Source organism: Prionailurus bengalensis, chromosome C1, assembly GCF_016509475.1.
Source record: "Prionailurus bengalensis isolate Pbe53 chromosome C1, Fcat_Pben_1.1_paternal_pri, whole genome shotgun sequence".
Taxonomy (NCBI): domain Eukaryota; kingdom Metazoa; phylum Chordata; class Mammalia; order Carnivora; family Felidae; genus Prionailurus; species Prionailurus bengalensis.
Genome location: NC_057345.1, coordinates 205,425,836 through 205,714,193, shown reverse-complemented (window position 1 = coordinate 205,714,193; position 288,358 = coordinate 205,425,836).

The following is a 288,358-nucleotide window of genomic DNA, read 5'->3' as shown; positions in this document are numbered from 1 at the left end:
GGACAGGGTGATCAGGATTTGAAATCAGAAAGAGAAGAAAAGAGAGGTCTTTTTTCTTTTCCCTGTTCTCATGCATGAAGCTAGGCACCCTAGGAGTGATGTTGGGAGAGGTGCCAAAGAAAGGGTGGAGGTATATAGAAATATCAATCAAACCTTGCCCAAGGCAAGTAGCATCAATTGCTTTCCACATCTCTTTCAATTAACTATGGATTGAAGAAATATAAATCAATCACAGCTTTCCTAGCCACCAACCACCGTGTGATACAAAGACCTCAGTAACTCGTCCCAATCTAAGAAACCTCATCCAACTTGAGGTTTAGAATCCTTTCTATTATTACAGGGATTAGAAATTCTGTGGACTCATTCAAAAGTCATAGCTCTACACTTTTTATTTATCTCAGGCCTTCTTGGGGGATTCATTCCCCAAGAATAGCCTTATACATTTAGTTATTTCACCCTACCTTCAGTCCCCAAAATTTTGCCTGGTACTGATGATACCTTAACCATCTGCCAGCAGAGCAGTCTCAGCACTACAACCTCCTCTCAAGTATCAGCATCAGAATACCCCAGCTTTCACTGATCGAATCACGTAAATTTCTTGCAAGTTTCCAGGCTGATTTTCTTTACCATGGATGGAGAGCTTGGTGAAGACTTTCCTGTAGGATGCCAGCTATTCACGAGCTAAGACCAAAGAATGGTGGTATCATCAAGAATGGTTGCAGTGAGGAAGTTCATTGTTAGTCCAAAAGGCCAGTGTTGCATCTTATTGGTATACTACATACAGCACATTCAAGTCCTGTTAGCAAAGTGGTCTTGGCTAGAAGCTAGAGTACCTTGGAATTGAGAGCAAAATTAAAACCTTCACAGAAGTCAACGCATGCCTGGTAGCTTAGGCTCAATGTACAGTGAAACTACCGAAATCATGATCAATAATCTACATTGCATTTGTTGGAACATTAAGGAGAAAAGACTTCTCAATTTTGACAGATTTCTCCAAAATGGCTTCCAATGCTTCTAGTTTTCCCTCAAATCATCTTCTACCTGCAGGCATCACAGCTCTGTGGCAAACACTTCATTCTTCCCCACTTAGGTTAGGAAATGAGATACCAGGATTCTTATCCAAGTCATCTTATCATCGTGTCTTGTTGTTCACAGCACATAGTTGAGCTAAATACATGGATCATCCTGTCAAGGAACTTACCTGATTTGATACTGCCTGCCCGCCACCCCCACCCCCACATTGGCTCTCTTTTTCACGGTTCTGGACTCCAGGTGTTACCTTAACCAGAGGCATCTCAGTGTAGGTCTTCATGCTCTCTACTATAAGCACCCCCCTCCCAACCCAAGCCTCACAATTTCAAAAGCAAATATGTTCAGGTTGAAAGCAAATGTGTCCACATAATATAACATTAAACGATTCTACAAATTTGTTTTACTTTTGCCATTACACTTATTATTATTATTTGCCATTCTACTACAGTCACTTCCGATTTATTCTCAGAAGGGTTGCCCTTCCATTCATAATTGTTCTTTACAGTTGTGACATTTTTCTATGGCTGCTAAAAGAGGCATTTGAATTAAGGTTGGGAGGTATTTCCTAAAATGTTTTGCCCTTCATGTAGCTTAAAAGCAATGATAGAATGATGGTGACTGCATCTATTGCTGTGCTGTGAAGAATTCAAAGGACATTCTCAAGCTGGGGCAAAGGATTCCAGGATAGATGAGCTACTGTTGGCTCACGAGGGAAAACTTTAGGCAAACATGCCACATTTTGCCATCTTTACCTTAAATATTTCACAAATTATTATTTTCCAATGTTTGATTCAGTGATATAATACAATTACAAGATCAGAGGTAAGCAAACTATAGTCTGCTCAAACTACCTGCTTTACTTCTTCCTCCACAGACCTTAGGGCTAAGGCCACTTAACCCCCTCCAGCTGGCTCAGCCTCATCTAGTCTTTAGTCCAATGAATTTTATTCAAAAGGTTAGATGAGTCAGCAGTCCCTGTCAAAATAACACCAGCATTCTTCACAGAGCTAGAACAAATAATCCTAAAATTTGTAGAGAACCAGAAAAGACCCAGAATAGCCAAAGCAATCTTGAAAAAGAAAACCAAAGCAGGAGGCATCACAGTCTCGGACTTCAAGCTGTATTACAAAGCTGTAATCACCAAGACAGTATAGTACTGGCATAAAAACAGACACTGAGATCAATGGGACAGAATAGAGAACCTAGAAATGGACCCACCAACATACGGCCAACTAATTTTTGACAAAGCAGGAAAGAATATCCAATGGAATAAAGACAGTCTCTTCAGCAAGTGGTGCTGGGAAAACTGGACAGCGACATGCAGAAGAATGAACCTGGACCACTTTCTTACACCATACACAAAAATAAACTCAAAATGGATGAAAGACCTCAATGTAAGACAGGAAGCCATCAAAATCCTAGAGGAGAAAGCAGGTAAAAACCTCTTTGATCTTGGCTGCAGCAAATTCTTACTCAACACGTCTCCATAAGCAAGGGAAACAAAAGCAAAAATGAACTATTGGGACCTCATCAAAATAAAAAGCTTCTGCACAGCGAAGGAACCAATCAGCAAAGCTAAAAGGTAACCGACGGAAAGGGAGAAGATATTTGCAAATGACATATCAGATAAAGGGTTAGTATCCAAAATCTATAAAGAACTTATCAAACTCAACACCCAAAAAACAAATAAACAGTGAAGAAATTGGCAAAAGACATGAATAGACACTTCTTCAAAGAAGACATCCAGATGGCCAACTGACACATGAAAAAAATGCTCAACATCACTCATCGTCCAGGAAATACAAATCAAAACCACAATGAGATGCCACCTCATACCTGTCAGAATGGCTAACATCAACAACTCAGGTAACAACAGATGCTGGTGAGGATGCGGAGAAAGAGGTCTCTTTTGCATTGTTGGTGGGAATGCAAGCTGGTGCAGCCACTCTGGAAAACACTATGGAGGTTCCACAAAAAATTAAAACTAGAACTACCCTATGACCCAGCAATTGCACTACCAGGCATTTATCCAGGGGATACAGGTGTGCTGTTTCGAAGGGACACATGCTGTTTGACGGTGTTTCTATGCATATCTCAAATATCCACTGATGAATGCATGGACAAAGAAGATGTGGTGTGTGTGTGTGTGTGTGTGTATATATATATATATATATATATATATGTATATGTATACATACATATATATGTATACATACATATATATGTATACACATATGTATACATATATATATGTATACACATATGTATATATATGTATATATACATATGTGTGTGTGTATGTGTGTGTGTGTGTGTGTGTGTATATATATATATATATATATATATATATAATGGAGTATTACTCAGAAATCAAAAAGAATGAAATCTTGCCATTTGCAATTACATGGATGGAACTAGTGGGTATTATGCTAAGCAAAATTAGTCAGAGAAAGACAAATATCATATGAATTCACTCATATGAGGACTTTAAGATACAAAACAGATGAACATAAGGGAAGGGAAGCAAAAATAATATAAAAACAGAGGGGGACAAACCATAAGAGACTGTTGAATATGGAGAAAAATAGAGGGTTGCTGGAGGAGTAGTGGGAGGGGGGATGGGCTAAATGGGTAAAAGGCATTAAAGAATCTACTCCTGAAATCATTGTTGCACTAAATGCTAACTAACTTGGATGTAAATTTAAAAAAAATAATTAAAAAAAAGTTTAGATGACTCAGCACCAGGTTAATTCATGACTTCAAACCTCATCCCCTTGACTTTAATAATTGACATATGTCTATTTTCTGTAACCAGGTTTCCACTTTGTATTCTAATTCCTACAAGTCTGGAGTATTACTATCTCCCTCTCTCTACCGCCTGTCCATCCCGTCATCCAGATACCAGCCACCTATCTGAAACCCAAAGATCACTCAACACAATTCTGATGGTTACCAGCTAGTGCTGTATATAAAACCATCTCAAAACCCACAGCTTCAAACAACAACCATTATTAGAATTCATGTACCCATGGAAAGCTGTTTTCACCTGGTCTTACTTAGGGATCTGCAGGTCAGACAGGGACTGTGCTTCAGGCTGGACTTGGCTAGAGCATTTTAACTGGGAAACTCTTCTCCATTTCTCCCACCCTCCTCCTAGGATCAGTGGGCTACTGTGGGCATGGTCTTGTCCTTGTAATGGTCTAAGGGCAAGAGAGCAAGCTGGACCACATAAGTGCTTTCCACATCTCTCCTTGCTTATATCTGCTAATAACCCATTGCTAAAAGCAAGCCACGAGGCCAAACCCAGAGTCAAGGGGTAGGAACGAAGCTCTATTCACAGAGGGAGGTCTACAAAGTCATCCGGCAAAGATCATGGATAAAGACCATTAGTACAATATACTGTAAGAACGCTTTCAGGAGAAGAAACAAAAGGCCCCTGTCCAATATCTCCATCAACCTGATCTAGAGCTGAATAAAACCACCATATACTGCATCATAGAGCACTCCTAGGAAATCAATGCAGGGTGACATTCCAGCTCCTTTTATCCCTAATTCCAAGCCTTGCATGAGAGTTGGAAGGAAATAGAATTCTATCTTAACCCAAATTCTACCATCAGCAATGATGTGCTTGAAATATACAAGCCTTTTGGAAGGTGCTCTTCTATGGGAAGCCCACCCGCCTCTCCATCAGAGCCAGACCCTTTTCTCACAGTGCACGTAACTACCATGATGACACTAAGCCATTAGATTGAGGTGGCAATATTTTACATATCACTAAGTGCAGGTAGCAACTGCTTTTCTCTAACTGTTTATTTTCAGATAGCTGTGAATTGACATGCAGTTACAAAAAAATAATACAGAAATCCTGTATGCTACCCTTCACCTGGTTTCCCCCAGTGATAACACCTTTAATAATCTACAGCATTATATCACAACCAGGATATTGACACTGATACAATCCATCTACTTCATTCAGATTTTACTAATTCGACACACACCCTTGTGTGTGTGTCTAATTTTATGCATTTTTATCACATGTGTAGATTTGTGTAACCATCATCACCGTCAAATGTCAAGCTATAGAACAGTTTTGTCAAGGCTCTATTTTTAACTAGTCTAAGATCAGTGAGTTTTGTAAAGGAGCTCAGAGGTGATCTCAATGTTGGACTTTTTTTTAACGGTCTCAAACATTTGGTTTATGTCATACGGGCATAGCCTCTGTCAGACACAGGATATTTGTCTCTTTTTTAAACAGGTAATTGCCTGTTAAATGAGTCACATAACTACTCTCTTCTCAAGTGACCATGGAGTGCTTATACAATGTGTATCTTCTTACAAATCTAATAAGAGCTGTGTAAAATGAATTAAAAAGTGTTTCACTGAAATGGTATCTCAAGGAAACCCAGCTCTACCCATTAGATTTGAAGCTGTGAGAGAATCTGAGACACACTGACAAGTGAGCCCCATTTAGGTATTTTTCTAAAATGAGATTGCTTCAGTCTTGCTCTTGCTGATCTCATCAGAAATTATTCTCTGGCCACACTTGTTGTCTGGGCTCTGAAATGCCAATTAATGAATTACTATAACAAATGACTTGGGTCTCCAACTCTTACCGACATTCGTAAATGGAACACTTGACAGTCAACTTGAGGGGCATGGAGTTTCATGGTCCTCGTGACCAGAGAGGGCAGTGTTTCTTCCCACACGCTCCACTTGTGACTTTTGTGAGTAAAGAGGCCAGAAAAATGTGATCCTGACAGGCAGAATTTATGGATTTGTTGCTGTGTGCCCATTTAGCATGTTGTGTTAGGATTTGGGGAACGTACAACACCCACAACTCTACACAATACAGAGTTGGTACAAGGTATAATCGGAGAACAGTACACCAGGAGAGCTTTCAACCAGTCAAGAGGTTTATGATATTTTTTTAACACTAGAACTTTTTGTCCAAATGTATCCTTTTAAAATATATTTTAAAGGTGGTACATAGACACAATCTAAAGAGTCAAATAGTCCTACAAGGCTTCATGTAAAAATAGCAGGCTGACTTGGAATGAAGCATTCTGGAGTCTGCTAAACTCCCCAGTGTCTAATTTCTTTTTACGCCTGTGTTGTTTTTCATTCTCTTGGTCTTTATGTTTCTATGCCTTAAAGAAAAATTATTTTTCTTGTCACTTTAGAGTTCTGGTAAGAAGCAGACATGTAAGTATGTTTATTCTGCCATCATTTATCAGAAAGTCAGTGTAATCTTACTCTGAATCCCTAAATCCTAAACAATTCCTCAGTATTAGGCACCCATCTCATCCCTTCAGAATCCCCTTGAGTTATCTCCCCCAAATCCTAAAGCCCCTTGAAATATCAGATAAAAACAAACAAACAAACAAACAAAAAACACTAATCCAACCTCAGCATTTTATAGATGAGTAAACTAAGACTCAAGAAAATAAAAGGAATTGCCTAAGACCCCATATACGGTAGTAGGCAGATTTTGACTTACAACCCATTTCCCCTTCTAGGTAGATGCTCTTTGTTTCTTTCTTTTTTTTGTAATTTACTTATTTTGAGAGAGAGATTACAAGTAAGGGAGGGGCAGAGAGAGAGGGAGAGAGAGAATCCTAAGAAGGCTCTGCACTGTCAGCCCACACAGGGCTCGATCTCATGACGAGAACATGACCTGACCCCATATCAAGAGTCAGATGCTCAACCAACTGAACCACCCAGGCACCCAAGGATAAGGTGCTCTTTCTTTTCTTTTCTTTTAGGATTTTATTTTTAAGTAATTTTTATACCCAATATGGGGCCCAAACTCACAACCCCAAGATCAAGAGTCACATGCTCCACTGGCTGAGACAGCTGGGTGCCCCTGTATACATATCCTTGTACTATACCACATTGTCTTTATTTAATTCAGCAACCAAAAACCTATGCAGACATTATGACAGTGGTCTCTTTGATCTATTGGTTCAGCATTTATTCTTTTATTAAACAAATTAAACCTGCTTTGTACTGGGTATTATGCTTGACATTGAAGATAAAATAATAAATACAACAAGCATAACCTTTTCCTTCCTGGGGTCCACACTCAAGGACATGGTGTCATTATTGGGCAGTTGTTAGGCCAGATTTGGCCAGCAGGTGTGCTTTTTTGAGGCAGCCCATTATTTTATAGATGTATAAATTAATTGTCAATATCCAAAAGTTGAGAGAATTACATTAAAGTAATATGGAAGTCCAGCTTCTCTTGAGGATTACACATGTGAACAGACTGAGCCTTTAGCACCCACCTGACGTCAGTGGACCAGGGAGAGATATAGCGGTCCCTTTGACTAAGCCCTCTGTGCAGCCACTGGTCCATTTTCCTCCATGATTGTACCTTCTTCCCCCTGTAGAAATGGGGGTTTGCAACTTCTTTCCTAGTGGGTTTCCAGTTATGCTCTGGGAATCTTAGGAATTCCGACAAGAGTTTCACTAGGTCAAGTTACAGAGATTCATGTCAGGCCATATGGATTCTAACAGAAAGATTGTTGAACACTTCCCTGTTTTACATTGTAGACATCCATTTAAGGTTTTTCTTAACTAACTGCTGAAAAGAAATGCAGTTGAGTTCCACTCTTTTACAGTAAGTATCTTAGTAGGTAGTGTCATTAAGAAAACCCCACCCACTTTATTTACCATTATCGGCTAGGTACAGAGACACTCAAATAGTTCTTTGAATAACTGCTTGGTTTTATATGTGAATACAATAAAAGACAAGCTCACTTTCTGAGGAGCTTGGTGAAAAGATGTGTGTACCTGGAAAAGGAAGCATGGCTTTATTTCAGTGAAACACAAACTCAGTAAAGACTTGGTCAATAGTTGGTTGATTTTAATTAAAATGAATTTGTGAGTTAAGCCTAGCATATAACCACTCTTGTTAGAAGAAATAAGATATCACCTGTATCTTTATATTTAAAAACATGTTTCTCAGATATTTTAAAGATGAGAGGTCATTTGGTTGACTATAGCCTTAAAATGTAAATATTATTTTTTGGTTTTGCACTTTTAGGATTTAAATTATGAGGTCTCATAGAGACACAATTGCTTATCCCATTATAGACTTGATTTTTAATATTGCAATCTGCCTGCATTGTGGTTTGTCTTTTAAATCCTTATTTTCACTATTTCCTTTTCAGAGAACTATAAAAGATTGTAAATCTCTCTCAACTAAAAAGGCCATCATCACAAGATACCTTCTTTACTTCCCTCCCCAGGTAATGACAGAGAAATATATTGAAGACCTATTTCATGGATTCACATATTTTTATAGTACTATCTGCATTTAACAATCTACCAAGCAGTTCCCATGAAGAGGCTTATTTAATGATGAATGTCAAAACAGACTTCCAAGCTAAAACTAATGTCTTCATTTTAGAAATACAAAATTCATTTTCACAGGGACTAAAAAATTTGTTCAAAGTTCATTTGCTGGCTCTGATTTGGGGTCTTAACTTTCCTCGAGTGTTAAAAGGATATTGAAAGTGTAGCAACTCCACGGGGTTGTTAGAAGCACAAAGCAAAATAATATTAGTAAGGTTTAGTATAAAATTAGTACCTGGTAGGGGCTTAATAAATGCTCATATTAGAAATAGGAAAAGGATTTGAACTTGGTTATTCACGTATTACGTTCAATTATCTCTCCTTCCTATCCTTTGACGTTGCAAATGTGTTATAGAATCTAGGATTATGGTCAGAATGAACATGACCCAAAGTTGCGGTCACTTGGGTCTTGTGGAGTTTTGCAGGGAAGCGATAGCTCAGAAATCAGACCCACAGGACACTTGAGGCATGTAATATGTTTTCCTTCACAAAAGTTCTCCAAATGTCTGCTCATTTGCAAGATGTGAAAAAATGGAAACATAGACTTCCAGCCTGTGAATGATCATCTTACCAAAATCCTTTGCATGTTTTTTTTCTTTTTTAAGTTTATTCATTTTTGAGAGAGGGAGAGATGGAGCATGAGTAGGGGAGGGGCAGAGGGAGAGAGGTAGACACAGAACCCAAAGCAGGCTCCAGGCTCTGAGCTGTCAGCACAGAGCCCGACGCAGGGCTAGAACTCACTAGAACTCACTGACTCACTGACTCACTGGCTAGAGATCATGACCTGAACCTAAGTCAGACGCTCAACTGACTGAGCCACCCAAGCACCCCCCCCCCTTTGCATGTTTGGATTTCTGCAATGCCATTGCTCCCCAGGGGTCACGCACTTTGGGCACGGTCCCCTGTGAGGATGGAATGCTCACTATCACCTGGACCAGTCTATCCTATCTCAGATGGTTCTATGGAGAGATGTTTATTCAATTAGGGGAAGCCTCCATCACCAAGCTTCCACCCATTTGTGCGAGGAGGAATAAATTCCATTCCTCTTTCTAAAGACATTCTTTAAAATTTGAGATCCATTACACTGACTGAGTAGTCACCCCCTCAAGCAAACCGTCACCAAGCCTTTCAATCATTCTTTTTTAGATAAGGGGACATAAGAACCTTCTTTTCCTCTGACTGCCCTCTTGTTCTCCTTATAATTTTTTTTTATATTAAATGCCCCAAACGAAGGGTCGCCCCATAAGTGTGACCTGAACTATGACCTTGCTCATGCCGAGAACAGTTCTGTACTTTAAGACAGCCTAGTAGTGCGTACTGTTGATTCCCATCATACTTACATAAGTCAACTCACAAGTATATGCTCTAACCCTCCTCCCCTTTACAAACACTGACACTTCCATATGAAATCTATTCTGTTACTCAAACACCGAAGAAAGCGTTAGACACGGGCATCATAGATACCAACTAGTCCAGAAGGTACAAAGTAGCACACGGACACAATAGATTCAACATGCACAGATTTGACAAGTCTGATGTGTAACAACAAATGGAAGCCCATCTCCAGGGCTACATACATTGGCGACTACAATAGACCGGAAAGACCACTCATAATGCTGAACAGCTGCAGTCACCTATTTAGACAGCTCGTGTTCGTTCCAGGTCCTCCCCGCTGACTCTCGTCACTGACTTTCACTATCTGCCCGCTCCCTGAATGAGCAGACCAATAATGCTTTCATCTGATTTCCCTACACCTATTCAACTTTCTTCTCTTCATTCCCCATGCAGGTCTTTGTTTCTTGCTTCACTCCTCTAATTTTTTTCCTCCAACATCTCACCCAGTCCTATGGCTGAAACTTTACCCATACACTGATGATTCTACACCTGGCCACTCTCTCCAACCCCAGGAAAGCCCTCCTACTTACTCCTCTTCCCTTGGCCATTTTTATGTCTCTCTTCTCTGTATGTCTGTCCCACCTCGCTCATGTCTTACTCTGTGCACTCAGAACAGTCTTCCATATCATCAGCGTGCCCTGTCATCTGCTCACCCCGAATAGTCCTCCGGGTCTCTCATCCATCCTACCATTTATGGTTTGGACTTCTGCTCGGCATCTCTTCTTGGACGGTCATGTAGAACCACCCTCCTGGTTTCATGCTGCCCTCGGCACTTCTGGGCCTGGGGCGCTGTTCTGCATTTCTTCCTTTCCAGGAGAGAAGTTCAACTTCCTTCTCCTACCTTCTTTCACATCACCCGTCTCGTCATTTGACACCAGCTTCTCTTTTTGTTCTCAAACGCAGTGGTTTTCAAGTTAGGCTCCCAGAGCAGCAGCCTCATCACCTGCTGGAAACATGTTGGCCATGCACATTCTTGGGCCCCACGGCCAACAAACTGAATCAGAAACTCTGAAGGTAAGGCTCAGCCATCTGGATTTAACAGCCTCCCAGGTGGTTCTGATGCACGCTCAAGTTTAAGAACCACAGCTCGATAATTTACCTGTTCTCAGCTTTGGCTGTCATTTGAATCACCTGAGGAGGTTTAAAAAAAAAATCCTTGTCTGGGCATCACCCCAAACCTATTAAATTCAAGTTCTCTGGAGGTGAGGCCCAATTACAGATATACATTTTTTTTTTAAAGTTCCCCAGGTAATTTCTAATACGCAATCCGAGTTGATTTCAATCTGCCAAAACGTTCCTGTTCTTAGGCGTTTACTCGGCCCTTCTGTCTGGGAATATCGTTCCTTGTGCCTTCTCAGTCTTCAGGTCACAGTAAAATTGTCACCTTCTCAGAGAGGCCTTCCCTGGCCATTCTTACTCTAAGGAGACTTTCTTCTTTAATATTTTCATTATCTTACTAATCTCTAGTTGAAACTATCTTGCTTACCCATTTTATGTTTATTGGTTCTACTAGAATATCAACTCCTAAGAGAACTAGTGACTTCTTTTCAAGGATGAATCCCCAGCTTCCTGGAACAGTGCCGGGCACAGAGGAGGGGCTCAGAAAATATCCGTTGCGTGAAGGCACAAACACAACATGCCGTTTGTTCCAAATCTGGGCGTTTTGATAATCTTGTTTCCCTTGCCTAAAATTCTGTTTCTCCTTTCATTGTCTTTTATTTTATGATCAGCGACCTTCTCACAAAGGCCAGAACATCCATCTCAATCCTTTATCCCCAAGGGGCTCTTTCTTTTCTTCAGTCACCCATGACTTTGTAACATTATTTAACTATTCACTCTAGAAAAATGTACCAAGGATACTTGCCTCTAACATGAGTTGCAGAAGTACACAAACCAAGTTCAGGTCTCTTTCGGTCCTGTGGTGTGGATGAGGCATACCGCTGGGTCAACAGGCATAGATGCTTTCTGACGTGAATTGACTGGAGAAAGGAAAAAGCTTTCAGTCAATAGTTTTAAAAGCCAAGAGACCATTGGAAAGAGACAGACAGACAGACGCGGGTTTGGCGGGGGGGGGGGGGGGGGGGGCATATAAGAAAGGAGATCTGGTTCAATTCAGAGATTGAATCTTCAACAACAACAACAACAACAAACCAAAAACAAGGGCTAGGTGTCTGATGCACGTCTGTGTTTTGGGGATATTGTTTCCAGTGTTCCTTCTTTCTACCCCAGCGCTTTTGAAGACCTATGTCTGTACAGAAATCTCCCGCACTCCTCAGTCATCCTTTCCTTTTCTCTCGGTGTGGAACACTGAAGCTGGCATTCACATCAGGGAATGCTGGCTAGCCACAGGCAGCCTTTCACTGCATGTAAGCCGCTACAGAAACTCCCCTTTTATGATGTTACATTATCTCTATGAGAGCAATCAGAGAGATCAGCTGGAAATCCCCCAACACTGAGAAGGAACTGAGGGGCTCACACACTGCTCCTTGAGATGTCTTGCTGGGAGACCAGTGGGGCTCTTCAGCACAAATTATCATCCCCGTCCTAAGAGATTGATCTGTTCTTCCTGGGGATGGAATGCCTGCTGGCTTCAGCCAGACAGAGCCTGAGAGAGGACAAGACCCTCAAATGATGATCTAATACATTGGCATTAGGATGTTTTCATCTTTCGTTGGTCCAGGCAAAGAGTCTTCATTTTCTATACCTTAGACTTCCTGATGAACCAGAGATAGAATTGCTTGGAGACATTTCCACTCAAAGGTGTGCGTTTTTATGCTTGAAGATCCAGGGTGGCCCCAACAGAACTATTGCGGGCGTGATACTGTTTTACCCCTCTTGACTGAAGATTCTTCGCAAAATGTGAAATTGCAGAGGGTTGTGTGATAATCCAGAATAGGAGACACATATTTACTTTCATTTCCCTTCATCTTGTTTCTTACACTAACTTTTCCTTCCCACCTTTAAAATTCATACCCCCATCCGAGGAACCAACCTTCTCCAGTGCTCCCCACTAGATATCGACAACCTTTCCCCACCCCACCTGCCCTCGCCTATAACTTCCTAAACTTCAGAACTTTCCTTTCACTACTTTCTTGGGTCAATTTCCTTAAAGCAAGGATACTCGCTAGAGTTAACTTGATAAACTACTTTGCACTCCACTGATAACTTAACGTGTTGCCTTTCCCCGGTAATAGATTTGCATTTAAAGACATGCTTCAAACTCCATAACTCAAAGACTAAAAGTCGGAATTTCTAGCAGCACTGGAGATCAGACCAGGAAGATTTGGGCCGTGGGGAAGGGCAAGCCATGTGGTGGTGGTGGTCACAGCCACAACCCAGGGAGCCACCTTCTTATGTCCTCTCTGAAAGCCTAATTAGCATAATCCAATTTACCATGCTTTGTGCACAGCACCAATGCACAATTCTTCACGTGCTCCTGGTGCTAGAGTCACTGCTCCAACTAGACATGTAGTGTTTGAAGACTGGCCATAAGGGATCTGGGAAAAGGATAGATCTTTCTAGGCTCACAAAGAGAGAATTCATAAGAAGGGGAGATGGAGAAAACCACCAATTTAAAGATCTAGAAGATAAACTTGGTCTACCTTCTGGATGCATTAAAAACAAAACAAAAAAAAATGCATTGAAATAATTCACAGGAAGTGACTTCTGGCAGAATTCAGCTCAGTTAACATATATTTGTTGATTGTCAATGCAAATTAATAATGATAATAATAAATGACTAATCAGTGGCACTGAATTAGCATTTACTTTGTATCATGCACTTCACTAAGCATTTTACATGGATTATTTAAATTAGAAATGTCATCAACCTTGTTGTTTGTTAGGCAATGGTATGCTAGGTAACCAGGGAGAATAAAAAAAAAAAAATGCCCTTATTTGTAACATTTGCTAGTTGCAATGGTGGAAACACCCCCAACATGGATGGTTCCAAGCTACCAACAGTTCACAAAATTTCTGAATATATAATAACTGCCCCACAGAATTCCTTACTATAAAAATTGGCTGTCATGGAGAGCAGAAACTGGTTCCAGCACCCCAGTGGTGGTGTATACTCTATGTCAGCCTTTGTTAGGGTGACCAATTCTTCCCAGTTTGCCTTGGACACTCCAAGTTTTAGTATTGAAAGATCTATTGGTAGGGAAACTTCTTGTTCCCTAACTGGGGCTGTTGGTCACCCTGTCCTTTATGCATGTGGGGAAACTGAGGTTTAAAGAATTTAGAATATTTGTCCAGGATCACAGATGTAGTAAGCAGTAGAACAACTGCCAGGACCCAGGAGTCCACTAACACAAAGCCCGTGAACTTCACGGCAGCGGAAGCGAGGTCTTCCGTTCTTCAGCAGAGAAGAGTAGCTCTGAGTGCAAAACATGACTATATGTGAAAGCATGCATGTGCACATGCATATAAACTTATATGTCATAGAAAATGGGAAACCTAAAGCGCTCTGTGGCAGAATTAAGGTCTATTTTATGTATGTCAAAGAACTGATTACAGCTAATTCAAAGATTGAGCTCAATCTCCATTTATTGAGATCCCCTAAGAGGAACTGTTCACAGCCTTCTAGAATCTGCACTAACGTAATTTATACAAATCCTCCACATTATTCAGGGGCCATCGATGAAGCCAAGCTCCACTTCTCCGCACATATCCACAGCTGTACGATCAGTGCTCCGTCTTTTAACAACGTAGGAAATTTTATGTGAACAAATTCGCCTTTTCTTCATGATGAATATAAGCTTCATTAACTACAGCACATTCCTTCAATTTAGGAAATCATTTAAGTGATTATTCCTAATGAGCATCAAGATATTTATATGAAAAGTAGAGCTTTTTCCCTCCTGAGTTGAAACTCATGAAACCTAGTAAGCTTTTTTGATGAGAATATCCTTCAAGAATGTCTCATGAATAATAATCTTAACGTTCTATTGCTTGTTAAGTAAAATAAAGTTTTGTTTAGAAACTTCAGATTTTGTTTTTCCATTTCTGATATAGGTTATAATAAATACCATTTCTAAAAGCCAAGATTGTTAAAAAAAAAAAAAAAAAGAAGTCAAGTGGATTTGTTTAAACTACAGTGAACATCACTTTTAACCTAATGGACACCTTTTACTGGGTAAAATGAATTATCTACTACATAGAGGTAAGTTATTCTGATTTTATAAAATGCCATACTATTCTAAAAGCCTTAGTAGAGTGCAAAATGACATTAATTCACAACAAGCGATGTTCCAGGAGATTTGGTTCAATAAGAATACATACATCTGAAAAATAGTGATTCTCAATACCCTTGAGAAATCTTCATTATCTTAAAAGCCTTCAAGAAACTCTTCTCAAATATTCTTTATTAAAAAAAATCCAAAAAAAAATACAAACCCTCCCCTCATTAGCTTTGAAAATAAATATGTGCCAAATAGAGCGTGTGTGTGTGTGTGTGTGTGTGTGTGTGTGTGTGTAGAACAGAAAATGAAGGAAACAGATATATTTAAATTGCGGGGCGGGGTCACAAAATAGTAACCAGAAATAGATTCAAAGTTTCACAGAGGAACGTATGTCCCTGAAGTCTGTTTCATGCTAAAATTGCATGAGTGTAACAGTGCAAAAGGGACCCAGCAAAAATATTATAGAATGTTGGATCTAACCCTTGGGGAAAATGTCAACTAACTCAAGTGGGCAGCCAAAGACTATATGTGTGGGACATGAAGGTGAGGAAGCCTGGAAAGAAAAGAGTGTCTCTCCAGGATAAATCAGCAATTTTGTGGTTTGCACAAAGAAGCCAGTCATCTGCTATTTTTATTTGTTTGGCTCAGAGGCCCAGAATTTAAATTACTATCCCTGAACTTACACATCTGATTTCAGAAAACATGGAAAGATTGGAAGAAGAACAAGATAAGATGACCTTAAAAAGAAACTTGACAGTTCTCTCTGTGATGGTTCAGGGTCAGCTTCACCTGTGTGCTACAAACAATCAGATGTTCTAGCATCAGAAATTATGACCTCAGCTCTGGTTTAGAATTTAGGCTCACAGCACCTCCACATTTTATGCCAATTTTTTCTGGGAAAAGTATTGAGATCTCTTATTAATTTCTTAAAGTGGTAAGAAAAAAAACTGATGGTTACCAGCAGGGAGGGGAATGGGGGGGATGGGTGAAAGAGTGGATGAGGATTAAAGAATACCCTTATCATGCTGAAAAAAATAAAGTAAAATAAAAGAAGGAAAAAGAAATGAGTTAATATTTGTATAGCACTTAGCTCAGTGCCTGACACATAATAAATAAAAATAATATTAAAAAAATGCAAGTGATTATTCCACTCCCATTATTATTATTATTATTAAAAAAAGAATGAAAGGAGTAAGAAACTCTACAGTAGGGGGTGCCTGGCTGGCTCGGTAGGTAGAGGATGCAACTCTGGATCTTGGAGTTATGAGTTCGAGCTCCATATTTGGAGTGGAGATTACTTACAAAATAAAATCTGAAAGAGAGAAAGAGAGAAAGAGAGAGAGAAAGAGAGAAAGAAAGAAAGAAAGAAAGAAAGAAAGAAAGAAAGAAAGAAAGAAAGAAAAGAACATTTGGTAGAATCTCTGGTCTGTGATTGCATCATATAATTCAGTATTTACGTATCCTTGATTACTTAGAAGATGTACAATGAAGTTATAATAAGTTCTAGTCACCTTTTAAGTATCTTTTAAGCTTATACTGAAAAGCTCATAAATTAAAGCAGATGGAAACTAAGTCATATTTCTCAAAATATGAGAAATTCCAAAATAATTATTTAAGTACACTTATTATACATTTTAATATTTTCAAACTGCACCAGTAACATGTTCTCAGAGACCATCTGTATTAAATGTGATTTTTATTGGTAGTAGAACTGGTCTTTGGTCAGGGACAATCATCGGTATAACGCAATGTTAGGGAACTTACTGAAGTAAGCCTGAGCCTCCAAATGCCCTATTACTTTGCTGGGCTGAAAATTCTACCATGAGAGATACATTCTTCCATACTGTCTTCCTCTGTTTCATCTAAGCTGTAAACATCCTGAGGAAAAAAGCATTGCTTTAACCCATCAGTAATTTACTAAAACCATGAACAAAATCATAGAAGCCTGCCGCGATCTCACAAATTTCAAAGGGAAAAGACAAGGGGCTCTTGAACCAAGAAAGGGAAACAATGTTTCAACGGAAAAAAGAAGTGATTATGAAAATGAAAGACAGGAATGCTAAAGACGGTCTCACTCACAAGTCATCATTCACCAGCATATCATTTATAATTAACAGAAAAATGCGTCACAAATAAGAAGTATATAAAAAAAACTTTAAAGATATACTATGTATTTAAATAATTTAAAATCTATCATGTTTTTTCTAGTAATTGTACTTCCTTCAAAAATAGCAAGAAGATCACTTTTAGCTCTTAACTCAAATTAAAAAAAAATTTAATGTTTATTTTTGAGAGAGAGAGAGAGACAGAGTGCACCTGGGGGAGGGACAGAGAGAGAGAGACAGACAGAGAGTCCAAAACAGACTCTCGGCTCTGAGCTGTCAGCACAGAGCCCCATGTGGACCTCGAATTCATGAGCTGTGAGATCATGACCTGAGCCGAAGTCAAATGCTTCACTGACTGAGCCACCCAGGCGCCCCTCAAATTTATAATGAATATAAATTGAGATATTACTATATTTTCCTATTTTTTTAATTCTGTTCTTGATTTTTAATATTGCAGTGCTCTGATTTTAGATTAATGGGGCAGGTTAAATAAAATAGAAACTGCCTCAAATTCTCTTTCCAACACTTGCACTTTTCACTTTTTGCTTCCAAGAATAGAAATATTCTTAAGCCATCACCTTAAAAAAACTAAAGCCATCTTAACCAGAAAGGGAACTGTCCATATGCTAAACACAGGGAAGTAACTAAAATATCAGAGTCACTGGGGCACCTGGGTGGCTCAGTCCCTAAGTGTCTGACCCTTGATCTCTGCTCAGGTCATGATCCCACGGTTTGTGGGATAGAGCCCCGAATTGGGCTCAGCACTGAGCGTGAAGCCTGCTTGGGATTCTTTTTCCCTCCCTCTCCCTCTTTCCTTCCCTACTTCTGCTTCCTCTCTCTCTCTCAGGATAAACGAAGATTTAAAAACTAAATAAATAAAATATCAGTCAGAAACAGAAGCTAAAGCTGAGATGTTTGTGGGGAGAGTGACATCAGCTAGAGGCCTTAATGGTGTGATTGTGAATCTGGTGTTGGAAGGCGAATCCAGGTCCCAGGTCCAAAGCACACAGGAAGAGGAGACTGGGATTCCTGCAAAAATTTGGGAAGCACAGGAAGTAATCAACAAGATAACTGACATATGAGACAGAAGACACAACAGGGAAATTTAAATTTTGATGAATTTAATTGATAGAAGAATATGAGAAAGCTTTAAAAATAATTTGTATTTAAAAGGTTAAAAGCAATAAATGGAGAAATATAAGTATACATAAAGAAATGAACCACATATACAAAGGACAGGAGATTTTTTTTTTAATAACCAAATGAGGATTCTGAAAATCAAAATATATTCATTGAAATAAAAACTCAAGGACTCAAGAGATTGATTAAACTGTACCCTAAACAGAGCTGAAAAAAGCATTTTGAATTGAAACCTAGAAGTGAGAAAATGACTCTGGATACAGCCCAAGATAAAAGGCGGGAGATGTGTAGGCATGGATATAAAGAAAGCACAAAATGCGTCAAGGGAGAAAGATAGACGTTTCCAGCCAACTGAGCCAAAACAAGACTACAACTCAAAATATAATAGTGAAATGATAGAAAAGAAAAAAACAAAAGGAAGAGACTTAAAAGCATCTAACAAAAAAAGACAGAATTAATTATAAAGAGACTAAAATTTGACAGTCTTCTCATAGCATCAGAAAATGCTAAAAACAGTGTCAACCCAGAAATCTATATGCAGGTAAGAGTATCATTCAAGATTAAAGAAGAAAAAAAAAGGTTTTAAGATCCAAAAATATTAGCAAAAGTCACTGGACTGACACTATAAGATAAACTAAAAATACGAATGTCAAGAAAAAACTAAACCCGGGGGGGGGGGGGGGAGGAGGAGGGGAAAAAGAATGAGATGTAAGAAATAAGAGAGCTACTGAGGCTGCCAAATCCTCTTACTCATAGATACTCATTAAAACAACCAAAACTCAGTAAGAAGAAAATTAAGCTAAGAAGAAAGAGGATATAAAAAATAATGGTGAGTAAAAAAACAGATCACCATATAAATCCAATAAACATCGATCATAAAAATCATTGTAATAATAATGACCCCGAAAAATCGGTTGCCATGAGATTTAATAATAAGGTAGAACCAAGATATCAGCTAATCATAAACAAAGGAGGAAAGAGGAATTTGGAGAACAAATTCTCCTAGGGCTCTCGGTTTGTTCGGCAGAAGCATAGAAATGTAAATTACCTTAGAATTTACTAATTATGCAGGTTAAAAATTTTAAGTGTGCTCCTCCTCCTTCTCTTCTTAACCCCTTCCCCTTCCTCTGGTGAACAACAGAAGCATAAAGCCAATATATGGAATAGAGCAAGGTAGGTGTCTACGCTGGAGTCAAGGCAGCCACAGTGACCTAGAGTATGATTTGGAGCCCAAAGAGGATGACGAGGACAGGACATTCAAGGAACATGGTGCCTAGCAAGGCTGTACCTTCTACACCAAGCTATAGAATAATGTGGCCTGGTAGGAGATATCAAAGAACGAGCAGTGCTAGGAGGGTGTCCATATGGGTCAGGGATTGAGCGATGACATCGAAGTGGGTGTGGAAACCTGGGCAAGGTGTCAGACCTCAAGTGTGGTGAGGAGAATGTCAATGCAGGGGGGATATTCAGCCTGAGGAGTGGAGCCCAAGCGGATTGAAAGGGTGTCTGCATATGTGAGCAGCCAAGTGTAGAGGGCTGACCCCCAGCAAGTGAAGAGATCCTCCCCTCCATATAAGAGGGCCATTGTAGGATGGGTCATGAGCCCAAACAAACTAAAGGAGGTACCTATACTAATGGATGGTTTCAAGTGGAGTTTCAGATCCAGGAAAGGATGTCCTTTCCCAATGGGGTGTCCAGAATTGGAGGTCGGAGCCCCATCAGGGTAAAGAGAAGCCACTCACATGACGGTGGCAGGGGTGGCCTGGCACAAGATGTCAGAGCTTGGGAAGAGTGAGGAGGGTTCCTGTTCGGGGGACGGGGCAGCATTGCTGATGTGAGATTGGTCACAAACAAGGGGACTGGTTCAATGAGGAAACACATTAAGAATAATAGGAGGCAGCATTCTCACTGTTGGTGAAGGGAATTGGAAATACAGAAAGGGAGAAAGCTAGGATGAGCCTGTGCCACTGGATTGGAATTAGAGGTATTTGTTTGAAGGTGTGGTTTTCAATTCATAGAATAGATATAAATGTTTACATGTCTAAGTATATATGTATGTATATATGTGTGTGTATACTACGTGTATGTGTATAATATAGTTCTGCCCCAGGGTAGCAACACTCCAACTGTAATGAGCACTACAGACACTCTGATTTTGGCTTTTAAATATCATTTTCCACTAATAAAACCAGGGATCCTTGGAGAAATATTTCATTCCAGGAAGGAAAGCTATGCCCAAGGAAAGATGAAGACATGCCAGAAAGACAGGAGAACCAGCTTGAAAAGGATCTCATTTGCCAAACCTGAAGCAATTTGTGTACCAGAATAATGACAGAAGCAGAGCAATCTATAGCTGTACCACAGAAAAAGAAATAATATGGATGTATAGATAGTACAAATTACAAAAATAATAGTAATAATAATAGGCATTAGGGAAGCCAAAAATGATTCTTAAAAAGCAAAGAAAAATACGCCTTAAGATATAGGCAGAGCTTTATGAAAAATAATGTAAGAAAGAAGAGAGAAGGCACAGAGAAGTAATGTCAATATTATGAAAAGTACCATAATCTCAAATACAGTGAAGTTTTAAACTCTTAAAATAATTCTATGAAAACACCTAATGCCAATAAATTTTCAAACTTAGATAAGGGTACAATCTCCTAGAAAATCATAATTAGCTATAACTTGTTATATAATACGTATTAATTGATTAGAGAAAGAACAACATTAGAAGAATTGAATTTATAGTAAATTGCCACCCCCCCCCCCCACATAGCACATACTCTTTGTACACACGCTCATTAAAAACAAGAATAGTTTCAGCCTGTCTTGTCAGGAAGTCTTCCTGAACTTTCAAGGAACACGTAATTCGTATCTTATTCGAAGTGAGTCAAAGAAGAAAAAAAGATTGTGCAAGGAGATTAAACTAATATTATTGTGGATACAGATACATACATCTAAATACAATGGTAGGAAACCAAATTCGACATTTTGTGTTGAGAATAAGAGCACAATGAAAAGCATAATGTGTCGTGATCAAGTAGGAACATTCAAAAAATACAAAAGTGGCATTACATGGCAGGATACTAATGCAACTCACCACGTTAACAGATTAGGAAGTAGGAAACATACCAACATCTCAACAGTTGAAGGAAAAGCAATCGTTCAATTCAATATTCATCCCTGATAAAGTCCTTAGCCAGTTATTAATAGAAAGACATTTCCTATCCCTCCGAAATTTTATCTACATAAAACACTGCTTACTGGTGTAAGTTCAGAAGTTGTTATAAACTCAGGAATAAGATAAGGATGACAAGTATCACCTCCACTACTCAACATTTTCTGGCAGTCTTTACTGAGCTAATAATAAGGAAAAGGAAATGAGCAAAAGAATTTTCATAGGCAAAGAGATAATTGTCTATAAAGACAATGCAAAAGCAACTAAAACCAAAGATTAAAATTTAATGAGACTTTTCATCAGGGCTGTTGGAATTAACGTGATCATAGAAATACCAATATCATAACAATCATTTAAAACATTTCAAAAACACTATTAGATAATCTCAATTAAATCTAGAAGCTATCCAAGAATAGGTCAAACAAAAGATGAACAAGAACAGAGAAATGTACAAAATATAACTGAAAGTCCCCAAAGAACTCTTGATTAGATAGGGAGGTGGACCACGTTTGTGGATATAGTTAATGTCGTGTCGGTTCTCCCCCCATATTGAGACTAACATGTAATACATACTATGGATTACGTAAAAATATCAAACACGTTTTTTTATAGGCAAACTATTATCAAAACTCACATTAAAGAATAAAAATCTAACAACAGCCAAGACAATTAAAAAGAATAAACAAGGATGTGAGGTTTACTCTACCAGAGAGCAAGAATTATTTAAAAAAAAAAAAAAAGGAATTATTAACACACAACTAGATAAAGGACTCGATGCCACAGAATTGAGAGCCCATAGAAAGACCAAACATGCACGACAATCTGTTGTATGACAAACAGCATCACACGTCAGCAAAGGATGGTATTTACACAACTAGTTCTGCTTGTAGAAAAAATATTAAATTAAATTCCTACTTCATATTATGCCCCTGAATTAACTCGAGGGTATTAAAAACCAAAATCTTTTAAAAAATTCCTGTCATTAGGGGTGCCTGGGTGGCGCAGTCGGTTAAGCGTCCGACTTCAGCCAGGTCACGATCTCGCGGTCCGTGAGTTTGAGCCCCGCGTCAGGCTCTGGGCTGATGGCTCGGAGCCTGGAGCCTGTTTCCAATTCTGTGTCTCCCTCTCTCTCTGCCCCTCCCCCATTCATGCTCTGTCTCTCTCTGTCCCAAAAATAAATAAACGTTGAAATTAAAAAAAAAATAAAATAAAATAAAATAAAAAAATTCCTGTCATGAGTAAAATATTTAACAGAAGGTCTTATAAACTCTGATGGAAGAGCATTTCTACCTAAAACCATAACTCGAAACATAGATACTTAGGACTACATTAAAATGTAAACATCTTTGTCACAAAAGGCACAACGGATAAAGGTGAACAAGCAAAAAACTGAAAGAAAATATTCACGATGAGGAAAACAAAGGAATAATACCAAATTTGAAAGTACTCCTACACACCACAAGAACCACGTACACACGACCATATAGGAAAATAGACAAAGACACTTATATAAGGAATTCACAGAAAAGGCAGTTCATAGGCAAACAATTGGTGAAAAGTAGCGTCATCTTACGAGGTGCTAGGAAATGCTGATTAACTCTTGTTTTGGCTGGGGGCGGGGGGGATTTTCCTTTCATAATTTCCAGGTTGACAAACTATTTTTTAAGCATAGAAATGTTAAAAGTTAGTGAGTATGTGCAGTACCAATGACTGCTTTTTCAAAAGTATATTGTTACTCCTACTTGGGAGAACAATTTGGGAATACCTAGTAAGTTAAAAATGTGTTTGATCTAGGCCCACAACTACATATATATATATATTATATATTATATATTATATATTATATATTATATATTATATATTATATATTATATATTATATATTATATATATACATATTATATATATACTAAATAATATATTATACATACTAAATAATATATATTATATATACTAAATAATATATTATATATATATGTATATATATATAAAATATATATCAGGGAAATCCTTACAAATGTGCCTCAGAAGACTTGTCAAGAATGTCTCTTGAAAACTTGCTTATAACAATTATATGAATGGAAACAACTTAAGAATCCACCAGTAAGAAAATCTATACATACATTGCAGAATATAACACTATACTACATGGTGGTTAAAATAAACAAGTAAGAACAAGTAAGTTTCCACATACAGATCTCAAAGGCATCACATTTCGTGAAATAAAAAAGCAAGATAAAAATTGTTGAATACAGTATGCTGTGATTCATATAAAACAAACACACAATTATGTAGACACGCACACACATATTATTGAACTGGAAACGCACACAAGTATTTGAGAGTGGTAGTTTCTGGGGAAGTTTGGGGAAGAGGCTTAATAATATTATTTTTTTTTCTTTAATGTTATATTTCCTTTAATATATATATCATAAGCAATAATGGCAATAGTTTATAATTTTTAAATGCTGGTGACTGGGCGTGTGAGAATTGTGACACTACTTTAATTTTTGTAGTTTACCATGTTTACTAAATTAAATGTATAAAAGTTGTTTCATCCTTCCATCTCCTTACATTGCTAAGTATTAAAATGATGCATATGGCTGAAGAGTCATGGTTAGCTCACTGGTATATTTCTTATGGAGATTCCTTATTAATTCACAACTAAACTTTCAGTTTTTCAAAACATGGTACGAAATCGATAAATGGCAGTTATCCAGAGACTACATGAAGTAATCCAGAAATTAGCGTCCCAAGAAAATGCCCCTGGTGGAAAGAAATCAATTTGAATCTCCAGCCTAACACTTTCAAATGATCTAAATACTGTCTTTTATAATGAAAGTCCTAAATGAAAGTTACAAATTGCCACTATCAGGAAGGAGTGACAAAGTTTGAGAAATATGTCATTGGAAACCGTCACAAGGTTACATAATAAAGCAGATTTTGCTGATTCATAGCTCATTATTTTATTTAATTATGAGACATTGGAAGTTGTGGAGCAAATGGCAAACATTTGCTCTGGAGAAAATGCCTATTATTTTCTCCTTTCTTTAATCTGATTCTGTAGGTGGTCAGTTCCAATTGCTAAACTTGGCACTGGTAAGTTCGTTCTTTTTAAGCCAAGTGAAACAGGCAGAGGATAGCTAAATGGACACACACACAAATTTTTTTTTTTTTTTTTTTTTTTTTTTTTTACTATGTTACGTTCACAAAATTTCACTTTCCAAGTGTTATAATAGCTACATTGTTCATTGAAAAGATTCATATGGACCCAGGGCAGGGAGAAACAAGGGACTTTTCACTGGAAACAAGGCATTGGGAATACAGTAACATCAAAACCAGGAGCAGAAGATGCTCCAGAAAAAAATAGGTTCGTGCAGCTGGTGGCTGCAATGAGTTTCCACACTGGCATTACCTGATCGCTTCGTAATTCTAAATACTGTCAGGATTACAAATAGTTCAAAGGATTGGAATTCTCAGTCTTGGAAGATTTTGTGATAGAAGAGTTTTTCTTTTCTTCTTTTTTTTTTTTTTTTGTTTGTTTTGTTTTGTTTTAATAAAAAAGGGAAAGGACCATAAGTAATCAGGAACGAGAAACAAAGGGCACCTATGAGCAGTTATTAATTTGCCTTGTGGGGCTGTGGAAGTGTCTGTACGTCTCCATGCCCAAATATATTGTGAAAAGGATGTCTTCTACTTAAATTACTACAGCGCAATTTGCTGCAAAATCATTAGCGGTGGGCCCTCACAAGAACTAATCCAATCTTCAAGGCGCTATCTTAATGTGTTGCTCCCTCACTCAGTCATTGGTAATTTTACAACATTTCAATGGATATTGCCAGAGTCAGGGCCAGTGGAATATTTGCTAGAAGTGCTGGGGAAAAGCACAGTAATTAAGGCAACCTAGCAGTTAACCTCAATTAAAAGGAACCTCCAGGACAAAGTTGGTTTTCTGATTTGCGGCCCCCAATTGCTTCTATCCTTTACGAGAGTTATTAGTCAAATTCGAATCGCCTGTGTCACTGGCGGCACCCCCCCCCCCCATGTACCTCAGGATTTGTTTCTGAGCCTTCCTGTCCCTAATCAGTTATATAAACCTTTCTGGGTGCTTTGTTCCAGGCTATGAAAATCTCCATCTGGAAAGAAAATTTATTTTGGGTTATTTTAGTTTGTTTCATTTCATTTTTTAAAACTATCTTATTATAGTCTCTAGGCTACGTACATGTTTCAACTCTCCAAATTACTTTCTGGAGAATTTCAGTAAAAAGAGAAACAAAGAAACATGTTAACATTTCCATGCCATTACTTACAAAGTTTCCACCAAGAAAGAAAATCATCGCTCCTAAACTGCTATTAAACCCGAATGCCCTGGAAAAGGCAAGAAACTTTTATACTGTTGTCATACAAGACAAGATCAAAGTCCCAACATAGCTGGGCGGGTCCACTAAGTCTTTGAAATTCTAAGTCACGTGCCCTCCGCTTTGGTACCCACCCCTAGGTGTGTTTCCATAGTGGAAGACAATCCCCAGGGAGGTTGATGGTCCTGGGTAGGTGCAACTGAGACTAACAGGTGCTAGCTTGCATTAACAAGTAGATTACCATTTGGTTTTCCCAATTATATCGTGGAGTCAACCCAAAGAACTGGAGGAAACAAAGCCAGGTTAATTTAGTCTCCTAGTGACTTGGGACTGATTTGTGCTGCACAGATTTATTTGCCCCTCAACTGCCATCAAAGGGGTTTAGCAATCTCCATGGAACACCCTCTCCCTTTGCTCACCCAACCCTATCAACAAGTTTTGCTGTTGTTGTTGTTGTTTCGGTTTTTTGGGGTTTTTAAAAACCATTTATCTATAGAGAGGTGGTTTTCTCTCAGATGCTAATGAACAATTCATTCTGGCAAGAAAGACCAACACAAACAACCCTTAGGTAAAGTTCCTGCTTCCTAATGAACAGCGCCCTTGGGCTCCAGGCTGCAGAGCCAAATAAATGATTCCACAAGCCCAAAAGCTCATTATTGGCCTGAAATAGGCCCAGCCTCAGGCATCTGTGACTGTATTCAGATCATTAAGAATCTTCTGGTGGTTATTGCTTTCTCCTTTTCGCGTTTAAGAAGCCAAGGAGGCACCTTTTCCAGCCTCCCCCACACCTGTAAACCTATTTCTTATTCTGGATTTTACCATCTCCCTACTCTCTGCCTTGTGTCCCCTACTTTTTTTGTTTTTAACCTATAGGTACAAAATTAAGACTTTCTCTCCAGTCAATGACCCTACTTTTGAGGTTCACTAGTTGTCATGTGCACAGCTGGGGATTTACCCTTTTTATTGTCTCACAAAGCCCACCACAGAGGGTCACAACCTTCTCTGGAATTTGCTCCTTTCATGTGCCAGCACCTCCAAACCTGAGGGGAGTTTAATAAGAAAATGCAGAGCTGAGTCAAAATGATTTCAGGGAACCTGGGGGGGCGGGGAGGGGGGTGGTGTTCTTTTAAAATACTTCCCATCTCTAACTCACACATATGTTACCGAACAAGTTCCTGGGAAGCAAGCACAGAATCTGGACCTCGGACGTGTCTTGTAAATTACCAAGGAACTTAACTTGTATCTTACTTTTCTGACATAATGGAGATGGAAGATTTCAGAACCCCAAACATTTTCCAAACCCTACCCGCCCCACTGCCCCCCCCCCCACCCCCGGGCTTTTTTTTTTTTATTAGGTGCTAATGAAATAATCTTTTATTTTAAGTAAGATATTCATCCACGAGTTATTCTACTGATCAATAAGTTTTTACACCCACAGACATCATGATAAACAAATCTGCATTTTTCACTTGCCAAAAAATTCTTGTTTCTGGAATTGAGATTATGGAAAAATAGTTCATCCTTAAGCTTTCTCATCAAGATGTTGCTTTCCCTACATTTGCTCTAGAGCTCATGACATTGAACTAAACATCTGTTCAATACCCATGTTTAAGTCATATTTGGGATATTTTGTTTTGGTAAGGAAAGGTGATTCTTTGAGAAAATTATTTCAAAGAAATATTCGGCAATGGAAAGCCAACAGGAGGAGATAATTAGAGGGGAAAGCACAGGTTCAATGTTAGCATTTTGTCATCTAGCCAGGCTCAAAGATATTGACGGTACAGAATGAAGCTGAGACTAGAGAGAAAACAGTTGAGCAATTCTTACAGTACCTGGGTGGCTTAGTCAGTTAAGAATCTGACCTCAGTTCAGGTCACGATCTCAGGGCTCCTGGGTTTGAGCCCCGCATAGGGCTCTGCGCTGACAGTGCAAAGCCACCTGTGATTCTGGGGTTCTCTCTCTCTGCCCCCACCCCGTACACGCTTACTCTCTCTCTCTCTCTCTCTCTCTCTCTCTCTCTCTCTCAAAATAAATAAACATTAAAAAAAGTGGGAGTGTTCTCTTTAGTAAAAACAATCGTAGAGCAGTGAGGAAATGGAAGTCAGATATTATACATAGCTTTCTACCTTTTTTTTATTTTAGCTACACATTTATCAATGCCTGTGATGACCCCGCCAGGGATTTTATTCGTTCATTCATTAAGTAAGGTTTTATTGAACAGTTTGAGGGTAAGTCATACAGTAAATATGAAAAGAATTAAGACATGATTCTCCTATCCTTAATGAGTCCTTTTTTGATCTGTTTAAAGAAGGAACATGATCTTCTTGGGATAAGATAACTGGAAAGACCAATTCAAAACGTATAGGTGAGTTATTTCTAAAATTCAGAGAACCCAACTGTTGAGAAACAGTTCTGACTGTAACTTCCTTCTGACCATCAGGAAGGGGCTTGGGGTACACTGGGGCAGAGATGAGGAATCCTCCTGCTAAAAGCACAGAATTAGACTCTACTTTGCTCTTGAAAAGTTTTTGCCAGCTGTCCTGAAAAACACCTGTTACATGTTTACTTCATCCATTTTTCTAAGTAGTTCTGTTTTCACTTACAATTTTTAAGAAAGAGTAAAATATTCATGATTAAGTGAGGAGCCCCAGCAAGTAGGATTGAATGCCTCACTGCTGATCCCATTTTTGGAACAGTAGTTAGGATGGCAGGGGGCTGGGGGTGTTGAAATTGCAAAACTAAATAATGAAGTCGTAACACATGTCAAGTGGTGCCTAATGATGTGTTACTAGAAGAAATCAATATTTAGGGACAATTCCTCACTGAAAAAGTACTGACATATGCTTTTCTTCTTATCTTGGTTAAAAGCAGTGTTTGCAGATCTGTCTGGGTTTTTGTCCCAGCTGTACCACTTACTGATTTTACGAACTTGGGAAAGTTACTCGATTTCTCTGTGCCTCAATTTCCACATCTGTTATATAAAACAGAAGACTTATTTTGAGAATTAAAACAGAAAATTCCCATGAAGAACTGAGAAAAATACGTGACACATAATAAATGTTTCATAAATGTCAGTGATGATGATGACGATAAAGGTGATGCTATCACTCATTTCTTCAATAAATATTTATTGGGTGCCTGTATATATATATATATCACAGCCCAGATTTTTCAGGATGGATTGTATTACATTTAATGATATTCCTTTAAATAAAAGAGATTTGATGCATATAAAACTAATGATGACATTTTTATTACATTTTCATATAAATTAATTTACAAAAAGAAAAAAAAACATGCCAGAGCATAAGACACAAAAATTCATAGAATAGGGTTATAGACTTTGGAGTCAAAATGGTCATTTAATGCACTTTGGGTCACATTGGTAGATTTACCTGTTTTGTAACCTTAGGCAGGATACATAATATCTCTAACCTCTTACCAGTTTCCTCATCTGGAAAATGGAGCTAATAATGGATACATATTTCAGAATATTATTTGCTGATTAAATGAAGTAATTACTATCATATGCCTGAAAAAAAGACTAACTCACTTAACAACGTTTGCAGTTAATAGGGATTCTGGCCACATAAGTAATAGTGATGACCTTTCTATGACAGATCCTGAATACATAACTCTTCGGTTTAAAGAAATGAATATTGAGGGGCGCCAGGGTCGCTCTGTCGGTTAAGCACCTGACTTGGGCTCAGGTCATGATCTCGTGGTTCATGAGTTTGAGCCCACGTTGGGCTCTGTGCTAACAGCTCAGAGCCTGGAGCCTGCTTCAGATTCTGTGTCTCCCCCTCTCTCTGCCCCTCCCATGCTCGTGCTCTGTCTCTCAATAATAAATAAACGTTAAAAAAATTTTTAATAAAAAAAATAAATGAATATTGAGAAATGGGAGCATTCTAGACCAACGGAATTGGTCAGCATATATGGGTAAAAGCATGAGTTCTACCATTAATCAGCTCTAGGCTCTCAAAGATATCACTTCATTTTATTTAATTTTTCTTCATTTTAAAATAATGGAAACCAACTGTGTGACTTGGAAGGACTCTTCTGATTCTAACATTCTAAGTGTCATAAGCCAATGGGAGGATGAAGACATTGCACACAATCAGATGAGGATATCACAGCACTGATTTTCTCTGTAGCCGTATATTTGTTCCAAGTGCCTAAAACTCTTATTCTGAGATCTTATGCAAAGTTGAATGATTTTTTTTTGTTTGTTTTAATTGGGAAACTTCATCTTAAGAAAACAACAAAGGAAATGGCAGCAAAGCTCAAAAATGAGAATCACAGCATATTATCGTAGAGTTAATTGAAGCCTAATCATATACAGCAAAAGTACAAATGACGTACAGAGGCGTTTCAATGATAATTTCTCCTAAGACCTGGTAAAACCTCTTAACCCCAAAATGGATAATAAAATATAACCATTTAAGTCTGGAATAAAAAAATCCAGGTGTTTTAGTTCCAGCATAGTGGTTCACTTGAATCCATGTATCCCGTTGATTATGGCTAAAAATTCTGGATAGAAAACCAACAAACAAAAAAATTATACAGGCTTGAAAATGAATGAACAACCAGGAGTTATTAGCAGAGAAATAGACAATCTAAAAAAGAACCCAATGGAAATGTTTGAAAAATGTAGTATGTGAAATGGAAAAGTCATTGAATGGTATGATTCAACAGAGACGACAAGAAAGAATCCGTCTACTTGAAGGTAAACTGATACAAGTCATTCAATCTGAAGAACAGAGAAAGAAATAGAATATAATTTTTTTTAAAAAAAAAGAACAAACACCAGATTTAGGAATTTATGATATTATATAAAAGAAATTCTAACATATACATCACTGAGATAAAGGAACGTAAAAGGAAAGCCAGAAGTAAAGAAAAAAGACTTTGGAACGTAATGAAGGTATGAAAAGCGTGGGTAAACACTTTCCAAATTTGGTGAAAGACAACAGTTTGTAAATTCAAAACGTTCACCTAATCCCATGCAAAGTAAACTCATCGAAACCGTGCCTGTATACATTGTGGTCAAAATGTTGTTAAACCGAAGGCAAAGAAATGTATCTGGGACATATGGAGAGAAAAAGACATTACATCCAGAGTAGCAATCATTTGATTGGTGTTGGATTTCTTGTCAGCCAGTGTGGAAGTCAGAAGACATTGGAACAACGTCTTTAAAGTACTGAAAGGAAAGAAAGAAGGAAAAAAAAAAAAAGGACAGATAGGATTTTCTATGTAGTGAAAGTATTCTTCAGAAATGACGTCATTCTCAGATACAAGGGAACTACAATTATTGCACCAGAGACCTGCTGCACAAATATGCTGAGGGAAATTCTTTAAGCTCAAGGGAAATATCAGAGAAAAATGTGTTCCTTTGGGAATAAAGGAATAACAACAAACATGGCAAGTATATGATTAAATTTAACAGGCATATTATCCTTTGAAGTTCTTTAAAGCATGTATGAAATTATAAAATGTGTGTATACAAAAATTCATGTATGTATGTAAAAATTCATAAAGTGTGTATGAAATATAAAATTATTAGGTAGAGGAATATGTGTGTGCATATATATACAATACATATATGCAATATACACATTTTATAAGTATATATAAACAAGCAATACATAAGGACAAATGTACATAAAGGTCCTCATTTATATGAGATAGTACAATATCAACTATAAGTAGACTTATTAGGTTAGGTGTGTATACTTTAATTCCTAGAGCAACCGCACACAAAAAAAGAGATCTAGCCAAAAAGAGAAACTTAAAGTAGAATGCTAAAAAAATATTCAGAGAATCCAAAGAAAGAAAGAAAAGAAGGAACAGAGGAACAGATGAGAGAAACAGAAAACAAACAATAAAATGGTACACCTAAATCAAACAATATCAATAGTTATATTAAATGTAATTATTTAAAAGACTTTGATGAAAAGGCAGCAATTAATAGAGTAGATGACAAAGTAAGATCCTTTTAGAAATTCCCGATCAGAGACGCACTTTAAATATAAAAACAAAAAATAGGTTGAAAATGAACGGGTGGAAAAAGATATACCATGAAAACAGTTAACATTGAAAAGTTAGATTGACAGTTTTCTTTCTAGGAGAACTATTTTAATATGAAATGAATATACTTCAACACAAAGTACTACATCAGATACAGAGGACATTTTTTTTAAATAACGATAAAAGAGAAACAAGAATTATAACTCTTTATGTGCCTGATAACCGAGCCTGGAAATACATGAAGCAGAAATTGAGAAAATTAGAGGGAGAAATAGGCAAATTCACAAAGACTCAGTCCCAGCAACTAACGGGACACTGAACAAATTGCTGATTTTTTATGAGCAAAGGTACAAAAGATTTGAATGACATCAACCACCTTGATCTAATTGATGAATTGATCTGTGTAATTCTACTTATATACAATTGTAGAAAATGTAAAATAATCTAGTAACAGAAGATCAGTGGTTGTCTAGGGACGGGGTGGAGGGAGGAATCTATTTAAAGGGCTTGAAGGATCCTTTGAGTGGTAGTAAATATTTTTATCTTGACTGTGGTGATGGTTTCATGGATGTTTACATAGGTAAGACTAATCATATTGTACATTGTAAACAATGTGTTTACTTCAATTATGTCTCATTCAAGTTGCTTTAAAAATAACACTTTGTTCTAAGTATGTGCTCATTAGTTTCATCAGAGTGCTAGAAGGTTCCCTGGCACAAAAAAACGAGGTTCAGAAATCTTGGATTGGGCAGTACATTTCTTATCACTGGCATCGTCCATGCTCAAGCCTTAGGTAGATTCAATTTATGGCTCTCATCAGGAGCCAAGTTCATTTTCATTCATTCATTCGTTCGCTGACATTTATTGAGCAACTGTTATGTAGCAGGCAATGTGAATAATGTTCACCAGAGTAATGCACATTTCACATCCCTTTCAACGCTCACACTATTTCATTTTTTAACCTACTTTTAGGTGGCAACACATCCTTTGGACATCTCAAATCATGTCACACAGGCAGCTTTATATACTTCAGACACTTCATACATTTGTTCTTAAGGATTATCCTGAATATTTGTCATTTACACCCAGGAACTCATCATTAGGGAAACCTGATATTCTGGGATAGCTCCAGGATGTGACCATCCTGGAACTCATTGGTCTGGAGCTGGCCAGAAGAAACTAGAATGTAATGAAAGACTGTCTCCCCCAACTTGGATGCATGAGCCATGGAGAGGGGCACCCAGAGACCCAAATTGCTCCCCTAAGATGGCATGTTGCTTTGTATCCCATCTTTTGCCAAAGGGTGCCATTCTAACATTTCTCAGACTACCTTTGCTTAGTTGTAAAAATGCAAACATATCTCCACCTGTCAGAGGATCTGGTATTTAGGACTAGGGAATTTTGGTGGAACTCCAAAGAAAGGAGTTCATCTCTGATAACCTCTCTTTCCTTCAGAATTCCCTTACCCACCAGACTTCCTACAGACACGACACGGTTACTAATTTCTGATTTTAGCTCAGTGTTTCCTACCTCCGGAAAAATGCCCCCTAATAATAGCTGCATTGGCATGCACTCCATGATAGGCACTTTAACCCCACAAAAATAATCAGGTCCTGTTATTTTTCATTAGTGATGAAGAAATCAGAGCTCAGAGAGGTTAGGTAGATAGCCAAAGTCCTACAGATGGTAGGTATTGAAGGTGGACTTTGGACTCAGTAATTCAGCTCTGGAGTTCGTGTGTTTAATCACTATACTGTGCTATCTTACCACACACACTGGTGCTTTGTTAGTACCTTTTTCAATAGAGTGAATAAGGCAGAAAGTAAGAAGCACAGAGCAGAGCAATTTGGCGAAGGGATTTCGGAGAGCCTGCCACATTACACCTGGTAGTCAGCCATCTCCATCCATGAGTAAAGCCAGCAAGGGTATGAATAATCACGAATGCATGAGCTCTTTTTTTGTTGTTGGAAACGTTTCAAAATAACAACAGAACTCTCTCAGCCCACTGACTGATAACAAGCCTGATGGTCCCCTTCTTACGATGTGGTTGCAAACGCCAGAGAATGTGCACACCATGACCACCATTCCTTACCTCAGTTTACCGGTTAGCCCAGTGATCAGTGATGTCAACTTCATGGAATCATGACTTCCAAGCAGTTAACTTTAAATAGAAACATGAGGGGCGCCTGGGTGGCTCAGTACGTTAAGCGGCCGACTTCGGCTCAGGTCATGATCTCACGGTCTGCGAGTTCGAGCCCCGCGTCGGGCTCTGTGCTGACTGCTCAGAGCCTGGAGCCTGTTTCAGATTCTGTGTCTCCCTCTCTCTCTGACCCTCCCCCATTCATGCTCTGTCTCTCTCTGTCTCAAAAATAAATAAACGTTGAAAGAAAGAAAGAAAGAAAGAGAAATAGAAACATGAAAATAATATAACAGATGTTGATGTCTACATGTTAAGAGATGGTATATGTGTCTGAATAATATTTACTTCTTTATAAGTTAATTTTGGCAAGTGGTGTATTTTTGCCCTTAAACATAATGAATCTCTTTATGGAAGCATTTCTTTTAAACTTTCTAGAATATTAAGCATGGCCGCTGGGCCATCCAGAGGAAAAGCAGAGATTGAACTGGGGATGGAAACAATGTTAACCCTCTCCCCATTATGTCAAAAGGTGTTTGTCCACAAAAAGACTACCTGCTAAACAAACTGAAACTGAACAAAGATCACCCAATATATTTACCTTGCTTAGCAAAGAAGTCAACTGAGAGCAGACATTTTGAGTTCCAAAACAAAAATCACAGTGCCAAAGCTGTGGATCATTATTTTACTTCCCATGCAATTTTATTTGCATCCAGCTCCCATTTAAATCTTAGTTAAGACTGTATAGAGAACTGCATATCAATTAAATATCCAACTGTGAACAAAATTCTGTTGAGAATCGAAATACACGCACTTGTTTTTTCAATGTTGCATAGTTTTGTTTAATACAAAGGTTTAAAGGGGTAAAACAACAACAACAACAACAACAAAACTGATGTCTTATCTCCTTAAGAACATAACTAGGTATGAGCCGAAGAATGGAGGCAAACATTGAGGAGAAGAGAAAAATCTCAACTCTGATAAGGGATTGAGTTGGAAAGGTGAGCGGTCCAGACAGGACTAGAAGTTTTGAACTTGGTAGGCCAGGTAGGAAGGAAGGAGTTAAATTTCAGATATCGGGAAGCATTGTTTGTGGCAATGAGTGCCCACAGGAAGAGGCACGCTACTCTAGAGATGAGATGGGGTGGTGTAGCAAAGAAGTTGTGTAGCAAGGAAGTTGAAATAACTGGGGTAGGAGTGAATAGGCCCGGGTTATAAACGATTCCGAACCCATCTACCTGTGGGTGCATATAATAAGGTAGTGAAAAAACCAAAAATTTCCTCAGTTACATATATAGTCAGACAGATGAGTTACAGGAACAGACATCCACACATATCCGTTATGCAAATTACTGCATGACATAGGTTTTCATTTATATAATACTTGCTCCATGCTAGGGTATTCCACTGAGGCAAGTTTTATAAATGCCAGAAGTGTCAAATGGCAATCTACTAGAAGCACATCCACCAATCCTCAAAGTAGGCAAAACATAAAGTTGACACCCTCACCGGTTATGTCTATTCTTCTCCGCAGGCTCCCTAGTTACCCTGATAGCTGAGCAACTGAGAACAGAAGTGTTGCTTTCTTTCCGGTTTCTGAGAGATGGAGTAGTGAGGCCAACATTTCAGAAGCAATCTGCCATTTTCTTTTCTTTTCTTTTCTTTTCTTTTCTTTTCTTTCTTTTCTTTTCTTTTCTTTTCTTTTCTTTTCTTTTCTTTCTTTTCTTTTCTTTTCTTTTCTTTCTTTTCTTTACTTCTCTCTTTTCTCTTTTCTTTTCTCTTTGCTTCTTTTCTTTTTTCTTTTCTTTTCTCTTCTCTTCTTTTCTTTTCTTTTCCCTTTAAGTTTATTTATTTGTTTTTGAGGGAAAGAGAGAAAGCACACATGGGAGGGGCAGAGAGAGAGGGAGAGACAGACTCCCAAAGCTGGCTCTGTGCTGTCAGCATAGAGCCCAACACGGAGCTCGAACTCATGAACCATGAGATCATGACCTGAGCCGAAACCAAGAGTTGGACCCTTAACTGACGGAGCCACCCAGGTGCCCTGCCATTTTACTTTCTGTGCCATTTTTATCTCTCTTGCTTCATATTTTCCACTTATGCCCACTCTCTAATTTGTAAACATCAACTGTGTTAGGTTAACATCCCTAAAATGGTTCTATGTTTACACGTGCAGTTGTAAGTAAGTTGCGTTCTAAAAATCTTGGGTAAAAGACCTATCTTTTAAACGCTCAGAATGCCAGTGACACAGCTCTGAGTTGGATGATGTTTTAAAAAACCTGATTTCCTATCAAATACTGGAATTCTATCATAACATGGAATTTGGAAGAGCTAAGTTTGTTTAAAAATTGTACACAATTATTTTTCTCCATATCTTGCTCTAATGTGTGTATCCGTTGTAAGTAGAAGTTGCTGTTTTCCAAAATGTAAGCTATTTTAAGAAAAAAGTATTTTGAGTTTGGCTGCCCTCTTTCTCTACACTCGAAGGAAGCCTAAGCAACACAACCATAGCACCCTCCATTGGCATCATAATCCCCCCGTTGGCAAGCACTTCCTCCCATGAGGGCTTCGTCTATAAGGGATATGTCTATGCCTAAACAATTAATTGCTTAATGAATTTCTATTAAGCATTGTTATTTTTATAATAGAAGTATGATCTAGGAGAAACACACAGGGAACCAAAGCTTGCCAAAATTTGAAAAGGTTTTTGCCTGGCAAGTGGGATCTGCTGTTTAGGGAAGGAGCCATATGGTACATAAGAAAGAGTTTGGACAAGATGTAAAAGGAGGTTTGTACAATTTCCCTGTCATATAATACAGATCCAGTCTCCACTGTCAGGCGTCTCTATCCCCACCTCCTCATCAAAGGAAATAGTTCAACTAGATGTTTTTAAGTGTCGTATTCAACTTTACATTTCTATGATATTGGGCAGGAAAAAAACAAGTTCTGTAATATAACCCTCCTTAGAGGAATTGATATTAGAGGTAAAAAAGCACTTCTGATGTTGTAATGTCTTTAGCACAGACAAGTATTATCCAGGGATGTTATAAAATTTCCTCTATTTCTGAAAAAAAAAAAATGACACAGGATTCTATGTTTTAGAGTTTAAATGAGTCCTTCTTGAATGCAGGGAATGACTTCAACGAATGGCTTCTAGAATTTCAAAAACGAGCATAATTTACAAAAAAAAAAAAAGAAGCAAAGGATGACTTTACATTTTGGTATTTTGGTCAAAGACGCTACAAACAACACCAACAATCAATAAAAATATTATGACTAAACTTCCTTTAAGGGAAGAACATTTCCACAGAAAATTAGGAAACACGCTAATTATATGATAAAGAGCAATAATTTATGTTGAATGCTTTATTAAAGAACTCATTCATTTCCCTAATTGATTTCCTTTGGCCATTAACTGCAAAAGCATTATCTCAGACCAGGATAGATTAGAGGATTGGCTTTTGAAAAACTGGTGGATTAGATGACCTCTCAATTTCTGTCTCTTAATCCCATCATTTCCTTAAACCCATTTAATTATCCTGCAAAAATAGAACCACAGCAGTGGCTTTTGCAATCTCTTCTTCATTTGAACCTTTTCTCTATCCCCTAGCTTAAGTTTGTTCTATGTGACTGAACACTGTCATTGACTCACTATGAAGTTAATCGTTGAGAAATCTTCTGTTAAATACTTCTCAGGACTCATGATCGGCAAGCAGGCAGTAGCTGGCAGTACTATGTTACTGGTGTTTCTTTTTGCTGTACTTATTTGAGTCAATTTTTGTTTTTTTCTTTTCAACCAACCTTGTCCCTGCTGTTACTTGTGCCCCATAAGCTTTCAGCATATTTGGATAACAAGTATAAGCCACTTTTGCCCCTGCTCTGTCCTTGCTCTAAAGCTTAGGAGGAAAAAGGACATAATCTAAAACAAACAAAACAGAACAGAACAAAACAAAATAACCAAAACCACCTCGCAAAAACTGCTTGCTTCATTTGTGAGTTTAAGAATCTCATTAAAATTGCATATTGGTTACCACTAACTGTGAATGACCTTTAGAAAACCACCACTGTACTCAGGATGTTCTTGAAGTTGAATCCTGACTCTGTTGATGAATTGGGAGTCTCAGCACATGACTGCCAAGTTTGTTAGGATGGTCTTGCAAAGGCTATCCAAAGGCTATCAGGGATATCTCTGTAAAGGAATTGGAAGCCAGTCACATACAATTAATTGACTGGAAGCTATTTATAGACCTCTCAGCAGACATAGATGCCATGTGATAGCTCTTTGGATCCATAAGATTTGAACTGAATGCTTGGGAAGAGAAGACCTACACAGTGAAGATTTCCCTCCAATCACCGCAGAACAGAAAAGAAATGGAAGTGGCTTCCATTGAGAACCAAAAGGATATCTGATTATAAGAAAAGACACAAAGTCATATGCAATCTCCAAATGATTTAATTTTTTTTTTTTTCTGAAAGTTCAATTCACAGCTGGAATCAGGAATAGAGGGATCCAGGCTGACCAAACCTCCTTCAACACACGGTTCCAGAGATTTTCCTGGGACACAGCATTCAACTGGCACAGAGAAAGAGTGCAGATGATGGTATGCGTGGTTTTGTTTGGCACAGCCATGCTCACAAGAGGCGATCACCGATTCTGCCTGTATTTCATTGACCAGAATTCAGTCACTTGGCCTTACTTAAATGCAAGGGGTAGGCCTGGGAAATGTAGCCTCTGCTAGGACAGTCATGTCTTGCAGCAACTCTTCATTAGGAAGGAGAGGTCTCCAGGGCAGCTGGCTGTTTTTACCACAGAGGGTTTGCAGAAACACTTGCCAGCTGCAAAAATATCAAACTGGAAAAGAAGAAGAAGAAGAAGAAGAAGAAGAAGTTTTACAAAATATTTGACACATAGAATTGTGTAAATTTTAGAAAAAAAATATCTTAAGACACCTGAAGAATAATATAAATGCTGATATTCATCAACCAAAATTTCCAATTTCTTCAAACATTCATGGCTTACTCACATTCACAAGAAAATAAAGGGAAAATATAAAGTACCGTGTGTCCAATTTTTCTAGACTTACTCTTAAGGGAGTGTTCCTTTTGTACACCAGTGTCCTCTCCTCCGTGTCCTTCTGCGCCTTTTGAGTTTTGACACTTTGCCCTGAATTTGTAAGGCCACAGACATCCCTGTATACAACCCTACATAAGCCCTGCAGATACTTCCCCTACACCTTGCACTGACCTGAGGAAAACTGACTGAGGGCAGGGGTCAGAGCTCTCTGTTACTCACCTTGACCCTTGATAGAAGGGTGCAGCATTGACCTCTGTGGTCTTTCCACAGTCTCGCCTCTCAGTGAAACTTTTCAGTCAGATTCTCTGTTCGCGTTCAGAGTAATTTAACTGTTAATAAGTAGAGGAATTAATACTTTGTCGTGTGAATCTTAACTGTAATTTGGTTAAAAGTCCTTCCACACAAGGGGTGGCTATTAGCTGAGACAGAATTGTAAAATGATTTTTTGTAAGTGGAGTTTAAAGAATGACTCAGAAGTACCATCTGGAGGGCAGGGCTCTAGCCAACTTGACCCTGATAATGCTGGCACATGGAACTTATTTTTTATTTATTATTATTATTTTTTGAGTGAAATAGGTTGTGTTGTCAACACTATATTCTTTTATATAGAGAGGAATAACTACAGGGGCGCCTTGGTGACTTAGTTGGTTAAGTGTCCAAATGTTGGTTTTTGGCTTGGTTCATGATCTCACCGTTTCTGAGATCGAGCCCCGCATCAGGCTCTGCACTGACAGATTCTTGGGATTCTCTCTCTCTTCCTCTCTCTTCCCCTCCCCTGCTCACTCACTTTTTTTCTCTCTCTCAAAATAAATAAACAAAAAAAAAATAGTGAATAAAAGAAAGGAATAACTACATATCTGAGTTTGTCTTTCTATGGCTCTAAAATGGTTATGTCTCCTCTCTACGATGTAAAACTCCTTCCTTGTTCTCCTGCCCCATTTGTGGATTTAATAATCCTGTTAACATTTTGGCACTGCTTTACAATTTACAAGGCACTTTTATTGTCCTAGGTTCCCGTGACACCTTATGTTCATATTATGAGCCATCATTCTCGATGGTACAAGCTTACGAGGAGTGAGGGAGGGACGAATAAGAGAAAATAGAATGATTATTTATGAAATAAGTGCTGATCAATTAGCTATGTTTAGACCCTGGAACCGACACTTCTGTTGCTATATCCAATAAGGCACAAACTTTTCTGCTTTCTTTTTTTTTTATGTGTTTTGCTTTTTAATATAATTTATTGTCAAATTGGTTTCCGTACAACACCCAGTGCTCATCCTAATTTCCTGCTTTCTGTCTGGGGCATTAGCAACTTGCTTTTGGTTGCTGGCCTTAGCCCCTCCCTCCTACAGAACTCCAAGCAGCTTTCAGCAAAACTGGTGCCTCGTGGTGTATTAAATGTGTTGGAATATAAAAGCATGATAACGATTCTAATGTTTAGGAGACAGACTCTGACTCAGAACACCTTCTCTCCTATGAAGCTTCTTCCACGTTGAAAGCGGTGGATGAGTATGTCCACATAAAAATAGAGACAATTAAAACAATGTGATGTAACTACATACCAGTGAGAATGGCCCACATCCAGAACACTGACAACACTAAATGCTGGCAAGGTTGTGAAGCAATTGGAATTCTCATACATTGCTGGTGGGAATACAAAATGGCATAGCCACTTTGGAAGCCAGTGTGGCAGTTTCTTACAAAACAAAACATACTCTTACCATATGATCTAGCAATCACACTCCTTGGTATTTACCCAAAGGAGTTGAAAACTTATGTCCACACAAAAACCTGCACAGGGATGTTTATAAGAAGCTTTATTCATGATTGCCAAAACTTGGAAGCAACCAAGATGTTCCTCAGTAGGTGAATGGATAAATAAACTCTGCTGCATCCAGACAATAAAATATTACTCAGTGCTAAAAAGAAATGAGTGATCAGGATATGAAATGGTGTGGAAGAAACGTCAATGCATACTACTAAGTCAAAGAGGCCAACCTGAAAAGCCTCCAAACTGCACAATCCCAATTATATGGCATTCTGTAAGAGGTAAAACTAAGAAGAAAATAAAAAGATCAGTGGTTTCCAGGGAGACATGAAGAGGGAGAGCACATAGGATTTTTAGGGCAGTAAAAATACTCCGCATGATACAATGATGGATATATATCAGATGTATGTTTCCAAAGCCATAGAATGTAAAACACCAAGAGTGACACCTAAGGTAAACTACAGACATTGGGTGATTATAATGTGTAGACTAGGTTCATCCTTGGTAAATAAAACAAAACAAAGAGTGCAAAAAGGCTAGGAGACCAGGGAGGAGATTCTGAAGGGAAGAAAGGGTAGTGCTCCCAATTTCCATCTCTATTTTACCCCACCCCCGCCTTGATAGTTAAGATAGAGATCTCGGAAGAAAACCTTCATAAAAGGCTTAAAGGGGCGAGGAGGTAGCCTTTGTGGACAGGGGGAGGCAAACCTTCTGCTTCAACTTCAGACGCAAAGGGCACGTGCTTGGATGGAGTTCTTGAGTGGGGGCAGGGGGTGAGGAACTTGGGGTAAGATTTATTACAAAAATAAGTGAATAAGGAGAAGTTTTACACTCTGCCCACTTGTCTCTTTGTTATGGAAACTAGGAAAGACTTAAAAAAGTTAAAGCTTCTTTAAAAAAGTTTAAAGCTGGGATTGTATTTTATCATTTAATCTTTTTGGTAACAATGCATGGTGTCAAAGTTTGTTTGTTTGTAAACTCAGTAAATGTTTGTTTAATGAAAAACTAAATCCAACCTTGTACCTCTCTCCCCTCCTCCAACACAAATTATGTTGAAGTGGTGCGTGCGTATTAAATATTTCAATGACTTTCTCGTCAACCTTTTACGTATCTCGCCCCTTCAGTACTCCCCAGCCCCTTAACTTCTTTGGGTATGTATATTCTCTACCATAAACGTTTTTTTTTTTTTTCTAATTTATTTGTGCAGCCAACTCTGCAAAATAAGTGACCTAATATATTACCAGGTGATTTAATAAAATCAAGACTCAAGACTCTCTTTTCCTGAAAAGAGAGCAGCTCTGGATCTCAGATTATTCGGATTTAGGAGTTCTGAAACTAGTTGGACTTCATCTGTATCAGGTGTATGCATCACTCAATAGCTTCTATCTTGACCCCATCTCAGTATCCAGCTATCTTCTCAAAGTCCTAATTTCTTCTGATCTCCCCCAGTGTAAAGGGAAAAGTTCTCCCTTCTTGTTTGCTAGCTTTATGTTTATCTGTATCCACAAGTGAAATAGACTGCAGCGTATTTTTGGTCTTTTGGGGTCAAGGTGAAGAGTAGAGTTAACGCAAAATGTTAATTAAATGACCTTTCAGAAAGCCTGATGGAGTGTACAATAAATTCTAGATTATTTTCACTTTGGCTGAAGATCAGTCAGTCCTTTGTTTATTAACCTGAACAGACATAAAACTTCATTTTTGCCACCTCATGATTTTTTTTTTTAGCCATTAGCTGTGGTCTGATTATTGGACTTACTTGACATTATGCCTTGTCTTGATATTCTCATTGATTTTTTTTCAAAAAAACCAGAAGCTCTTTCCATATTTTCATTACAGAAGGCCTGAAGAATGAGCACATACTTTTGAGAAATATCAATATTCATATAATGTTCTGATAGAGCATTGTTATCTCATTTTTTATTTCTATAGATAAAAAAAGGGAAGTCAAAGTAATAGAGTAATATTGAATTCAGGGAGATTTGTGGTATTTTAAAAAAACCAACCTCATAATCAATTAAGAAATAGTTTCAACCTGAGAAATAAAATTCACCAGTGAGTAATCTTGAGATAAATTATTTTTAAAACACATGTCAGCATTATCCGTCACATAAATATATGACACAATAAAATATGATGAAGCTCCTGTTATTACACTGATGGCATAGGATAGGACAGTTACCATACTTTTGGAAAGTGTTATGAGACAAGGAAACAAATCACAATTTATATACATTATAGGTTGGCCTCTGAAGAAAAAAATAGATCATAAAATGCATGTATACAAGGGAGAGAACAGAGCTCAGTTCTTGGTCTTGGCAAATGTTGGGTGCTCAGGGATAGACTATAAATTTAAGACCCAAAGAAACATCTGGAAGGAGCTGTTCTGTACCCATCTGGCTGAATCCTTGGGTCCCTTTCAAAGATTTTGGCGCCTATAGCAGCTGGATGGAGAGAACAGGGCCTCTGGGAAATCTGACCTGCTAGATTCTAGGGCTAGCTGCCCTTGCTATTGACTTTTCCTGCATGATTCTGCCTGGATTTGTCGATTGATGAGCTAGTCCATGGAATTTTGGAATAGGAAAAAGGTAAAATTTGTTTCCTTGTACCTTGTCTCCCCACTTTTTCAATATTAATTATTATGTAAAAGACTTCCAAAACACACTCTTTTCCAAGAACTTTTCAGCAGTGCCATTATTTCTATTTGCAAATGTATAACATTTTTCTCTAAACCTTCATCTTTTCTTGTCTCCTACCCTGTTGTCCTCTTCCTCTTGGGATCTCTAACAGGACCTTGCCCACAATGTCACATATAGATCAATGGCAGCTACCCAGAAAAAATGGTGGCTGATGATTCTTAACAATGTTTTGGCAGAAGGCCACCTGGATGGTTCAGTCGGTTTAGCGTCCGACTCTAGATTTCGGCTCAAGTCATGATCTCACAGTTTGTGAGATCGAGCCCCGCGTAGGACTCTGTGCTGACAGCGTAGCATTTGCTTGGGACTCTCCTTCTCCCTTCCTCTCTGCCCCTTGCCTGCTCACACTCTCTCTCATGAAAACAAACAAACAAACAACAACAAAAATGAAGTATTGGCAGAAAAGCTCACAGATACACAAGTTGTAGTACTTCCTCATATGCCTCCAACATATGTATTAGAATAAGTAGTGCCCTTTTTTTTTTTTTTAGCACAAAGGGAGACAGCGGAGAAAGAAACAAAGGGAAAACAAATACCTTGAAGAAAAGAGTGACTTTTCAAATGTGTAAGTTACCTAACAGGATGCTGTCTTTGTATCCTTTCTTTAAAGATCACAGATGTGTGTATGTCTGCTTCGAAGGACATAGGGGATTCATTTAGTGAAATCATTGGTTCTCCCTTTTTAAAAGTCTATAGTAATTCCATATTTCATCTGAAAGCCTAGCTGCCTATTGATTTCAAGACTAGCTTCTAGGGGAGCCCTCTGTGCGATTTGAGGGCTGATGAAGAATCCATATGTTATGACAGTTCAGACACCAGAGGGAAAAAAAGAAAAGGAAAGAGACGGACTGTAATTCATTCTCTACTATAATTATCGGTGAGTTTACAGTTAGCACCCTAGACCAAGTGATATAATTTGTAAACGCGGTGAGTTATGGTTCTGAACCCATGCCCTGGGGCCAACCCAGTTTGTACTACAAGCTGACATTTCCAAATCCTTTAGAATTTAGCCTTTGATTGCCCCATAGAAGTCACAAAATTGTAAACCTTTTGGAATCCATCGATTGGTCACACTGAGATAACTTTACGAAACAGAGGAAACTGTTTATTCAAAGGCACTTGATTATTTCCATTTAAAAAAATGGAGACCATTTCAAACTTCGGAGCATTTAAAAAGAGCACATGGTGTGAGCGTTGCAGTGATTTGTTGGGCCTGCATCAGATTCCTAGCTTTCAGACTCTTCTCTCACCAAAAGTGAGGTATCCTGTTAGGGCTTCAAAGGGGACACAGCCCCGTGATTCTGTCCAGGAGGGGAACACGTCCTTATCTACACTACAATTCCATGCTCTAACTACATAGTGAAATGGAGCCCAAGCCCAGGCAAGGAAATCTTGTCCTCAAAGGGCCCTGGCTAGAACAAATATGGGGAATAGGGTTTTGCTAAATCTGGAAGGTAGATTGCAAAAATCAACAGCTTGACTACTTTAATATGCATAAGGACCACCTAAAGAGCTTGCTAAAATGTGGATTCTAAACCCAACTCCTGAGATTCTGGTGCAGCAGGATTTGGATGGAGCCCATGGATACCCATTTGTTACAAGCTTTGTTAGTGATTCTGATGCTGGTGATTCATGAATCACACTTTGAAAAATACTCGAAAAGACCATTCTGTTAGGCACTGTTCAAAAACAGGCATATATGGAAGTTTCTATATGAAGATTTAATTTAATCATTTATTTATTTCTCACCTACTATGAGCCTACTCATATGCAAATTAGACAAAAAGCCTTGCTCAAATGATAGAGAATTCGTTCTTTTCTTAAAATAAACTTAAAATATTTTATAATGTTCAGAAAGTATTGAGCTAACTAAGCAAACAGAACCTAGTACAATTAAGAGAAATGTCACTATTACTTTAAAAAAGTTTTCCTGCCTGATTTTTTTTAATTTTTATTTCTTTTCAGCCTGGTTTTTTAAATTTTTTTTTTCGTTTTTTTTTTTTTTTTTTTTTTAGAGAGAGAGAGAGAGCAGGGGAGGTGCAGAGAGAGAGGGAGAGAGAGAATCCCAAGCAGGCTTCATGATGTCAATGAAGAGCCCACTGTGGGGCTTGATCTCACAAAGCATGAGATCATGACCTGAGTCAAAATCAAGAGTTGGACACTTAACCAAATGAGCCACTCAGGCACCCCTAGCCTGATATATATATATATATATATATATATATATATATATATATATTAAATAAAATAGTAAATGATATTTGCTTAAATGTAGATTCTTTACAGGCTCAAATCAAGTTTTTTAAAACTGTTTTGCACATGAGAACATTTCACATGCTAAATTGCAGGTGAATAGGTCTATTTGACTATTAGCTTGTTTCTGTATATTGGGTATCAGTGCCTATGTGTCCTTAGGTTTGTGGATAACATATGACTGATAATGATTGCAATGTCTGCATTTCTTAATGAAAAAGGAGGAAGAAGAGGGGGAATAGAAAATGTGTGCCAAACTAATCTCCAGACGTTGAATTTATCCTTCAGTTTTGTGGTGCCCAGCCTTCAAGATGATACCCCACGATCCCTGCCTCCGGATATTCATATTCTTGTTTCTTCTCATGTCTTGTTGGCCTTGGTGACCAACAATATGGCAGAGGTGATGAGGTGGTACTTCTAGACTATGGCCTCTGTCCTGCTCTCTCTGTAAGACAGCTCGGAAAAGCCAGCTGCAATGTCTTGAGAACACTCCAGCTGCCTTACGGAGGAGCCTGTGTGACAAAAATAGAGGCCTCCAGACAGCTGCCACGTGAGTTAATCTTCTTGATAGTGGGTGCCCCAGACCTAGTCAACTGTTCCAATGACTACAGGCTAACTTTATGGCAACCCTACGAGAAATCTCCAGCCAGACCAACCAACTAAGCTGTACTCAGTTTCTTGAACCTTAACTGCTGTGTGATGTAATAAATGTTTCTTGTTTTAACCTGAGTTTGGGAGGTAATTTTTTATGCAGCAATAGAAAACTAATACAATTTCATCCACAGTTGTTATATATGTCTGTGATGGAACTCTCAAACCATCTGCCACTTGACCTTGTGATGCTCTCCGCCTAGAAAAGAGAATTGGGAAGGTAATTTATCTTCATATAGTTGACCATATTCATTCGTCACTAGTGGTTAGTAGCCTTTGAAGTGTTAAGAACAGAGATAATTAATAAACAAATTCTCTTTTGTACCATAGTACATAGAAAAGGTCAACATTTTCCTATTAAATGAGTATACTTATGTTATTTGAAATTGGAGGCAAAACCATAGTCTTTGATGCTATTTTGTCTTATTAATCACAAATTTAACTGTATGGAGTCTAAAAATCAAATGAACATATATTGGTTCCAATTTCAGTCCTGGACTTAATCATATAATATTAAATGAGGAGAAAAGAAAGCAAAAAAAAGTTATCCCATCACAATTCAGTCTTAGAATTATACTCAAATTGATCACCAATAAGATCACTTTAAGAAACATTATATATATATATATATATATATATATATATACACATAATTTGGGGAGAGAGAGAGAGAGACAGTGCACACACAGATGGAGAGATTCTTAAGCAGGCTTCATGCCCAGCAGGGCTTGATCTCATCAACCATGAGATCATGGCCTGAGAGGAAATCAAGAGTCAGACGCTCAACCAACTGAGCCATCCAGGTGTCCCAAGAAATAGCTAACATTTTTTATATTGCTTTAGAATCTAACTTGAAAATAAAGAAGAGGTGACATCCCCAAACAGAAAAGATTATAAACTTTTGTTTTAATCTAATAACTTTTGGTTTCCAAGCCCAAATACTTAGTCATATCTCTAAATGAACTTAACTATTCTTACTATTATGTCTACAAACATTTTTGATTTACAAAACATACGGGAAAGTTTGCTACGATCTTGATTATTTTCACTGAATCTTCAAAATTAGTTTGAGGTGTCACCAACTGTAACTCATGAAAAAATATGGTTTTAATTTTGAAAGAAGTAGTATGTTGCTGATGGATAGCCACGCCATGTATATGAAGATGTTTTGCAATATTGAAAATGCTGTTAGGAAATAATTGCACTTCATCAAGGCACTTGAATCCACAAAGGTACCTGGTAGCTAAAAAATTAAATGACCCCTAAATATTATAAACGGTTAGCCTAGATTTGGCAAAGCTTGGGGTAGGCAGAATCACTACATGCCTTCTCTCCTCTCTTAACCACATACCTTGCAATCTTATTTTCCAAAGTCTCTCTCTTTAAAACATAAATTTCCTATTATCGCAGGGTCTTTTGCTCGACTAGAAGAAGATCTCTCAATAACTTAAGTAACCAGTGCTGTATTCTCACAAATGAACTTTAAGGTGCATGTTACCTCTAATTGGTCCAAATTAAGGTTATTCTGGGGAGTGAGATGTCTTTGTGGCTTCACCATTCATAACATATAAGAAGTTGCTTATTCCATCGGAATAAGTATAGGAATTTTCAAATGTGTTTGCCCAACTATATTTTCCAAGCTTGTGACATAAAATGAATATCTATTGTTCATATTGATATTATAGTCCAAATCTGGGAGGAATATTTCCATAAGAATGTTCTGAGGTTATCAGTAGACTTTTGATGATGGAGGTATTAACACCAATTTCTAAAATACGAGTATACAACTGGCTTGTTAAATGTTTAAGGAGAACATCTAATGAAATTAAAAAAAAAACCAAAAAGCTGGTGCATGTGTGTGCATGTATACTTTCAATAATTTCAATAGGTAGTAACAAACAACTTGTTTTAAAATTGCTTGTTATTTAATAGGTTCAACTCAATAAATAAGTAAATGAAGTAACTCATTGGTATTACTGAATTCTGTATAGCATAGATAATTTTATATAGCCTTGTATAATTTTAAGGGCAGCAGTCAAACTATTGAACTGTTATGAAATTGTTTTATTAAAAAGTTTGGCCAAGGGGCACCTGGGTGGCTCAGTGGGTTGAGCCACCGACTTTGGCCTAGGTCATGATCTTGCAATTTGTGAGTTCGAGCCTTGCGTCTGGCTCTGGGATGACCGTTTGGAGCCTGGAGTCTGCTTCAGATTCTGTGTTTCCCTCTCTCTGCCCCTTCCCTGCTCATGCTCTGTTTCTCTCTGTCTCTCAAAAGTAAATAAATGTTAAAAAAAAAATTAAAAAAAAAATTGGCCAAGACATAAGGACGTATTCATGGGTCACAAATGATAGCACTGCCATTCTTAAAAGTCCGCAAAGACTTACCATCTTACTTGAGATAAAATTTAAACACTTTTCCATGGCTTACAATTTTCTGCCCTATTTCCCTCGGCAACCTCCTCTGATACCATTCTCTTCCCCTTTCATTATGATCGAGCCACATTGTTCTTTATTTCTGCTTCTATAACAAACCAGACACATTCTCCCCTGAGGGTATTTTGTATTTGCTGTTTTTAACAAGGTGTTACTGCTGCCTTTATTTACTGGATTTGCAGTATCTGACAGGACTTTGCTCAGAATCCCAGGCACCAGTCAAGTGGAGACTACTTTAAAAAACGTTTAAAGAAAGAACAAAGCTAGTGGGTTCTCAATATCTATTGGCAGAAAAGCAAATTTTCAGCACACTTTTGAATTCAAGTGATCGTGTACTCTACTAGTGAATTGCATTACATATACACATGCACACATACACACACAGGCACACGCACACACACATATTCCGTTCCCAGCAGTAACCTGATATAAAGCCAACAAAGACATTAACACTACAGTATACACTAACATCCCTCAAAAACAGAGATGCAAAAAGTATAAGATGTTACAAGGGAGTTTGAAAATTTGAAAGCAGTTTATGTTTCCAAAAGAGTCAAATGAAATAAATCTGAAAACTTAGGGGCTGAAAACTAAGCAAAATTGCTATTCTCATAAAGCTCAATGTCTAAAATACAGTTTCGATGAAGTTTGCACTACCTAAGTTTATTTCATGGATGTTACCTTAATTTAATTATACATATTTCAGAATTTAAATAAAGACTATCTAAAGACAGCACAATACCTGTATTCAAGGGGACTTTACATATATTATCCCTAAATCTCAAAGAAGATAATACTCCCCTATTTCAGAGAAGAAATGTAGGTTCAAAGATACTGAAGCATTTGCTTAAGGGCATTTAATTAGTAGGTTTCAAATTTGGGTCCATCTGACTCAAAACACATTTTTTTTTTTTTTTTCTGTAATGAGTAAGTGGAAATTTCAGGAGCTATGAAAGCCAAGTTGTGGAGGGATGTTTGGGAGTGGACGGGGTCCCTTCAAATATACCAATAAGCAACTGTATTATAGAAGGTGAAGGGGCGCCTGGGTGGCTCTTAAGCGGCCGACTTCGGCTCAGGTCATGACCTTGCGGTCTGTGAGTTCGAGCCCCGCGTCGGGCTCTCTGCTGACAACTCAGAGCCTGGAGCCTGTTTCAGATTCTGTGTCTCCCTCTCTCTCTGACCCTCCCCTGTTCATGTTCTGTCTCTCCCTGTCTCAAAAATAAATAAATGTTTAAAAAAAACTTAAAAAAAAAAAAAAGAAAGTGCAGAGTAGTAAGAATGACTTTCGAAGAATGAGGCTAAAGTTAGGTCATAGAAAAATGTTAGTATCGTTGGATAATAGAATTAAGTTCCCAGATGAAGGGACTAAGGTCCTTTTTTAGGCTTAGCTGCCCTATTTGATGAAACTGATGATTCCCCCTTAATATCCAGTCTTCCCTTCTTCCTTTTAGGAAAAGAACCTCCTACTCCCAGCTGTGTTTTCTTCACTCATTTGACTTACCAGAAACTATGTCAGTCAATAAAAATAGTTTATCCAATCATGTCCGTTGAAAAATGTCTGTTAAGTTCTGAAATACCCTATGTCATTTTTCCTAGGACTTTAAACACTTGTCACGGCATCTGATGAAATGATGAAAAAAAAAAAAACAACTCACCAAAACTATAACAATTTTTAATTTAAACAAAAGTTATGAAATATTCTGCACAGAGACTGGGGATAAGAAAGAGGTAACAAAGGGGTTTGGAATGGGTTTGTTGGACCCAAATTCATGCTGTAGTCAGAATACTAGTCACAGCTGCACTTATAGGATAATTTACTTGGTATAGACTGGGAACCTGCTTCAACAAAAGCTTTTTATGTATTTTTTTAATTTAATTTTTTTTGTTTTGTTTTGTTTTTCTGGTGTCCTGCTAAATCTGATCAGAGCAGTTTATTTAACTTCCACGGTCTCTCTGCTTATCCCAGTCTGGAGACCAACGGTTTACCTTTAATTCAACTGGTCCCAGATGGGACACGACTGAGGTTCAATAGTGAATATGTCCCCCTTTTCCCGACGTGGTTAATAACATGCAAATTTATGTGAAGTTTTGATAAATACTTATAATTCTTTTGAATCATGTACCAGATAGGTTACCAGATTATAATTAAATTTTCCTCACATTAATTAATGTCTTTTTGAGTTATTTGCAGTGTATTCTTATGTGTTCAGGTTAATATTAGATATTTCAATTACATAGGAGAGATTTTCATGTCGTATTCATGTAACCACTGAATTTGGTTTCTTCAAGGTGAAACAGGTCAGCCAAAAAGATACCTGAAGCTCCTCTATTTTAGTCTCCTGCTAGTCTGTGAAAGGTTTTAAATGTCTGAGCAGTCTGGACTCAAAGTCAGTTAAAATATTTCATCTTGGATATACCCTCTCATCTTCTCTATACCTACCCATCTAACTTTTTCTCTATCTAAGATCCCTAGACCTGACTCCCTGAGAAGTTTTGTTTGTTTTGTTTTGCCTTTCTCAATCCAACCAAATTATTTTCATTTGGTTCCCTCCTTAACTGCGTTTCACAAGGATTAGATCTGCTCTTTCTGACCCTCAGTTTCTACTACACTAAAATTACTGTAGTGTTTTGATGTGGGGTCATATTGCAAAAACACCATTAAAGTAACTACATTAAAGTAACTACATTTATACACTTTTAAATTAGAGACATACCAATATGTTTGTGAGAGGCGTTACGGTATAGAGGAAACTGACACTGGTATTCTGAGCCTCTCTGTGCCTTAGGTTTTGTTTTTAAAAAATATTGAGAAGGGGTGCCTGGGTAGCCCAGTCGGTTAAGTGTAGGACTTTGGCTCAGGTCATGATCTCAAGGTTCATGAGTTCCAGCGCTGCGTCGGGCTCGATGCTGACAGCTCAGAGCCTGGAGCCTGCTTTGGATTCTATCTCTCTCTCTCTCTGTCTCTCCTCTGCTCACACTCTCTGTGTCTGTCTCAAAATAAGTGAATAAACTTAAAAAAAAAAAGTAAAATAAAAAATATTGGGTAGATAAAAAATAATATTTATAAATAATCAAAAGGCATGAGAATGATAAGACATCCATACATGAACCTTCTTCTGATCTAGCGCAAGAAACAAAAGAACATGATCTGTGAAGCCCCTTGTGTCCTTGCACCAATTCTTTCTTCTCCCTCTTCCAGGAAACTACTTCATTCTTAATTTTATGGCCATTATTACCTTAGTATCTCAATTTGGTGCTTTTTTTTTAAATGTGTGAAATGAATATAATAGCAGTGATCAACCTAATAGGGTTGTTAATACTAATGAATTAGTGGATACAGACAAAACATCTAGAATCCTGTTTGGCAGGCAAATCAATAAGCATAACCATTGTGATAATGATGATGATGGCAATGATGGATACACTTAACATTGTCATGCATATCATGGCTTTCATTTTGTTTAGAAAAACATTAGACTATTTCTTTGTGTCCTTTGAAGCAATATGAAAACACAGTACTTACTCATTTTTTCTTAAAGTAAAGAACTTCTATATTCTAGATGAAAGATTCCCATAAGTATGGACATATTCCTTGGGAAGTAGTCTTAAGAACCATAGAATTTGGGGAGATAATTTCCAGTGACTATCAGAATATTGGAAAAACAACAGTTGGATCCTAAAGACAGTTTTCATTCATCACAAATTTGTTGCAAACATTTCAGAACTCATGAACCAAAGTTTCTACCTAAGGCGCTATTTTATTTTGTTTTTTTATGTATTTATTGATTTATTTTTAATATAATTTATTATCCAGTTGGCTAACATACAGTGTGTAAAGTATGCTTTTGGTTTTTTGGGTAGATTCCCATGGTTCATCGCTTATATACAACACTCAGTGCTCATCCCGACAAGTGCCCTCTTCAATGCCCATCACCCATTTTCCCCTCCTCCCACCCCCCCATCAACCCTCAGTTTGTTCTCTGTATTTAAGAGTCTCTTATGGTTTGCCTCCCTCTCTCTCTTTCTAACTCTTTTTTCCCCCTTTCCTTCTCCTGTGGTCTTCTTTTTTTTTCTTTTTTAAATTTTTTTTTTCAACGTTTATTTATTTTTGGGACAGAGAGAGACAGAGCATGAACGGGGGAGGGGCAGAGAGAGAGGGAGATACAGAATCGGAAACAGGCTCCAGGCTCTGAGCCATCAGCCCAGAGCCCGATGCAGGGCTTGAACTCACGGACCGCGAGATCGTGACCTGGCTGAAGTCGGACGCTTAACCGACTGCGCCACCCAGGCGCCCCTCCTGTGGTCTTCTGTTAAGTTTTTCAAGATCCCCATAGGAGTGAAAACATAGGATATCTGTCTTTCTCTGACTTACTTCACTCAGCATAATATCTTCCAGTTCCATCCATGTTGCTGGAAATGGCATGATTTCATTCTTTCTCATTGCCATGTAATATTCCATTGTATATATAAGCCACATCTTCTTTATGCATTCATCAGTTGATGGACAATTAGGTTCTTTCCATAATTTGGCTATTGTTGAAAGCGCCACTATAAACATTGGGGTACATGTGCCCCCTAAGGTGTTATTTTAAATTTGTGGAAAATGTTAGTGTATTTGTGGTTGGGGATTTCCTTGTATTTACCTCTCCTCTGTGCTTAACCAGAAAACAATCCTTTTTAAGAATGAGGCCAAGTCTCATGAACTAAACCATAATCCAAATATTCAGAATTACCACCTTGTGTATTAATGTGACAAAACTGGGTCACCTGGCTGTCTCAGTCAGTTAAGCGTCCAAATTTTGGTTTTTGGCTCAGGTCGTGATCTCATTGTTTGTGAGACCGAGCTCTGTGTCCGGTTCTGTGTTGACAGCATGGAGTCTGCTTGGAATTCTCTCTCTCCTTCTCTCTCTGCCCCTCCCCGCTTGTTCATTCTTTCTCTCTCTCTCTCAATAAATAAATAAACTTTAAAAAATATTTTTAATGTGACAAAGCTGAAGAAAATCATTTCAAGGGGCAATGTAGAGGAATGTATGAGAACACAATTTTATTCAGTCACAAATCTTTGGGCTTGAAAAAGTCTATGCTTTGGGTACGAGTCAGAAAAGTTATGATAGAAGAGGCATCAAAATGTCTTTGCGATCAATTTTATCGCCTCTGAATAAAAATCACATAGACACATCTGAGAGGATACTGACTTAGAACAAACTTGTTAAAAATCTCGGTATTTTTACTGCACGTAATCACACTCATAAAAACTGCACATATCAGAAGTATGAAGTACAGGGGCGCCCGAGTGGCTCAGTCAGTTGGGCGTCCGACTTTGACTCAGGTCATGATCTCGCGGTTGGTGAGTTCGAGCCTGCGTGGGGCTCCGTGCTGACAGCTCAGAGCTTGGAGCCTGTTTCAGCCTCTGTGTCTCCCTCTCTGTCTGACCCTCTCCCATTCATGCTCTGTCTCTCTCTGTCTCAAAAATAAGTAAACGTTAAAAAGGAGTATGAAATGCAATGAATTTTCAGAAGGTGAATACACTCAAGTTACCATCCACCCAGATCAAGAAACAGACATCTTCAGCATTACGCTGACTGCCTTTCAATGTTTCTGATCATGCTTCCCTCACTGAGCAAGAAGGTGAAAATGAAAACTGACGTCTATAAAGCTGGGGCAAAGAAAGAAGATGTAATCAACCAACATCTTAGCCTACCACTTGATCAATTTTGTCAACAGAATACATTTCACTATGGGACCTTCTGCTGGGCCACCTCACATGGACACATCAACTTGGATCTCATTGTACACCGTGGTGACCAATTTTTTATTTTCGTTGATTTATGTCCACATGGGGCCGGCCAGCAAGTGTCTTAGCACATCATCCTCACCAATGGCTTTTCCCTCTGTCTTTCTGTCTCAAACGAAAAGACTAGTTTTAATGAGCAAAGGTATTTGAAGAGTCATCTCTTTCTCTTTTTCATCAAATTTAGGTACTAAAAAATAAAAAAAAAAAAATGCTAATGTCAACCCAACCAAGAATTTGCGTATTCTCGATGTGTTTAATCTTAAAGAAAAGTTTAAAAAAATCATTTGAAATAGTTGTTGCCACTGTCGTTTTAGTGTGGCTTATGTTTTGTGTGGTACGTGAAATCTTTGGAAAATCAACTTTGGGACATTCTTTCACTAAGCCATCGTGAGTATATAAAGTATTTGGATGTTATGTGGTAGGCATTGCCAGCAGAAAAGGAACTAGTTGAGAAGAGACTAGTTGAGAAGAGGCCCAAATGAAAGGTGTATTTAAATTTCTATATATTCTAACTCCAATTTCAGAAAGCATAGACAGTTCATCTACCTCTGTTCAAGAGAAGAATAATGATTAGTCCATTTTGACTGAGAAGGGATTTCACATTCAGTAGTATCCATGGAAATATAGCTTTTTCTGTGCCTGTTGAATTCTAAAAAGACAGTAAAGGTAAGATCAGAAAACAACAAGGAAGCCTTTAAAAAAATTATTTAGACTATTGTATTGGGTGGGCAGGGATAGCAGTAGAGATAGAGAAATTTAAGACGAGCTAAAATAAATGTATTTCTTTGTAATCGATCTCCAGTCCTATTAAACAGCAGGCCATTTGTCCATTATTAAACATGTAACATGTGTTAATAAACTTTCCTTCCCATGACAGACATTAAAAACTCAACCATTAGTACAGAATTCAGATTCGTTGTGTGGTAATTTAATGAAAACCTTTAAAAAAAGATTATTTATTTTAAATATTAAAATACTGATATATGCATACATTTATGCAATGTGACATATAAGCATGAGCATTATATAATATATACACATTAGTATATGGAGATCATTCTCAATTTTTTTTATTTAGCACTAACACATGTACTTGGTTTGACTAAATTGAACACTACAAAAATCCTGCCAATAAACAGTGAGTCCTACCCCATCCTAGATCTTATGCCACTTCTCAGAGATAATTATTATCAAAAGTTTCAGACATGTTTTATAGAAACTTCACATCAAATTATACAGCACATACACATGCAATCAACACGGTGGGTATAGGTCTCAGTCCACAACAGACGTATGTAAGAGATATTGCGTTTATTTTCCTAGAACCAACGAAATTTCAACTTGCTGCTAGGCTGCTATAAAATTCAGATTCATTCTCAACTAGTAAGAACTGCCCTCCCCCCCCCCCAACACCCACACACAAACCATTTTGCCTTTCAGTGGTACAATGATCTTCCCTAAAATCCCAGGCACTCGAGAACATCCTCTGTCAGTAAGTCGTCAATCTCTTCGGGCTACCACCAAGATAGCCATTCTTGCAGTTGATAAGGCTGTCAGTCCAACTTCTCTCTATACTTTGTGATGCATGTATATTTGATAAGGCTAATCACCTTTCTGAGAATTTTCCATCTCCCGACCTTCACTGTTTGGGTCACAGTATGGATTACCCATACTTAAGGACCAGAAAGCCTCTCCTCTTTCATAGGGGTCTTTAAAAAAATTTTTTTAATGTGTATTTTATTTTTGAGAGAGAGAGACAGAGACAGAGCGTGAGTGGGGGAGGGTCAGAGAGAGAGGGAGACACAGACTCTGAAGCAGGTTCCAGGCTCCAAGCTGTCAGCACAGAGCTTGACTCGGGGCTCAAACCCACAAACCGTGAGGTCGTGACCTGAGCTGGAGTCTGCCACTTCACCAACTGAGCCACCCAGGCACCCCCATAGGAGTCTTTTTTTAAAATGTATGCTGATTTTATTACTGTTCTTACATTTTATTAATCATTTTCAAGATCAGCTATAGCACTGAGAAAATATTCTGTAGCCTTAGAATTTACTCCTTCTGCTGCTAATTGTCAACCTACTTCCTGGATACATTTCTGGAGTGCCACTTTTTTTCTCTTTTTGAGAAACAATAACACACAGCACAAATTCAGTGTAAATGCAGCCGTTAGAGGGAAAAGGTATTTACTCATTTTTTTTTTTGTTCTTAGAGCTTTCACATATACGTGAAATAACTCATGTTGTTTTTTTTTTTTTTCTTGGTCTTGAAAATATATGAGGACTCTTACCGATCAGTGCTATTTGTGGTGATGCTGTGGCTATTTACCCCCATCCAGATAGAGTCGTCTTCATGTCCTGATTCCCTCTGGGGACAGCTAATGAACACTTTTTGGCATGTGTCCAGAAGCCTGAGCACCATTATAATTTATTTCTATCTAAATTACCCCAATTTGGGCAAGGATGCTGAATTCTGCTGATTTCCCATAAACTAGCTCATTTTGATGAATACTGGTTTATCTCTTGATGCAGGATATGAGAGTAACAGAAAATAAACACATATACACACAGATAAATTTCTCCAACCTTGTATTTTGAATCTAACAATTGCTTTTTCTTCTTCTCATTGATTCAGTTAGTAATTAACACTGTGCTCTACAATGAATGTCACTTGCATAATTTGAACATTCAACAATATTAATATTCCCTTTTTTAGACACAAAAATGAACCAATGAACCATTTAGCCGTTGTTTGAAGCATATTTTGTAATCAGATTGGGCATTCGTGATTGTAAACAATGAAATGGTGAATTAGTCTTTAAATCTGCAGCTCTGTCAGGATTTTACAATCTGATCACTTATATTAGAAGAAAGGAGGCTGCATAATAAACTGATTTCCTGAAAAACTTACCTTAATCTAGAACTCCACCAAATATTTCTTTTCTCAAAGTCTTCCCCTGTTAATTATTATTGTATCTGAAATCTATAATTTAAAATAGCTGTAAATAAAACTGACAGAAGCCATTTGGAAAAATAGTAGCCTTACAAGCAAAATGGCCACCTAGGCTTATTATTTGCCAGCTATGAATGTAAATAAAAATATTAAGTTGAATTTATTTAGCACAGGAAAGTGGAGGCAATGTTGAAACATTACTTACACATTGAAAAACGATTTGGCGGGTATCTACTGAAAGGGGGTGAGGTGTGGAGGAAACGCTGAGAGGCACAATACAAAAATCTCCTCTCACATACTTTACACTCTAGCTGGAAAAATAAAACCTATAAATATCAAAGAGCTACAAAATCATTTTTAAAGTGCAAGAAGAATGAGATAAATACGGAAACGCTTCTCAAAGATGTTGTTAAATGTCAAATGAATGGCTCAGATAATAAATTCAAAAAAGTTAGAGAAGGGTCAAGGTGCTGTGACTCAGAATTAATTCATGAGGGTCTCACTAAGCATCTATTTTCAAGGATCATAACAGGGCAGCTATAGCTTGATGTGCTGGGGCCACCCTGTACTGGCTCAAGACAGCCCATAACCAGCCGCTCTTTCCTACTCTGCGTTCAGTGATGTTGCATAAACAGCATGAAATTGTCCACGTTGAGAGTATTTACACCACAGAAAGTGGCGGCCTCTACAAATTAGGGCTTTTTTTTTTTTTTCAGACAAACATTGATAAACATGTACCAGCATAAGGGACCTTATCAAAATCTAATTCAAGTATTTATTTGATTTCTATCGAAACACTTTTTTTGTTTTGCAGATGAGGAACTTGAGGCCAAGGACTTGAAATGACGTGAGCTTGAAGTCACATTGTGAGCAAATGGCAGAGTCTGATCTTCAGGTTGGTATTCCTTCCACTTTGTAGGGCTGTTCGGGTGTTGACAAAATTCACTTTTACTGCTAATGAATCCCCTGAACTCCCAAGAGCTGATGGAACCTTGAACGGCCAAGGTATTGGAATCCCCAGAGTCCAATAAAAATCCCTAATGATGGAAAAAGCCCAGTGAAATATGCTTCTGTTATCTATTCCTCCATAACAAATACCTCAAGATTTAGTGACTTAACTGTTTATTTTGTTCACAGTTTTGTGGGTCAGGAGTTTGGGAGGGTGAAGCTGGGTGGTGCTCAGTTGTGGTCCGTCATGTGAGTGCAGTCAGACTTTAGCTTGGACGGCAGCCATCGGAACTCTCAACTTTCTGGTTTTGCCCAGGATGTTTCGCTCGCCTGGCAGTTGAGGCTGGCTGGTTGTCGAGAGCCTGCTGACACTGACCATGGAAGCTTCTGTGCATGGAGTCTTTAGTGTAGTCATTTTAAGTTAGTCAGACTTCCTCCATGGCAGCTGAGTACTCCAAGGACAAGTGTTGGGTGAACAAGGCAGAAGCTATGTGGCCTTTCCTGACCTAGGCTTGTAAGTTACATAAGGCCACTTCCACCATACTCTCTAGTGGTTGAAACAGTTGTAAGCCCAGGAAGGTTCTGGGGAAAGGAACACTGATATCACCTCTTGACTGGAGACATCTCAAGGAACTATGTGGCGTTTTTTTTTTGGAAACCTGACTCAGAAGCCAGATTGATTTCCTCCCAATACTCTAATAAATAAACTTTTGTTTTCTACAGAGTATTATTCTATTTTACTGATAGAAAGGAGAACAAATATTAAAAAAAATTTTTTTTTAATCTTTATTTATTTTTGAGAGAGAGACAGAGTGTGAGCAGGGGAGGAGCATATATATGACGTCATTATCAGCAACCCTAATTTTAAGACATGTTGTCATTTACTGTCTTTGCTTCTTTTTTTTTTTAACGTTTTATTTATTTTTGAGACAGGGAGAGACAGAGCATGAACAGGGGAGGGTCCGAGAGAGGGAGACACAGAATGCAAAGCAGGCTCCAGGCTCTGGGCTGTCAGCACAGAGCCTGACGCGAGATTCACACTCAAGAACTGTGAGATCATGACCTGAGCCGAAGTCGGACGCTCAACTGACTGAGCCCCCCGGGCGCCCCGGGAGAACAACGATTTTTAAATCTTAGTACAACCTAATAAAAACGCTGAGTGTGATTCTGTTTTCCTCATTCTCTCATGCTCTGTAAGAGCCATTTTGGTAATATTAAGTAATATTTAAGGAAAGCATTCAATGAAATGTCACATTACCATTCTTGATCTTAAGAAACTTAAAATATAGTTGGGGAGATATAATATTCATTCATGAATTCATTCTGTCATTCAGGAATCAATTATTGAGCACCTCCCCTGAGCCACACTCAGACCAGGCACTTGAAAAACAAAGAAAACCAGATACTGCCACTGGCTTTAATGAGTTCACAATCTATTGGGAACACAAAGCACACAGGTGCATGATGCAATGGGATAATCAATCGAATTATGAAGAAATCTCTGTAGAGGCCGAGAGAAGAGAGCCATGAGTTCTTCGTGATAACAGTGTGTAGAGTTTCTAAGTTATTGGAAATTAAAAGTATGAATAATTAAGTAATATATTTCAAGGCGTCTTTCCCTAGGTTTTCATATTTGTATTTAATACACACATACCTGAAACAGAGGCAATAACAACACAGAGAATAATCAAGTTTCATTTGCCTGATTTAAGAGATGTAACTCTATAGCCTCTGAATTATATCCACTCAATAAACTTCTCTTTGATTTTATGACTTTTTCGAGACTGTGGGAAGGTCTAGAAATGCTTTTAGAACCAAGAAAGAATATAAATATATAGTTTGAAAGCAATTCTTCCAAAGGTTGAAGCCAAATTTAAGAACAAAAATATTAAAAAGTAATTTAAGACAAAGTGGATGTCGGGGGGGGTGGGGGGGTGCGGGGAGAGAGAGAGGGGGGAAAACATTGCTATGTAGGAATGACTGATACTTCTAGTATGATAACTGGGATCTGAATAAAATGGATCTGATGCTTCCTAAGCACATGCCAGATCACCTCAATTAGTATTAATATAAGGTATAAAACCAAAGAATATAGGTAATTTAATGACTAAAAGAGTCTAACAGTAGAGCAGAGCTTTAACGCGAAGATGTCATTTCAGTGGGGTTCATCCATACTTGAGGCTACTAGGGTTAGGCTGACTAGTATCTGGGAACTTTAACAGAAGTGACTTTGTGAAGAATCCACATAACATGACCTTATAATTATACAGTCTGTCCAGGTGTGGTTCCTTTGTTCATGAAATTGGATTCTTTGCTGCTCTTCAGTTTTACTTTATAATAGATTCTCAAAGTGCAGAAATACAAACTTACTGAATTTTCAAACCTCAGAACTGATTTAGAAATCTGTACAATTCACTTTATAAAACTATTTGCTTCCTTCTAACATGTATTCCAGTAAACCTGACCCCTCCTTCCATTTAGTCTCTCACATTGAATGACTGGGTTTGATTGTCTTCCCCCACGGACCCCAGATCAATCTGTTCAGTGCTAAGACTTGGGAGGGTCCACAAAGTGCTAGGAAAGAGTTACCATCACTAGGGAGATTTGCGCTTGCCTGATCGTAAAGTACTGAGAAGAGGTTAAGTGATTTTCAATCCAATATTCTCCCTGGCTAAGTTGCCGCTATTGGTTTCTCATCATACAATTCTGCCACTGCCCAAATATCTGTCAGAATGGGCTATGAGACGCTGCAGTAACGACAGTTCCTGAATCTGAGTAACTCACAAACAGCAAAAATGTATTTCTCAGTCTTGCTATATCCGTCTCTTGGACTGGCAGTGGCTCTGTCCCATGTCACTCTTACTCAGGGACTCAGGGTGACAAAATCTGCACGTTTATCATGTCCCTGTGGCAGGAAGGAAAGAACATGGCTGAGTGCACCCTCTTTCAACAGGGCTTCTTTCTGGAAGGGGACAGCTTACTCCCACTCACTTTCTGTTTCACATTCCAGTGGCCAAAACAAATCACTCTACAGAAGGAATGTACAATCCCATCAGGAGAATTGAAATGCTGGTAACAGCCCCCAAAATTGCCATGGTGCCTGGGTGGCTCAGTCAGTTGAGCATCCGACTTCGGCTCAGGTCATGATCTCATGATTTGTGGGTTTGAGCCCATGTCGTCGGGCTCTGTGCTGACAGCTCAGAGCCTGGAACCTGCTTCAGGTTCTGGGTCTCCCTCTATCTCTGCCTCTCTGCCGCTCACACTCTGTCTCTCAAAAATAAATAAAACTGTTAAAAAGGTTTTTTTTTAATTGCCATATCTTACATTCCTATTATTAATAATTAGACTTCTAACCCTAAGACAAAAAAAATTAGCTAAAATTTGCATCATAAAAATGATCCATAAGTGATGTAATTGTCATGTGTCTCATATGTCTCTCTCTCAGTGAAATAGCATCGATATCTACTATAAAATTAGTACGAAAATATACATTCTTTTAACATCAGGAATATGATCATTTCAGAAGTGAAATGTATCGAAACTGTATCTCCAGGAGAAAGCTTATCCATTTTACATAGTTTAAATTATCTTTGAGGCTCACTTGATTGTTACTGAACCTGGGGTGATACCCAGCCCATCACAAACAGAGCAGGCTAGGAGCTTTCTAAAGCTAATTTCTGCCTGGGGGCTTTGCGGTTTAATCATCTCACTTTCTCTCTTTTTGAGTTTCTATTAGTGCTGGATTCCTGGGGTATTGTTCAGTAGTGACTCTGAGGTGGCCTACCCCGAGTTATTTTAATTTTTTTTCTCCCCGTCTAAGAAACTGCTGGGGAAGGTCAACCTAATCTCCACCTTTCCTCAACATGACAGATTCTCTACAAATTGAGATTTGTAGACTTAAATGGCTCATGTTCTCCATTTCCTTCCAACTGAAATGCATTCCCTTTAGTGCTGATCAAGTCAGAGCAGAGAAGGACCTAACTGGGGTGAGGGGAAACTAGAACCATAATTCTAAGAAAAATGTCCATATTTCCTGGCTCCCAATACTCAGAGGTTTTCCTTCCACTGACCCTATTCAGTCACAATTTTTTTTTTTTCAGTTTTGTTTGTTTGCTGTTTTGTATGCTTTTCGTTTGTTTGTCTAAGCTAGATGCTGTTTGGGTGACTAAGTCACATTCACAAACAAGTTACATGATGGCACTGCGTCCATCAAAAATCTCGTATTTTACTACTGATAGAAATATGGATTATGCATATCCATTCTACTTAATGCTGTTTGTAAGTGTAGACAACTTGAAAATACCATTTTCCTTATTATTTATATAGGAAATAGTTTTAGAGACATTTCTTTTGGGGAATGTCTTAATTGGCGGTGTCTTTTCTGACTTAAGTGCTAATTTTCTGTTACTATTTAGATATGTTTTCTTAGTTAACGCTTTTGGACTCAAAGGAGAGGCCCACGTGTTTTTAAAACTGAGAAACTTAATTCAGTTCATTCTTTCAATTTGCCACCAGGAACATTAAGGTTCTGAAAGGTTTTGTTTTGTTTTGTTTTGTTTTGTTTTTGTTTTGTTTTTGGTTTTTTGGGTTTTTTTGTTTTTGCTAAGGGAAGAAGAGTTTCTGAGAAATCTTTGTAAAACAAAAAACATGCTTTCGATAGACATAAAAAAAGGAAAATCAAACCACGAATAATATGTAATATTAATAAGCTTTTAGTTTATGTTTGGAATTTCATGAGTCTGTTATTTTCAAGACACATAAAATAACTAAAGTATAGATTAGCTGAATATGTTTTACATTCATATGCATGATTGCTAGTTAGTGGCTACCTAGAGTCTGTGTTAAAGATTCTCATTGGGGCACCTGGGTGGCTCAGTCAGTTAAATGCCCAATTTCGGCTCACGTCATGATCTCACGGTTCATGGGTTCAAGACCCACGTCGGGCTCTGTGCTGACAGCTCAGAGCCTGAAGCCTCATTTGGATTCTCTGTCTCCCTCTCTGTCTGCTCCTCCCCCCTCACCCTGTCTCTATCTCTCAAAAATAAAAAAAAAAATTATTATTTTTTTTAATTCTCAGTCGTCACAGTGGGGTTCTATGATTGATTTTTTAATGTCTTTCCTGGTTCAGAAAATGGAAGAAATGGCACCCATGCCATTCTTTGTGGAGACTTACGTGACACAAAATAAAAGCAAACAAAAGTGACTGGTAATGAACACTGTAGTTTATTTTTTTTTTTTTAATTTTTTTTTTCAACGTTTATTTATTTTTGGGACAGAGAGAGACAGAGCATGAACGGGGGAGGGGCAGAGAGAGAGGGAGACACAGAATTGGAAACAGGCTCCAGGCTCCGAGCCATTAGTCCAGAGCCTGACGTGGGGCTCGAACTCACGGACCGCGAGATCGTGACCTGGCTGAAGTCGGACGCTTAACCGACTGCGCCACCCAGGCGCCCCGAACACTGTAGTTTAATTTTGATCACGACCCTCTACAAAGAGTATAACACACTTTGGTTAGCTTTGTGCACTCCATTTTTCCTGTCAAAAGAGTGGATGGTTTGTTTTCAGGAAGGTTTAAAGCTAATTTTGAAAGTCATGGATAAAGAACTTGTGGTTTATATACACAATGGAGTACTACGTGGCAATGAGAAAGAATGAAATATGGCCTTTTGTAGCAACATGGATGGAACTGGAGAGTGTGATGCTAAGTGAAATAAGCCATACAGAGAAAGACAGATACCATATGGTTTCACTCTTATGTGGATCCTGAGAAACTTAACAGAAACCCATGGGGGAGGGGAAGGAAAAAAAAAAAAGAGATTAGAGTGGAAGAGAGCCAAAGCATAAGAGACTCTTAAAAACTGAGAACAAACTGAGGGTTGAGGGGGGGTGGGAGGGAGGGGAGTGGAGGTGATGGGTATTGAGGAGGGCACCTTTTGGGATGAGCACTGGGTGTTGTATGGAAACCAATTTGACAATAAACTTCATATATTGAAAAAAAAAGAAAGTCAGGATAACAGAAAATGTATGTGGCCATCTTGCTTAGATAAGGGGAGTGTAACGGAAGTGGCTGTTATCTGATGATTTCCTGCAATCTTTGGGGACTACCAAAGAAATGTATTGCTCAGAAACAGTTCTAAGGATGTTTCTGAGAGGAGCTAGTCAGAGAATACACCCTTGTGATTTATTCTTGGAAGGTCTGCATTTCAACTTATATACCCAATAAAAAGAACATTGGAATTTACAGTGGAGGAAGACTCAAGGGAAGGTCTTTGACGATGGCTGTGAAGTGTGGCTATTTTTCCCCTACTCGGTAAGCAATGAGGACACTGAAAATTACTGTAGAAAACAAATAAAAAAAGAATTTACAAAGTATGTGTTGTAAAATTGCCCTGAACATAGAAACAGTGAAAAGATAGTGAATTCTTGATAATTAAGGACACAGAAATTAACAAAGAACTCGGCCAAAATTTGCATAGAATGTATTGTAGGCAATTGCTACCAGAAAAATTTTCTTATACTCTGAAAAAGTGAAAGAAATTTGAGTATACCATGTATTTTTTAAGCATCATTTATCGATAAATGTTCAAGCAACTATTTGTCTCAAATCCTACATTTTCATGGCATGAGAATCAACAAGGTAGTTTAGACTTGGAATATAAGTCAGGAATTCCAAATCTAACTTCTAGATTTGTCGCTGCCTAGATAGGTGATTTGGAGCAAGTCATGTAATATGTCTAGACTTTATCTCTTAAAATGTTTTTTTTGGATTAAATTCTCTCTAAAATATAGTTTGATTCTAAAGTGCATTATGACACGATGTAAGGCAGGTGAACACCACCTCAGTACTGACACGACTGGTCACGGACAGCAGCTGGTGGGACAAGTTGAAGACAAGACTTGAAGACAAGACTAAGACAGATGTAAGCTTGCTGCTCTTCACTTCCATGGATTGGAAGTTTAGAGAAGACAGGGAAATTGCTCAGTCATTGTCCTAAACCAGCCTGACAGTTCTCAGGCACGCTCTTGGTTGGCATTGTGGAGAGGAGAGAATTGGATCAGGAAGGTCATGAGGAGCCAAGGAAGTGGACCCACAGGTCCTTTTTAAGTTCTTCCTGCATGCAGCCAATTTTCTAGAAGGTGCACCAATATGGTTGTCTAGACTTGGAATGTAAGTCCAGAATCTCTGAGTAGATATGAAGTTGTGCTGTCCTAAGTAGATCTGAGGTGCCACTCTTCAAAGTGAGGGAGCCACTAAAGTATTACTGTTCCTGAGAATCTTAGAATCACCTGTGGGACTTTGGGCTCTGACCTTCATCTTCAGATCTTATTTCTCAATCACTGGTGAACGTGCTAAAATTCCAAGGGGCGGGGGATGAATTGCATCCACCCAGACAATTAGGGCAGAAAATAATTAAAAAGTCACTTCATATTGTTGTGAGAATCTTAACCTATGTGGCAAACTGATAAGTTACTATGGATTCCTCTCTATGTGGGTGTCTCTACAGGGTGGTTTGTGCATCCTCATAGTATGCTCTGTGGGTTCCAAAAGCCAAGTGTTCCAAGGGAAAACAAAACAAGTGAAACCAGAATAGCCTGTGTGTCCCAGCCTTGGAGATCACATGGTGTCACTACCACCACAGTCGTAAGTCTTTCCAGAGTCAAGGGCAGGGGATAGTTACCCCACGTCTCTGAGGTACATCAAAGTCACCTTCCAAGAGCTTGTGGAAGGAGAGACATTGTTTTACATATTTTTTTTGTAAAATACTGTCTACCATATCAACCTAAAATCCCATACCCAAAGAAACCATTACTTAAGTACAAGAGTTGAACAAGATTTTTGCAGACATGTTAGATGTCAAACAACTTAACCTCCTGTGTACTAATTCCTAGGAAGCCATAGAAGAATGTGCTTTACCAAGACATAAATGAAATCCAACAAAGACACTGATGGAAATGTAGGAAGGGAGGGACCTGACACTTTAGAGAGATGAAGGACTCCAGGATGGTGAAGAGTGATTTCAGAGTGGCATCTGTGTACCACCCACAAAGACCAACCAGCCTAGATTAGAGCAGGTCAGAAGGCTCTGCAAGTGACGTCTTCAAGAAAATGAAACTTTACAATGCAATATGTTGGATATATTTAGAGGGAGACTCAATTAGAAGAGAATTTGAAACTAAAGTAGATGAACACACAGAAAACTAAGTAAACAAAAAACACGATAGTCGACTTTGAGGAAAACAGAGTTTTACAAGAAAGGAAAAGTTGTTATCATGTGCTACATGATTGATTTTAGAATAATGTTTCTTATAAGGTCATGAAAACGTCAATGTTAAATAATTATATAACTCAAATTGTGCTGTAATTCTATTGGGAGAATGAGGTATGTAGTTAGAACATGTAGTTACATCTGAGTGGACAGGGGGTGGGGGTGCAGATTAAAGAGAACTAAATCTTTAACCTCTACAGTAGGAAATTAATCGGTATGTCTAAAATTTAAAAAAAAAATCAAGGGGTTGGGTGATGGGCATTGAAGAGGGCACCTGTTGCGATGAGCACTGGGTGTTGTATGGAAACAAATTTGACAGTAAATTATATTTAATAAAAAAATTGAAAAAATCAAGGGGTTGTATGGATGCTTTTTAAAGATATTGATACAGGGGTGTCTTGGGTGGCTCAGTCGGTTGAGCATCTGACTCTTGATTTCGGCTCAGGATATGATCTCACGGCTTATGAGACTGAGCCCCACATTGGATTCCACATTGACAGCATGGAGCCTGCTTGGGATTCTCGCTCTCCCTCTCTCTCCATCCTTCCCCTTCTCATGCTCTTTCTCACTCTCAAAATAAATCAACTGAAAAAATATAAATATATTGCTTCATAAATTTATAAAAAGAGCTTCACGTGGTTGTGGGAAATGGGAATAGGCATGGAGGGGGGTTGCAGGGGAACAAGGACATTTTTTTTTCACAAATCTTATAAAACTATGTAATTCATGAGAACAAAGAATAGGGAAACCCACTTTTTGGTTCGGACAGCACAGTGTGATCTTTATTTCCTGCGACCATGCCCATCTATGTTTCTAAGGTCCTCTGCAAGGGAAAGGTGGAGGGATAGTGGCACCCCTCTCTGTCTCCCATACAGCAGCCAGGGCCTCTCCTTGACATTGCAGGTGCTCTGTCCACCTTCCTTGTGCACCCAGGGTTCGTAGAGGGAGGCGGGGCCTGCATCAAAGTATCCTCCTTGGCTTCCTCCTGGCTCCGTGGCCTTGGAGGAGAGACTTTCTTCTTTAAAAACAGCCTTTGATAAATGGGACAGGAATAACTATCACATCCAGAAAACTAATCAAGCTTCCCAGGAAATATGAATGTAAATAAAATATTGATTAAAAGCTAAAAGGATTTTAATTAGGTTACTTAGTTTAATAGTTTAATTTGGCAGAAACAGACAACTTGGACAAGGTTCTTTGTGTAAGCACATTTTAAATCACTTATTAAAATTTCAGACGGCAATCTGAGATTAGCAAAAGGATCTTCAAAGGCAAGCAAGATGCCCATTTATTTTATTTTAAAACTCAAAGCAATACTAAGATGTTACTTTGTCCTCAATCTAAAATAACGTGAAATCTTGAATATATTATAACCCACTTTGACCCGTACACCATCGGTAATTAATTTACATTGAACAAAAAAACATAATTTGATAGGCAAACATCACATACATTTTTATTGAAGATCATTCGTGTTTTTAATAGAATAGATATTTCTTTCAGAGATACAACGTTACAATGTAGAAAAAATGGATCCCTGAAAACATAAAACTCATGGCAGAGTAAGGTATTATTTATTCAGTCCAATTCAGCTAGTACATAAACTATTTTGAAGTAAGACACCTAGAGAAGTTCTATTTTGAGTCTTTATTAGTAATTACATATCAATATACTAAATGGCACACTTCAAGGTCAAAGCTAAGTCTGTGCTGACCCTCAAGATGGTAAGGCCTGTGGAGTACATCAGTTGAAAATAGTCGCTATCAGGACAGACTCTGAAGACACATGGCCTGGGGTCAAATTCTGTTTTGTCACTTGTTAGTCACAGGACTTTGAGCAATTTAGATAGCATTCCTATGCCTCAGTTTCCACATTTATAACACAGAAATTGTACTAATCATGCTTACTTTGCAGGGTTGTTGTGAGAATTAAAAAAGAATGAACTTCAAGCACTTAGCACATGAACCTATGGACTGTAGTCCGATAACAGTAAGTGCTGTTTCTATAAGTATAAAAAGCAGATGCATTTAAGGTGGTTAAATTGCAGAAGCTGAAAATCTATGTTTTGAATGGGAGATAAAGAAGGATAAACATCATGGGCTCTGCTTTCAGATAGATTTGGATTCAGATTCTCACTCTCACATTCACTAGCTGTGAATTAAGTTTCTTAACCTCTCTGTGCTTCATTTTCCTCTTGTATAAATGAAGATAACCACAGGTCAGAGTGTTGTTGAAGAGTCAATGATAAAATGATACTAAAACCATTTACAAAGCTTGACCAGTAAGAATTGTTCAAACGTGAAGTCACTATCCCTTCTCTTCTGAAATAAAATATAAAAGTATAAAAGTAGAGGATACAAAGCTGATGAAATGCCGTGTAGAAATGTATTGAAGCGATGACTCACAAGGTGGCTGTGTTCACGAATTTAAATTCTCTAAGAAGGACCTCAGTGCTACATCAGTTTTATAATAGTTACCCAAACACAGGCAGGCCTGAGTATGTCCTGATACAATAGAAGTCCATCAATTACCCCTTGCAGGAAAGAAGGCATTTCCACTCCTATGCAGACTAATCTCGCATATCAAAGATGCTGCTATTTACATAAAAGAAACCATGGCTTTTTGTAGAAGTTATGAAACAGTGAGGGTGACATTCACTCTCCCTTTGACAACTTCACAAAAAGTGCGGAGGGCACCATCCCCACTTCTTGGTTGTTTATGACCTCGGTCCAGACATTTGACTGACCACACATCAAGATATCAGTTTGAAATTTTTATGGTATGCCAACTTCCAGACAATTTCCCCAATGTATTTCACTGATACTACAGGTACATGAGGGTGAGAACATAGTTTCCAGAAGAATATTTAACATATTTTCTACGACTAATGAAAGTAAATGAGGCAAACATACACCACTATCATTACTTTTTTAATAAATACTTATAGATAGGCCAACAATGATGGTGATTAAACACAGTGCAGAGGGGCGCCTGGGTGGCGCAGTCGGTTAAGCGTCCGACTTCAGCCAGGTCACGATCTCACGGTCCGGGAGTTTGAGCCCCGCGTCGGGCTCTGGGCTGATGGCTCAGAGCCTGGAGCCTGTTTCTGATTCTGTGTCTCCCTCTCTCTCTGCCCCTCCCCCGTTCATGCTCTGTCTCTCTCTGTCCAAAAAATAAATAAATGTTGAAAAAAAAATTAAAAAAAAAAAAAAACAGTGCAGAGTGAGGGGGAAATGTGTCTATAAATGTTTCAAAGAACTGAATCTGGTCCTACATTATCTTGACCCATGATATCTTAAGGAGATTGAGTATGGTTCAACGACTGTATCTATTTTGGTATAGCTGAAGATTTCACTCCCTCTTTCAAAACTATCCATTTCTGTCTCGAAGCTCCTGGCTCAGCAGTGTTAGGGCAAGCTACACTCTCAGACTTTTATTTTTCCTTCCATTAAGTCACTTTCTAAGCAAGCCACCGTTTAATCCTTTGAAAGCTCTGTTTCTGTTGGAATCTTGCGATCTTTCTTCCAATCACTTCCTGCATCCACTGTCTTTGCCACTCACTCAATCAACATGTATTTTTTGACATTCGATATGTGCCCAGTTTTCTGTTAGTGTCACCATAGAGGAAGAGAAGTATTAGAAGGACCTAGGATCTCAAAGAATGGATATTATAGTTGTGGAGTCAAGACCAATGTATTATAAATAATGAGAGAAAAATGTTAGGCAGAATATATTAAGGTATATGTTAACATATATTAACATTTCTTTCCATACAACATGGAAAGCTTAATTGTGTAGTTCAGGAGGTAAATGAACAAGATGTCCCATTAAAATACACTTATGTGAATCCAGGTGGGGTTTCAGACTCTCTTTACTAGGATATGATTCAGGGTCACTTCATTCTGCCTCCTCCATGTACAATATATTCTACAGGAATGCAACAGAAATCACTTGTCAGACACACAAACCTTTGCCATTTAGTATAAACATGTGCATACTTCGAATTCCAGCTTCTGTTTTTGAGATTAAAAAAATACATATCTGATTATTATTTTTCCCATGGTTTGGTAAAGCAGATCCTGTGGGGCAAAACAATTGGTGGCCAGGCTTAATGACTCAAGGCAATCATTGACCACAAAGGCTTCTTCTCAGACAAAGCTGTGTCCTATTAGCATTCAGTAAATCCTTGAAAAAGCCACCAGGCAGCTCTTTATCTGTCATTATCGGCTGTTCTTTGATGAAACCACTATCTTGGAAAATGCATCTGTCTTCCTTGGGAGATTGTTAAGCACTGGAGAGTAAGGGAACCTGCAATTTCTGGGCTTTGTGGTTTTGCTCTGAATAGCAACCAATGTTGAAAGGTATGTATACCATCCCTGTGCAGCCTGTTCCAAAAATAAGAAGGTTATATAACCAATATCAAAGCCAGTTTTTGTTCACTGGTAAAAATGTACTAAATCCAATATATTTTCCAATGGACACTACTCATTTTTCAATTTTTCTGTGAAACTGCAAAAGAAAAATAGCAATACGAAGTAAACCCTTAATTTCAGTTAGTCAAGAAGATAATGGAATGTTACCCTCCGCTTCATCGTAGATCAACCAATTGGAATATTCTAATATAAAATGGCGTAGTGGTCCCCGGGGACTAAAGTTATTTTTCAGTGCTCTAATACACATTTTTTAATGTTGTTCTTTCCATCCACTCTAAATGTCTTTTTTGTAGTTTCCTGTTGCTAGTGCCTGGGATCATTGTGCCAAATAACAGTGATGGTGCCTCTGGCTTCCCTGATTTTGTGGATTCATGTTTCCACTATGAGCTTCCAACATGAAATTATCAAATCATATCAAAAAGAGCAAATACCCCTTTCCCATCTCCCCCCAACCATATCTTCGCTTTATTTTAAGCAATCATAGGATCGGACATACAAACATTGTCAGGACTATCGTTTCCAAGCCTGGATGGAAACACAACGGATGTCCCTTACATGATGTGTACTTAGGCGTTAATGTCAGATCAAGAAAACAGGGTTGACTCAAACACTCGGTTGAGAATTGCACAAGAAAGGCATGCGGACAGGCTTTCTCCCGGGAGCCCCAAATTCTAGTAACAATCGCAGACACTCACTGAGGACTTACTATGTGCGAGCGATTCCTCCAAGGACTTTGCTTGTAGTGAATTCAGTTAATCTCTAGACACCCTTATGACATGGGTATCATTGTTACCATCATATCAGAGATGAGAAAATTAAAGCAAAAAAAAAAAAATTAAGTAATTTGCCCAACGTTACACCAACTGTAAATGATGGCAGAAGGATTGGCAGCTGGGGTGTGACCCTGAAGTTAACTTTATTAACCACTACTCTGCTCTCTGAGCCTCAAACTCTGTAGGGCCACCGCAGATCATAGAAACGGGCAAAGTGGACAATCCCAGATTATTGTTGCCATGGAGGAACACGGGCCTGGTGCTGCCATGTTTCTCTTATACTGCAAGAGAAACCTGAAACCTGGATTATTTATGTGAAATCTCTTGCTTTTCAAGTGTTGGGTCTTAATTTTAAAATATTTTTAAACACCATTTTGGAAAAAATACTTCACAAATTTTGCACCCTTTGCTTTGAACACATAGGTGGCCTATTGGAGGACAATACAAATTGCTTGAAAAGCTGTTCATTTATTTTAAGAACAAAATTGCAGAATTGCTGAGCTGAGGCCCACGGAGCTCATTTTGGCCAGTGTCCCATCCCAGGCGAGAATTTCCTATAGTATATCAGAGCTCATAATTGCATAACCACTAAAATTGTCTTTAAAAAAAAAAAAGCTTCCTTCTATTTTATCAAAATAGTGTTTTTTGATATTTTGGTGTTTGATTCCAGTGATCTTAGTTCTGCCCTCTGGAAATACACTGCAAAGACAAATCTTTCTTCTGCAAAATACTCTTCGATTTTTGAGGACAGCTCACATAATTCCTTTATCTTGGGTTTCGATTCCTGCAATCACAGATCCTTCAATAATTCCCATGCCATAGTTTCAGAAACTTTAACCACTCTTTAAACAAAGGGAACCAATAACCTTTGTCAAGCATCCATTATGTGCTATTCTGATGGTGTCCAAAGTCTTGTTTTTATTCACAATAAGCTATCATAGAAGTATTTTGAGTATATAACATATTGTGCCATCATACGTTACCAGGTACACGTATATAACATACCTGTTACTTTATACCTATTACAGATGTAGCTCTATCATTTGATAATATCTTAAACAATACACATTTAATCAGGAATTCTTAACCTTAGGCACTATGGACATTTTGGGCCAGAGAATTCTATGTTGTAGGGGGCTGCCCTATACATTATAAGAGGTTTTAGACCATCATCCCCAGCCTCTACCCATTAGAGGCTGGTGGCATCTCCCATTTTTGACCAACACAAATGTCTCTAGACATTCCAAATATTCCTTCAGGGACAAAGTTGCCCTGAGTTAAGAACTGCCGATTTAGGGCAAGGTTTATCATCTGACGTTGTAGATATCCAATGTTCAGATATTCTTGTTGACAATTGTGAATTTGTTGGCCAGCTTCTTGCGGATTTATTTAGATCGTTATTGCTCTTATCTTTTAATGGAACCAATGAGGAATTTGTGCAAGGAACACAAGCACATGCTCTTCCATTTGGGTTTCCTTGTTCCACCATTATTAATGCTACTTCTTGGGGTTTTAAGTTATTTATTTATTTCCTTACTTATGTATTTATTGTTTAATGTTTATTAAGTTTTGAGAGAGACAAAGACAGCGTGTGAGTGGGTTAGGGGCAGAGAGAGAGGAAGACACAGAATCTAAAGCAGGCGCCAGGTTCTGAGCTGTCGGCACAGAGCCCGATGCGGGGCTCGAACCCACAAATGGTAAGATCGTGACCTGAGCTGAAGTCGGACACTTAACAGAGCCACCGAGGTGCCCCTATTAGTGCTACTTCTGATCTGGTGCTCCTTTGAGAAAACCTTCTCATGTTACTTCCAGAACCCTCCTAACTGGATCCATTTAAACTGAATTATGTCACAGCCCATCAAAAGAACAGGCGAACCATCAGAACAGAATTGGTGCTCTAACCCCACACATGGTGCATGGTGTGTGACATCCGACCCCCTAACCTCTGCTCTCAGGGGGCACACCAGTGGCAGTGCGATCTGTAGAATACATAGAACTTGAGTTTAACGGATGTACTTCTCTATACGAAATGTAAATGAGAGCAGCTCAAATATTTTACCTTCACCCAAAAATGGTACTTTGCTGCTCCCTGGTACGCACGGATCTTGTTTTGGAGATTACTGGACACGGTTACAGAACTTCCAGGAACCCTGTTTTATTTATTCCAGATTGGAAATATCCCACTACAATAAAGATCCAAAAGTAGAACATGAAGGCCTTCTAGTTAAGTGCTGACATCAGATGCAACTTTACCCCTGGACGTGTACTCCTATCTGCTCCCATTGGGGTATTCAGGCAGCTCATGGCACGTTGGTCACACTACGTTTACAGCTAGTTAGAACTTCTTAGCTTTTTTTTTTTCTTTTTCCTTTATAAAGCAAACGTAACCTTGAAGCCAGACTTCTTATCATTAGAACCCTTCCCTAGTTTATTAAGGTCTTTCCAAGACTGTGTTTATGGCCACATTGGATTTCTGTTCCTTTTACCAGCCCAGCGTCTACGCCCCTTCCTTGTCATTACAGCCTCCCTCCCTGCTGTCTGCTCATGTGCTGGATTCCAGGGGGAATACATCACCCAGGCTGGACCAATGACTTGTTCATACTCCTTGGAACAAGAGTCTCGGAGGGGCCTAGAGATGAAAACCGTTGTAGGCTACACATCTCTGAGCTGCAAGCCACTTAGACTATCCATTCTTTCCTGCCACTTGGATCCCCAAAGTTTCCCTGACCCCATCCTTTCCAAGCCCCATCATTCTGGGTCTCCTTTGATCTTGTAAGCTTCCCCAAAGCTACCGTTGGTGTTTTTGTCCTTTAAAGAAACCTAGTGGATAAAAGCTGTAAATATATTGGCTCTCTCCCAGGCTCTATCTCAAAACCTGGTGCCTGCATCTTCTAAACCTTCACTCAAGAGACACCGCTTGGATCAGAATTAGTCGGTCTATATTAGAATCCTTACATTTCTACATAGAGACTGTAAAGAAACAAAGTGTTATAACATTACAATAGCTCACATTTACTAATTCATTTCACGTGAGGCTTGCAAAAGTGATTTTTTTAAAAATACACTTTATTTCAGAATAATGTGAGATTGATTGAAAAGGTACAAAGATAGTACAAAGAGTTTAACACACCCTTCACCCAGATCTCCCTAATGTTAAAACTGACATGACCATGTGCGTTTGTCAAACTCAGAAAATAACATTGAGGCATTGCTATTAACTAAACTACAGACTTTATTTGGAATTCACCAGTTTTTCCACCAATGTCCTTTTTCCTTTCCAGGACCAGGTTCCAGACGAGGTTCTATGCTGCATTTAGAAGTGCCTGACTAGGGCGCCTGCGTGGCTCGGTTAGTTAAGTGTCCAATTCTTTTTTTTTTTTTTTTTTTAATTTTTTTTTCAACGTTTTTTATTTATTTTGGGGACAGAGAGAGACAGAGCATGAACGGGGGAGGGGCAGAGAGAGAGGGAGACACAGAATCGGAAACAGGCTCTATCTAGGCTCTGAGCCATCAGCCCAGAGCCCGACGCGGGGCTCGAACTCACGGACCACGAGATCGTGACCTGGCTGAAGTCGGACGCTTAACCGACTGCGCCACCCAGGCGCCCCAAGTGTCCAATTCTTGATTTCAGCTCTGGTCATGATCTCAAGGTTCATGGGATCAAACCCCGCTTTGAACTCTGCACTGACCTTCTTGGGACTCTTTCTCTCTCTCTCCCTCTTTCTCTCTCTCTCTTTCTCTCTGTCCTTCCCCCACATGTACTCTCTCTCTCTCTTTCTCTCCCTCAAAAATAAATAAAAAGATACTAATAAATTCAGAAGTGCTTGACTTTTACCAGCTTATGTCATTCTCGCTGGTATCTATGAAACACGCACTATCATTTTCCCCAGTTTACAGATGAGGAAACTGAGACACAGAGAAGTTAAGCAATCAGTTAAAGGCACACAGTAAGTGGCAAAGCTAGGATCTGAACCCAGTCTCCTGGCACCAGAGACTTTGGTCTTAACCCTTATGCTGCACTGCTGCTTACAAAAACAAAACAAACAAACAAACAAACACCCAGAAAGTACACATCTCTGTCTGCTATTCCACCCCAAATTTAGCTTTTAAATGGGTTTAGTTAGCCTTCTTTGTTCTTAAGGGATGCCTACAAGTACTAGAGTTTCCTACCTGCATCAACCACCTCTTGAAGAATTCCTTCTCCACTTCTGCTGAGCTTAGTGTCAAAACTCGGAACACTTTAGTTTACAGAATTGACATACGTGGAAAGTCAAATTATGTGCCATCTTCATTTTTCTAGATCAGAGCTTTTCGAACATTAGTCTGTGTGCAGATCACAGGAGATCGGGTTAAAATGCAGATTCCACAGTTTGGAGGTGGAGACTGTGGATCTGTATTCCCATCAAGATCCCAGGTGATGTCCACACTGCACTCCGTAGAGCACACTTTGGAGAGTGAAACCCGAAACCTCGTCTTCTCCACCTGTCCTCACGTTGGCCATGTTTCTGTTCCCATGTAGTTCTCTGCCTGGGCTCAGAGAAGGAAGCAGGTTCCGGCTGGTATATGACACCCTTTTTATCTAGTTCAGACACCAATTTTATTTAAATACAATTCATTAGCTCTTTAACATTTGGATGCCTTTTCACTGACAGGAATTCTTGAGGCAACACATCTGTTTACTAATCCTGTTATTTTGTTCTCTGTCGTTTGCTAATGATCCTTCTTCATGGTCTTCCCCATCCTTCATTATCCAAATTCATTCAAAGGCATTTTAATTGTCCCAAGCATTTCTGCAAGCCCCAGTTTATACGAAAACATTAACTTCCTTGCCACTCTACTTGCTGAGTAGTTTTTTTGTTTGTGTGTTTGTTTGTTTTGGCGCACACTTCCTTCCTGCCATCTTTTATGTGCGGTGTTTCAGATCTGAGTGGATCCGGAGTTTCATGCAGCCACATTACTTTCTTTCTCTGCCACCTTCCACTCCGGGCTCCCCCAGATTTCTTCCTCTTTGGGAACATTTGCAGTTGCTGCAATGTGTCCTTTTCTGTTCCTTTGTTCCCAGTTTGCTTATTTTAAGAATTTTCATTTCCCGTTACTTTAGAATCTCTAGCTAATTGAGATATGTGTATATATATACATATATATATATATATACACATATCTCAAAATATTGAATATATTATCTTGGAAACTTTTGAAATCTGCCTTTGTAGAGCCCGGGTTTGAATCTGATATACTCATTATATTCTGATTCAATAATTAGCAACTCTAAGATGAGGTCATTTCTTTCTTCTAAGTTTCCTGTTATTCGGAGTCCTCGCCACCCCCCACCCGCACACTGTCCTTCCTTGTAGGTTAGAATTAAATCCAGACTAGCAGTTCTTACCACTGTTTCCTTTATGTTCCAGAAGATGAAAGTGACTGCTCTTCCTCTGGGCTAAGCATTTGCATACTTTAGATTTTTTTTTTTTAATGGAAGAAATGAAAAATCTCAGGCCACGTTCGGCAGAGCTGACCCGAGCACGGATGGGGACAAACCAGTGTGCTAGAGAAGCACTGTCTCCCTGGAGGTGGGACTGAAGGGGACGGTGTCAGTGCTCTGGGAGTGTGAGACTCTCAGCAAATACGGCAGCGCCTCTGGGCAGCCATGATGTCGCCTTCCCATGGTTGCAGAGCCTGCCGCTGTGTTATCTGTTCCAGTCACACTGTTCAGTTAGCAGTTGTTCACGTGAATCTGCCACCGGGAGTTTTGGGGCCAAGAATATACTGTTCCTAAATACCCAAGCAACTTCTGAGGATGGAGATTTCTGGAAAGGAGTGGGTTTCAAACCAAGACGATCACGTGAAAAAGAAGTGACAGATGCATGATTTGGGGGGGGGGGCAACTAATATCATTAACTCCTTGCACTCCCGCTGTACGTGCAGACTGCCAATGGATCTAGTGTAGAGGGGCTGTGGATGAGCGAGCAGATGTCTTGGTCCCAGCAGCACCTGTTACCGGGAGGAGGAGTGTCTATCTGGAAAAGTGGCTGGAAGAAAAAGGGCAACTGGGGAAAGGATGATCCATCAGTTGTAGACCCGTGCATCGGTTGCACTGTTCGGTTTTGTCCTGATACTCAAGTGAGGGGGGTGTCTATCGGCATGCTGGTGCGATGGTAGTGAAGAGTGAGGACACAGTGTGTAGAGGGAGATGGAGAAGTTAAGAAAGAAATGTGACAAAAGAAGGGAGGGGAAAGGAAGAAGCAACCCGCAAATGCACTGCTCTGTGTGCTGTGGGCAGATAGCTGGGAGTCTCGAGCGCCCAGAGTCCTGCCTTCTTCCATAGACCCTCTTGCCCATGTCTTCCACCAATACAGATACATCAAGTCTCTTTCCCTTCCCATTTCCATCACCGTTTTCCACCCAACAATTTGGCCATAGGTATGTAAATAATCTAATTTCTTCCCAATGCCAAAACATATCCTAAAGTACCCTCAGACTTCTTCTGTTTGTCATTCCTGTTAATCTATATTGATTATATTAGCACAGTTTAAAAAGGTTTCGCTGCAGGAGCACCTGAGCGGCTCAGTTGGTGGAACATCTCACTCTTGATCTCAGCTCAGTTCATAATTCCAGAGTCGTAGGATTGAGCCCCACGTTTGACTCTGTGCTGAGCCCGGAGCCTTCTTAAGATTCTCTATCTCTCCCTCTGCCTGCTTCCCCTTCTCGTGCTCTGTCTCTAAAATAAAATAAAATAAAATAAAATAAAATAAGATAAGATAAAATAAAATAAGAATAATAAAATAATTGAAAAAGATTTAGCTGCAAGTATACAGACCTAATTCTAATAGCCTCTGTTTTGGTTATCTCACGGTGCAATAAAAATACCCCAAAACATTATGGTTTAAAGAAACAACCATTTATTTTGTCACGATTTTGAGGGTCAGGAACTAAGGTAGGCCGCAGTGAGATTGTACTTCTGCCCCATGTGATTAAGAGCTGTGGTCATCTTTATTCAGCTGAAGGCTAAGCCAGTCTGGAGAGTTTGAAAAGACTTTACTTGCGTATCTGCCTCTTTGTGTTTCTGCACATGACCTCTTTCTGTCTCTGTGTGGCTAGGTTGTGTTTCCTCATTGCATGAAAGTCTCAGAGTAGTTAAACTTGGTTCCAGCTTTTCACTGCTGTGAAACAGGACAATAATTTATTGTTATTTCTCATGGCATCGGGGTCTGTCATGGAATTGCCATCAAATATCAGATTGGGATAGTTATCCTAAAATTTGACGGGGCTGGATGTCCAAAAAACTCAGGCCTGTGACTGGCAGTTGATCTGGCTGTTGCTACAGGCTCAGCTGTGATTGTCTCCTGGGGTGAGTGCTCCATGTGTCCTCACCACGTGACCTTAACTTCTCACCTCATGGCGGCTAGGTTTTCAGAAGGAGCATTCCGAGCGTGGGAGTTTCAAGAGGCCCAGGCAAAACATCACTAGGCTTCTTATGACTGTACCTCAAAGGTATAGAGCAGTATTTTGGCCACTTTCCAGTGGTCAAGAGCAAATCACTGGGCCTTCCCAGATTCCAGCAAAGGGCACTCCATGAGTGCATGTGCGCTGAAAGTCAAGGCCCATGGTATAAAGGGCCATCTTCGGTGACCACACCACAGACGTCTTACACGGTGGTTCACATTCAAGAAGCAACATTCTGAGAAGAGCAGAAGCAGACGCTGCGGATGCCACAAGGTCAAGTTCCAAGGTTAGAGTGTCACTTCTGCTGTGTCTCACTGGACAGCCACTTTGATAGCTCATATTTGAGAGAGGGGACATAGACCTCCCCACACCCTGGGAGGAGCAGCAAGCCTTCAATCCCCCCCCACACTCCGCTAAACACCACTAGATACAGGGTTGGGCGAAGTCATAGAATTATTTCAGGCAATCTTATATTAATTTTTTAACTGAAATAAAAATGGATATATTATGAAAAGTATGTAATTTTTTTCTTATATCCAAAAACACGAATATTGACCAGAGCCCCTGGACTTTCTTTGTCAAAGATTCAAGGTTACTAGAAATTTTCTGAACTTGGGGATTTGATGACAGTGTTGCACCTTATGATAAGCATAATTTTGTTGCTTATTTGACATTAAGTGAATTTTCCAAGTTTTGATTTTGAAGCATTTAGGGCCTAAATAAACAGAAACTCATTTTTAAGTCTTTGCTAATGGGATCATTTTATTGACCAAATGCGCCAAATCCTCAGGTAAAAATATAACCCTAAGAAACTTCGAGCACCAAAAGGCAAATCAAGGATATCATTTCCACAAAAATGGAAATGAGGAGGGATTGGGGGGAGGGGGTGGCCATCAGGCCAATTATGAAAATCATTGAAAGAATTAAGGGGTGTCAGATGAAAAGTCTCTCTAAGAACGTGGTATTCGTTAAATCCATTAAGTTGAGGAAAATGGCTCCAAAAAGGACACAAAGTCTGTGGTTCTTCTACCGAAGCTTGATGGGCTCAAGGCAGCTACAATTAAATGAGGAAAGGCATGGGGATAAGCAAGTCAAGGCATATTAGCACAGGAGAAAATTTTGTCTCAAAAGACCTGTAGGTATGGCTCTTAGAAAATAGAACTCACACAGAAGTGGATCAAAAACCAGCTAATGTTTCAAGGAAGTGGTACTCTCCAAAGGACCACCAACCTGGATTGAAAGGGACAGGCTGTTTACAACTGTCAATGGCCCGTGGACCTTCTGGTCGTGTGGGGAAGGACATGAGCTGAGGAAGGCTGCCGAGTCATCAGGGAGAGCATCTTCTTTGGATGCCTCCTTCACACGTGAAGGATGATGGAAGAGGAAGAATCTTCCGGAGGGCTGAACCAGAGGCCACAGAGAATAAAAGACAAGCAGCTGCTCCCAGGAAGTGAAACCAGTGCCTAATAAAAGTGAGTCCTCAAAATAGTTGAGTCGTAGGATTCTAGAACTGCTGCCACCAGCCAGAGCCATGTCTGCTGGGTGCTCTTCTCTGTTAGATGCAGGTTTCCTACATCCAGGCACATACCTCCCCACTTCTTTGAGATCAGGCTTGTTCTTGGCTCTTAGGACGTGAACAAAAGCGATTGTCCCTTTTCGGCAGGAGCCTTTAAGAACCAGTGTGTTCCCCTTTGTCACCACTGTCTGTAGTATGTCAGTGTGTCCGGTCTTGGGCAGGGTGAGTCCCTAAGTGAGGACAATGCAGAGCAGAGTCTCCTCAGGATGGAAATGTAGGGTGAATGAGAAATAAACTTTTGTCGTCTTGAGCCCCTGTGATTTGGGAGCAGTTAGTTACTACATTTTAATAACAATCCATCCTAAGACACACACTAGCACGCACTTCATCAGGTGTAGGCACTAGGCCTTCAAAGTCTCGTTAATAGACGGGAGCAAATAACAAAAAAGAGAATATTGAATTTATAGATATAATTATCCATAATCATTCCTAGGGTGGGGTCTACCTTTGAGCTATTCAGATAATGTAAATAGATCTTATCAGAATAATGACATATGTACATGGTAATAACTTTCCGAAGTCTCCAATATCTGTCAACTTGGACATTTTATGATATTTGAGATTCTTTAAAATTCCTCCCTCATAAAAGAATATCATTAAGGTAACAGGAATATTCTAATTGCTTCCAATAAAAATTAGTAAAGTTTAAAAGCCTTAGATCTAGTTAACCTGTTTAAACATAGTGAAATATATGCACAAGAAGAATGTGCCAACTTTATCTGCAATATTGTACGGTTATGTTAACTCTTCAGAGATCTTTAGTAAACCGCTTGCTGATAGTGATCTCAAACATAATGTGGGTTCCGAGGACAAACCAAAACACTACTTTGGCAAGATCACGTGTTACAGACTTGATGTCCTGTCGCTCAGGAAATCCTCTGAATTTCTGAAAACAGGCTGTTGTGTCTAAGATTCGGCACTTATCTGCGAAAAAGGAAAACGATTGTTGAGTTTGGGGAGGATGTCTCCTGATCAGAGCCCGGAGCGTGGCTGTTTAAATTGAGTGCTTTTTTATGAAGTCATGGGTATTTAGCAGAGTATATTATTTACAGATAGCTTTTTATGTTCGTTTTTATTATACAGAAATTCCTTCTCTATGGGAGAATTGAAAATGGGATATTGACGAATTGTGGAAATAGTGTGAAGAATCCCTTACAGCATTTTTTGGGGGGTGAGAGCTAAGGACTAATCTCTGGTTTGTTATCTTGAAAAGTGGGTCAAAGCACAGGTTGAATCTATGATTCTTTTCACATTCTTTAGATCCCATGCCTTCTAGGAGGTTTGAGAAATTTTTTCTTTACATTCCAACTTTGCTATTTTAAGAGAGAAATGCTGAAGAAAAATGCTTATTTATATAACATTGCTCAAAAGCTTCATTCTCTGCTTCATAAGCTCTCATGTGCCTTTGTGTTTTATTGTGAATACACTTTTTAAACTCTCAATTTACCTGGAATATGCAGAGAACTGGCCTCTAACTTCCTCTGTGGTGTTGTGGTATTTGTGTTCAGAGATAAAATTGTATTTATTTTGAGAGAGAGAGAGAGCAGGGGAGGAGTAGAGAAAGAGGGAGACAGAGGGTCCCATGTAGGTTCTGTGCTATCAGCTCAGAGCCCAAAGAGGGGCTCAATCTCAGGAACTGTTAAGATCATTACTTAAGCCAAAACCAACAGTTGGAAGCTTAACTGACTGAGCTCCCTGGGTGCCCCCCACCCAGAGCTAAAAATATAAAATGTAAAACTCATATATGTGGTTGACACACAGGAAGTGTCTAATAAATATTATCTATTTATAATAATTACTATTCTAGCACATGGTTCATGTATATTAATACTCAAAGTGATGATAATGGGGCTTTGAAACATGGCTACTAACGCCTCCCATCCCCAAATCCTGATCACTCACATACACTTCAAGGAAATTAATGGATGGAATAATCAGGACCAAATGCTTGATTAGTTAGTGAGTTCAGTCCTTAATGCTCTGCACATGCAAGGAAAACAGGGGACAGTTTTCAAGCTCTGCACATGCAAGGAAAACAGGGGACAGTTTTCAAATATGAAGCAGCAGTTTACCAGGTAGAAACAGAGAATACACGGGGCTTTGGTCTAGGAGAAGAGGAGGACTCTGTCTTAAGCAATTAGAAGCATGATACTGCATGGATGAGTCCAAGGTGAGAAGAGGTCATCACTAAGGTCAGGGTCAAGCTACTTTTGGGCTAATGATGGGTGTCAGACACACAAGCATCACATAATAAAAGATTCCAGGGACTGGGCAGATCTGTTTGGAACCCTGGATTGCTCTAGGACGTTAGAGAAGGAGACAGCTGAAAAATCGCTCTAAATTCAAGGAGACAAATTATTGGGTTCCTATAAGAAAGGTGTTTCCATTCCAGGAGGATTCTCTCAGTCTTGGAAGAAGAATTAACTCAAATCTAACAGCAGGTACCCCATGGACACCGATAACTTAGCCCCAAATGTTCTTTGTTTCGGTTTTAATTTTGGTTTTCCCCTTCAATTTCCATGACTTTTGGTGAGGCAGGCTTCTAAAGTTTTGGAATAATAATACAATAGTTACGTCAGGAGAAACCAAAGCCTTTCCACACCCCTCGCTAGTTCTTGTCCTGCCTCCATCTGGCTTTCCACTCTGCTTTTATTTTGGCCAGGGTGGAGGAGACAATACTTCATGTTCCAGTTTCCTCACCATTTCCTTCGAATCGAGATGTCATTGAACACGTGGTGTCCTTCAGGAAGCCAGGACTATTGACTTGGGATAACTTGTACTTACTCTACCCATGTATAGGACCATGGCCAGATATGCCTCGTGGCTTTTTAAAGTTCCGAAATCGATCCTCCAGCCTTGCTCTGGACACTGATCTCTTTGGGGACCTAATAGCCAGGGCTTAGTGTGGATCTCTTGGATGTTACCACTCAGAGTAACCTCGTGAATTTGCATTATAGTCTTGTGCTCAGACTGTTCTCCACAACTGTAGTATTCTGGTGTTAAAACAGTTCTTAGGTATGTAGGTGATGTAAGTGAAGCCAACCAAAATGTTGATTTTAACGGACAGGTGGAAAAACAGGAACCACTGTTACAGGTCTAAATTAGTATTTTAATACCATGTAACATTTCATTTTATTGGGATAAAATCCAAATGCTTTGGCGTAGCCTATAAAAAGCTCATTCAAGTACTGCCCACCTATTTCCCCCTGCATCATTCACAGCTGGCCTTTCTGGTGCAGGTGTTCTCGACTTTGCACCATTTCTTAGACACGAATGTCTCTTCACAAGCCACTCAGTGCATTAGTCGTGCTATTCTCTATGCCTAAAGTAGACTTTTCTCTCTTATTTTCTGGAAAATTTCTATTTCTTCTCTAGACTCAAGGCTAATATCTCCGTCCCTTTACAGACTTTTCTTCCTCTATTGTGAGGTGCCTCATTACCTGAGTTTTCACTGGTTTTCTTCATAACCCGATTACATTATTTATAAAAATGTAACACAGGTATCTACCTTCATGAATGCCTATCCCACCACACCATATTGTCCTGGAGGGGAGGGTTTCATTCAGTTCTGTATCCTTAGCACCTAACACAGGGTTGCCTGCCCTAGAAAAGAAATACGGTAAGTGTTTGTGGAATGAATGACTAGAGAAAAATCATAAAAAAAAAAATAAAGGAGTCTTGATGATAGGAAACATTTGTCTTGACGTGTGGCATAAGGTACAACACAGGGGATGAGAAGGAAAAGAATGATTCTGCCATAAAATATCCTTGTTAAAAAAGTTACAGGGTATTACACATTAGTAACATTAAACAGGGTATGAAACATTACTAACATTCCATTTGAAAAACCACCTTTGCTACAAATTACTGCTTGCCTCTTGAATAAGAGACACAATCTCTAAAAGATGATTATCAGTTATTGAGCAATCAGAATTTTCAAATTACACTCAGCCCACAAGCTGGGAGGTGCCTGAGTAGGTGGAGTCTGTTGAGTTCTGAATAAAATTGGCATTTCCTTATTTTCTGACATTAAGGTGCTGAAATATGCTGTCAGGCATTAACATGTTTGCTGATGGTAACTTGGCTCGGCAGGACAGAAACTCTAGTGTGAGTTACACTTTTACGATTACATTTTCATTACTAAACACAGATCTCTATCTAAGGCAGTTTATTGCTTGGAGTTATTAGTCATACGCTAGTATGATGCATGAGTGCTGTTATCCTTGTTCAGTTCTAACGGTGGAGCCTTGCTTGAAAATCCACTGGGTGAACAGTCTTGTCTAAGTCCGCAATCCCAAAATGAGGAGTGAGCATGCGTAACAGAGTTAGTTAAACTAGATGGTGGGTATTGTGGAATTAAAAAGCCCTTTGAATACAGTATAATTTTTGAAAGTATTTTAAGAGTATACATATATATGTATATATATACATATACATATATACATACACACACACACACACACACACACACACACACACATATATACCTTCTAACTACCACATACAATATAGTTCACATCCAAGTAAAAAGTATGATTTTGCTATTCTTTATATGTTCAATTTACTAATCTTGCTCTTGTCAATGTGTTATGAAGCTTTTTAAAAATCAATTATAATAAAAACTTAGGTCAATCCTGCAGATTTTGTGTAATAATTTTGGCTAAACGAGTATTTCAGTCACCTTGAATGTAATGAAAATACTTTGATCAATAATGAAAAGGTTGGAAAGCGGGATAAGTTCTCCCCTTACCCGGACCCCCTGAACATTTTTAAAAACCAGAGTGACTCTTTGCAAATTTGCAAATTATGGCAATGAATTTTTTTAAATTGGAGTAGAGGGGCTCCTGGGTGGCTCAGTCGGCTGAGCATCTGACTCTTGATTTTGGCTCACGTCATGATCTCAAGGTTTGTGAGTTCCAGCCCTGTATCATGTTCTGCATTGCCAGAGTGGAGCCTGCGTGGGATTCTCTGTCTTCCTCTCTCTCTCTGCCCTTACCCTGCTCGTGCTGTCTCTCTCTCTCTCTCTCTCTCTCTCAAAAATAAACATTAAAAAAATTAAAAACATAAGAATTGTAGTAGATTTATAAGAACAGCATAAAGATTTCTTAAAACCTTTAGTGTCACTAACAAATGCCTACAAATAGTCCCACAAATTGGCTTTTGAAGTGGTTTACTAGGAATACCACTTCTCCATTTCTTGAAATGCATTTTAATAAAAGGATACGTTCATCTTTCTCTGGTGGGATCACCGCACTATTTTCTGTTTGATGTCCAACTAGATCATGAAGCCCATTGGATTTTTACATCAAGATATTGACATCAGAATGGCTCAGAACATTGGAATGAACAATTTTCAATCCAGATGATTTTCCTGCAAACAGCAAAAATGTACTTCAGTGAAGAAAGACAGGTTCAATCAAACAATTTCTAATATAGAATTTCTCCTTAGTGTCTCGCTCTTCAATATGAACAGAACCGCCGCATAGACGATAGTTATCTGTTTATAGAAAGGAGAGGGAGAAAAAGAGAAAATAGAAATCCCTTCTCTTAAGCCAAAATTGAGTCGTAACCACCAATTAGGGGCCAAGTACATGGAGCAGTCCTCTGGGTCTGTTAGTGCCTCTCGACCACTGTTTGTTGCAATAGATTGTAATAATTAGTGCCGTAAGCATAAATAGGAAAATGAGGGGGTTGCACTAAATGATCTCTAAGGTCCCTTCCAGCATTAGAATTCTAGAAGTTGGTGAGCCTGAAATTGCTAATGTGTTTCTGAATGCACTAAATTTGTGCCCAGGGACAATTTATTCATCTGAAAGATTGGTGCTTTTTTTGTTACTTTGGATCAGAAATATAAGCTTAAATGAAAAGTAAGCACTAATTAAATGCTAATAATAATATGTGATTCCACAGCATTTTACTTTTTACAAAAAGCTGGTGCATCTACGTTATCACATGGAATATGCAATAACCTTGTGAAAAAGTTTTGTGACCAAGATTGTTTCACGCCTTTGGCAAATTTGTAGAAAATTTAGTATTACTGCATCATCCTTGGTTTTCTCGGTTTGTCAAAGATGCCAAGAACTCTACTGGGAGAACTAAATTCACGGAGTCCAGCAGCCCCCGAGGGCAAGGACCATGTCTACGTTATTTACCATTGTATCCTTAACACCTGACTCAGTGCCTTATTAAGGTTATGCTCCAGGGAAGGAAAATAAACCATACACAGGTAACTAATATGTCGGGCAGGGGTAAGCAGTCTGAAGAAAAATAAAGAAGATGAAGAGAGAAACAGTGGCAGGATATTTCAGATAAAGGAGGAATCCTTGAGGAGGTACCACTTGGGACAGCAAAGTGGGGAGGGATATTTAAGGGAGAGTTTTCTAGATGCAGGGAAAAAATGGGTCAAGGACCCTGAGGTGAGTGTGTTGTCTATGTTGGAAGGACAGAAAAGACTCTGGTAGCTGGAGTGGAGAGAGAGGCAAAGGGCCTTGAGTGGTAATAGCACAGCAGGAATGTTCGCAAGGGTAGATATAGCATTTAGGGCACTGGTTACGCAACAAAAAAGTAGTTAAATCCACCTTCACATATACCTGTGAAGAAGTGAAAATGGAGAAAACAGGTATGATTGGATATCTTGCCACTGGGTCAGCTTGGGAACTCTGCTCTAAATCTTTATGTATCGTTGTTGTTGTTGTTGTTGTTGTTTTCCTTGCTATGAACTTGAGCTCAACCCATTTCCTAGTTCTCTAAGAAAACCCATACTACTTACTCGGAAGATAAGATTACAAAATCTTACAACCCACGTTTCTGTTTTCTTCCTTTTTCCTCATAAATGACTAACTTATCTTTAAATGTGCACCAAAGACCCCTGGGTGTAAGTTAGCATTTTCCAAAACATGTGTCGTTGAATGTCTTTTTCAGAAGGGATACTAGGTGTTCCATAATCGACTAATGTACCTAGTCAAATGATATACATTCTATTCTTTCCCAAAAATTTCACGATGCACATAGACAAAGTACAGGCTCTGAGTCCTTCAGTTGATAAAAAAAAAACAAAAAAACAAAAAAACAAAAACACAAAATTCCCTAAACACGGTTTGCTCTGGGGCTATTTATTTACTTATTCACTGAAATCTATTAACAATCTATGCTACAGGTACCTCTGGGTCCAAGTCAATACTGCCTTTAACCTCTTCTCCATGCACTTAGTTCCCCTTCTCCATCCACTCATCTACCCAACTCCATTCATTCATTCCTTTTGTTTAAGTGTATTTATTCATTTTGAGACAGACATAGACAACGGGGAAGGGCAAAAAGAGAAGAGGACAGAAGGGTTCTGCTGTCATCACAGAACCCAATGTGGGGCTTGAACTCATGAAATCATAAGATCATGACCTGAGCTGAAACCAAGAGTCTGATGCTAAACCAACACCGCCATCCAGGTGCCCCTATTTATTCATTTTTATAGTTGGACTAGATATTGGGAATAAAAATAATATAGTCATATTAGTCCTTCGTTCATGGTTCTACATTCTAATGGGGGAGATAGTCACATAAAGAGATGATTCAAATTCAACGTGATAAATGCAATGACAGATAGATGCATGATTATAGAAATTCAAATAAGAGGGTACTTAATAATGCGCATGATTCTCTAAATGGCCCTTTATTTTGGAATTACATAACCAGACAAGGACTAAAAGGGTGTTCTAAAACAAAATACAGCAACAGGTTTTTCTATAATCATATTGGATCTTTACTTAAAAAAAAATTAACCCTAGAAGAACTGAGTTTTAGTACTTTCTGGGAATTCCCTCTCATTGATAATCCTACTCACAGTCAAAAGGAAAAATATGGTGTCAGTGTGCCCTTATAGAAATTCCAAAGTGACATTTAAAAGTATCTTTAAATACAACTTAAGAAAAGGAATTCTAGGGGCGCCTGGGTGGCTCAGTCGGTTAAGCGACCGACTTCGGCTCAGGTCGTGATCTCGCGGTCCTTGGTTTCGAGCCCCGCGTCAGGCTCTGTGCTGACAGCTCAGAGCCTGGAGCCTGTTTCAGATTCTGTGTCTCCCTCTTTCTCTGACCCCCCCCTGTTCATGCTCTGTCTCTCTGTCTCAAAAATAAATGTAAAAAGAACAATTAAAAAAAAAAGAAAAGGAATTCTGGGGGTGCCTAGGTGGCTCCGTCGGTTAAGTGTCCGACTTCAGTTCAGGTCATGATCTCATGGTTTGTGAGTTCGAGACTTGCGTCGGGCTCTGTGCTGACAGCTCAGAGCCTGTAGTCTGCTTCGAGTTCTGTGTCTCCCTCTCTCTCTCTGCCCCTTCCCAAATCTCTCTCTCTCTCTCTGTCTCTCTCTCAAAAAAAAAAAAAGAACACTTTGAAAAAAGAAAAAAGTAAAAGACGTTCTGGTCAACATCCCGATTGCAACACAGCATACATCTGCAGGCTGCCTATGTGACTGGTCTCCGTGCTAATTCCAAGAAGTTGGTTTATTTCAGTGTAGAATGCCTAACTCAGAGAATCACCCCCTCACCCCCGCACCACCTTTTTTAAACCATTTTCTTCTATTATGGAGTTCATAAATATGCTTAAATATCTGACTTGTTGACATATGTTTTTGTCAATGATAAATGCAGTGTTTTGTTTGAATTTTGTTTTTGAACATCATAAATAATAACTGGAAAAAAGGAAAGTCAGAATGAGGCAAAAATTAAGTGGAGCTTTGCTAAGAAGACAGATCATCTTTCTAATATAAATAGTGCATTTTTAGTTCATTGTGAGATGTGTGAATTGTCTCCTGCCTTATAAAGGCATAGATCTGTTGCCTTCTGCCAGAATTTGTTCTTTCCTGAAAATATCTTAGAGGAGAGGGTTGTAACACACAATCTTTTCCTCAGCAAATAAAAGGGAGTGAAGACAATATTTTGGGGAGAAGCTGTTGGATAAGGGCTATTTCTTAAGATAGTCAGTGTCTTATACTTGTTGCCTAAATCTCAGTGGACAAAGATAAAAGTTGGGACATTTGCTTTGGGGATTCTATTCCAGCAGAAAGTACCCTTTGTTATTCAGCAGAGCTTGAGTATATAGGCAAAAAGTTCACAGGGCACTTGAAAATATTTTTTGTTCAAAATCTGATAAGATAACCTACCTGCACATTTTCATTTTTGTTTTATCTATTCGTGGCCCAAGATGCAACTACAGTGATTTTAGCTCACATAGGCATGGTTTGAACCGTTAAAAAAAAAAAAATAGGGTAATCCTTAATAATTGAGTAAAAATTCTTTTAGAATTTTGAATAAACAATTGGTCCAATTTTCCATCTCACTTTATAGTAGGTGCATATATGGCTGGAAATAAATAACCTGAAAAGTACATTTTTATAATAGGTAGTGGGAAAAAGCAACAACAGCCTTCTTCTTAAGAAAAGAATACCCCAGGGGCGCCTGGGTGGCGCAGTCGGTTAAGCGTCCGACTTCAGCCAGGTCACGATCTCGCGGTCCGTGAGTTCGAGCCCCGCGTCGGGCTCTGGGCTGATGGCTCAGAGCCTGGAGCCTGTTACGATTCTGTGTCTCCCTCTCTCTCTGCCCCTCCCCCGTTCATGCTCTGTCTCTCTCTGTCCCAAAAATGAAAATAAACGTTGAAAAAAAAAATTTAAAAAAAAAGAAAAAGAAAAGAATACCCCAGTCCTGTAAGCAGAATTGCCCCATTCCCATACTTCTAACTTTTGGAGACAGATAATTCTTTCTTTTTTTGGGGGGGGGTGAGGGTCTGTCCCGTGCATTGTAGGCTATTTAACAGCATGCCTGTCCTCTACTCACAAATACCCATAGCAAACCAGCCCCTTCTTCCTAGTTGTGCTGGCCAAAATGTCCCCAGACACTGTCAAATGTCCCCTAGGTGAAGGAAGCTGCCCTTGGTTGAGAACCCGCGCCTTAGGTACAGGTCATCTGTTTGAAACTGTGATGAGAGGAGGAAGGGGAGCTCAGCATCTTACTTCTACGTGAGGGATGGGGAGAAGAGAGAAGCTGTCTCTGCAGTCTACATGCTGTGTGCTGCGGGACTCCAGGTGACGCCAGTCGCGGGGCTCAGACATAAACACACCCCTGGAGCTGAGTAAGACTGTGGCCCTGAAACCACAATCCTTTTTCCCAACTAGAGATGTGGCCACGGGCAAGCGGAAAATAGAAACATTGTCCTGTTGAAGGTCAAGGATGATCACACAAAGTCGCCACAGTGTGTAGCCACCTTCTGCGCTAACTCAGACAAGCGGTCGGTTGCTCATGCTGGCGACTATTTTAGGAACGCCGGGGTCTGCCGAAAAGGAACATTCTATCAAAGACAGATAACAACATCACTGAATGCGGTCATGGGTTTGGTGCCCACTTCGCATGCCCTCTTGAAGGTGCTCATTCTCGCTGGCTAGGATTTCACCAGCTTCTTGACTGATCTCCTCTCATAGGCTGGCTCTCATCCAATCTTTCTCTACACAGCTGTCAGAATGTTCTTTCTAAAACACAACCCTGAAATTATCTCTGTCCTGCCTAAAGTGCTTTGATGTTGCCTTTGAGATAAAGTTCAAGCTCCTTCGCCTGCCCTGGATGCTGACTGCATCTTTTGACACCTTCTTTCACACACATCAAGTCCCAAATCCAAATATGATTGTGTTCCTTGTAGCCTCCCTCTCCTTGCTCACGCAGCCCTTTTCTGTCATCGTCACTCCAACATGTGCACCCAGCCTGCATTCTTCAGCGGAAAAAGTCAATAAAGAAGAAAGTCCATTTTTGCTGTTTCCTCTATCTCTCTCTGCCTTTTCTTTCTTGCTTTCCACATAAGGTTTCTCCTGTGTCGTTACAACTCCGATTTAATAATTTTAGAGCTTCCAAATGCTCTTCTGAATCTTTTACAATTCCCCTCCCTTTCCCCAACTTAGTTCTCCTTCCATATCGTGGACTATTCCTTCTCCCTCTCTTCTGGTGATAATACTTCTGCCCCCTTAAATGTCTGCATTCGCCACTGTTCCAACATTGGCCCTCTTCCCTTATCGCCCTCCAAATGCTTGCTGGGTAACCACTCTCACGCAATAACTTGACTCTTTGGTGCTGGTAATGTTCACGTTTGTGTCTCTGGTCTCAGCCTGTCCCCTGAGCACCAGATCCCGGTAATCGAATACCTATAAAACAATTTCCTGGGATAGCTCACTCATATCCCTAATTCAACATGCCCTCAGCTTAGCTCACGCTTTCCCACAGAATCGATTCTCCTGTTGTGTTCCCTGTCTGACTGAAACGCCAACCATCCTCATAAGAAACGTGGACTTTCCCCTGGACTTCTTCCTCATCCTCCACATTCACTTGGTGACTGAATCCAGTTAATTTTATTTATATGATATCTCACATAGCTTTCTTGTTACTGACTATATTCAGCCTGTGTTGGGCAGGATGTTTTAGGCATTTAAAATCGATGTTCTGTGCCCTCAGTCTCGCTCTATCCAATCTATTATCCACCTTGCTGCTGATAAAGAAATTTGGGTCACCTTCATTCTCTGTCTAAAGTCCTACAGGGGATTCCCACGCATCACCCATGAGAAGCTCAAGCTCTTTGCCAAGGTAGACCAGGAAAACAAGAACGTCATTGTATCTTACCGACAAACACCAGAAATACCCACCAGAACAACCATCATCAAATGGACATATCTAGGGTTGAGCAACGACCATAAATAAATCCAGAGCAAACAACAGCCATGAATCACATATGGTCCCTAACTTCTTTCCAGCTACATCGGTCGTCATAAGCTTTTTCTGCGAGCCTCCTATTCCAAGTGTGTGAATTCCTTGAAGATCCCTGAGTGTGCAATACTGTCTCATGCTGCTGTGCCTTTTCCATCCCTTTGCCCCCCACCATCCTTCCAAACCCTTTTGCCGTGAATGTTTTTTCCCTCTCTGTTTCCCTGGCATGCACATACCCTTCCTTTAATACTTTGCTTAAATGTAACTTCCTTCATAAAGCCTTGCCTGACTTGTTTCATCAAGTACACTAGATTCCCCTCTCTCTTTTTCATCTGCACTGCATCCTGTAAAGACAGTCCCATTGCATTATAATTCTTCACTGCCATTGCATTATTTAATTTACTTCCTTACTCCCTAGATTGTTAGGAATCAATAAGATCTAGTTCTTCCTAAAAGTGATTTACCCTAACACCTACTATAACACCCAGAGCATGTAGACCTTCAAAAATATTTCTTAACAGAAGGAAAACACATGAATAAATGAATGATAAGAATATACCAGGCATTTTTAAGATCTGTTATAGTCTTCATTTGCTGATTCTAAATCAATGTTCAAAGCGTCTCTCCTAGTATTTATAGAGAAGGAACAAAATTCAAGTCTCTCTCGAGAGAGGTGACACATTAACTTTGATTTAAAATAAATTGTGTGATGGGGCGCCTGGGTGGCGCAGTCGGTTAAGCGTCTGACTTCAGCCAGGTCAAGATCTCGTGGTCCGTGAGTTCGAGCCCCGCGTCGGGCTCTGGGCTGATGGCTCAGAGCCTGGAGCCTGTTTCCGATTCTGTGTCTCCCTCTCTCTCTGCCCCTCCCCTGTTCATGCTCTATCTCTCTCTGTCCCAAAAATAAATAAACGTTGAAAAAAAAATTTTTAAATAAATTGTGTGAAAAATGTATAGCTCAGTTTGATACGGACAACGTGTTTTTTTTTAATTTTTTTTAACGTTTATTTATTTTTAGGACAGAGAGAAACAGAGCATGAACGGGGGAGGGGCAGAGAGAGAGGGAGACACAGAATCGGAAACAGGCTCCAGGCTCTGAGCCATCAGCCCAGAGCCCGACGCAGGGCTCAAACTCACGGACCGCGAGATCGTGACCTGGCTGAAGTCGGACGCTTAACCGACTGCGCTACCCAGGAGCCCCCGGACAACGTTTTAAGAACAAACTTCCATAGGGATAAAATACATAATGAATATGGCATTACTGAGCAGCAAAGGGGAACAAATGTAAAAGAAAAGGGACACAATGAGGAAAAACACTGGGTTCGACTACTACATAATTTTGCCAAGGGAGGGCTAAGAGTGGTTGTTGTTCACGTCTCCATCACTCCATAATTATAGTCAGTGGAATAAGGAACCTGTACATCTTACTCAGACCGGCTGTCCAAATTGACAGAATTAAGTGGAAAATGTCAAACTACCGCTTTTCCTTAAGTTATACGCTTTGAGTTTTTGAAAAGGAGCAAAAGCATGAAATTAACAAAAGGCAAAACACGGGCTAATTCTCGCTGCCAGGACAGTGCCACTAAAACATTATAAATTAAAGTTTCTATTCATACTTCTCTTGCAAGGATCACCGTAAAGTCTGCTTCCATGAAATGCTGTGCCCTGATTATAGGTATGAAGTTATCAACAACTGTAATTAAGACCGAGACTTTGGGGCGCCTGGGTGGCACAGTCGGTTAAGCGTCCGACTTCAGCCAGGTCACGATCTCGCGGTCCGTGAGTTCGAGCCCCGCGTCGGGCTCTGGGCTGATGGCTCGGAGCCTGGAGCCTGTTTCCGATTCTGTGTCTCCCTCTCTCTCTGCCCCTCCCCCGTTCATGCTCTGTCTCTCTCTGTCCCAAAAATAAATAAACGTTGAAAAAAAAATTTAAAAAAAAAAAAAAAAGACCGAGACTTTATTGGAAGCAAATCAATGTTTAGAGCTGATAACAGAAGTTTTATCATGCCCTTAAAATTTCATCTCTTAGAATGATTGGCACTATAGGAGTCAACCACTCAGATGAATCAATGAATTTTTATGCAATTTAATAATTACCTATCACGTAGACACAAAAGAAAACTCTGAGATCACCAATTGGCAAAAATGATCAGTGAGTAGAATTGTAGAATTCCATCCTCGAAAAAACATCTTCAAGCCATAAGACTGAGGTGCTGTCAGCGACTTCTGCTCCGACTTGCAGAGAAAGAGTGCCAGGGTGGTTCAGCCCATGCCTGGATTCTATGATTTGGGCCATGCACACATGCCTGCGTTGGCAGAGTGTAACAGCACGGTGACTGAGACAGACGTGGTTTCCACGCAGAAGGTGGGAAAAAGATGGAGAAACAGAAGGACAGGGTCCAACTTTATTTGGGGCCAAATACTGCAAGGCTTTGGCAGAGTAATGTCTGCTTCATTCTGCTTTTTGAGAACATGGGAGGCGAGGTCTCCCACCCTTCTGTACCACCACCTGCCTCCACTCTGCTATGGGAGCCATACGTGACAGTAATCTCTAAAATACTGCAGTATTTTGACTTCTGATATCTGCTATGTAATGGTATGGGGAAGATGTTGCCAAAAATGTAACTGTTTGTACATGATTTTTTTAAAGCCAGCTGGGGAATGAGCTTATGATGGGAATGTCATTAGTATAAATTGCAAGATTAAAAACGAAACACCACAATAACCCATCCATTAACTGGAAAGAGTTGAAATGTGGGGAGTTAGGCAGGGATGAGCAGTATCTACAAGACAAACCATATTCCTGTATTGCTTCAGAGAAAACAATACGCCCCAACTAATAGTTGCTGATTGCTTCTCTTTATAATAAGCCATGTTCAGGAGCTGATTAAGTGGTTGGTTTTTAACCACGGCTGCCAACAAAAATGTTCACAGAATTCTTAAACATTAAAAAAAAATTAAAAAATAAAAGTGGGGGGCGCCTGGGTGGCTCAGTCGGTTGAGCGTCTGACTTCGGCTCAGGTCACGATCTCACGGTCCATGAGTTCGAGCCCCGTGTCAGGCTCTGTGCTAACAGCGCAGAGCCTGGAGCCTGCTTTGGATTCTGTGTCTCCCTTTCTCTGACCCTCCCCCGTTCATGCTCTGTCTCTGTCTCAAAAATAAATAAACATTAAAAAAAATTTTTTTTAAATGTTCACAGAATTCAGATGGCCTTTTAGGCATTAACTGCTGTTGTATCCTTATGTATACGTTGTGTCATCCTACGGCAATTGACTTAACCCTCAGGCCTTTGAAGGTGACCATGGTGTCTGTTGTTCAGAAAAAAAAAAAAAAAAAAAATATGGCTCATATTAGTTCTCAGGACCAGGAAATCCTGACTCTAGGGTTTGGAATAATAAGAACACTGCTATTACAAGGTTAGCATTTATAAGTGCTGAATATTCTAACCAAATGTTTGTAACCTTCACATTCTGGTTGTCGGAAGAACGCACTTGTATTTCATTACCTGCCCCCAGAAGCCCCACAGTAAGGTTTGGAAATCAGGCACGTGAGGAAGACAGAAAGTCTTTCGTTTTTTGTTTTTGTTTTTGTTTTTGTTTTCTATAGGAATCTTGTCTCTGATGGAGAGTACAAAGCATAAGGAATCCTTGCTCAGTCCCGCAAGTCTCCAAAAATGATTGCTTCTGGGCACATACACTCAGTGGTGGTAAATTCAGATGTGAAGACCCAGCCATCTAAAGGTCAGGAACATGGTAGAGCTCTTCCTGCTTCTTCCTCAGGTGCCTCAGCAGCACCAATTCTTAGGTTTAGAAGAAAAGAAATTCTCCCTCCCTCTTTCTGGAAAAGCTGGATAGATACAAAAGCCCCAGTTTTTAAACTTTGGAATTTAACTTAACGTGGGTTCAGGTTCTATCCCTTTCACTTACTTAGAGGTTTTATGCGCTCCACTTGTCAGAATCTTTCAATCCTGATCTCAAATGAAAGTAGTGACATGCCCCACTTCGGTCCTGTGAGAATAGGTATGATGACATAAGTTAAAAATATTTAACTGTGGGTAAAAATATCTATCATCTATCTATCTATCTATCTATCGATCATCTATTTATCCGGTTTAAACACTAGTGTTCATCAGTCTCCACTCTACAGCCAAGATGAAGTCCAGACACCAGTAGTGTTCATAATGATTCATAAAATATCTTCGTCTACAGTGCCAGTAAGCATAACTGATTTACACCATCAAGATAACTGAGTCATCTGTTGGGGAAGGGGTAGAATCAGGGTGCACCCGACCCAAACGGAGCCCTCTGTTTTTTTGGCGGTCCACACTTCTCGGGCAAAATCAGATGATCACGCTTCAACCAACATACTCCGAGCCCCTGCCCCCGGGGAAAGGAGCTTCCACATCCCTGATGCCACACCGTAAGGACTCTGTTGTAGTCTCTGAACTTGTCTTCTCCCGGTGAAGGGAGGAAGCGCATGGAGGGCGAGAGACAGGAGAGGGAGAGAAGGCACTAACAGAGCTTATTTTAGTCACCAACCCTCCTTGTAAGACTTAGGCATGAGATGAGCTTTTGAATGGCTTCATTTAAACACTATTCACAATGTTGGCAGACACAGGAACAACAGTTCCGACCTCAGTTCCTCTCCTGGAGGCCGGATACCTTTCCCAGACATTGAACCGCTAATGGGAAATTAAAGGCAATAAAACAACAGCTGGAATCCCATAACTGACAAGGTTTATATTGTACTCAGAGCAATTCACACTTAAAGAATTTCCTTTCCAATCATCAGGCATGTTTCTTTCTCTTCAGCGTTCAAGTTGATGGACCTTCTCCCGGTGACCTAGTTTTCTCTTTGTGTAACTGCACAAAGCTGATTTCATCGTAGCCTCCATACATAGTTCTGCCTCAGGAAATCTGAAGAGCTCTGCCCTCTCCATGACCCCTGGCTGGCAGGTTTGGCCAGGGGAAGTCAGGGAGCATTTGAGTGCCTACTGTATGAAGGATATGTATTTGATGCTCCAAGTAATGCCATTTTTCTGTATTGCCTGATGTCACGGGCATTATTTTTTCCTATTTCATGAGTAACGAAAGTTCAGAGAAGTCTCAGGGATAATTATTTTTGTCGATTCACAAAAGCACTCATGTGAAGTCAGAGTCTGAACTAGGAAAACAAGAGTCACTATCATCTGCTGGAGGAGTAATCGATCAACTCGTATCAAATGGTAATAAGAAGAAGAAGAAGAGCTAAGATTTACTGGGAACACTTCGTGTACCCACTACCGTACATGAATTAGTTCATTTAACTTGTCTTTTTTTTTTTTATCTATGCAAGTCATTTATGCTGTTATAATTATTGCTTCACACAGAAAGAAACTGGGGCTTGTCAAGGTTAAAGAATTCATTTTGGATTTGGGGCAGTAAGCGAAGAAACCAGGATTTCAATCTGGGCAGTCTGACTCCAGAGCGAGAGCTCTAAATGACTTTGAAAATATAACTAAATTCATATGTATGTGTGCGCGGACAGATCCAAGGTCATTATCGTCTGTTACTCTCACTCTTATTATAATATGCTTTCCTGACTGGGAGGGAAAAAAAAAAAAAAAAGAGGGAGTTATAGCCACCTCATGGGGACACCGGTGAAAATGTGTCGTGCTATTGAATGTCATCTGTGAAATGTGTCACATCTGAAAAAAAAAAAAAACGGTAAGATATCTGCCTAATGGGAAAAACGGGTGGGTAAACAGATGGTCACAATGCCGTCTGTCTGGTAAATGCTATGATAGGAGCATGTGCACAAGATCATGAGACAGCCAAGATAAGAGTTACCCACAGGAAAGTTTTCTTGGAAGAGGAAGTGCTTGAGTTGAATTTCAGAGGAAGACAGAGAATTCCCCAGGCAGTGAATGGGTGGAAAAAGCAATATGGCAGAAAGAGAAATACAAGGCAAGAAATGTGCTGTCGCAATGATCTGGGAGGGGCGAGAGGTAGTAACGCGTGGAGTAAGATGGGCTGGAGGGAAATTAGAGATGCATGGCTGTTGTTTGTGTTTGCCCAGCTGAGCGGCTTGGAATTTAACCTACAGAGGGATCAAGAACCATTTAAACCTTTAGACCTGCTAGTGATGTGATTCCAATGGCATTTCTGCAAAAACGCTGCGGACAAAATGTGAAGGAATGGAGACAGGGGAAGACAGAAGACAGGAAAATCGTGAAGGAGGCGTGAGTCTGGGTGAGCTGCCGAAATTAGCGCAGGTGAGAGAAAACAGAGTTCTGAGCTAAAACCCTGATAGGAGATAAAGAAGAGATCTTTTTACGAAGAAAGCCTTAGAATGTGGAGTTGATAGAACTTGGTGACCACTTTGGTATGGTGGGTGGAAGGGAATGAAGAATCAAAGATGAACGCAAGTTGGCTTGTAGGCTGCTATGTAGAGTAGAGAGCTATTTCTGCTGGGAAATGAATACGAAAGAGAAGACTTTGGCTTGAGAAAACGTTTTCACTTTAAGAAGACAATGAAGTGCCCAGGTAGAGAATCTGAGAGGGGAGCAGAAGAATGGGACAGAATAGAGCAGAGGAAGGGTAGGGGTAAAAGAGTTCACTGTGTCACTGCTCTGTGACCCATGACTCACACCTAGGAAGGGCTAAATTCTCAGACAGCCTGTAGGGTGAGGGTGGAAGAGAGCTGATAATGGGTCCAGGATGCATGAAAACAAGGGCTGGTGTGAGGGAAAGAAGCCAATAAGAGACTAGAAATGAGTAGTTTGGGAAAACCAGCCAAGAAAACCAAAGAATGAAGAGAACAATGAGGAATGATCTCTGCTCAGGCAAGAGAAGAGAGATTTTCAAGTTGAAATGGTCAGTGTGTCAGAGGCCGGAGAGGCCAACTGATAGAGTAGAAGAGACATATTGGGATTGAGCCGAGAGGAGGCCCATATGCCTCTGAGGAAAATGACTTCCCCAGGGTCCACGGAGGTAAAGGAAAAATGGCGGCGACTCAGCAGTGGAGGGAAGGGAAGGAATGGGGGTGGTAAATACACGGAGGGTACTTTTTCCACTCAGAAAACTGCAAGTAGTCTCACACGCCTCCATTCCCACAGGCTTTGCATTTAAAATATTTCTCACGTGTCTGTCATAGGTAAGTGGACTACATTATTTATGTTGCCTTTCAGTAATTTCGTCTCGTTAATATATTTTCACTGCAATCGATTAACTTATATTCAACTTTCAGCGCATACGCTTTGAAATTTCCGACCTCCAAAACTAAATATACAGATAATTTAGGCAATACTTAAATTTATTCCTTAAATTCTCTCATGGTCATCAATATCTGGATATTTACCTGACCTTAGTAGCCACTATTCTGCATTTAGGACGCTAAAAACTTTTATGGTTCTAACTGGTTTGTGAAATGTCACTGTTGCCATTGTCCAATCTTGCTTGATGCCCTTGCCCCCTGGGCTGGTTCTGGGCCCCAGTTTTAACACAATCCACATAACAATCCATTCCAGCCTTTGGATTACTTCTGCTCAGGACTTCTTGCTTCTGAACTTTTTTTTTTTTTTTTTTTAAGGACACTATAATATTCTAGTACATTATATATAATCAGCTTATTTAGGTAGTTAGGAAAAATAATATATCTTCAAAATAAAAAAAACACGTGTTGACATGTAGAAACAGACAGTATTTTATTATTGTAAGTTTTCATTTTTAACCATGCACGGTAATAGGCTTGAAATGGCCTTTGTTGGGACTAGTCAGTTTCCCTTAGCCGATCAGGTTACCAGCAGAGCAAGACAATATTATTTGCACCTATCTGCTTCAGACTCCAGTCTCATAATAACTTTGGAGTTCATTAACTTGAAATCTCATCAGAACAATAAAAGTATTACTGGAAAAGAATAGCTTCATACTATGGAATAAGCTGTGCACATACAGCTAAGTCAACCCAAACATAAATGGTTTTAGTAGCTTACGAAGAACATTCACAAGTGAGCATGTCCTGACAGCACGGTTTACCATAGTGATTTGAAGGTAAAAACCCAGAGGCAGGAGGGCTTGGGGCTCCGGAGCTGCCCCTAGACTTTGCTTTTTTGATGTATCTGATCTTCAGTGTCCCAGTCAAGTCCAAGCCATACTAATTGCATTTGGAATTTAATGTGATATTCTCATGGTAGAGAGATCTCAGACCCTCCATATGCAAGCCTCAGAGTTTAAGCCTTGGTATATCAGCTACACGGAAGCCATCATACATACAATTAAAGAATTTGCTGTTTCTGATTCTTTTCCAAATTGCTAGTTCATTAATCCACACAGAATATCCGCTACTGCCTGACATCCTTTAAATCCCTCCAAGTGTCTTCTGTTCTGCACTTCAGCTATGGAAAAGGTTTTTATAGCTCTACGATTTCAAGTTAGAAAGAAAATGTTCTGAGCTTATCAGTGCGGAGATTGTTTTCCATTACTCAAAAGTCCTTTTCTCTGGGGCTATTTCCTGCCTCGTACTCTAAACGCACCCTATGACAAGTTAAACAATTTGCTCATTCATTCTTTCAACAAACATTTACTAAGCATGATTTTGGGGCATGAAGTCAAGTAAAATAACTTTCCTTTCCTTTAAGGAGCTACCTTCTAGCTGGGGAGAAACGCAAGGAGATCAATAATTACAGGACGAGTGTAAATGTTACTAATCAGGGTTGTGCAGGTTGAAATGCAAGCCCGCAGAAGCACACTTATTTTAGAGAGGGGTGTCTCAGAGCAGCCAGTGTTCTATTTGAGTATGGGAGGATGAGATGGAGTCTTCACGAAGATGTGGTCAACCTTGGATAGATATGGTCATCAATCAATCAAATAGGTATCAACCTTGGATAGAAAGAAGAGAGTGTGTATAGATGCAGAGGCAGTGTGGGAAGGCGGTGGAGTAAAAGGTGTAAGATTTTGCATATTGTGCTTTCTACAGTTTAGGATGCTTCGATCTTGTATGATGAGAATGCACTCATATATATAAGTTGTGTAAGTCTTAAAAGGAAACATGAAACACGATCACACAAACATCAATTGCATGACACATTTGAGGAAGTTTATTATTACTGGAGTGACAAACATTTACCAGGGAGGCGTGGGGCTGAGTCTGGAGCACCAGGCCAGGGCCACCTCATGCAAGGAGATCTTACATGCCAGCAAAGGAGTCTGAATTGTCCCTGAAAGGGTCAAAAAGACTGTGAAAGATTGTAAAGAGGAATTGGCATTGCTTGATGTGATTGTTACTAAAATCACTTTGAAGAACACATGGGAAGAGCAGGAGGGGTTGATGTTGGAAGTGGAGAAACCAAAAGACAATAATCCGGGAGAATACTGCTAAGGACCTGAGATATTATGGTGGAAGGGGAGCCAGAGACAAAGGAGCAGACAAGAAGGGTAAAGATGTTAGGACCATGGAACTGATTGATGGATTCAATATGTCCCCCAGAGGTACAGTTGGGTGGGCGTAAGAGAGAAGACTTTCAAGTTTGTATATCCGACTGTTGTCGGCCACCAGGTAGAGGAAAACGGGGATGGAACAAGTTTAGAAAAAAAGAGCTTATTTTAGATGGGTTGAGTTTTTATGTCCTGTGGAATATCCAAAGGGGAGATGCCCAGTCTGGAGAGGAGTCTGGTGCTGAGGACAGAATGCTGAATGCCCCTCTCACCATTCATTAGCCTCACAATTCATTAGATTATATTTCTTAGAAGTCAGATTAGAGCCCCAAATTAAGAGATATAGGAAAGAGTATCCAAATGCAACAAAGTCGTCTTCTTGTCCTAAATATTCTTTTTTTTTAGCTAACACAGTGTATAAAAATCAGTTGCCTTCAGACTGAATTCCCTCCTACAACAAACAAAGAACTGTCAATATTTCTACAGAAGCCAAACCAATTGCCTTGGTATAATATAGCCAAAACCACCGGCTGATTGAAGTGTTTACTCAGTCAATAGTTGTTTTGGCACTGAGTGCGTAACCAATAACAGAGTCCCTACCCAGAAGCTTCTAAGTGAAAATAACAGTAACAGTGGATTTCTGAAGGACATGATCATAAACTGGCTAACATTAAACCAATCTGTATGTTAGGTAAATATTACTAGTATTTACAGTGTGTAAGAAGAGCTAAGTGCATTTGGTCCAGCGGAGATTAAACTGGTCCTTAAAGGCAAAGACACAGAGAAGTAACATCTGCTCTCAATCATGAGTCAGCGGTGAGCCATGCTCCACAGGGCACAAAGCCTGTCATCAGTTCCTCTATTTGCAGAATGTCATGTTAAAGAAACACTGACCAAGAAAACAGTAAAAATCGGGCAATGGCCACATGGCAGATTTCAGCTAAAATAAATGTAGAAGCCTCTGAAACCGGTTTGGGTATTATGAATATTTTAATCACTTACCCAAGAGTCTTACAATGGCTTGCTATATGACGAAAAAGTCTACTAGAAAGGCTTTTTCTTTAGATAGGGAAGATTAAAGGTGAAATTGCCAGCTATTATTAACTGTCATTTACTTATTCAGTAATTGGGGAGGGGGGCATGCGAGCCTCGGCAGCCACAGGAGTGAGTGACTCAGATTCACCTCCTGATATCTGATGCACACATCCATCCCACTTACTAGGTCTGGCCCAGCTTGGTTTTTAAAATCAAGTGAATTCAGAGAGTGACTCCAATTTTACAGAAAATAAAATTGAGACAGAGTTGTGAAGTGAATTTCCAACGTTATAAAGCTAATAACTGTCAGAGTCAGGGCTGGACTCCAAGCCCAAGTCTTTTTGCAATGTAACTGCCTGCTATAGCCAGAGTAGGTCTCATGGAACAATTTAAGGTATTAAAATAATGAAACCTCATTCAGAGTAGCTCCAAACTGGAAACAACCCAAATTTCCATCAACAGGATAGATTAAAATTTTTTGATGTCTTCACAAAATGGAATAGTACGCACCAACGAAAATAAACAAACTATAATCATATGCAAATAGAGGACAGACAACAAAGGAATAAATACTGTACGTTTCCATTCACATAAAGAACAAGCAAAAGTGATAGTGATAAAAGTCAGAATAGCAACTACCTTTGGGGAGTGATATTGACTAGGAGGGGGCTTGAGGAGTCCTCTGATGTGCTAGAAATGTACTCTGTCATGATCAGTGTGATAGTTACAGCTGTGCCAATATATAAAATCCATTGAATTGTGTATTTAAGATCGATGTGCTTTATGTATGTAGTGGCCCAATTTAAAATAATAAACGATCGGTGGGAAAGAATTTGGTGAAACAGCGAAGTATACGTCAGGCAGTGTCTTTAAAGCAGATTCAGATAAGAATGGTCAAAAGTTCTTGATGATCTAACCTCCAGTGGTTCCTCATGCTCCCTGCCCTGTGTCAGCTTAGAGCCGAACAAATTCACACCAGGGCAACTGCGTTAAGCATCAGACAGCTGGTCTGTCTGTTGCCTGGTCTACCCAGGCAATGCTGACCTCCCCCATTCACTTCTTTAAACAGCTTTAGTGGTTCTCCATTTCCTATAAAGCCGAGTTCATGATCATTCGCGTGTATATGGGGTCTTTTGTAATATTTTCCCAGCCAACCTTGCTGGTATCATCTCCTGCCTATCACCCATGCTCCTTCCTTCTTTCCTCCCATCCTTCCTTTCTTCCAGAAATATTTGTTAAATGCCTATTTAGGTAAGACACTGTGCCAGGTGGCGGAGAAATAAAAATGAATAAGAAAGAATCTCATCATTATGTTGCAGACCAGAGAAGAAGCAAAGATATCCACACAATTACAAAGGTGGTGAGGGGCATAGGGACAAAAGGAGGAGGAGAAAAAACATCACATAATCCACAGGAGGAGTGTTAGACTCATCCCGAGAGGTTCCTTGCAGAGCTGATGGAAGATGTCAGCCTTGAAAGAGAAAGAGAAAGAGACCTAGTTGATAGTGTTAGATGTGTGGTGATTATGGCTTTCCAGACTGAAGAAACTGCCTGAGCAAAGGCATGTGGGCATGAAAGAGCATGGGATATCTAGGAAATAAAAGTTTTTTAGAAAGTTCAGAAAGATTGAATCTTATGGCTCAAGGGTGGAGATGAGGCGTGCCGAGAAATGAAGGTAGGCAACCAGCTCATCAAGGACCTTGTTTGTCGTGTTAAGGAATTTGGCCACCATCCAATAGACAGCAGAGCTCCTGACACACCCTATGCCGCAGTCAAGCCAAGCTCTGCCTGGCTCCACGGCCACCTCATGTCCTTTCACAACTGTGCGCTATTGTTCGTCTTGTTTCTTCAGTTCCAAATGCCAGCCCCACCTGGCAAAATTGCATTCATTGTTCCCCATTGTATGCATGGCAACACAGAACTGCTTTTACTGGACTTGGCATGTCCATTATGCCTTCAGCCCCCATTAAGGGCCGTAATGACAATAAACCTGAGAACCTTGCTGTTCTGTGGACGGTAGTGACGTTGTCCAAAAGTATCGTTGGCCACGTTTTACCAGGGTTCTCCTTACGAGGGCAGCGAGGAAATGTCTCTTAGAACCAAGACTAGCTGAGGTCTGCTGAGAGCTGGTTTGTGTTTATCCTAAGCTCACTCTTAATTCATTTTGGATGTTTCTTTCCTTCGCTTTAGCTCAGATCTGTGATCCACTCCATTCCTCCTGTTGACCAATCTCACCTTGCATTTTATTTTCTTCTTCCAATTTTCTCAGTACCCTGATTTTCTCACTTACTTTTATATGAATTGTCTGTAATTTTGAGATCCATTCTGAAATCATTTTTGGAACCACTTGGAGTACATATGACTGGATGAATGAATGAACAATTATTCTTTAAAATTCTATGATGCTGCCCAGGGGCTTCCAGTCAGAGTTACTCGGTGCCTGCTTGGAGTTCCCAGAACTCTTTGTTCATACCCTTATTCTAATGATTTTACAAGTAAGCTCCTACATGGTTGCACACCACCCTTTCACCCACTCATTTAAGTCAAGGACAAAAAAAATGTTAATTTCTTTGTTATTTTCCCAGAGTCTAGCCCTGTACACATGTGTAAGGACACACTTAACGCTTGGTGTATGGACAAATAAATGAATAATGATAAAATGAAAGAAACTCAGGTTAACTTTGCTGTTAAGAGATCAGGGGATGGGGTGAAAAATTACTAAGAGAATAGTGGTCAGGAACCCTCAAGAAGAATGGCTCTGTGGAAGCATCTGGACATCTAGATTGTCTCCAAATCAAAGAGTGGACACTGCACAGGATCAAAGTATCATTTCAGGACATGGAGTTGAGAAATCACAAGAAGAAGGGAGAGAAGGCGGTCAAACTTGTTTGGGCAGGAGATAAGCAGGCATAGACAAGGAGCACGTCTTCGAGACGTCTACGAGATTCGAGTCTACGAGAATTGTTTATTGAGCTGCCACTGAACTACTGCACTGGACATTGTGCTTACATTTGTAAAAACACAGAAGAACAACCTTGAAGGGACATGAACGTCTAATACTCTGGCTAAGGGCTGCTGTGTGAGGTTTTTTTTGTTTTTTTTTTTTTTTAAGCAGGATTTGTAAACTCACTTATTAAAAAAAAACGAAAGTATTTATTGACTGCTTTTATTCCTCAGTCGAGATGACTTATATTAATAAGTGTTTCCTGCATTATTCAGTGTTTTATTTATCGAGGGCTTTCATGGGTGTGGTCCCCCTTGGGGCACACAATGGCCCTGTGGGGGCAAAAAGGCAGATGGTTTTCTCACTCTCCGGTAAGGTAGAGAGTTTCGGGCAAGCCAGGGCACTTGCACAAGCTGACACACGTAGTCAGTGGTTAGGGGAACCAGAGAGAAGGTCTTCTGAGTCACAGACCATAGCACAATATCCAACTTAGTTTGCTGTGTCAGCAAGCTTTAAACAATGCCGGTTATCAACTTACAAAGAAGAGTGAAACCATTCGGCGAGTTTCACTGCATTGATTCACTATTGGTGACTTCCTGGAGCCTCTGGGATCAAGTCCAGATTCATCTGCGTAGCATTCAAGGCCCTTCCCAGGCCTACTCCACCTGCCCAAACAACACCATTCCCCACAAGCTTCTCCAGAATCATAGACTGTCATTCAGCTTCCTTCTTGACTCTTGAACATTTTGAAATCTTGCACAAATTTTGTCTCCATTCCATAAAATATCTATATTTGTTTTACCCACACAAATGTTTCAATAAACTATAAATTAATCTTCCCAAGAGCTTAGCCTTAGAGTGAATTTGAAGCCCCAGAAAGATGCTGTGTTTATTCTCTGGCTTTGGGAACTGCCCTATCTGAACCCATGGGAGTGAACCCTAAATTGAGAGACAGAGCATTTTATTACTCTATGAAATCACTCAGGGCAGGAAACATCTCATTCTTTGTGACCCTAGCACAGGCCTCAGATACATTATATATCAGCCAAATGAGTGGAAGGATGGACTGATGGCTGGAGGGATGGATGCATGAATTATATAAAAACTATGGAGCAACAGATACAGAACAAATAAAAAAATCTGTATTTGTCAATCATTTTTTATTTCTAAAAATACATCTGATAATTCACCTTATGGTCCCTTTATCTTTTGTACAATGCTGCAGTCTTTGTTGACATAGATAGGAAAATATCACATATAATGTGAAAATAAAGAATGCATCCATATGACCCCTTTTGGCAAAGACCCAATAAAAAACTTCTAAAACTAAGTTACCTCATTAATCTCTTTCTGAGTATTAAAAGGAGACTTTATTTTTTCTTTTAGCATGCATGATGTAGAAAATATTTTTGTTCTCAAAATCTCTGGGGGCTATATTTACTGCTTATCGATTGTACTTATATTAAACTATGCCTTTGCTAAAATTCAAATTTCTTCCATTATCCAGTAGACAATAGATGGGTTCCAGCAAAGGTAGGTATAAAATAGATTACCATTGACTTCTGGTTTGGAGAAAAGGACAAAGGAGAAGAAATTGAAAACCATTTCTGAAAAGTGGAGAACACTCGGTGAGCAAGGAGTTAATGTGTGTCAAGGGAGGGTAAAAAAGGAGGGAGACTAAGAAGCTGGGGAGTTGGGGGGTGGGGGGTCCTTGGGTGGCAAAGCAGAGCTATTATGTTACAGATCCCTAAGGAATCTTCCAGAAAATTTCAAGTGATAGTCTCTTTTCCTTTCTACAAAAATTATATGGAGAATTACCTAGATGAGCTAATCCTTGGTTATTGAAGTTTTCCTTATTAAAATGTATATATATTATGTTAAATGTGTATAATATTTAAAGGAGAGAAAGTAGGGAAGAAGGCAATGGTTGTATTTGTCTGGTATCACTCTGCAAATTGCCATTAATAGCTTACAACCTCAGTGAAATGAGCAAGCTCTTCCTCTGCCCTAGCTTTTGGTCTAAAGGACAGCAGAACATTTGAAACTGAAAGTAGATGGGGAGAATGAAGATAAGATTAGAATTTATGGACATTTTAAAATCTAGATTTTTGTTTTCTTTTTAGTGCGAATGTTAGTGAAATCAAGGACACCTACAGTAATTACAAATCAAGTCATTTGGTTAGCCTGAGACAATGAGAGCTTATATATAATCTTATATATAATATAGATTACCCATGAAGAGGAATATTTAGTGCATATATATTTTTTTAAACAAATTGTTTGCTCATAAAGTGGAATATATAGTGCATATAAATTATTTTAAAATAAATTGTTTTTAATTTATTTATGTGTGTTTTTATTTGAACTCAACTTGTATTTAAAATGGTGAAAAAGTGGGGCGCCTGGGTGGCGCAGTCGGTTAAGCGTCCGACTTCAGCCAGGTCACGATCTCGCGGTCTGGGAGTTCGAGCCCCGCGTCAGGCTCTAGGCTGATGGCTCAGAGCCTGGAGCCTGTTTCCGATTCTGTGTCTCCCTCTCTCTGCCCCTCCCCCGTTCATGCTCTGTCTCTCTCTGTCCCAAAAATAAATAAACGTTGAAAAAAAAATTAAAAAAAAAAATAAAAATAAAATGGTGAAAAAGAAAACAAACATTTTCAGGGACTGTGAAATGTTTTACCTCTCTTTTTTTTCTCTCTTCCCTTTCCCTCCTCTCTTCCTTCTCCCCGCCGCGAACTCTTCTCTCCCTTTCTCTCCTTCTTTCATTTCCCCTGAACAATGCTTGACTAGAAGTCAAGATAGAGTCCTATGTTTTTAATAAACTTGCTGTGTAAACTTAGATGAATTACTGACTCCTTCTATAAGTTAGAAGGCTGGCATTTGTCCAGATCTCTCATTATATGATATTTCTCTGTATGTGATCATTCTTTTCTTTTCAGATGCCCCTTTGTGTGAGTGTCCCCTGGTGGATGTGATAGATCTGTGTGGTAGACACAGATCTATATGAGAAAAGGAACTAAGGAATGTTGTCCAGAGGATATCAGATCTGATCTACTCAGCCATAAATATGTGTAGCAGTTTCTGAGCAAACAAAAGGATGAGGAGTCCCAGCCCTGGAAGCCAGTGGAGACCATGTCCCATGTTGTTTCTTCGAAAAGAGATGGTTGTCTCTCACTCTTTCTATCTCCTCTTTTCAGTATTTTCCCCTCCCTAACTTCAACCATCATAGTCCGTTTTCTCTCCTTTACCACCCACCGAAATCCTCTCCTGTTTTGTCTAAACCTGGTGGACTTTCAAGTCTTCTTCCTTCAACTCAACCTTAGGTCTGCCCCCAGTCAACCTTTCTGATGCTTCCATGATTGTTTTCCACCTCCAGTCATCCTCTGCCCCCGGGCAGTAGGAGTGAGTCTACTCTTTTTTGCCACACAGGTCGCACGTTATAATCATTTCACGCTGAGCCCTGCCCTGCCCCATGGTATCGATTCCTGAATTACTTAAGTAGGAAGCATCCTCAAATTAAATCATCTCTCATTCCATGTATATGGCAGACTGAAAACGGCTCTGTATAATTTATCTTTGTTTCCAATTCAAGAATTCTTGTACAGTGGATTATTCTTGTGTCTCCCATTTGACGCTCCTTGCTTCGCTTCTTTATCACACCCTAACATTGCTTGTACTTTATTCAACTATCTTCTACCAATTACAGTTATGTCATTACACACTGAAGAGCAACATCATAATTTGCGGAGAGGAGTGAGTGTCTTGATTTCTTTGTTGCATATTTAATGGTCCTCATTTTAGCAAACCAGTGGTCTAATGAAAGGATAACTTTTATCTCACTCTAAGCTCAAGTCCTCTTATCTATGCTATTTGGTTTCAATAGTATATATGAACAAAATTGTCCTGCATCTGTCTGGTGGTATAAAAACAAAATCCACCAGCAATTCTCATATTTTAAGCATGACTTGGTACCAAGTTAATACCAATGTGTTGCCGAGTCCAAAGAGTGTCACATAAATCTGATGGCGAACAATTCTCTCTTGCTACCGAGAGGGGAAAAAAAGGCATATTGATTTAAATTCCAGCAGGAACTAGAACAGTGGTCTATAAAATGACCCTGTGTGGTGTCTCAAAACTTATTTTTCTTCATATCTTTGTTCCTGGAAAATAATTTCCTCTACCTCTATTCGCCTCTGCAAAATTGCCCTTTCAAAGTTGGTCGGGAGAAATGCATCCATTTTCTTCATCAAAACCATTATAGCAGGCTGAAGTATTTAGGGAACGGTACTGCAATTCACTTTGAAATGCATCACAAAAATAAGACGGGTTGATGTACAGACAGAAGAATGGTTAGAGGGATAGACATGTGGAAAAGAAAATGTAGTAAAATGTTAATGGTAAAATCTGGGTGGAGGGTATTTGGGTGTTCACTGAAAAATTCAAACTTTGCCGTGTGCTTGAAGATTTTCATAATAAAATGGGGAAAACGTTAAAAGGGAAAGAGCCATTTCCCCAGTCTCTTAGTTCATTGGACAGCACCAACCCTCCAGTGCGCTGCAGTATTTGCTCTCCACTGATGTACAAATGGACAAGCCTTCGTGTTGCAAGGGTGTAATTAGGGCGCCAGTTTAGAAATTTGGCAGGCGGTGTGAAAAGGGAACATTTTCTACTTTGTGCTGTGCTCATCAAAAGACAAGATGAAACACACTCTTTTGTCATGATATTTTTGCATTGTAACCTGATGAAGTTGAAATTCAGCTAGCTCCAGCATGCTTTTGCAGGCTGAATCCTGCTCTCAGAACCAGCAAAGCTCACCTTTGCAATAAGGAGAAACCAAAAACGAGACAAATGCCTAGTATCTTTTTATATGTCTCTATCTATCTATCTATCTATCTATCTATATCTATCTATATCTATAGAGAGAGGCCTTATATATCACACCCTAATATTATATATATATATATATATATATATATATATATGGCATATAAATCCTTGATAATAAAAGTGTAGCTAGAAACAAATAAATGACAGAGATCCCTCAAGAAATCATAACAAACAAGAATGAAAGATGGATGTTAAGGAATAAGAGATCAAACTGAGTGAATACTGTCTAGTCCATATAGATTCATATAATGGATTAAATGAGGTCATTATCAAAATGCACATAGTATCTAATATAATAATGAATATGCAACATAGTCATATGATCTGTACCAATGCATCACCTTCATTAAAACCAGAATTATTCTCCTTTCCCTGAATTTCATTTATTACAGAGAAGCTGCTATCTAGTTTGATGCATAAGCCAGTTAGGGGAGGGGGAAAATGTCTGCTTTTAATTCTGGGTCAATTATTGGTAATATAAGAACACATTACCTATCTCATTACCTTTCTGAAAGGGATATGCTTTCCCTGGCTCTCTGAAAATGCTTATTGTTATCAAAGACAGTGTCTAGACAAGAAACTGACCTTCTTATCATGACCTAGACTTGTCATTGCCATTTCTTTAACTTTACCGTGGGCAGAAATGTATATATAAAAAGCATGTCACATTAAAAAACATTTTTTGAGGACGATGTAGGCCATTATTCCTTCTTTTCTCTAACTCCTCAAAACTATTTGAGATTGATTCATTTGTATTCTTTTAACATAGAATAATTTCTATTTTCATTTTCTCCAAATAAATACCACTAAAAAAAAAACACACTTGGACAAAGATTCCAGAAACATCCTGCAAAACAAGAAGAAAAATATGAAAAAGAAAATTCAAACTTGGCCAGCTTCATGGTCATATGTTAAAATGTCAAAGACATTGTGTTTGATGGACAAAATTTTGGCCTAATTTTATTTCTCTGATAAACTTTAATGATTTGTCAGCCACAAGTGCCAGAATTGTTTTAGGATTTGGACTACATAGTTTTAAAAAAGAATCTAAATTTCTCTGTGTTGTAGGATTTTTCTGTTTTAAATGCTAATTTTAACACATCTTGAAGGTGATTTTAACAAATGCATCTTTTTCTTAGAATTTTATTCTACGTATTACAGTCATTTGTTATCATTTTTAGATATTTATTCGATTATCTGTACTAAGTGATTTTTTAAAAACTTAACTTCCAATTTATTACATCTTACATGGAATATTTCACATCTTCATCCAAAATATTTTAACCTCAGTTAGCTCTGTTCTCCTTCTTACGAAATCCCTTTGTGTTTTTTTCCCCTATGTGAGGTTCCAAAGACAGACTAAATTCTAGATGGTGAATGAGTTTCCTAGATCTTCATTTGCCATGAGCAAAGCTTTCATAAGGAGTATATATCTGATAGTAATATTAATAAAACACTCTCAAATCCTTATGGTTCCTTTGGTGGTTTCTCAAAGGAGAACCAAAAATGGCAACACATTTTTGTTTTAATTGTTCTTTATAACATGTTCCTGAGTCTCTCTCTCTCTCTCTCTCTCTCTCTCTCTCTCTCTCTCTCTCTTTCTTCCTTTCTCTCTCTCTCCCCCACCCCGTTCTCTCCTTCTTTCTCCCTCTTTCTCTCTGCTTTTTTCCTCTTTTCTCTCTCTCCCTGTCTTATTCTTACTCTCTCACTTTCTCTGAATAATTTTAGAACCATCTAATAGAATTCATAGTTGAAATATAAGCCAGGATTGTTTTCTCAGGAGGAAATGATGCATGAAAGCATCCATTATTATCCAGTAATTATGCTATATTCTATATATGTATTTTCTCCAATTATCCAGAAAAATCAGACAGAGGCTTGAATCATTTGGACAATCGTATAAAATGTCTGCTGTGGTGCTAGTGAAGACACGCAAAGGGTATGACCTACAATTTGACAGAGACAGAGATTTTGGTTATACTTAACATCTAACAGTCAAATACTTATTTTCTCTTCTCTAAAATGTCAAAAAAAAATTGGGGGGCGGGGAAGTAGGTTGCAAAGGATAGTATTGTTTGGCTTCCCCATGATTCTTCCAAAATACGCTCCTATTTTCTCAAGAAGAAAGAGGAAGAGGATGAAGAAGAAGGGGAGGTGGAGAAGGAGAACAACCATGATCATTAAGATAAAGAATATTTGAATAACTCTTGATTATACTTAAAGGGCTTTCAAACAGTATGCCCCATGGACGTTCCAAGAAATTTTTGAGATTCACATGTGATGTAAAGGGGTAGAAGAAAAGTAATAGAAGATCTGATAACTCATTCATAGGACATACAGGTATAACATCAGCCTAGAAACATTACAGCCACTTTTATACATTTTAATTGAATTCAGCTTTGACATCATCTTAACAGCTTTTTCTATAGTATTAAGCTAGGCTAGACATCAATGATTGCAGCCTTGAATATTTGATAAACAGGTATTTGCTGTGATAATTTCAGTACTTTAATTTTTTGCCACATATACAGGATAGTTCCACTATTCGTATAGCCTGAGTCATAATTTGGAAATGGGGTTGGCATAATCAGGAGTTGCCCACGCCCTTGCACCATTGTATCCATGGCAATATAACATTGGCTGCTAAATGTGAGTGAACTGTGAACAGAAAGTCTCCATGGTTCCCTCTTCTCTTCTAAATGAGCTATTAGGAGATCATGACCAAGGCCACTGGCAGAGTAAACAAGGACTGAGGAACCGGCTGTAGGTGGCACCATCTGTGACAATTCAAAACCACCCTTTAACAATCTGCTAGGCAATTATGGAGCTGGATGGGGTACACTCGTAACAGTTCAAGTCATGAAAAATAGGATAGAGAAAAGTAATATCTGTTATTTAATCTGCTTGGCAGTGGCTTAAAGTAAATCTTTATTCCAAATAATTTTGGTACCATCGTAAGTTTGGATTGTCCTTTCAGAGCCCGAGACAAAGTACAATTTAAGCTGTTATAAATTGAAGGAGGTACAGAGCATATCAGCCCCATTAATGTTTGAATTTTCTTGCATTGGCAATGTAAAGAGATGCCAAAATGTTGTTAATTTCTTGGGGTCCAGAGAGCTCTAGAGAGCCAAGATTTCTCTAGCTCCATTCACTCTTTCCTCTGGTACCCAATTGTGACTTCCCTTTTATGGAGAGGAGAGGCTTTCATCTTAGAACTTCTGAAGAATTTGTAACTCTGAGGGTGGATAAAAAATGTATGCTTTTTTTCCAAGCCCAAGGAGAGGAAATTTTTCACATACATCTTGGGCATATCTGTATGAACAGGAAGAATTTGTCATGAGTTGATGTGTCTTTTTACACAGTGGTACTGATATAATTTTTAAATATTATGTTTTAATAAAGTTGGACTGGTGATATGAGATCATAATAGGAAGCAACAGAAATTCTCCCAGGTCCATTGGAACAATGACTAACTATAGCTTAATCAGGCACATTTACAGATCTAAAAAAAAAAAAAAAAAAAAAAAAAAATTAGGTACCATCAATGAGACAAGAAGAAAGCAGGGCTGGAACAGGAGATTCAAAACTATGTTGGGGAGTGATGGGCTGCTTCTGCTGAACACATCTTCCATGAAGTGCTGTAGGGCAGACGAGCACCAGGAGATTCATGCTACTGCAGAAATACTCTCCCTGGTGTCCTTACCGCTATGAAGTAACAGCGTATATTTTCTCTGTCAACTTTGAGATCTTAACCAAGAGAGTAGAAAGTCTTTGAGTTCCTGAGCAGTTCTGGGGAGAGGCATCTACCAACAGGAGATGTGAGAGTGGCCCCAAGTCCTGGTCTGGTTAATGTAAGCAAGGTAGGAGGTCGGGAGCAAGAGTTGGCCAGGAGCTCAAATCTTGGCTTTTCCTTTCCACTGAAGTGTAAACTCCTGGAGGACAAGACTGAATCTGGTTTCCTCAACACTTCATTCATTCATTCATTCATTCATTCTACAAACATAATTGTTGGTATGTCATAGGTACTTAAAAACACATGATGAATGAACAAATTAAATAGTGAATTAATTGCCCCAACATTGAATGTGTGATCTGTAGCAACTCAACGGTCCTTGGTCCCCTCACCTGATGAATCACGGATTGGGCTCCTTGGATCTCTGAGGACCCTAAAGATCGCATATTCTGCGATTCTGTTTCTCTTGTAGACACTTGTAGGCCAAAAAGGATGGTGGAGTGCACAGGGGTGAAGGGCACTGAAAGAAAGAGAAAGGGAAGGAGAAAGATGAGCAGGTGTTTCCCATATGGACCACACACCCCCAAGTACAAGACAGGGTAATTATATTTATACAGAAATTGTTACATTCTCTTCTGTATTGTCACTGCGGGGATGTGGCTTCTCCAATGCTATACTATTTACTGCAAAGTTGGTTCCCAGGCCTTCATTTCAACAACCCCACTATACAAGAGAAAAAAAGCTGTGTCTCTTTCTTTAAGACATGAGCTAAGTCCTCTCTCCTCTATGAATTTTTCTGGGATTGACCCAGTTCTTTCTTGTCACCTTCCTTAAACATGAAGAAGTATCTACATGTCTGTCCCATTTAGAATCTGCTACCTGTACCATTACCCAGTTTTTTTCAGCCTCTGATGCCCATTTGGAGCCCCTCCCAGCACCAATTCGACAGTGCTCCACCTGCCTTATTTTGGTTGATGACAAAGCTATAAAAATAAAATGCAATTAAGTGGGAGTGTTGCTTAAAGAATCCCAATATTGTTAGTATCAATTAAATGTTTACTGGATTTTTTTTTTCTGATGAGAAAACGGAAAGGATGACTGATTGCCAACGTGGAAGAGGTTGTGTTGTGGCTGAAACCAACAGGAGGCAGAGCCAGTTAAAACCTGGTTTCAAATTCAGGACCTTCTATTTATCAGCCATGTAACCTAGGCAAGGTTTTCAATCCTTGTGAGCTTTAGTTTGCTCCCTTGCAATGCAGGAGTAATAACAGCTTCTCCATCATTGCTCTGCAGAATTCTGTGCCTAGCATTAGTATGCATACTATGTGTACTAGACCCTACCATCACTTCTTCCCTACTAAAAAGAAAGAACAACTGTTCTTGAACTCTTTTCTTATGCTGTGGCCATACAGGGGTGAGCATAAAGCAGGGATGTTGAGAAGTAATGTAATGGAAAAGTCAGCCATGATAGCTATGGAACGAATACAGTGTTCAACAGGTGGAAAGATATATGAAACTAGATTATTTAACCCCTAAAAGCTCAAGATAATTTCTCATAGTCTTTAAGTATCTCCCTCAAAGCCAAGTCTCAACAGAGTCCATCCAGAGTGCACTAAACACTTTTACACAATCGCATACATTCCACTAATGTTTTGCTCGTGTAGATGTTAGATATGATGTTTGGCACTTACCGGAGCCATTTCTTTTGAAGATAACTAAAAAATTATAATCCTTGCTCTAAAGAGTTCAAATGAAGAAACCTAGGATGACACATATGCAATAAATCATGGTACCACGTATTAATGGCTATAATAAAAGTAGGAAAAAAGTGTCACAGAAGGTTGAATTAATTTAACCTTTCAAATTCTCAGTTAAAATGACAGCTGGAAGCATAGACGCATTATGACAAAAATAACTCATACCACCAATTTGCAGAAATGTATTTGGAAATGATAAAACCTGAGCCAGCCGATTAATGGCCATCAAGCTGGTCAATAATGTAGGGTCAATGCCAAATAAAAAGGATGCTAAAGATCAATGAGAAACATGGCTTGTGATTATGCTTAAGTCATTCTTCTTCAACATCCCCTTAACAACATCCACTAATTACTCTTTATGATATTGTGAGTGATAAGTATCATTATGCAAAAGCAAGATTTTGAAATACCAGGGTTTTTAGGGCCTTTCACAAGAGATGTTCAGTGTGAGACCTGAGTACTTCCTCAGAGACAGGATTGCTAATAAATTCTTGATATTATATCTTAGGAGACTCCTCTAGCTAAGAGCATAAATAGCAGAATCAGTAATGCATGACCTGGAGTCCCAGTTCCATTCTTTAGTAGCCAGGTGACCTTGGAAGAGTTACTGAACTTCTCTGAGATCCAATTTCCTCATTGAGTCAAAGGTGTTGATGCATTTTCCTAGAAGTATTATTTTAATGTTGGAATGAGTTAATGCTTATAAGCCCTTGGAAAACTATAAGGGTTCAATAAACAGCAACGATTGTTGTAGCTGTTACACTTATTTTTGGATATAATGGCCATGATCTGGTTAACTACCAAAGGATGGGACCAGCTGGAAAAGGCTCAGAGCAGAATTGGGAGCTGCCCCTTAAGACAGAAGGAAACTAACGTGAGTCCTTAGTATGTGTGGCATTTTGCAAAATACTCCATGTTTTGAATTTTAAATTGTTTTTCCATGTATTCCTCACAATAACTTTGCAAGGGAGCAACCAGACCTAATGCCCAAGCCCAGGCTCTTTCCTCTAAAACATGGCAGCTTCCAGGCACTGCGACGGGCACTGCCGAGAGGGTGGTCCCTACTGCAGTGGTTTAATGTGTAGAAAAACCAGAGCAGTGGTTCTCAGGAACCCAACCCGGCAGCAGGAGGTCTACCTCCTGGAAGTCCTTCAGTGACGGTGAGATGTCAGATGTTGAGCTGAAGCTCAGGGGAGGCTCCAGGAGAGGACTGCAAAAACACAACAGAACAGGACCTTCCTCCCCCGACTAGAGGACTAGGAAGAAAGTTAAAACAGGCTCTCAGACCTAGGGAATGATATAGAAATCCACGAAAAACAGCAAGATACAGGGCAGGGGGCAATTCATCTTCTGATAAGCACAGATATTGGAATTGAGAGCCCAGAATATTAGCAAGGGACATTAGCAAGCTAACTGGATACCACCAAGTAGGGTTTTTATTTTATTTTACTTTCAGCCACTGGAACTCCGCGTTATCACTTTATTGCCTCTCAACTCCAAATGCACCCTTTTACATGTGAGATAAACAGTGAAATTCCTTTAAATAGGTCTTCTTTAAAGTGAACATGATGTTAATCTTGCTCAGTAAATGGTGCTGGGCACGGGAGAGGAAAAGGCTTTACGGTGCTGGCTGGAAGGCATGGCGTGTAGGTGGAAAAACGCCCAGTAGAGCCTGGTGCAGCAACAGATCCTCCGTGATCTTATGGTTATTCTTGGATCATAGTTAATAATATAACACCCAGACTCTGCATTATAATTTACAAAGCCCATGTGACCCTTCTGACATACACTTACCTTCCTCTGGTTCCTGAATACGCTAAGTTTCCTTTCTGGCTAGCCCTCTACAGTGGTCAGATGGTAGTGGTCTACTATCTACCTAGAAAATTCTCTTCTTGATCATTCTAGCAGAGTCACTGCCCCTCCCCAGTGTAGCACTATAACTAAGGCAGTTTTCCAAGTCACTGTTTATAAATGTTTTATTAATATTTTCCCATAATTACCACTTACTAAAATTATCTTGCTAATTATTTTCCCCACCCTCACCCTCAACCTGCACTCCCCAGTCCTTATCCAAAAGGACAGAGACCATGCCTGTCATCTCCAACATCTCCAGCATTTAGCACAGTCCTGGCATCTGGAGGGGCTCAGTAAACATTTGTCAGAGGAATGATAAATGTAGAGCTCTGATGGAAGCTTCCATACCTAGGTCTCAGCCCTAGGTCTCAGCACCCCCACACCACCCTTCTGTGGCCACTAAGGCATCTTAGTGGAATCCCAGGATTCTCAGAAACTGTCCTAGGTAGGGCCTACGAAGCGAGCTCCTTAATCTCACTCTCCTCTTGAAATCATGACCGTTCCAGGTGCCTGGACAGGCAGCTGAGTCGGTTAAACATCTGACTCTTGACTTCAGCTCAGGTCATGGTCTCCTGATTCATGAGTTCAAGCCCCTCATCGGGCTCCGTGCTGATAGTGTAGAACCTGCTTGGGATTCTCTCCCTCTCTCTCTCTGCCCTTTCCTTGCTTGTGTGCGCATGCTCTCTTTCTCTCAAAATGAATAAGTAAACTTAAAAGAAAAAGGAAAAGAAAACATGAGACAAGTCTCCAACCTAACAGCCAGCTCTGGGGAACCAAAGATGCAGAACCTGGGGACTGGGCTGCACGAGAAAGTTTGCCAGAGGCCATGTTGAAGGACTAGAGTCTAACTCTTGCTTCTCACTGCGGTAGACAACCTGCTCACTGCTATAAACAAGAGATAGAGTATAGGTGCCATTTATCTTAATTTTAGTACTATTATTATTTTTTGTCAATGGGAGATTTTAGAGAAAAATACCTCTACACCCAGAATCATAAGTTCCTAGAGCAGAAGAACGTTGGCATTCCCTAGTGCTGCCTCCTACTCGACTTGCCTTTTGACCATCCACTTCTGGGAACAATAATAATGACCTATTTCAAACAATAGTGGAACAGAGACCTTCTCCTGCCCTCTGGCCTAGCGAGGAGAAGGTGCTGATGGCTGTTCTGGGGGTGGGGGTAAAAGGGTCACTTCAATAGCAGAGGTAAGTCTGACCACAAAGAAAGTGAAAACCAGAGCTGTCACGTTGTCAGAAAGAGAGAGAAGGAATGGAATGAAACCATGCAGCCCTTTGGGCAAGCCCTGGAGGGAGGGCTTAAAGAACTTGTAAAATCAGGATCATCTCTTGGCCACCCTCTCAACCCTCCAGGCGGGCTCTGAGGTCTGAACCCAGAGGCAAAGTAAAAATCACAGAAAAGGAGAGCCAAGGTTTGAAAGGCAGAGCGTGGAACCAGAGTTTTCTGAACTACAGCTATGATTGTACCTTTTACCTCTCAGGAGATGCTCTCTGTGAAACTCACCTTTTCAGAAACTGTCCTTCTCTGCAAAAGAAGGTCCAAGACAGTGAGCTCACAAGTGTACGATGTACAGGGGTGCCCGGGTGGCTCAGTCAATTATGCATCCTGCTCTTGATTTCAGCTCAGGTCATGATCTCATGGATTGTGAGTTCAAGCCCCGCATCTGGCTCTGCACTGAGAACACGGAGCCTGCATGGGATTCTCTCTCTCCCTCTCGCTCTGCCTCCCCATCCCCCGCTCATACTGTCTCTCTCTCTCTCTCAAAATAAATAAACTTAAAAATAATTAAAAAAAAAGAAATCTATGAGATATTAATCAAATATGTAATATCTAGCAGTTGATATTTTCTTGGTGACTGTAATTTCTCAGCCCTATCCATGGACATCCACAGAAGATGAACTATGGTATTTATAATCACACAGATTTGACTTCCAAATTAGATGATTATTTAAGGCAGAGTAGAGAAAAAGCATAGCTTTTTTTTTTTTTTTTTTTTGCCATAGCTATCAAGTATAGCTTTAGGCGGTTCATATGAGATGCAACATGATGTCCTTAATAGCTTTGTTTCCTTTGATCATAATGACATAATTATTCCTAATTATTAGCAATGGTAATAGCTAGCATTCATTGATCACCATGGGCCAGACACCATACTTCACAGTTTATGCACATAAATCTCACAAGAATCCAAGGAGGCAGACCGTATTACTCTTACCATTTATCAGATGAGAAAACTGAGACTTGAGGAAACGGAGTAATGTGGCCAAGGTCCCACAGCTAACAGGTGGGAGCACTGCAATGCAGACCCTATGTTGCTGCCTGTACTCGGGAAACCCATTAATCTTCCTAACATACCTCGTCCGCCATGCAGTCAGGAAATGGGAATTCTAGGCTCAGTACACGCCTGAGTTCAGAAGTGCATGAAAGCCCCGTGCAATAAGAAGAAATTCCATATGGCTAACCAGTAGTATCTGAGGAGGAGTCAGTGGGAAGCAGGGGCTGAAGAGGCGATCGGGAGCCAGATTTTGCAGATGTGTAAGCATGAAAGGTGTTTAATTTTTACCTTACAGGCAATCGGGATATTTTGCATTTTGCATTTTGAGCAAGGCAATGTGATATTTAAACTTTACATTCGGAAAAGCTGCTGTATTGGAAAGGAGGAAAATTGAATGCCGGAAGTAGAGTAATAAGGGTGTTGAAATGGTCCGGCTAAGACATGGTGGGAGCCTGAATTGAGGCGATGGCTATGGGAATGGAGAAGCAATAGACCAAACACATCTGAAAAGGGTAGACTCAAGCAAACTTTGTGATTGATCTGATACAGGAGAGCGGAAAAGAAAAGAATCAAGGGTAACTGCCAGGTTTTCAACTTGGACAGAAAGGGAAGCAGGAGAGGGATTTGAAGCGACGCCGTATTTTGCAGCAAAGTGGGAAGCTGATAGGTTCTATTTAGGGCATAGGAGTTTGGGATGTTTATTTCCTCCAGGTCAGCGAAGACAGAAAAATGAGATCTAATATTGGTACAGCGAAAGCAGGGAGCCATTTATGTTCACATGAACAATTGTGATCTCAATAGGTATCATTTGCATTCTGTTTTCAAAAAATGCCTATGTCTCTAAAACCACATGTCGTTTTTAAAGACTGGCTGAGAAAGTAAACTTATGAAGAGCAAAATACCCTCGTAACAGAGTAAACAACTTGTTCTGACTTAAATGAAAACAAGTAAAAGGTTAAAAATAATCACGCTGTGCACCCCTCGATGAGCCACAGCAAGCAAAATGCATTTTGTCATGGTGGGGTGGCAGTAAAGTGTTCAAAAGCACCATAAAAGTAGAATTCTCCAAAAAGTAATGCAGGTGTCTAGGTCAAATGCAAATAAAGAGGTATGCAAATTGAGCTATACTTGACTACAAAATCAGATGCTTAAGAACATTTCAGGAAAGTGAAGTTTAGTCTCACAAAATTCACCCGGTCCTCATTATAATACGTTTCCCATTTGTGCCATTCATTCAATGCACTAAATGCATGATGGGGCTCCAGTTAAGTAGATTTAGAAGCTGATTATGCTGCATTAAATGTATTCACTTCAATTTTAGCAAGATTTTTTTTTCCTTTAAAAGGATTATTAAACCAAGAAAAGTAGGAGGTAAGATGGAAAATAAAATATCTTTTGGTGATTCGATAACACGATTAGAAAATAGAATGCCTTCATGATATCATGTAAGAACATACGTTCTCACACACTTGATTTAAATGACTAAAGAATACATTTCAGTTTCATTAAATAAAATTAAAAAAATTGCTTGTATGCTGTACTTGAAACCTCTGTATACATTATTTCAATCCCCCGAGACTGTATTTCTCTTGAAATACCAATTTTTGTTATAAAGTTATGTTTTTTGTTTCCTTTTAGAAATGCACAGGACACTCAACAACTAAGAAAAAAATATATCAGAAAGAATACTCTTGCAGGTGTTTAGAAGAGTTGGCTCTGCCATGAAGCATGAACGTCATCAACAAATGCCTTAATTAATACTCTGATCTCGAAAATGCAGATGTTGAATTACATTATATGATCTCTAAGTCTCTCTTAGCTCTGAAAAATATAAGCTTCTGGGAAAAGCTAGTTGGATGCTATTATTTGATCTTGCCCTCAATCAGCTTCTATTTAAAGTTCGAGAAAACAAGGTGTAATGACCAGCATTATGAAATTATCTATCTAAACGTACTTGTGACTTTATCGCTTCAGATGAATTATATTGTACGCTCATCAGAGCTACCTAAAGTTCAGTAGTTGGTAATACAGCACATCTCATTTATGTCCAAGTGAGCCCCAAAGAGAAGTAGGCAAAGAAGAGAATGATTGACAAGAAAAGAGAATTTCAGCCATATATCAACTCTGTCATAATTGTATATGGCATGAATAACCTAGCCTATGTACTTGCAGAAGGCCCTTTTCATGGAGTGTTTTGTTTTGTTTTGTTTTAAATTAGAAAGCACACTCCTTTAAATAGGACTTAGGACCATATGCGTGCATTTATGACGGGTAAAAGAGAATTTTTATGGGTAGCATACCGTTTTAAAAATTAATACTAATCACTATAGCAATGATAATATTTTATGGTATACTATGTCCTATTTTATAACATTTAAAAGGGCAGTTACAATAAATGCAAAAACATCTGTAAAATATACAGAACAAGCAACTTGCCCGAGCTCACATTATTCCTGAACAATAAGGATTTGCTGATTTTTCCCATTTCTCAAATATCGGGGGACACATCCAGACACACGGATAGTTTCTCTTCTTCCTTTTTCTTCACTGTCTTCTTTTGGAACAATCTAACTCATCTTCAACTTATGGCTCACTTTTTCTCTCATGTTTTCTGACTCTTTATGTTCTACATTTGAAGATTTTTGTTTGTTTCTAAACATTTTCTTCCAAACCTTCTATTGACCTCTTTCTCTTTTGACAAATACATTTTAAATGTTCAGGAGCTCTTGCTTGCTTAAGAAGGACGACTCCTTCTTAATAGCATTTTAAAATTCGGTATGGTGTGCTTGGGTGGCTCAGTTGGTTAGGCATGTGACCTTGTCTCAGGTCACGATCGCATGGTTTGTGAGTTTGAGCCCCGCGTCGGGTGGGTGAGTTTGAACCTGGCAGTAGGTTCTATGTTTAGAGCTAAGAGCCTAGAACTTGCTTCAGATTCTGTGTCTCCCTCTCTTTCTGTCCCCACCCCCTACTCGTTCTGTCTGTCTGTCTCTCTCTCTCCCTCAAAAAATGAATAAACATTGAAAACATTTAAATACGGTAAACAAAAATAGTTGATTTTATTTAATAGGTATAAAATTTCCTTGAATTTTTATAAATATTGACTAGACTTTTATACGTTCCCTGTTCCTGGATCACCTCATTTTCCTTTTGATAAGTTTTTCCATTTGTGTGGATTATTTCCTCAAAAGCCTGACGATTCTTTGTTATCTTTTCACATTTAAAATCTAGATGACAGAAAGGCTTACTGAGGAGTCTGTAGGCTTGGGTGGAGTTTTTTTGATGGATGCTTTAATTTAGCATAAATGGGTCCGAGTTCACCATTATACTGGAGGCACCCTCCCTTAGATGCTAAAATGTGAAGGGTTTTTCTCTAGGTCACTGGATTCACATTATTTATATTATTTCCTTCTAATAATACCTATAGGTTCTATAGGAAAAATACAAACCCCGAAACTTCTGTATTTCATCCATTGTTGTTTTGACTGGGAAATAAACATTTTGCGGTTAGGGATTTTACAAACAGGTAAAGGAAAGAGGGCTGTCAGCCATTGTATATGCAGACCTCTTATGAACACTTCTGATTTTTGATCTATTTCTCAGTTGTGTCCACGGGTCGTGGTTCTCTGATAGGCGGGTCCGTTTTCTCTCCTGACCACAGCAATCTCAGTGTTGATGCTGTGAGCTGATGCTCTTACCCTTTGTTTCTCATGTAATATTCTTCCATCTGTGTTTTATCTTCCAGGAATTGGTTGAAATCTGTAGGTAGATGGTATCCACTGTTTGGCTTTAGAGTTGTACCATTTTTATAAAATTTATATTTATTTTAATGAGCACCGGTTAAGCATTAAGACCGAAATTACTTTAAGTATAGCCTCCTTCTATAAGCCAACTTCCTGTAGGAAAAAGAGGCCATCATGTAAGAGCCGAATGTTGGAAATGAGCCCCAACACTTATGTTCACAATCCACCATGTGCAGGAAAAGAAGTGGGTTGCTTCCTGATTCAAGTCTGTACTTCCTGTTGAAATTCCAACTAATTCATGCAACAGTCTTGAGATAAGTTTCATGTTTTCAGGTTATTTGCAGTACAAAGATGATTGACATACCCTGAGACCAGTGTCAGATGAACTTTTCCAAGTGTTTTTTTACACTCTCTTCAAAATCAACTCTTCTATTTATAAATGAATAGATCTCCAGAAGTCTAATGTGCAATCCTACAATTTTTACTTAAAGTAAAATAGTCATTAGACAGTACACTTTTCTTTAAGATTCTATTTTATCTTTTGTTGGATTGTTAGCTATAATTTTTTAAGTTAGTGGTTGCAGGGCATCTGGCTGGGTCAGTTAAAAGAACATGAAACTCTTGATCTCAGGGTCGTGAGCTCGAGCCCCACACTGGGTGTAGAGATCACATAAACAAACAAACAAAAAAACAAACTTTTTAAAAATATATAAAATAGTAAATAAATAGATTAATTAAGTAATTAATTCATTCATGGTTGCTTTAGAGTTTATAGTATATATTTTAACTTGTCGCAGTCTACCTCCACGTGATATTATACCACTTCACATGTTGTATAAGTACCTTATAATACTATCCTTTTCTCCCTTCTGACCTTTATGCTATGGTTTTCATATTTTTACTTTCACATATGCTATACAACTGAATTGCATTGCTATTATTACTGTTTAAAGCATTAATTATCTTTAAAGATACTTAAATGATAAGAAATATTTACTATATTTTTTTCTATTAAATTACTGTTATTAGTTCTTTCCATTTCTTTGCAGAATCCAAATTTCCATCTGGTAAAATCTTCTTTCTTTTCTAAGAACTTCTTTTAACACTTCTTATACCGCAGATCTGCTGGTGATAGAGGTTTTTCAACCTTTTATATATATGAATCTTTATCTCAGTGTTGTTTTTAAAGATATTTTAATTCAGTGTAGAATTCTAAATTGATGGTGTTTTTTTTTTTATTTTGGTACGTTAAAAGACGTTGCTCTACGATCTTCTCACTTTCACTCTTTCAGATGATAAACCTTCTGCAATACTTATCTTTGTTCCTCTGTACATCATGTGATTTTTTTTCCCTCTGGCTACTTCTGAAGTTTTTCTCTTTATCATTGGTTTTGAACACCATTTGATTTGTAGGATTTAGACCTCTTATTTGTGCCTTTATACAGCTTTCTTCGTGTATCTTGTGATTGGGATTTGCCAAGCTTCTTAGATCTGTGGGCCTATAATCTTTACAAAATTTGGAAGATTTTCAATCATAATTTCTTCGAGTGTATTTTCTACCTATCAGTCTTTTGGACACTCCAATTACATATATATTAAACCACTGGAAGTTTCCCCATGGCTTACTACTGTTCTTTTCATTTTCTTTTCTTTCTTTCTTTTTTTTTTGTAGTAGTTGTTGTTTGTTTTGTTTCATTTGAAATGGTTTCTAATGTTATGCCTTGAAGTTCATTGATCTTTCTTTTACAATGCCCAATCTGCCGCTAATACCATCCAGTATATTTTTCATCTCAGACATTACAGTTTTTAACAGAAAGTTTTATTTATTTATTTTTCATATGTTAACTTTTTGCATTTATGGAATATAGATATAATAATTATTTTTATATTCTTATTTGCTAATTCTAACACTTGTGTCAATACTGAGTTGGTTTTGACTGACTGATATTCCTGCTTCTTCCATAAATAGTAATTTTGATTGAATGCCAAATATTGTGAATATTACCTTGTTAGAGCTAGATGATTTTTGTATTTGTATAAATATTCTGGAGCTTTGTTTCAGAATGCAGTTACATTATTTGGAAGTAGTTTGGCCCTTTTGTGCCATTCATTTAAGATTTCTTACATGGGATCAGAACAATTCCCAGCCTAGGACTGATATTTCTCACCACTAAGGCAAGATCTTTTTAAGTACTCTACCCAGTGCATATGAATCTTGAGGTTTTCCAGTATGGCTGATGGGAAAAAGCACTAGTCCAGCTGTGTTTGTCTGCTGGGCACTTTTATGTCTAATCCTTTTAGATGATTCTTCTCCTCGCTTTGGACAGTTCCTCACATGCATGTGCATATCAGTATTCAGTTAGATTCTAGAGGAGAACCATCTACAGTTCTCTGGAGTATTTTTTCTGTACAGTTCTGTCTTCTCCAGTCCTCTGTCCTGTGAACCCTAGCTGGTTTTCCCAGACTCTCAGACCTATCTCCTGGACTCAGGGAATACACCAGACTCTGCCTGGATCCTCTTTCCCTATGCTGTGGATTGCGGCATCTCTCCTGACAGTAAGCTGGGGTAATCATAGGACTTGTTTCCTCTTAGGGACCACTAAACTCCATTGCCTGATGTCCAGTGTCCCACAAAGCATTGTTTTATATATTTTATCCATCTGTGTGCTGTTGTTTCAGGCAGGAAGATAAATGTGATATTGGTTACTATATCTTAAGCTATTAAGTTATGTTTCTCATGGTACCTGGAGGCCATGGAAGCCCCCAGAGGGAATGACATTGTGTATGTGGCACAAGAACAGCAGAAGTTGGTGACATAAAGAAATCAAAAGGACTGTGATAAAGGGAGCCTTTGAATTAAAGTCATATACATGTATGACTAGTGGCCTCAGGAGTCTAAGGAGTGGAAAAAACCACCAAATCTGAGATTTAAGAACATCTCGATATTCTGGAATCCTAGAAGGATGGGACTTACAGTCTAAAACAGTTTTTTTTGTGCAAAACCAGAACAAAGGCTCCTTGATGATAACACTTTTAGAGTATAAAGCATAATAGATACATGAAAAATAGATATATAGGTAGATAGGTAACAGTAGTTAACATTTATAGAGTTCTTAGCCGGGCATTATTACTGTTTAATAAGTATTAATTCATGTGATCTTTATAACAACAGTATGATATAGGAACTAATATTATTCCCATTGTGTATATGAGAAATAGAAAGTATAGAGAAGATTAAAATTTTGTCCACATTCACATGACTATTGAATAGAACTCGATTTGAACTCAAGTAGTATCGCTCCAGAGCCTAGATTCTTAGCCTTCCCACATTCTTTCCACTCTCTAGCTACATAAGTAGAGAAACACACAGTTTCTATGTCTAGAAGCAGCAGCTAAATTTTCACATCACATCCTGGGTATTCTACAGTAGGATAAGATTATTCTGCTTTTAATCTTAGCTTCTACTTCCTATCCCTTTGTGCAATCTTCACTTTTAAGAAACAGACATGTTGGGTTGCCTGGATGGCTCAGTTGGTTAAGCTTCTGACTTTGGCTCAGGTAGTTATCTCATGGTTCATGAGTTGGAGCTCCATATCAGGCTCTGTGCTGACAGTTTGGAGCCTGGAGCCTGCTTCAGATTCTGTGTCTCCCTCTCTCTCTCTGCTCCTCCCCAGCTTGTGCTTTCTCTCTCTCTCTCTCTCTCTCTCTCTCTCTCTCTCTGTCTCTCAAAAATAAATACACATTTAAAAAATTTAATAATTTTTTTAAAAAAAATGAAACAGACATGTTGATCAGGTTTGAAGTGAGAAAGAAACTCAGAAACCTCAGAAGAGATGGTTCAAAATACAGCAGCCAGTGGACATATAAGAAGCCTATTTTCTAGAAGACAAGATCGAGAGTTCTTGAAAATGTATTTATAGTGTGTGTTCAGAAACTCTATGTCACAGTGATTCCCGCTATTTTAGAGTTGTAAGGCCTTATCATTTTATTTGAATCTCAGAGCACCGTGAAACATTAAACAAATTAAGGTGATATAAAATTAAAATTTTTACTAAGAAATCAGGAGAAGGTAGCTTTTGAGATAATTGATGACACACTCCGGTATTGGGATCACTGGAATTTCAAATTATTTATAAAATTAGAATATCTCTAAGAGTTCATTGCAATGCAATTTGTCTATTTAAATGATGACTCATATCTGTACATGGAGGAAAACACTTTTAATTATGACTTCCTCGCACTGATTAACACACCTCTTGCTCTAACTACTTAGCCCAAGATAAACAGGAGTTTTACAATTTATAATGGTGTTTCTCCTCCCAGAGAAGTCTACACCAGTGGGATGGGACTGCTAGCGAGTGCGTTACAGAGCAGCTGTATCAGTGACTCTGCTCATGAACTCTGAGTGCCCTCAGGCTTGGTCCTCCAGCCTCTTCTTTGTCTCTACTTATCCCATTGATGACACCATCCGATCTCATGGCACTAATACCAATTTTATATTGAAGATCCTCCAAGGTTTATCTTTTGCCATGGCTTCTTCCTGACCCTTCTATCAAACCGCCTCATTAATCTTCCATTTGGATGCCCAACACACATCTCAAATTTGACACGTACAAACTAAACTCTTGAGCTTCGGTCCAAATCCACTCTCTCTCCCATCTTCTCCATTTCAGTGAATGACAGTTGAATCCTAATGGATTCTCAAGACAAACACTCTGAAGACTAATTCTCAGTTTCTCTCTCCATCTCACATTCCACTTTGAGTACATCAGAAAATCCTCTGGTATCTGACCATTTCTCACCTTCTATGTTGCTACCCAAACCAGGAACATCCCAATCCTGGATTATTGCAATGTCACCCCAGGGATCTCCTTGATTTCACCTTTGTTCTCTTAGAGCCTATAAAAGAGCAGCCAGAGGGATCCTGTTACAAAAATGGCAGAGTATACCCATTTTCTGCTCAAACCCTTTAATGGCTTCCCTCTCACTTAAAGCAAATGCAAATGTCCTTACAATGGCATACAAAGCATTAAAAAAATGGCCCTTCTATCACCTTTCATATCTCATCTTCTATAACAGCGCTTCCAGCAGAATATAATTAAGCCACATGAAAGCCACGAGTGCAATTTAAAATTTTCTGGAAAAAGTTAAAAGAAGCAGATAAAATTAATTTTAATAATATATTTTATTTGATACAATATATCCAAAATATTATCTCTTCAACAGGTAATCAATAAAAATTATGTAGGAGATATTTTACATTCCTTTTTTTTCACGCAGGCTCTGAAATTCAGTGTCTATTTTATGCTTGTAATTCATCTTAATTCAGACTAGCCACATTCCAAGTGTTTAACAGCCACGTGTGGCCAGTGACTGCCATAACGGGCAGTGCAGTGCTCTGATTTTTTCTTCTCATTCCCTGTGCTCCCATTCTACCAGCATGTTCCTAAAGCATTTGTCTCTCTCACTTCCCCTCAATATAAATTCTTAGTGGCTTTAATGTTAGGGAACAAAATCCCGAATGCCTGAAGGAGTACCAGGTTTGCACAGCGATCATCATAGTGGATGGTGGACAGGACTTCCAGGCAAATTTTACAAGAGAAACCCATGAGCCATAGCCTGGTTATCCCCCTGGACTAGATGGAGAGAGGTGGGGGGAAAACTACCAAAAGAACAAGATCATTAGGGGTGCCTGGGAGGCTCGGTCGGTTAAGCACCCAATTTTGGCTCAGGTTATGATCTCGCATTTTGTGAGTTCGAGCCCCGCGTCGGGCTGTGTGCTGACAGCTCAGAGCCTGGAGCCTGCTTCGGATTCTGGGTCTCCCTCTCGCTCTGCGCCTCCCCCACTTGCGCTCTGCCTCTCTCCCTTTCTCTCTCTCTCTCTCCAAAAATAAATATTCAAAAAAATATTTAGAACAAGATGATTAATGTGATGAAGTAGACACAATCATAATAAGAATTTGGGGACATTCTAGGATATTTTCAACATTTTTTTTTTTGGTTTTTTTGGTTCATGTAATCAGGAAATTCTCTTCATTTCTAAGGCCTTATTTTTTTAAACTTCTTTACACTTAATGCTATGCTTGAGGAAGTCAATCAATAAATGTTAGTGAATAAATGAGAATAAAAGAACCCTGGTCCACAAGTATCTGCACATTTTATATCTTCTTTGTCCAAATTGCGAAATTTGACAGCAACGGCCTATAAACATAAGCGATATTCAGAACAAAAGGATGCACGGCAATTCAGGAATCATGATCTCTTAAAGGCAATGTCCCCTTACAGGGTACTATGTGCTAATCAGCAAAGTGAAATCTGTGGGTTCTGAACAAATTGAACATATGCATGAAAAACATTTCTAATTTTTGCATTATTAAGATTTTATAAGACATGTAATGATTCTTTGGCGCACTTTGTTACAATGCTCATTATAAAATCTGCAAAAGAAAAGGATTAAAATAAATCTCAGATGTCAACACAATCTCCTGGGCAATTCTTCACTAGACCAAATGATGCCATCCACGACTGCATTATCTATGAAGCTGAGAATGCCTAATGAGGCCCATCTATTGTGATAGAACCTGGGCTGTGCTGAAAGGCTTTTTCTCTCATCCCAGCTAAAGGCTGTACCCACTCACACCTGTGAAGAGAGCCTGGCTTTGACAGGAATTAAAGGCAAGAGTGAGAACAGCCACTGTGTTCTGGGACCAGAAGATGTGAAACTCAAAGCAGCCTCTAAGCTATATGGACAATTCTTAACTGGCCAATGTCAGCTGCATGAGGGCAGGGATCTTTGTCCTTTCTGTTCATTCATATTGTCCAGCCCAACATGCAGTAAGAGCTCAAAGAATATATATGCAAAACATACATAGTTGGATGCACACATGTACATATATATTCTAATACCATTAAAATAAACATTAAAATTGTGTTTATGTCACCAAAACCCATCGCATGTATCCCCTCATCACGCTACCACCCGGGCATTGTGTTTGCAATTTCTTGGAAAACACTGAACAGTATGATTTTAAATCCCATTTTTAGCTCCTGTATTTAGTGCCTTGTTTATTCTGCCGCTTTCAGGCACCTACTATGGTTTCAGATGTCTCTAAATAGCATCCCAGTTATTTGTGTTTTCATCTGTAATTATTTTCTCGACAAGCATGTTTTAAATCCTCATGTAGTTTTTAAAGAGAACAACAGCATTTGAAAAATGTGACTTCTCTTTCCCTGACTGGAAAATTCTGTAATGTGTCCTTAGAAACAAGTAAAGATGTGAATCTATCACTAGGAATATAGAGGGAGAATGGTTCAAAGACAGTGCAAAGGAGTGAGCATCAATTTCAGTTCTGCTGCTAACTCTTTGAGTGAATCTAGGCAAGATTTTTGTTGTTGTTGTTGGTGGTGGTGGTGCTATATATTTTTTGTTTGTTGCTTCTTGGCCCTCAGTGTCTTATAAGTACATTTAGAGAATTGGGTTTGGGGTGGACGCCTAACATTTTTCAAACTCTGAACTTTTAGGATCCTAGGAAACTTACCCTAACCAAATATATGTTGGCATGATTGGCTTTAAGAAAACTCAGGCAGGAGGGACCTGGGTGGCTTAGTCAGTTGAGCGTCTGACTTTGACTCAGGTCATGGTCTCATGGCTCGTGGGTTTGAGCCCCGCATCAGGCTCTGTGCTGACAGCTCAGAGCCTGGAACCTGCTTCGGATTCTGTGTCTCCTCTCTCTGCCTCTCCCCCACTCATGCTCTGTCTGCCTGTCTCTCTCTCTCTCTCTCTCTCTCTCTCTCTCTCTCTCTCGAAATAAATAAACATTAAGATAAATAAATAAATAACTCAGCTAGGGATTCACAATGGGTCTGAGTGCAAGAAGACTGTCAAAGTGTGTGAGGCTCCACCTTTTCCTTAATGCATGAATACACCTGTATGATCAAGAGTACTGGTAGGTAAATCTTTCTTGTACCATATAATATCTCTGGGGTCTAAAAGTCACTTTACCTTCTCACTCACCCATAGAATGGAGAAACAAGACCTATCCTCATAATACTGACAGTGTTAGATTGAAATAAGGTATTTACGACCATACCTAGAACATTGCAGAATATGACGGATAGCTTTTACTAGTGTTCTTATCAGAAAGCATCTAAAGTCAAATGATAGGACAGAGCCAACAAATAACCCATAATGGGAATAGAGATTTACCAAAAGGGGAGAACTGGTCCAAGTTGAACAAATGGCTATTCATGTTGTCTTCAGACTAAATTGCTGTTGAAATGCGCTAAGACTTGCATCACTGTTCACAAGATCTGACCCCAGATAGTTGTTTTCAGGCCGTTCCAAGTGGTAGATAAATGGAGAACTCCAAAACAAACACATTGAGAGACAACCCCAGTGTTCTGTACCGTCCATGTTGTTCTTCTCTATAAAATAGAGTGTTTGGGTACAAAGGGTACCCTTGATTCCATGTTAAGACAACCATCCACATTCCACCTTATTTCCTAGATAAAGAGCATGGTTGCTTTGGCATAGTCATGGTCTCCAAGGCAAATCTTCTGTTTCAGGGGTTGAATGAGCTATTTCCTGACATGCCAGAGGACATGCTTTGCATATCTAAGCATATCGACAATTTCATTTTACTGAGCGCAATAATCCATATCAACAGCTCATCCCTGTTTTGAATTATAAGATGCAGTTATTTAGAAAGCCAGGTATAAGCAAACTTATCTGTTCTTAGTCCTTCAGGGATTGGACTAGGTCCAAAATTAGCCAAGATGCAGAGCAGCTTCTTAAATTTAAGCACTTCCTAAAATTGTCTTCTCACCAAAATGAGGCCATCTAAAATATTAAAAGCTCTCTCCTTTTCTTTGAAAGAAAGAAAGAAAGAAAGAAAGAAAGAAGAAAGAAAGAAAAAGAAAACACACAATCGCATTCTATTTTCAAACTCTAATTGAGTCCTTTTGTATTCGTAAGACATTCCACTTTCCTTTAGGGACAAGATTCTTATTAGTCACGCAAGCTGTCTAATCATTTAAGGGTAAGGTTTCTTCAAACCATATACCTTTGCTGCCAAGCAAATGAGGGTGCAATTCTGTCTTTTTTTCCTAAGTGTATCTCAATTATGTACTTACATAAGCAATTATCAAATACTCAGGCTGAAAAATGATACCTCCTTGACTGGAGCAAGTCTAAAGGCAACTTAAGTTTGTATTTTATAAGTTAGCATTCCTCCTGATCTAAATCCAGAGATTGATAAAAATGAAAATAATAAACAAAAAACAAGAGCACTCTTGATGAAAGGTCCAATATACTTGGTTAGGGAAGTAGAAGGGCAAGTGATTGAACATGTTGGCTTTGGAACGCAGGAGAGCCATGTTGGATCTTAGGTGAGTAACCTAATCTCTGGGCCTCTCTGTCTCTCAAATGGGGACAGTAACAGTATCTCTCTACAAGGTATGGAGTGTGGATTACATGAGACAATACATATAAGTGCGTCGAACTAGTCAGACAAAATAATCAATAGATATTCAATAGAATCAACATCGGTATGAGCAGGGAATAATTTTGCAAGGATGAAACACACTACATTTAATCTTCTGTTCTCCATTTCTCTGTCTATTCAAAGGCCTAATGAGAAAAAGGGAGGGAAAGCAGAATTTTCAGAGTCTCTGCCATGTTTCAGGTCTTCCACATAGATTATCTCAACTAGTGATCATAGCATCCACCTGGGGTAGCAGGTGTTATATCCATTTTAATAAGGAAACTGGCTTAGAGAGAAAGAAAATGAATGGAAAAACTCTGCTAAAAGTCATCTTAAGAGAAAGAGGTAGAGACAGCCCCATACCAGGTCTGTAACTGACCAGCCGATACTTTCCCACGGCAAAAAATTCATGTGTCCACACACACACACACACACGCACACACACACACATTTCTGAGACAGCATGGAGATTTGTTTGTGTGGGGGGGTACTCAACTCACAGGCTTACACAATCTAAGTATAGTAGCTTCTTCATTTAATCCTTAAAACACCCTTGTGAGGTACTATCATTATCTCTATTTCACAAATGAGGAAAATGGAAAGTCAGAACATAAGTAATGCGAAAAGTCAAAAGCTAGTAAGTCGTAGATTAGGGATTAAGACTGGGGTCGGTTTGAGGCCAAGGCCTATATTATCTCTCCTACACGGGGGCACCTTCTGGCGAAACGCAAGGATTTTTTAAATAGAAATTCTTCATTAAAATGCATAAAAAACTTTACTTTTTAGTCTCTTAAGTTATGTAAGATTTTACTTTCTCTTGGAAAAATGAGCTGCCTCGTGGTGAAATTTTTCTTGTTCAATAAAAATGATGAGAACTGGTTCTCTTTGAGCCGGGTGAGATGGATGAGTAACTCAGACGTGGGCATCCTGCTGGCTTATTTCTTGTGTATTAAGGCATCCAACAAAGGGTAAAGGTCTCATTTGATTTGAGCAGAATGTGGGATCCATGCTGCTCATTTGTTAGCTTCCTTCCTGTAGCAGCTCTCTTCTATACAGCGAGGTCACAGTGTTGGCTATCCGAATGCTCACGACCTGCAAGGTGAACTTTAATATACCACATGTTTCAACTAGGAAATTTCAAATGAAGCCTGCTCTTGGCTTTGTGTTTCCAAGCAGTTCACAGATCTTTTTTTTTTTTTTTTTCTGAAAGCACTGGGTATAGAAGTGAGTTCACAATGGTATCTCGATAAATGGCCACAGAACCAAAGAGTAAAGCAGGAGGTTCTCTGATCGACATTCTAACAGAGTGAGCAATACTCTCTGAAAGGCTACCCTTTGGAAGGCCTTTAAGGAACCATAGCTGGGATTCTATTGCCTGCAAAAAGTATAATCATACATACCAACTCTCATCAGTTCTTGAACTAGCATCTTGGGGGCCAAGTAGGTTAGACTAAAGACATCTTACAGATCTTCACAACTCACAGTTTTTTTGGTTTTTTGTTTTTGTTAAAACAAGACTGTGGGAGAGGAAATTGAGATAAAACATGAATATTAGCATCAACCCATATAACTATTCTTTTTTAGATCAGAAGCTATCAATGAGGGGTATGAAGAGAAAAAAAGCCAAATTGAGCTAAATATCCAGATACTAATTGGCTTTTTAAAGTTCTAGCCTCTTGAAGCTTTGTAACTTTAAAGATTTTACATTGAAATTTATTTTGTGTTTTTTTAAATGCTGTGCTAAAGATATTAACTAAAAAGCATTATCTTGGTTCTATATTTAAAGCTTGTCAGAGGAAACAAAGCTAATTACACGCAGTATGCTGAAAAGTATGTCTTAACCATGAATCTGTTGTTCAAGTGGAGGAAATACAAGTCTTCAACATGTCACTTTTCCCATTCTAAATCCCCATTAGAAATCTTAGCATTCCTGGATTCTATTTCCCAAAAAACACCAATAGAACTGATTAAACACACGTACAGGCACACACCATATCTAGGTATACCCGAGAGAGCACAGATGTTCTTAAAGGTACAAATAAGAAGCCCAGTGGTGTAGAAGAATATAAAGATATATAGAAAAACAAATGGCTCCTCTGACACACCATGATCATTCCAAATGGCAATGGTTTTGGTTTAACAGAATCTGGTTCAGTTTACGTAGTAGGTCCCTACCCTGGTTCTGGTGCTCATCACTTGTTGACTTGGACAGTAGCAACAGCCTCTAGTCCCTCTTCCATCCAGCTGGTCCACCAGCCTGCTGCAAGAGATAACCTCCTAAGATTCAAGTTACTTGTGGTGGTCCTCTCCTCAGAGGCTTTCCATGGGTTACCCCCATTTGCAGGATTATGTTCTGTCTCTGTTTCGTGGAATTTATGGACCTTGAAGAGACTAATATCTTAGTATCCATCAAATCACATATTACCTAGAAGATCCAGCAATACATCGTGATGAGCAGTCGTTTTGTATCAAACCCAGAGCTACTTCCAGCCATCCCTATTGCTGCTCTGGGGACATAGATTGTGCTTAGGTCGCTGAACGTGGGAGCCAAAGCTTACAATCATGGTTGAAAATATTCCATCTGTATTTCATTTTTTATAAGATTCATCTACAGGGCTATTAATATACGGGTTCCCAGGTTCTGACCCCTCTCCCAAAGGTTCTGATTTGTTAAGTCTTGGATAAGATCCGGGAACCCGCATTTTAGAGTTCCAGATGATCCTGATGCAACCCAGGAACAAGTTCACATTTGGAATCACCCAGGATTTATTCTCCTCGTTTGATAGATGTAGAGACTAAGACTGACAGTAGTAGAGTAACTCTCAAATGCTCCTGCAGGAGTCTGCTGCAAATCAGAATTGGAACCCAGCTCTCCCAAATCCCAGTTCTCCTCTGCCTGTGAGGCTGCCCAAACTACAGTAATAGGGGCTGGCACACAGCAGTCTCTGTGCAGTCTTCCCAAATCTCTTCGCCGACTCCACAAGGAATCAGTCACTGTGCATGCACCTTTTCACAAGGACAAAATTTCACAGAAAAGCCTATTACAGGCCAATGCAAGAAAGTCATGTCACAGAAGACATTTTTCTGGCTCATCTAACTCATCAATGTTCTCCGCCTCATTTATACTGTCTGCAGAGTGGGATTAGAACTGACTCTCATCCAATGGTCTGTTAGCATTACCAAAAGAATGGACAAAGATAAGAAATTCAGTCTCACCACTCAAACTACTTTGTGACAGATTTCCTGTAAATAACAATGTATGTGTGCCTTTCTGTTCCAAAATTAGCATCAAAGATGAAATTGAAAAATCAGATTGTCAGTTCATAATTTAGCACCCTCATGAGAGAAGTTTATGCATTTCATATAAATGTCTCACGAGTTGACATTTATGTTTTGGGCCAGCTGAGATACATTTAACCTTAACTTGAACTGAAATGTATACCTGGAAATGAATGTGATGCACGGATGAGATTTTTTTTCTCTGGCTAACCTTCTTGGGGGAAAAAAAAAACACTTGACATGTTTGATAGACTCATTAATTCATTCTGGATGAAACTAGTTTTATGTGCTCAAACAGAAACTTCTTAAATACTCCTCTGCTTGACTTAACTAATTTTATATAGCTCCATTTACCTCCATGGAATAGTGTAAGTACCACGGGAATTGGATTCATGGTCTGGTTCACAATAAGAAAATGTGCTTGGTAGGGGAAAAAGTCTTTAAAGACATTTCCAGTGCTGGATTATAAAATTAGGGCTTTTCTCACAAATAGGTCAACTTATTCAAGTAAAAATTATTAATACATCCATTCAACAAATCTATATTGAGCGCTTACCACGGGCTCCAATGTGCGGCACTGGCTCATAACAATGAGGAAAAACACATTTCCCTTGCTCAGTGGATATGCAGAGGCTTCCAAGGGGTTACACACATTAATCATATAATCACACAGAAAAGAAATCCATCGTACTAGGAGAGTATGGATTGAGTTGGTATCGGTGAAGGCAGAGAAAGCTTCTGAGAGGTACCAACGACCCAGCTAAGACAAGGAGGGAGAGAAAGTGTATGCATGACCTAGGAACATGACCAAGGAGCATGCAGACCAGTTCTAAAGGAACGCCAACAGCTCCTCCGTCTAATAAGGAGGTTATTTTTTGAAAGCCAAACTTGAGGGTTGTACCAATTCTCTAGGTCCTTGGTCACGTGACAGTTGTGGTTGAATGGACGCAGTACTTGAGAAGAAGACCTGGGAGGTTGTTTTAATCGCTCTGGTTCTGAGCCTCCACATCTGCAAAGTGAGGTTAATAAAGCCTAGGGTCATAGGAGGATTAAATGAGATCAGGTGTGTGCCAAGATTTATGAACGGAACGGTAATACACAAAAGTGAAGGATTATGAAAGATTCCAGTGACTAATTCTTCCAGAATATAAACTACTCTCTGGGAAAAATAGAACTGGTATCATTAAGGTAACTCTGCGATCTGTTACCCAACAAGCATATGATTTTCTCATGGTGCCATACCAACTAGGACTAGTTCTCTAAGCCTTAATATAAAGTCTGTCAAGGACTTAAGTGAAGGATAAGCCTCGTTCAAAACGCTGGCTTCAACACCAAGTGATTGTATAACATCTGTCTGGCCCTAAGAGTCACCATGTAAAGATCACAGAGCTGTGGAGAACACAGGTTGTGCTTAATACCACAGGGGTAACCACAAATATTTCCTGAAGCTTCTCACCCATAAGTCTTTGGACCGACTGGCAAAATTCTGTTGTTACCCTCACTCTTCCCCAGGCCACTGTAGGACCCAAGGAGAATTAGATTGCATACGAATGTTTTAACAAAGTCATAGCGTGGTTATAAAATTAATCCCGAGGAAATTCTTCACTAATGAATCTAACTAGAGACTGAAAATTTCAAGAAGAGTAGTAGATGGAAGGTATGAGAAAGGAAAGTTGATATACCTAAAGAACAACATGTGGCTTGAGAGTTTTTTTTAGGGAAAGGGGGATGGTCACTCTGGTCAGAAATTCAATAAAGGGAAATTAGCAAATTATGGGTGCAGTTATGTTAGCTCAACCTAGATAGGATGAATGGATCATTTGGTGAAAACAGATATTTAAAGTGGTACAGAGAGTGAGAAAGTCTTTCTGGAAAGAATGCATTCCTGCCCTTGTTTATTTTTCTCTGTAAGCCACATTATTGGTCTGAGGAAGTAGGGCTTTTAGGAATCAGAGTGGCAAAGCTTGACTTCTATGGAAATTCCAGTCAGAAGAGGAGCCTCACTTCCCCTTGTTTTACCAAGCGCCATGCCTCTAGGAAGAACTAGCTATTGGTTAGACAGTCAGGGTAGCCTTTTTCCCCTTGAGGAGCTTCTCTGTTCTACGGAGCAGGGTCAGCCATGGGGGGGTCACAGTACAGAAGCCCAGTAGGAGTCAGAACGGTGGACTGTCTGTAATCGTTATGAAAGCCCCCAAAGAAATTTGGTAGGTGTCTCTGTTTATCGTGAATGGATGGAAAAAAGAAACGTGGGGCTGCCTTTGCATAGTACAAACTTAACATAATCAGACACAGTTGCATCTCAACACCTTTTTTATTTTTTTATTTTTATTTTTGTAATGTTTATTTGTATTTCAGTGAGAAAGAGAGACAGACAGACAGAGTAGAAGTGGAGGATGGTTAGAGAGAGAGGGAGACAGAAACCAAAGCAGGCTCCGGGCTCCAAGCGGTGAGCACAGAGCCCAGCATGGGGCTTGAACTCGTGAGCTGAGAGATCGTGACCCGAGCCGAAGTCAGGCGCCCAACCGACTGAGCCATCCAGGTGCCCCGCCTCGCAACATCTTTTTCAAGCAGTAGTGATTCTAAGGCAAAGCCAATTCCATGTCTTTCAGTCCTGGGTGGAAGAACATCTAGCTTCTTAATAATTAAGTTTTTCCACCACACACAGCCTACTACAGGCATGTGCACGTGCATGTGCGTGTGTGTGTGAGTGTGTGCGTATGTGAGCGCACACCTTATCATCAGCTTTCACCATCTTTGTTGGAGAGCCACCGCTTCTAATCATATTCATTATCTGCGTGTCTACAGTATGGTTCCTTACCATAGCCTAGGTCAGTCTCTGAGCTAGACTTCATCAAATTCCAGAACTTCCTAGACGTAGCACCACTAAAGAAGCTAGAACTCTACTTCGCATGGGAAAGTTTTGACTGTTCCAAAGAATAGGAAAGGTTTCCTCACCTGTGAGCAGAGAAGCTTTCAGTGGAACTTCCTGGCATTGTATGTGCCTCCGAGTAACCTATTATCTTACCTTATGACCTTCTGTTCACTTATTGTATTTCCTTACCCAGGGAATAACGCTACAGCCTTCTCTAAGTTACTCGGCTAGAAAATTTGATGTATTCCTCATTTCTGCATTTTTCTCAATCCTTATTTCCAATCAGTTTATGATTTCTATCGATTCTATATTCAGAGTGACTTTCCTGCCTCTTTTCTCCAATTGTTACATCCGATGCCTTAGTTTGGACTTTTTTGATCTCTTTCTGAATTCTTGCAATGGCTTTTAGCAGGCCCCTGCCTCTGATCTGTCACTTTTTCAACCCATCCTTTACACTTTCCCCAGGTTTGTCTTTGTAAACCAGAGTTTTGATCATGTTACTATTTTTTACAAACTATTTGACAAGTCTAAATGTCTGTGCCCATGGTATAAAGACAAAAATCTCTCAAGGCTTTCATTGTCTGACCCCAATTCAACTTTGTAATACACGTACTCTTCCATACATCTTAGAAAACAACCAGACAAGGTTATTTGCTATTTTCTAATGATCCCACTTTTTTTCCACACTTCTGGTTTGTTTGTTTTTTTCTGTTCCTTTAATCAAGAGTATTGCTGAAAGTCCATCATTGCTCTCCGTTATTAGCTTGGAAAATACACTTTCAGTCTTCGAACTCAAACTCAAATGGCAACAGCTCTGTAAGAGCCCACAGTTTTATTAATTGCTCAGTTTTCTCAGTTTTAATTAATTGCTTCCTTTTGTGATCCCATTTCCCATATACATCTATTTTCCACTTGCTTCGTTATAACTTTGTTGTTTAAACAGGTTCTCAATGATATGAGGAGCTTTATGGTAGTCTAGGATGTCTTCTGCTTATTTTTGTATTCTCTAAGAAGTATCTAGAACATTGCAAATATCCAATTAGTTCTGAAGAGTTTAAGAAAAATGGGAAGGAAATCTAATGATTTGGTATATCACATTAGTATGAAAAATAATAAAACAACATATTCCAAAAAACTTTCCCAAAGATGTTGAAATTTCTAATTTTAAAAACTTTTAGGGGCGCCAGGGTGGCTCAGTCAGTTAAGCATCCGACTTTACCTCAGGTCATGATCTGGTGGTTTGTGGGTTCGAGCCCCACGTCAGGCTCTGTGCTGACAGCTCAGAGCCTGGAGCCTGCTTTGGATTCTTTGTCTCCCCCTCTCTCTGACCTTCCCATGCTTGAGGTCTGTCTCTCTCGGTCTCTCAATAATGAATAAACATTAAAAAAGTAAAAAAAAAAAACTTTTAGAAAATTAGGAATAAAAGAACATTGTCACATCTTAAAAGATTCTCTCTGAAAGAGGCAACTAACAACATTCTTAATTAAAAAACATTAATACAATAGTCCTGGTTCCATATGATTCATTGCCTTACCTCCTGAGACCATCCTGAAATGAAACCAATTTTTAAAAGAAAGTTTAAACCCATAAAGAGGGTTTTCTAGAAATCAATATTTCTAGAAGAATGAAATCATGGTGATGGAGAAACAACACTTAAGAAGCAAAAGGATGTAAAGCTGAAAATACTAGAATTAGAAAGATACAGTGAAGAACTGTGATTCCACCCTCCAGAATCTCAGAAAGATTTGAGACTCAGAAATATTTGAGACAACGGAGGGAAGGAACAAGTCATGAGACTGACAGCAAGAGGGAGAAGTTGAAAATCTGCATAGTTAAATCCACATGTACCCTTTATACAAAACTCCTAGAAAGCTGGCTAATGTTTCTAAGCAAAGTGATCAAAGAGAACAGAAAGCTGGTTAAATTGAAAGGCCCTAATTTCTGACATTCAAAGATCCCATAACATCATGAAAATTCCCCAACCCAATTGCTCTACAGTAAAGCCCATCAATCAAAAAGCTTCAGCTATTTACAAAAAGTTGCCAAGGAGCTTTTTATTGCCACATTCCTAAAAACAGACAAATAAGGATCACTTGACAATAGGAAAGATACGCATATAAAAAAAGGGAAAGATAAACCAAAAGAAAAACTGTCCCCTCCCCCCCCCAAAAAAACAAAGGTACTTTAGGAGAAAAAGAAAATCTTAACAATATGAGAAGAGCTCTCCTTTACTCGTTGGGAATAAAACTAAGATGCCTTCCCTAATTAATATTATTGCAATTTGTTTTTGAGGATCCAGCCAAACCAATAAGTAAAGAATTGGAAATAATGTACTTACTGAAAGGACGAGTGAGAAGTAAAATTATTTATAGATTATAATATTTAGGAATATAAAAGATTTAACAAAAGAACATTTTGTTAAATGTTGAACGTTTAACAAAAGAACCAGTGCATTAAGATGCTAAATGCAAAATAAATGTACATGCCAGGAGGATTCATTAAGCACTTCCCACGTGCCGAGCATTCTGCTACAAATTTTATATCTATTACTTATCCCAGAGTGTCTTATTTAAAAACACAATGTGAGAAAGAAATTCCAGCTTGTAATAGCAAACAAAAATATGAAACAATAAGAAATGAACTTTAAAATCATGCACAAGATTTGAAGAAACCTAGAAACACTTTACTGTGGTGGTGAATTTTATGTGCCAATATGGAGGCTGTGTTTGGGTGAGATTAACATTTACACTGGCGAACTCTGAGTAAGAAGATTGCCCTTCATCATGTGTGTGAGTCTCATCCGATCAGAAGAAATCTGGACCAGGACAAAAAGAATGGTCTTCCTGAGTAATAGAGATTTCTTCTGCAGACTGCCTTCAGACTTTACCTGCACCATGGGCCCCCTGGGTCTCCAGCCTGTTGGTCCACACTGCACATTTGAACTTGCTAGCCTCCATAATCTTGTAAGCCAGTTCATTATAGAAAATCTCTTTCTACATGTGCACACATCCTATTAATTCTGCTTCCCTGGAGAACTTTGGCTGATATATTTTACTAAGACACTTGAATAAATGAAGACAAATACTGACATGTACCAGAAGGAAAAGATGAAATTTTACAAGTGATCATTCTTTCTAACGCAATGGGTTTAACTTCGCTCTCAGTAGTTTCTTGATGTGATGGGTCTGAAAGCAAAACTATTCTAAATGCATATTTAAAAATCAACAGGTAAGGATATGTAGGGCCATCTGAATAGAGATTAAGAATTGGAAAATCTTACCAGTGATAAAAACTGACAAATAAAGTACTATAATGGAAACATGTGTCTCGGTACACAATTTGAATGATGAGCAAATGGAAGATAACACACTTCCCTTGAGGACGAAAACTCCATTTGTCTTGTTTGTATAGGAGGCACTTCCAGGTTTGTTTGCGTTTTTTGTTTTTTGCTTTTTGTTTTTTTAATAACAAGTGAACAGAACAGATAGTGTGGAAACCAGATCCGGCATCTAGGGGTTGTTAATTTATGGGGAAGGAACGAAGGGATTAATTACTCAAAAAATTGTTCCGACGAAGTGACGAAGCAGCTTTGTGTGTGTGTGGCTTTGTTTAGTTTTTATCGAGTGAGATGTCATCAGCCCATAGCAAAATGTTTCCAGTGGACTGAAAGCACTCCACGGGCTTTCCTCGTAAACTCAGGTGGTTTAAGAATATGGGCGGGGGGCCGGGGGGCGGGGGGAGAAGTGGGGCATCAGTGGTGTCTGCCTCACCATTCCTAGAGAAAATGGAATCTTTATCTTTAAAAGCTCATTCAAAGACCAGTATGGAGATCATTACTACTCTACTGGACAAGCAAAAACACACAGACAAGAAATAGTTGAGCCCTGGTCCAAACTGTAGTTCAGATAAATATATTCATATTTGATAGACAACAGTTAGGGGATAAGAGGAAGGGTTCCTGGGAGGATGGAGGGGATGGAAGTATGCAGAGACAGTCCTTTTCATCAGTGAGGCAGGAGCCTGGGATGAGGGCCAGAGTGGCACGAGGGCCTGAGGCCTTGCAGGGAAAGTTGTTCCAGGTCTCGGTCCAACTACGACTCCCCAGAGAGCCCTATGGAAGTAGAGGCTGGAGGTTTAACTGCATTACTAGAGATGCAAATAAACATCAGGTCTCTTCAACCCACTGCTGCCTCTCATCACAACAAAGAAGTGAGGTGTGCCTCGATAAGCAGGAGAGAAGTGTGATTGTCTGAAATTCGGACCCAAGTAACCACAGTGGAGAAATAAGATACCCCAAGAGGTGTCTCAGTCTTGTGGCTGCTGCTCATGGGTGGCACTGCAGGGGGGCATGGCTGTACATGGCTTGAGGTAGTGCACTGCCACACTAAAGAGAAGGCAGTTTGCTAAGAAGCCTTTATATTTTACAGGGAGGCATGGGAAAGAGGAAGGCCCAAATCTTACCATTTGAAAATCAAAAACTGCTTATCCAACTCAGTGAGTAGCAATATTAATGACTCTTTAATTAGGCTCCAGAAAACGTGAGAGCCCAGAGGAACCTGGAGTTACAAAAAAGAAAAATAATGACTCAAGGGATGAAGGATGAGATAAAGCAGGCACTGCTTAGAAGATTTTCCATAGGCAGAGTTGTAAGGGAAGAACAGGAATAATTAACAAGCCTGGTTTTCTTGTTGTCTTGTTTCCTCCCTTAGTGAATGCAAGACTTCATTAGTCACACATATCACTTGCTTGAATCAGGTTAGTAGATTTACGCAGTAGCTTCTCACATAAATATTAGCAAACTTGGAGTTGTAGCTCAGGATAGCATGGCAGGCTCCTCCCCCTGCCAGAGCACAGTCCTGAGGAATAAGCAGTGTAGAACACTTAGACCAAATACTCACGTGAGTGCAGGCATTCTTAAGGTAATGTCCAATATGGCGCTGACTCCATCCAAAGGTGCTCTCATAGTTTCATCTCAACTGTCTGTCATGATCCTTTCTGCCTCAGCTTTTATGCAAGCCCAAAGGGGAAAAAATGAAATTTAGGGAGGGATATTCCCCACTTTAAAAAAATCAACATTTTCTTTTCTTTTCATAGTGATCATGGAAAAGAGTCCATTTTGAAAGAACATTCAATATGATCTATTTGCTGGGTTGTGTTATTTTGTTGTTGTTATTTTGTTTGTATCTCAAGATTTCTCCGTAGACAATATGTTTTTAAATAAAATCCAAACTTGACAGCTGGCAAACTATTTCATTTCAAAAAATTTCCCTCTAGGGGCGCCTGGGTGGTGCAGTCGGTTAAGCGTCCGACTTCAGCCAGGTCACGATCTCGCGGTCCGGGAGTTCGAGCCCCGTGTCGGGCTCTGGGCTGATGGCTCAGAGCCTGGAGCCTGTTTCTGATTCTGTGTCTCCCTCTCTCTGCCCCTCTCCCGTTCATGCTCTGTCTCTCTCTGTCCCAAAAATAAATAAACGTTGAAAAAAAAAATTAAAAAAAAAAATTTCCCTCTTATAATAATTCAATGAGTATTGCCGAAATACATAAAAAATGACTCATCATTTTCTACTACTTCTCAGTGGAATATATTATTTTCAAGTCCCGTTAACAACGTATGTTTATTTAGTTTAAGAGGAGATATGCTAAAATATTATAATATTTTTTTCCATTTTTTTTCCCTTGGGTAGCCTAAGTAAATTTTTCAGCTCTAAGTCTGTAAGAATATTTCTACACATGCTCAAAAAAGTAGATCATCCTGGGGCGCCTGGGTGGCGCAGTCGGTTAAGCGGCCGACTTCAGCCAGGTCACGATCTCGCGGTCCGTGAGTTCGAGCCCCGTGTCGGGCTCTGGGCTGATGGCTCGGAGCCTGGAGCCTGTTTCCGATTCTGTGTCTCCCTCTCTCTGCCCCTCCCCCGTTCATGCTCTGTGTCTCTCTGTCCCAAAAATAAATTAAAAAAAAAAAAAAAAAAAAAACGTTGAAAAAAAAAAAGTAGATCATCCTAAAACTAACCAGAAAGATCTCTGAAGTAATCAGTCTGAACTGTGTGATCTATCTGGCAGGATACGAAGCTTTATGAAGATGAAGGACTATGACAGCCCACGCTGCTCTGTCCTGCTGTACAGGGATGTATCTGTTACGCCCACATTTGTGGACCAGAACATCAGGGCTAGACAAGTCCTTAGATACTCTCTACCCTTCATTTTACAGAAGATGGGCCCACGACCTTGAAAGGGAAAGTGATTTTTCTAGGATCCATGATAAAGTTAGAGAAAGAGCCAGAACAAAATCACTGTTTCGGAGAGAAGGTATTTGTGGCCTATATAACCGACAAAGGATTTGTGTCTAGAACATATTTTACAAAAACAAAGAAACAAAGAAACAAACAAACAAACAAACAAACAAAAAAAAAACACTTCTTGGAAATCCATGAGAAAAAAACAAGCTAATTAAAAGTGGGAAAAAGCTATTTTAACGGACTGAAATTCTGTTATTTATTATAGAAATTCAGTTAGAGAGGATTCAGCCAACAGAGGCTGGTTTTCTTCCTAAAACCAGAAGTCTAGAAGGAGGTCATCTGGGTGGGCACAGCCACCTGAAGAAATCATCAAGGACTCAGCTCCTTTATTGTTCAACAGACTTACTTCTCACATATCACAGACTACTTCCCCATCTCCAGGCATAGCCTGCTTTCCAGACAAACACAGAAGGGAAGTTCCAGGGACAAAGAATAAAAGATACATTTTTTAAAAGGTTGTCTGGAAGCTTCGGTGACTTTCACATACTCCCTGTTGGCCAAAATTCGGTAACATGACCACCTCCAGTCTCACAGAAAAATTAAAAAATAAGCTTAACTGGATATGTCCAGACTCAAATCAAAGGCTGTTGGTAAAGAAGTGAGATGGATAAGGAGATGATTAGTGCTGGCAAAGAACAATTCAGGCAATACACGGAACACAAAACTGAATGACCAGTGCATTTTTTGAAATTTGCCCCAATCTCACCAGTAATCAGCAATAATAATAATAATAAACAAGGGAGCATTCCATACTCAATCAAAATGATAATGTCATTTGTTCACCAAAATGGGGTAAAGGAGTACTTTCATACACTGAAAATCAAAAGATCCATTTATACTCTGTGTTGGAACATATCATGTACTACTATTTTGGAGGGCAGTTTGAGACTATCTCATAAATCTTCCAAGAACCAAAAAAGGCACTTCTAGGTACATTCTTCAGAGAAGCTCTTTGTGCTCAAGGAGACATGTATAGGTGTTCTTTGCAGCACTGATTATTCTGGAGAAATACTGGTAAGAACTGAGTTCCCTTCACGGGGGCATGGATAAGTAAGCTGACTGGCATATTCATGCAATGAAAGGATGAGAACTATAGGTATCAACATGGAGCTGACAGTCCATAGCTCTCCTAACTCAAGCTTTTTTTTGCATCTCTAAGCCCTATTCAGTTGTACCCCACATCTGTCGAGGTCCGTAACAATCTCTTTGGCCTCTCCACCAATTTCCACAAAAAGAATTTCCTCCACTAGGATTTGTGAGAGCTTACAGAATTTGCTGAAGATTCCTGAGAGATATGGAGAAGTCAAACTGGAAGCCTTTGGCCTATTTATTCCCATTGGATATTCCCTTTTCAGTGTCTTTTCCTGCTTCTTCACTGTCCCCAGAATTGTCCTACCCGAAGCTCCAAATTCTTTTGTCTGTATGCAGAGCTTCATCAGCCCTCCATGCACAACCCCCAACACACACACACACACACACACACACACACACAGTCCACTTGAGAAGGTTCTGGGCCTTCTAAGACCCATGTAAGCTGGATTGTTGAGCAACAATTCGAAGTCTTCACCAAAATAGTTTATTAACCAAGACGTCTCTCTCCCTTAGAAAAATTGTGGTACCAGGTCATAAGTGAGGAATGTATTTGCCATTTCATCACCAAGTAACATTACTCTTTTGAAATTGATCTCTTCTCAACCCTTATAAAGATTATTACTAAATTGGTGGTTCATCAAATAAAAAATGGCAGAGGAGCACCTGGGTGACTCAGCTGGTTAGGCATTCTACTTGGGCTCAGGTCATGATCTGATACTTTGCAAGCTGAAGGCCCATGTCAGGCTCTGTGCTGACAGCTCAGAGCCTGGACCCTGCTTTGGATTCTGCGTCTCCCTCTCTCTCTGCCCCTCTCCCACTCATGCTCTGTCTCTGCTCTCCAAAATAAGTAAACGTTAGAAAAAATTAAACAATGGAGTCTTAGCACCCAGGAAGTATAAACAAATAAAAAATTCAGTCAAATGATACTTTGCTGAAAGTGAGAAAAAGAGGTGGCAACAAAAAAATACAATTTTTTCACAGTAAATGATAGCTGTGGTATAAGGCTATCCTTATGAAGGTCCATTTTAATCCACTTTTGTAGGTTGTAATGACAAAAACATAACAACAACAACAAAAGTATTTGGGAGAAATAATATGGTCCAGCTGGAAGTGCTTGCCCTTATGATAAAGAAGATATTTAAAACATCTAAATAGTAATGAATAACCCTCTCTCTTGTAGGCATAGATGTATTTACTTAAAATACATATTTTATAAGCAGAATGGCATATAACCACCATATGGCTAATAATTTACACAATCTGTAAATCATAGCTGAACCCAGGCATTTACTTTGTTATAAAGAAATATGGCAATTTATGTAATGATTGAAGAGAATTATGTGTTAAAGAAAAGAGAGCTTCATGTTTTGATTATGTAGGCAAGGAATGAAATTAAAGTGGTCCATGCTGATTTATGGCTAAGCATTCTGTGACTACATAGTCAGACCTAGGAAATGTATGTTTGCTTTATTTATACCCAAGCATTTCAAAGTGCCACCATCAGCTCTAAGAAAGGTGTACTATTGATTTTGGTATTTTAGACCCATCTCAAATCAGTAGAAACTGTATGAATGAGTAATTTTAGATTCTTAAGTACGAATGGAGCTGTCATATGTCCCAAATGGTATGTAAAATGTTCCATGGTATCCAGTTAAAACTGACATTGCTTTTCCCTGAAGCTCTCCCTGGTGCAGTTGTGTCTCTCTTCCTACAGTTGTGTCCACTCTCGGTGGCCATGACACAAGTGGAGGCACAGAATCATTATACCTTTGTCATTTCCAGCACTATCTCCATGGTCCTCGGTAAGGCCTGTACTTAGCATATTATAGACGACATAGAAAATGAGACTGGATGGTGGGGGCTAAGAGTCATAATAATAGGTGAGCAGGGCCTATACAAATGTGATCAGATAAACCTAAAACACCTAAGAGGAGTTAAAATTTTTAAATCTTTTATAAGCCTTGTAACTTATCCAGTCATCCCAATGGGTGTCAGCATTATGAAAATTTATGATAGGATGATGATATATTATTAAAAGATTTAATCACATCATGTGTAATGATCTAATTCTAAAGGTATAGAAGGTAGCATGCCATAAGTAGCTAGTCATCTAGATAGTTTAAGTTCACATTAAATATAAAGTTGCATGGCAGGCAGGAAATGTATAATCTGATGCATAATCTAGACCAGTACTGTCCAATAGAACTTGCCATAAGGATAGAAATGTTCTATATCTGTACTTTTCAGTGTGGTAAACAATAGAGACACATGGTTAGTGTGACTAAAGGATGGAATTTTAAATTTTATTTAATCTTTATTAAGTTAAATTTAAAGAGCCACATGTGGGTACCATACTAGACAGAGCAGATCTAGACTATAAATATATTCATTGTTGAATACTAAATTTAGGTCTGCTTCCAAATAGCTTATGGGAAAAGGAAGATGCATTGAGCAAAAACTAACTGGTCAAAAAAAGTATCCTTGTTATTCAGGAGAAGCGGTCTCTTATTCAGTCCCAACATTTAATATGAATATAGTTCATGGACCTCATCCATGCAATGAATAATTCCTTGATGTGATGGTTTTATTGAGGACACAGCAATGTTATTCGTGTTTCTGTTTTTTAATGAAGAGTCCAATCATTGTTGCAGAGATAATACTAAACCATGATTCAGGAATGACACCTTCATGGGAAATTAAAATATGTGGTTTTATAATCTGACTTATTACAGGAATGAAACTGAGAAAATCTAGAAGAATAGGTAGGGAGCACTTATGTTTCTATCTCTCTTCTCTCTCTCTCTCTCTCTCACACACACACACACACACACACACACATAGCATCTCTGAAACAATGGAGAAAGAGCTGTATTTAATATTACATTGCATATCCATAAACTGGAAAACATACAGCTATTAAAATTATATTTTTGATTCTGATTACTAATGTCAAACAAAAATGTTAATTATGAAATTTTAAGTAAAGAAGGCATATAACTGTATTCATGGTAAAATCCATAATTTGTAAAAACTGCAATATGCATAATAGTATCAATGTTATATATCTTACATAAAATTAGACTGGAAGCAAATATATCAATATGTAAAACTCAGTTCTTTCTTATGGTATAGTCATAACTGATATTGTTTCTTTACTGTGTTTTCAATGTTTTTAAATATTCTAAAGTAAATATTTTAAAGTGTTATCAATAAAAATAAATGAGTACAATAGTAGAATAATAAATATTTGTCTCTACCAGGCTATAATTTTAGAGAACCACCATGAAACTTATACAGGATAAAGTAATTTAAATTATATCAGAAATCCTTGGTTAATCTAATATTTGAGGACAAGATTTTTTTTTAATTTTTTTTTAAATAGTTATTTATTTTTGAGAGAGAGAGATGGACAGAGCATGAGTAGAGGAAGAGCAGAGAGAAAGGGAGACACAGAATCCATAACAGGCTCCAGGCTCTTAGCTGTCCACACAGAGCCCGAGGCGGGGCTCGAACTCACGAACCAAGAGATCATCATCACCTGAGTTGAAGTCAGTCGCTTAACCAACTGAGCCACCCAGGCACCACAAGGACAGGATTTAATAGCAATGGCACAAGTATGGATGTCCTAACCAAACTTCTTACGTCTAAGACTGTGAGATGAGCTTCCATTGGCTTCCTATCCTACAAGGCTGTGACACAACAGACCCCTTTGATAAAGGAGCAACGATAAATGAGAATAATCTACATCTCATGGCTTGCTGGGAGAGGGACTAAGTGAAATGAATTAAGTAAAGCGTATAGTATGGTGATTAGCACATATGGAGAGGCTCAAATACATATTAATCACCCTTTTCTTCTTGCTTTTTTATACAAATGGGAAAGCGTTCCATAGAAATCCATGAGGCATATTTACAAATACTTGATTTGCTATGGACTGCTAGTATTCCTTAGAATATTATGAGGAATTACCTCTCTTTAAACATTTTATGACAACTGTTACATAATGGTTTATCTTTCCAATTTCTAATTTGAATAAAAATAGCTCTGGCTCTACTGACTATTCCCTATAAAAATAGGCCATATCCAATAGTTTGATTAAAAACAATAGTTAAGATGCCTCTTGGAACCATTTGACAGCATGTAGACCCAATCTTTGATGAAGCAGAGATACATTAAAGGGCTCTTCCTTCAAAAAATTATTAATTACTTGGACCTAAAAGCTTGTGTTAACTTTAAAAATAGGTAAACTAAGGGGGCACCTGTTTGGCTCAGTCGGTTAAGCATCTGACTTCGGTTCAGGTCATGATCTTGTGGTTTGTGAGTTCGAGCGCCGCGTCAGGCTCTGTGCTGACAGCTCAGAGTCTGGAGCCTGCTTCGGATTGTGTATCTCTTTCTCTGTCTGCCCCTCCCCAACTTGTGCTCTGTCTCTCTATGTCTCCCAAAAAATAAATAAATGTAATTAACAATTTTTTTTAATAGGTAAACTAGGGAAGACGGTGTGGTTAGTCGGTTAAGCAAGGGAATCTTGATTTTGGCTCAGGTCATGATTGCACTGTTCATGAGTCTGGAGCCTGCTTCGGATTGTGTATCTCTTTGTCTGCCCCTCCCCAACTTGTGTTCTGTCTCTCTATGTCTCCCAAAAAATAAATAAATGTAATTAACAATTTTTTTTTTAATAGGTAAACTAGGGAAGACGGTGTGGTTAGTCAGTTAAGCAAGGGAATCTTGATTTTGGCTCAGGTCATGATTGCACTGTTCATGAGATTGAGCCCTGCATTGGGCTCTGTACTAACAGAGCAGGCTCCCAAGAGCTTGCTTGGGATTCTTTCCTCTCTCTCTGCACCCTTCTCTCTCTCAAAATAAATAAACATTAAAAAAAACTGGTAAACTATTTCCTAAATAATAATAATAATAACAATAATAATAAAGATAGGAAAATAAGGACCTCAAACTGGCAAACTTTAGGTACTGATTTAATTCTTTTTGTTTGCAAAATATGCAGGAATTTTAATGAAATTTACCTAAATCTTTTGCATATACCCAAACTGTTTGCACAGAATCTGATGAACAGATAATTGGAAGCTAGAAAGAGACAGGCAGAGAGAGAAAAAGGGGAAGCAAGAGATAAGAGATTAAAAGCAATCTGCAGGATGCTGTTTCTGTGTGCAATGTATCACATGGCTCCTTAATGAAAGCCTGGAATCCAAAATTGCTGACTTAATTGTGGGAGAGAGTGAGAGACACTGAACTTGTCAGAAGATTTGAAAAATACGTTCCATTAAAGATGTATAGACCCTCTGTTCTCACCAATTGTGACCAACTGCAAAATGCGAACTTGTTCTTCTCAGCGGGAATAATTTCATTATGGAACCATATGTATGCAGGGAAATAACCCACTTGATTTTCTGTCATTTTATTTTAAACGTATCGGTGGATATGTCAGCAGCAATCACATTCAAAAGGGTAAAGGAATCAGATGCAAAGTTATTACCAATTTTAAAGACTTAAAAATCTTTTCAAACTAAAATATGGCAAAACAAATATGCAGGAAAACAGGCTTTACTTTTAATGAGATTCAGCTTTGTTAAAAAATATATGTATTTTTATAATACTAATGACCACTCCCAAATGAGATAGGGACTTGTATCACAAGCTTAAGCTGTGTCTATTCTAAGCATGCTTATACTATAAATATAATATCCTAAATTTCATATACAAAGTGTGAGGAAAGAATTTGTCAAGTAGACCTGTGGTCATGGTTGGGGCTGTTCATAACATGTTCCTTGTCCTCCTCAAAGTAACCCCTTTATTTTTTTTAATGTAAATTTTTTTAAGTTTATTATTTATTTATGTATTTATGTATTTATTTATTTATTTTTGAGAGAGAGAGAGAGAGAGAGAGAGAGAGAGAGAGAACGTGCACAAGAAGGGGAGGGGCAGAGAGGAGAGACAGAATCCCAAGCAGGTTCCTCACCATCAGTACAGAGCCAGATGTGGGGCTTGAACTCACAAACTGTGAGATCATGACCTGAGCCAAGATCAAGAGTCAGATGCTTCACCAACTGTGCCACTCAGGTGCTCCCAAAGCAATGCCTTTAAAATCAGGCGCAGTCTTGTGACTTGCTCTGACCAATAAAATCTAAGCAAAGCTGATGTATGGTACTTCTAGGTAGATGTTTTAAGACCCAGCTAATGCTTTGCTACTACCTTTCCTCTTTCCCTGTGCCCTGGCAATCATTGTTGCTCCCCATAGAGAAGAATCTGTCAACATGGGTCCCAGAATAAGAACAACACACGATCAAACCCCCAACTAACCCACAGTGGTGATATAACATGATTGAGAAGCAATCCTTGTTTTAAACCAGAGAGTTATTATAACTTAACATAGATTAATACTTGTAATGAAACTTTATTTTTAACTTTACATGTGGTCATCTTACTATTGCACAGAGACAGCAAATCTTTATGCACTCCATCACTCAATCATTCACTAACCAAATATTATTGAGCACTACTCTGTGCTAAGTCCTTGGGAGACTGCAGTAGATAGGACAAACTCTGCTCTCAGATAGTTTGTATTCCAGGAGGAAGAAGTGAATAATACATAGGTAAATGCCTTTAAAAGATCATTGTAGATTATAAAATGTTCTTTAAGGAAAACAGGATAAAATGAAGGAAAATGATTAGGACCTGGGTGAAGGTCTAGGAAAGGAGGTGATTTCTAAGCTCAAGTTTGAATAGCTGGAAGGAGCTCACTATGGAAATAATCAGGGAAAGTATAATCCAAGGAAAGGGAACAGCATGTACAAAGGCAGTGAATTGCATCTGCTTGAGGGACAGAAGGAACAGTTTAGTGGGGGCAGGAAGATAGGAATGGAGGTTAGAAAGTAAGCAAAGATTGGGGGACTAAGGTCATCTTTAAGATTTGTGGGCCCAAGGGGAGACAACAATTGGGGATCTTTGGCCCCAACCAGCCCTCTATGCTTTTCTACCCCGTTCCACAAGCGACCTCAGGTATATGTACATGGACACCCCAGGTGGCACAGTCATCTCCCAAATATTTTACCCTTGGCATCCCTCAGGCCTAGGAATATTCACAGGAATATTCACCATTTTCCCCTCAAATGACAAACCCAAGAATAAAACTTCTATAGGCCTGAGAAGTAGAGTCTGGATCACTGGGGCTAAGAATTCTAGGATCATAGTCTAGCATAGCAAAGATAGGTAGAATTTTTGCACTCTGTGTAGCCATGGTTCCTTGACCCTGGAAACCTCTTACCCAATGGTAACAGCTATGGCTTAGAGAAAGGCTAGTGTAGACCCTTTATGTCTGATCCAATCATGATACTGGTAAGGACCAGATCAGGTACCCTAGACCACGGTAAAAGTTTCTGAGAGCTTGTTATGTGCAAATAACAAATAACAATGGGATTGGTTCTGAGAAAGAACTGGGAATTCTTTCTCTCCAATCAACATATTTCAATTGCAGAAATTCCCCTAAATAAGGAATATATTTTAATACCTAGGCCAAGCTGGGGATGTTGCCAATAATCTCTTCTCTTTGGTATAAAGCAATGGAATGTTTAAAATCATGAAAGAGGGTGCTTATCAGGAGAATGGTTCAGATCTGAGTTCAGATGTGGGAATTCCCTATCAATAAGATATCGATAAGATCATAAATCCAAATGGCTATTGGGTCTGGGCAGAGAACATGTATGAGTGAAAGATGACTATCGGGAGAGTGTGTGCCCTTTGAAGGTATAACTGCCATTCAGTTCAAGATGCTTGAACCTGTGGTGTGGGCAGATAGTCTCAATTTTTTAGAAGAAGCCAGATATCTAAGTTTCTATGGAAAATTCCCCGAATTCAAAAATATGGAAGAAAACAAAAGGAATTTTAAACCCTAGATGGTGCAGACATACCTGACTATGGACCAGATTGCAACTGTAGGTGACTGCTTTGCAACCTTTGCAGAAGATCAAAATCTACATGAGCAAGTATTTGGGCATAAATTAGTGCGGAAATAAATAGATTTTAGTGTTCCTTTCAAGAGTGGGATTCAGAATAATCTACACTTATGTGCCATTTTGCTCTTTGTTCACCGATTTTCCATTATATTTCCTGACCACACCTTTCTAACAGTCAGGACCTCTGTAAACCTGGCTTGCCTTTGTCAGCCTTCACTCCTTGGGGTTCTAGGTCACGTGTTGCCCTTGACGTTTCTGCTACATGGAGGAAACTTATCCACAGGCAAAAACTATTTGTGTGAATTTGGAAGTTCTCCTGTCCCCAAAACTTGTCACCAGATGGCAAAAGTTTATAATTAGTAATGTGGATTAGGAAATCATCTTTAAGGGAAAAAAATGTGAACTTAGTTCCACACTAAGGTGAGAAAGGTCTTTGCCTAAGAGTATATCTTCAGAGAGGAAGTTAGAAGCAAACATAAGAGGTCTGAATGTGAATGCCTTATGAATTAACACCTTATGTTTGTATCATGTGTTATAAATTTCAAAGCATGTTCACGTATTTTCTATTTTTATCTCATTTGATCCTAAAATCATTATCACCTGGTCGTGAGATTTCAATGTCTTTCTTACAAATATATCTTCAATTTTGTTTACAAAACTTAAGAGCAGAAATTTCATGGTATAGTATTTTTCTTATGTTTATTTAATGTTTTGTTGGTTAGTAAGCTCCTGAGGAGTTTCCCAGGGGTGACCTAAAATTGGTCCCCATACTCAAGAGAACAGGGAGAGACTGGAAAAGGAGGCAGGCCACTCCAGATTAGTAGGTGGCAGGCTTAACAAGCAAGGGAACATGCATAGCAAGCATATCTCAGGTGGCCACAAGACAAATAAATACATCTCAGCACCACCTGCCACATCTTAAAAGTTTATATAGAGGTCTTAACTGTATTCAGTCACATACACCATCCAGATGTTCTCAATACCACATCACTATGTCAAGACTATGTCCTTGGAGCAGTCTCTGGGAATGGGAAAAGGCAAGCAGAACCCACATTCCAAGGATAAGGGAGGGAGTGAACAGCTTCCAATTGCTGGGTCCAGTTCATGGGTCAATGTGCAGTCATGTCTTCTCTACGATTTTGCCCTACTCCTATGTATGTTTATACGGTAACATGGATATTGTGGACTGAATTATGTCCCCCTAAACATGCATACGTTGAAGCCTTAACTCCCATGTAAACTATATTTGGAGATGAGGCCTATAAGGAGGTAGTTAAGGCTAAATGGGTCCTTGAGTGGGGAACTCTAATTCAACGTGACTGGTGTCCTTATAAGAAGAGACAGAGAGATGCCAGGGATGTGCACGCACAAAGAAGAGGTCATGTGAGGACGCAGTGAAAAGGCTGCAATCCAATGACAGAGGCCTCTGGAGAAACCAAACCTGCTGACACTGTGATTGGACTTCCAGCCTCCAGAACTGTGAAAAGCAAATTTTTGTTGTCTCGGCCATTCAGTCTATGGTATTTTATATGGCAGCCCTTGAAAGTTAATACAAAGATACAATGCGTAACCTTGATTTTCCTGTTTTCTCATGTTTCTGAGTTCAGTCCTTTTGTAGGGTGTGGGTTCAATCAATGTTTATTGAACAACCATCATTCAATGGAATTGACTACACAGTGACCCAAATATGTTATTAGGATGGCCTGAAACACTAGAGCAACTATTTCTCTATTTAGTGATCTACGAATTGTGATCATATCTACATATAATCAACCTTATCTCTTTATTCTGAAATATGGTCAAAATGTTTTAGACTCTGTTAGCAATTAAATCAAACAGTTCTTATGCCGAACCAATTAATTGTCAAGAAATCAGCTACATCTATCTCAAAATAATTATTGAGTCTGTGCAGACTAACATTAATCATATTCTATGGAACTTTACAATAAATCCTATTATAGCTTCATAAAATTATAAATTGTAAAGTATACTTTATTAAGCTTTCTCTGCAAGTTTTTATCAGCACAGCTCTTCTGTGAAAGTGCTAAAATCATAATGAGTTCTCCACATAGTTCCTAATGTGCTCATCATAATATAGTGAACATTTGAGGTCTCAAAAACCTGGGTGCGTGAAACAAGACAAGTTCGTGTAAAAATTCATTGTGTGAGGGAGTAACTTGTGGCAGAATTATAGCATATACGGAAGATTTGATTGAAATAAGGAAAAGAACAAAAATTTCACAGATGCCACTTGAAGTCGGCACAATATTCAAAGATAATCCTAAAACTGTAGCAGAATGAGTAACAGGGAAAAGATTTAAAGAATATACAACTTGCTTCTTGCAGAAAACAACCATAAAATTTATCTTTCCTGAAAAAATAAAAAGCATATATTGGTACATTCCTGGTTCTGGGTTTGACAGAGAAAAAGGTATCACATTTGACCTCCCACTGTCAGTACTTACACAATTGGGTGAAAATACATGAAGCAATTGTTTTTATGGATTGAAAAACAAAGAATGCAGGTCTATAATCCTTGAGAGGATATATACATAATAGCTGAGTGTCACATTTATCTGAGCTTTCTGCCTGGGACCACATTCCAAAACAAGGAAGGAGGGCCACACAGGTAGTGAGAGTCTCACTATTCAGAGAAAAGTGAGGTCAGAGTTCCAAGTCTACTGATGCAGTTGGAATTTATGGATCAGGATATCTGAGAAGAAAAAGTTGTACAGAGAAGATATTTCAAGTATCCAAGTACAGGGTTCCCCTTCTACCTTTGGCCACATACTAAGCTGGGCATACAGCACAAGAGAATCTTCGAGCCTGCTGAGGACCATGAGCAGAAGGGAGATTTTTAGAGCTCAGGTGGTACAGAGAAATATTAGAGTTCTTCCAGTCAAAGTGAAGTGGCCTTATTAAGATAATCACTGTTTAGTTAAAACACTAGAAAGACCATTCCTTAGGAGCAAAGTCCATGCCCCACAGTAAGGACTCCATCAGACCCAACCCAACAAAACCTAAAATCCAAGCCTTGATATGATCCTGCTGGTCAGACAGTAAATTGACTGCCTGAAAAATAAAACTTATTTTTCAGATCAGAATTACCATGAAACATCATCAATTTCTAGCATTCAGAAATGTTAAAAAACATGTAAATAAGTATGAACATATGACCCATAATTGGAAAAAATAATCACCCAGATGGTAATGCGAGCGTTATATTACTGTGTTGATATACGTATGTGCATATTGTGTGTATGTTTTAAGATGCAAATTTGAGCATTAATGACATTAGTTAATGACACTAACTTGTCATTAGTTAATGACAAGGCCAGCAGATCAGGAGACACCTGCCATTGTCATACTTATAGATCCCAAGAGAGGGGGTATGTCATGCCATGAGGAGTCACATGGGAAAGCACCCGGATCCAACAGGAGGATGGAGAAGTTAAGCTATCTTTATTCACAGAGAGCGTGTTTGTTGATGTTGAAAATTCTAAAGAATCTTCCAAAATATTATTAAGTTAAAATATGAATGTAGATAGATGAAAGAATATGAGGTCAATTAATATCCAATTGCAAATCTACATAATAGTAATTAACAATTGGAGAACAGAATTTAAAACAACGTTATCTACAATAGCATCATAAAATGAAAGCTATGTAAGGATAAATCTAACGAAGTATAGATCAATATACTGAAAAGCACAAAATATTCCTAAGAGAAACTAGATACTAAATAAAAAATAAAGAAACATATCCAATTTATGGATTGGGATACTCAATATTATTAAGAGGTCCCTAAATGGATCTTAAGACTGACCGCATTTCCCAATCAAAATCAAGCAGATCATTTTGTAGAAATCAGCTAGTTGTTTTAAAATATATAGAATATAAAGATTTAAAGTATAAAGAAAACATCAAATAACCTAAAATGTGAAAAAAATAAATATAAATTTGGAGGATCTATAATATCTGATTTCAACACTGCCTATAAATCTACAGTAATTAAGGGAATTAGATATTGATGTAAGGAAAATGAATTAATTGAACAGAATAAAGAGTCCAAAATTAGACCCACACTCTCGTGGTCAATTGTTTTTCAACAGAGCTATCAAAACAATTCGATGGAGTAAAGAAACTTGTTTCACAAATAACGCTGGAACTATTGGATACCTATGTGGAGTAAATTATATCTCAATTCCTAGTCTTCACCCTACACAAACATTAAATTAAGGGGCACCTGAATGGCTCATTTGGTTGAATGCCTGACTCTTGATTTGGGCTCGGTTCATGGTCCCAGGATTGTGGGATCAAGCCCTGCACTGGGCTCCTCGCTGAGTGTGAACTGTGCTTGAAATTCAGTCTTCCTCTTCCTCTGCTCCTCTCCTCTCCTTGCTCTTTCTCCCTCTCTCTCTCTCTCTCTCTCTTTAAAAAAAAAAGTTATTGGGGCGCCTGGGTGGCGCAGTCGGTTGAGCCTCCGACTTCAGCCAGGTCACGATCTCGCGGTCCGTGAGTTCGAGCCCCGCGTCGGGCTCTGGGCTGATGGCTCGGAGCCGGGAGCCTGTTTCCGATTCTGTGTCTCCCTCTCTCTCTCTCTGCCCCTCCCCTGTTCATGCTCTGTCTCTCTCTGTCCCAAAAATAAATAAACGTTGAAAAAAAAAAAAATTAAAAAAAAAATAAAAAAAAAAGTTATTTGAAAGAAACATTAAATTGAAATAATTAATGGACGTAAATATAAAATCTAAAGTAATAAAACTTCTAGAGAAAACATAATAAAATATTTATGTTAATTTGAAATAAGTAAAGATTTCTTGGGGCCCAGAAAGTACTACTAAAAAGTTATTAATAGGACTTTTTCAAAAATTTTTGATTATCAAAAAGTACCATATAAGTGATGCCCAAAGGCGGGGAGGTTGAGTGTGTAAAGGGACAGAAGTAACATAGTAAATCTGCATTTTTTTTCCAATTTTGCGGTGAACCTAAAAGTGCTCTAAACATTAAATTTATTAATTTCAAAAAGGAGGAGCCATAAAGAAAAATAATGAAGCCACAACCCACACATACTAAAAATCTGTCCCAGGTTGTGGCTTGATATATGGCAAAGATTTTATGTCAATAGTATATAAAGGACTTCTACAACTCAATAATACACAGACGTACACACACAAAAAATGGTCCTAAGACTTAAACAGACACTTCACAAAGGAAGATATGGAGATAACCAATATGTGAAATACTGCTCATAACTATTAGGCATAAGAGAGAACAGTGAAACATGACTTACATCAAAATGACTAAAATTAAAAAGGTTGCCAATGCCAAATATTGGCAAGGATTTGGAGCAACTAGACCCCCTATACTTTGTTGTTGGGAGTGTAAAATGTTATAATACCTTTGAACAACTGTCAGTTCTGTTTCATAAAGTTAAAGTTACATTTACACTTTAATTAAGTGATTCTACCAGATGGTATTTACCCAGGAGTGATAAAAATAGAAGTTCACCCAAAGACTTACATAAGAATGTTCACGGGAGCTATAGTCATAACAGTGCAAAAGTAGAAACAACTCACATGTTTATATCAAGAGTAGAGTTGATAAGCAAATTATGCTATATTCATACAATGCAAGATAACCAGTGCTATCCTTGACCCAGCTCATGCTGGGGTCACCAGAACTGACAGTTCAATTTTGGAGAATTTTACAAAATGACTTGAGAACGTGTTAATAGCCTAAAATTTGCTACTTTCAGAGCATTTTGATGGTGAAAATTGGCAAGTGCTACCATTCAGTTGTTCTGTTCTGTTCTGTTTTGTTTTGTTTTGTTTTGTTTTGTTTTGAAGAGCCAGTTGTTAAACATTTATCAGCATAACACTGAATGCAACGCAAAAATAAAAAGGAACAGAGTACTAGTGTCCTAATAGCATAGCTGAATCTCAAAAGTATTATGCTGAATAAATGAAGCCAGACACAAAAACATACAAATTTTATTCATATTCTATTTATATCAGAAGCTCCAGAATAAGAAAAAGTAATCAATGGTCATAAAATGCAGAGCATTCATTGTCTACAGAGGTGGTTCAGGAACGTTCTGGGATGATGGAAATACGCTATTCTTGATGATATGTTACACACATGTATGCGTTTGTCAAAATGCACTGATTCACTTCCTCTCGATTATGCTATGGAACTAAAACTCTTCTAAAATAATAAGGTCTTTTGTAAAAATGCGTGGAAAAAATAAATAAAATTTAAAACGCATGCACAATACAGTTAATTTTGGTGCAATTTGTTGACTGTAAATTGCGTCTAAATAAAAATACAATGCAAAAATATACCTTGGAACTCTTAATAAAACATAACTGAAAAATAAATAGCCAACTGAATAAACAACAAATAGAGTGATTTATTCATGAAGCGGCACTCTACTATAACTCCCACTGCAGCTGCTACTATTGGGACCTCCGGCTGTTAGTTTGCTATGCTGGACGTGATAAATCACCTTTAAATCACTTTGGCACAGATTTTCTCAAATAAATTAATAAGTTCATTGACCAATATGCCAATGGATCTACATTACTTTCTTATTGAAGTATCGGCATGCTTTTGGATGGAGGTACTTTTTTCTTTTGTGTTTCACATTACTACCTTTTAGCCCAAACTTGGCACGTTATTTATTATGTATATTATAGTAAAACTCCAAAGTCCTGTGAAATGAGAACGTGAAACAGTGGGAAAAATTCAGTAATTTTTTTTGTCATGTTGTTTATCAAATTGTTTGGAGTAGTTCTCACTAAAATTCATACCCAAATGAATTTTCCTTTCTCCTGTGTTAGAGAACACCATTTACCTCAACCAAGCATTTTTTTTCTGCATGTTTTTTTGTTTTTTTGTTTTTTGTTTTTTTTACTTTATACCTTGTTTTATATTTCCATGAAATCAGTTGCGCTTTCAGGGCAAGGACTATGCCCCGTTCATATTTGTGTCTCCAAGCACACACATAACATATGTATTTATATAGGATTCAGCTGTTATTAATGTCTTACAAATCATTTTATATAACATCAGTAACTTTCTTGCATATCAGAGGCTTTAGCCATCAGTTTATATGGTATCAACTCATGTAGGCTTATCAAATAGATCATAAACTTCTATTCCTTCCCAAATGTATTCTTCTAGATTTCCACCGTTCTTGAGTGTCAGAAAGAAAGAAAGAAAGAAAGAAAGAAACAAACAAACAAACAAAGAGAAAAGAGAGAAAGAAAGAAACAAAGAAACACAGAAAGAAACAAAGAAAGGGAAAGAGAAAGAAAGAAAGAAGGAAAGAAAGAAAGAAAGAAAGAAAGAAAGAAAGAAAGAAAGAAAGACAGAAGGAAGGAAAAAGGACAGACTATACCTTCAGAGGGGCCAGGGAAGGAAAGGAAAGAAAAGGAGAAAAGAGAAGAAACTACTGATCAACTTTAGTTGAGAAACTGCTAGGTGCTAGAGATTATGTTCTTTGCCATCATCTTATTTGATTTTCACAGCAAGCCTGTAAGTAGCCTAATTTGGATATAAAAGAAAATTGAGTTTCAGACAGATAGTAGACACTCAACATTACAAAGCTGTTAGGTCACAAAACCAATTCTAACTAAATTCATATTTTTGTTAAAGGAGGAAACTTCACAGAAATGTGCAGATAAAAGTCAATTCTACTGATCACAGTATACACAGTATGCTACCTAACGCTACTTGGGGGGAGGGGAGATAGATGGGGAATCCCAGGAAGCTCATTTGCCTGTCGTAATTGAAGAACCATATGCAGAAGCAGGGAGCAGCCTATACTCCATGAGAACATATTTCATCTGTGACCCATGCAAAATAACATCTAAGAAACTTAAATGTTTTCAATCACACAGTTCAACTTCTTGTCTTCATTGTCACTTAGAATCATTATTTATTTTTATGCATTTCTGTCCATTTCCATAGTAATTATGTGGTTAGTGAACAAAATGCCTTCATCAAATAGTCCCTGGAACTGTATATCAAAATATCTGAACTCTCAAATAGTCAGCATAGCTCATGGGTACACATGAAGTTGAATTGAAAGAATAGAAAACTTACGTTACATCAATCATAAAGCCATAATTTTTGAAATATTTTGCAAAAGCCACAAGAAAGATAGAATATCAGCATATCTAAAGAATAACCAGGTTCTATTTTTGACAAATAAAAGAGGATTACAAGGATTACTCAGCTTAAAAACCACATGAAAAAAAAATTTACGATGGATTCACATTATGTAAGGAATGACCACCATATTTAAAAATGTTAACTGCTATTGATTTTGTGCAAAATGCCCACAGTATCTGCCTTTGAATGAACCTTGTTCATAGAAACCTTTTCCCAAAGCTTTCCTATCAATTTTCACCTTCATCTTGTTCTTTGCAGTTTTATAAGAATCCTGCTAGAGTTTCATAATATAATATTCAGGTTTAATTTCTGTGAATTCCAGTTGTGCCACATGCTTGCCTGAGTCTGGTAGTGTCAGTATGCTTTATTTTAGCTATTTTAATAAGTGCACAGTGAGATGTCATCGCGGTTTTCACTTACATTTCCCTAAGGACAAATGATCCTGCGCATCTTTCCTGTGCTTACTCGTCATCTGTGTATCTTCTTTGGTGAACTCTCTGTTCAGATCTTTGCCTATTCATTTCCTTGTTGAGTTTCTTTTTTAATTTTTTAACGTTTATTTATTATATTATTGAGAGGGAGAGAGAGAGACAGAGCATGAGTGGGGGATGGGCAGAGAAAGAGGGAGATACAGAATCCAAAGCAGGTTCCAGGCTCTGAGCTGTCAGCACAGAGCCCAACGCGGGGCTCGAACTCACAAACTGGGAGATCATGACCTGAGCCTAAGTCGGATGCTTAGCTGACTGAGCCACCCGGGCACCCCATTTCCTTGTTGAGTTTTAAGTGTTCCCTATATACTCTGGATACCAGTCCTTTATTCGATATGTGACTTGCAAATACTTTCTCTCTGTGCTTTGTCTGCTCATTCTCTTTAATAGTATCATTCGTAGAGCATAAGGTTTTAATTTTGAGAAAGTATAATTCGTGGTTTTTCTTTATGGATCATACTTTTGCCGCCGTATCGAAAAAACTCCTTGACAAACCAAAGGTCATGCAGATTTTCTCCTCTGCTTTCTTCCAAAGGGTTTATTTATCTATTTTTTTTAATTTTAATTTTAGTTAACATACAGTGTAATGTTGGTTTCAGGAGTAGAATACAGTGATTCATCACTTACGTACAACACCAATGCTCATCACAGTAAGTGCCCTCCTTAATGCCCATCACCCATCTAGCCCATCCCCCACCCACCTCCCTCCATCAACCCTCAGTTTGTTCTCTATTGTTAAGAGTCTCTTGTGGTTTGTTTCACTCTCTTCTTCCCCCGCCCCCATATGTTCATTTGTTTTGTTAAATTCCACCTATGAGTGAAATCGTATGATATTTGTCCAGAAGGTTTATTTTTAATGATAACATTTAGATCCATGGTCTTTTTTGAGTTAATTTTTGTATCGGGCATAAAGTAGGTATTGAGATTCACTTTTGCATGTAGGTGTTTAATTGTTCCAACACTATTTATTGAAAACATTATCATTTCTTCATTGAATTGCCTTTGTGCCCTTGTCAAAAATCAGTTGATACATTTTTACAAGTTGATTTCTGGGGTAGCTATTTTATTTCATTGATCTATATGTCTATCCATTTTCCAATACCATATTGTCTTGATTACTGCAGTTTATAGTATATCTTGAAATTAAGTAATGTGAGTCCTCCAACTTTGTTCTTTTCTCAGACTTGTTTTGGCTATTCTAGTTCCTTTGTCTTTCTACATAAATTTTATTTTTTTAAATTGTTTTAATGTTTATTCATATTTTGAGAGACAGAGCATGAGTAGGGGAGGGGCAGAGAGAGAGGGAGACAGAATCCAAACAAGGCTCTAGGCTCTGAACTGACAGCACAGAGCCCGACACAGGGCTCGAACCCACAGACTGTGAGATCATGACCTGAGCTGAAGTCGGACACTTAACTGACTGAGCCACCCAGGTGCCCCTCTATATAAATTTTAAAATCAGCTTATCTGTAAAATAAGCTTACTGGGATGTTCAATGAAAATGCCTAAATCTACAGACAAAATTGAGAAGAGTTAACCTCTTGGCAATATTAAGTCTTCTAACTCATGCACATGGTATTTTCCTGTGTTTATTTAGATATTCTTTGAATTATTTCATCAGTATTCTGTAGTTTTCAACCTACAGATCTTGCACACATTTTGTTACATTCATACTTAAGCACTTCTTTTTAAAATGCTTTATAAAGTTTTTTTCAGTTTCAAATTCTAATACTCACTGCTGATATACAGGGACATACTTGACTTTTGCCTATTGACCTTGTGTCTTGCAAACCTGCTACTAGACTCACTTATTAAATCTAGAAGCTTTTATGTGGATTTTTGGGGATTTTCTAGTTTAAGCAATTAGTCTACAGATTGAGATTGTTGTGTTTCTTACTTTCTACTCTATGTGCTTATGTTGTTTTATTTTTGTCTTTCTTACTGCACACAATAATACCTCCAGGATAATGTTGAGTAGGAGTAGTAAGAAAAGACATCCTTCATTTATCCCTAATTTATTTTATTTTATTCATTCCTAATTTTAAAGAGAAAAATTCAATCCTTCACCGTGAAGTATGATGTTGGCTTAGATTTTTCACAGAGGCCTTTTATTCAGTTTAGTGAGTTTCCTTCTATTCTTAGTTTGTGGCAAGTTTTTATTATGAATGGATTTCATATTGTGTCTAAATCTTTGTTCCGCATCAGTGGAGATGATCATGTGATTTTCTTTATTAGCTTACAAATAGGGTGAGTTACACTAAATGTCGAACTTTTTATATTCTGAGACAAACTCCACTTGTGTTATATTGTCTTTTTTATAATTACTGCATTTGAATTGGACTGGAAATTTTTGTCTATGTTCATGATAGGATATCGGTGTTTAGTTTTATCATCTGGTTTTTAAATTAGTTCACTGTATTCTTTCTCCTATTTTTTGGGAGAGATTGTATAGAAATGATATTATGTCTTCTTAAAGGTTGGGTAGAATCCAGCAATGGAAGCATCTCAGCCTGGAATTTTCATTTTTTGAAATTTTTTAAATCTATACATTCAATGCCTTAATAGATATAGAACTGCTGAAGTCACACACACACACACACACACACACACACCCCTTTGTAAGTTTTGATAATGTGCATTTCAAAGAAGTGGTAAATTTCATCTTAGTTCTTATATAGGTATAGTATTATTTATAGTATGCTCTTATCTTCTGAGTGTCTATGGAATCAGTAGTGGTGTCATTTCATTCCTGATATTGGTAATTTTTGCCTTCTTTGTTTTTTGGGTTTTTTTCTTTGTCAATCTGTCTAGAGGTTTATCGATTTTATTGACCTTTCCAAAGAAACAGCTTTTGGTTTCAATGACTTTCTCTACTGTTTTTGTTTTCAACTTTATCGATTTTTTTTTTTAAATTTTTTTTTTTCAACGTTTATTTATTTTTGGGACAGAGAGAGACAGAGCATGAACGGGGGAGGGGCAGAGAGAGAGGGAGACACAGAATCGGAAACAGGCTCCAGGCTCTGGGCCATCAGCCCAGAGCCCGACGCGGGGCTCGAACTCACGGACCGCGAGATCGTGACCTGGCTGAAGTCGGACGCTTAACCGACTGCGCCACCCAGGCGCCCCTCAACTTTATCGATTTCTATCTTATCTCTGTTATATCTTTCCTTTCTTTCCTTTGGGTTTAATTTACTTTTTTTTTTTTTCCCCTATGTCCTAAATATGGAAGCTTAGATTACTGAATTGGGAGTTTTTTTCCTTTCTAATCTAAGCATTTAACTTAACATGTCCCTGTAACCATTAGTTTAGCTGCATCCCACAAGTTTTGATACATTTTTATCTTCACTCAGTTAATTTTCTTTGAGATTTTCTCTTCGACCTTACATTGTTTAGAAGTTTATGGTTCAATATGCCAGTATTGGGGGGGGGGGCTTTCCAGATACATTTGTGTTGTTTATTTATTTTTATTTATTTTTTAATTGTATTATGGTCTGAGAATATATATATATATTTTTTTTTAAAGTTCCTCAGATTATTATTACATAGAGTATTGAGAACCACTAGTAGATATGAGGCTCTTCCAACCTTAAATCAGAGGGGTTGCTACATAAGGGAATTTTTCTGTTTTTTTTTTTCCATTCTCATGTATTTTAATGAGTTGTAGAGTACAGTACGGCTCCTTAAACTACATTATAAACGTCTTGAGGCTTGCAAAAATCATTAGGTCCAGACTACAAGAAAAAATTTGAGGCTAAAAAGCAAAGTTGAGGTCCCTATTACACTCATCCATGAACAATGAAGCAGTTGGAGAAAACGCACCAAGATACTCTCATTGTCTTCTATCTTTGGGCATTTGGGAATTACAAGATTTAGTAGAGTGACAAGCATTTGCTAAGTTCCTGTGTATGTATAGGTACTTAAAGCCATTTTCAAACTTGTGCTAAAGAAAAAAAAATAAAAAATATTTTTTGCCGTATAAGAACTAATCACAGAAAACAAAAATATTGCACACATATTAAAACATGGATGGAAAGGAAAAAATTAAGTAGAAGAGAAAAATGAATACTCCCTGAATGATCAAAAATTTCAGATGCAAATTGAATAAATATCCAGATAAAATACTCATCTATATGATATTTATGATTCTACTTAAATGTACTGATAAATTTAAATTGCATATTTTATCAGACTTCTGCTTTTTTCCTAGAAAATAATTAAGTATTTGCTATTATTTTATATATGTATATACCATCCCCATTTTTGGAGAAATATAAAGCCATCTGGAAACTATTAAATGCTGAATGAAAAATTATTATTAAATTATACTTGATATTATTGATGACTTCATTTATTTTTACAGTTTATCTGAGAACAGAAGAGTTTGCTGTATTTATAAATTTCTTGGCTTGACAATTTGTATTCTGCATATGTTCCAAACCACTAGGAAATGATGTTTGTACCCTTAACTAAATGCGTACACCATTAAAATTTCTCCATATATATATCCAATGTCAGTCACTATGTTTCAGAGAGGATATCTTCCTCATATTTAAGTTGGAAATACTCTGCATCCTATTTCTCTTAGCAATTTATCACTTATATTGGAAAGAAAAGGAAAAAAAATCATATATTTGGTTTGCCATTTAGTTCATTTCAATTTCCCTCACCATATGTTATGCTGTGTTTTGCAGCAAATACAGAGGCTGCCGTCTTATAGGGCTGCATTGGAAATGGTGGAAGGTAGGAGAAATCCTACACTCTATTATCCTCCAGTTCAAGTGTTTGTCCTTGACCAGAGTATCTGCTTTCACTTGCTATGGCCTCAGTTGGCCTCCAATAAGACAATTTTACCAATCTTGTCCTTCATCACACTCTCACTGCACGGTGATCTCATCGAGAGAAGGGAATTCTAGAGACAAAAAGTTGTTGGTAAACTACAATTGTTGACCTATGATTTCAGCACGAAGCTCTGCAGCCGACTTGCAGGTGGGCTTCCAGTTATGGGCACATTTGTTATAGAGCAGGAAACATTGTCCTATGCAGCTATGACATTTCTTCCATATTTCAGTTCTGCTTCCAAGGGAATTCAGTCCACATCTCCCTTCAGTGTGAACCCAGGGCTTGGCTTGCCATTTCAGACTGTGCCATTTCAGAGAGTACAGTTGGATTTGTGTATGAAGTCAACATCTTCAGTTTGGGAAAGCAGTACTACCTTCTTATATCATCTTCAGATGAAAACATAAAAAAAGAAGTGTGGCATTGACTTAATTATATATACATATATATCTTCATCTTTATAATTTTTTCCATGAGGTGCAAATAGGGTATCCTCTTACACATTATTTTTCCCAACATTGAGAAGAGACTGTGGTTTGAAAGAAGAAGCTTCTATCAAAAGTTCTTCAACTCCTTAAGAGACAAAGCTGGGAATTCAAAACATAAGCTAATGCCATGTACATCATTCCTCAGCCTTTCTTTCTTTCTTCACTTGCTTTTATTAATAAGGTGGATATAGATACAAAAATGTCATCACAAGACAAACTGTTACTGATGCTAGTTTCTTTTGGAGAGGAGGGATATTGCTTTGAAAGTTACATGTAACTAAGCCTTTCGAGATGTGGCAAATGAAAATACAGAATGACCAGTTCAATTTGAATTTCAGATGAAGAGGAATAACTTGTTTTTTTAGTGTATGCCCCAAATATTTCACGGACATACTTACACTAATTCTCACTGGAATTAAAATAGAGCTCTAGTTTTAGGAGCCGGGGATTGAGAAGCAGGATCTAGGAGCAAAATTTGGAAAGAATTTCTTGACCACAGGGAAATTTTTATAGAGCATTGCTATGTATAATGCTGGTAAGGAAATGGCAGCTAAGTCATCCAATGCAGCTTGAGGAGGGTCACATCTTTTGTGTTCAGGTAATACTGAACTGAAGTATGTCTGTGCCTCTGTCTGGTAAAACACTGAGTTGCTTCCCTATGCTTTGAGGTTGGTTTTGAGCAACTTACTGATCTAAAAGAACATATGCTATGATACAGGGGAAGACAAGGGACATTTATTTAATTATCCAGCCCTATTTGTGTCCTTCAGAATCCAGGAAGACCCAGATAGAACACCAGTGAGAACCCCTGTGTCACAGAGAGTGAAACCACAAGGGGTGACCAAAACTTAGCAGCCTTATCCAAAGTTCCCTAACAGCTAAATGTGCTTTCAGGTCAGGTGCTTAATGGGGCAATGCAGAAGAGTGGGAACACAGTGGATAACAATCAGCACAGATGAGTTGAAAATGTGGGACTATGGCAGTAACTTGTACCTGGAAAGACACAAACATGCACTTGTCATTCCTGTATATACTTTGATCACCAAAGTGGTAGATGAGGCTTGGTTTCTGCTGACACACTCATTGGTTACAAGATGATAATTGATTAATAAAACCTTAATGTATAAAACATTGGCTTTTGAATAGAGTCATCTTTTCCTAAAAGAAGAAGGTATTATCCTTGTACCTAAAGTGTGACTAGTTTAACCAAGTTCATCTAGTTCTCCTTAGATAAGGCTTTACCAAAGCTATAGCAGGGCCATGAAAGTTAAGTGAAGATGTTCAATAAAAGGGAGCCTGCAGGGGCACCTGGGTGGCTCAGTCAGTTAAGCGTCTGACTTTGGCTCAGGCCACGGTCTCCCAGTTTGTGGGTTTGAGCCCGGCATCGGGTTCTGTGCTGACAGCTCAGAGCCTAGAGCCTGCTTGGGATTCTGTGTCTCCGTCTCTCTCTCTCTCTCTCTCTCTGCCCCTCCCCAGCTTGTGCTCTTTCTCCTCTCTCTCTCTCTCTCTCAATAATAAATCAACTTAAGAAAAAGTTGGGGGGAGGGGAGCATGCAGCCCTTGCCTAAGGGCGGTAGTGAAAGCAAGGCATGTGAAAGAAAGTGTCATTTCTGTCTTTGCTTTCCCAAATGTTATCTCCTTTAGTCCTGTAACTCAGCTCTGCCTCATTCCAAAGCCTGTGCCCTTTCTTCAGTGCCACGCCATGTGCACCATTCACTCATTTTGTTCGTTTAACCGTAATGTACAAGACAGTCTACTTTTCACATGGCGTTAAACATACACACACACACAGACACATTCATCCACACATCTTTCGACTTCAGCCTTCTATAGTATTATAGTGACACTGATACTGGAGCAAGTCTTTCTCAGTAGCTCGTCTGGGACAAGAGCTGAAGTTTACTGGCCAAGGGAGGGCTTCCGGGCTCCCAGCTGCACACTCCCAAAGAAGATGATTAGTTCTTTGCATATGGTGTGGCCATGAATTTCCCTGTAAGATGTTAACCTCGCTTAACCTAAGTGGCATTCGAGGTCGATGCCATCCAGCACTGTCAGTTGCTAATTTATGGTGCAACGTGTGATCATACATTATCTTGGCTCTAATGAGAAAACTGAATTTGGATAAGAATACTACATTTTATCAGCAGGTGCCATCATAGTGGTAGAAGACAGGGGGCGATCTATTTCTTCCCCCCCCCCGCCCCCCCAAGGACAGTAACGGGAAATAGCTTTTATCTTACCTGTTTTACGAGTTTGCTAGGGTTGCTGTGACAAATTACCGTAAAGCGGGTGGCTTAAACAATAGCAATTTATTGTCTCGGAGTTCTGGAGGCTAAAAGTCCAAGATCCGGGTGTTAGTCAAATTGCTTCCTTCTGAGAGCTGTGAGGGAGAATCTTCCACCCTTCCCTTCTAGCTTCAGGTGGTTTGTATCTTTTATATTCCTTCACTTTCCTGCCTTTCTCTTCACATGCCATTCTCTCTGTGTTCATGACTGTCTCCAAATTTCCCCTTTTGATAAAGAAACCAGTCATATTGGATCAGAACCAATGCTAATGACCCCATGTTTCATGATTACTTCTAGCTCCAAGTAGGCTACATTCTCATGTAAGGGGGGAGGGTGGTTAGGACTTCTACATATGAATTGAGGGGGGGGGGACACAATACAACTCATAACACTTGCTAAGCTGGACTGATTTGAAAGAGCCGCGGCCTGGAGTGCTGTGTGGAGAAAGAAGGGTTCCCTGATGATGCCTGGGAGACTCAGAATAGAGGAGGGTGCGTGCTTAGAGATGACCACCGCAAGACAGAGTTGTTTTGATGTATGTGACAATGATAACCATCGCACCTGAAAGGGGGGCGTGGGGATATTCACATGGTAAGTTAATCAAACCATCATAACTTGTTCATCTATAATTGGAGGTGACCATTATTCCAGCTACACAACAAATATAAGCTTATATCATTGACTCCTGGACGATACCACAGAGGTATAAAACCAGGTTCGCGAAGAAGAAAGAAAGAATGTCTCTGGGCGTTGGGGTATAAAATGGACTTTGGAAAGGCACATGTACCCATGAATCTTGTCTTTGCCATTTTACGAGATCTACAACCTTTGGGAAATGACTTTACCTCTTGGAGCCTCACCCATGAAGGAAGACTGGCACGAGAGAGCCGATTCAATGACAACTGAAAGCTCTTAGCGTGCTGGCTGCTGACTCAAAAGTCCACGGGTGGTTAAACCGCCCATTTCACCCCACTAAATACCACCGGTTCCACACAGTGGGTGTGACAAACGTCTCTGATTGCATTTCTTTGTCTGTCTCTCTGTCCCCTGCATTAGAAAACACATACGTATAACCCGATACCTAACCCATAACAGGGGCTCAAAAATTACAGGTGCAAAATAAATGAACTTGGGAGATATTTGCAATAGCAATGTCCCTACCCCTTAAGCCACGCAATTGTAACAGAGCAATTAAAAAAGGCACAGCTCACAGAAGAAGTTAACGTATGACTTCTTTTTTTTTTCTTTTTTTTTTTTTTTCAGTCTTGTAATGGCCACGATGTACAAGCCTAGGAGGGCAACAGGAAGTAAAGGAAAAGTCAGCAGGATAAATGACGCACAAGGGAAGAAACTGTCACTGAATAAATGGAAGTTGGCTTGACAGAGAGCAGATCTGACAGAGAGCTATGGCTCTGCCCGAAGGAATGATCCAGGAGCCGCTGCACGTGAGTCCAGTGCAACTGAAAAGGCATGAGGGCAGGTCGGGAAAAAGCAAGCTCGTTCCAGAACCGAACACACTGATTAGTATTTCCCCCGCACGTTTTCCAGCGACCGGCTGGACACAAGCTGGGCCCCTGCTTACAACGGTGCACAGAAAACTTTCAAATGTATTCAGTCTGGGAATGTGTCTTCCTTGTCCGGCATCAGAAGGATAAGGGCTTTGACAGCAAAGGTGAGAGAGCGGGGAAGATGCAGCACAGCCTCACGAGCCGGGAGAATCTGGGACTGGCAGAGCCCCAACTCTTCAATCACACAAGCCCTGGTAGACTCTTCCTTTACTCAAATGCGCGGATAATGCCCCTGATTTATGACACATCCCCTCTCCTGAATGTGGAGAGGAAAGTGGCGCTTGGACGTCGGATGGGGGAATCCAGCCAAAACATCTCTTCACCACCCCTTGATTTCCCTTGTGTTTTTCTCCGGGTCACGGCGAGTGACACCCTGGATGTTTAGGGCAGAGGCTGCTGCAGAAGGTCAGGTTTTTAATTTCGCAGTGTTCAGCCTGAGCGCTTGGCTGTGTAAACTCTGACTAAATACACTGTACGTTGTTACCGTTGAAAATCTATTGCTCACGGACGCACAACAGCGGACAATTCCCGTGTAAATTTCCTCTAGCTTGAAGTGCTGAAACCCTGGCCCCGTTTATCAAAAACACAGCTGCCTTCCTTGGGGTTTCGGGAGGCTCATAACAGTTTTTTTCTTTATGAACTTGTGAGAACACCCTGAGGAAAACAGCTGCGTTATTGCAGCGATGAAGAATCTCAGATGAGTGTGAAGGATTGTAATTTAAATAAGAGCGCTCTTTTCAGGCCTTTTCACGTTAAGATCATTTCATTATTTGATTTCCCCCTAAATAAGTTATCCGGGAAAATAAGAGAGCAATTACTCTAGGGACGGCAGGCACTGTAGCAGGCAAATTAAGGGTTTTAATTGAGAATATCCAATGTTGTACTACATGATTAATAGCGATGTGATACCAGTATTTACATATGTGAAATATTTACCATAGTCACTGTGTTCTATTGAAATAGGAAGCCAAAAGCAAGCGAAAAATAACAGATTTTGTTGATTTTTTTTTTTTTTTTAATTTTCTTGAACCGCACTGTCTATTGCAAGCTGCTCACTCGTCGTAAACGGTAGTGATTTTTCTCAGGCTACTGTTTGTAAACCATACACATTTTACACATGAATATAAACATGCCACTGTTCGCAGAATAAACCATAGAAAAAGAAAGGAGACTTGACGTTTGAAAAGTTTTAAAGAAGAAATTTCACCTGAAATTGAGTTGTCTGCTGAACGTGCCTTCCCCCGACCCGAAAAACTTAGCTGATCTGCCTATCCGTGTCTAAAAAGGGTGCTCTGAAAATGGTGTATCTATTTTTTATGTTGCATGTCTTTTTTCTAATTAAAGATTTAAGTGCTGGTCCTTATACCTGGAATCTTAATGAGCTGATTCATACCCTCAAATTTTTATCCAGCAAATATTGGGGCATAAATGTGAGAAACCCAGCTTCAAGGGGTTCAATTTTAGTTGTGTGTTTTTTCATATAACTAAAAAATCAGGCAGGGATATGGCTTGAGAAATTTTGAATCCAGTTCTCAGAAGTTGATATTTAATCACTCCCTAATTGTCTTTCCCAGCCTTGCTCTGCCTCTGTCTCTCTCCCTCTTGCTTTTAATCCTTCCATTTTTTTTGCCTTGGGGTCTTTTCTCCTCTGCAAACAAATTCTTCCAAGGGACTGTACGAAAAAAGCCACAAGTAACCTCGGCATACACGGTTTTTTTGTTTTTTTGTTTTTTTAATCATAAAGGAAGAGAACCAGCCTCTTTCGCAGCTTTTATATGTCAAACATCTGACGAGTCTGATTGGGGACGATGCCAGCTCCACAGCGATCACCATGTCCAGGAAGCAGGGTTATTCTGCTTGGCCGGGTCCCTGCATGAGTCTTCACCAGGGGCTGGGGGATGAGTGGAGAGGAAGACTCACGGCTTCTTAAACTATATAAAATGGGGGAAAGAAGGATCCAGAAATAAAGGAAGAAGTGGCACTGGAGAGAAAAAAGGCTGTTTGCTTTTGTTTTGATGATGTGATTATAAAGAAGGGGAGGGGCGCCTGGGTGGCGCAGTCGGTTAAGCGTCCGACTTCAGCTCAGGTCACGATCTCGCGGTCCGTGAGTTCGAGCCCCGTGTCGGGCTCTGGGCTGATGGCTCGGAGCCTGGAGCCTGCTTCCGATTCTGTGTCTCCCTCTCTCTCTGCCCCTCCCCCGTTCATGCTGTGTCTCTCTCTGTCTCAAAAATAAATAAAACGTTAAAGAAGGGGAGAGGGAAAAATAGAATGAAAAGAAGAAGGAGGAGGAGGACATAAAAAGGAGGAAGAGGAATTGTTGACATATTACCAGTCTGTCTAATCGACGGAAACACATCTCAAAAGCAGGTTCTTAAAAGAAAAAGAAATTGAATATTGAACAATCTGTTGTGAGTTACTAAAGCCTGGCATGCGTTTGCCTGATGGGGGCATTTTTAGCTCCTGGTGCCGTCATTGAATGAGCGCTATACTTCAGAGGGACTGAAAGTTTGTATTCTGATTTATTTGCACTTATACAAATACAACTCTATGTAATCCTATATTGTAAATAGTGTCATTCTCCACTTACAGAGAAGAAAACTGAAGTCCAGAAAGATCAAGTAAGCAATTTCATAGTCTAATGTGCCACATGTACATTGTTAACAATCAGCTCCCCCAAGAAGAACAAGATAACAAATAAATCAAAAGACCAAACACAGAAACAGAACACTTCCCAGGGACCTTCTTAGTATCTTTTGGATCCAACACATATAAAAGAAATCACCTATATCTTTAATCACACTGCTTTGATATTGCAGTAACCTCATTCAGCTTTTGAACTCCTTTATCCGAATTGTTTTTCATGAGGCTCCATTCTCTATTTTCTGTTCCATAAAGTACAAAAGTTCTTCTCTTAAACTACAAAGAGAACCCTGATACTCCGCCACCCCAAACATTAGCCCCATGTTCAGGAAACCTTATGACTTCTGCAACAACAAGGCCCCAAAAGATGCATATATAAAAATTTAATTTAAAAATGTAGCATTTAAATCTGAGTAAGAATCAGTTATTGCAGATCAGGAAGCTAAAACTCAGAGATAAACTGACTTGCCAAAGATTGCCCATGTACTTAGTTGAACTGTCTGACCAAGAGCCTAGGTCTCCTGACTCCCTATCTGAGGCTATTTTCACTGTGACGTATTCATGCTTAGAAAATAGTGTATGAGGGGCGCCTGGATGGCTCAGTCGCTTGAGCGTCCAACTTCGGCTCAGGTCAAGATCTCACGGTTCGTGAGTTCAAGCCCTGCGTCGGGCTGTGCGCTGACAGCTCGGAGCCTGGAGCCTGCTTCGGATTCTTCTGTGTCTCCCTGTCTCTCTGCCCCTCCCCTACTCGTGCTCTGTCTCTCAAAAATAAATAAACATTAAAAAAAAATTAAGACAGTAGTGTCTGAAGCATTTTTGCGTAGTTCAAACACTAATAATAAAATGAGCAATCATGTATCTACCACCTATGTTAACAAACAGCCCCCTTGATTACATTTTCCACACTATACCCCAAAGGTAACCATTTTGGTTACCTGAACTTTGATTATTTGCTAGCATCATAGTTTTACCATCTATATGACTCTCCAAACAATGTATTATTAACCTTGTTTTTGGAGAATAGGTATGTATGTCTACACAAAGACAGAGCCTGTATATTTCATTTAATGTTCTCCCTAGTCAGTGAGTGTCCTTGTAAGTGAAATTCCGTGTTGCCTGTGCTGTTTGGGAAGACATGATACCAACATCTTTGTAAGATCTGTCCAGCTTTCCTCACCTTCCTTCCAGTCTTTCCCACCATTTCTCAGCATTAGCCTATGTCCTAGCCAGAGTGAAACTTCCACACATTTGTTTGTTCCTTTGAGAACAGTCACTTCTTCACTGGCATCTTTGATGGTCATTTGAAGCTCAGTGCTAATGTCCCTGGGCTGTAAGAACGGCTCCGGAGTGGCAAATGGGTGAATCAGGGGAAAGGTGGCGTTTATACAGATTCTAATACTTGGTTAGAATTTGGCATGTGTAACTTTTTATGTGTATTATCATTAACCCATCTCTTATCTCTTCTACTAGACAGAATAAAATGGTCCAAGATATGGACACTCTCTGAAACACCGACAGCTGAGTCATGAACTTCTGGGTACAGACGGGGTAGCTAGTTCTGGTAGGTGGATTAAGATGTTGAGAGCCAGTTTGACTTGTGAACCTCTCCTAGGCCCTATGGTACGCCTGAGTCAAAGGCTTCAGGCCCTATGAACGTAAAATATACTCGAGCTCTCAACTGATCTTTTCCCTCACCTCTGTGACTATTCGATTTTTAGGTAAGAACATGGATGCCCAGAACAAGAACTACATATCCCAGCTTCCCTTGCAAAACACGTGCCATGTGACCATGTTGAGACAATTATAAGTGAGCACAAATAAGATGTAAGACTTCTGCAACACGTCCTTAAAAACAAGGTGTGTGTCCTCCGTTTATCTTTTCCTTCTTCCAATGGCTAAAATCCAGATGTGCTCTGGCCAAGGATGAGGGGCATTTTAAAGGAGCTTGGAATTCTGTGGACTGCTTCAGCAGAGCTTCCCGACTAGCCTGGATTTTAAGGAGAATAGTAAATTAATTTTTATCCTACTTAACTCATTGCTAATTTGGTCTTTCTCACAGTGCCAAATCTTTTATCCTAGCTAATGCAGGCCCTCCGAGACTGAGCCACAGATCACTTTTCCTGAAACAAAAGCCTGTGATTACATGCATGTAAGTGTAGGGCTACTCTTGGGGCCTCCATTTACTGCAGTGTCTGTAATGTGACATTGTCACCCTGGAGTTTTGAGGAAAGGGGCCTCTTTATCCCCCAGCCAGTTCCAGAAGGACTAATTTTCACATCATGGATATTGGGTGTTACATTACAAAAAGCCATTTAAAAAATAAACAGTGACCTTTGTGCTGTAATTCCTTTGGTTTGAAGTTATTAAGAACTCATTTATGATTAGAACAGATCCAACTAACTAGGGGAAAGCCACTAATGAATAGGATGCTAAATTCACTGACTGTGAAGATTGTATTTGGGTGGATAACCACAGTCGTGATATGGAGGTTTTATTTTATAATTACATCTAACTTCTTCAAGACTAAAGTAATTTCACACCGTCCCTCCTCGCCCTTCCTCACGTCTTTTCCCTCAACTTGCGTACCTAGTTTAGGGGGTTAGCACACACTTGATTTCTATCCATTCCGTCCTCCTACCCACATCTGGGAGTGGGGCTTGGGATATGCATCTGGGATATAAGGAGAGAAAAAAGGAAAAAAAAACCCACATATTTTCTTGTCACCCTGTGGTGACTTGCGATGGAAAGAAGGCTCTGTCCTCTTCAAGGCAAGATTGCAAGAAGACCTGATCTTTAAAGGAGACAAGCAGCCGTTGGCCCTAAGCCAGGAAAGCCTCAGATTATGCCCCAAACCCATATCGCCCCCCAGCCACACCCAACTTGGATGTGATTAGTCACATCTACAGTAAGTTGGGTATGATGTAGTATGAAGGAATTTTCCCGAAGCCCTTTAAGCCAGCTTTTGCTCCTTATATCTATTAAATATAAAACTCCTGTTACATTAGGTGGGTTTTCACCCTCATCCTTGACCTGACTATCATCTCAAATATAACAAGGCCCAGAGCAAATGACCCTGCGCTGAGAGTGTGGTGAGAATAAAAGCTTATATTTGTTGAGGGTTCCAGTGTGCCAGGCAGTTGACATACATCATTTCCGCTAATCCTCAGAATGACCCGCTAAGATAGACATTATTTTCCAGTTAGTAAGGGAGAACCTGAGGCTGAGAGAAGGTAAGTAATTTTAAGTAACTTTCCTAAAGGCATGCACCTGACTACCGGAAGAGCCTATGGTTGATACCGATAATCAGATGTCAACAAATAAACCATTAAACACTATTCTGTCTACTGTCGTTCATTCATTTTCATATAGCCAAGGCTTATAGAGGGCCCATATATACTCATATGAGCCCATATATACTCATATATACATATGTGTACTCTACTAAGCTCTTTTACATATTCATTCATTTAATTATGTTAGCAACCCTAACTATGATTTGCCCTCTTTACAGACGAGGAAACTGAGCAGAGAGAAGTTGTATAGTGTTATTAGAGTTAGCTTTATGATAAATAACTAACATCTTCCCAAGGTATCCGGGCAACTGTCATAGACCCTGGCCACCCCAATATCCTGCTCACTCTTGCTTAAATCTTAGCTTGTCGTCCTCTCTATGGTGTGTCTGACATCTTAGTTCTGACCCTTCTTGGGTGGACAATGAATTAAACACTAGTCCTGCACAGCTAGCAGCCAGTTTTTACTTCTACTGCCCATCCAGTCTTAGCCAAACTCCCTAAGGCTTGTCAGGACCAACCACAACCGCTTCCCCTATATCATGTCACCTTCTGATCTAACATCACCATCTTTCCTGAGATAGCCTTTTATCTTTAAAAAAAAAAAAAGCATACAATGAATTTTTCAAGTGTGTTACTACCAACACGGGACTTAAAACAGGAGGTAGTTTAAATATTAGAAAAAAGCATGAATTGAGACTTGTCAGGATGTCCCACAACTTGAGAAGGAAAAAATAAAGCCAGGCCAAGATAAGACAATTTTAAAGAATAAAGAAAGCAAACACAGGGACTGTAAGATATCAAAAGTCACAACATTATCAACAATGAAATAAACAGAGAAACCAATGGCAGAAGACAGAGACCGGGCCCATGCCCACACGTTTATGGGGACTTGATATATGACAAAATTATGTTCTCTACATACTGAGAGGAGCAGCTGGTCAAAACTCACAGTAGCCACCTTGGATACCTATATTACATCACACACAAAATTAAATCCAAATTGGCCAAGTCCTGCATATAAAAAGTAAATCTTTAAAACTATTATAAGAAAAAGAAGAGACTATTTTTATGAAGCTGAAAAATGAAAAAAAAAATCCTAAGTAAGATACTAAGTGCAAACCCTGAAAAAGAAAATTATAGATCTGGCTGCATTGAAGTTGAAAACTTCTATCAACGAAGCAAAAAGACAAAGACAACCTGATTAGTTATTTGCAACCCACATAAATAAAGGACTAGTAATAAGAATATGCAAAGAGCTCCCACAAATCAAAATGAAAAATCAATAGTCAAATGGAAATTTGGGAAATATTTATGATTCAACAGGTCACAGGGGAGAAAATAAGAATGGGACTCAATATAAGAAAATAGCTCAGTTCCACTATGACCAAGGAAATAAAAATTAAACAAAAATGAATTCTATCTCATACTCATTAACATGGCAAAAACTTAAAAGTGCATGTTCTAAGTGCAGCAGGAATTTGTGAAAATGGGAAGCATTGTCAGTGGAGATATGAATTGAAATTACTATTTTGAGAACAATTTACCAATATTTAGTAACACATGGATGTCTGTAACCAAGCATCCTGTGACTCCCTTCTAAGATATATATTCTGGAGAAATATTTGTCATACACTTAAGGAAATACATGCAGATTTTTTCTATAGCATTAAGTAGAATAATAGAGAACAAATAACAACAACGTAAATGTCTGTCAATAGGAGAATGGAGAAATAGACTATTACATTCACACAATGGAATAATACAGAACCATTCCATACAGAATGGAATAATAGAGAGAAATGAATGAAAGCCACAGGCATCCACTGGAACTAATCTTGAAACAAAATACTTAGTGAAGATGTAAATTGCAGAATACTACATTCCTTTTTTAAAAAAATTCAAGGTATCAAAAATAATACTGTATACTATTTTTAGGAACATGCATGCATATAAGCATACTAATACCTGCATGGAAAGGTACATGCTAACTTCAGGATAGTAGTTATTCTTGCAGAGGGAAGAGAGAAGAATATCTTGGAAGGATAAAATGTGGTGTTAAGTCTGTTGGTCTTTACAGAAAGAAGCAAAGACATGGGCCTCCCCCCCCCCCCGGGGGGCTCAGGCGGTTAAGCGACCGACTTCGGCTCAGGTCATGATCTCACAGTCCGTGAGTTCGAGCCCCGCGTCGGGCTCTGGGCTGACAGCTCAGAGCCTGGAGCCTGTTTCAGATTCTGTGTCTCCCTCTCTCGGACCCTCCCCTGTTCATGCTCTGTCTCTCCCTGTCTCAAAAATAAATAAAACGTTAAAAAAAAAAAAAGAAGCAAAGACAGTAAATGACAACATGTCTTAAAATTAGGGTTGCTGATAATGACGTCATATATATGCATACATATGATATATATAATATATATGTGCATATATATGAAATATTCTCTGGGTAGGCTTTGGGGTCAGCAACTCCTGTTGCATCTCAAGCAAATCTCAAGAATGACCTCAGCTCTTTCTTCTTTCATAATATATATTTCAAAGGGTTGTTCTAAAGATTAAATTTAAAATACACATATATAGCATAAAATATATACAGTGTATTAGTCTAATACCTGGCAAAGAGTAGACATCAATAAAACACTACTAGTTTTATTTCTTCAATAAATATCTACATCTTGTGTATTGCCAAGGTTGTAAAAATAAATTATCTGAAGTCAGGCATAACGTTTTATCAATATCTTTAACATCATGTGGAATGGAATTGAATGGTGTTCTTTTGACAATTTATAGATATGATTCCAAAGTGGCCTGAAGCAGTTCTCATCTGGAAATTCCTTTACAAAGTTTTCTGGGGCAGTGATAGCCGATAAAACTTTACGCGATGATGGAAATGTTTTCTGCGCCACTCAGTAAGTAGCCACTAGCCACCAACGGGCTATTCGGCCCTTGAAATGTGACTACCATGACTGAGAAACGGAATTTTTCATCTTATTTGATTTTGATTAATTTAATTTTAAATAGCCACGTTTGACTAGTGCCTACCATATAGGACAGCTCGGGTCTAAAATAATGAAATGTATTTTTCAACAAGAACTTACTGGACATCTACTGTATACGTGTTGGACCATGTCGGAGACACACAAGGCAGCTCGTGCCTTCAAATTTATGACCCGTGAAAGGAAAATTGTGGGACATGAGACATTTCAATGACAAGAGGCAGCAGTGATTGAACTTCTAGGTATGGCGAATATTTGTGAGATCATCCTGGGCGCCTGCCATAAGGGAAGGCTGCCCGGCTAGGGCAGGCTGCAGTCAGGACGGAAGGGATAGACACAGTAGTAGAGGACAGTGAGGGGCAGACACTCTTGACACAGTTACAGCTGCGACAGAACCGAGGCTAGAATCGACTGAGCTGCTGGAGAGGTTTCTCGCAAGAAACAGACAATGGTGAATGAAGTTGGACTTAATATGACTTTCCTTGGTCTGTCCACATCTCCGGCTTCGTTTCCTTCTACTGCTTGCCCCAAACCTCCTTTCCAGCGGCTCTGAGCTATATTTAGTTCACCTGCATGTTCCCACTGGCGCTACCCTGTCTGCTCAGGGCTACTGCTTAAGTGACTTCTGCTTATCCTTTAAGACTCAACTCGAGCATTGTTGTGTTCTCTGAGAAGCCTCCCCTGATCTCCCGCTCCCACCAGGGGCATATTAGATGCCTCATCTGTGTTCCCAAAAGACCCCATGACCTGCTCTTATGACCTGCTCTTATAATTAAGTCCATCCTCTTACTGATCAAGAGCTCCTTGGAAGCAGAAATTACATCACATTTATTTTTTTTTTACCTCCAGCTCTTATTATATTCCTTATGAATAAATGAATGACTTTCTCATAGAAGAAATGAAGCTACCCTAAAGATTTTTGAACATGGGCAAATGTGGCATGAATGTGGTATGATCTTTGTAGTACTTTAGGAAGCGTGATTTGATCATCAGATTCAGTCTGGATGTATCTGCCCAAGACAAAGCATCGTCTTTTGGAACCAACAATGACCAGGTCACAGAGATATTTTGAAAAATATTAACGTGCATTTCCATTTCTAATTCTTATATGGCCTTCTCTAGCATGACCTTCTCCTAGACGATCCATATGGCTTGGTCTTTAGCTTCCCTCAGGGGTTGTTCAAGTGTCACATTTAAAGTGAATCCCAGAATTCCATCTCCCGCACTTGCTGTCCCCTCTGACTTCATTTTTCCTTCATACCACATAGCGTCACTTCATGTGTTTCTTTTATTTATTCATTCATTTTATTACCTTCCACTAGAACAACAGCTCTTGGGAAGCAGGAATTTTATCTGTTTCTTTTGCAATGGCATCTCTAGCACCTAGAAGAGTATCTGATACTGTGTGTGTGTGTGTGTGTGTGTGTGTGTGTGTGTGTCAAGGGGAGTGTATTTGAATTGTTACAATTGCGAGAGAAAGAAATAGCTAATTCTCTGTGTCTGGTATTCAGAATAAGATTTTACAGCATGACAGTAGTCTCTGAATCCAGGCTTTGTTGAGAAATATTTATCTAAAGGTTAAAGCATTTTTGCATATCGAGAACCAAACCTAGGGTGCCTGGATGGCTCTGTCTATTAAGTGTTCGATTTCAGTTCAGTCATGATCTCACAGTTTGTGGGTTTGAGCCCCACATCGGGCTCTGTGCTCACAGCTCAGAGCCAGGAGCCTGCTTTGGATTCTGTGTCTCTGTCTATCTCTGCCCCTCCCCTGCTCACACTCTGTGTGTGTGTCTCTCTCTCAAAAATAAATAAACATTAAAAAATATATATAAAAAAGAACCAAACCTGAAGGACTCAGATCTTTTTTTTTTAATTTTTTTTTTCAACGTTTATTTATTTTTGGGACAGAGAGAGACAGAGCATGAATGGGGGAGGGGCAGAGAGAGAGGGAGACACAGAATCGGAAACAGGCTCCAGGCTCTGAGCCATCAGCCCAGAGCCTGACGCGGGGCTCAAACTCACGGACCGCGAGATCGTGACCTGGCTGAAGTCGGACGCTTAATCGACTGCGCCACCCAGGCGCCCCAGGGACTCAGATCTTGAAGTGTCTTTTACGGTTTATCTAAGATGCCTCTTTCATCCTTGACAACCAGGACATAGGCTTGTCCGTCAAGAATAGAAGAAAGTGCTATGAAGCAAAGATATATCAGCTAGTCTTTTACAGTTCCTGGGACTAAGGCAGTAGTGAGGCAAGAGGGTCTTCTCTCTCCAGATTTGGACTCAGAGATGAGTAGGTATTTTAGGTAAGCAGATGACAAGTTCAAGAGTAAAGCATTCCAGAAAAGATGCTATGGCAGATTACCACTGCAACAGCTCAATGAGTAAGTGACGGAGGCTGTGCCATCACAAATAATTAACAATCCCAGCATGGTAACCAGAGGAATGGCTGGTATGACACTTTCTTGGACCCCTCTTGGTTCTGGTATGGGGCAGGCAGGACGTAGAATTTCTTGTTGGTTTGTGAAAGATGCAAGGCAGTTGAGTTAAGAAAAAATAGCCCTCTCTGATGGTGAGGAGAGAGGGGACTCCATATCACAACTGGGCCAGGGGTAGAAGAGGACCACAAAGAACCAGAAGAGGTCAATTTGCAGAGAAGGGCTCCCAAACCCAACAGGGCAAGAGCAAACACATCACAACTTCTGGAAGACACCAGGTAAAGAAGGATGTCACTCAAAGAGCAGAGGAGCCATGGGTTTCTGCTTGGACCTTAGAACCCCACCACTCTTCCATTTCATGGTCATGTAAGCCACTTTGGGGGGGGGGGGTTCTTAGGGAGTAAATTATGGAAATAAGGAGACTTAGCATTTTTACCGATCGGCTGAGAAACCTAAAGAGATGGTTTTGATTATTGCATCAGACTCAGATAACCAAACTGTCATTTCCCCACAACTCAGCAGGAGAGTAAGAAAAGCAGATCAGTTATAGATGCAATGGAGAAACTGCATCTTCCTTGCACATCTGAGCAGACTGTGAGTATGGACCCAACAAAAACAGCCGGCGCACACAGCCAGAGCTCCATGATTTCGCTAGTAGGCCAAATCCAGAAAATGTTCACAAAGTTGGGTTCTTATTGGCCACTGGCGCACCCCCTAGGCATACCACCACGTTGTGAAACAACTGTTCTGCTTCATTCTGATAATGCAGAAGAAAAGCTCTTGAGACAGTTTCCTTGGGCATTTTAGAAGAGCACACTATGATACACATTTACATTCCATTATCTGATTCACCAGCAGCTTCTCCAAATACGATCTTATTTCATTTTTACAGAACATCCTGTGGTTGTCATCAACCCCATTTGACAGATAAAGAAGCTGATCCACAGGCTTCTACGTTGCAGGGCTATGTGTCTGGAATTCAGACTGTATAGATTCCCCAGACTGTCCCATGCTGTGTTAGTTAACAGCTGTTCCCATTTCAGAAACTGGGGGGTTTCTCCCAATTCCTCACAAAGAATTCTTCTCCAGCTACTGATCTGGGAATCTCTCACTCAGTCCTACTGAGCCCCCAGTCAAGTGGGCAGGTACCAGCATGCCCCGCCCCTAGCAGGTGCAGTCAAATGAATGGCAGCATTGACTGCCACTTAATGAGTCGCCCCATGCTGGCATAGTTACACATTCTGGTTTGAATTTTTAATTCTATCTCATAAAATAGTGCCATAAATCATCCTGCACTCCATTTAGAGTTGCATTTTCCAAAACCATCTCTGAAGTAATTAAGGAGAAACTACACAGGACTTTAAATCAGTTCTCCAAGATATGGAAGAGCAATGAAAATTCTACAGCTCGCTTTCCCTTTCTTCTATGTCTCACATCAATTCATTCTGGCTGTGACAAACTATCATCCCCAAACCTTCATTCACAAAATATTTATGAGCCATTTGTGAAACTTTAGCCACTGAGAAGTATAATGCTCCATGACAAAAATGAGTTATAGGAAAGTGTGCAGTCTTACTTTAATATAATCCATCCGGCCCCAGGTCCACAGATTAATATCCCAAACCTGACTCCAATATGAGATCCAGACCAAATGTGACATTCTAAAATCTCATGGCTGTGCCCAGAGACCCCACAACCTAACCTAATTCACCTATTGCCTACATTTTCAAAATCAAATAAATACATAAATAACAAGTAAGTCCAAAAGAGATTTCTCCAGCTCCGGGGAGTATTTTTATGGCATATACAAAGCAAAGCAATTTGAATGTTTCCCAAACATGCAGGTGCTAAATACTCGTGCTTGGCAGGAATAATTATTTGCTGTATTCCCTGGATCTTCTATTTTGCTGAATTTAATTTGTTTTCAATACTTAGATGGAGTAAAAATATACAAGTACACCAAAACATTAGAAAAAACTGTGACAGTAAATGAGAGATTTACCACAGCGCTTGTTATAGGTATTGTTTAGGCAGCATAAAATTGAAAACTAGAAAGAGAGTATCTATCCTGATTCTCTCCTTCCCACTCTGCAGCTGGTAGAAATATGTGAAGCTGGAAGAATGGATTTTTCAATGAGGGTGGGAGCAGAGTCTCCATGAACTGCACTGGAGACAAGTCAATGCCATTCTTGAGAAAGGAAGTTATTTGTGACTTCTTCATAGTCTCTGGTCACCAACAAAGGCTCTGGAATGATGACAAAAGCAGGTGTTTCTGGAAAAAGATCACACACAGCCCTGGGGGTGCCAAGGAAGTCAAAGGAGCGATGTGGGATGGTGCCATCCAGGGTGGAGATGGAAATATCTCCTTGAGCCTGAAATTCGCAAGCCTAGCTGCCCATTAGAATCACCTGTGGCGTTTTAAAAACCACCAACACCAGAGCCCAACTCATGATGGATTGTATCAGAACCTCTGCAAATGGGGCCCTGGCCCAGCTAGTTGCAACATACTCTCCAGATGAGCCTAATGCTTTGGCTGGGCTGAGAACCACTGAGTTGTAGTTGACTCTGTTGGTCAGTTGCCATTGAGGATTGACTGCTCATGGGCCCCTGGTGTAGATGAGAAGTTTCAAACCTGAAGCTTGAAGGCTTTATTTAGAATACATATGTGCTAATTGGAGCATATATTATATTTCAAATCCAAAAACGTATTTTTAATACAGGATATTTCACATAAAGTTACTCCTTTGAAAAAGGAGCACTAGCATTCTATCTGGCACATTCAGCTGGATCTGAGTGGTACCTGCCCTCTTACACAAAGCAGGTTCTTTCCAATAGCCCCCATCACCTCCTTTCACGTATCATAACAGACCACCCCTTTCACTAATATTACCTGCATGGCTTTTATAGCTTTTTTTATTCCTTATGGCCACCAGCATAGATATATAAAACTGTTATGGATCATAGTCCCAAGATTCATTTTTTTTTAAATAAGGAGGTGGAGGCCCAGATAATTCAAACTGCTTCTTAGTTCTATTATTTCTTAAGCTCTGTCATACTTTCACAAATTCCCATTTACCTAAGCCAAACTTCCAGTGAAATTTGTTTTTGCAGATTGGTCTATTAATATTTAATGATGTTTCTCTTTGAATTTTAAAGTAGTAATTAAATGGAACTGTTCAGAAAGAGCATATTAATTCCAATTTTTTAAATATGAAAGAGAATAAATCTTGCTCAAAACAAAAGCACAGTAAAAAGTGAACATTAATTCTGTAGGGTGAGCCTGAGTATCTTTTATTAAATATTCATTTCAGCAATGAGAAACATACTGGGAAAACAGCTACTATAGAAACACAAAATATACACTAATAAGAAATATTTCCATTTTCTAAATGTCTTAACACCTTGACTGGCACATTTTAATGTCCGACTTAATTTATATGTGCTTATATTCTAATATATTATAGATTCATCCCAGATAAAGTGTTTGGGTTTTTTTAATCTTCCTAGTCTCCAATAGTATCTAGCACAGAGCTTAATGTATAATTAGTATCCAATAAATATTGGGAAATATATAATAAAATATCTAAAAGAGATCCCAGAAGTATAAGAAAGCAATGTTCACAGCAAAGAAACTATTGCTAGATAGGGAAACTATATGGTACTGGCCATGTTCTCTGCATATAATTCAATAAACAATAGTGAACTTAAAAGCCCCAGAACATCAGTACTGTAGTGAGGACAATACTGTGAAAGCATCTAGAGAAGAAAACACAATGGTCTGTTCTACCCACTGTCATTCATCCATGGCTTCCATAATAAACTATCACACTCCAGGCACTGCAACCAGAAAGAAAGATCTCATTTAATTGTTACAACATCAAGTTTCACTGTTCCTGCTTTACAGATGAAGAAAATTTTGGTCTAGGAGTTAATTTCCTCACATTCATACAACCAGTAAGCAGTATAGCACAGAACTTTTCAAACTTCTCACATCACCTGGGGATCGCATTAAAATGCAGATTCTGATTCAGTAGTCTTGAGATGGGTCCTGAGATGCTGAATTTCTGACACAGCCCCCATTATGCTGAAACTGCTAGGCCATTTTCACCATTTAAATCGAAGAGGGAAGCCAGAACTGAAGGATGAGGACCCTAAAAGGCCCATCAGAGCCTGGGTTCTTTGAAGTTTTCCTAACACAATGAAATTATATAATGGTTGCTCAAAGCTGCTACATAATTCAAACACTCTCTCCCATTTTGCCTTAGAGTTTACAAGATCCTATCACAGTATACAGCTTCACATCTCCTTCCCTTCACTCAGCAACCATGGCTCATTTTCCCCAGCTAAAAGGGATTTGGGATTCCAGGCCCAACACCTTAGAATAGATCTCCTTGTATAGAGAGAGGGAAGTCTATATATATATATATTTGTATTTACACACACACACACACACACACACACACTATTTCCCTAGAGAACCCTGACTAATACACTGAGTAAAGGGCCAGTAGTCATGGAGAGCCTAGTATATTGGAAGAAATTCAGGTAGAGTCCAGTCCTGCTGGGGTCTAGAATGATATGTGGGTAAAGGGAAGTTGTAAGGCTGGAAAGCTAAGTAGGACAGACCAGGTAGAATGAGACATAGCTTACCTAAAGGCTCTGTGGCTCAACTCCTCCATTTGCTCCTGCATCCCATGGAATGGAAAGAAGAAAAAAAAAGCTCATCCAAGATAATGAGCCAAATGTCGGAAATATAAGACAATAAGGGAATGATTTTTATTGATTTTATTAATCACTCATCCTGGTCAGGAACAGAAGCATACATCTTGTTTTCATTCATTCATTTAATAAATATATATCAAGTGCCTATTATGGGCATCATTCTGACTGCAAAGGAAAAAACAGAGAATCAAGTCCCTATCTTCAAGGATGGTGGTGAGGAAAGAAACGCAGGTAATAAACAAGTAGGCAATACTATATGATCTTATTTCTAAGGAGGAAAATAAAGCAGAACATTTGGACAAGGAGTGCTCAGGTAGGGTGTGAGTATGACTTCATGGAGGGTGTCACAGAAGGTCTCAGTGATGTGGAGAGAGTTGAGCAAGGTCCTTTCAGAGGGGCCACACTGGGTATATTCAAGGAGCAGAAAGAAAGTCAGAGAGTCCAGGGTAGAGTGAGAAGGGAGAATGGAAAAATGTAAGACCTGGAGATGACTGAGGTCCAACCATGGAGAGCCTTGTGGGCCGGTGGGAGGACCTGGACTTTTACACTAAAAGAGAGGAGAAGCTCCTGGAGGGTATTAAGCAGAAGAAGGACATAATCTGGATTATCTGGATACTAACAAAATTACTCTGGCTGTTGTGTGGAGAATGAATTATAAGGGAGCAGAGTGTGCAAACAAGAACAGTCTTGAGGTTACTACAATAATCCCCACGAGACATGATGGTGGACAGGACAGATGTGGTAATGGTAGAAATGATGAGAACGGGTTAAATCCTGGATATATGTATTTCAAATTGTTTTCACTGTGGTAAAATATACATACCATTCTGTTTCTCATCTTAATCATTTGTAAGCATACAATTGAGTTGCATTAAATACAATCACAATGTTGTATAACCATCACCACTATCTATACCCAAAACTTTTCCATCATTCCCAAAGATCTGGACCCATGAAGAAAGAACTCTCTCATTTCGGTTCCCCCGCCAACCATGCCCTGTTCACCACCATTGTACTTTCTGTCTCCACGAATTTTCCTTTTCTAGGAAGCTCACATAAGTGGAATCATACTTGCCCTTCTGGTTTATTTCACTAATCATAATGTTTTCAAGGTCTGTCCATGTTGTAGCATGTATCAAAACTGCATTACTTGTATGGTTAGATAATATACCATTTTATGTATATTCCACGCTTTTAATCTATTTCTTTTTTGTTGATAAACACTTGGATTGTTTCACCTTTTGACTGTTTTCAATAGTCATGTTATAAACATTATAAACTGGCATCCAAATATCTGTTCAAGTCCCTGATTTCAATTACTTTGAATGTATGCCTAGGAGTGGAATAGTTGCATCTTAAGGTAGTTCTATTTTTTTTTTAATTTTTTTTTCAATGTTTGTTTATTTTTGGGACAGAGAGAGACAGAGCATGAACGGGGGAGGGGCAGAGAGAGAGGGAGACACAGAATCGGAAACAGGCTCCAGGCTCTGAGCCATCAGCCCAGAGCCCAACGCGGGGCTCGAACTCACGGACTGCGAGATCGTGACCTGGCTGAAGTCGGACGCTTAACCGACTGCGCCACCCAGGCGCCCCAAGGTAGTTCTATTTTTAACCTGTTGAGAAACTGCCGAACTGTTTTCCACAGCAGTTCCACCATTTTAGATGCCCACCAGCATACACAAAGGTTGCAGTTTCTCCACACTGGAGATAGAGATAGATAGATAGATAGATAGAGATACAGATACAGATATAGATGATATAGATAGATAGATATAGATATAGATATAGATATAGATAGAAGATATAGATATAGATATTTATATACTGACTCAGTAGGATGTTCTTATCTATTGAATGTGGGATGTTAGAGACATAATCTTAAAATAACAAAAATCTACATCACTCCGAGATTTTAACACGAGCTACCAGGGGCCAAGTTTGGGGGGGGGGGGGATATCAAGCATTTGACTTTGAATAGGTAAGGGTTTAGAAAGCCGATTAAACAACTAAGGGGAATAACAAGGGAACAAGTAGAGAAAGTCTGGAATTCAATGGCAATACTATCTCTAATCTAGGAATAGCATTTACAGTCATGCGCTGGGAGGAGATGATCAAAGAAGAGAGTGAGCATGTGGGAAGGAAAGAAGGTCTGTATGAGTCAGCATACCAACGCAAAACAGATGGCGTGTTCAACTTTAGGATACATTGAAAAAGGGTTATTTACACAGGAATAGATTTAAAAACAGTGGGAAGGTGGAGGGCAATCACCAGGTACACTGTGTCCCTCAGGGCCAGCAGCAGCACAGCCACTACACCCGTGAAAAGGTCTGCATGGCAACCAATGCAGTTCTTGGCCTGACCTCATGAGAAGAGCACCGGGAGACAGGGAATCCGGTGTAAACTCACAACGAGGGAGCCAGGGGCCTCTAGGGCCAGACCCACTTTCCTTTCTTCCTCCAGTTTCCTACAAAATCCCCATAGACCCAATCCAACTGGAAACAAGAGGCACTGCATTAATTTCCTAGGGCTACTGGGACAGTGTAACACAGACTGGCTTTAAGAAAACAACTATTTATTGTCTCACCGTTCTGGAAGCTAGAAGTACGAGATCAAGAGCTTCCAAGCCTGGTTCTTTCTAAGAGCTGAGAGAGAGAATCCACTCTTTGCCTCTTGCTTAGCTTCTGGTGGTTGCTGGCAATTTGGGTATGCTTTGGCCTGTAGATGCATTACCCTGATCTCTGCCTTCGTGTTCACATGGTTTTCTCCCTATGTGCATGTCTATGTCTAAATTTCCCCTTTCTCTAAGGACCTTAGTCACACTGGATTAGGAGTCCACCCCACCCTAGAGTGACTTCATTTTCACTACTTACATCTGCAGTAACCCTATTTCTAAGTAAGCTAATATTCTGAGATACTGGGGGTTAAGACATTAACGAATGGATTTGATGGGGACACAATTCAACTCATAACTGGTACTGTAGACTATGTAATCTAGAAAGGTCAGCCTCCCAGAGCACAGAGCTGGTTGGAGAGGGGGGTAGTGGAGACAGAATCTGAAGGAGCAAATGGAAGATTTCTCCCAGCACAAAGCTAAGGGTTATTTCAGTATTTCAGTTATTTCAGGGTGATCTGGGCTGAAAGGAGACAGAAAACAAGGAACCTGGGAGACAGAAGAAAAGTCAGAACGAGATGCCCCAGCAAGTGAAGAAAGTGGTTTAAAGAGTGATCATGGTGTCATACATGGCTGGTGAGTGAAGTAAGATGATTTTAACATTATCACTTCTTCGAGGGACTCCAAGGTGGAGATGACTCTAAGACTCCTGCCAACGTCAGGTTGCACAGACCATGCTCTAGGGACTTTTTATCTGCCGGAAAAGCCTGTGCTTGGAATAATTTTCCAGTATCCAAAGACCCATGTTTTGAAGAACACTGTTTGCTTCGACTGGACCATAAGCACCCATTGATGAGTTAGAGCAGCTAATACTACTCTAGTGCTATATTAAACACAGTCTAAGCAGGGGTAGATTAACTATTAATCTTTCCACTGCAATTTGGCTCACTGCCACAATACCTATGAAATGAAAAATAAATGATGTGGTATTAAGGATTGTCAACTAATATATAATCCCAAAGGGTTAATTCTGCACTAAGCCTACTTGAATTTTTTTTTTAAAGAATATAACTAAACCATAAAGAACAAAGAGGCATGTTCATGAAGAACTCTTGCTGACCCCAAAGGAAAGAATGCCCCAACCATTCTGCCTTCTCACAGGCAGGGGAAGGGAGCAGGACTCATGAGACGGAGAACAGCTCTCTTCAGGGTCCCTGACTAAAGGTCACTGACTGACATTGTTGGCAGTTAAACTGAATGAATCAAGGCAGGTGGAGAAGTTTCTACCAGACACTGTTCTGTGCCCTTATGAGACCACTGATAGAGCAGGGCCAGTCTGGGGGGTTGGTAAATGGGCCGCATTTTCCCAATGTGCTGTGGGGCTTTGGTGGACAGGCCCCAGGCAGCTTAGGGTCACTGTTCTGGGCAAACGGCCAAAACTAGAACATATTCAACTGATGGAGAGGGCCACAAACAGAGTCAGCAGGCAGCCTGAGGGCAAATACAGACGTCATGGCATCGGGTCAGAGAGAGTGTAGAGACAAGAAGGCCACAGGGCACACACGCTATGAGGTCTGGCCCTCTGAGGGTCACCAAGGGGGTGGATGTACAGGCCAGAGGGCAGGCAGCAACAGCAGGAAGTCAACTCAACAGACCCAGGTGTGGAGGTCAAGCACAAGGCCCTCAGGAAATTTCAGAGCGCGGTAAGGGACTAGGATTCTGCAGTCAAGACTCTAGTAAATGGAAACACATGCTCTTGTCAAGGAGGTGACCGCTGCAGCAGTTTCCTGACCTCACTTTCTGGTCTTTTCTATGCTGAGAGTGGTGTCAAATGCCAGTTCCAGATGGCCTCTTCTGAGGCCTGCAGGTGGGAACCGGCAACTGGCAGCCAGCTGAGGTGGGGTGTGCAACAGCTGAGGAGAGGCAGAGGTTCTCCTGGAGGGAAAGCAGTGGTGAGGGATGCTTCAGTGCTGCCAACCCAAACCCCGATTCCTGCCTCTCCCTCCTTGCTTGTACTATTATAATCAACGTCATTTAACTATCATTAATTCATTGAATGTTTTCTGCACAATGCAACGTACTTGCATTCATTGTCTCATTTAATACTCTAAGAATGAGGTAGATGCTTTGATTGCTGTGTGACAGATAAAGGAACTTGAGTTAAAGAATGTGAGATCCTCACCCAAAATGACACAACTGGTAAAAGGATTAGAGTTCATTTTGTGTTACTCCAGACCAGGGTTAGCTTCACGAAGGCATACACGAAGGCTTAATATTTCCGCTGTCGCCATCTCAAACATTTTAATAATTTTTGACAAAAGCCCCCATTTTCATTTCGCATTCGGGGGCCTGGCAATCTCTGTAGCTGGTGCTACACAGACCCTGTGTCGTTTACTTCACCTCACTGCCCTCCCACTACGACCTACTCCCATCTATTCATAAAATTGTGGACAGTTGATTTTCCAAGGCAATTTAAAACCATTTCATCTATTGTTGACTTTTTCCTGAAGGAAAATGGGAGAAGATATTGGCTGGAGCCAGGGGTTGACTTCAGTTTTGCATAAGCAGTTTGGAAAGCTAAAGGCACTGCATAGGTGGAAGAAATTATGAATGTGATCTTCACCAAAGGTTCTTGCACTTCAGGATGTGTTTACCTGACATCTCTACAAATGTTTAAAAATTAACGGCATTCAGCCAACCCTGGATGCTTTGCCTGCATGACTAGGAAAGAATTTTAGCTTAAACAGGGAAGCAAATGCATCCAATAACCCTATCAAAATTGGTATCGTTTCCTCTCTTTTTTTTCTCCATGTTGGACCACCTCCTCGGCACCCCCAGCGTAAAACCCTCAAGGTCAGAGCTAATCCTTCTCCCAGCCAGCACTGGCCCCAAGAAAGAACATTAATTTGCTGACCCGGGCCACCCTGTCATGCAGACATCCTCTGCCTTTCTCCCACACTGCTGTTTATCAGGACTCAGATGAAGCTCTCTCTGAGCAAGGACACAGAGCCGTGTATATGAAATTAAGTATGACTCCAGGAGCAGGGTCACTTGAGAGCTGCAAACTAACTTTTCATCTTCTTTATCAAGTTGGTTAAGAGTGCCAACTTCAGCAATTCCTGCTTGAACCAAAAACACTTATTGTCTAGGAAATAAGTCACTGGCTGCAGACATGGTAACAGCAGAAGACAGCTTCTTACATGGATTGCAATGGCTACTTAGCATTGGCATCTACATCTGTCCGTTGTTGATGCGAGTCCAACGAAACTCCTCTCTCTGCCTAAAGTCACAGAAAGTAGGTTGGTGCTCAGCCTTCTCTCACCTACCGGTTTCCCAAAATATTTAAAAAAGGCCGTTCTAATTCATTCAGCATATCAGACTAAGAGTATTTGTTGAGTGCTGAGTCAGCTCTTACAGAAAATTGGGGTATTCATCTCTCACGACCAGTATGGACTAAGCAAGGATCAGAGGAGATGTGTATTGAGTCATGAAGCTACCTATTCAAAACAAAACAAAAACTCTTACTGTTGTTGTAACGTGTTATTCTTATTGTAGGAAGGATCCACGCAAAATATCTTCATTTGGCTCTTGTCCACGTACACCTAATGAAGCAGAAGGCAGAGGCAATTATTGAGCTTATTTGTGACATAAATTCATTCACCTGAGCTACCCTGTGGCAGGGAAGGGGACATCTGTGTTAAGGAAGAAGTAATGTCTCTTGTATATTAATCAGCTGATCCTGAGTTTATTCTTCTCATTTGCTTTGTTCCTTTCTTGTAGCCGTTTTCAATGGAGCTAATTTATTTAGAGCAGTTTTAGATTTATTGAAAAATTAAGATTGTTCAGAAAGTTCTTATCTATTCTCACACATAGTTGCTTCTATTATCAACGTCTTACATGGGTACGATGCATCTGTTACAGTCAATGAACCAATACTGACACATTATCATTGGCTAAAGTCCACACCTTAGTTTTTACCAATGGACTGAAGTCCATTGCCTCAGTTTTTTTACGTAACATCCTTGTCGATTCCAGGATCTCATCCAGGAGACCACATTACATTTAATCCTAGGCTCCTCTTGTCTATGACAGTTTCTCACACTTCCCTTGCTTTTGATGACCTTAACAGTTTGGGGGAGTACTGGTCAGATATTTTGTGGGATGTCCTGCTATTGGAATTTGTCTGGGTTTTTTTTTTCATGATTAGACTTGAGTTATGAATTTCAGAGAGGAAGATTGCAGAAGTAAGGTGCCATCTTCACCATATCACATTAGAGGGGCACACTGTCAGTATGGTTTATCACTGTTAATGTTGACCTTGGTCTCTTGGCTAAAGTAGTATTCGTCAGGTTTCTCTACTGTAAAGTTATTCTGTTGTTCCCCTCCCTTTCCATATTCTGTGGAACTAAGTTTCTATGAAGAGCCCACCCTTAAAGAGTGGTGAGTTATGCCCCCTACTCCTTTACAGTGGAGTGTTTACCTAAATTCTTACACTCAGAAGAACTGTCTCTTTTACTCCATTAGTTAATTAATTAATTAACTGATATCAATATAGACTCTTGCATATTTCTCTTACACTTTGAGTTGTAATCTGTTACTACTTTAATGATTTAGGGGGTCAAATTTTTCCAGCTTCTGGCCACTGGGAGCTCTTTCAGTTGGCTCTTGTGCCCCTCTGACATACTCCAATTGAGTGTGTGTATGTGTGTGTGTGTGTGTGTGTGTGTGTGCATGTGTCTTAGCACTTACTTATTTTCATGCACTGCAAGATGCTTCAGACTCATCTTGTATATGTCCTGCCCCTGTCCTAGAATCAATCATTCCTCCAAGGAGCCCTGGCTCCCTTTTGAAAGACCATTTCCATCTTTCATAATATTAGGAATCAACATCTGGGTGTGCCCATTGATACTGGGCTATTTTTTCTTTCTGCCTCCTTAGTTGATCAAGCAAATATATGTGTACATATTAATCTGTGTATACACACATATCTATAAATATTTCTGTTTAGAGCCATCTGTAACTATATTAGCCATTTGTTTTTCTTGTGTTCAGATAAATGAAGAAAATGATTTGCAAAGCTCCTCCCATCCCAACACAAGGCTTAAAACACCTGAAAATCATATTTGGAGCTAGCACCTCCTTCTGTCAGGCAGTGGTATGACAATCCCTTTGAAGAGCTTCCAGTCTCGTGCAGAAAAGAGATTTATATGCACATAATTTCAATAAAATGCAGCAATTTAATAATCTCATGTGAAAAGCACATATTGCTAAAAAAAAGTACACAGGAAGCCACGTGGAAGAGGATGCTACCTATGAATACATGTAACATGAAGTTAAGGAGACTGGACTTCATTCTGTAGGTGAATGGAGAAAATTATAACATGTAATGCAAGACTAAGTCCGCAGAAACCCAAGGCAAGAAGACCATTTCCAGTTTCCTGGGCACTAAAGCATCAAGACTTAATGGAAAAGAGAAATAAAGGCTAAAAATTGTGAAGTCTTTTTCCCAGTATAGTGTTGGTGTGCATGCTGTAGGAATAAAGAGGATGATTCTGGTATGTGATAGTAGTTATTTCTCTAGCACTTACTATGTGAAAGTGCTATCTCAACACTAAGAGATAGGAATTTTGATTAATACCACTGAGTAGATAAATAAGTCACATGGATGAAAGGTACAGCATAGAGAATATAGTCAAAGATACTGTAATAGCATTATATGGTGACAGCTGGTAGGTACACTCGTGGTGAGCATAACATAACATATAGAGCTGTGAAATCACTACGTTGTACACCCAAAATTAGTATAGCATTGTGTGTCAACCCTACTTCCAAAAAAAAAAAAAGTAGCACAAAAAAAGAAAGAAAGGCTTAGAAAATGTTGGCTGTTTTTCCTTTGGTTTTTGTTTGTTTTTCTTTCTCTTTTTTTTACTTTTCATTTCTAAGAAAAAAATAATAATATGCTGATGCAGGCCTGGTGGTTACATCTAGATTAAAGAACAACAGCTTTTGGAGAGCAATAAACAGAACAAAGACAGGAGTCTCTTCCCCTTGAAATCAGTTCCAAAAAAATGCCTCCATAAAATGTTTGAGCTAAACCATTTCCATCTTTCATAATGAGGGGAAATGGGCAAATAAATCAGTTGGGAGTCTGCAGCCCAGTCCTCAGAGGTGATATCTCAGCCTGGTCTCTCCCTCCCCTGCTTGCCGGGATTTATGATCCCATCATTCATCATGTGTCCCTTCAGTGGAATTCTGGGTAAGATTAAGTAAAGCCACTGGGGGTTCAGAACTACAGTCCCACTACTTTGTGCCCACAATATTAGGATGAAACAAGGAAACATCACGCAGAGGCATAAAAAGTCCAATCAACTTCATCAGCGCTTCGTGGTGTAAGAGGATCAAATGTTCAGAAAATACCTGCTGTTTGGGATTTTGCTTTTACCTGGAACTGTGTGGCATCTTACAAACCTCTTCAGAAAGGCTAGCATTACTCTCTTCTTCAACTAATTGTGTTACTTGGTGAATTCACAAGGACTGGGTTTGAGCTCAGTCAGTCTGAACAGCCATAAGTAGAAGGAAGAATATAAAACACTTTTAGAATGCAGACTATAAACCTAGGTGCAAGGAATGTATATTCACTAATAAAACCAGTTTCGGCTGGCTAAGCATGTGCCTCCTTTGTGATTAATAAAAGCAGAAATGCAATCTCTCCGCCTGCATAGTATAGAGCTCCCTATGTAGAAGGAAGGCTTGCGGGTTTCAAACTTGCCTCACATTTATTTATATGTATTTTAAGCCTCACCACATTCCCCACCCCCTAGAAAAGAATTTAAGATGGATATAACTCCTATAATTCCTGTCTGAGGCCACCATGATAAAGCAGGCCTGCTTCCCTTGACAAGTGAATTCTTACCGCACAGGGTGGCTGTAAGAAATGTGTGCAGGGCTTTGTGCGCTAATCAGATACAAATGTTGAGTAATTTAAATCACCACTTATTTTAAATTAGCATGTTCTTAACCTCAGTATAAGGAAAGGGTGCTAAGGACTGTGGGAAAGAGATGTTCTCTTGATAAGAGAGCAATGGGGTGACCGGAGAAAGTGAACAAATTAAATGCTTCACCATTTGAACACAAACCGAACCAGGGATATCCAGTAAAATTCCCAAACACTACTTTGGGGTCAAATATTTTAAGATGGTTTCTTTCTTCCTTCCTTCCTTCCTTCCTTCCTTCCTTTCTTCTTTCTTTCTTTCTTTCTTTCTTTCTTTCTTTCTTTCTTCTTTTCTTCCTTTCTTCCTTTCCTCCCTTTCTCTCTGTCTTTAATTTTCATGCAGTCATAATTAATGCAACGGACCCTAAAGCAAGGTCAGGGTCAGGAATCTAGCTAAGCAAGTTCAAGGTCAGAAACGTAGATGTAAGTTCTGCCACACCTTCTAACCTGACTGGCCCTGATTTAATAAGGCCCAAAGTCACATCCTCCCCTGCACCCAACTTGCAATTGGCTGCTTTAAGAGACAAGGCAATTAGTGGTAGAGAATGGTGAGAGAAATACTGCATTCCAGACACATCTGGGGAAGAGGAAAGGTCTTCCATTCCAGGATGTAGCCAGACAGAGGGGTGCCCACCAAAGTGAAAAATGAAAAACAGTCGTGATTTATAGGCTTGCAGTAAACTCATTTGAAAAGTTAAGGCATGCCATCCGAAAAAGCTTTGTATTGCCTCATCTCTTAAGGTAAGATGGGAATTTTAGGAGAAAAGTTTCTGGCAGCTTCCACCGAACTAAATCATAAGGTGTTTCATAATTCCGTGTCAGTCAATTGTGCAACTGAGCAGCTTTTATTTTCCTCAAACACATAAGGCACCTAACTCTGCCCTCTGATCCGTTTCTCTGCTCTGCAGCTAGCATGAAAAATCAAGTGTAGAGCTGGATCCTAGAACCTTACAATTGCTGGTAAGAGGACTTCTCAGAGAAGAACTTGGGCCACGCGTCTACTTCAGACGATGGATTTCAATATTCTAGTCTGTGATGTTTTTATCTATATTCTCTCTCTCTCATGTCAACATATTCTGAAATATCAGCGCTCTAAGGGAATGCCAACTGCATCACTAAAATGGCATAGGGCTTTACTTGGCTCTCTTACAGTTACATATTTGTTAACAATGTTCAAGGCCATATGGATCGACTGACAGTGGATGCTGTTGGTTCATTTCCCAGGTATGAGAAAAAGAAGGAAGGACCTGTTGCTCTTTTCTACTGTATTGTTTCCCAAATCATAACCTACTTTTCGTTTCTCACCACCCCCACCGCCCTCGCTTTTGTGCACTGCTGTAAGGAAGGCTGTGCATTGGATCAGTCCTTAAGCTTCAGAACTGGCTCAAGACCTCCGTGTTCCCTTCCCACCTCTGGATGAAGCCATAATCATTGAGAATAGACCCTGCCTTGCCACACAGGAAATTCCTTCCTAGTGTCTGCTTTTTTGATTAGCCAAACCTGACGGCCATTCTAGACCCATTGCCACAGGTCAGGGAATTTGTTTTCGGTCTGCCTCTTCCAAGCTTAAGCACTGCCACCAGCTGTCATTTGCCTCACATTCTGAGGCTTCAAGCCAGCCTTTTACCACTCAGATGTCTAGCACCAGCTTTCTGACTCCCAGGATGAGTCAGAGATTTTATGGAAATATGGTCACAAATGACAGATATCCTTGCAACGTGGTCAAGCAGAGTGGGAAATATATTGACTAGTATAATCCACAATTAGAATGCCAACCAGTGGAAAAACAAAGTGTAGCTGGACCCAGGATCAAATGTGACCTAAATTTTAACTCCACCTCTTTCCATCTTTTGTTTCTGATTGCTCTGGGTGTCAAGTTCAGTCTCTTTCACACTATTTTCATTTTAATTTTTTTCATGTTGACTTATTTTGAGAGAGAGAGAAAACAGGGGAGGGGCAGAGAGAGAGGGAGAGAGAAAATCCTAAGCAGGTTCCGTGCTATTATTCCAGATCCCAATGCAGGGCTTGATCTCGTGAACTGTGAGATCATGACCTGAGCCAAAATCAGGAGTTGGATGCTTAACCAACTGTGCCACTCAGGCGCCCCTTCCTTCTCTATTTTATAGGGAGCGTGACAGCACACGGCATCTGAGTTTTGTATCTTATGGCCTCTGCCACTTAATGGGATTTGTTCCAACACTACAGACCCCAAGTTCAGAAATCTTTGTGAAACGATTCATTGGTGTAACCAGATTTTATACTACTCATATAATTTATTGTAGAGGAGAAAAAAGTGCCCAAGGTAGAAGAGAAATTCATATTGACAGCCATAATGTAGACACGTTTTTTTCTCCACAGTAGAGCTCAGATATTAAAGACTAGTGCTTTGTTCCTAGGAAAAAAATTCCAGAGGTACCTGATGAAATCAGCGAAACTTGGAAGAGTATAACCATTTAAGAAACCCTCTTATTCTCTAGGAAAAAAAAAAAATCTTTACCTCCTGATACGTGGTTTATAAAATAACAATCTTCACCCTATAGCTAGGACATATAGAGTTTTGGAAGCTTGCCGCAGTTGGAAATTATTACTTAGAGGTAAAATTTCAATTTGGATTCTTAAAACGGTATATAAAATAAACTTTAGTCTCAGGATAACCATATATAAGGAAGAGAGTTATGATGAATTGTACTTGTTCCAATGGTTTGGGTAGAAAAAGACCAAAGTACAACTGAAAGAAGGTTAAATAAAAAGGAAGGGATTTATTGTATTTGTTTTGTTTTAAATAATGGAGTGCTTTAAGGAACTCAAGATCAGGAATGTGTGGGTCTCTTTGAAATATGGTGACTTTCGGGGCGCCTGGGTGGCGCAGTCGGTTGAGCGACCGACTTCAGCCAGGTCACGATCTCGCGGTCCGTGAGTTTGAGCCCCGCGTCGGGCTCTGGGCTGATGGCTCGGAGCCTGGAGCCTGTTTCCGATTCTGTGTCTCCCTCTCTCTCTGCCCCTCCCCCGTTCATGCTCTGTCTCTCTCTGTCCCAAAAATAAATAAACGTAAAAAAAAAAAAAATTAAAAGAAATATGGTGACTTTCATTGTAGCCATGCAGATGGGTCTAAGGGGAAATGCCGTGTAGACAATGTCATGGGTAGCAACTAAACCAGTTCAATTTAGCCAATCTTTTTATTAAGTAGCTTTTTTTTTAATGTGCACAGCCAATCTTTTTATTAAGTAGCTTTTTTTTTAATGTAAAAGTTGAGTTCACCCCTCAACTTTTCATGCTTGTCAATCCACATGTTCTATCATAACACTTAAATGAATTAACTCTTTTAAAATTAAATTTGGTGTACCACTAAAAAAATACACGGATACATATTAAATTTGATTTGCAGCTCACTCTGCTATCATGAAACAAAATGGTGAGTAATAAAAATGTTGAATGAGCACATCTCTTCCCACAGTTTTTAGTAACTATCAATTACATTCACTAAAAAGAGAGGTCTAGAGTTCACAAAAATATGTAGTATTCAATAATGGAGCTGTCCCCACATAATATGGAGAAAATGGCTGTATCATTTTAAGTCAACTTAGGCTATGTTGAGGAAAAACTCTGAGTCTCCCCAGTCAAAAGATTTAAGTAAGTTCATGCACGACACATCCAATGAGACCAGTCTGGATACCGTTTCCTGAGCATATCCCTGCTCTCACTGCCTCAAGGTCTTGGCTCAAATTGTTGGCTCAGTGTAAAATGTCTTCCTTTCCCTCAAATAGATAGACCTATCTGTTTAGGTCTTCTATACTGCCTTCAAAATTCAACTAAAATTCTGTCTCCTCTGGAAGCCCCACAACCTTCAAATTCCCCAGAGTAAAGTATTCTTTTCCTTGCGCTTGCTTAACAAGATGTTTGTACATGTTTTGGTTTTGGTTTGGTTTTGTCTTGTTTTTTTGTCTTTTCAGAGTCAGCCTTGCATCATATTGTGTGTGTGTGTGTGTGTGTGTACACACATGTGTGGATAGATGGATGGATAGATAGATGATAGATGATAAATAGATAGATAGATAGACACATGATAGTCTCCACTAGATTTTGAGCTTCTGGAATAGAACTGCCATAACTTTTTTTCCCCCTATTTCTTTAATCATTAACTAAGTATTTCTGAGTGTCCATATTCAAAGTTAGGCATTGTGGAGCTATTAAGACAAAGCAGACTGTATTTGATTCTCTAAGAATATACAATGTAAGAAATAAAAGACAGGCAGAAAATCAATCTAGTACAAGGTAAACATAAGCGACTTAGAGACATAAAGATGAAATGTAAGAGAACTCTGTGAACATGGAGATCATTTCAACATTGACAGAGAGAGGGGGCTGAGAAGGAGCCTCTAGAAAACGAGAAAAGACTTTGTGGAACAAGACAGGTTTTGAAAGTGTCCACTGAGGATGGGTAGGATGTGGATGTGGGGGTGTGTATATTCCCCAATGAAGGGAAACCGCATGAGTAAAAGCAGAAGCAGGGAGAGCAGAAAGGTGGATTCAAGGGGACCATGAGATGCCACAGAGAAACAGCGAGAAACTGTTGGAATGGAAACCCATGTCATCCTGAGCAATCTGGACAGTATCTTCTCATTAATCTGGACCCACCAAAGAAGTGGACAAAAGCAGAAGAGTCTGCGTGTGTGTTGGGGGACGTCCATCAGGCTGCATCAAGAATATAAGCAAAAACTGATGAAGCCCAAGCCTGAAGTAGATACGATGGAACTGGAGTTCTTCCACGGAGACTTGACAAGGCTTGGCTTTTGGTTGCACCCGGAGGGCCAGGGAGGAGAAGAAGGGGGTCCTCAAGAGAGAGGGGGATGGTGCTGCCATTGACTAACGCAAGGAACATATGAGGGTTGAACAGATTGGATGGTGGCAAAACATGATTCCAGTAGAAATGTCAAGGAAATGTTTTTCTCTTTACATCTGCTTCCCAATTCAGCATCTGACAAAGTCATATAAAAATGAGTTAATAAATGTTTACTGAATTGATATGAATTTATAATAAACATTAAAACTCTATGGTAACAGTGGTGGAAATAAAATATTGTAGAGACATCATAAAACTTATGCTTGTCATCAAGGTAGACAATCATGCCATTTTATAGACTATTTCCTGGCCCATGTCCAGCTACCATCACGGAAAATTCTCATCGGTTGGAAAGCAAATGATTCTCTAGGTGGCTACCATAGGTAAAGCACTTAGGTATTTTTTAAATTATATCTTATAACATCGCCCAACTCTATTTCACTAAAGAGGTAATGGAGTTTGGTTATCCAAGAACTTTCAGATAGCAGGTAACAGCAAATCCCGCCCCAGGCACTGTTCCAAGCCCTTCACAAATATTACACCTTTTATTCCCTGTAACTCCTGTGGCCGGTATTATTATCTTCTCCATTTGAGGTATGAGGAAACCCTGGCATAGGAAGTTCAGTAGTTAGAGCAAGGTCACACAGCAAGCAAAAGTCAGATCCAGGACTTGAACCCAAGTGGGCTGGTGCTAGAATTCATGAGCTCAACGGTCACCTTACATACATACATGCAGCTTCTGCATACTTGAGTGGCGTAGTGTGGTTGGGAATCAAGTCTAGCCAGTGCCAGAGCTCATGTTTTCCCTTCCACTTTTTCTCAGAGAAAAGTTTGCTGAAGCTTCCCTCCAAGAAGGAAAGAAAAAAGTGTTATTGAATGATTGGCCCAGGATCAGATGGAAATGAATAGTGACACCCATCACTCATGATTCCTAACACCGATTTAGGTTCGTGTTGCCTTGCTACCAAAGAGTTCACCCTGTACAGGCTATAATTACGCATTTTATGAATATCTTTCAAAAAATATAGGTGTGTACTTTAGTTATTTATGTTATAGGAAACATTGTACTTAAAAATCTTTGGGGGCAGAGGTGAATACTTGATAAATATAGTTAGTGACTTTCTGTGGTTTTTACAAATCAAACTTCTATGATAAATTTCTCAAAAAAAGGTAATTTTGCTTATCCACATTCAGATTTCTAGGTGCAGCATATTATCATGAATCCCCCAATCATCCTTTAGAAACACTACAATATAGGGTTTTATTGTAGCTGTCTTTTGAGGTTGCAAATTGTTAACATCTGTCTCTTAGTATTTTTTCCCACAATACTCTAAATACTCTAATCTCTGGTTATCCTACTAATAACTATAATTTTCTAGTCAGCTGCTATCTCTCAAGGTAGTTTAAAGGTCATTTTTTGCAATACATAAAGAAGCTTGTGAAGAAAGTGGACGTGATTTATTTTTTAGCAAGTTGAACTCCTGTTTGGATTTGGTTTTGTATCCAAGAAGAAAGAGTCTCTGTCTAGCGATTTTGCTTCAATCTCTTATTTAGTCCCAGCATGATTAATCTGGTCTCTTTCATTACATTTTACTTCTGTTACCTGATGTTATTCCTAATAGGGAAACAGATATTATTTTCAGAAACATAATTAAAAGATACATTTATATTGTACTTTTTATATTCAAAGTGCTGGTTAATCCATATGTTATCCCTACAAGATAAAAGCATGCTGCACTTTCCCCTAGAGAGACATGTTCCTGAAAACTCTCTTAATCAAGATTTGGAGAATTACATCCACTTCATTTTCTGCAGCACCGCGGATGCTGCAGAAATTACAAAACTTGAATATATTTGTGTAAAATGCACACATTTTCATTTATTGAAGGTGCCGATCAAAATATATAAGAGCTGCATACACATAAGCTATAGTGAACAGATGGTGAGTTATTTGGTTTTTGTTTGTTTGTTTTGCCTTGTCTGCATGCATTTCTTTCTTGTGATGAGGAAAAAAGCCTGGATTTCCTTTGAGTAAAATTAATCTTTACTCAACATGTTACCTACAGCTCCAGAGCATGACCATTAGATAGCTATAGTGACCCATTCAGGGACAAACATGTGACCCACCCTTAGCCAATGAGACGCCAAATGAGGAGTCTGCAAGAGCTCTTTTGGAAAGAAATATTCATCTTATTCCCAGTTGTGTTGCTCACCTGGTAGGATACCAGTATGGACTTGGCCATGTTAAAATGGCTACCATGGGGAAAAAGTCAGTCTGAAAGAATAGTCAAAGCAGACAGAAATTAGATGTAAGAAACAAGGAGACACAGTATCCTGATGCCATGCCTGAATCTAGCCCCACCCTATGATTACATGAAATGGGTTCTTTCCACTTAAAAATGAGTGGCACCCAATTAGTACAGAAGCACAATTGAGGTCTCTAGATATTAATAAAACTCCAATTTTATTGTAGCAGATAGTAAGTATGAAGGGAATTTTAATGGAACATTCTAAATGAAAATAACTGAGCAGGATTAAGTAAGAAAGGCTTCAGGCAAAGCATTATGAATGATGTTTTGACTAGAGCAAATAGTTATGAGGTGGTAGCTAATATCTCAGCATATGTTTGTATAAGGGTTTGTTACAGATTGACTTGTGTACCCTCAGAATTTATATATATTATATATATTTATATATATTATTTTTTATATTATAATATAAATAGATACACCATATGTGTAATTATATTATAGATTATAATATATATTATATGTTTATAATGTATATAATACATTAAGTACCTAAGAAGGTAACCTTGCTTGGAAATAGAGTTGTTGCAGATTTAATCACTTAAGATAGGTTCATACTGGAGTAGGGTGGGCCCCCTCGTCTAAGATGACTATTGTCCTCATAAGAAAAGGATATTTGGACAGAGACACATCCAGGAAGAACAGCATGTGGAGATAAATGCAGAGATGAGACAATGCTTCTACAAGCCAGGGGATGTCCAGGATTACCAGCAAAGCACCACAGCATGAAACAGATTGTCCCTCAGAACCCTCAGAGAGAAACAGCCCTACTGACCCTTTGATCTTGGAGGTATAGCCCCTTGAACTATGGGACAACAAATTTATGTCTGTTAAGCCACCCAGTTGGTAAAGTACTTTGTTACAGCTGCCCTAGCAAACTAATACAAAGACTAAGAATAATTACAGATGAAGACAAAAACACATTCCATGGGATAGAAAAGAGTCAAATGAAATAGGCATTGACCAAAGTAAACTAACATTTGCTTTGAAGGTTGATAGTTTAAGGACTAAATTAGGATGACGGTTTCATAATGGAGATAAAAAATATATATATGAGAAATAATATAAGAGGAAAACTTGAAAATTTATAGAGAATGGATTATCGGCATGTAGGTTTGGATGAAAACTATTTTGTTTTTGGTTCCTTGTTTTTTTTGAGGACTTCAAAACTATGCGATTGGAAAATTAGAAACTGATAAGGACATTTCCCATGAGAGAGTTGGGAAATAATTGTGATATGGAGTGAGAAATTCTAATATAGCCTGAGTCATACCACACTTTTAGCTTGTCATCATCTGGTAGACTTTTCGACCAAGGGAAACAATGTCATACCAATAGTGGGACAGCTGACATTTTGTGTGTCCTGATGTGATGCTCTTAGTAAAACAAAATTCACCTATTGGTATTTTTCCAAAATTATTTAACCTGCATCAAGTTGTGAGGAAACAATCCAAAAAATACAAACTCTTGAATGTTTTACCAAACCTGGTCTTCTCAAAACATATTAATTTCACAAAAGTCAAAAAGTGTTGGTGGAACTAGATTAGAGGAGTACACAGAGATATGACAGCTAGAGGAGTATGTGATCCTTGAGTAGATCCTGAATCAGAAACAAACAAGCAGGAAAATAATAACAAAAACAAACAAACAAAGAAACCACAGGGCTGAACAACTTATTGGGATCATTTGAATATGGACCCTATATTAGATTAACATTAGATCAGAGTTACATTTTTTTTTTATTTTTTTAACGTTTATTTATTTTTGAGACAGAGAGAGACAGAGCATGAATGGGGGAAGAGCAGAGAGAGAGGGAGACACAGAATCCGAAGCAGGCTCCAGGATCTGAGCCATCAGCCCAGAGCCCGTGGCGGGGCTCGAACTCACGGACCGTGAGATCGTGACCTGAGCTGAAGTCGGATGCTTAACCGACTGAGCCACCCAGGCAACCCTTACATTTTTGAATGTGGTCACACCATCATGGTGAGTTTATTTTACCCTTTCAACTTTTCTGTAGGTTTGGTATTGGGGAGGAGGCACTTAAAGCAGCTGGCCTGTGATCCATTTTTCTTTCCATTAATAAGGGATGTGATCCCAAGAAAAGAGAAAAGATGGGTGACCTGGTTTTATCTCCACATATACATTCTGATAACTGGAAATCTTGATAAATATGATACTCATATTTTCAAAAGAGAGAGTCCAGATCTATGGAACCTTCTTAGCTTTGGTTTGGGGTCGCTTAAGGTAAACACATCTCGGATCTACGGATTTATGGGGCTTGGATCCCTAGAAAATGTCATGTCAGGTAGGTGACCATCTGGGGTACAAAACTGGGATGTTTCATAACCAAAGTGCTGTCTGCTGTGTGAGCGAACCTGTGTACCTTAGTTAGAGACCTCATCTCATCAGGGTCAAAGTGCATGTGTGTGCGGGAATAAAGGAGTCAGGGAATCACCCTCAGCCTTCCACATCTGTCCCACACTTCACCTGTGACTTTCAGTTGTTAGTCTCTGAAATTATTAGGATAGGTTGGTTCTGGAAAGGATCCTTAGTTGTGAAACTCTGTTTTGACAATCTGATCCTTTGTATGAGCTCAGCTATTTTTCAACTTAAAAAGTTCTTCAGAGAGCACAGGATGTCAGTTTTAAAATTTTTCACATATAAGATTTAGATTAGATCTGCAAATGATGGCAGAGGTTGGCCTCTTAAAAAAGTAGACTATGATTTTTTAATATAATTTATTATCAAATTGGCTTACATACAGTACCTAGTGCTCATCCCAACAAGTGCCCTCCTCAATGCCCATCACCCACTTTCCCCTCTCCCCCAACCCCCATCAACCCTCAGTTTGTTCTCAGTATTTAAGAGTTTCTTATGGTTTGCCTCCCTGCCTCTCTGTAACTTTTTTCCCCTTCCCCTCCCCCATGATCTTCTGTTAGGTTTCTCAAGATCCACTATGTTTAGAGTAGTATTAGGGTTCACAGCAAAATTAAGCAGAATATACAGAGATTCCCTGTATCTCCCTGCCCCCACAGATGCATAGCTTCCCTCATTCTCAGTATCACTCACTGGAATGGCCCACTTGTTACAACTGATGAACCTACATTGACCTATCATTATCACCCAAATTCCATACTTGACATTACCGTTCACTCTTGGTGTTGTATGTTCTACGGGTTTGGATAAATGTATAATGATATGTATCCACCATTATGGTATCATACAGAGTAGTTTCACTGCCCTAAAATCCTCTGTGCTCCTCCTGTTCACCCCACCCTTTCCCTTCTAATTCTTGACAATCACTTATTTTTTAACTGTCTCCATAATTACGCCTTTCCCAAAATGTCATAGAGTTGGAATCATATGGTATGTAGGCTTTTCAGATTGGCGTCTTTCACTTAGTAATGCGCACTTAACTTTCTTCCATGTCTTTTTCGGAGCTTGATAGCTCATTTCTTTTTAGCACTGAATAATATTTCATTGTCTAGATAGATCACAGTTTATCTATCCATCCACCTACTGAAGGACATCTTGGTTAGGTTGGGCTTTTAATGTGTGTATCACTGATACTATGGCCAAGTCTCACCAGTGTTGCTGTTTGTCCTGGTAACAGAGGCCATGAAGATATGAGCAACAAGGCCCAGGGTTTAGTCACCAGCCTCTGAGGGTCAGGAATCCGTGATGCAGCTGCAAAAGCCTCTTGGTCCCTGACAGGCCTCCTCTGGAGTCTCAGTGGAGTCTCCTCCAGCTTTCCTAACCGTCTTCTGGCCCTCAATTGCCTGCATCAAATCCCTTTCTGTTCAAAATATCTAAAGTGATTTCTGTTTCCTGCACTGAACTCTGAGTGATGTAATTACTAAACCAAATACAGTGAAAACTTGTTCTGCCATGTTCTGCAAAACGGCAAACATTTCTAATAAATTTTAACTTGATAAATGAGTAGTGTGCAATAGACTAGTATGTGATGCTGAATGTCACATGATCACAACTGAGCCAGTGGTTCTCTCTCTCTCTCTCTCTCTCTCTCTGTCTCCGCGGGATTGTGGGTGATCGTCTCTTATGCTCAGATGCTCAGTCTCAGGCTTCAGTGTTTGGCAGAAATTGGTGATTTTTCAAAACGTTGGAAGATGCCCACAACTGGCACTCGTGTATTTTTTGTCACTACAAAACACCTCTGGACAGTCTTTTGCTTTTCCATACAAGAGTGCACTCAGGAATGCTTTGCTTCATTCTAGTCAGGCTGCCTGCAGATACAGAAACTTTTCTCTGCTGCCTTATTGTCAGTTACATTAAAGACAGTATATGACAAGAGTTTATTAATACTGGACTGTGGTCAACATTGCACACATGTATACAATGGCCCCCATGCAGAAAAAAATCCCATTGAGCCAATAGATCGCAGTGATTCTGTTAGTGATAGTGAAAGTCGTCCTACCCAATAACCCTCCTCTCTCTTGTCTCCCTCATAACAGCCATGAAGGTTTGCAAAGGTAAGTGCAGGTTTATTTTTCTTTATATTTTGTATTTTCTCTATTATCTCGTATTATATTTTGTAATATGTTACATTCTATTTTGTATATGAATATTTGGGGATTGTGGAGCAAATCACCCGAGTTTCCATTATTTCTTATGGGGAAATTCACTTTGATGTACAAGTGCTTTGGATTGCAAGCATGTTTCCAGAACGAATTATGCTCACAAGCCAAAGTTTTACTGTAATTTTTCATTTGGAGATGTTTTTTTCTCAGCTTCTGGGTTTGTATACATCAACATTTTGTCTATCTCTAAGATCTTTAAAATTTTAAAATAAAAACAATAGACATATCATTTGACCAGGCAAAAAAAAATAAAAATAAAAATAAAACAATAAAAAAACCACAGGGACAACCTGTCATGTTTTAGAATGTATAGGCTTTATTTAATATACATATCTTTTAAGATAACTGTCCATGCAATTGCCAGGTTTTTTTCCCCTCTGCATGCACGTTCAAGTATCTGAATTCTTATTAAGAAATATAACAAATGCACTGAATTTTTTTTCTGGATGCAAAAATGGTTTGAAGATTATTCGAATCTATTTTTTTTTTTTTTTTGATCAGCAGATATCACGGCAAACTAATCCAGAATCTAAAATTGTTAATGCCATATGTGTCATTGATTTCCATCTTGCCAATTAAATAAAGGTTACCGCCTGGGCGCTTCAAAGATTGCCTCTCTCCCTGGGCACTATCACAGTGATTCAGCTCAGCCAGGACACTCTCTCTGGCAGTCCCCAAGTTCCCTCCGCAGGAATGAAAGGCAGAACGGCTTCTGGGAAAGTCTTCACTTAGGGAATGGCAGGATTGCTGCTAACCAGAACTCCAATTTGCTGACCTTTCCTTGCTCATTAAAAAGGCTCATCTTTTCTGTTTTCCCCAAGAGACAAGAATTAATTCAACAAGCATTTATGAAGCACCCACGAGGTGCCAGGCATTGAGCCAGACTCTAGGGATGCTAAGAAAAATAAAAGATGCGATCTACATTCCTGTCCCCCATAAGGTCTGACTTTGATTAGATGGTTACGTATCTAGCTTTAATGTCATGTGATCGGTTCTTTGAATTAAGTGCTCTTGGGTAGCAAGGAGGCAGGAAGAGTCCAATGTCACTGAAAGGAGGGAAAGAACTGATTAGCCAAGTAGAGAAGGAGGTGACATTCGAACTCAGTTGTGAAGAATAAACAGGGCTTATCCAGGCCAGAGAGATGGAAGGATGAAAGAATTCCAAGGAAAATAAATCCAGCATGAGCCAAGGCAAGAAGGCAAAAGAGGGCCAGCCTTGGTTAGGAAACCACCAAGAGGGCAGCTCAGAACATGTGAGGGTGAATTTTATGTGTCAACTTGACCAGGCCATGGGGAGCCAGAGATTTGGGCCAACTTTACTCTGGGTGTTTCTGTGAGAGGCTTTTTGGATGCGATTAACGCTTAATTTAGTAGACTGAGTAAAGCAGATTCTCTTTCCTAATGTGGGTGGGCCTCATCCAATCAGTTGAAGACCTGAATAGAACAAAAAGGCGGAGCTGCCCCTAAATAAGAGAAAACTCCTGCCTGACTGCCTTTGAGCGAGGACATCGTTTTAGGGTTTTTGGACTCAAAACTGAAACATTTGCTCTTCCTGGTTCTCAAAGCATCCAGACTAGAACTACACCATTGGGTCTTCAGGGCTTGCCAACGGCACATCTTGGGACTTGTCAGCCTCCATAGTCTCGTGAGGCAGTTCTACACACACACACACACACACACAGTGTGTTGGTTCTGTTCTCTAGAGAATTCTGGCTAATACAGCAAGGGAGGTATAAGATGAGGTTGGAACAATAAACAGAACAATAACGTAAAGAATCTGGCAGCCTGTTCCATGTATGTTAGAAACAGCGAAAGTTCCTTTCCAGTATTGTAATTGTCATTGTTGACAATTTTGCCGTCTATTTCTTGGGTGGACAAGACACCCTTCTGAGTGCTCTACAGGTATCACCTCATGTATTTTGGACAGCCCATTTCTGAGGGACGCACTATCTGGATCCCCTGTCTCCAGAGGCAAACATGAGACACACAGAAGTAACCTGTCCTGAGCCTCCTGGCTGATGAGTGGCAAAGCCCGGGGTGGAACCCAGACAGTCACATCTCTGGAGTCTGCGCTCTGTTACTGCTTTGGTGATGCTCTGATCTCAAACTGAATTCCATAGGTAGCTTTGATCACAGGGATACAGATCAAGTTTGCCATCTTTCTAGATGATAGTGTTGGTAAAACAGAGAGCGGGTCAGAGAATGGGAAGGACAGAATACTGCGGAAATTTGAGCTGAGACGTGGTGATGTGGTAAGGGTCTGGCCTAGACCAGAAGTGCTGGGAGCGGAGAAGCCTGTCTCAAAACAGCGTCGCCAGGATTTGGTAACTTATGGGATGTTGACAGTGAGAAAAAAGAGGTAAGAATCAGCGTGGTCAGGAATCGCTGCATGATTACCTGAGCTGGCAAGCATGTCAGGGGAGGGGAGAAGACAGCCGAAGGTGAGTTAGAATGGAAATTGAGACATCCACAGATAGAAATTTGGATTTCAGTTCAGAAGAGAGATCAGGAATAGAGAAATATGGCGGTCGTATTAGTTTTCCTAGGCCTGTCCTGACAGAGTATCACAAACTTGGCGTCTTAAAGCAATAGAAATGTATTCTTTCACTGTTCTGCAGACCAGAAGTCCAAAATCAAGGCATGGACAGAGCCACACTCCCTCGGGAGGCTCCTGTGTATATGGGTTGAACCCCCTCTATTTCTTTTTCCCCCCTCTATCTCTTTTTTAAAGAACATCAGTGATGGCATTTGGGGGGCATGTAAATAACCCAGGATTATCTCTTTTTCTCAGTATTCTTTTTTTTTAATTTTTTTTTTTTTTTTGACATTCATTCATCTTTGAGAGACAGAGAGTGAGTGGGGGAGGAGCAGAGAGAGGGAGACACAGAATCTGAAGCAGGCTCCAGGCTCTGAGCTGTGTCAGCACAGAGCCCCATGCGGGACTCGAACTCACTGACTTCAAGATCGTGACCTGAGCCCAGGTCGGACGCTTAACCAACTGAGCCACCCAGGTGCCCCCTCCTTATCTCAGTATTCTTAATCATATTTGCAAAGATCCGTTTTCCGGGTTAAGTAACATCTATAGGTCCCAGGGATTAGGACCTGGTAAATTGGGGTGGCTAGTTTCTAGCCTCCAGCAGGAGTCATCCGGATGTGGAAGGTTAGAGGGGAGGTGACTCCCAAGGGTGAGAGATAACAGGAAGCCACCCTAGGAGAGGGGAAGCAGCACCCCACCCCCACCCCCGCTTCAAGTCCCACTTTGCCCCAGCTCCCGAGCACCCCCACCAAGTGGCCTCAGAGCTTCAGATCTCGTGTTCTCCCCTGTCAAATGAGGCAGCTCGACTACTTGATTTTTCTCTCAAGAAGAAAATGTTAAGTGTGCATTTCATCTAAATAAGTGTGTGGAGTCATTTGGAGCCGTGGCTGTTTCAAAATAATATTACTTTACCTTAATAACAGTATTAAAATGAGAGGATAAATCCAAAATTGTCCTTAATCCTTTCATTTGACCAAATCAATGTTTTTATTTGTATGACATTTTGGAGTCCTTGAGCACATATTCAATTTTTACATATTGGCCACACTTTTATAGGTAGAATTTTATCATCTGTGTTCGTTATTTAAAATGTCACCATGATGATTTTTCCATTCTGCTAGCATCCCTTTTCTTCTAATCCCCCACGTTCCCTCCTTGCCCACGCTGCTACATTGTGCAGTTAAAAGAGATGCTGTCTGTATGAGTGGGGCCCCTGACGCTGTGCAGCGTCAGCCCTAGGGACAACAATGGGAAGCCACCTCCTGGAATGACGCAGACTTGCACCCCAAGGGCCCGCCTCTGCGCCAATGCTGAACCCTTTCCGTTAAAGGTTCTTTTCTGTTCCAGGGCACCTGGGTGGCTCAGTCAGTTCAGCAGTCAGCTCTGGATTTCAGCTCAGGTCATGATCTCACAGTTGGTGGGATCGAGACTCGTGTCCGATTCTCCGTCTATTTGTCCTTCCCTCTCTCTCTCTCAAAATAAATAAATAAATGCTTTTTTTTTTTTTAAGGTGTTTTTCTTTTCCAAACTAGAAGTCTAATTCCTACCCAGGTGAAAATGAATCCGAATGCAAATACTTGAAGTAACGTCTCAGAAAGCTTTCATTTTAGATGATGCTTGAGACAATACTTTAGAGAGTTAAGATATGTCCTATATTGAACTTGGTGAGATTTTCACTTAGGTGACACCTCCACTATCGCTGCTCAAGAAACTAAATCCCATTCATTATACCTGCTACAAGCTATATTGACACCATTTTTCAGGGCATAAAATAACCGCTACGACCAAGTCCCAACGTCAGTCATATCTACCCTGCATGGGAGTGTGGAGCATAATGTGAGACTGCCCCACTTTTCTGCAATAAATAGCAATCTGAATATAGCTGCAAAACTTCTGAGCCATTCTTGGAAATGTATTTATTCTATTTGGTCTTTGCTTTTTTCTTTTTTCTTTTTTTTTTTTTTTTCAGGAGGACTCTTCCCTTAAATAACCTCACAGTCCACAGGCACATGCTTATATACACACGTTCTCTCTCTCTCTCTCTCTCACACACACACACACACATACACACACACATACACACACATACACATCCCATGGGGAAAAAATTTGCTTGAACTACCAAAGTCTGTTATAATCAATTTTTGTTCAGTACGTATTAAATTTTGAAATTGCACCAAAGAGCACAAAACTAAAAGAATCAATCATCCGTTCTCGTGTCCTTCCAGGACAAAATTAGCTCGAAATGGTCATTCTTGTTTCTTTCCTCTGGAAGAGAAAAATAGGTAGCGTATAGGTGAGAGTTAAAGTCTAGGATATCAAACACCTGCTATGGGGGAGTAAGGTTCTGAGTGTGGGGATTTAGTGATATTAAAGGGGTTACAGTTCACACAGGTGTGCAGAGAGCGGTGAAAAGACTGAGTAGCTCAGCACCCCATCACACCGGACACAGATACTTTGGCTCATGGCTGCAATTAGCTGCCATTATGCTTCTTTGTTCTCTCTGGAGGAAGCTGCTGGATGTGTGTGCTTGGGCAAGTTATTTCACCTGTCAGAGCCTCGGTTCCTGCATCTGTTGGTGAAGATGAACGAATAGTGCCTTCCTTAAACAGATGCTGACAGGTTCGAATCAAATGATGCATGTGAAATAGAGGCCAGTGCCTGGTACATAGTAAGTGTTCAATAAATCTTAGCTGCATTATCCAGCCCCTCGTTTTGTGGAATGGTTTAGTCACCCATCCTAATCATGTCATTTGGCCAGGGATTCCCTGGGGACAGTTTGTGTGACTCCCCATCAGTCTTTCCATCTCCCTGCTCTGACCTCCAGCCTCACCGCGTTGTAGCCCCGTGAAAATTCCACAGCCACCCAGTGGGCCATGTTGTAATACACAAGCCTTTGGGACTGGAAGTCCAGTTACAGCCCAGCATCAGTTGGTGAATTTACTTATTCACTTGAGTGTTAAACATGAAATCCTGGAGGACACAGAGTACCAAACAGTGGTAGGTACTGGCCTCCCAATGAGTTAAATGAAACCAACACATTTGAACCTCCAGATTGGCCTGTAATTGAAAAAAAGGTTGGCACCATGTGGTTTTCCAGCTTTCCAAATGACACTGTGACCTTTTGGTTTTCATTTTCTATTTATCTGTTATTGAGTGTCTTTGGAAACTGTGATGCCAACACAACAGAACTCCGTGGCAGATTTTCATTTCATCGCAAAAGGGATCAAATGATAGGAATCAAAGCTGTGAAAATGTCTTACTTTAAATTACTTAAACAATAAATTAAAAAAAAAATAATCTCTGCCATCTGAGAACTCATTGCTGGAAAGGCCCTGAAATCCTCGAATGCAATGATTTACTTTCTCAAATGGAGAAACTGAGACCTAGAAAAGTCAAAGAGTTTCATCTAGGAAGCCTCTTTTTTTTTTCAATTTTTTTTTTAACGTTTATTTATTTTTGAGACAGAGAGACAGAGCATGAACGGGGGAGGGTCAGAGAGAGGGAGACACAGAATCTGAAACAGGGTCCAGGCTCTGAGCTGTCAGCACAGAGCCCGATGTGGGGCTCAAACTCACGGACCGCAAGATCATGACCTGAGCCGAAGTCGGCCGCCCAACCGACTGAGCCACCCAGGTGCCCCAAGGAAGCCTCTTAAAATTACCCATCTGTGGGGGCGCCTGGGTGGCGTAGTCGGTTAAGCGTCCAACTTTAGCCAGGTCACGATCTCGCAGTCCGTGAGTTCGAGCCCCGCGTCGGGCTCTGGGCTGATGGCTCAGAGCCTGGAGCCTGATTCCAATTCTGTGTCTCCCTCTCTCTCTGCCCCTCCCCTGTTCATGCTCTGTCTCTCTCTGTCCCGAAAATAAATAAACGTTGAAAAAAAAAATTTTTTTAAATTACCCATCTGTGGGTAATTCTTTTGGGTATTTGATTATATGACTCATTATGATTCATTTAGCTACATAATTGATCAAGTTAACTATATAATCTATGCAACTGACCAATCTTTACCAAATGAGAATTAGGCTTTATACTACATAAGTCTCTATGGTTTTGATATGTCATCTAAATCATTATTCATACCAATACTCTGATAAAGGTATTATAATACACCTCTATTAATATAACTATGGGGCACCTGAGTGGCTCAGTTGGTTAAGCAGCTGACTCTTGATTTAGGCTCAGGTCATGATCTCACCGGTTCATGAGTTCAAGCCCCACATTGGGCTCTGCACTGACAGTGCGGAGCCTGCTTGGGATTTTCTCTCCCTCTCTGTCCTTCCCCACTCTTTCTACTCTCTCTCTCTCTCTCTCTCTCTCTCTGAAAATAAATAAACTTAAAAAGAAAGTTAAGTCTGCATAGTGACAGGTGTTACATAGACTCATTGTGGTCATTTCACAACATATAAAATATTGAATCATTCCATTTACACTGGAAACTAATATAATGTTGTATGTCAACTGTGCCTCAATTAAAATAATAAACCTCTACCTTTTTTGAGAAAAAGATGAGAAATTCAGACATGGAAACTGTCGTTCGTTTACCACCGGCTCCATAGCTGGCAAGTGGCAGAGTTGAAACTTGAACCCAAGTGTTTTGGTACTCTGTTCCATGCTCCTCCTAAGGAAATTTCTCTAAGAATAAAGAATAACTTGTCACAGGGAATTATTTTATTGCCTAAGAACTAGACCAACTGGAAATGGAGCACGTTTTGGAAACATGTGGTGGAAGCAGGGTCACCGGGGATAAAGAAAGGATTTAGATAGATTTAATCATAAAATAAAGGCTTTAACTACTTACCAATATTGTTGCAACTTAGGCCTGAATATGCAAAAGTTTGGTAGGAGAAAGGTATTTGATTTGGTTTTCTGGGATTCAACCCTATGTTCCCAAACTAGCCCCTATGTATAAAGAAACATCTGAAGCTCAAACCAATCATAAAAGCTCCCTAAACCCCCCCCCCCCCGCAAAAATATTTTCGTGGGTCCAAGAATTCCATCCTTACTTGTCCTGAAGTATCATTATCTTTTACAGGAGCCAAAAATACAAATATAAAGGAGGAAGACCTTTTTTATGAGAATAGCTAAACACTGATAGAGTCATTTCCTCAAATGACACTTACTTTTATTTAAAAAAAATTTTTTTAACATTTATTTATTTTTGAGAGACAGAGAGAGAGAGAACATGAGCAGGGGAGGGGGAGAGAGAGACAGGGAGACACAGAATCTGAAGCAGGCTCCAGGCTCTGGGCTGTTGGTTAGCACAGAGCCTGACGCGGGGCTTGAACTCATGAACTGCCAGACCATGACCTGAGCCAAAGTTGGACGCTCAACCGACTGAGCCACCCAGGTGCCCCTCAAATGACACTTACTTTTAAGCAACAATGCCATAAGAAGTATATTGAATGCACGCTTTTTGGGGGGAATATTAAGTTCCAGTACAGAATTAAATTCACTGTGTGTGCCTAGAAAACTGGCAGGGCTCCTCCCCCTTTCGTATTAACACATCATTTTAGACACAGCTTTAAAAAGATGCATAATTGTCCCTAGCTGCCACCCTACAATCTACATAATATTCTTGTCTATATGACAGCCCTTTTTTTTTAATCTAGAGAGATGTTCACTCTTTTATATTTTAATTAAGTTGGTTAGTTTAACCAACTGTATATACAAAAAGGTAATGACCAAGGATTTAGCCTTGACACCATCTCTATTCTATGGCCGGAGACTATAAACCAGCCAGTCTGACTGGGGTGTAACCAGCCACGTGGGAACAGGTAAGAAAGCGAAGATAGCTGAGAGCCCTCTCCTCTCCCCTCCCCTCCCCCCGCCCCGGAACACCTGTATTAGAATAATTTCAAGTTCATATTCACAGGGCAATTCTTGGAGGAGGCTCGTTCTTCTCACTGGATTATCCACTCAATCCTAGGCAAATACCCTTGGAATGTCACCTTGAGTCCCAGGAGGCAAGGGAATGTGGCACTGGATGGAAAGAGGAGAAGATGAGGGCAAAACCTCCTTTATTATTCACTGTCTGGTGAATGGAGATTACAGAACACGATGGAAGCAGTTGGGTAGAAGTGTGCGTGTCTGTGTGCATGCGTGTGCATTCGTATATGGTTGTGAGTCCATGGTTGTGTCTGTGCATCTGCTAATCATCATAGTCTTAAAGAAAGAATCCAATACAATCTACCTCTGTATTTACAAATCCATTGATCTATAATATGCGTGTGTGTGTGTGTGTGTGTGTGAAAGAGTGTATTCCTCTCAAAATACTCCGTAGTCCACTAGAGCAGATATAGACTATTTCCTTAACCTACAGATGGAAATTCAGGATCCTAAACTACCTCTTTAACTGTTTCAGGACTGAGCTCCCTTTTTATCACACAGAGTCCCTTTCTCAAGGTGTTATTGTGTGACTAGCACCCATGACAATACCGATTTCCTAGTAAACAGGTTTCCAATCTAAGTGCATGGAGGTAGATCTTAAAAAGAAAGGCAAAAACTTCACATCTGCTTTCAGACTCTCCCGATGACAGTAACAATAAGTAACAATTTACTGAGGGTCTGTCACGTGCTGGGAGCATGTCGGACCTTGACATACATTATCTCTCATCCTAAAAACAGTTCTGCAAGTCAGACGTTACCAACCCTATTTGGTAGATGAGGATAAGAACCCGTTGAGGTTAAGTGATTTATTCATGGTCACACAGAAAGGACCTGGGAATTGAACTGAGGTCTCTCGAGGTCCAAGCCCATGTGTTTCCTTTAGGCAGGGTCTCCACCTCTTACCAACATCCCCTGGAGGCTACTTTTTATCCATTTGTTATTATTTGTCTTCAATTTCACAAGAAACACATGGAAATCGTGGAGAAGATAGAAGATATAGATTAACAAAAACCAAAAAAGAGAAAGAAATATAATTAATATATTATGTAATATATAATATATTTATATTATATATATTTATATAGCATGTAAATATAATTAGTTGAATCCCCAATAAATTATCACCATTAACTTATTGGAGTATATTCCTTCAGTTTTTTCGTACCTCTATGTCTATCTATACAGATGTCTATGTCTTACTTCTATATCAATATATTCATACCTATAAAGATATCTAAAAATGTCCATATAAGAGTATCTACAGAGGTATCTACATACTCTATATTTGGTGCCATCTAATCTAGTTTAATATTCCATATGGAGGGGGGGCTCTTGGGTGGCTCAGTCAGTTAAGTGTCCGGCTCTTGATTTCAGTTCAGGTCATGATCTCATGATTCATGAGATCGAGCATCACATCAGGCTCTGCACTAACAGCATGGGACCTGCTTGGGATTCTCTCCTTCTCTCTCTGATCCTCCCTTGCTTGTGTTCTCTCTCTCTCTCTCTCTTTATCTCTCTCTCAAAATAAATAAACATTAAAAAATATTCTGTGTTATCTCTCTCTGTTTCTCAAAATTAAAAATATTCCATATTAGGAATACATTTTTAAACACATATTGGAAAGATATTATAAATATGCTTTGTGGATTTTTATTGGGTTTTTTTGTACATAAACTCTAAACAAAGTGTATTCTTTTGGTAGCTGGATATCACCTGTGTTATACTAATTTGGTGTATAAATATCAGTTTGAATCACGTGGTGTGTTGCAATATATAAGGTCCCATTTATCAGGCATCATAGGAATAATTATCAGGGCTGCACAGAGTAACCTAGTATGGATGCAATATGATGTACTTTACCAATTTCCTGTTGTTGGATATTTAAATAGTTCCCAATTTTTTTTACTATCACTAACAATGTTATGATGAATATCACATGAATATATATATATATACACAATCTTGTGCATTTCTAAAAGTCTTTAAAATATTTTTAGAATAAAATTTTACAGGAGTAGTGACTTGACCTAATACTCTTAAATATATATGAAGAATTTGCGTATTATGTTATCGAATTGCAGTATAATTGCAATCCAATAATACTTTATCGCTTTACTCTTCTACAGGTCAACGTGAATGAAACATTTTCACACTAGCGATAGTGGCCAAGTAACTGGAGCTGCATACGCCCCATATCCATGCCAGCGCAAGGGACGTTATTCATCTTAGTTTTTGAAGTCCAAAGAAACAACAACAAAAAGTATGTCATTGCAATTTGTATTTCTCTGATTATTAGAGAGGCTCACCGCTTTTCATATACATATGGGTATACTCATCACATTTCACTGTGTGTGCATAAATTGCCCAAGAGCTATTTTTAGGTAAAATCTCAAAAATCAGCTCCAAACTATCTGCTAATCACTTGTGTGAGAACACTACCTCTCAGTGAGTCATTCAACCACCATTCATTGAGTGCTCTCCAGGACTGATATTCACATGAGCATGCTGATTACAGTCTTCTGACTGGTGGCTCTCCATGTTGAACGGTGACATATTGTAACTATCACCTGGTACTTACCAGATGCTAGGTTCCATTCTGACGCTGGGATACCTACAAACGTGTGCATAACATGTACGGTATCTGTAGTCCATATACTAAGGGCAAAATAAGGCTTACTATCCTTCCAGCTCACTTAGAGACACAGCACTTAAACATGAGCAACAATTAAAAGCAAAGGTTATCCTGAGTTTTATACTAATTAATTACTTAGATATTAATTTTATTGTAAGAATATGGATACACCAATGGATCCAGGCAGAACGCCGCCCCCAGGTCTGCCACACTTTCCGTTTTTCCTGTTCTTTACCTGCGGCCTGAAATGCCGCATTTTCTTTCCCTGGATATGAGTCTTCCCTAATGAGTTTTTGGGTGGCATATTATGCCACCCCCAGTCCTGCTGGCGGCGGCGGAGGACATGGCATCTCCAATCTGCTCGCTTCTTCCAGGCGTCCTAATTGGAAGTCCTGCCTAGAACACATGGCCAGAGCAAGGAGCCAAGAGAAGAACAAAGGACACTGCTCACATGTGTTCCTTCCCAATCTGGTCCAGGCTTTCCGGCCGAGCAGAGAGTCGGCAGTGCAACCTGCTAAATGGCGAAGGGTCCGGGGCAACGAATGGGCACATCCCCGGCGAGCCGTGGGCCAGCAAAAGGAATGATTCGCTAGATTGATTTTAAAAAGGAACTGAAATGGAGATTGGGAGGTTAGATAAAATGGAAGAGGAAAAATTATAACACAGGAAAATCCACATTTCTGGACCTCTCTAGAATTAAAAATGCCAAAAGAAGTGAAGGCTTTCCTTTTCTTAACATTTAAAAAATAGGGGCGCCTGGGTGTCTCAGTTGGTTAAGCATCCGACTTCGGCTCAGATCATGATCTTGCAGTTCACGAGCTGGAGCCCCGTGTCAGGCTCTGTGCTGACAGCTCAGAGCCTGGAGTCTGCTTCAGTTTCTGTGTCTCCGTCTCTCTCTGCCCCTCCCCTGCTCGCACTCTGTCTCTGTCTCTGTCTCTGAAAAATAAATAAAGATAAAAACAATTAAAAATTAATCTATTGAGGACACATTATGCCAATATTATGGAGAGAACATTGAGGTAGAAATGGATAGACTTGGATTTTAAGCGAAGCTCTAACACAAACTGTGTGGTTTCAACTCATAAACTCAGTTCCGTAGTACAAATCCTACTCAGCACCTTAGATGTGTCACTGACTCTTCTGAGACCAGGACAACAGGAGTTGGTGAGACATAATGTAAGATTTGGGGTAGGAATCTTTTCACGTAATTACTGAAGAATAAATTGGTCAAACATCTTGCCAGCAGATGATCCACATGTAAAAGACTGGTAGGTTAGGAGTGCAATAGAAGTCTACTTGCAAATCCTTTGTGAAGAGGCAGGCTTTTTCCAAAGTGATCAATGCATACAAGTTTTATTCCATATTGACTTCGAGTTTGGACTCCAAAATCTTCATGGTCCTCATGAAAGACCCGGCTTTGCACAACCTCTATTCAAAGCACATGTGCATAGGCATGCAGACCCAAGTCACACGTAATTTTCAAAAAGCAAAAGAAAAGAAAACATTGAAAAGCCAGAGGAAATATCTGAAATTCTTGGAGCCAGATTTTTTGGGAATGCATGATTTTGTAGATTTTAGAAGGACAAGGTAATACAAGTTCCCTATATCATGGAACATCCTCACAAGAACCTCGCAATTAAACACGTTCCTATCTGCAGTAAAACATGCGAGTGTCCACTCTACTTGAGATAAACAAAAATCATACATATCCTCACATCAGTACAGGTCACCTTTTACCAAATAAGTTTCAGTGACTGAGTTACAAAAAAAAAAAATGGTTTCAACTGTTACAGCTTTTTAGATTTCTGAATTGTGAATGAACTGGCTAATGAACTGTGTATCTCCAGACACTTTTCCTTTATTCAATTCTTCTAATGATTAGGATCTTAACTACATTATGACATAATTATCTTCGCCTATAAATATTTATTGATTGCTAATTGAAGAAGATAGAGCACTTATTTAAGATGACAAAGCTTTTCTCGTTAGCTGCTTATACCCTATAGACAGTGCAGAAATTTGAAATGCTATATGACTAGACCATAATAAAAGTTCTAGTCCTAGATTATATAGTTATAATGGTTTTGTTTTAATGTGAGTTCAGGTTTTTGGGGGTTTTTTGTTTGTTTGTTTTAGGGGTGTTTTTTTTGGAGGAAAGATTAATTTGTTGCCTAATTTCTATTCTTTCATCTCAACACTGCTTCTCCTCCTCCCCTGCCTTCTCCTGCCTCAGCTCTGTCATCATTTCCTTAAGGCAGGCTTCCTTGCCTGTACAAAATAGGTACACTTGTCCTAGTAAAAGTTTTCATGCACCATATACATCTCCTCCATTGAAAATATGCAATTGTTTTGTGGTTTTCAAAAATTAACATCTTGCTCCCCACTAGACCATAAGTTCCCTAAGGCAGAGACTATGTCTGAGTTTTTGCCCCGCCATTATTTCCTCAACCATTAGAAAAGCGTTAAGCACAGAGTAGGTACCAAGTAATACATATTGGATGGATAGGTGAATGGACGGATGAATGGGTGCATGGATAAATGGTTGGATGGATGAATGGATGGGTGGGTGGATGGGTGAATGGGTGGATGGATGGATGGATGGATGATTGATCTAATATAGGGGGATCCTTAGGGTCAAGTTCAGATTAAAGTGCAAATGAAGCTTTGTCTCCTTTTGCATAAAGTAGGAATAGGAGAATAAATACTTATTGGAGGGGAAATTCCAAGACAAAATTTACAGCAGTATTTACATCCAGCACCCCAGTTGAGGTCTCCAGATGTGCTTATGTTATGACGAATGATTTGGAAATCTTGACCTCTAGCTTGTGACAAAGGAGTTTAGAAACTCTGAAAAAGAAGAGGATCCACAAATTCAAACCTTAAAATAAAAATAGGATTAATGCAGAAATAGCCTCTTTACTCTCGGGTGCATTTTTATTTTTATGAAAACTGTAGGAAAACCGAGTTTGGGAAGAAATTCTTTGCAAGTGATGATAAGTGAAGATGTAGCCCAAATGAATTCATTCAACGGCTCTAAAAGGTGGCAATTTCCTAAAAGGACAAAAATCTTTTCTTCAGAAAGATTTTCTTTTCTTTCTCTCCTAGCCAATATCTTAAAAATAATTAAATGCATGCAAATAAGAAAAGGAAACCAATGAACTTCTAACTAATAGGAGTCATCCTGAGGGTACGAATAAAAAGAAACAGAGAAGAGGAGGGGATGGAATCCATTAAACTCTCCAAATATCTAAAACCTGCCAGCAATAGCAAAAATGAAAATGAAACCTTACCTTTTTGAAGTCCTTCCATTACTAATGGGAAGGTAAGAAGACTGGTTCTCTCTGCCTTAGGAAATAAAGACTTAACAGATGTCTTTATTGTAGACTCTGCTGTTCTAAAGGAAAGGAAGATGGATAGCTCTTCCTTTGCCCTTTTGTCATGTCACATCCAAGTTCTGTCACCTAAACCTGATACACAATTAAACAATTGGCCAGGGTGTTGTCTTGACAGATTATTTGCCATGCTGGAAATGAAGAGGTATTTGCTGTGCCATTCACCTCTCTTGCTGGAAATGTTCCTAATGAGCAACATTACCAGCAGGAATTAGTCTTGTGTTTGGGGACCTCTCTCTAAATGGGAAAAGAAAAGTCAAGTTTAAAGCCAAACTATACAAATTAAGGGAATAAAAAAAAAAGGATGCTGAAATGAAAGAATGGCACAGAAAGGAGGCTAAGTGCCTTTGTCCTTTATCTGAAAATAATTTCAAATTCATCAGATCAGTCTAAAGCCCATTAGTCAACAATATGTTTCTTACTAATATTTGAACTCATTTGTTGATTTTGATATTTGAAGGCATTTTATTTTGTACCTATAGTTTGAAACTTCAATTCAAAGCAACCACCTCCAAAAGATGATACTCCTTTGATGTGATAAAGGACTTCATCAACACATATTAATGAGGGCTTAAAGCTTGGAAGGAATAACGTTTGCTTACCCTACGCCCATCTTCAGCAGAGGTGATAGTGTCATTTGATGATTCCTACTTCATTCTATGTCGAAACATGTGCATGGTATGGAGGCAGTTATTATTTCAAATGATCCTGTGGATTTTCATCACCATTGTAAAGAGCTGCCAAAGAAAATTTTGCACATGTACTGGTGCATAGGCATGCAATGGTGCAACCGTATCTATATACACATGGGGATGTTATGTGTACAAATCAGGATGCCCATGCATTTGTGCACCTATGGATTTTATGAAAACGTGAATGTGTAGATATTATCCAAAGGTGTTTATGCATGTAGTTTTGGCTCATCCTTTAAAATCAAGATAGTGTCTGCTGTTCAGCTTTTCTTTTCTCACAAAGAAAAGGGGAGAAAGGACTATGTAAATTTTACAAATATAGTTTTAAAACTTTATGGTGCACACAACCGATCTGGATTACTGGTTAAATACTCTGATTTCTAAGGCCTAGGATTCTGCATTGCAACAATTCCTTCATGGTTCAAATGTCTTGTTATGTACTACCAAATACCTTGGCTTAGTGGCCAAGCCAATTTTGGGCAAAGTTACAATCAGGGTTGTTTGCCACTAGAAAAAAGGGGTGACAAACCCCCATCCACTGCCTGTTTTGGTTCCGTCTGAGAGCTAAGAATGGTTTTTACATTTTTAAATGATTGAAAAAAAATAATAGGAGAATAATATTTTATGGCACGTGAAAATGAAATGAAACTCAAGGTTCAGTGTCCATAATAACGTTTTATTGGAACGTAGTCATGTAGGTATCTTCTGTGGCTGTTTACATGTTACGACACCAGCGATGAGTAGTTGCAACAGAAACCATATGGCCCACAAAGCATAAAATATTTATTCTTTGTTCTCTGACCCTTTGCCGAAAATGGTGCTGACCTCTGCCCAAGAGCCCCACCCCTATTCGGTGGCTTTTAAATCTATCCAGGACATACTTGTCCCTGAAGGAGGACCTGACATACACCTCTTCATCTTCTCTAGTTTTACCATTGTAAGTCTTGGATCTTCTCATGAAATTCAAAAATTACCCACTATTTAAAAAGAAAAAAACTAAAGCTCAATGAAGTCTCGGGAGGAAATAGGAAATCTCCACTGGTGTCCTTGAATTAGTATGATGAGAATACTATAATACTCCAGGAACAAAATAATACAATGTGAGTGGGCGCTCTATGGTATAGGCATCTGCTCATCCCCAGTGTTATTCAAGGAAAGTTAGGGATTTCCAGACTGTCAGGAAGGTTGCCGAGAAGAACTCATGATCCCTTGAAGTATTGATTTCTGAATTTGTTCAAAACTCAAAATCAGTGATTTGTTGATTCTAAATAATTCTCTAGTCTGCTGGATGAGTCTGTAGAGGTATCCTCCCCCATGGCTTCTACTAGTGAGATACATCTGAAGAACTCTTCCAAGTGTGATCCTAAAACAACATTCATAGAAAACAGGAAGGAAATCTGAGGCTCGGGATCCTTCTTTCATAACAACCACAATGGCAATTACAGTGATCTTCGTGTGATCGTGTCCTTAATGTCTACTTCTTTCCAGGCTTTCTTAATTAGGATCCCTCATCTGAATCACTGAACCCAGAAAATGTATTGCAAATTATTTTCTCAATTACCCCCAAGAAATTTGACCTTAGACAAGTGTGGGAGCTGATTACTTAGTTAATGTCAGGCTGTTATTTGTACATCTGAAGTCTGCAGGGCAAGTAATCAGCCAGGGGAGATGGATACGAACTGGGAAGAGCAAGGTCAAACTAGAACTTAATAAGACTGACCTGTAACTCACCTTGTCTGTCGCCATTCCCAAGTCTTAAACCTTGAGGAGGGGGTGTCATGAAGGCAGAACTGACTTCATGTGCATGAGGCCTATGTAATCACTCAGGGGCTCCTCCTTAGAAAGATCTCATGCTTGGTTTAATGCGCTGCTGGTACCATCTTGAAATTGTTAATATTTGAAGCAGGGGCCCCATGTTTTCATTTTACACTGGACCTTAGAAATTATGTGTCCCGTTGTGCCTGCTGGAGAGGCTGGTGCTCCTTAGCGTGCACCTGGATCAGGAGCTGAAGAAACAGAAGCAGAAGATCCAGCAGGAGACCCTGAGAGGCCAGCTTATGCCCCGTGCCAACCAGACGAGCCAGCAGGTAATGGCAACATGTGTGAGCTGCTGTAGTGCCTCATGAATAGCACTGAGCTCCCCAGTGAACAGGAAGATGGCCACTCCTTCATTTACACCATCCAGGTCTCCCCAAAAATGCCTCCAGTGGACCAACACTAAGAACTATGCAGGGAAAGGAATTGTTGAAAATGTAGTATGAGCTTATTTAAGGTAGCACACACTAAACACTCACCATACAAGCCATCATATGGAAAAACCATTTCGGCTAAATCCAGTAGGGTGCAAGCAAAGCAGAATGGAAAGATCCACAAGACTCGAGTTCAAAGCCCAGATCCATCGCTCATTGAACACAACCTTAGACAAGTTATTTCATCTTCGGGGTTCAATTTCCTCACGGATAAAATAAAGGTAACAATATGAACTTGCAAAATCACTGAGAGATTTTGATAAAACATCTTTACTATGCTTCCACCATTATAAACAAACAAACAAATAAATAAATAAGCAAACAAACACCTGCATGCATGCATACTACATACATACATACATATATCATCTGAAACTTTCTGCATTCCTGAGTAAAACACATAGACAAGCAAGCAATTTAAAAGAATGACCTCCGATACTTGGTTGAGGGGACTGGGGCTCTTTTTTTTCCCATTGTGTTGTCCAGTGGCAGCACCTCCCCAAACCTCCCCTGGAAAACCCCAAGTGACAGAAGAAAGTAAATGTACTCCTTCGGGGGCTTCTCGCTACGAGTACAACATTCTGTTGTCTCATTTTTTTCTTGAAAAATCCATGGGATGTGTGTCTTCTCTTCTGTAATAGGGCTGTATTTGTTAGAGGCTCAACATCACTCATCATCAGGGAAATACAAATCAAAACCACGATGAGATATCACCTCATACCTGTCAGGATGGCTACCATTAACAACTCAGCAGACTACAGATGTTGGTGAGGATGGGGAGAAAGGAGAACACTTTTGCACTATTGGTGGGAACGAAAACTGGTGCAGCCACTCTGGAGAACAGTATGGAGGTTCCTCAAAAAATTAAAACTAGAGCTACCCTATGACCCAGCAATTGCACTACGAGGTATCTATCCAAAGGATACAAAAATACTGATTTGAAGGGGCACGTGCACCCCAATGTTTCTAACAGCACTACCAACAATAGTCAAATTGTGGAAAGAGCTTAAATATCCATAAATATCCTAAATATCCTAAATACCAACTGATAAATGGATAAAGAAGATGTGGTATGTAGATATGCAATGGAATATTACATCGGCGGTCAAAAAGAACGAAATCTTGCCATTTGCAACAACATGGATGGAACTAAAGCATATTATGCTAAGCAAAATAAGTCAGTCAGAGAAAGATAAATATCATATGATCTCACTCATATGTGAACATATGGGGAAGGGAAGGAAAAATAAGATAAAAACAGAGAGGAGGCAAACCACGAGACCCTAAAATACAGAGAACAAACTGAGAGTTGCTGACAGGGTGTTGGCGGGGGGGATGGGCTAAATGGGTGATGAACATTAAGGAAGACACTTGTTGGGATGAGTACTGGGTGTTACATGTAAGTGATGAATCACTAAATTCTACTCCTGAAATCATTATTACACTATATTTTAACTACCTTGGATTTAAATTTAAAAAAAATAATACTAAAAAAGAGATGACAGCCATCATCCTCCTGAAACGCTTATTTCTCTGTGCTTAGTACACTGTTAACTGCCAATAAATAATTATTATGAATTTCAAAAAAATGTAAAAATAACACCTTGTGTTACTTATGAGTGAAATCACTTAATTCCTCCCCTTAAATCCCCAAGCACAGTTGATGTTACAAAATGATACAACCTTCCACTTGGCAATGATGATGATTATGATGAGGGTGAAGAACGGCCAACTCTACTGAATACTTGGTATGTATCAGATGCTACACTAAACATTCTAAATGGATTATCTAATTTCATCTTCATAACATCTTCATTTTGTTAAGTGGAAATCAGGAAACTAAGGCTCAGAGCAGTTGGGTAGCTCTTCTAAGATCAAAAGACTGGGGTCACAAATGGTGCATGGGATCACAAGCCCGGGATCTCAAGCCTACATTTGTAATCACTATTCAATATCGTCTCCCCGAAAGGACTCAGCGCCAAGTTTAAGAAGCCCAGTAGAGTGATCTAACTAAAATGCAACCCACAATATTTACGTGAAGGAAAGCTGACCCGCAAATAATTACTTAAAATACACATGCAGCAAATTTGAGAATCCGAAGCTTAGTAAATCGGTACTCTGCAAAGCGTTATGAAAATGGCGGGTAGGAAGGTGAGAAAGAAAAAGGAAGAGAGGGAAGACGAGATGAAGGAAAAGAGAAAAGGAGAGATGAGAGAAATTCACTATGAATTTACAATGAGCATGTTCATTAAATTCGATAGGTCTGTGTGCCTTTCCTCAGTTGCAGAGTACAGGTGAGGCTAACAAGTAATTGCATCAAAATCCAGTATATATTGGTGGAAAAAAAAAAAAAAAAAAGAGGTAACCACTCCCATATACCCAGGGAATGAGAAGTACAGAAATTCTGGAGGGCAGATTTCTGGAGCCTTGATTCTAGCTCCAGAAACCGACAAGGCTAACGCGAGAATAGGAAGAACCGCTTTGGGCCTAACACCCTCAACAAGTGAGTGTGCCTCCTCCTAGAAGTCCTAGAAGATCCCAGGAGCCAGAACCAATGAATTCTGACCTATTCTAGTAGCAGGAATTACAGCAACTTCCTTCAGCATAATTTAGGTACTGACTCGTCACTTTTCCAGTGCACAGATCCTGGGGCCCAGAAAGCTAGGATAGTATTTTTGAAAGTAAAATAAACTGCTTGTAATTCTCATAACACCCAACACAGTGCCTTGCTCATAGAAAGCATGTTCAGTAAGTATATGTTAATCAGCAGACGATTACACTTCTGACACAAACAATTGAGGGAGGCAAAAACTACTCCAAACCAAAACTATGCTTAAAAACATTTCAAATGTAATAAATAAAAAAGTGGTTAGAAGCCTTTGCATTATGAGAAAAGATGTTTTTAGTGTAAAAGATAGTTTGCCAAGCATTCCAGGTTTATTTTAATTCAAAAACAGGATTAGGCATTTAAAAACATGATTTTTTTTTTCCTGATTTTTTTTTTCCTTGCTGTTCTGAACATCCCCAGGGGGGTAGGAACTGTTCGCTGTCATCTTCCTGTCTCTACTCAGTGTGTTTTATCAGTGTGACTCAGACAGAGAATGTCCTTTTAGAGATGGGATTACTTTGGTCTAAAAAGAGAAAATCTGCAAAAGGGTGACGTTTCTGACTGACTTGGAAGGATTTTTTTTTCTTCTTTTCTTAAATTAACAATTAGTGACTCTGCATGTAGTTTTTATTTTTTATATTTATTTATTTATTTATTTATTTATTTTAGTGTACTTTTTCTCATTTGGTTATGCTGGGCCCAACAATCCTTCATGATTTTGTTGTTTGTACTGAACCCCTTTGGCCCACCATTTTCGTTTGTTTGTTTTTGTTTGTTTCTTTGTTTTGTCTCATTTATTTATGTTGAGAGAGAGACAGAGAGAGCAAGCGGGGGGAGGGGTAGAGAGAGAGAGGGAGAAAGACAATCCCAACCAGGCTCCTCATACTCAGTGCAGGGCTCCAACACACGAACTGTGAGATCATGACCTGAGCCTAAACCAAGAGTCGGTTGCTTAACCGACTGAGCCACCCAGGCACGTAGGCACGCAGGCCCATCATTTTTAGTGTAACTGCCAACCATCTTTCTTGATTCTGTAACACTCAGCGACGATACTCCACGTAAGACTGAGCTCCACAGTGGAAAGTTAGCATGAGTAAATATTACAGATAACCTGATATGCTCTGCTGCACTAATATTTTCCCTAGACGAAGGAACATTCTTGCCACATTGGTCAACGGTAGTCACGTAAAGTGGCTTTGGTTGGATTCTGCCCTGTGTAATTTGACTACCCCACAAAAGCACTTCTTTATGCACTGTTCACTTTATTTTGAATGTTCTTGTTCCATTTCCCAGGATCCTGATTTTGCTGTCCTTTACCTCACAGCTTAAATGCCGCCAGTCCCATGAATCTTAGATACCTCCTTTGCCAGATTGGCACAGTATGTGGTAGTTGGCATCATTAAAACTATATTACCGATGCAGATGTCTGCTTTGATTGCCCTGGAACAGAATTCTGAGACATTAGCCTAGGTACGCGGGGCCTTCCCATGTCCTCCTTTGAGCGTCCCCCTCTTACCATCTCCTGCCACCCACAGATGAGACCCATTCTGACTTTGTCTTCGCAGGAAGGCGAACTGTCAGATGTCTGGGTGCCACTGGCCAGGCCTCTGAGAGCAGTGCTTTGCCACTTTTAACCTCCATGTGAATGTATCACCCACGCTAGAGGTTTGAGCAATGAACAATGCTGCTTTCATTTCATTTCTCTGTCGTTCAGAGTCCTCATATTCAGTCCCCGGCCAGTGACCAAAACTGACTCTTGCTAAGTGATCAAATGTACCCTGAGGAGAAAATCCACAACTAAGATTTGAATGTCAGGTTAATAAACCTGCCAAGGATTATTTTTTAAATTCCATCGAGATGATGCAAGTTTGCCAACTAGAACCCAGTTATAGTTATAGTCTTATCAAATATATTTTTCATAACTGAAATTACACGGTCGTTAGGCCACTACCTGAAATATTAATCCATGATCATTTCATATGGAAAACATGAATGAAAATGTAAGGAGACATTTCAGTTCTTTTCGTTAAAAAAAAGGAAAGTTATAGCGTGAACTGTTCTTTTTTTTTTTTTTTTAATTTTTTTTTTTTCAACGTTTATTTATTTTTGGGACAGAGAGAGACAGAGCATGAACGGGGGAGGGGCAGAGAGAGAGGGAGACACAGAATCGGAAACAGGCTCCAGGCTCCGAGCCATCAGCCCAGAGCCTGACGCGGGGCTCGAACTCACGGACCGCGAGATCGTGACCTGGCTGAAGTCAGACGCTTAACCGACTGCGCCACCCAGGCGCCCCTAGCGTGAACTGTTCTTAATGGCAAGGCTAACAATGATAAAATTCAATTTTATGGGACACCTTTTAAAGAAATCAGATTGCTTTCTAAAAAAAAAAAAAAAACAAACAAAAAAAAAACACAAGTATTTGTTTGAATAACATCTTTCTGTAATAGAAAAAGTTTAAAAGAAAAAAAGGCCCAAATTAATTACAAAATACACCCAAGTTTGGGGGGAAGGACAGGTAGAAGTAGAGGAAAAAGGAAAAAATAACCACAAAGGAGCATTAGTTCTAAAATCCAAGCACACAGATCTCCAGCAATTTCTTCTTGACTTTATTCTCCATTTTCCACGTGGCTCTCAACATTACGCAACCACAGAAATCATTTTTTGGCACGAGTCATAACTAGTTGGCTCAAAAGTATTTCTAATCGATATAAATTTCACTGAACTTTTTAACATTTTTTTACTTAAACCCCTTTGAAAAATAGATCAGTATAATTTGTTAAGTTGTGCATAGAAATACAATCTATAAGACATATTAAAACTTTGATTTCAGGGATTCTATTTTGCCTGCTAGGTTTCAAGTTCTGTGTTAATGAAGAAATTTCGTGTATCCTTCCACTGCTAAGAAAGTTTATGGCAAGTATTCATGGTTAAAATCATTTATCTGCTCCCTGGATTATTTTGAGAAGCCTTGGGTTGTACTCTTGAACTAGTTATTAAACAATGCAACATCTTTAAATACTTAGTCATGGATAAACTGAATAGTTTTATCAACATCACCACTATAAATGTAACTTCCAAAACTATAACTAAATTTTTTTTCTTTTTTTTTAAATGTTCAGTTTTTATTTTTGAGAGAGAGAGAGAGAGACAGAGTATGAGTGAGGGAGGGGCAGAGAGAGAGCAGGAGACACAGAATCTGAAACAGGTTCCAGGCTCCGAGCTATCAGGACAGAGCCCGACACGGGGCTCGAACTCATGAACTGCGAGATCATGACCTGGACCGAAGTTGGACAATTAACCAAGTGAGCCACCCAGGTGCCCCTAAAATTTATTTTTAAATATGCCCTTAAGTGTAGGCTTCTTATTATTTTCCCCTTTCTGTTAACATTGTCAAGAAAAATCTGTTTATTTGGATTCCGAGTGGGAGACCGTGAGCTTGCAGACTGACCACGATCACATTTGATGTCCTCAATCCCTAGCCTAGCCCACTCGTTCAGACTAGAGTAGGTGTCAATAAATGTTCTCAGTTAAAAATAAAGATTGACGGCATATTATATTGTGTGTCTGTTAGTTAAGATAAAATAACTGTACGGGATGATAAATTTATATTATTTCTGAAACAACTTGGTGCTCTCATTTTCAACTTCAGCAAAGACCGAGATGTATAACAGCAAACTGGTGTTTTTGCTTGCAGGGCCATCAGAATTGATGCTCGTTGGAAAGTGGCTAAAGAATGGAGGGACTATTCCTATTGGAAATCGATGCCCCTTAAGAAAATAACGCAGCAATGTATAAAGCTAGATATTCTGCCAGCCGACTCAAATCCCCTTAAACTTCACACTCATACGAGAAAGGCCTGATTGAACAGTCCAGAGGAGGCTGCAAAGTCTGTCCCCTGGCACCAAGTTGTAAAGGCACTCACTTTACATGTTTTCAGATGGTCACCTTCAGTGGGAGGAGAGAATGATAACGTAATGTCCTGCTCTGGCAAGAAAAATGCCTGGCGGCAAATGTTGGAGGTAGAAAATTCTCCCTGTGTAAGAGGCATGGTTACATAACATTCCTGAAACAGATGAGCCATGAATTCCAATGAAAGCTTCATTCTTTCAGAATGCCATAAGTACTAGAAGTTAATTTATGGACTCGCCTGAAATGCAGATGCTCAATCTGAGTCCTCTGACAGCCTTGCTATTTTAAAAGCGAGTTAGATCCCAGTGTTCCTGAAGACGGAGAGGCAGCAGAGAACCCCCTTCCCTGACTGATCAAGATTCCACGTGAGTGGAGACACCGCTTTACTGGTTATTGCGTCTAATGAGTAAATTTGCAAACCTCCCCACTTTGAATGCATTGTATCCATTTATTTTCTACAAATGAAGCAATCTGGCAAAAGGCTTTCTAATTTAGCCTCATTTTTTACACATTCGTAGACAAAGCAAGGAAAAACAATCTTTGAAAACTGACTGATGGATTTTTTTTTTTTCTTCTCTTTTTGGCAGGAAGGTAAGTAGTGTAGTGCAGGGGGTTCTTTGCGAGGTTTCTCTGCCCGTTGACAATTATTTAACAAAGACACTCCTAATCTGCATTTCATATCTTTATGCTATTGACATCCATAGGAGCTGTCTAGCAGTTTGAGACTGGCTTTTATCTTTTCTTAGTATTTGGAGTCTAAACTGGACAATGACAGCCGTCCCAGCCTCACTGAAGCTCATCAAACTGTCTCATTCACAGTGATGACTGAGTTGGATTAAACCCAAGGACTCGGCCGCCGGTATTAACCCATCAGACGGCGCAGCCCCTCAGCCACTTTAATCATTAGGGTGGGATTAATAGGCTTGCTCTGCCACAGGCTCCATGCCTAGGAAATCACGCCAGGAGAATGTGGACGCTTCAACGGGCCGAGCTTTAATCACACCAGGCAAAACATGACAGTTTGGAAATTAACTCGGGAGGATAAACTCGGAAAGGAGATTAAAATAGCCTGGGTGTTTATCAACAGATTGTACACTATTAGCCAAGCAGATTTCCCAAACTCCTAGCGAGAACCCCTGTGGCTGGTGCCCTCCATGTTCTTTCTTTGGAAATAAACAATGAAGAGTTTACACAGGCACATCAAAAGTAAGGCAGGTAAGTAGCTAATAGGGTTATAGGTAACAATCATACACATTTCAGGGGGAACAAACACTCAGATAAAGACAGCACTGGCAGGTTCTCCAACAGAATTTAAAATACTTTCTGCTCCAAGTCTGCACATGTCCAAATAAATCACGATGCACTTGAGCTCCGCTGGACTACTTTTTTTTTTCTTCCCCCCTCTTCCTGGCTGTAATAAGCATGCTTGATTGTCAGGCCCTGCTGTTCTTAGGGCCAAACCAAAAATACGATATGAACTTCTTTCAAAGATGCAGCCACCAAAGCAATAGAAGAATGCAAATAAATCAATTCTGCATGCTTAAACCCATCCCCTTTTCATGCAAGCCTGGCGATAGAGAGGGCTTCTTTTCCCCGGCTCTGCCTTATCATTTTGAGGTATGAAAAATAGATTGTGTCACAGTAATGAAGCACAGGAAAAGGGAGCTTGTTATAAGCTGATTACAGTTCAGATTGAAGGGCTGGTTCTCATTAGCTATTTTAGATTGGACAGCATCCTTGAGCTCTAGTAATTACTGAAAGTAATTTTTGAAAGGGAGGGTGGGGCAGCCGGTGCGGAGAGAGGACTCAAACAGTTGCATGGGGATAGGGGCGAGGGGTGGGAGGAGAGACCCACAGCCTGCCAGGTTGTTATTTACCCCAACGCGAGGGCAAAATGAAGCAGCTGGGCCTGGCTACTTTCTTGTTAGGCTCTCCAGCAATGAGAGCGGGCTTTGCATGGAGGAATGAATACGGCATAAGCAGTAAGAGGCCCTATTGAAAGTTCAAGTGGGCAGGGTGACTCCCCGGAGCTATGCCATCAACACACAGAAGCTCAGTTTTCATCCCATAATACACGTGTTGAAGGCAGGTTTCATGGCCAGTCACAGAAGCAGACTTAAAAAGCAGACGTTAAATGATGGTCAAGGTAAAATGACCTATTTTCTTGCTTCATTAAGTGGATTTGAGAACTTGACCATTTCCCTGGTCCGAATAGGATAAAATATGCAACTTTCCCATCCCTGAAGGTATGCTGAGCAAATCTAGGCATGTGTTGTTCCAAATGCATATTTTCGATCCAGGATTGTCTTTGATACAAGATAGAATGTGGCGGTGGGGGGCGGGTGGGGGGGTAGGGAGAAAATATGCTGTGTGTGTGTGTGTGTGTGTGTGTGTGTTTCTTGACTTAGGGAGACCTGCAATTTGGAGGTTTGGCTTCTAGCTCTAGACCTGCCACTAAGTAGACCTCTTGAAATCCTAATAAATCATTTAACCCCTCAATGTGTCTGGGAAATAAAAGTAGCAACTTCAATGTTTCCTAACGTCCCTTAAAATGATTGACTTCTCTGATTCCAATTATTGTGTCTTTGACCTAATTTATTGGGACTGAGATAAAGAATACAGAAAGAAAAAAGGTCTTTTCTTTTAAACCAATGAACAAATTCTGCACCAGACTGAGATGAAACTTTCTTACTCCCCAGCACAGGAGATCTGAGTTGCACTTCGAAGGGAAAATAAGAAACATTTACTGAGACTCTAATATGTGGAAGGCTTTTTATGCACTGATCCCCCGATAACCCTATGGTAGGCAGGTAGAGACTTTGAGCTCTAAAAATGCCATGTTACATGCCCATGGTGATACAGCTCACAAGCCAAGAGACGCCAAGCACGTGCTGGCCACTCGCACGCACAAAATGGCCATGAAATAGTGGCACTGAGTCACGGTGAATGGCAGAAGGAATGGATAGCCACTTTCGTGGAGTTATTTGAGCAGTATCCGAAGGCTCCTTTTCTCTAAATGTCTTTTAAACTCTCAGAATGTTGCTACATTCCCTCCACTAAAGCCTTTCCTCTGGGTTAACAAATGCACCGTCACTAGAAAGCCCTGATTAAAATACAAATGTGTTACCTGGGAGGAATAAATTCATTAAGCCATTAGTAAAAATTAACAGCTTTATAAAATTAACAGCCTGGATGTATCTGATTAGCCAGCTGTCATTCAGTGGAAAGTAGATATTAAGGGGAGGATATGAAGTTGAAGTTTCTCCTTAGGCAAGGAGATCCAGGAAAGTCTGGGATTCGGAACACTGCTGCAAGGGACAGGTCCAAGCGTGTGTTCCTGTTAAGGTTCTTGAGCAGCTATACAGCAGCGGGGACACGAGGGACCTCGGACTGACTTGTCGGGCTGGCAAGGAACAGGTGGGGAATGGAAGATGAAAAACAGAGGGAGGGGGGCGCCTGGGTGACTTAGTCAGTTAAGCGTCCAACTTCGACTCAGGTCACGATCTGACAGTTCGTGAGTTCGAGCCCCACATCGGGCTCTGTGCTAACAGCTGGAAGCCTGGAGCCTGCTTCGAAATTTTGTGTCTCCCTCTCTCTCTGCTTCTCCTCTGCTCACATTCTGTCTCTCTCTCAAAAATAAATAAACAGCTAAAAACATTTTAAAAACAGAAGGAGAGATTTCAGTGGTGGGGGGGGATGTGGTGGGGAGCAGACTGTGAGAGGGGTGGGGGTACAGTGGGGGGGACCACCATGTCACATTTTATCATTGGACTCTTGCCACAGATGAGAAAACAGCTCTCAAGATTCAAGGTTTTTACACACATCATTATTATTAGAGGATTTAAAAGATTATTTAGTGACTTTCCAATTGAAATAACTGAAAACTACCCCCACATCCAAACCTTTGAAATAGAGAAGGCCCACTTTTACCCGTGTTTGAAGAATGGATTCAGATGTTAAGGAAGAAAGAAAAAAGCATAAGAGGGAAAGAAGAAAGGGAGCAAGGGGGAGGAGGGAGGAGGGAGGAGGGAAGGAAGGACAAGGAAGAGATTGAAAAGAAAGTGAAAATCAATGATCTAATTCAGCAATTGGCAAACTTTCTCTCCGAAGAGCCAGATAGTATTTTGGCATCTGCAGGCCACTAGTCTCTGTGGCCTGTGCAACTACATAATTCTGCATATACAGATGGATATGGCCGTGCCCCAATAAAACTTTATTTACAAACCCTGGCAATGGTTGGCCCCTGATTCCAGGCCAAGTTCTCTAGGGCCTTACAGCTGAAGAAAGCGAGGCCACAAATAGTTAAGAAATTGCCCAAAGCTACTCAGGCCTTCTTCTTCAAAGTCTGTATTTTTTCTATAGAATCTCAATACAGACTTAGTTGTGTTTAAAGGGTTAGTTACACACTGAAAGGTGTTCACAGACTTGCAAATGGAGGTCTGAGTTCAGGCTGTCACTCGAGAGGAAGGTCAATCTGAACGTAAACTTTGGAGTCGCCACCCAAAGGTGAGAAGTTGCGCGCTAGAGGAAGCCACTGAGGAAAAGCAAGGAGGGAGGCCTGCACTGAGATACACGTGGGGAACGCCTAGTTCGAGAGCTTTTCTCTCTCAGTGTGTCTTTTACTTTCATTCTGTCTTTCCCCTCACGTGGGTGGATGTGTGGTTGTCCTGGAAAACGAGCCTCACCTAGACAAATGCAGCAGCCCGCTGACTGGCCTCCCCAGACCCTCTCAGCTCCTTGTTCCCCCCCGCAAGCACGGTCATCTCCTATCAAGGCTTCGCTGGCTTCCCGTTACAGTTAGCATAACTTCAGCATGGCCTCCAAGTGCTGCTACTGATGCCCCTCCTTGCGTCCCTGGCCTCCTCTACCCAATTGTCCTTTCTCTCTACCCTCCGGTGACACAGGCTTTCAGTAACCCAACTGAGGCCTGCTTCCGTTCTCCACAAGACTGTTAAACTGCGTCCCTGGCGATAAAGTTCTCCACACCTACTGGCTGGCCCACCTCCTCGGGTTCATCTCAATCCGGTACATTCTTCGGGACTCAAGACAAAGGAGGGGTCCCAGGGCCTCACTCCCCGGTTCCTCAGGCTAAACCATTCCTCACTGGGATACATCACACAGCAACCAAGAGCACCGCCAAGACTTGAAATCACATGTGCCTTAGCATGATTATTTCTTTTGGGGACTCCCATGAGACTGAAAGTTCCAGAAAGGCAAAGACCATGTTTGTTTTTCCTAATCCCGAATTCAATACGGGGTCTGACCTAAAGGAGGCAAACGAAAACCATTTGTTAATTAAATAAATAACCGCCCCTCCCCTCACCCCCATCAGCTTATCCTCTGAATGCTCACCACTGCTGTCGAAAACCGCTTCACCAAGCTCTGAGCTAATTATAAAATACATTTTAAAATGCATCCTCCCTTCTTAATATCAAGGTGGGTAGTATATAAAAGTAAACAGAAATATGATGATATGCTTCAGGCAAAATCGCCTTAACGGCTTCTCTGTCATTTTTCATACAGTAGCAACAAAAACAAGAAGACGAAATTTAGCTTCTTGACATATTCCCAAGCTACTACAAAAAATTATATTGCCTGAGAGAGTTCACCTTTTCTTTTTTTCCTCTTCCTTACATGTCACTAGATGTTTCCTGGGAGAATTCAAATTCCTATGCACAAAAGCACTTTTTTACGGTGGAGTCTCTTGACGTGTACAAGAACACACAAAGCCAAAGTCCAAAATTGATCAGTGAACCTCAAACCAGACTTGGAGCCTATGGAGCTCCTGGAGCTATGGCCCAATCAGCCTTACTCCACCTTTTGCCCTGTTGGAAGGCAGGTCCTGAAGCTGTGTCTTAAGTATCTGTGCCTGTTGGAACTTTCTACAGAAATCACTAGATGGAATTACTGTCCGGCATTGCCCAAGCGTACAGCTTGGCTTTATGAGTTTATGTAGCATGTCTTGATATGATTAATTTTAGTAACTGCCTTTTCTAAACACCTACACCTGAAATTAAAATACTAAAGATAGGACATACTGAAGTCACCCCCCAGTGAGCAGATGGGGCCCATCGTACACAACCACGGACAGTATGAAGCAACAGATTGTGTGCATCTTTTCACAAAGCCTCAAATTAGAATTTCCATAGCATCATGGATTTCAAGATGAAGTCTGTTTTCCTGAGGAGATTTTTGTGCTGACCCGATGCCAGCCTCCAAGCCTCCATTTCTAATGGGGCACTTTGCAAATAAAAAGTGTTTTACAATATATTTAATTAGTGATTGCTCACAACCATTCTAGCAATTTGGATGACTGTTATTTGTAGTTTATGATTGTATTAACTTGCTCAAAACATGCCCTGGACAATTTCTTAGTGTCTGATTTCATCCCGGCTCCACGAGGCCAGAGACAGTGAGCAAGAGGAGGGACCGGTCTACAGCAATGCATCCCACTTCTTCCTCGGACCACACCGCCCCGCCACAGTATTTGCAGTGGGCCAGGCATCTGGATGCCCTTTGGCATTTGCAAGGGAGGGATGCACGGGATCTCTGCTTTGGCCACCTGCTAATCGCATCGATTAACAAGCAGATGGCAGTCTAAGGGCACCTGTCCAGGAACCTCTGTTCTGGCAAAGGAGGAGACGCACCTAGGCCAGCAGAGAATGGGGAACTTGCTGAATGGGCTGGAAACCTCAGTTTCAGGGAGTAGCCTCTCTTAGGGCATGACTCAGTAGTCCTTGTGCAGGTGTCTCGAGTTGAGAGACAACCGGAGGATCTAGAACACTTGCCAATACATAGAAACGTGGCATTTTTATTCACTGGAATGGTATTCAGAAGTTAAAAGCAATGAATTAAGTGTACATGAGACAACATGGAAAATCTCGGAAACAAACTGTTGACCACAAATACAACTTATAGAATGACATAGATAGCTCGATGCCGTTTGTGTAAAAGATGCCATAGGCACACCCATGACAACCATAATATTTTCCTTATAGGTAAATACGCATGAAAACTATGAAAAGTGATTTTCGTGCACAGCAGTTTGGATTCCTTCAGGAAACATTTAGGACTGTTCTAAGGGGAAAAGGGATAAATATCTTGGGAAACCTATTTTGTCCTGGTAGTTTGAGAAGGGGTCAGCTGGCCAAATCTACCTTTTGTTTGGGACATATATATCCAAATAGATATAAAAACATAACATATTATATATGTGTATATATATATTTTATATACCGTATTTATTAGATGTAGTATATATTTCTATGGCACACTTATATAATTATTTTAAGAGCTAAAAGGATATACACTAAACTCATCAGAGTGATTGCATCTGGGGGAAGGATTCAAATTGATGGTCAAAGAGGTCTATATAATTAATGACCGATGAAATCGTGAAAACAAAAAGAATAAAATAAAATAAAATAATAATAGTGGCTGACACGTAATGACGCCTTATTACAAGCCAGGTACTCTCCTAAATGTTTTGCATGTTTTAAATTCATTTAATCATTTCACAACCCCATCAGATAAACACTATCGTTTTACCTATTTGTGGAAGAGGTGATCAAGGCCCAGGGGGTAAGTTTTCTGCCCCAGAGTAGACAAATAGCCAGTGGAAGAACCAAGATTAAGACCCAGGGAGACTGCTTCAAGCCCTGTGTTTAATTACTATGATCTGAATGGCCCCTAAAACTCTCATCTGACTTTTCAGAAACTCTGCCAGAAATCCCGGGAGAGAGACCCTTCCATTATCTGAATGAGAGTTGCTGGAATATGTGCATCTTGACTCTACTTCTGGTGACAGACCAGAAGCCTTTCACAGAAAGTTCCTCTCAACCTACGGCACCCACGTAGAAAGTCAGAATCCGAGCACAGCACTGCAAACAAGGCCGAGATAGACCAGCCTCCTAATATCAAGGAGGCACTAGCCTCTCCTTAAATAACTGATCAAGGTTCACGGACTATTGAATGTTTTCCAGATCAAAATAATAATAATAATAATAATAATAAAATTAAAATAGTACTTCCTTTCTTCTTTCAATGTATTTCAAAATTGACTCTAAGGCACAGTCAGTTAAGTGTCCCAGTTTTTTATTTTGGCTTGGGACATGATGTCATAGTTCATAAGATTGGCCTCCCATATGGATCTGCACTAACAGCACAGAGCCTCCTTGGGACTCTTTCTCTCTGTCTCACTCTCTCTCTCTCTCAAAGTAAATAAACATTTTTTTTTTTTAATGTGCTGGTAGCTGAGACTTTCTGTATCACTGGGTTCTCTATGTGAACCCAAGTCAGCCAGACATTCTTTAAAAAAAAAAAAAAAACTTAACTCTAAAGATACTGACTTGACTTGTGTGTGTGTGTGTGTGCGTGTGTGTGTGTGTGTGTTTTCTTTCTCAAAGTGAAATTTGAAACTGGTAAGATTCAGAGATATAAATTTGATTGGTAATTTAAACTGTAGTTATCTGACTCAAAGATGTAAATAACATAGGATTTATTTTTTTCCTTCTTTCTTTCTGTGGGCAGGTTGCAGATCAAAAATCACCTAGCTGCGAACCATGCCAGATACGTATCTATTTTTGCCCCTCCCTAAACACCAAAACACTGACATAACTCAACTTTTTTTTTAATAATCAAATCCACAAAAAGAGAGAGAGAGAGAGAGCATAGGACAAATAACCACAGTAGGATGAGAGACTGTATTAAAGGTTTGGAGGAACAAAAGCAGATATAGGAGAAGAAACCATGGCTTGGAAAGGAAAATGCCAAGGAGTGTTCACCCTGCTAAGGATGCACGGTTTCAACCAGAGTCTTACAAAGTCTGGTTGTAAGTCTGCATGGGTTTGGAACCATGGGACCCCTCTCCTGCTTTGCAAAGCCAGGTCCCCACAGTTAGATCACTGGGATCTAACTGTGGTAGAAATAGAACCTGAGAGGCTCAAGATCCAGCACTGTGAGAGTGGAGTGGGTGGGAGGGTAATATACACATCAAAACGGGAGACAAAAATGCTGGATGGTGCGAACTCTCCGGTTCAACATCCCCAGGCATGAATTTTCCTGTGGAAAAATGGAAGGGCCCCTGGACAAAGATCTCCAAGAACTGGAGTATAGGATGTGCTGGTGCATCGATGCCTGCAGCCTCCTGACCCTCCAGCGGCCAACGAGCTCCACCCAGGCATAGAGATCTCTCTGTAAACTTTTAGCCTCATACTTTGATGTGAACAGAAACCAAGGGCCATCAGACATTTGTGAAAAGCCTCTGATCTGACATAGGGAGACTAAATCAAATAAACAAGTATATGCACAAAACACAAGGCACTACCGAAAGGAGCCAGAATGGTGCAGGAAGCCAAAGAAAACTGAAAATGTAAACAAACATCCCCAGAGAGATAAAAGAAAGCACCGCACCCGTAAAACACAAACTGCTAAGAAGAAGGGCCAATCTGCAAAGAAGCAACAGTACTTGGAAGTTAAAAATAAAATAGCCAAAAGAAAATGTTTGATAGAAAAGTTAGAAGTGAAGGGGGCCTGGGTGGCTCAGTAGGTTAAGCGTCTAACTTCAGCTCAGGTCAAGATCTCTCCGTTCCTGAGTTCAAGCCCCGCCTCAGGCTCTGTGCTGACAGCGCAGAGCCTGGAATCTGGTTCCGATTCTGTGTCTCCTTCTCTCTCTCTGCCTCTCCCCTGCCCTCACTCTCAGTCTCTCTCAAAAATAAATAAACGTTAAACATTAAAATAAACAAATAAAAGTTAGAAGTTAAGATTTCCAGAGTAAATGGCGAACACTGGGAGGGAACTCTCATGGAAAATGGAAGTGAAGTGTTGACGTGTTTTAAACTCATTCTGATGCATTAATGACAGGGATGTTGAAGGACCTGAAGCTCTGTACCCAGTAGAGCCGCTCCTCACATCCCAAACCCTTCTGCCTCTCTGACCGGCCCCATTCAGACGTCCAACAAAAGGCAACCAGAAGGTATCAGCCAAACAGGGGCACTATTTGACCGTGCAAGGAAGCTGCGGAAAATTGTGTCATGACAACAGCATAAATTAAGACTGTTCTGGGCAACTAACATGCTGTTCCATCTTAAATTTGCTTGTTCTGAAATCTTACTCCCCTTTGTCAATAGAAAGCCCACAGCAGTGACCGCCCCCATTTCTAACGCACCCCACGTCCAATCCGTCAGTTAATCCTACCAGCCTGACCTTCAAAATAGTTCCCATGCCCCACCATTCCTCACCCTCAGTAAATGGCACCTTACTGCTTCCTCTCCATCCTGCCCTCCTCCTTCTAGCCTCATTCCAGCCACAGAGAGGTTCTTCCTCAATCTAGGTCTCATCCTGGGCCTTGTCACTCCCCAGCTCAAAACCCTCCAAGGCTCCCACTTCCCATGGTGAAAGCCAAAGTCTCTGTACCATCTGTGGTCATGCGCAGCTGTGTCCCCTCCTCCCACATGGTCAACTGCTCCCCCCTGCTTGCTCTACTTCCTTGCTGTTCTTGTTTCTAGAATACATCCTTAGCGTTCCCATCCAAGGAGCTTTGCCTTTTGTGTTTTCTCAACCTGTGGTCTTCACCCTCAGATATCCTTAGGAGTCAGTCTGTGTATGTGTTCAGATTCAAACATCACATTCTTAATTTGAATGTTTTCCCTGGAACGCTATCGCATCTTATATGATTCATCTATTTATTTTGCTCGTTGTGTTCCTCCCCCGACGAAATGTCAGCTCTACGGGGACAGCAAATTTTTGACTATTTTGTTCACTGCTGGGTACCTGCAACTAGAACTGAACCTCATTAAAAATTCATTGAATGAATAAAATAAGAATCTAAACAATATTATTTAAAATATGAAGTTAATAGTAGAGGACACAGCCGGAAGAGTTGAAGGTGGTTGCTAATGTTGGGGAGGATGAGGGGAGGGCAGGGGAGGGCTGTTTTTATCATAAGCATTCTAGTATTAGCTGACTTTAAAAAACCCTTTGTTAGTTTGCTTTTTTAAAAGTAAATTAACCTCATGAACAAAGGTGGATTAAGTCCTGGCGGCCCCAACTTCTGGACTCTGTGTCAGCCATGCTAAGATGGCCTCTTCAATTTCTCACAATGCCCTGAATCCACTGAGGCACGCACCCCCCCTCCCTGCCCCCATCCCTCACACCTATAGCAGTAATATGATGTGAGTCTTCTTCCCTGACCTGCCTAACCTGCCTTAGTATTTCCACCACAGACAAAGCTCTCTGGACCCAAACTACGAGTTTTCTGGAGCTGCCACAACAAAGCTCCACAGACTGGGTGGCTTAAACAACAGAAATTTATTTTCTTGCTGGTCCCAAAGGCTGGAAACCTGAGATCAAAGTTTCGGCAAGGTTGTTTTTCTCCTGAGGCCTCTCTCCTTGGCTTGTCGATGGCCACCTTGTTCCTGTGTCTTCATGTGGTTTTTTTTCCTCTGTAGCTGTGTTCTGATCTCCTCTTCTTATAGAGACACCAGTTATATTGGATTAGGTCCCACCCATTTGAGGAGCCTTCATTTTACCATAATTACCTCTTTGAAGTCCCCACCTCCAAATCCAGTCACATCCTGAGGTACTGGGGGTTGGGGCTTTACCATATGTATTTCATCCCCGGTAAACACGGAGCATTGAACGCCTCCAAGGTTCACAGTGCAGAGAGATTAAAGAGAAGAAAGAGTGGAGCATACGATTTCGTAGGGATTTCTTTGGTCTCAAAATGTGCTGAACCTCCCAGAACCCCTAAAAGAGACAGAGAAAGAGTACATTGTTGCTAATTAGGAAATGTTCCTCCAGCGACCTGGAAACACTCTTGCTGAGAACTTCTGATCTAGAGGAGAATAAGGGAAATATTATCTGTGCAGGATTTCTGACAAGATGAAAAATCCAATTTGCATGTTAAAATGATCACCCCTCTTGGGTGATAAGGCAGGCCCTGGGCCGCAGAGGAGGTAAATCTGTAATCAATTGAATGTAACCGCCTGGGTGCCACCTTACTGTGTGGCTTTTATTATTTGTAATTTTTGCAACTAACCCCTGGCCGAATAGCAGGTCTTCAAAATAAAAGTTCACGAGGGCCTAGGCAGTTAATTTCCTCCCCACCCTTTTGTTCACACTGAATCTTCCCCTCGGGCCATTTGGTTGGGTGCAGAACCAGGAAAGGCCAGTGAAACGGCATCCCCATACAGAACAGGGACCGAGGACAGACGTAGGGGTGGGAAATAATGAAAATCAAACTTCCCCCCCCCCCCAAAAAAAAATGGCTTTTCAGTATATTGAAAAGAGGATTGAATCCACCACGGACCTAGAAATCCCCTCATCAAATCCAATCTTGATTTTTACCTATGAACTGATTAGTCCCACCTGTCACTCAGCCGTTTTATCTTGCAGGTTCAGCGAATGAGCAATTTCGCTGTGGTTTGTCAATTTGGTGTCAGTCCACTGAGACCAGAATAGCGTTCAAGGTGGGTAAGAATGAAAAAGAGAGCCACTTAAACGCATTTGCTATCGCTCTTGGAAAATATTTAAATCACATTTTTTAAACGCGGCAACATTTTCGAGAAATCCTAGGTTACCCTACAGCAACAATGCAAAGGTAATTATGAAGTCCCGGCACTGACACCTAATTACCCTTTTAGTGTTATAGACCCTCAAACAAGGGAAAACTGGATTTGAAAATATAGGTAACTTTAAGAGTCCAGAGCCAAAAGAGGAATATATCTTTGTTGTCCTTAAGTATCCTGAGAGTGAAGCAAATTTGGAAAGATTCTGCCTGAGCAAATAAATCACTTTGGAAAAAAAAAAAGAAAAGAATGGTTTTATGTTTTTCATTAGTATTGTACCTTTGAAAATATTCTTTCACGTCTCACTTACATTTTATCATAATATTTTTCTCTTGTTTGTTCTGCTGATACTGATTATCTTGATTTATGAACACAGCCAGAGAAGTTGGACAAGCCAAATACCTTTCCATATTAAAGACACTAAGTATGTAAAACCACTGGGTGAGGAAAATAGATTTTCCCAACCAAAGCACTGATTATAGTTTTGGTTTCATAAAACAGTAAGGAATATATGACCTCCCAGTTATCCTCTGTTGATGAGAGATATAATCAACACTGTTGTTTTTTTTTTTTCTTGTCTCCAGCGGAGCATTTATAAATGGTCACCCTATTTAAAATAAGTTATTATAAAATGAGAAATATTTATAGAACATTCCATTAGGAGAGAAAGTTATACCCATAACATTAAAGTTTGTTTTTTCTTGTATCGCGTAGGGCTATCTCAAGCCCAATGTCTTCCTTATGTTTTTCAGATATGGTGTGCTCTTCACACATGGATCTCTACATAATGCTCCCGGCTAAATCCATTTGTCAATGAAATAGAAAGTAGTTGTTCAGGGCGCCTGGGTGGTGCAGTTGGTTAAGCGTCCGACTTCAGCCAGGTCACGATCTCGCGGTCCGTGAGTTCGAGCCCCGCGTCGGGCTCTGGGCTGATGGCTCGGAGCCTGGAGCCTGTTTCCAATTCTGTGTCTCCCTCTCTCTCTGCCCCTCCCCCGTTCATGCTCTGTCTCTCTCTGTCCCAAAAATAAATAAAAAACGTTGGAAAAAAATTTTTTTTTAATAAAAAAAGAAAGTAGTTGTTCAAAAATGCTATCACTTGCCGTTCGCTAGTTTAATCAAATATTCAGCCTCAAATTTAGAAGAGTATATTCTATTGACATGAATTCTCCCCCTTGGAAAGGTCATTTGGAGGAAGAGACATATCCGATTTTTAATTTGAAGTCGCGCAAAACGATTTGCTATTTATCACTCACCTTTTTAAGCCATGACTACGTGCCAAGCACCCAGCATTGGTTGTACTTTACTAGACTTCATCATCGCCCCATTTCACAGTTGAGAAGCTGAGTGTAAACATTAAGAATGCTTTGGCTAAAAAGAGGAGAAAACTTGACTAATCTGGCGGACCAAATATATTTAATTTTTCTTCACAAAACTAAGAGTGAGGCTACGATGTGGCCTAGAGCTGGTCCACTCGCTCAATAATGGCATACGGAACCTGGTATCTTTCCATCCCAGCGTCCTCGGCATGCCGGAAGGCTGCTCCAGAGTTGCTTACGTGATGGCAGGTGCGGGACTTGGCATCGCATTTTCTGTTTGTATCAGTCAAGGCTGCTCAGGAAAACAGAAGACTGTAGGTATTTTAAACTGCAAAGGGATTTCCGTGAAGGGAATTTAGCGTTTACGGGGTTGTTGGGAGGACAGCCTGGAAGCATGGAGGTCTGCGTAGTTCACTGCTGGTTCTGAGTCCGCAGCCAGCTTACGGGTTAGGAAGCTGTAGGAACACCGAGAGTAACAGATCCTGATTGCAATGCTCAGCATCAAAGCAGGTGATTCGAAAGAAAATAAGCAAAAGTCTGTGCCCTGCTGGAGTCCGTGTATCTAGTCACTGCTGTCAAAGGACCAATAAAATGGCTTCTGCTTCTCTTCTGTTTTCCAAATCTTCTGCGAGTACTGACTCCACACTGCAACTCTGATTGCAGGAATTCTGAGAGAGGTAAATCCCGGCTTTCCAGGCCTTGCAATGTAAGCAGGGCGCGAAAGGAAGAAAATGGTACTGAGTTGCCAATGGACGATCTAGCACAAGGCCCCGAGGAGCAGGAAGGGCAAAGAGAATCCACCAAGACCTCCAATCCCTTTTACCAGGAAGGCAAAGCTTCTGCTTATAGTTCATTGTCCAGGATGGGGTCACCTTCTGCCCTTTGGCTGCAAAGGAAGCAAGGAGAACATGCATTTAGCTGTTCTCACTCTGTGCTAGAGGTAAGAAAGGATCTCATGAACAACACTGAGAGATGGAAGATGGAGATGATATACATATGATTTTTCAATTAAAAAAGAAAGCAAAATCAGGCGTCGCAACAGAGAACCGGCAAATACCTAAATGTCCACTGCGGGAGAGGAAGTCCACAATGGACACGGTAGCATTTGAAAGAAATCCTCAGTGTCATAAACAATCAGAATATTGTGAATTTAAATTCAGATATGTTGTAGTAAGTGTAGAAACTTGCACAGTTATTTTAGGTGGCAGTCTCACAGCACTTAGTTCAAGTAAGTATGGATTTCCCTTTCGACTCAGTAATTCTGCTCTCCGTGAAATTATCAAGCAGGTTCACAGGTGAACAGGTAGGAATATGGTCATTAGAGGTCTATTAATGACAGAGGACGTTGGAGGCCATGGATAGGTAAAATGTGGTGGAGGAACACCACAGCAGGCTGGGAAGCAGTTAGAAGTAACACAAATTGGTCCATGACATACAGCACCAAGTAAAAAATCAGTGAGAGGCAGAATGAAATCTATAATCCAAGACCATTTGTAAACATTAAAATAACACGCAAGCAATAAACACAATACACATTTCATGATAATACATCAGAATGAATGCCCATGGTGAGGAAATAGGAAAGGAAGTGGAGACAATAAATAAATAAATACATAAATAAATAAACACACACACACACATACATATAGGAAAAGGGTCTTGCTTGGACCCATCGTGATAATGTGCATTGAACTGAGGGCAATATGATTGATTTAACCCTAGGAAAATTAGACTAAAGAAAAAGACCAAAAAGTCAACTGATTTAGAAAAATAAATTGTGTATGTGAGCATGTGTGTCTTACAAACACAAACACCCACCAATGCCTTCATAGCAATGCATCACCAAAGGGGTTCTAATGCTGCATAGGTTCTGAAGGTTGTCTGTAACCAAATCTGTCTTGGGACTCCTTTAGAAGACGAGTCCCATTCCCAATAGTATGCCAGTAAACATGGGAGACTTGTAATCCACCATGGAGTAGCTCCTAGGTCTGTGGGTGACAGATTAACACAATGAAAGACCAATGGACCAGGAGACAGAAGACACAAACACTCTGTGGGCCACATCCTCCTTTTAATTGGAAATAATTAAGTGGCTCTTCTCCTTCCCTTTCCCCTTCCCTTTCCCCTTCCCCTTCCCCTTCCCCTTCCCCTTCCCCTTCTCCTCCTCCTCCTCCTCCTCCTCCCCCTCCCCCTCTTCCTCTTCCTCCTCCTTTCCCTTCTTCTTCTTCTTCTTCCTCTTTTTAGTGTTCTTTTTATCAGGTTATAAGTGAAGTATTCAAAACTCCAAGGGGCATCCATAAGTCACAAGGAGTTTTTTACAAAGTTCTTTTAATATTCTGAGAATGTGTTAAGAAATAATCAAATATTACCTACATAGCTTTCTCAGCTCTTTGCCTGTGAGGATTCTTTCTTTTTGTTTCAAAAGACTCAACAGTGAAGTTTCCCCCTTGTCCTCAGCAGGAGAAGAAAGGGAAAACTGTCAATTTCTGTGGACCAGCCACCTCACCACTTCCCTGGGGGTCAGCAGAAATGGACTCCTTCTTGTATTCCAGGGGTGATTGGCAGGGATGACATCCAAGAACAATTTTTTTTTCTCAGTTTGGATCCTGGAAGGTGGGTGTCCTATCTTCTCGAACAGAAATTTTCAATGAAGCCAGCATGCGTAATTTATCATGACACAAGACAAGATAGAAAAGCTTTGCTGAACATGCCCTGCCTTTCTCTCCTCCCCTTCCTGATACATACAGGGCATCCCTGGAGAATCAGAGGCCAATCCTGGTGGCACACTCTTTCCTGGTGGCAATTTATCAAGCTCATCTTTTTCCCAGATGACGGAATGATTGCCACCTGACAAAGGGGCAGCCGCAGCAGGATTTTCCAAAGGTATCCTAGCAAATCCTCAAAACGCAGTGCCTGTACAATTTTGGACAAGCCACTTAATATCCTTAGATGTCCATTTACTCTAAAAAAGATCGATATAGGGGCGCCTGGGTGGCGCAGTCGGTTAAGCGTCCGACTTCAGCCAGGTCACGATCTCGCGGTCCGGGAGTTCGAGCCCCGCGTCGGGCTCTGGGCTGACGGCTCAGAGCCTGGAGCCTGCTTCCGATTCTGTGTCTCCCTCTCTCTCTGCCCCTCCCCCGTTCATGCTCTGTCTCTCTCTGTCCCAAAAATAAATAAACGTTGAAAAAAAAAAAAAAGATCGATATATTTCCAATCACAAAGAGCTGCTGTGAGACTTAACTCAGGCACCTGGGACAGAAAGTTTAGCAGACTATAGCATTTGTACTCCTGGAGCACTTGCTTCTGAGCCAATCCAGCCTTCACTTTCCCAGGCTGGACTAGTGTGGAAAATATATTTCCAAATCAAATTTAAAAAAATAAAATAAAATGATAACACGGAAAAAAAAATAATAAAGCAAAAAAAAAGAAAGAAAGAAAATGTATTCCCTTAGAAAAAGAGGACATAAACCCACCCGAATAGAAGTTGTATACACACCCAGAAATTAAGATATGCTCTATTTTATGACAGTATGATGCTACTTGAGGGTAATTTTGACTCTTCATGATGTTTGCCCATGTCCTGAATTCACGACCTAACTCCTAGTTAACGGACGTTAACATCACTAGAGTATCAGTAGTCACGAGAATGGACTCGGAGTCTGATGGCCTGGGCTAGAATCATAATTCCACACCATCCTGTGGACTCTCAGGCAAGTCATTTAACCTCTCTGAGCCCGAGGCCCATCATGCACAAAAGTGATTAACACAGTGCCTCACGACTTACACTCAATAACTATTAGCTGATGCTGCTACTACTGCTACAGTTACTATCGTGACTGCTCCTTTGTTATTGTTCACTGACGTGTAGCCATACTAAAATGACTCCCAACAGACTCTCGGGATCTCTGATCATGTCTCCCCGTAAGCACGTCGCCTTTCTGTTCCAGCTTGTCATCAGTAGCTAGTTTTCCCAAGTTCGGTAAGTACGAGAAATTTTACAATCAAAAGAATTGTTCTCTAAATACTCTGGCCTGTGCATTGAATTGGAAGACATCGCTGTCACTTCAGAAGGGAATAACAAAGAGTAAAACCCTCCCGTGTCCTCGTTTTCACTTTGATGCGCCGCAAATAAAAAATGAGCTGACACTCCTAAAATATGAAGACACCATATTGTTGTCACTCTGAATCCTGGCACATCTGATCCCCCTCATGCTGCTCGGGCTGTGGGAGCCTTTGAAGTTAGAAAATACCATTGCCTGATCTCCCAGCACTGATAATTAAGACATAGTGTGGCAAATCAAACCAGACATGCCACCTACTATCTACATTCCCTTCCCAAGGGGGAGAGGGAGGGGAAAAGAAGAAGGAGGAGGAGGAAAGCAGGCTTATAGTTGTGATTCATAAATCAATTGGTTCTGCCTTTCGGTAGGAAAAGACCAGCAACTTCTATATTACAACTCAATCCCATCTTGCATCCCCAAATCAATTTTTCTTTCTTTTTTTTTTATGGTTGATGATCTTTGAGTTTCTTTTCCTTAAGACTAATTTTTCTTCTAAGAAGGGAGAGGAATGCCATCTCTTAAAAAAAAAAAAAATCTTATCATTTGTCTTCCTGTGGGAGAAAATGGATGCATTTTTATGTCGTTCTTCTTTGTCATAAGCAATTGCTGTTGTGTCATAAATTTAAAACAGGTTGTGCTTCTGAAGCCCTGTTCAAATCTGAGCAGGGGGCATGTGGGATATAAAGGTTTATTAGTATAAATGGATAAATAATGAATGTTGAGTCCCGGGAATCTTGTGTTCCAGCTAGTTGGCTCCAATAACATGTCATAATATATTAAAAAAAATTCAACTAGGCAATATCTTCACAAAGATAAATTGATGTAAACTCTAATTGGAAAGGCATAGAAAGCATATTGCCATGTTCATTTCTTGACAATAAATAATTTGGGTCTACAAATGCAACTGTGATTTATTTGTAAGTATATCATAATCATCAAAATGGGTGACAGACTTTTTTGAAAACTCACTGTTGAATACATTCAGAATTAAAACCTGTTAACTCCGTGGAAGATCTGCCTGAACATTATCTTAAGTGATATTTCCCTGTTGTTCTCCTTCTGGTCTCTGACCTTTCTCTTTCTACTGCAATGTCATTTAAATGGAAAGATTCGCCACAAATTGCACAGTGCTACAAAAAAGACTGTGAATGATCTTTAGAGTCAAAGGATATTCTAACTTGATAAATAAAATTAAATCCCACCTTGCAGTTTCCAAAGAAAATTTTCAAGAATGTCAAGATCACTGTTTTCAAATTTCAGATTACTCAGATTATGGAACGACTGACCGATTGTCAAAATTGAAAAAGAAGTACATTTTAAAACTAGGTAGTAGGGGCACCCGGGTGGCTCAGTCGGTTGAGCGTCCGACTTCGGCTCGGGTCATGATCTCACGGTTTGTGAGTCTGAGCCCCACGTTAGGCTCTGTGTTGACAGCTCAGAGCCTGGAGCCTGCTTCGGATTCTGTGTCTCCCTCTTCCTCTCTCCCTTCCTTGCTCTCTGTCTCTGTCTCTGTCTGTCTCTCTCTCCGAAATGAATAAACGCTAAAAAATTTTTAAAAACAAAACTAGGTAGTGGGCATTCATTGAGCCAGATTAAGAAATGAGCTCAGGGGCGCCTGGGTGGCGCAGTCGGTTAAGCATCCGACTTCAGCCAGGTCACGATCTCGCGGTCCGTGAGTTCGAGCCCCGCGTCGGGCTCTGGGCTGATGGCTCAGAGCCTGGAGCCTGTTTCCGATTCTGTGTCTCCCTCTCTCTCTGCCCCTCCCCCGTTCATGCTCTATCTCTCTCTGTCCCAAAAATAAATAAACGTTGAAAAAAAAAAAAAAATTAAAAAAAAAAAAAAAAAAAAAGAAATGAGCTCATTGTTTTCCTAATTTGTGCAGGGCCTAGGATTGGCAAAAGAGAAAAAAAAAAAAAAAAAAAACAAAAAAAAAAAACAAAAAAAAACTCCTGCGACATAAAATGGGAAATCCTTCAGAGTCTTGAGATGCTGTTTTGAGCAAGGGAAAAGAAGAATGGGTAGGCGTGGGGGAGACAGGAGGGAGAAAGGGAAGCAATGTAGGAATTAATAAGCTCCCAGGAGTCGACATGTATGAAGACAAAAGCAGGAAGCTAACATGTGGCCTCACTGGTTTGTGGGTCATGAAATACTGGACTGTGTTTAACCATGAGAGGGAGATGGCTGAAGAACTCCAGACTTTAAATGGATTCCAGACCTTGGTTTTTATTTAGTAAAGGAGGGCATGTCAGAGATGGCTCTAGGGACACCTTAACCCAGAAAAGTCAGACGGTGGTGGCGGGCATGGACCTCCTACCACATGGGGGTGGGGGGTGGGGGTTGCGAGAGTGACTTAAAGACCAAGCCAGGTATGGAAAGTACATTTATTGTCACCCCTGCCACTATTTTTCACTTTGTGTTGCTCTAGCCTCTTAAAGCGTATCGTTTAGAAGCACACGCGCATATATATGTACTTATATATACATATATGTGTAATCTCTTTGGATCTTTCGAGAAGTCTCCAAAGATGGTGTCATTATTCCCAATCCCATTCGAAGTGACCTGGGGACCTGAGCGTTGAGTGATATGCCAGAGATGACACGGGCCCCGGCGGCCGACCTTGAAACAGATCCCAGTCCTCTGGGGTCCGTTCCCGTCCTTTCAGGCAGACTGCACAGCCTTTGAAAAAACTGTCATTAGAGAAGAAGCACTTGGTGGGGTGGAAGGAATCTGGAGAAATTAGAAAGGGGAAATGAAACAACGTCTTCGACAGTCACTTAGATCGTGTGGTCTGTGCCAGTCCGTCTTCGGCTTCATATAAACACTGACTCATCAATGCTCATAACTGTGCAAGGTAGGTGCTGCTTATCATTGCATTTTGAAAAGGTAAAAACTGAGGCCCAAACAGGTTGAACAACCTGCCCCAGGACCTGACAACTTGGCTAGAGTCCATGGTTTTAACCAGAGAGGTTTGCTGCCTCTATGGGTAATGGGTTGGTTGTTGGAAGGGTTAAATGAAGTAAGTGTTTTTAGTAGAGCCCTTGGAAAATGGTGTTTAGAAGAACTGAAGAGCACGGTCAACTGCACAGGATGGAAGTTGAACACGATACGAGGAGGGATGTTAAAGAGCGTCCCTGACCCAGGAGTCTTCCTGGATGGGTTGGCCTCCATCCATGTCTTTTCTACATAGACTTTGAGCTTCGGTTGGGGTTGGCACAGTCCGGACCAAAATCAGATTGCCTCTGCGCTCTTTTCCCTCTTAATTCCCAGCCCATCCTTACTGTAGCCCAAATCTAGAGCTAGTTTTCCTGGTGCCTTGAACCAATGTCACAGCTTAAACTTTACCAAGTTGCCAGCCTCTGAAAATACAGAGATGAAGAGACTCCAGCCTCACCCCTCAAGCAACGGAACCCCCTCGAAAGTGACGACAGACATATAAACCAGTAATAACCACACGTACACGAAGGCAAAACATAAAAGTTCCCCCAAGGAGCAGAAGGAACACATCAGAGGAATGTTGCTTTTGTCTTGGGCAGGCTTCCCAAGGAGGTGAACGGAAAACTTGGAAGGCAAAGAAGATAGGTGTGGAGCTGAGCATCTTGCAGAGTGTGGTGTGCTTTGGGAAACATGCATCACTTGTCATTGTTTGAAAATAAGTTTGAGTGGGAGGCATGAAGAAACAGGAAGCGTGAGGGGGTGTGAAGAGGCTGGGCAGGTGTCTGTCATGAAGGCTGTGTGCACCATGTGAAGCCTCAGAGGAAAGGGGGAGAAATCATTAAGGAGATCGGATCTGCATTTTAGAATATAATTCTCATGAAAGTATGGATGGAAAACTTGAGGAGGAATAAATGGGATACAGGAGTGTGTTTCCAGGTGAGAAATGTTGACGTCCTGACCTAAGACAGTGTTGGTGGGGGGTGAGGGAAACAGAAGATGGGTTTGCAACTGATACTGGAAGACAGATTAAAAGGAATAAAGGAGCGACGTAGATCCCTGGCATGACTTTGTTAGTGGGGCCACTGAGGCAGGTGGCAAATGCAAGAGGGAGAGAAGGTTTGGAGACGAAGGAGAAGTGATGGTAAGACTTCTGGCCAGGCTGAATTTCCAGTGCCTGTGAGGCATCCAAGGAGAGATGTCTAATGGGCAGTGGAAAATATGAGCACACGATAGGCATTCAAAATAAGTTTTTTCTTATGCATTTATTCCCCCTGAGATGACAGATGACCTTTGTTTTGGGTGTATTCATCCTACTGGAATACGCAGGATCCTGGAGATTCTTTTCTGTGTATATCACTGCTCACCCCATCGGGTCCATCCTGGATGAAGTTAGATTCTGAACGAATCTGGCCAATGGTAAGACATTGGAAGATGGAAGCAAAGAGAAGTTGGATGATCAGTTTTCTTGCTCACTCCCTGCAGTGTTGCTGTAGACTGGTATCTTTCAACCTGATGCCACAGTCCCTGTTAGATGACTCTTCCTTAAGCGCATTCTCTCCGTCTGTTCCCGTCTCTGTCTCTGTCTCAGACTCTCTGTGTCTGTATCTCTCTCCCTTCTTGTTCCCTTAGGCCTAGTTGTGGTAACCTCATTTCTAAACCCCTTGGATAACTCGACTCTTATCCTGGGCCTTCTCTACACCTTGATCACACTATTATTTAAAAAAAAAAAAAAGAAAAAAAACCCCTTTATTAAACTCTTTTCAAATACTCTACTCTGACTGCACCACCTTTGTCTTGCCAAACTGACTGATAAACTTGGCTTTAAGGCATCACACTCTCCTAGTTTCGCTCTTACTTCACTGTCCATCTTACTATCTTTTGCTGGTTTCATCTCATCTTCACAACGTTTGAATTTTATTTTTTGATTTTTAAAATTTTTTTAACGTTTATTTATTTTTGGAGAGAGAGACAGAGCATGAGCAAGGGAGGGGCAGAGAGAGCGGGAGGCACAGAATCCAAAGCAGGCTCCAGGCTCCAGGTTCTGAGCTGTCGGCACAGAGCCGGACGCGGGGCTCCAACTCATGAACCATGAGATCGTGACCTGAGCCGGAGTTAGAAGCCTAACCGACTGAGCCACCTAGGCACCCCTTCACAACATTTAAATTTTAGAGTGCCCTGGAACTCACTTCTCAGCTTGGTGTTTTTTCCGTGTACCCTCCGGGCCTGGAATGATCTCGTTCAGATAATGTTAAATACCATCTATGTGGTAACCGCCAAATAGGTTTCCAGCCCTAACCTTTCCCACTAAATTCCAGACTCAACAATCCACTTGAAAGGCAGATAGGCAAATCAAACTTAATTTGTCCAAATCATATCCTGCGCCCACCCCTCCCACCCCCAAATCCCTTCTACCCTGGTCATTCCCATCTCAACAGTGGTACCACTGTCTATGTAATTACTCAGGCCAAAACCTCCTTGGTCTCCTCTTCGCTGCCTGCCCTGCCAACAATCCAAGTAGCAAGTGCTGTCTATTCTGCCTGGGGTTACAGCCTGAAACCGCCAACTTCTCACCCCTGCAGCACCGGTGTCCTAGCCCACGCCACCTTTGTCTGTCACCTACCTACCTCACGACCTCGCGTCTGGCCTCTATGCCTCCACTTTCACTCCTTGGGAAGCCAGAGTGGATCTTCTTTAAGCACAAATCACAGCACCATCACTCACTCGTTCACATGCTTTCAAAGACTTCGTTTCACCAGCCAAATGAAACCCACACGTTTTCCTGTGATTCCAGAGCTCTCTGTCCTCTGGCCTTTGTCTTGCTCTCCAAGGACTTTGTCCTTTTTCAGCCCCTCTGACAGTCTTACTACCCAATACAGTACCTATTAGCTACATGCACCTGCTGAGCACTTGAAATTGGCTAGGGAGACTGAGGAACTGAATCTATTCTATTTAATTGTCCTGAATTTAAATTTAAATTTAAACTTAAAAATAGGCACGAATTTCATTATCAGAAAACAGTTGGGTATGTTTGGATAACACGGATACATGAACCTACTTTATCAATTATAAACTTTATGAAATCAAAATGCAGATCAGTTATTTCCAATAAAACTCAGCTTCCGAGTTGAGACCTGCTTTAGGTCGAAAACAGCCACCAGACTTTGAAAACTTACGTGAGAAGGAGAGTGAAAACTATTGCATGCAGAGTTTCTAAACTGATGACATGTTTAAATGTAAAATATTAAGATCAATTTCACTTTGCAGCTTTTATTGTTACTTTTTAATTTTATGTTTCTTTTTTTATTGTGGTTACTAAAAACTGTTGAATTATATATGCGGCTCTCATCATATTTCCACGGGCGGCACCGCTCTAAGACATCAAACTCAGTTCTGCCTCCAGGGTCTTTATATTTGTTATTCCCTCTGTCTAGAAATGCTCTTTCCGCCTCCCACTTCTGCACTGGCTCATCATCCCTCATCTGCAATTTTTGTTTGAGATCTCTGTTCAAATATCAACTACTCACACGGCCTTTTTCCGACAACACTGTCCAAAATAGCCTTCACCCTGTCTCTCTTACCCTGTTTTAATTTGTCTACATAGCACTCATCACCACATCTATTTGCTCATCCTCTGAGTCCTGTACTGGAAAGAGAGCCTCATGAGGGCAGGTATTTTTTTTTTCTTGTTCAGTGTCGTATTCCCAGGGCCTAAAAAAAAGAGTACACGTGGGCACTCAAAGCTCACTCAATGAATGAAATAAACCGCTGACACAGCTGTGGCACAGCGTGAACAATTTCTTGGGTATGATCCTCTATGACGCTTACCCCAATTCAGCCTTGCAACATCTTCACCGCGTTGGAAGTTAAGTGAGCATGAAATATTTATCTCATGAGAATCTAGGACCCTGAGATGCTGATGTAAACAGGACAGCTGCTCAGGGCCAGCGTCAGGTAATGGCAGAGGACGTGTGCGCGACAGAGGCCACTCTCCACATATCCCTTTGACAGACACAGCCAAGAGCCACAGTTCTGTACCTAACACCGATGAATCGTTCATTTTTAGGGATGCTATTCTTTTTCATTTATTCTCTTTCAAGGCAGGGATTCCAAAGGTGTCTGAAAGCTTCCAGAAGGGAAAATAATATGTGAAACATAGAAACTTGAAGGCTTCCACACTGTCTTTCCTTGAACTTGAACTGGTTTGTGACACAGCCACGATTCCAAGCACACATTATTCCTTCAACTTTCAAGAGTCAGTAGCAGATAATTCTAAGAAGGAAGGAAATTAGAGCAGCATAAACATATTCTAGGCAATCTCCAATGTAAAATATGTAAAGGGCTTATCGTCTGTAGGTTGCACTGTGAATTTTCTACTTAGATTTTCAACAGAAGTATCATTTCAGGTACTGAGACAATCTTCTTTTTCTAAATGTGAAATTGGATATATATACACGTATATACATACATACACACAGAGCATGGAAGCCAGGGAATTTTAAATTTTCCTCTCAAATAGCATCATTTTGCACCTCCTAAACAATAAAGACTGAGCTAGCTAACAATAGCATCCCCATAAATGTCAAAAAACATGCTTTCACTCACAGTTTAGAAATTTCAAAGTTGAAGGTAAGGTGAATGCGTCAACATGGAAAAGTGGAAATAGGGTACATTTTTATCTTGCCTTCCAGAAGTTGCATCACTTTCTGTAATTGCAAGGTTATCATCATCAACAACTGCCACAGGTATGTTTTTTAAGATTTTATTCTTGGGGCGCCTGGGTGACTCAGTCAGTTAAGAGACTGACTTCGGCTCAGGTCATGAGCTCACGGTTTGTGGGTCTGAGCCCTGCATCAGGCTCTGTGCTGAAGGCTTCCTCTGAGCCAGGAGCCTTCTTTAGATTCTGTGCCTCCTTCTCCCTCTGCCCCCCTCCCCCCCTCCGGTGCTCTGTCTCACTCGGTCTCTCAAAAATAAATACATGTAAAAAAATTTTTTTTAATAACAAATTAAAAAAAAAAACGATTTTATTTTTAAGGAATCTTTACACCCAACATGGGGCTCAAACTCAACAACGCCAAAATCAAGAGTCACGTGCTCTGCCGACTGAACCAGCCAGGTTCAGTTCAATTGTTAAACGTTTTTGGTAGACCCAGGCAATCAATCTTCAGTGATAGGAGGAAAAGAGGGGAGAGTACAAGGTATTCCTCTAGAAGGTCACAAAAGTGAGAGTGTGCGTGAGGACAGCTGCCAGCCTGACTGATGGCCAGAGTCTAAAACCATGTCTGAATGCCTATTGCCCTCGTTGTGGACATGTGGGTAATGAGCCCCCGATGGGGGGGAGAGGGGAGGATCACGTCAACCATTTTTATTTGTCCCCATTCTGCCAGGCGTGGTGTTGCTGGCTTCTTCTCATCCACTTCCTAATCAGCCAGGAGTTCACAAAGTGGATTAAACTTGTATGTGGCTAAGCAGAAAAATCTATTTTAAGTCAGGTTTTGGGGGGATATTTTGTCTGCAAATCTCTGAACATTAGAGCCTTATATTTGTGACCTTTGTCTGAAGACCTCAGTCACATGCAGGCTCCCTATTATATTAGAAGTGGAAGTGGTGGGTTTGGTGAATTTTAGGTGGGAGAGGTCAGCATGTCACCATTTACCCCAGTTTGCAGGCCTGTGGGGTGAGCAGGATCACAGAAGATATACTCCTGGAAGTCAGCTCACCGAGACTTGTCATGGTGTTTAGCAGGGACAACACCAATTCTGGGTTTGAGTTATGTTAGGCACAGGCCGCCAGTCTATGGAACATCCCTGAACTGTCTCATATCCTCTTGAAAACTGTACATTCTAGGGGTCTGCTCTCACTTGGTACAAATGTTCAGGAACATGAAGTACATTCAATCTCGAAACACTGGTAGATGCATCAATTTGCAGGATTCTGGCATGCTTCAAATTCCAGTCCCTTCTAGATAGTCTTTCCAACCAAAAGGCCATTTATTTGAAAAGGAAAAAGGAAAAAAAAAAAAGGACAAAAATATTCAAAAATGTGTTTTGATCCCTCAAGCCTCATTTTCATTTTTTTTCATTCTTTTCTCCCTGGAAATTGCTTTAACACTCATTTTCCATGATCACTCTGCTCCCATACTATGAGATCCTAAGCTGGGATGTGTACCTTATACAGGAACTGATATTACAGAGGTTAAATGTGACAACAGTTTCCACAAGAAAATACGCATAACTGTTCCCTATGCCGGTGATTCATTTCAATTCTGATATCAAAAAAATTTTTACTTTACAGCTCCGGCTGTCCAATGCATGGGCGGGTCTTTCCCTAAATTTAAAATCCAGTCAGGGGAATGAAGGAGATAACACCTCTTTTATTACAATTTGGGAAAACAATAAAAAAAATCATTTTGGATATGGAAAATATCCCATGAAGCACTAGGGCATATGTCATTCTGTGCTTGGAAAACGGCAGCCAATGTATTCCGAGACACAGATGTCAGCCAAATACAGTTAAAGCTATGATGCCTTCACGGTCACCAGCGAGTTTACAGATACTCAGTTGAATCAGCAAACCACAAATAAAGAAGCACAGAGAAAACCTAATTGCCTGGAAGAGAATGTTCCACTTGCTTTGTCATTAGCTGCTTGAAACTCTCTACGAGTACAGCTTATCTGAAATCCAAATTCTAGAAGAGAGATCAGACACATACTGAAACCAGAGCCAAAGTTTTTGTCTGTCTTCTACGCACACACTTCAATCAGGGCAGCCAGGACTCCGAGAAAACGCACAGGTAAAAAGGAAACGTATCGGTGCTTCGCAGTTCATTTCAGAGAGCTGTCCTTCAAAATAGAGAGGTCTGGTTCAAGGTTACTCAAACTTTAATGTGCATGTGAATCACCTGGGATCTTGACAAAAATGTAAAGTGCTGATTCAGTAGGTCTGGGCAGAGCCTGAGAAATTGCATTTCTAACCAGTTCCCAGATGATGCCCATGCTGCTGGTCCAGGAGTAGCATATTTGTAAGTGGGAGCTCACCAGGGTAATAATTTCTCTTGGAAATCAGAATACCTGTTGCAATTTTCACTCCTCCAGTAATTCACTGTATGTTCTTAGGGAGTTATCTGACCTATCAGTGCCTCTGCTTCTCATCTGTGAAGAAGACGTACTAAGGTTAAAGAGATCGTGTTAATACAAAATCCTTTTTTTTTTTTCTTTTCCCTTTTAGAGAGAGCGCGCACGTGAGCGGGGGAGACGAAGAGAATCTCCAGCAAGCTCCATGGCCAGCTCAGAGGCTCGATCCCTTGACCCTGGGATCATGACCTGAGCCAAAATCGACAGTTGGATGCTCAAATGACTAAGCCACCCAGGTACCCGTTAATGTGAAATCTTGAAGAGAGTTAAGATGTTTTGTGAACAGGTTGGCTGAACAAACATGTTTGGATGAGATCCATCTGAAAAGACCCATCAGAAGAGGAAGGAAAGGAGCCTTAAAGGCTGAGAATCAGAAGTAAACAGGGGCGCCATGGGTGCCTCAGTCAGTTGAGCCTCCCACTTCGGTCCAGGTCATGATCTCAGGGTCTGTGAGTTGGAGCCCCGCGTGGGGCTCTGTGCTGACAGCTCAGAGCCTGGAGCCTGTTTCAGATTCCGTGTCTCCCTCTCTCTCTCTGCCCCTCCCCCACTCATGCTCTCTCTCTCTCTCTCTCTCTGTTAAAAATAAATAAACATTAAAAAAAAAAAGAAGTAAACAAACTACAGGTCCTACCAAAAGGAAGAAGCTTCTAAAGAAAGTATAAATAGGGGCACCTGGGTGGCTCAGTCAGTTAAGCGTCCAATTTCATTCAGCTCAGGTCATGATCTTGCAGTTCATTGGTTCGGGCCCTGCGTCAGGCTCTTTCCTGACAGCTCAGAGCCTGGAGCCTGTTTGGGATTCTGTGTCTCCCTCTCTCTTTGCCCCTCCCTGTTCTCACTCTGTATCTCTCTCTCTCTCTCTCTCTCTCTCTCAAAAATAAATACACGTTAAAAAAAGTAATAAAAAAAAGAAAGTATAGGTAAAAGAAAAAAAAAGCAAAGTGCCACAAAAAGAATCCATGGGAGGAAAGTCAGACTTCAGGACAGAGGAATAGAGGAGACTGTGGGAGTACTATATTCTTTAATATCTGAAGACCGATGACCACAGCCATTTACAAATGGCAGATTCTTGGAAAGAGGTGGGAGAAAAGATGATGCAGTGTATACAGAAAAAAGGAAAGATAGAGGTGCCTGGGTGGCTTAGTCAGTTGGGCCCCTGACCCTTGATATCCTCTGAGGTCATAACCGCAGCGTCATGAGTTCAAGCCCCGCATGAAGCTCTGCGCTGACATCGCGGAGCCTGCTTAGGATTCTCTCTCTCTCTCTGCCCCTTCCCCGCTCATGCACACATGTGCACACTCTCTCTATCTCTCTCAAAGTAAATAAATAAACATTAAAAAGAAATAAAAAGAAAAGAGAAGAGAGCCTTGGATAAAATACAACAGATTATTTATAGTCAATAATAAAAGAAACAAATGTAGTCACCTCTTTCCCCAAAATTCTGGGTGAATTTTTAGTGCAATTTTTTTCCCTTGGCCTTTTGATATTTTTTTAAGCACCTGGGACGCACATAAGTAGCACACTTCCAGTCATTGCTCAGCCGCAGACTTGAGATGGAGCCTGTTGCCGAGAATTTCCAAAGGCACAAAAGGTTAACATCGAGGCTCTCTGCATTGGGCCCTTCCAAGAAAGACCATTTTGTATTTTTATACTCAAACCCTCCCTGTGACGGGAGTACCTAGCAGAAAACTGGGGGACAGAAAAGATGGAGAAAAAAAACCAACACTTTTTATTTATTCTCTTTATAAGTCACCAATGAATTGAGCTACTCTATCAGCAAAGCTGGAAAATCCTGCCTGTCCGGATTGTCACTTATATCAGTAGCATTCTTGACCTTCTCCAAGGCTAGAACTACTGATGATTAACTTCCGGGAATACCCATAGTAACTATTTCAGACCCGTGAACTCTCACGCCTTCTCAATGTCAGCAGACACCCACATCAAGCAAATATCTTCTCAGAAGGCTGTAAGATTACATTTCATTTTTGGAAGTGACCATCCCAGCTACCAAATGGTAAGACTCTCTCTGAGCCTGCCGAGGACCCTGGCTGACTTCCTTCCAGATAAAGGCACTATCTGCATAAGACTAGCATTGCCCGTGTATCAGCAGTTTCTGCACCGGAGACTGTATCTGAAATCTAACTGCCGATTTCCACACATCTACAGAGGGAAACAAAGGGTCACATTTCAAAGGCTCCCAACCCAAGGAGACCCAGTTAGAGCATCTGCAACACAATCAGTTGTACGACAGGGCAGGGGAGGTGTGGTATGACTCACAAATACAGACAGCAGTCCGGGAAGAGTATCCTGGCCGTCTAAATTTACCAAGATCCACTCAAGATTCTACTGCAGGACTCACAGGGTTTTTTCTCTCTGACAACCAAACCCAAGAGGTTTGCCAAAATAGAATTCTAGTGTAGGGGGAAAGAAGCTAAAGAATTCTGCATTAATAACACCTTTACCCACAGGCGGAACATATTTTCATCTGCACACATCACGAACCGGAGATCTTAGGTTATTAAAGGTGAAAGAGGCTAATAGTCTTTGGGATGGCTCTCTTGGGATGCCTATTTGCATAATGAAGTTAATACAGGGCATCCCAACTCAGCATTTCTTTGGGATCAGGTACTTGTAGTCACTCACAATATTTTAAATTCGCTAACTAAATTACGTTGCAGAAGAACCGTTGGTAGCTAATCTCAAAACCATGTCTACAAATAATTCATGACCAGATCTACCAATGAAGAAGAAGCCTAATTGGTAAAGATGTATGGTCTAATTGATCTGTCTTTTGGAAAATATCAAATTAATGCCTGCCTAAAGGTCACCATTGATAAAGATTTAAGTACCGCCGAAGTCGTCTGCATAATCTAACCTCAGAATTGAGGCCCCTGCCCTGCTTTGGATTCCTAAAGCCCAGACACCCAGATCAGGGAGCTCTTTCTGCCTGGTGCTATTCTGTATCCAGGGAAAGAAAACCAACACTTTCAGCCAGGGTCTCATTTTCACAGTGAGTCATTGCACAGCCATTTTATAAAATTATGGAACTCAAACTGCAGGAAAAAGTTTAGCATGAAAGATTAGGTTGGAGTACATTGATAACTTTGTTTTAAAAGAGAGAGATGGGGTTCATCTACCACAAAGGAACAATTTAATATTTGTGGTTCATTCATTGGATATCTTTCTCTGTTGTTTTGACTATAAATGCTCTTACTTTAAAGAGCAGCTCGTGTTGGGGGCTTGAACAGGTAGAGTGCAGAGGATTTTCAGGGCAGTGAAAGTATTCTGTACGATAATGTAATGATATCCGTCATAACACATTTGTCCAAAACCATAGAATGTACAACATCAAAGGTGAACCCGAAGGTAAACTATAGATTTGGAGAGATAATGATGTGTCAGTATAGTTTCCTCAGTGGAAACAAATGTACCACTCTGGTGGGGGTTGCTGATAAAGGGGGAGACTGTGCATGTGCGGGGGGGGGGGGGAAGGAGTATTTGGGAAATCTCTGTATCTCCCTCTCAATTTAGCTATGAACCTAAAACTGCCCTAAGAGTCTATAAATAAATAAACCCAAGCCTTCATGAATAGTAACAGTAATGAGAATTAATATTGACTGATTATTTCTTATGTGCCAGGGACTCAGCTAAGTGCTTTACATGGATTAATTCACTTGTTTCTCACAGCCTCTCTGTATCATGGGTGCTAATAATATACCCATTTTTATAGATCATCACAGAAATGGTAAATAATTTGCCAATGATCCCACAACCAGTAAGTGGCTGAGCTGGGATTCACACCCAGTCACTGAATTCGTGCCTCTGTTAGGAGGTCAGGCTGCAAAAGTAGTGCTTTGATTCTCTTAGTGCTTTGCTTTTTCTATGTGTGCTTGCTATGTTGAAATTGGTATGTGCTTATACCCACATCTATGTATCTCCTCTCTGTAAATATACATGTACTGGGTATGTATGTAGTGCCATTTAATGTGTTAGGAGGTAAGTGTAAGATCAATAAAGAAGGCCTTCTTCCCCAGGGATTTCTGCGTCTCCTTGGATATTCCTTGAAATCCTTAGATCACAACATTTACTGCTATCCCACCAGTTGTTAACTTGTGAGGAGAGTCATGTTAACTCTTTATCTGTTAAGGCTAAATTTAGCTTCTTTTTCCTTCACGAATAACCTTCTAATCCAAACCACCTCATCTTTTGACTCATAAATTAATGAATTTCCAGAACCAGGCAGAGATAAGCAGCTGCAGGATGCCATGCTAAGTTTCAGGTGAAGACCAGGAAAGCCAGATCGGTGCTGCAGAGAAGAGAAAAAGGGTGTATGAAAATGGGGAAGTTTTGGAGAGCTGGTCACCAGAGAAGGAAAGTGTTTAGAAAGGGGGAAGGAAACTTAGAATAAGTGTGGTCCACCTAGTGGTGGAGCTGCTTAGAATCTGAAATGAAGGAACTTGACGGGCCAAGATGTAATAGGTTAAAAGATTAGAGGTTGTCTCCTTCCCCTTGAGTGGGCTGGACTTTGTGCCTCACTTCCGATGAGTAGAGCATATGCAGAGGGAAAAATAGTAACTTTGCGGTGGAAAGACCTGGCAAACGTCACCTTAGCAAAAGGATTAAGCTCAATATCACCTGTGATAAACCATGTTGATAGTGTGCAGCCTCGATACGATGTGATGAGAAGGGCACTTCACCTTTGTGATATTTTCCCTGAAAACCCACACCCTAGTCTCATCATGAGAAAAAATGTCAGGTAAACCCAAATTGGGTAACATACAACAAAACGCTTGACCAGCAGTCTTCCAAACTGTCAAGATCGTGAAAAATAAGAAGACTTTGATTTTCGTCACAGATCAAAGGAGACTAAGATGTCATGACTGAACGCAGTGTGGAACCACAGATAAGATCTTGATGTGGAAAAGGGACAAAGTTAGTGGCTAGACTGGTGAAATCCAAATAAAGTCTACATTGTGAATCGCAGTGTACCAATGTTAATTTCTTAGTTGTATCAAAAAGCACTTTGGTTATGTAAGATGTTCATATTAAAGGATAATGGGATGAAGACGTCGGGAACTCTCCGTGCTTTCTTTGCAACACTTTTTTGTTTGTTTTCTATAGTTTATACTTATCCCCAAATAAAAAGTTAACTTAAAACTAATTGTGGGTTACGGCTTCATCTCATTAAAACAAGCTTCAGAGCATAAGATTTTATTTCTTTTTTTTAATGTTCGTTTATTTATTTTGAGAGAGAGAGAGCACAGGCAGAGGAGGGGTAGAGACAGAGAGGGAGAAAGAGAATCCCAAGCAGACTCCACACTGTCAGTGCAGAGCCCAACACGGGGCTCCATCCCAGGAACCATGAGATCATTACCTGAGCTGAAATCAAAAACCAGACACTCAACTGAGCCACCCATGCACCCCACAGAGCCTAAGCTTTTTTTTTCCAAAGGATTTAAAGCATTTAAGAAGATATGTAAGTTTTTAGGGTGTAAGGAAAATGGGGGAAAATGCAGACATCAAGGGGCTGTGCCTTAACAGCACACTGTGTTCAAAAAGCTTAGTGACTACTGGCTATGTAGAGGCTTTATGATAAACAGAAATAAGGCACATAATCAACAAAGTTAAAGGCCATGAATAAAAGTAGGCAGATAGGAAGAGACAAAGGGAAAATCATTGCAGGGTGAAGGCGCCATGTCAACCGTGTTACTTTTGTCGGCAAATTAGGTCAATGCTCTAGAGAGTCATGAAGTGTAAATGAGGCAAGAGTTACATAAGTTAAAAATGCATGTACATAAATTAAACCTGTACGGTCAGGAGAATGAAGATAGGAAGAGCAAGGCATGGATTAGGGGCCAACTCTGGGCACTAATGAGCAAGAATGAAAGTATGAAAGCCAGGGACCCCAATGTTGGTCATTGGTAAGCTCCTCAGATTTCAGGATGGCCAAAGAGAAACAAGGGAGGAGATACTTTACAAAGTTGTTTCAAGCCTGTTTCCTCCAGATGTGACATAAAGAGGCTGGATTATTAACAACTCTTGCCTTTATAACTTTGTCTCCTCCCCTCCTCTTTAACAGCCTAGAGTGGAGAATGAGGCTATAGATCCCAAGTGATGGGGATCCCGACTCTGCTACTAACTGGGGTTTTGAGATCAGCAAATTCTCTTTATCTCTATGTATCTCAATTGCTCCAAGTGAAAAATGAAGAGGTTATACCTGATCAAAAGTCTCTTCCAGGTTGTAAACATCATGTGATACGAATTGGGGAACTACTTTTGGCAAACAATCCCAGAATTTACAATCCTTGTTTATGATATCCAATGATGCATAGGTAAGAATGGTTGGAGTCCACACTGATATAACTGGGCCCTGTGTGAACTTTGCCTCTGTCAACCCAGTGACGGTTCCATCATTTTGTTAGCGTTTAGGGATATAAGCATCAAGACCATGCCGCTACATCTAAGAGTTGCCGTGCTGGTTACTTCAGGCCTTTAAAAGAATGTCATAAAACTTATCTTCCTCTCTCATTGCTTCAGTTTGGGTTCCAGAACACAAAATATAGGCGATTGGTATGGACGTAACATGAATTTCCCAATGAAAAGAGAGATACAAATTAACTGGAGGTATTAATGATCATTTCATAGTCTCTAAATACTATGGAAACGTTAAAGGTAAACTCTTTGCATTAGACGTTCTCTCATGGGGGAAGAAAGCAAGAAAGAGGGGCTGGGGAGAGAAAAAAATAAGGGAGTGTGGTTTTAAGAAGGAAAGAAGAGTCTGTAGAATAGCCAGAAACAGCATCTGAAAGCTTGGAAAAATGAAATTTGCCAAAAAGAAAAACACACAACAACAACAAAAACGAACAAACAAAAAAACCAAGAAAATAACCTGATTATATTAGAATTGAAAAGTTGTCAACCATCTTAGGTTTAAAATGGGCAGGAAAGGGCACCTGGGGAGAATTAAGAGAATGATAAAATGACCAACTCAGCCCAGTGGGCCCAGAACTTTCCCAGTTTGGGCATTGAAAGTTCTGCATTTTGGGGAATCCTCCCAGTCTTGGACAAATGGGGATGTTGGGTCACCCTAGAAAAAACTATATTCAAATAATGCGTTGTTTTATTTTAAGATGATTCTCACATAGAAATGGTTGGATTTTTCTCTTTATATTTAGTTAAAGGCCAATTAGTTTTATTCTAAATTTATTTTATGCTATGTAGAAACTGTGGAAACTCCCAGGAGTACAGAGTATGGATATATACACATATGCATACACATAAGGACATGCATACACATATAGATATACATATTTCTTATTCTTAAGAAAATGTATTTCTACCTTGTTCATCACCACCTGGCATTGCATAGGCCAGAAAGTCACTTAGACTTGGGACCCATCTAATCTTATGACTGGGTCTAGTTTTTAACAAGAAAAGGTACAAAATGCTTTGAAAACTTAAAAGCAGCCCATGCTACTACTGATCTGTTCAAATATAAATACCGCCAGAGCTAAACTATTTTTTCAGTAATCTAAGTTGTTTGACAGGTACAATCAGCTGTGATAAGGACGCTTCCTTTTATATATGAAGACAAGACCTACATTAAAACACAGATGTGGCAAAGTGTTAAGAACAATAAACTGGGTGATTAACACTATGTCCATAATATGAAGAGTGAGAAAGGCTTAAATCTACAAATTGAGATGAGTAACATATTCTTAACAAATAGTGCCAAAGCACATATCCTTGACTCCTACTTAAGATCATACTCTATCCTTCCCCTTTTCTCTCTGTCTCTCTCTCTCTCTCTTTCCTTTTTAGTAGCACTTTCTTTGCAAAATATAATATGTATATAACCAAAAAAAAAAAAAAGGTCATCCTCTACATCAAGAAAAATGACTTTCAAATTGGAAAATGTAGATAATGAGCACAGCTATCAGATAACCGGAGTTCAAGGTGCTAGAAGATATCTAAAAAAAATCTCTTTGCTCAAAATAAATTAGAAGTCGTAAGACTCAAATAAGTTATACACCAGGCCATTTGGAGAAAAAGCAAAACAAAACAAACAAAAACCACTTAATTTTCCATGAAAACAAGGTATCCCAGTAGATGATATATGGACACATACACCAATGTTTCAAAATAGACAAATGAAGTTATAAACTAGGAAGTACATCAATCTCAGCTTGCTATTGACCCAGCCCGTATTCTGGAATACAGATGAAATCAAGGAATCAATATGAACAATCAACCAGTCGTGCCAAACTAATTTTCATTAAAAAAAAAAAAAGGAAAAAAGAAATCTTATCAGGGAAGTCAAGGAAACACCATGCAAAGAATATATTTTGATTTCAGCCAGTTTAAAATTTCTTTGTGGTTTGTTTCACAGCGTTTTCCTCTATATCCTTAGGAACAGAAATTCTCTCTCTCTCTCTCTCTCTCTCTGTCTGTTTCTGTCTCTCTCTCTCTCTCTCTCTCTCACACACACACACACACACACACACTGAATGAACAAGTAGCATGCTTTCACTAAGTGTTGTACCTAGAGTCTGTTGATCGATGGATGAATGACAGATTGTTAGGGTGTGGCAACTGATATCGCCTACTTTTTTTTCTTAATTACTATAGGTCAAGAGATAGCCTTGTCGAGTTGTAGAAGATAGACATCTGGTGATGAAATCACTTTTGAAAAAGAACTTGACAAACTAGAATTAATGATTGTATTGATTTCTATGAAAGTTGCACTCTGTGCCTCTGAAAACAACTTCATCCAGTGAAATGCAGATGATGCCTGATATGACCACAAGATTGTTTACAAAAGTGATTGGGAACTTGGACTGATATCAATCTCTTTATGAACCAACGATGTGGCATGGTTTATGAACAACGTTTATGAACGACGATGTGGCAAAAGTAGCTACTGCCTGCTAGGCTTGCACCAGTTAGAAGTATCCTGTTTGGAACAAAGAAGGCAGTGTTCTTGCCGTGACAGTCCTTGGTTTAATCTTTGCCACCACATTTTAAGAGAAGGGCTGATTAACTGAGGCTTATCTAGAACAGGGAGGCCAGAACTGTGGAGAGTCCAGAAAGTGGGTTATAGCAGTAATTATTGAAGGAAAGAAAGATAACTGGGAACAGAGAACAGTGGAGGCATGATCATTATTTTTTAAATATTTGAAGTTCCATCTTAAAGAAAAAGCATTGAATTGACTCGACAAAGATCCAAAAGACAAAAGTCAGATCAATAGGTTGAAAATTTGAATAGGCAAAATGGAGCTCACTGCAAGAAAAAAACTTTCTAGTAGTAATTATAGCTTTTTAATAATAAAAAAAATGAAATACCAGTATTGCCAAGGGTATAAAAACATGAATATTTTCATATAATTGAAATGGGGATGGAAATTGGATCATTGTTTCTGGAAAGGCAATTTGGCAACGTATTTCAAAAGATTTAAAAGCCTATATCATTTAATACAGAAATTCCACTTATAGACACTTACCTACATAATTAGAAATGCTGAAAAAAGTTTATAAAAAATTAATGGCAGCATTTTTTATAATAATGAACACTTTGAAATAAACTATAGCCATAAGAAACATATATTGCGTACGTATATACATACATATGCTATATATATTACATATATAAAATGGAATACTAAGTTGCTATTTTGAATTTTTTAATGTTTTATTCATTTTGAGACAGACAGAGACAGAGAACATGAGCAGGGGAGGGGCAGAGAGAGAGGGAGAGAGAAGCAGGCCCTGGGCTCTCAGCACAGAGCGCAATGTGGGGCTTGAACCCACAAACCATGAGATCATGACCTGAGCCGAAGTTGCCTTATCACAGCTTAGGCACCCCACCAAGCTGTTCATTTAAAAGACGTAATAGAAAAATATTTTGTAGAAGCAAATATTCATTATACATTTTAGTTGAAATAAGACAGTTCCATCTTTCGACATAGAAAAATTAAAAAAAAAAACAAATCTACCAAAATACTAATATTGCTACCTGTAAAATGAAGAACAATTTTCCTTCTGTGTGTTTTACTGTTTTTTTCCAATGTCTAAAATGAAAATATAGACATTTTGCGATCAGAAACAAACAAAAGACGACGAAGGCACAGAACATGTGTTCTCATATCCCCAATACCTGCTTCACAGTCGGAAAGCTACACATTTTTTTGAATAAATGAATAAATTAATTAAACGTTATAAATATTTTATGGAGTGAACTCTCTAAAAGAGTTAATAGCTTCCCATTACTGGAAATGTTCAAGCAGGGGCTGGATGACTCTCAGTATATTTAGAGGGCATTCTTACTTTGATTTAGAGCCGTGGTTCCTAAAAAGAGACACCTGGGAAACCTAAAATGTTTCCCCATTTCATGAAATACAAATCTCCAGTCCCCATCCCAGCTTCACTGGATCAGAATCTTCAGGGGTTGTTAGAATTTGCCTGGGTTTCAGCAGGTGGACTTTGGAGATTGTTTCCATGCCTCTGGACACCAAACTGTGCTCCTAAGCTGAGGACCAAGGCAGAATGCTATAGAGGTTACTCAGGGCCTTCTAATCGGCTGTTCACTGGCCTGAAACAGTCTCCCCGCAGAGAGGCAGAGATCACTCCCTCACTTCTTCCACGACTTCATTCAGATGTCACCTCCTCAGACAAGCTCTCCATGATTCCCACAAGTTGTAGCCCTTTCCAAAGGTTCCCACCCACGTACACCTGCTCTGGTCTTTGCCTCAGCATCTAAACCAATTTCTACAATAGAATCCACTTGGCATACTTATTATTTACGGTCTGTCTCCCCCTGCCAGAAAGGAAGCTCCATGAAAAAAGGAATTCTTCTTCTCTATTTTTGTCCCTTTAAGTGTCCCAGAATAGTGCCTGGCACATAGTAGGTATTCAACGACTGTAAGTGAGCAAACAGAATGAATGGAAGACTAAGGTTCTAGTCGAAGAGGCTTGGCTGCTGCTTTGTGACAAGTGATGTCTTGGGTGAATCTATTCCGGAGGTCAGCAAACTTTTTCTAGAAAGGGCCAGATAGAGATATTTTCAGCTTTGTGGGTCATATCCTCTGTTGCACCTACTCACCTCAGCCACTGTAACACAAAGAGAGCCAGAGACAATACATAAATAAATGAGTATGGTTACATCCCAGACTTGGCCCTCGGGCCATAGTTTGCTGACCCCTTGCTTTATTTACATTTCTGGAAACTTCATCAAGTCAGAATTCTACAAAGGAATTGCTTATCTGGCTTTGCCAACTCTAAGTCCAAAGCCCCTTGATCTAAAGGATGGGGATCTTGGGGGAGACGTGTCTTTTTGCTGAGACCAGAAGGGGTTCTTCAGCTGGGTCTTTATGAAGACATCAAAAGGTTTTGTTGATGATGGCAAATTCCACACACCATGGGAAACAGATGAAGCTTTGTCTAATTAAAGAGTACAGTGGATTTTGCTACGAACTTCCAATTTTTCCTCACTAGTTACAGAGGTAAACATCCTAGCTGACATTTTGTGGTGCTGCCTGCCCTCCACAGTCTATATTTTTTGCCTCATATCTTGGGCTTCTTCTTCTTCTATTACTTTGAGGTCACAACGTCTCAAACCAACCTTTGAAAAATGATTTTGCCTCAGTGAGTTTCTACAGAGACTTTTAATTCCCTTCAATATGCCCTACTCATTATAGGTACATAAGGCCGCAGCACTCTGTGGAATCATCTCAGGGATTCTATCATTCCCCATGGAGCTCTGCAGGTTCACCATTTTCTACACAGAATAGAAAGATGAGGAGGGGACATGGGGCAGGGCACATAGTTTAAACTATAGCATGAAGAGCATCTCTCTGCTTTGCCTGATCTTGAAAACACTCCCCCCATACAAAACAAAATTCAAAAATAAAAAAATAAAAACACCACCCCATTTGGAAGGAATGTTCTGGTGTACTGTAGGACACAGACTCCTTGCAGAGAGTAGCACAGAATGCTGCTGTTACATTTTCTTACACCCAATACCAACATGGCACCCATCTCTTTGGACCAACCAAACTGAAATATTTAGGTCAGTCTTCATTTCAAATATCACACTCCATTATCAGAACAAATGTACTGATTTTGTCACAGAAAACACTGTTCTTGTTATTGTGGAGCCAAAATGAAGAACAGCAGACCTCAGAAAAACACATTCCTATTTTCCGCAAAATGCCAACATTGTCCACTCAGAATGTCCTCCAATTTCTCTTAAAGACTTTGATTTAAAGCTTATACATGCCAAAGACATTTTTCTTAGATGTTGTTTTTTAGAACCTATGGGACTATTTTTTGTCTTCATTCTCTGCAAAAAAAAAAAAAAATCAACACGTGGTGTCTTTTTTCATAGGCCATTTAGCTTCTTCAACGCAGGACCATTTTGTGAGCATTTCTGTCTCTTCTGGAGCACTCAGCTCTGGGCCCTGGCTCAGGGAAAATTCTGCTGTCCTTCTGCATCCCCACAGTGGGCACTGGCCTGAACCTGGGCCCTGTCTCTAGCTCTGTACCCTTGCTCAATCCTCCCCAAGGGAGAAGTGGCTGATCTTGCTGGTGTTGGTCTGACCACCACTGAGCTCCTTCACTGGTATCCAAGGTCACTGCTCCACACAGCCCCTCTCCTCTGCTTCCTTTCCACCTATGATAAACCCAAAGGCACAGGACGAGTGTGATATCATGAAATATATAGTTGGTCTTTGTCCCTTATTCTGGCACAGGGCTCCTGAAATCCTAGGCATTTCCTAAGTGATGAAAGTAAACGTACATTTTGTTATGCTAATGAGGTGACTTTTGGACCCTATCTAAAGATGGAGGCTGGCTACAAGAGGTATCAATCAGCTTTGTGACTAGAGGGTTAGAACCTTAAGTCCCACTCCCAGACCTCTAGGGTTTTGGGTGGGAGAAGGGTTGGAGATGGAGTTCAGTCAATGGCCAATGATTTAATCGGTCGGGCCTATGTAATGAAGCCTCCATAAAAACCTACAAGTTTGGAGTTCATAGAGCTTCTAGGTTGGGTACCAGAACACTTTCACATGCCGCTGTGCTAGACCCAACCCATGGGGACAGAAGCACCTTTGTTTGGGACCCTCACCTCTTCATCCAGCTGTCAAAACATGTCTTTTTATATCCTTTGTAATAAACCAGTAATCTGGTGAGTAAACTAGTTTCCCAAGGTCTGTGAGCCACTCTAGCAAATTCATTGAACCCAAGGAGGGAGTCATGGGAACTCTGATTTATAGCCAGTTGGTCAGAAGCATAGGTAACAACCTGGACTTCCTATTGGCATCTGAAGTGGAGGGCATTTTTCTAAGACTGAGCCTTTAACTTGTGAAATTCAATGTTATCTCTGAATAAATGTTGTCTGACATTAGTTGAATTGTAGGACACTCGGCCAGTATCCAAGAATTGCTTGGTGGTGCAGGAAAAAAACCCCACAAATCAGAATTGGGGTCCAAATTGTAGCCAGCCTCACAACGTCTCTGCTATTCCATGGTTTCTGCTGGTTACTGAGTGGGTAAGTGAAGAGAAGCCTTCAGTATAGAGCCAGGTCCCAAAGTATAGATCAGGCAGACATCAGTGGATTCTCCTTCACATCAGTTCTTTGTGTGAAGCCTTCTCTGTTCAGAACCCTAAAGGAGAGCTCCCTAACCTCCAACACCTTAATTAATAGTATTGAATGAATGAAAGTTTTAGTTGCCCGAATCCCTACCTCTTAGCTTGTTCCCCAACTGTTATTCATTAGAAAATACAGCACAGACTTTAAGCAGACAGGGTACTCTTACTGACTATCGAGTCAACACAATCAAATATGTCTTCTGTCTTATGTGTGTTCTTTTACTTGCTCTTCTAAAGACTCATTAATTAATTAATGTCAGAGTAGGTATTAATTTGTCTAAGCACTATATCCATATGCTGACTTGTCTCCTAAGCATATGGAATCATTTATTTAGTTTTGAGAAATATTATACATATTTCTGCGGTGATAAATTGGAATACATTCAGCCAATTCATTTCCCTTCCTGTTTTCTTCAGGTAAGACTGATATAGGAAAGCAAATAGCCTTTTATCCCTATTAGATAGCAGCATTTTATACCTATTCATAGAGGACCTAAAAATATCCCCAAATAATACTTGTAATTGCAGGCAAAGGAACTCTCTTAGTACATATTTCTTGTACACACACACACACACACACACACACACACACTGTAGGCATTCATGATAGAATACACGTGAATACTACTGCTGACATCAAAAACTCCAATTACCCCAGGATTTGAGTGCTGACTGGGTCCTGATTTATTTTAAGCACATTAGGCAGTATAATGAGTAAAACAAATACTTTGAGGATCAGATTTAAATGGAGAAATGTAAAGGAATTCAGGTGTAAGTCTGATTTCCATGGTTATTTCTTCAATTGTGGTAAAGTCTTGGCTGCCACCAGCATCAATTAATGGTCTAGATTTCCAACAAAAACAAGGAGTCCTGCTCAGAATGGATTTACAGAAAATGTGGTCAATCTGATCCAAAGCTACCAAATTGGCACATTTACTAGACGTAAATGGAGCAGACCATACTTCACAAGACAATGATGACAAAAGAATCTGGTGCATAGAAAATTATTGTCTTGGGGGGGGCCAGGAAAGAAAAATAACTTTATTGGCCATTACTTCTCCAACTGGTTATAATAACCCACATGTCCATTGTGCCTAACAGTTTAAAATATGCCTTCATAAGCATCATCTTATAAAGTCTCACAACAACCCTGTGAAGCTGATATGCTTGTTTTAGCAGGTGAATAGATGGAAGCTCTGAACAATTAAATAACTTCCTCTAATGTCACATAGAAACGGTTCAGACAAACGACCGTACAAACAGCTGAAACTACAAAATAAATAAATAAATAAAAACAACCATTCATTGTAAACCTCCAGAGTGCGGCACTGTGTCTTTCTTTGTGACCCAAGTAGAAAACCTCATTCACCGGCAGCATTTTCCTTATTGGGGGTGAACCATTGGTGGCCTGTGGGATACGGCAGACCGTGAGGTGATGGAGGGGACTCTATGGACAGGACACTCTTGGATAACAAGTGTTAACACATACTTCCTTGAAGCCCACTGGTAATGAATTCATCTGCAGCCGGTTCTGAGACATATATAACACATTCCTCCTTGGGTTTCCAGGGACTCAAGGATGTGATTTCAACAAAGCAAAACAATCTTACTCATAAATCACTGATATTGTTCAATTCTGAATCTTGCCCCTTTCCTCACTTCTCTCCATTTCTAAACACATACATCTAAGGCATGAGAACAAAGCAAATTCCAAAAAAATATCCAAACCATATCTTACAATTAAAAAGGGCAGTTTTGAATTTGAACAGAAGGATCCACTGTACAAGTTATTCTTAGAACACCAAGCCGTTCAAAGACCTAGTAGCCAGTTTCCTTGGGATTACAGCACTTCAGAGGTGGACTTATGGAACCATATATGTTCAAGTTGGAAGGGGATATAGGCCCTCTAATCCAACCTCTGATTTCCCCAATGAAGAAGTCCCAGGGACAAGAAGTAGTGATTCATAGATGATGCAATGAATTAAAGTCTGGGCAAAACTTAAAAACAAAACCTCCCTGACCTCTGTCTAGGGTTTCTCTGCCATGATTTCATAGTAAGAAGGTAAGAAGTAAGATTTGTTGGCTCTAAGCTACATGGATGTTTTCCCCTTCCTGTGAACATGAGCCAAAAAATTTCTTTTCACCTCTTCTGAACCTTCTCAGGAGAAAATAAACTAGTCAAAGTAAAGGCAAGGAGGGAAGTATATACATATTTTGCAAGCTCCGTCTTGGGCATTACATTGTATTATATTGAGGTCAAGCCTCTTTAAATGTGATCCTACCCAGCACTAGAATCTTGGCGCACTGGAGACATTAGGACATGAATTGCCCAATTAGCCCCTCTATGATATTGGGGATCAAATAAAAATGGTGAGTGGTAAGGGCATTTGAAAAGTTTATTTGAAGGCACAAGACTAGTTATAACATGGTAATACCAGTATAATGTACTAAAGAAACAAAGCTAGGGATTTCATTAATTCTATCTCAAGAAGTTCGAGAAAGTGTACCAGGGGGTGGCTAACTAACGTTTGTGATAGTCCTTGAAATATGAATACCCATGAAGAGACAAACAATGGTAGAAGGAACACCACAAAAAGAAAAAAAAGCAGAAAACGATGTCTCAGTGGGAAACAGCGAATAGCCTCGCATGACTAAGAAATCAAGTTCTACTGCAGAAAGTGAAAGGAGAGAGTGAAAGTTCAGGGCTAGGCCAGATTAGGAAGTGTGTGAAACACCACGCTAAGAAATAATGAAGTTTGGAAGAATTATATGGGCAGATCTGTGTTTCTAAACTAATGAAGGCACAGTGTAATGAGTAGTTCAAAAGTTATGGAAACAAAGTACACTGAGATTATGGGCAAGAGAGTGGTTAATTCCAATTCAGTATCTAATTCTTGGCAGAAACTGAAATCCAAGATGCAATAAAAAACTGCTCTTACTGCTAGGCATAACATTCTAATTTGGTCAGCTTGCAATGCTAAAAGTAGAGGGCAGGTCACCAGATTGACGAAAAGTAAACATTGGCCTTTTCTGGGGTACTTCCCAATAGTACTGGACTATACGTGCCCATGGCTGCCATCCAGTCACTGGAAGTCCCTTGGAAGCTCGCAAGGCGCATGTCTAGGATAAAACTGGAATTCTCGAAGCACCACAGAAGACCTTTGAATTTTTCAAGATGACCTGAAACTGAATGAACTGACTTGGTTTTCTCCACTTGAGTAGAAGCCCTGCCCCCTCTCTCAGGACCCACATAGACCCTCAGTGGCAATGGCAACACTCCAAATAACTGGGGAACTGATTCATTTGGGCAGAATGAGTATTTGCTGCTCTAAAATTATTGACCTGTGATGATCTTACTTGTGATTCTCCATTTTGCGACAAAGAAGCATTTATCTGACTCGCTGAAATCAAAGTCAAAGACTTAACTTGATGTAATTCTGTTCTTACCTTTTGTATCTGTACCCTTACACACAAAACAGGATTCTTCACCTTTACGGTTTGTGTGTCAGAATATAAGCCTATGAGATTGATACTACTGACTGGATTAGAATTCAGTTCAAACATTTACACTATGTTTTATTTGACAGTTTAATTAATAAACAAAACAAATGTTTTGATTGAACAGGATCAACTTTAACGTCTTTGATGTTTAATGTTTGATTAATTCAATTACCTCCTGTCGATATCCTTCAGTGACTCTGGAAAAGAACAGAGTGTAATGTCGGTTGCAACTCATTTTTGTGATAGGATTGAAATTTCCTGTGTCAGTTTTTTTTTTTTTTCCTTGAAAATATAGATGTCCCTGTTCTCATGGCTTCAGCTGTTAATACTTATTCCCCTACTAGGAAGTGTATTATGATACCCCTAAGGGATCTCTCACATTTAGCCTGAGATGACCTCATGAATCACTGGGAACTAATTTGTAACTATACAATACTAATACATCTACTGCAGACGTAGGAACGCTTATTTTGCCTTACAAGGTCAAACGTGAACTGGATGTTCCATATAAATTACAAAATGGCTGCAGAAATGATATTGCCACTTTCAGTTCACATCACTAATGGCATTAATATTGTTTTGAGAAATATATTGTGTCTATATTTCTATTGGCATCAATAGTACATTTTGGTTTGGATGAATCAATCACTACAGTACTTACGCATGTGGATTTCTTTAAATCAATTTTGTTTCCATGAAACCTGTCAAGGATTCTGCACATTTTCTCATTTTGTATCTCGCAGGCACTATTTCTTTCAGGGTGAGCCTCAATTATGTATATCTTGAATTACATTTAATTGCAACTTGGCGTTCGAGCATAGAGAATGACCCAGCACAAGTGACTTGAAGATTCCATAGGGACTTCCGTGTTTGCCGTTGGTCTGAAAATTTAGACAATTCAGCTATGAAGGTCTTTTGGACCCTTCTGGTGTCTGTCTTTGGACAACATTTAGCACATTTCCATGCATACTGGTTTGTGGGAAATACAGAAGTGTGTTCTCCCATCAGGCCACAGGGCAGTTCTCCAGCTGTCACAATGTGGCACGCCTGACGATCGTTGTCTGCCTGAAGTGCCAACGCATGTCTGCTTTATCTCCAATCCATCTCAGTATAAATGGACGCTTGCAAGGCCTTGAGACCATATGAGCCACCTTAGGTGGAAGAATAATTATTCTCGTAGCAGCAGCTAGCTTATTTCATGGACATATTGGGTTGGCAGAAAAGTGACTCCATTTTAAGAGCGCGTAGCATTAGATAAAGCCCAAGTCCCTGTGGTCTTATCTGATGGTTTAGTTTGTTTTTTCAAAAGTGTGGTGCCCAGAGGTGTTGGTGCTCTATTTTAAGCAGACCAAGAGTTTAACGGGAAGGTGGTGACAAGCAGCTGAAAGGTCATCACTAGACACTACGGAGCATCTAACTGAATTGAAAGTTTGCACCACACAACTGCACCTGGCGTAAATAAGGTTATTGTCTCAGAGGATTCCAGAACAGAACGCCAGCTCTGCTTTCCCGAGGTTATGCATCTATTGTAAGCAGGAAGCTGATAGTGAAATCTCTCTTACCATATATATTTTTTTCTTTTTTGAGCATAAACATAGCACTCACCCTTGGAATTTGGGCACTAAACTGAGAACACATAGCACAGACTGGAAGAAAGGAGAGATGGCGATTCTCTGAAGCAATATTCTGGTGGTGGTCAGCCGCTATGGGAGTGGAGGCTTATAAATAAAACATAAAATGTATGATCGAGTTTGTCTTTGAATACGTTCCTGGGCGTCAGGTGAAACCAATAGGCCTAGTAGATAGAGGAAGATTAAAAAGTCCCAGGGGAGCCTCATCAAGGATTATCAATGGAAGTTGCATGGAAAACATACTTCTATTACATAAAAAGAAACTGAACCAGGGAAACTGAAACAAATAAAAAATGAGTGGTGGAACTTCATTTCCTAATTGGTCTTTCTGCTTTGATTGTCTCTGCTCCAATTCCTCCTCCTTACCATTCCCAAAGTTAGCTCCCCGAAACAGAGCTGAACGTATTACTATCTTCTATAAAATTCATTGACTCATAACTTGAGATTCAAAACTCTCCACTATTTGTCTCCAATCTACTGTGCCAACCTTATCTCCCTCTCTGCTCCAATAAAACCAGTCTTCACACTTTTTGCTTATACAGCTGTAACTTCCTGTTCGAATCTCTCCCCCTTCGAAAGCCCCCATTGCTTCTGCTCCACATGGAGAGATTGAAGAAAGCAGAGAATGTGTATAAATTCTGGACGATGTCTATGAGCCTTATTGGGTGCAAAACACTGGGCTAAAAGATTTACTTCCCTTGTCTTATTTAATATTGACAGCAACCCTACGGGGAAGTCTATTTTATACACAGGAAAAGTACAGTAGAGAGAGTGTAACTAACTGGTCCAAGGTCACACTGCTGGTAAATGATGGAGCTGAAGTCAGATTATCTTAATCAAGAGCCTGTGTTCTGAATCTCTTTCAATGAACTGGATTACATCTATTCTTGTAAACTTAGCATTCCACCAACAGGCACAATTTTAGAAACAACAGATCAAATAATCATCCATAAAATGCGGTTAAACCAAAGCCTCAGTAGGTAATATAAAGACTAGTATAAAATGGTTTAAAGAGGGAGAAAAAGGGGGGCACCTGGGTGGCTCAGTCGGTTAAGCGTCAGACTTCAGCTCAGGTCATGATCCCACGGTTCGTGGGTTCGAGCCCCGTGTCGGGCTCTGTGCTGACAGCTCCGAGCCTGGAGCCTGCTTCAGATTCTGTGTCTCCCCCTCTCTCTGCCCCTCCCCTGCTCATGCTCTGTCTCTCTCTCTCTCAAAAATAAATAAATGTAAGAAAAAAAACATCTTTTAGAAAAAGAGGCAGAAAAAGATATTATCAAGAAACGGAACGAAATGCTGACTTCAGAGAAAATAAATGTAATTAAAAAGGAAGTACACTCTCCTCAACAAATCCAAATTGGTGGAGAGCAGATACTGTCCTGTGGGAAAGACATTGGAAGGAAGGGACAATTTACCTCAACTGGACTCACGACTAGTAGCACCGGTTCTGGAAGAAACGGGGGGAAGGTGGTAGGTGAGGCTTCACAGTTAGATGCAGGGAAAGCCAAGTTCCAATTTAAGATTTGAACTATTTACTAAACCTACATCCTATTAGGTCTTGAGCAAGCACGGTAGATCCAAAGGGAAGGGTTGCCATGCTGCAGACTTATTATGTAAAATAAAATCAAACCAGACAAGTTGAGCGTGAGCAGAAATCTCGAAAACATGGCAATGCCAACACGAAAAGTCCAGGTAACAAACGACACGAGGCAGGTGACATGCGGCCCCTGAATTGAGAGGGACGACCTGGGAAGCAAGCATTGGCTTCTGGACAGAGGACTGGAGTCAAGCGGAGCAGAATGCATAGAACTTGAGTAAAGAGAGAAAAGTGAGAGGAATTTCTTTATTAGACGTTGAAGAGGAGCCAGGATCACATAGGGTTAGGGCTGTCACCGTATTTCCCAAACGCCACTACGCAGAGACTTTTTTCCATGGACCTCCTACATGCAATGTTCTTTAGGAGGCAGGTGTATTACTACTCCCATGTGACGGCTAAGAAAACTACGGCTTGGATGATAAAGAAATCACCCAATGGCGTGTAGATACAAAATGGTAGGCCTTGTATTCTAAAGCAAGCACTCTGACCTCCAGGTTTATGCTCTAAATGCATCACCATTACTGCATGGCATGAAGCATTCCTGTTTAACTTCTTTTTTTTTTTTTTTTCAAAGCCTTTTGAACAATAACATGTCCGGCTTCTTTCTCATCATTTCCTGTCATTTCTCTTTGATTCAATAAACCTTGTATTCAATCAGCTTTCTGCATGAAAACTGTGCAGCGAGGGGGTCCTAGCTGGCTGCTGTGTTGGCTTGGGACATGGGTCTTAGGTCTCTTCTTAGCTGACAAGCCTTCCATCCTGATTTACTTACTAAGCAACATCCTACAAATTTGAGAAATATCATGCTGGAGAAGGACCTGATTTTCACTCACATGGCAGATCAGCAGAAGATTTTTTCTTCTCCTGGCCCCTTCCCACTAACTTCCATCCCCTCTGACTAAAACAAAATGCAAAATATCCTTGGTTCCTATTTAGATTGTAATATTCCTACCCTAAGTACTATAATCCTATTTTGTCTTCCTGCCAGAAAGCTTCTTGACTTAGCTAAAGAAAATACCTATGGCGTTGTCTTACCCATTTTTGGGGTAAGTATGTTACATTTCACCATTTACAAGCTGTATCTATAGTATAAAAATACCCCTTTGTGCTGACCAAGTGGGTATGCTTTTGAAAGTCCTTCCAGGAAAATGCTGACCCTTAGGCAATCTAACACCACGCTGATAATATTGGGGGCTTAAAGAACAAAGACCTTGTGAATCCCAAGGTTGACGAAAAATATGTGTAGAAACAAGATCAGCGCCATCCCATGGAGTGTGCACCTGGCATCTGCATTACACATCTGAAATGAATAATAATTCAGAAAAGGTTTTGTTTTTGTTTTTGTTACTTTTTGGTTTTTGTTTTTTTGTTTTTTTGTTTTTTCCAGGAGAGGCTGGAAGTTTCAGGCAGCAATGGAAGAGAGTGAATTTCTGTAATAATTTTGCCTGTGACCCTGCCAGGTAACTCCTGAGGGTAAAACTCAGTGGCGGTCACCAAGAGATAGATGAATGTCTTCATGGAGGCAGGTCATGAGGGGAGACTGTTGAACCTGCAGTCTGAGAGGAGAGAACCCAGGTTTCCCCAGCCCGACCTGCCTGCCCCAAACTTATCCCTACACTGTATGCTCCTTCAGCAACCGCCTTAAGGTTTCTTTCCTTCCCGGAATCTTGACCTGGTTAATTTGGGGGGAAAAAACCCACCCCAGTCAGCTTCGTAATTGATTCCCAATTGATGGAAGCTGCTGCCTTTCTGCATTTGCCCAACACGTTACTAAAAAATCAAGCAGTGAATTTCTCAAGGCCTGCCAAAAGAATGATTAAGTTGGTGAGCCTTCTGAGTTTCTCTTTCCTGTTGACAGCTGGTTTTCTTAAACAAGTTAGTACCTGCTGAGGTGGGTTGGGCTTTATCTGATCCACCCGAGCTGATGTCTTTAAAAACACACAAAACAGCCCCACGCTTTGATTATTTGTAAACCACCACCATGTAGTTAAATAGGTGCTCCGTGAGTAAATAAAAGGAAGGAGTTGCAGCTCTGTGCAAGAAGCATGAAATACAACTTGCTAAGTTGCGGTCTGTTTTTCCCCGGCAAGACACACGGTGTAATTTTTTCCTTTTGATTACATGATGTCAGCGCAGACTCCATCGCTCCTGTATAAACTGACACTTGACAGGCCTATTTCAATGTATTCCGAGCCTGCACCAGCACAGTTATTGTTTCCGAGCTTCTAAGAGCAGTCCCAGAATGGGAGTGAGTTGGTTTGATTACCAGGCTGGAAAGCTTTGAAGGAGCCAGAGCTGTTCGCTTTGCATAAGCCTTCACATCAAAAGCCTGCACTTAATTGCCTTTAGAAATGTCCCACCTTCGGGGGAAGTAACCAGGGTTCCTAATGGTTTCAAAAAAGAAATATGTATTCAATCACCGTGGATCCAGAGCATAACGGACACATGCTGGTTTCAACAGATCACATTTCCAAATATGAAATTGATAGAGATGAGTCTGTGACAAAGAGACCTCCGTTCCTGCCCAAGGGTTTGAGAGGGCTTTTAAGAAATGTAAGAGTCTTAATGCTGTTGGATCCCAGGTACCTTTTTTGTTACTGTCTATGAGGAATGTGTGTGTGTGTGTGTGTGTGAGAGAGAGAGAGAGAGAGAAGTAGTGGAAGGGATTGAGGGAATGGCCGAGAAGAAAAGGCTTAGCCATTGTGAAAAAGCAGGATTTCTTTATTAAAGAGCTCTATTCTGAGTTCGAATCTTTTTGTCTCTCTGCTTAGCAATACGATTTCTTCCCACGCAATACCCATGCCTGGTGATCCCCAGGGCAGATAACTACTACTCTGAGAATCCAGTCTGTTTGGAAGTTCACGAAATGCGCTCTTCAGTGTCAGAATGAGAGCATGCTCTGGAACATATCCCTACAAGAAGTGAATGGAACCACTTTATGGTTATTTACTGCCCCAAAACTGCAAAAGTGTTTCTTGTTAAGTTGACCTCTGTCCAGGACAGGACCTTACAGAGCAAATATTTACATTCCAGCGACCAGCTGTCAGACCAGAAGGGAGAGCACAGCCCTCCGTGGCCGAAGAGTGTCTGGGTCATCTTCCCAAGGGGAGGCGTGTGGTTTTGGCCGGCTGACAGCTTGTCCACGCAACCACTTGATGAGACCAAGCCAACTACAGAGACTCAAGTAAGGCCGCAGCTCCTAAGCACTCTTCAGGTGGCGTGGGTGAGCCGAGTGCCAACTTCAGGGCTAGTCACATTCACACTTAACTCCGCATTCCCTTGCCGACTCTGTGATGCTGATCAAGTCAACAGCTGCAAATTGAGATTGCAAATACTGGTAGGGCTATGAGGATCCCATGATATCCCATGACTGCACCACACAACTGTCCCCACCTAGGGAATTCACACCTGGGAGTAATCGTGTTTACATCACAGGGGTCGCCTTATCAGGGAGACTCCGTTGGGGACAACACCTTGAATTCCTGTTAACAACCTCCAGTCATCAGCAGACAGCCATCTCTTGCTTGTACCCACTCTAGGTTCTAGGGAAAACCTCACTACCTCCCTCGGAAAGGCAGCCCCGCCTGCACAAATGACAGCTCTTCCAGAAATTATCAGGGCAACCCACGAGAAGCCACATTCCTTTCCCCCGGAACATTAGCACACCCAGAAGGCGACTTGCCATGAAGGGAGTAAAGCTTACGTTTCAGGGCCCTTTCATTGCAATGGCCCGTTCCAATGCCTTATCCCCAACATGGAATTTATAACATTTATATTATTTTCCTGAAAGAGGGCCTCTCAAACGTGTAAGTTCTGGACCCTCAAAATATGTATCTGTCCCTGGGCTCACCGTTACAATAGCGTCTTCATTATTGTCCAGGAGTGGAAAACAGGAGATACAACAGGGATATGATCTGAGCTTCTGAGCTCCAGCCCCGAGCTTCTGCTGAAGACACATGTTGGGGGACCTGGGTGGCTCAGTCAGTTGTGTCCGATTCTTGATTTTGGCTCAGGTCATGATCTCAGGATTTGTGAGATCAAGCCCCGCGTCGGGCTCTGCGCAGGCAGCACGGAGCCTGCTTGGGATCCTCTCTCTCTCCCTCTCTCTGCCCCTCCCCCTCTCATGTGCTCCTCCCCCTAAAAAACAAAAACAAAAACAAAAACAAAAGACGCATGCCTTCAGCAGGCACCATTTCCACGCTGGCCAATCTGTCTCCTCTGCCCAGCACTGCGCTCCCTAGCCAAACTAAGAACAAGCAAGCTAGGGATTCTGAAACCCCACATCTTACCAATAACCACAACGAAGAGGCTCCTATTTTTGTCAGGATAAGTGGTAGATCATTTTCATTGAAGTATAAATATGAAATTTTGCCCCAGACTAAAGCAAACCCTGATAATTACACAGTTGCAAATTAGGGTGTTAACAAAAAAGGTCTAAATTATCCCCTTCCAGCATTTAATGAATTCAGCCACTTAATGAATTCCCAAAATGCACTGCCTTTCCAACCATTCCACTTTTCCCCTTGCAACAGTGAAATTGAGTAGCTGTTGGAAGAAAAAAAAGAGTGATTCCCATGCCATCCTTACAGAATACTATTTACTTGCCAAAGAGAAAAATTGAAGAGAGAGAGGGGCTAAATTGTCTTTGATCAGTGGGAATTAGTTGCAAATGCTCGATAAAAATAAAAGCTGGATTTGACTCTTAGCATGTTTAGGACCTTAATGATGCAATCGCCCAAATTTAGAATTTATAAGGTTACTTTGTTCAAGCTCCTTCAGCTCCGTTCCCATGTAAATGTTTGCTCTCAGGGCAAAAAACATGAAGCATCTGGATGGAATCTATTCTGGCTTCAGGAAGACAAAATGCCAACCCTGTAGAAAAACTGTCCATCTTTAAATTAAATTCAAATCTGAGTGGCTTGCACCCTAACCAAAGTCTGTTCCTCTACATCTTTATAAGCTACATGATTTAAGTCATCTGTGTGCTGGGTTGTTTCCCCCTATTCTTCACAATCTTTTGGAGTAAATGTGGTGCTTGTTAACATGAGGAATTGATAGTTTGTTGCCATTTTCCATGGTCTTGACATTTGGGAACATTTGCAATCAATAAAGGCAGACACAAGGAAACAAATTTGATAACTGTTTTTAAGGAATAAAGATAGAATATTAAGACAGGATTCAAAAGTTCACTTGCCCCAAATCTAATAAATCTATAGCTTGAAATTTTTGATTAACTATCTGTCATGTTCACCCAACCTCCTTCTGCGTATTTGGGAGAGTTTCTTCTCACTCTTGCTTGCTCACGTTACACACACAATATCATACTTTTCAGGGACCAGTAACAAATCCATTCACTAATTTCCATTAATCCCATTTGCCACTTAGAAATGATGGTCAGCCAGTCCTCAGCAAAATCATAACAGACTCAGAGCCTGGTTTATAAGCCACCATATTGCTTTTCTTTTTTTCTTTTCTTTTTTTTTTATATTTATTTTATTTT